A 240,252-nucleotide genomic window follows, 5' to 3' on the forward strand; every position below is an offset into this window, starting at 1 on the left:
CAGAAAGAGGAATCTTATTTTCAAATAGAGGCACACTGCTGATTTCACACTTTTCATTGCTCAATTAATTGATATTTAAAGAAAAAGTAGTTAAGGGATATAGAAAGCATTGACTGTGAAGCTACGAAGGGATACATGTATCATTTCCAACACTTCACAGAAGGACAATTCAGGGAAACCAAGTTTCTTGATTTCACAATTCCAATTATAAATACAACACTTAGGCTTATCCCTCCTCATATGCATTACACTTCAGTTACAAGCATGTTCCACCATGCATGTTGATGAGTGCTTGTCTGGGAGATACCTGCTTTAGCCGACCACTTCTCTTTCAGAACCAAAAACCATGTAATTTTAATTCCTGAAAGGATTTGGCTATGTTCTTATAATAAACACATTGTAAACTGTTGGGGCCTGGGATAGGGAGAATTGAAAACTCTACTGATGGAGGAGATTAAAACTCCTCCAAATCTGCCTGATTGAGGTACCCTGTCTGGATATCTTCTGCTTTCTGTAGGAAGGATCAGCAAGTTTTGTCTTAATGATAGTAATATTTTAGGATTTATGGATCATACAATCATGAGGGCATATAAATGAATGGGTGTGGCTGTGTTTCAATAACATTTTATTTACAAAAACAGGAGGCCCAGACTTAGTTTGCCAAACCTGCCCTAGAGGGAAGGCTATGAGCTCCAGTTCTCTCCAGAATATCTGGATATTCTGAATGGATGTTCATCATCCAATATTTGCTTTCTGTGTCAGAGTGTGTGTGTGCTCCAACTGGAATAATTTGGTATGAATTTTTAAAATGCAGAGCATCAGTGCTGTTGGTGTAGTCCATTTTATGTGAAGAATCCAAGTGGAATATACATTGGGAGGGTATGATGTTGTATTTCTTAGCATTACACAGAGCTAGAATGACATTCACTTAAATGCACTTATCTAGAATAAAGTGAAGAATGACAGTTGCTTGGAAATAGGGAAGACTGATTGAGCCCATGTTTTGGTTGGACTACCATTGAACCTAATTTTAAAACGTAAAGGTTTAAAATGATTAGTGTGGCCAGGCACAGTGGCTCATGCCTGTAATCTCAGCACTTTGGGAGGCCAAGGCGGGTGGATCACCTGAGGTAAGGAGTTCGAGACCAGCCTGGCCAATATTATGAAACCCCGTCTCTACTAAAAATACAAACAAACAACAACAAAAAAAAAATTAGCCAGGTGTGGTGGCAGGCACCTGTAATCCCAGCTACTCGGGAGGCTGAGGCAGGAGAATGGCTTGAACCCAGGAAGCAGAGGTTGCAGTGAGCCAAGATTGTACCACTGTACTCCAGCCTAGGTGACAAGAGTGAAACTTTATCTCAAAATAAAATAAAATAAAATAAAAAATAAAATAAAATAAAATAAAATGATTAGTGATAGATTTTCATTTATCCAGGGTTTGATTACTTTTAAATTAAAAATTATGAATGGTATAAAGGAAAAATAAAATAACCTATAAAATTAAGCTGGGAATTTTTGACTCCTTTAATGAATCCTTCCAATCTCAAGTGAAAACCAGGAACATCTTATATATGAATTAAATTGACAGTAAGAATCATATTATGATACTTGCCCCTTTTTAAAAAAATGCATATCTATTGATTCTTCTACTTGCATCTTATTCATAGAGGCGGATGAATTCCTTTTCCAGTGGACTTCTAGATTCAAGAATCTCTCAAGGCCTAGGCCTGGGTAAACTCATTTTAGATCACCAAACTTGCAGTAGTAGTTGACCTCAATGAATAGTCCAAGGAAATACACATATATACTAAGCACACTTAAAATCCTTTAGCATTTGCTCCTTTTGTATAAGAAATAGCAGAGGACTAAGGAGACATGACAGGTCCTTGTCACCCCTGCTACGGAGGGTGACAGGTACCAGAAAATGCTCAGGTGCCACATCAGATCAGGCAAGTTAAAAAGAACAATGACCTATGTGAAAAAATTCTATTTTGTCAGTCACTTTAAAGTATGAGTTAAGTGAATATTTATTATAGACTGAATGATGTTTGTGTCTTCCCTCCCAGCTCATATGAAGCCCATATCTCTGATGTGATGGTATTTGGAAATGGGGCCTTTGGAAAGTAATTTCAGGTTAGATGACGTCATGAGAGTAGGGTGCTCATTATAGGATTAGTGGCCTTGGAAGAAGAGACACCAGAGAGCTTGCCCTCTGCCTCCTGTGCTCACACAAACAGGCCATGTGAGCACACGGTAAGAAGGTGGCCGACAAGCCAGGAAGAGTCCTCACCAGAAACCTACCATACAGGCACCTTGATTTCCAACTTCCTGTCTCTGGAATTGTCAGAAAATAAATTTCTGTTGTTTAAGTCACCCAGTCTAGAGCATCTTGTTTTGGCAGCCTGAGCAGACTAATATAAGGCCTGATTTTTTTTCCAGAATACTTTTTCTTGTCTTTTGAAATAATTTTTACATAACAAGAAGGTGCTGTGGTAGGGGATAGAGACTGAAGGAATAAGGAATGAGGAGGCCAGTGCGGTGGCTCACGCCTGCAATCCCAGCACAGGGGAGGGAGCTCAAGCAATCCGCCTGCTTGGCATTGGGATGGAAAAATGCTATCTGTACAAACAATACGAAAATTAGCTGGGTGTAGTGGCATGCACTTGTAGTCCCATCTACTCAGGAGGCTAAGGTGGGAGGATTGCTTGAGCCCAGGAGGCAGAGGCTGCAGTGAGCTGAGATCACACCACTGCCAGCCTGGGCCACAGAGCAAGACCCAGTCTCAAAAAAAAAAAAAAAAAAAAAAAAAAAAAAGAGAAAAGAAAACAAAGAAAAAGAAAAAAAAAGAAATGAGGAGATGCAGAAAAAGTTCAGGCTCTATATACATAAATCTATTTTTCCTAGTCTTATATCCGCAAAATGACTTCTCAGCTTGTTGTTTTTGTCTGGAAAAGTATTAATTCATGATATTATAATTTCCCAAGTTCTTACATAAGAAATTAACTGTCCATATTTTGAGTACTTACAGACAAAATTTCCTTTCAAAAGTGCTTTGAAAATAAACATTTTGTTTTACAGTATGCCACACAATTATCTAATGACCAGCTCTCTATGCCTCCCTGTGATGCATTCCAGGTAAGAATTAAAAACATCCCACCGAAGGGTGAGTCATGGGCTGGACACTAGATTCAGAACAAACGCCCGCACCAGACTTGCTATGCTAAGGCTATCCTCCGACGACTGAACGTGGCCAATCTGAATAGCTTTAATACACCATGGCCACTTTCCATCATTCATTTTTTGTAATACTAGAATTTTTCCCTCTTGAAAACAAAAATTATTACAGAAATTAGCAGGATGTCAGGTATATAGCATTTATAGGCATTTCAAAATAGTCACTTTGAAATGTTGAGCAGATTCATGATAGATTTTCAAGGCTTTGAATTATTTACATTTTAAAAAGTTTATCAGATATTGCAATGTTAAAGATAAATTATTTGAACTTCTAGTAGGTAGTAATGGTGTCAGAGAATGACAGGTAATTAAGTCATACAGTACATCTTGTGTCCACATTTCATGCAATTTTTGCAGAATGCTGTACTATGTAAACTGCTACTGCAAAAAAAAAAAAAAAAGCAATTATTGCACTGAATTTTCCATAAAATCCCTCCAAGTAAATCTTATCACCCCTTTGCAGATGAGCATCTTGTCTTTGGGAAGATGCAATAGAAAAGGAACTTGCCATAGAAAGCAGTAGTAAGACTTCTTATATGAGACTAAGATTTTCATTTCATTAGCTCTCTCCTTCACCTTGTTTATTAATTCTACAAGCATTTATTGCCATCTCCTATGTGCCAAGCACTGGTCCAGGCTCTGGGGATACACTATGAACAAAATACAGTGAAGTCCCTGCCCCATGGAGCTTACATTCTAGTAGGGGGAGACAGACAAACACATAAATACAAAATATCAGAGGGTTCAAAACAGCTTAGAGGTATCTTGCCTGAATTCTGTTTACTGCATATCCTCATTCTTGGGCAATGATAAAGTGAAGAGAGAGGCCAACAATGGGCTGCAGCAATGTTGCTAGTCCCAGCTCTACCATCTACACATTGAGTGGATTTAAGTGAGTTCTCATCTGATCTGAGCCTCAGTTTCCTCATCTATAAAATGGGGAGAAATTGGATTAAATTACTTATAAGGGAAAGGGTCCTTTCAGGCTTTTTTCATGAGAGTAGGGTGCTGAAAATCAAGAGCCAGTTTGTTGACTCCTCTAAGGTTTAAAAAATATTTAAATATAAAATCTAAGAAATCCTTAGAGATCCCATACACTCAATACTTCAAATGCCAATCTGAACTTCTTTCATCAATAGCAAATTCTTATTTACAATGGCTATAGAATGAAGTCATTTTACCATCTTTAGCCATATGAAAAATAAGTTATTTACTTATAAAAACATTCATTTTTATTATTGGTTACAAAATCTCACCTTATTTGTGAAATGTTCCCTAGCTATGAGATCCTGCCCTTGATGTGACACTATTTCTCTCTTCTGCTAACCCCTATCCCTGACTTTGTGCTCCTGTTTAATTTTTCCAACTGAAGTATTAGCTTTATGAAAACAGGGATCGGCTGCTTGCTTCTTTGAAGAACAACCCAAATGAGAGTATGTCCAGGTAATCCATAGACATGTATAATCATTACACCTGCATTTTGTTTTACAGGTACAGGCCTTTTGGTAACCCACATTAGCTCTTTAGACTGTCAGAGTTGTTCAGCTTAGTAAAATTTAGTTTATCAAAGGGTACTCTAACATCCGAAAAGGAAAAACACGTTTCCAGACTAATTCACAGACTAGGGCATTGTAACTTCACTGGAAGCCCTGGTGAGAGGCGTTAATACATATTTAATAATGTAAGTGAAGTAGCACATATTTTATAATCAATTAATTTTTCTCAAAGAAGATAATGTAGCAGAAGACCTGAATGTCAAACAAGGTTAGACTCATACTTACTAACTTGGTAGGAGTTACGATGCCTCTGATTCTCTTGAAAGACAAACTGTATTCACTAGTTTGATTTTGAAATGTAGAGATCAAATTTCAATCAACCCAGCAGCTAAGGATGACAGGAAATTTTACAGGACTAGAAGGAATCATCTTCTCTTATCTGGATCTGATCCTCCTCGACACCTTGGGGGTTTCCGAAGGCTGTGTGCTCTCAGTTTTAGCTGGTTGTTACGTAATCAAATATCCCATGCATGTTTTTACATTTGATCAGGTGGGCCTAATCACAAGGACTCATGTTGTCAGTGCCTTTGGGAGCAAAATGAAATAAATCTCTGTCTCAATATTGGAATTTATTCCTTCCTGTTGCTTAGTGGTGTCAAGATACAGTGTCAATGTTACCAGAAGTGCCTAACACAGTCTACTGTGTAGGCTAAAGTCTGCCGTGTTCGTACAGTGACTGAAAAGGAATAATGACTATATCCTCATTTGGGTGAATGTTACTACTTCAGGACCAGATGAGCAGGGGCATCCCATGTAACCATGAAGAATCTTGAAGCAGCATTACAACATCTAATAATAAACAATCTCTCAAACAGTGCCTGTATGAACTGCAAGATGAGGGCAGGTCCAGCTAGACATTGGCTGCATAAATGAAGATCAGAGAAGAATAAGGAGATTCAGACAACTTTTGGCAACCTAGATCACAGTTACTGGTAAATTCTTGTTACAAAGGAAATGGATTTTGGTATACGGAATTTGAATATGTGTTTTACTCAACAGAGTACATGCTACCAACAAGAATGCAGCCCCCTTTTTACAAGTTAGGCAGAAGGAATTATAAAGTCTTGCTGATGTTTACAGTCCTTACATCAATGTGACTGCAGCCCTCCCCAGTCATTCCAAAAGGTCCTTGGGTTGGATACGAGAATGCGTCAGGCCTGGCTTTGGCTATGACATCCCCAGGAAGTCACTGTGTGCAGTGTGGTCTCCAGGGTGGAAGTCTTTGAGCTGCCAATGAATATCTCTTAAGTCCAAACCTCCATGGGCACTATGGCCTCTTTGGTCCCAACAGAAGGCAGTAGGCTTTCTTCAGACAAGAAATAAAAGGGGAATTGCACCAAAAATCCACGGATCTTCTTCAGTTCCTCCTCAGCTCGAATGGGATCTTCCTTAGCTAATACGGGCTTGTTTATAAAGTCTCTCAGCTGAATTAAATTGTGTACTTCATCATTGGGAAGGCACCGGAAAACCTGATTAGAGCATAAATAGAAAAATGAGTGAAAAGTTTAAAAGCGAGCACATGGCCTTTATGGAAAATAATTATTCCAACAGACAAGACCTCTGTTGTATGAAACATATTATTAGTCTTATGTTACAGCACAGACCTGATTTAAGAGTTGGTTATCTTATAACCAACAATAGATAGATCTGCTACAAACAGATAGATCTGCTTCCATTTAAAAAATCATGGTTAGTGGCAAGAAATTACACTAATGTTACCCCACATTAAGGTTAATTTTTTTTGGATAATAATCATCCCTGAATTTCACTGGAGCTTCTGGTCTAAGAGGAATATTGCATATTATATTTTCCCTAACTTTTCTTGAAAGAGGCTCATATCTGTACCTTTACATAGCATTATCAATTGTTAATATGTAACACTTACTTTGCTGGTTGAAAATGAGTTTTGGATATCATAACACTTCACCCCTGAATACTTCTCTGCAGGTATGTCTTAAGAATAAGGACATGTGCCTATATAATCACAGCACTATTCTCACACCTAAGAAAATTAATTATATAATGTCATTTAAGTTATGCTTCATATTCAGATTTATCCTGTTATCCCCAAAATGTCTTTTATAGATGTTTTCCCCCAAATCCAGGACCCAAATAAGGCTGTGCACTGCATTTGTAAAATTACATTTTAATGACTCTATGCACATGACCTATTTGATCATGGCCTTCGGTCCATGAAATAAGGATGAAATAAGGTTATACAGGGGTCAGGCGCATTGGGTCATGCCTGTAATCCTAGCACTTTGAGAGGCCAAGGCAGGCGGATCACTTGAGGTCAGGAGTTCAAGACCAGCCTGTATCATAATACAAAAATTAGCTGGGTGTGCTGGTGGGCACCTGTAGGCCCAGCTACTCGGGAGGCTGAGGCAGGGGAATCACTTGAACCCAGGAGGTAGAAATTGCAGTGAGCCGAGATCATGCCACTGCACTCCAGCCTGGGCAACAGGGTGAGACTCCATGTCAATTAAAAAAAAAAAAAAAAGGAAAGAAAGAAAAGAAACAAGGTTATACAGACAGTAGACATGTTTCATTAAGAATAATAAGTTTCTCTGCTGGAAGGGGCTCTAAGAGAAAAATTGCGTATTTTCCCTAATTTTTTTTTTTAAAGAGGTTCACGTCTGTCCCTGGAAGTCATGAAGAAGAACACAGACTTATCCAACTTCTCACAGATGGTCAATTAGTCTGGGCTAGAACACAGCTTGAATAGTTTTCCCTGATGGGCAACTAGCTACTTTTCGAAGTAAGCTGTTCTACTGTTACGCAACTCTTAACTCTTTTACATTCTTTATTATAACCAAAGGATAGACTTCACAGGCAATGCATTTGGTATGCATCAAATGGAGCCGGTTTTAAAACACCTTTCTAAAACTAGAGCTGTCCAACAAATGACATGTCTTGTTATTAATATTAACAAGATTCATCATAAGGATGAATACTGTTTACTATACACTATGTGCTAAAACCATTCACTAGACTATTCTTTGTCCTCATAACTACCCTTGTGAATATTCCTCCCAATTTATAGGAGAGGAAAAAGAAACTCAGAAAGTTAAGTCACTATACACAAGGTTATAACACCAGCAACGGGGTGAGCTAGGCTGGACTCAGCTGTGGCTTGTTTTTTTATGCCATCTGCCCCTCTTCTCTTTGTCACTAGACATGTACAAAGGCTGGGTAACCAGGTGCTAAGGATGCTGCTGATGGGATTCCTGCATCACAGGAGAGACTGGAATGCTGCTAAAGCCTCTTCTAAACCAAAATCCACAATGCTTTTTGCCTTTGTTTTTCAGGGTCCACAAAGAGGTATTTTATTACAACCTGGACATGTATTAGCTTTTTTACGTTTATTAAGAATACCCTGTACCAATAATATGCAGAAATAACAATATGCTTTTTGTGATGAGATTCAGTGAAAAGAAACGGAGGAGGGGAATACGTGAACTTCACCTTGTCATAAATTGTAGCATTTCGAGCTGCTGTTGAAACCCACACCTCCTTGAAGAATTTGTCACTCACTGGATCCTGAATGTCCTCACTTGGGTCATCAAGATAGCCAAGGACAACCCTGAAATACAAGTGACCTCCACATTGAGTAACTGAGATAAAGCAGTTTGTTGCAGGATATATGTCTATTATATCTATCTCTATATATGCAAATATATATATGCAAATTATTTGAGAGACCATGACCTAGCTACTCTCATATCCTCAGAGTGCCTGACATAAAAGAAACTATTGTCTGAATTGACCACACATAAACAGCGGACTAGACATAACAAAAAATTCTCAAGCAAACAAGACAAGTTTTAGAAGTGATATTTGAAAATTATAATAACCCTTGTACTTAGAGAAGGCTTTAGGATTAAAAAGCACTTCCACCTTAATCCTGTGTGGTAGGCGGGACAGATGATTCTCATTCTGTAGATAGGAAACTAAAGTCTCGAGGCACACTAGTAATGGAGTTAGAACTCAAACTGAGGGCAAAGCCCTTTTCCCACATACTTGATAGGCTGAAATAATACCAAGAAGACCTGTGCTATTTGGAAAGAGCAATAGGAAAATTGGCCTTGTAAGGCTTTGGTTTTTATATTAAGTGAAATGGAGAGTGTAGACATCAGTGCAGAGGAGTGACAGAATCTGACTTACATATTAAAATACGGCTGCTGTATTGAGAACACACTCTGGGGGGCAAGGGTTGAAACAGGGAGCCCATTTAGGAGCTACTCCCATAATCCAGGTGAGGTATGATGGTGGCTTGGGCCTGGGTGGCAGTGGAGATGAAGATAGAGCCAACAGGTTTTACTGATAGAGTGAATGTAGGGTGTGTCAAAAAGTGAGGCATCAAAGATGACTACAAGGTTTTTGTCTTGAGCAACTATAATAATGTACAGCTGTAGTCGCCTTTAGCTGAGATAGGGAATTCTGTGGGTAGAGCTGGTTTGTGGGAGATCAGGAATTCGATTTTGAGCCTGTTGAGACATCTATTAAAGATGCAAGTGGCAGTGCTGAGTAGGCAGTAGATAAATGGAACTGGGGTTTGGGAGAGAAGGCTTGTTTAGAGATATAAATCTGAGAATTGTCCTCATGCACATGCTCATAGGCTGAATGTTTTTTTCTGAGTTCACCAAATAAGTGAGTATAGACAGAGAAGAGGACCGGGTGTATATCAACAGTAAGGGAGAGGAGGAGGAACCAGCGAGGCTGGAGAAAAGCCAGAGGATGTGGAATCCTGAAACCACACAAAGAAGTATGTCAAGGAGAACTGTCCAATTCAGATAAGAATTGACCACCGGCTTTAACAACTGGACATCATTATATTGTTACCCTCCTTGTATTTAAATAAATGTAGATTTGCATCATCATTTTAATGGCTGCAGAGTTTCCTATCACGTGAAATTTATTGAACCAATTATTTCATTATGGACTTTTGGGTAATTTCCAATTTTTCATTATTATAAACAGTGTTACAATGAACACAGTTTATTCATCATATGTGATTTTGTACATTTCTGTGATTATTTCATAAGAAGAAATTTTAGAATTAGAATTCCTGGGTCAGAGAATATTCAAATTACTGCAAGAAAGGCTGTACCAAAACATACACTATTAAGCATGAATATTTTCCCAGTTTTCTCCAACATTATCAACTCACGAAAAAGTTCAAGTCTGTAGATATTAAAGGACACTCATTTTAGTTTTAGTCTGCACTTTTTCCACTGTATAAAAATTTTTTTAAAATGGATCTGGCACCATAGGCTTTCTAGGATTCTTGACTTTTATAACCTCAAAGTTCTGTTTCCACTTCAAATAATGTGCCTCCTTCAGACTACACGAGAATAACTTTTTTTAAAAAAAGATTTAAGAGATGTTTGCACATAGACATTGGCTGCTAATTGAGACCCAAAGCACAATTTTACTGCATCAAATGTGAATGACAGTACAAATGATGACAGTAAGTCAATTATTATAATACCTTTGATTTGGGCCAGATTTAAGAAGCTGAAAATTGAGCAGAAAGAGTTTTTCTGTAACTTTGCTTTTAAATTAGAGCAAGAGATAAGCCAATGTGTCCACCAAACTATCAGGTAAGGGCTTGTTTGTAGAAAAAGTATTTAAATAAGTCTAAAATAGGCAATATATTATTTTCCCTGGCAGTATTTTAATTATAAGAAATTTATATTAAATGCAGAGTAAAAATAATATGAAGTACTCTGGATGTTCTTTTGAGGACTAAAGTTTGAGAGAAAACTAGTTTAATTTTATGTTGATGTATTTAATGAAAATTATTTAATATTTGCTTATTCATCAAAAAAAGTGGGACAGTAGGAAAACCACAAAAAATTATTTCTGTTCTTTCCGTTCCTCATATCTATCACTTTAAATGATTCTGAGTCCTAATTGTGTGGACAATGGTTTCTCTTGAGTGATGGTTATATCTGCAAAGTTTGGATAATTTTCTAGGACTTGAACTGTTCAGCTTATAGCTGTGAAATTTAGTGCATGTTTGATTCTGTCTCTATTTAGAATTGATTTCACATTGAAATAAGTCTCTCTATTTCTATTTTAAAATAGGCCAGATGGAAAATGGAGTGAAACTGCATTTTTTAAGTGAAAAAAATGGTTGTAGTCTAGGCCACAATATTTATCTTTGGGAATGTTTCCTAATAAAAAGAGGCTAAAATTGACGCAATGTTTTTGTGGTGCTTTTAAATATATTATCTGTGTTTGCCATTGGGGCAAAGTGAAAATAATTATTGAAGAACAACTGCCTCTTTAACACAATTTGAAAAATGCGAAGTAAAAGAAAGCACCTAGAAACAAAGTTAGCATAAGATCAGCATTAAAAAAATGAATTATTTACTGTAGAATAATCTTCCTCCCCACCAATAATAAAAACCCAAAGCTTTATTGAAGAACAATAAAATATTCATATAAATTGAAGTCCATACCTTGTTCTTCAACAAGATGACTCAATATTATAAAGGTGTCAGTTCTTTTCTTCATCTATAAATCCGCTATAATTCCAATTTTATAAAACTAGTAAGAACTTGAGAGAACGTGAGTAAACAATTCTAAAGTCCATGTGGAAGAATTAATGTTTATGAATAACCAAGATTATTTTGAAAAAGAATACTAATTTGAAGAAGTGGTATGGCAAAAAGTAGTCTTAAAATGCACAGCCACAATAATTACATGGTATCACACTGGCATGCAAGTAAACAGACTTTCAATATGGCATAACAGAGAGACTAGCGAGAAGCCAGAACAGATAGTGATTCAGTGTATCTTAAAGGTGGACTGCAGATAAGAGAGGCGAAGAGTCCTACTACGTATCGTAAGGTTCCAGATCATCTGGTTAGTTGAGAAAAAGAGTCAGGACCCCGACCTCACTTCTTACACTAAAATACACTGCAGATGTTAATTGTAAAAAGTAAAACCAAACAAGCACCAGGAGAAGACACAAGTAAATGTTTAATCTTAGGCTGAGGAAGCTATTCTAAGCATACAGAAAAAGGCAGGTGGGGAAAAAAAAGAAAAAAACAGATTGATTTGATTAATAAGAATTGAAAAATTTCCCCCAAATTCTCCAAAGATGACTAAAAGCCAACAGGCAAACAAAATTTGCAACACATATGACAAAGGAATAAGCATCCTACACATATTTAAAATACTTATAAATCATTAAAAGAAAGTTAAACAACAACCCCATTAAAAAGTGGGCAAAAGACAATGGAAAAGACATTTTTGAAAAGAAGACACACAAGCAGCCAACAAACATAAAAAAATGCTGAACATCATTAATTATCAGATAAATGCAAATTAAAACCACACAAGATACCATTTCACACCAATCAGAATGACTATTATTAAAAAGTCAAAAAACAACAGCTGTTGGTGAGGATGTGGAGAAAAGGGAATGCATATACACTGTTGGTGATAACAGAAATTAGTATAACCTCTATAGGAGACAGTATGGACACTTCTCAAAGAGCTAAATATAGAACTATCATTCAATACAACAATCCCACAACTGGGTATCTACCTAAGTTGTCCTAAAAATGACACCTGCACTTGTATGTTTATCACAGCACTATTCACAATAGCACAGTGTTGGAATCAACCTAAATGTCCTGAGCAGACAATTACATAAAGAAAACACACACACACACACACACACACACACACACACACACACACACACACCAGAGAAAACTACTCAGCCATAAATAAGAATGAAATCATGTATTTTGTAGCAACATGCATGGAGTTGGAAGCCATTATCCTAAATGAAATAACAGAAAGTTAAATACTGCGTGTTCTCACTTATAAGTGGGAGCAAAACAGTACATACACATGGATGTACAGAGTGGAATAACTGACGTTGGAGACTCCAAAAGGTGGGTGGGTAGAGGTGGAGTGAAGGATGAGAAATCACCTAATGGGTACAATGTACACTATTTGGGTGACAGTTACACTAAAAGCCCAGACTTCACCCCTACACAATGTATCCAGGTAACAAAACTGTACCTGTACTCCTTAATTGTATAAAAATAATAAAAAAAGAAAGTTAAACCTTCCATCGTAATGGGCAAAGGATACAAATAAACTAGGCAATTTATGAAAAAAATTATACATGGCTAATAAACATATTTTTAATTCTAAAAAATGTGAATTAAAATGGTGAAATTCCATGTGAAATCTAACAAATTGGTGAAGATTAAATAAACTCAGTCAAGATAGAAGGAATAAGCCCTCTAAAATATTGCCAGTGATATAATAAGAGATCAAAGGAGACAATAAAGAAGGTGAACAAGAAGGTATCTACAAACATACCCATTTTTTTATATCAGCAAAAATATCTGCCAAACAATGAGGGATTAAAGGAATTATGGCATACACATACAATAAAATATAATGTAGCCATTAACATATTGTAGAAGAATACTCGATGACATGGAAAATGTGTGTAACATTGTTTAAATAATAAAAAACATGTAGGCCTGCAAAATTCTAATTTTGTTTTAAAAAGGGAATACAATATATTAATATCTATGTATAGAAAAAAGTGGAATGACATATACCAAATGTTAAAACTGTTATCACAAGGTGATGGTATTACAGATGAATTTAATTTTCTTACTGGTTTTCTGTATTTGCCAAATTTGTACATAAAAATGTGCTGTAATCAAAAACCTCTACCTTCTATAATTATTACACATTTAAAAAGTTATAAAGAAACTCATGACTTTAAAGAGAATTCTTAAGTTCTTACGGAACTGAAAAGATATAACATACATTCCAGCTTACAAAAGGAAGTATTTGTCTTTTATGTATGCCGCAGTAGGCAATCAATGGGTTAATTAGCAGGGTACCAATTTTTAAATTCTCCTCTGCTAAACAAAACAAATTACCATTAGAAGCTAATTGAATTATCAATGGTTTGAAAATCTTCTTACTGGCAAATCAAGTAGTAACAAAGGCAATAAATACAGCAATAAAAGTTGTTAGAAGGTATTGATAGATTTTGAGGGATGGATTTTTTGAGCTACTTAGACAGAGACAGCAGAATGTCTCTACAACTGAGGCTTATGTTGGTCTTGGAAGCCGAAGTCTGGATTGGTAGGAATGAGCGAAGTGGCCTCTGCCTTTGCCGGGAGTTAAGTGCTCACTAAGCGCCCATCTGCAAGTGAGCCAGTTTCCAAAAGGGACCATTTAACACAAAGAAAACAACAGGCTGCAGCGCAGTGCCCTTCCCGAAAGGGCATAACGCACTGATCTTAACTATATCGGGGCCACCTGCTGCATCCCACTATACAGTCCTCACCAAAATTGCATTATGGCAAATATAGTTCTAGAATCATAAAACTGTGGACTTCCTACAAAGGCCTAGAGTTGGGAGAGTAGTCAGGGTGTTCCACAGCCGGTGGGGAAATGAGTGTCTGCAGGGAGCAAGGGAAACAGTGAAAGGAGACGAGATTATATTACTTGTTCCTTGTGAGATAAGAAGCCATTGGACAGTAGTGAGCAGAGAAGCAACATGATCTAGAAGGTTCTAGAGGGACCACTGTGTTGAGAAAACACAACAGGGGACGTGGACAGTTACAGCGCAGCCCTTGAAAGTTCTAAATAACACTTTATTGAATGGACTTATTTAGGATCGCACAGCTGAAACGAGCCCAGCTTCCTAGCCCAGTATTCTCTCTGCTTCACCACAGATTAGTTTAAAATTTGCATCTTCTTGCCAAAGATCAGGGATCTTCGACACCTGGAGTCATTTTAGACCTGAAAACAGAAGTTTCCACATTTAAATTTTACACCAGCAGTCACTGGCATACCCCTTCAATAATTTTTATTATATCCTTGTATTACTGGAATTAATTTGATTTTAAAAACTTAAATGGAAGCTGGAGGGTTTGACCTGGTCTAGTCCTAATTCAGTTAAGGACTAGTATTTAATTGGCTCACGTCTGTAATCCCAGTGCTTTGAGAGGCCAAGGCAGGAGGATCACTTAAAGCCAGGAGTTTGAGACCAGCCTGGGCAGCACAGCGAGACACGGTATCTACAAAAAATTTTTAAAAATTAGCTGGGTGTGGTGACACGGGCCTGTAGTCCCAGCTACTCGGAATGCTGAGCCAGGAGGATTGCTTGAGCCTAGGAATTCAAGGATGCAATGAGCTGTAACTGCACCACTGCAGTTTTTTCTACTGCACGTGACAGTAATAAAAAGCTATTAAAATAAAAAATATTCATGTACCACCTAAAGTCATTTCGCATACTACTGGTGGTACATATCCTATATTCTGGGACACACTGTTTTAGATGAAGAAGAACCTAGGATGACCCATGTGCTCAGGGCTAGCGGGGCTGGGTCCCAGCGACTGCTGCAGTGGAAATGCATCAGAGAGACACACTTTGGCGGACTGACCTAAAGCACTGTAGCCGAAGTCCTCGGGCAAACCGGCCAGCTTGGTACTCTTTTCCATCCATTACTGAAGGAACAGTCTCTGTATCTTGCACAATGACAGCCATTTCACTGTCACGCTTTCCCAGCATGCTGCGGTCATTTATGTTGGCAGAGCCTGTAAGGAGAAACAGTGAGGCTGAACAACCTTCCTGTTGTGGCAGACACTGTTGGTTGCCCTCCCAACTCAATTCATCCTTGCAAACAAAACCGTAATTTTGTCCAGGTTTTCAAGGGAAGATGTGTTTTTAGGGAGGTGGGGCCCTCCCTAACCCAGGGGTGAATCTTAATCAGTCTAAGCCAGCCATGGTAATTTCATTATTTTTATTAGTGACTGGCTTAGAAATGGGCTCTTGACATGGTGCTAGCCAATGTGACATGAAGGAAAGCTTCTGAGAAAGAGTTTCCCCTTTGTATAAACACACAAAAAATGGATTCTGTCTCTTCCATCCTTTGGATATCTTGGCTTGAAGGGTTGGAAGAAGACATGATTCCAGGAGCTGCTGCAGCCATTTCACAACCACTAGAGAACAAACAAAAAAGCTTAAAGAAAATGCTAAGTAGAAAAAAGAGCCAGGCATGGTGGCTCATGTCTGTAATCCCAGTGCTTTGAGAGGCCAAGGCAGGAGGATCGCTTAAAGCCAGGAGTTTGAGACCAGCCTGGACAACATAGCGAGACCTGGTCTCTACAAAAAGTTTTTAAAAATTAGCTGAGTGTGGTGACGCATGCCTGTAGTCCCAGCTGCTCGGAATGCTGAGGCAGGAGGATCGCCTGAGCCTAGGATTTCAAATTTGCAGTGGGCTGTAACTGCACCACTGCACTTCAGCCTGGGCCAAAGAGCAAGACTTCATCTCTAAACAAAACATAAAAATAACAATTAAAAAAGAAGAAAGATTCTGGGTCTTTAAGTCATTGAATTAGCCAACCTTTGAATATTCTTACCTTCTGTCATGTGAAATAATATATTTTCCTTATTTTCTACATTGTTCCTTATTGTTTCACACACACTTCTAGTTGAGTTTTCTACCTTGTGGCACAAAAGATTCTAACTGTTACAATCATCAAGCACTTGAAAAAAGGCATGCCTACCAGTTCAGTAGGAAAGATGGCTTTGCTTTTGGAGTTAAGAATCAGGCTCTCTGTAGGCTTTAACTCAAAGTCACATAACTGTGAATGTCAAAACTCAAGAGTACCTTCATAATTAATAGAGTATAATCTCAAATACAGATTGTCATTTGTGGCTTTGGGCTTTCTGCTTTCTTGCCTCCCTCACTTGTGTAGCATGCCAATAGCTTCTGTAGCAACTTTCCTCCATTCTATTTTTTAAAATTATTAATTCTCTTTATTAGCTCAATACCTGGTTCATTCAAGGAGTCCATTTTTTTTTTTAAATCCAAGTGAGCTGAGAATGTTGACTTTTACATGTGAAGGGCAAATATTTTGCTATTAGTTCAACCTGTGCTTTCTGCAGTCCTCTGCTGTGTATTCAGGAACCTCATCACGTTTTTTTGCATTAATCTCTGCAGATTCATGCATTTGAATCCTTGAGGTGTCCTGCAAACTACAGAAAGGGCCTGACTGACTCTTCTTGTTCCTCTTGCTCTAGCTGCAACAACTCCACTGCTTCTTCAGACGTGGAGCAGAAGGGTCAGGTTGAACAGGCACCCTGGCGGCCCTCTGACTGGAGCAGCCAGAGCTATAAGGTGACAGCAGCCCTACCAGAGCTCAAATGGTGAGATGAATGAGAAAAGCTGCCCTTTCCTGAAGAGACTTTACTGCCTGTTGCCAGAATATTGTCATGTGGTTAATATATAAATCTATGATGACTATGGATGTGAGTGTTTCCCCATGGTGGCCCTGGGTAACAGAGAAAGGATCGAGCACCCTACAGAAATGTGAGAATGCTACTGGAGTGCTGCTGAAAAGTGGGAACCTTTGAAACACTTTGTTTTGTTAGCACCAAATCATCCTTTATACATAGACTTACATCGTGGTTATGCTATAAAATTTGCAGCTATATCTTTGAGCTTGACAGTTGCCCCAACATTAATTTGGGCAATTCACTTAATCTTTCTCAGCTTTAATATAATCTTTCATAAATTGAGATAATAATATAGACCTTGTAGGGATATTGTGGGAATTAAGTAAGACCATGTGAAAGCACTTAATGATTTACAAGCTGCTCTACAAATGTTAATTATTACTGGCATTATTATCAGATCCTTGTTAACTCTACAATAACTGCACCGGAGAATGCTGCCATAGGAACCGACCATTTGATGGAATGTAGCATTTGTTTAAAGAAGCCTCCTCTCTGGCTTAATCGCCCCATGTGTGAACTGTAGGAGCTCAAAGATTGAAGATCCCATATTGCTACTTTAGGACTTTTACTGTGCCCCTGGAGCCAGCAGAGGCCGCTGTCAGGCGGGGGCTGCTGGATTGAACTGACATCACTGCTTTGTTTCGGGTCAGGAGAACCTGGGATGTGAGCCAGCCTGGAAAGCCCCCTCCGCACACACATTCTCCCACGCGCCCCCATTCCTCTCCCACCACAGTGGGCCCCGACACTCCCGAGGTGAGGAATACATTTCCAGCATTCTGAGCTGGAATTATTAGACAGAGGGTGTCGTTCTTGTATTTTAAGGGCCAACATGGAATTACCCAGATAACTGACTCTCCACCACATTAAATAAGTGTGTTGGCTGCTATTTAATAGGCATGTGAGGAAAGAAATGAGAAAATTTTAGATGAATGAATAAATTAGATATAATAAGATATGATGGATGTAAATGCTCCCTCCATTTGTTCCTGTATTCTGAAAATCAAATTCAGAAGAACAGTTGTAGTATTACCCTATTTTTATACAACATATGAGGAAGAAGACAGAACAAGAGATCTAGAAAGATACACACTGAACTGTTAACAATAGTAGGTGCTTTTCAGTGAAGAGAGAGAAGAAAATAAGGGGAATTTTGGTCTTTTACTCTATAAGCATCCTTCTTGTTTATATGACCTGTTCTGAGTGCTATTAGAAAACATTCTAAAAATTGTGAATATGGCAAAATACAAAAGGCTATATGAAAATATGTGTGTAAAACTTAAGCAATAATAAAATAGTCATCACTGAATTTATTACCCTGGCCAAAAACAATATTACCACATCCCAGAAGGCTTTGTGCACCTTCCCATGCATACCCTTCCCTCCCCAAGAGGAAGACTTGATGTTTAACTTTGTGTTCATCATGCTCTGAATGTTTTCCTAAACAACAAAAAAAGAGTTTACTTCTGACTTGTTTTTAATTTATATAAGTGGAATCATATATCAGATAGTCCTTTGAGATTTGCTTCTTTCATTCAGTCTTATGTCTTTGAGATTTTTCTGTACATAATTGTAATGCATTTCTTTTCCTTGAATGAACACACTAGGGATTTCTTTATTTATTCTGCTATTGATGGATGTTTGGGTTGCTTCCAGAGTTTTGCTGTGATGCACAATTCTGCTCTACATAGCTGAGTATTTGTTTCTTGGTATAGACATGTGTGAGTTTCTTAGGCTCTGTATGTAGGCGTGGGTTGCTAAGCTGCAGGGTGTATGACTTTACTAGGTAACACCAGAATGTTTTCCAACTTACACTCCCAACAGCAGTGGAGGGGAGTCTGTATTGCTCCACAGCCATGCCAATACTTAGATTGCCCAACTTTTAACTGTTTGCCAGTCTGGTATTTTTAAAAACTCTTATTTGTCTCATGTTAATGAGAAGCAACATTTTTTCACATGCTTATGAGGCTTGGGTATGTTCTTTTTGATGAAGTTCCTATACAATTTCTTTGCCCATTTTTCTTTGGACATTTGTTTTTTCTTATTGATTTATAGGAGTTCTTTATGTGTTCTGTGTATTAAATGGGTTGCAAATATTTCAGTTTGTGGTTTATCTTTTTATTCTCTTTACAGTACCTTTTAATGAAGAAATTTCTGAATTTTAATGCAGTTGGATTTATCTTTCCTTTGTGGTTTGTGCTTATTTTGTGTGTCTCACTTAGAAATTGTGAATCCTTGTGTGGTATGCAGAATAGCAGCTCTCCAAAATGTCCGTGTTCAAATCTCCGAAAACTGTGAATATATGTTCAATGGCAAAGGCGAACTAAGGCTGTATATGGAATTAAGGTTGCTAATCAGCTAACTTTAAAAATAGAGTGAGTAGCCTGGATTATACAGGTGGACCCAATACAATCATAAGATCTGTAAAAGTGAAAGGGAGTCAGACTGAGTTATGATTACAGAAGAATGGGTTGAGACTTTTGGGGATTTTCAGAGATAGAATGTTGCTGACTTTAAAGGTGGAAGAAGGGGCTGTGAGCCAAGGAATGCAGGCAGCCTCTAGAAACAAGGAAATGGACTCTCCCTAACGGCCTCTAAAAGAATGCAACAGCCCTGCTCACACTCTGATTTTAGTCCTGTGGGACTCACGCTGAATTTCTAACCTACTGAAGTGTCAGATAATAAATTTGTGTTGTTTTAAGCTACTAAGTTTGTGGTCATTTGTTACAGCAGTAATGGGAAACGAACGCACGAACTCTACCCCGTTTTAGTTTGTTTTGAAGGAAAACTGGTTCTTCTATTGAGCACACTGGGCTACTCTGTCTTTTCTGCCTACTTGTATTTCCTTTGCCTCCAGGTCAGAAGTTCTCAGCTCTGACCACATATGAGCATTACCTAGGAAAGCTAACAAGGAAGCTTTTTAAAAAATACTGATGCCAAAAACAAAACCAAAAAAACCCAAATGCCTGGCCCCAAACCAGACCAACTAGATCATAATTTCTAGAAATAAGAACCAGGCATTGGTATACCACTCCATCCCTGTATCCATTGTTAATTTATATTTTTGTTTTGATCCATTTAAAAGCAAATTGCAGACATGAGGAAATATCCCCCTCTTTACTGGGGCAGCCCTTCAACTCCAGCCTCTCATCTGCCACAGTGAAGCCTGCTCTTTAAATCCTGAGACTCATGAGCTCGACTTAGTTTCTCCTCCTACCCACACTTGTTGATTGCCCCTGAACCTTCTTGTTCTGGTTTGGCAACATCCATCCTAGTGTTTCTGCTCTCATATGGAAGGAGTAGCTGCCTCTCCTCCAGCCAGTGATCTCTGGGAGGGCAGTGGCGCTGTTTTACTCACGTTTCGCATCTCTCTATTGTGCTTTGCAGTGGGTTAGTGAACATTAAAAACAACCGTTTCACTTAGTCATCAGGATAGGCTTAAAATCTACTTGAAGGGGAGCTTGGCTTTGTTTTGGAAACCAAATATATGTGTGTCTGGTTAAAGGCTAAAATTAAGATAGGTAAGAAAACTGGATTTGGTCACAGATTTCATGACCAGCAGGGTTACCCAGGGCCACAGGCAATTAAAGCTATGCACAAAAGAGATCTTCAGTGTGAGAAAACAAATATTTCCTCATGAGGAGTAAAATGAAGATAAATGGTCATTTTTCTTATGTCAGCTATTCAATCATTCTGGCATAAGTTTGCCATGGAAGAAAAATTAATCATACATTACTTAAACCTCCTTTAAATGTTTAAATACTTCCTTAACACCTATAAAATATTCTCAACCTAACTTCTCAAACTCGTCTCTGAGAATTTTAAACACTGTTTTCTGTGTTAGGAACTTAAATAGGGTGAATGTGTTAGAACAGTAACAATAAACCTGCTTATTCTTGAGTTTCCACCGAGATAAAAAGAACAAAAGAAACTCTGGATTTTTTCCTTGGGAGAAATCGATTCTCTAAGGCACTTGGGGAAGGAAAAAAGGAATCCAGCCTCCAAGGACTAGCAAGTAAGACCTCTTTAGACTCCCAGGGCCATATCCTCAGTTTCAAGAGAATGTGTAAGAATTGTGTGCAAAATTGATCAAGTATTGCTAAACAAAATAAATTGGAGTCTTTGAGTGTTTAGAGACTTTTCCAGAAAATAAGTCAATTAAAAACCTCAACAAATTTATTTAACTGTTAGCTCTGTTACCAAAAACTAATTTGTATTTATACTTCATGTAAAGTAAACGAGGCTGAAAGTCAAAATGACCTTTCAAAAAAATATTTACATCTGTCAGTTTTTACTTCAAGGCTTCTGAAATCTTGGTGAAGAAATATGTGGCTTTGTTTATTTTTCCATTTCAGCAAACATCAATAGTTTTTATTTCTTACTGTCATTGTCAAATTTAATTCCAAAGTATTCTGAGATTTGCTTTTGAAGAGCAAGTCAGAGTAGCTCAGGAGAAATAAATGAAATCTTGAGTATTAGGGCAAATGGGGGAATAAATAAACTCCTAAAGAGCTTTTATCCCTATAGGCCAGGAGATAAAAGAACAGTATTTTTTAAATGTGCTATACAAATATTAAAAGTGTGTATGTGTGTGTGTGTGTGTGTGTGTGTGTGTGTGTGTGTATCTCACCATACTGTGGTTTACACAGTTTCTGGCTATAGACGAGGAGATAAAGGAACAATATTATTTTAATGTGCTATACAAATATTAAAAGTGTGTGTGCGTGTGTGTGTGTGTGTGTGTATGTATCTCACCACACTGTGGTTTACACAGTTTCTGGCTTCAGAACTATGTTTCTTTTCTATTCAAATCATGTTCCAGATAAGACAGTTTTATTCTTCTCAGATATGAGATATGTTTTCTTTTCTCAGTGGAGAATAGAAAGCATATTTATTGTCCAAAATTTTCAAAACACTCCATGACATTTAGTTTCTTGAATAATAGGAAAGTATCTTATTATAGCTGATAAACTACATTTCATTTGAAACAGATGAGCAGAATTCCCATTAGTAGGACACATCATCTCTCTAAATAACATGACCCACACTGGTTACCTCATTTACCTGGTTGATTATTTATACTCTATCATCCTGGACTTCCAATACTCATTTTATATAATATTAATATTAGAAGTCAAAATAATTCAATGATGGAAGAATGAAGCTTTCTATGTATATAAAAGAATGAAGCTGAACATCTACCTCTCTTGTCAAGCTAATCTAATTTGGGTAGAATGTACAAGTTATTTAGGAGAGTAACTCTCCTGAATTTGTCAGTGGGAAGAGGCCTTTGGAAAAGTCTCCTGTGTATCCTTGACAAGAAATGACTGCAGACCTTAGTGCAGGGCTACATCCTATCATTAGTACACAATTCCCACTTCATCCATACACATCAACAAAGTTGGACTGCTCTACATCCTAATTAATGACATGGAAAACATGCATGTTAGGAAAAATAGTGGTAATGCATAGAGGCAGCAATATTTTACCATCCTTCTGATTTCGACTTTTGTACAACTTCAGATCTGTGGTAATGGTTAGGTGGATGTGGTATAAACACATACGAATTACCACAAGGTACTCACTTATGACACACTTTCCCTCCCCATTTATCCCCCACCAATCCCTGAAATCTGGGCACTTGGATTGTAAATAAAAATAAGGGGATAGCTGGGTGTGGTGGCTCGGGCCTGTAATCCCAGCACACGGGAGACTGAGGTAGAAGAATCATTTGAGACCAGCCTGGGAAACACAGCGAGACCCCCATCTCAAAAATAGTTTTAAAAATTAAAAAAAAAAGGGAGTAATAAAGAATTAGTGAAATCTGGCACATTATTGGACTGCTGGGTTAAACAGCTGCCTCTGGATTCTGCAATTTTCACGAAGTCCATTTAATTGCTCTGTACCTCTGATTCTTCACAGATAAAAATAGTTTAGTTCACAAAGAGATGATAAATGCTTGAAGTGATAGGTACTGCAATTGCCCTGATGTGATTGTTATACATTGTATGACTGTATCAAAACATCGTATGTACCCCATGAATATATACACCTATTCTGTACCTATAACAATTTCAACAACTGGGTTAGAAAGGATGTAAGAGAAGAGGATGGCTTCAGAAATGTTTTAGTTATGGTGTTACTGTCTGTTTCAAATGCAAAGGATGCTTAGGAGGAATAGCAGCAAACATTTTTGCATGGGGTAAGTCAACTGGCAAGGAATACAATTATAGACCATATACTGTACTTACCAATAATAACAGTGTTATCATCAGCAATTAACAACTTGCTGTGGACATAGATAAGCTCAGTTACTAGGTTTCCTTCGAGCTCTGCATGTGTTCTAAGACCACAGAATGATATGTAATTTATCCACTGATTACCAACTGCAAATTTAAAAAGAAATTATTAAAATTAATATGACCAAGCTCAATAAACGTACATTAAATCTTATTGTTTCTCAAAACATACTACTTAGACTGTTCAGAATAGATTGTATATTATATGTATATGTTTTCTATTTCAGAATTCATCCAGGATTTATTTTTGATATCTGAATTTCATATTGTCAGTCTGAATGGCTTTCTCTCTCTCTCTCTCTCTCTCTCTATATATATATATATATATATATATATTATATATATTTTTTTTTTAATTGAAGTGTTTTCTGTCTTCCCTTTGCTAAGGCAATCCAAAAAGCTATTCATATATGAACATTTTATTTTAATGATTTGATGAGTTAACTACTGAAGAGTGATGGTTAAAACTGAGCTGGAATAGATTAACCAAGACTTCAGTGTGACATTTGCTTCTATCCTGCTTGACACTTGCTGCAGTTTGAATCAGATGCAAGGTGTGTGCCAAACCACCTGATGCTACATCATTTGTAGCATATTCAGCGTGAAGCATCAGTTAAATTCTGCAGACTTTGGGTAAATAAAAATGTTGGCAATGAAAAACCACTCCTCCCTTTAGATCATTAAAATTAGGAAACAGAAGAATCCTTACTACATTAGACTTAGAATTTTCTTCAGAGCAAGCAGCACCAGGTTTGTACTTCAAAATATTGCCATCCCTCTAATCACATGGGGGCCATTCACATGATAAGAAGAAATACATTCCATACTAAGCCAAGTCATAATCATGACCCCTGTTGTGAGTGTTAGTCACAGGATTTTTATGGTCTTTCTCCCACACAGCAGTTGTCTTGGATAAGCAAGTCTGATACCAAGAATAAATGGAGTGGAACCAAACTATCACAAATTCTCATAGAAAGAGAGCATACATTTTTTTTTGTCTTTAAGAGAATTTGAAGCATACTAATAGAAGGGTGGCAGTTCATCTCCCATTTACTGAAGTTTCCATTTATTACTGATGGTTTCTATTTTGCTACTGATGTTATTCAGTGTTTCTATTAAGTTTGGGTATCTTGGAAAGAAATTCATTCATAGGTTATGTATAGAGATGCCTCCATTTAGAGATAGCTCTCCCCTCATATATATATGAGTGATGTTGTATAGCTGTGTTTGATGAGAGTTGAAATGTTGGTATACTAGTACACCATGTGTAAGAGATGCATTTCTAAAACGTTTCATGTAAATGAGGTTTTTGCAATTTATTCCCCCATTTGTTAATGTTATATTGGAAAGACACTTCATCTGAAGAATCACCTCCTTTTTTAAGTCTTTTCTGATCCATTTCCTTTTTTAAGCCCCTCAGACCTATAAAATTCCTGGAAAACATTTCTAAATAATGCCTAGTATCTTACAAACATTTATATAATCTTCAAGTTATTCTACTGTTGTACAGGAACTGGGTCTTACACATTTTTGTTTCTCATCCTTTCACAGTGCTAAAAAAAGCTAAATAAATGTATGAGTGGATAAATGAATATTCAGGTATCAGCTGAAACTAAAAAATATTTTACCTTTTAATTTCTCTGTATCATCTACTCTCCTACAGCTGGATCATGATCTAGAATTTATAAGTTTAAGATACAAAGCAGCTTTTCAAAGGAATCATGGAGCAGGACCTTTGCTAAAGTAAATATTTTTTTACAGTAATTTCCATTAAAATTCACATTGAACAATATAGTAGACCAGTGGTTCTCAGCATGCACAAAGACCACCTCTATGGAATTTGTTAAAAGCAGATTCCTGTGACTCTTCACAGAATTCTGATTCAGCGGAAATCAATTCAGTAAGTCCCCGAGGGGATATTGTTTCTGAATGACACTGCCATAGAGCTTTGATAATTATTTAAGATTAGTATACACTAAGAAAATAATACACCATGACCAAGTGAGATGCATTCCAGGATGCAAGTCTGCTCATATGAGGAAATCCATTATTAGACATTATATTGATCAATCTAGGGAGAAAAATAATATAATTATTTTAACAGATGCTGGAAAGCTTTTGACACAATTCAGTATCCACTCCTGATAAAAGCAATGAAGAAAGTAGGAAATGATGAATACTTTCTTAACATGCTGAAAATATATATAATATATGTATTATATATTTATATGCATATGTGGGTATAATATTTTCAATACTATTTAATATTGCCTTGGAAGTATCAGCCAATATAGTTGTATAAGAGAAATCATATAAAAAGTAAAGTCATCTTCACTTGCAGATACTGTGAAAACATACCTGAAGAATCAGTAATAAAATTATATCAAATAATAAAAATATTAAATATAATAACAGGATATAAATTAACATATAGAAATCAATAGCCTTTATATACACAAAACAATAACCACTTAGAGAATATAATCACAGACAAAGCCTCATTTAGAATGACAACAAAGAAAATAAAAGAGATAAACTTAATGGTTCACGTGCAAAACTTTTATAAAGAAAAAGTTAAAAAACTATCAAGACACAAGAGTAGACTTGAACAAATGGAAAGATTGCTCTTGTTCTGGGATAGAACAATTCACCATTAGAAATATGTCAACTCTTCCCAGGTTAATTTATAAATTTAATGTGATCTCATTACATTACATGAGATCGCATTAATGTAATGTAATATAAGGTAATGTAATGGTAAAAATGCCAACAAGTTCTCATGGAGTTAGATAACCTGTAGTTTGTATGGAAAAATAAACATGCAAGAATAAATTGAGAAAAATGGAAGAGAAAAGCTATGAGTCATTAGCCCTATCAGACTTTTTTTTTTTTTTTTTTTGAGATGGAGTCTCGCTCTGTCACCCAGGCTGGAGTGCAGTGGCGTGATCTCGACTCACTGCAAGCTCCGCCTCCCGGGTTCACGCCATTCTCCTGCTTCAGCCTCCCAAGTAGCTGGGACTACAGGCGCCCACCACCACGCCTTGCTAATTTTTTTTTTTTTTGCATTTTTAATAGAGACAGGGTTTCACCATGTTAGCCAGGATGGTCTCGACCTCCTGACCTCGTGATCCGCCCACCTCGGCCTCCCAAAGTGCTGGGATTACAGGCATGAGCCACCGTGCCAGGCCAGCCCTATCAGATATTAACACATACTATAAAGTCTGTATAATTAAAACAGTGCAGATCTAGCAGATAAATAGACAGATACACCAGTGAATGGGATAGAAAGTCCAAAAAGAGATGCAAATACATAAGGAAAATTTGTATATGATAAAGGAAACAGCTCAAATGATAAGGACAAGGCCTTTTCAATAAAAAGGTGCTAGTACAGTTCCATAGCCACCTGAAAAAGATAAAACTCCAAATTTTTTTTAACAAGAATAAACTCCAAATGGATCAGAGATAAAAATGTAAGCAAATGAAACCAGACAAGTGTTAGAAGAAAGCAAGGGTGAATTCCTCTATACTTCAAATGTAAGAAAGATTTTGTAAGTATCCAGAGGCAAAAAAAAAAAAAAAAAGATTTGTAAATTGGTTAGATTAAAAAAATAACAACACGTTTGCATGACACAAAACACGACAAGCAAAAAACAAAAGGCAGAAGACAAACTGGGAGAAAGTATTTTCAGTACATGTCACAGATAAAGAGGTGATAATCCTAACATATAAAGAACTCTAAATAATTGAAGGGAAAAGAAAATCAAAATCTTAATAGAAAAATGGGCAAAACACATGAATAGACAATTCACACACACAAAAGATACATTTGAAAAGATATCCATCTTGACTCATAATTATAGGAATGCAAATAAAAATGACGTTGAGAAACCATTTGTTATCTATAAGATTGGCAAAAAATAAAAAGTACGACAACATATTCTGTTAGTGAGAATGGGTTGAAGACAGACTCTCTCATATATTGGTGATGAAAATGCAAATTCATACAAATTTTTTGAAGGGTCATTTAGCAATATCTAACAAAGCTACCTATGTGTTTACCTCCTGACTCAGCAATCCCACTCTAGAAATTTATGCTAAATATATACCTTCAACAAATAAGAATATATGTATATATATTAATATATACACAGTTACCCATTGTATGTAGTTCCGTTAGAAGCATATAATGGTTGTTGAAGACAATCTAATTGCCCATTCATAACACAGTGATTGAATAAACGCAAATCCACATATGGAAGACTATGCAGTGTTACGAGAAATGAAGATCTCTGTGAATTAATAGGGAGTGATTTCCAGGATATTCTGTTAAATGGAAAAGGCAAGGTGAACAAGAGAATATGCAGTATATTTTTTTGTGAAAGAGATCAGGAGAAATAAGAAAATATACAACTATCTGAGCATTTTTCCAAGAAGAAACACAACAAGATTAACCTAGAAACTGATGAAATTGGTTACCAATAGGGGATGGATAAGTACAGGGTGAAAAAGATGGTTGGGGTAGAAACTGAAAGTATAGAGGAATGGCATTTATTTAAATATGTTTTTTGTATAGTTCTGGCTATTGGAAGCATAGTTCATGCATTCAAAAAAATAATCAAGAGAGATTTAAAAAAAAAACAAAACCCTGAGAGTTCCCCTTCCTAGTCAAAGAAAGGGGTGACAGATGGCACCTGGAAAATCGGGTCACTCCCACCCTAATACTGCGCTTTTCCAACAGGCTTAAAAAATGGCGCACCAGGAGATTATATCCCGCACATGGCTTGGAGGCTCCCACGCCCACGGAGTCTCGCTGATTGCTAGCACAGCAGTCTGAGATCAAACTGCAAGGTGGCAGCGAGGCTGGGGGAGGGGCGCCTGCCATTGCCCAGGCTTGCTTAGGTAAACAAAGCAGCCAGGAAGCTTGAACTGGGTGGAGCCCACCACAGCTCAAGGAGGCCTGCCTGCCTCTGTAGGCCCCACCTCTGGGGGCAGGGCACAGACAAACAAAAAGACAGCAGTAACCTCTGCAGACTTAAATGTCCCTGTCTGATAGCTTTGAAGAGAGCAGTGGTTCTCCCAGCACGCAGCTGGAGATCTGAGAACGGGCAGACTGCCTCAAGTGGGTCCCTGACCCCTGATCCCTGAGAAGCTAACTGGGAGGCACCCCCCCGTAGGTGCAGACTGACACCTCACACGGCCGGGTACTCCTCTGAGACAAAACTTCCAGAGAAATGTTCAGACAGCAGTATTCGCGGTTCACAAAAATCCACTGTTCTGCAGCCACCGCTGCTGGTACCCAGGCAAACAGGGTCTGGAGTGGACCTCTAGCAAACTCCAACAGAACTGCAGCTGAGAGTCCTGTCTGTTAGAAGGAAAACTAACAAACAGAAAGGACATCCACACCAAAAACCCATCTGTACATCACCATCATCAAAGACCAAAAGTACATAAAACCACAAAGATGGGGAAAAAACAGAGCAGAAAAACCGGAAACTCTAAAAAGCAGAGCGCCTCTCCTCCTCCAAAGGAATGCAGCTCCTCACCAGCAACGGAACAAAGCTGGACGGAGAATGACTTTGACGAGTTGAGAGAAGAAGACTTCAGACGATCAAACTACTCCGAGCTACAGGAGGAAATTCAAACCAAAGGCAAAGAAGTTGAAAACTTTGAAAAAAATTCAGACGAATGTATAACTGGAATAACCAATACAGAGAAGTGCTTAAAGGAGCTGACGGAGCTGAAAGCCAAGGCTCGAGAACTACATGAAGAACGCAGAAGCCTCAAGAGCCGATGCGATCAACTGGAAGAAAGGGTATCAGTGATGGAAGACAAAATGAATGAAATGAAGCGAGAAGGGAAGTTTAGAGAAAAAAGAATAAAAAGAAACAAACAAAGCCTCCAAGAAATATGGGACTATGTGAAAAGACCAAATCTACGTCTGATTAGTGTACCTGAAAGTGACAGGGAGAATGGAACCAAGTTGGAAAACACTCTGCAGGATATTATCCAGGAGAACTTCCCCAATCTAGCAAGGCAGGCCAACATTCAGATTCAGGAAATACAGAGAACGCCACAAAGATACTCCTCGAGAAGAGCAACTCCAAGGCACATAATTGTCAGATTCAGCAAAGTTGAAATGAAGGAAAAAATGTTAAGGGCAGCCAGAGAGAAAGGTCGGGTTACCCACAAAGGGAAGCCCATCAGACTAACAGCGGATCTCTCAGCAGAAACTCTACAAGCCAGAAGAGAGTGGGGGCCAATATTCAACATTCTTAAAGAAAAGAATTTTCAACCCAGAATTTCATATCCAGCCAAACTAAGCTTCATAAGTGAAGGAAAAATAAAATACTTTACAGACAAGCAAATGCTGAGACATTTTGTCACCTCCAGGCCTGCCCTAAAAGAGCTCCTGAAGGAAGCACTAAACATGGATAGGAACAGCTGGTACCAGCCACTGCAAAATCATGCCAATGCCAAATTATAAAGACCACTGAGGCTAGGAAGTAACTACATCAACTAACGAGCAAAATAACCAGCTAACATCATAATGACAGGATCAAATTCACACATAACAATATTAACTTTAAATGTAAATGGACTAAATGCTCCAATTAAAAGACACAGACTGGCAAATTGGATAAAGAGTCAAGACCCATCAGTGTGCTGTATTCAGGAAACCCATCTCACGTGCAGAGACACACATAGGCTCAAAATAAAAGGAGGCAGGAAGATCTACCAAGCAAATGGAAAACAAAAAAAAGGCAGGGGTTGCAATCCTAGTCTCTGATAAAACAGACTGTAAACTAACAAAGATCAAAAGAGACAAAGAAGGCCATTACATAATGGTAAAGGGATCAATTCAACAAGAAGAGCTAACTATCCTAAATATATATGCACCCAATACAGGAGCACCCAGATTCATAAAGCAAGTCCTGAGTGACCTGCAAAGAGACTTAGACTCCCACACAATAATAATGGGAGACTTTAACACCCCCTGTCAACATTAGACAGATCAACGAGATAGAAAGTTAACAAGGATACCCAGGAATTGAACTCAGCTCTGCACCAAGCGGACCTAATAGACATCTACAGAACTCTCCACCCCAAATCAACAGAATATACATTTTTTTTCAGCATCACACCACACCTATTCCAAAATTGACCACATAGTTGGAAGTAAAGCTCTCCTCAGCAAATGTAAAAGATAAGAAATTATAACAAACTATCTCTCAGACCATAGTGCAATCAAAGTAGAACTCAGGATTAAGAAACTCACTCAAAACTGCTCAACTACATGGAAACTGAACAACCTGCTCCTGAATGACTACTGGGTACATAACGAAATGAAGGCAGAAATAAAAATGTTCTTTGAAACCAATGAGAACAAAGACACAACATACCAGAATCTCTGGGACACATTCAAAGCAGTGTGTAGAGGGAAATTTATAGCACTAAATGCCCACAAGAGAAAGCAGGAAAGATCCAAAATTGATACCCTAACATCACAATTAAAAGAACTAGAAAAGCAAGAGCAAACACATTCAAAAGCTAGCAGAAGGCAAGAAATAACTAAAATCAGAGCAGAACTGAAGGAAATAGAGACACAAAAAACCCTTCAAAAAATTAATGAATCCAGGAGCTGGTTTTTTGAAAGGATCAACAAAATTGATAGACCGCTAGCAAGACTAATAAAGAAGAAAAGAGAGAAGAATTAAATAGACGCAATAAAAAATGATAAAGGGGATATCACCATCGATCCCACAGAAATACAAACTAACATCAGAGAATACTACAAACACCGCTACGCAAATAAACTAGAAAATCTAGAAGAAATGGATAAATTCCTCAACATATACACCCTTCGAAGACTAAACCAGGAAGAAGTTGAATCTCTGAACAGACCAATAAGAGGCTCTGAAATTGTGGCAATAATCAATAGTTTACCAACCAAAAAGAGTCCAGGACCAGATGGATTCACAGCCGAATACTACCAGAGGTATAAGGAGGAACTGGTACCATTCCTTCTGAAACTATTCCAATCAATAGAAAAAGAGGGAATCCTCCCTAACTCATTTTATGAGGCCAGCATCATCCTGATACCAAAGCCGGGCAGAGACACAACCAAAAAAGAGAATTTTAGAACAATATCCTTGATGAACATTGATGCAAAAATCCTCAATAAAATACTGGCAAACCGAATCCAGCAGCACATCAAAAAGCTTATCCACCATGATCAAGTGGGCTTCATCCCTGGGATGCAAGGCTGGTTCAATATACGCAAATCAATAAATGTAATCCAGCATATAAACAGAACCAAAGACAAAAACCACGTGATTATCTCAATAGATGCAGAAAAGGCCTTTGACAAAATTCAACAACTCTTCTTGCTAAAAACTCTCAATAAATTAGGTATTGATGGGACATATCTCAAAATAAAAAGAGCTATCTATGACAAACCCACAGCCAATATCATACTGAATGGGCAAAAACTGGAAGCATTCCCTTTGAAAACTGGCACAAGACAGGGATGCCCTCTCTCACCACTCCTATTCAACATAGTGTTGGAAGTTCTGGCCAGGGCAATTAGGCAGGAGAAGGAAATAAAGGGTATTCAATTAGGAAAAGAGGAAGTCAAATTGTCCCTGTTTGCAGATGACATGATTGTATATCTAGAAAACCCCATTGTCTCAGCCCAAAATCTCCTTAAGCTGATAAGCAACTTCAGCAAAGTCTCAGGATACAAAATCAATGTACAAAAATCACAAGCATTCTTATACACCAATAACAGACAAACAGAAACCCAAATCATGAGTGAACTCCCATTCACAATTGCTTCAAAGAGAATAAAATACCTAGGAATCCAACTTACAAGGGACGTGAAGGACCTCTTCAAGGAGAACTACAAACCACTGCTCAATGAAATAAAAGAGGATACAAAGAAATGGAAGAATATTCCATGCTCATGGGTAGGAAGAATCAATATCATGAAAATGGCCATACTGCACAAGGTAATTTATAGATTCAATGCCATCCCCATCAAGCTACCAATGACTTTCTTCACAGAATTGGAAAAAACTACTTTAAAGTTCACATGGAACCAAAAAAGAGCCCGCATTGCCAAGTCAATCCTAAGCCAAAAGAACAAAGCTGGAGGCATCATGCTACCTGACTTCAAACTATACTACAAGGCTACAGTAACCAAAACAGCATGGTACTGGTACCAAAACAGAGATATAGATCAATGGAACAGAACAGAGCCCTCAGAAATAACGCCGCATATCTACAACTATCTGATCTTTGACAAACCTGAGAAAAACAAGCAATGGGGAAAGGATTCCCTATTCAATAAATGGTGCTGGGAAAACTGGCTAGCCATATGGAGAAAGCTGAAACTGGATCCCTTCTTTACACCTTATACAAAAATTAATTCAAGATGGATTAAAGACTTAAACGTTAGACCTAAAACCATAAAAACCCTAGAAGAAAACCTAGGCATTACCATTCAGGACATAGGTATGGGCAAGGACTTCATGTCTAAAACACCAAAAGCAATAGCAACAAAAGCCAAAATTGACAAATTGGATCTAATTAAACTAAAGAGCTTCTGCACAGCAAAAGAAACTACCATCAGAGTGAACAGGCAACCTACAGAATGGGAGAAAATTTTCGCAACCTACTCATCTGACAAAGGGCTAATATCCAGAATCTACAATGAACTCAAACAAATTTACAAGAAAAAAACAAACAACCCCATCAAAAAGTGGGCAAAGGACATGAACAGACACTTCTCAAAAGAAGACATTTATGCAGCCAAAAAACACATGAAAAAATGCTCACCATCACTGGCTATCAGAGAAATGCAAATCAAAAACACAATGAGATACCATCTCACACCACTTAGAATGGCAATCATTAAAAAGTCAGGAAACAACAGGTGCTGGAGAGGATGTGGAGAAATAGGAACACTTTTACACTGTTGGTGGGACTGTAAACTAGTTCAACCATTGTGGAAGTCAGTGTGGCGATTCCTCAGGGATCTAGAACTAGAAATACCATTTGACCCAGCCATCCCATTACTGGGTATATACCCAAAGGACTATAAATCATGCTGCTATAAAGACACATGCACACGTATGTTTATTGTGGCACTATTCACAATAGCAAAGACTTGGAACCAACCCAAATGTCCAACAATGATAGACTGGATTAAGAAAATGTGGCACATATACACCATGGAATACTATGCAGCCATAAAAAATGATGAGTTCATGTCCTTTGTAGGGACATGGATGAAATTGGAAATCACCATTCTCAGTAAACTATCGCAAGAACAAAAAACCAAACACCACATATTCTCACTCATAGGTGGGAACTGAACAATGAGAACACACGGACACAGGAAGGGGAACATCACACTCTGGGGACTGTTGTGGGGTGGGGGGAGGGGGGAGGGATAGCCGTGGGAGATATACCTAATGCTAAATGACGAGTTAATGGGTGCAGCACACCAGCATGGCACATGTATACATATGTAACTAACCTGCACATTGTGCACATGTACCCTAAAACTTAAAGTATAATAATAATGAAATAAAATAAAATAAAGGCTGAATAATTAAAAAAAACTCTGAAATGTAATATAAACCAAAGTAAATGAACCAAACCTAATGAAGTTAATAACATAATCCAAGCAAATCAAGTTAACAATGTAATCAAACTACTTTTGATTACAGACATTTGAGTGTATACCCTTAGGCTAAAGGCAAAACACTATAAGCAAGTGTTAAACTCTAGTAAGTAGATTCATTTTTCATGGTGGTATGGGCCAGCAATCCCAAACCTATTTTCTGTGTATTAAAAGGTTGAGGATATACATAAATATGCTGCGGATAATGGGAGCCGTGTTTCTCACTGTGAAAGAAAGGAGCTATAAACATAAAAAGAGGGATAGCTAGAAGGAATCCTATGCTGTGGGATTGGAATTGGAGATATCCACATGACAAGAAAGAGAGAGAATAGGTTTGTGTGTGTGTACAAAGGCCCAAAGTAGTGATATTCTAGTAGCAATGATCACATCTAGCACCCAGATTTTGCTTTATAAATACCATTTTTCGCTAAAATAACCTAGGTTCCTTGAAGAAATGGCTGATTGCAGGGCTAGTGTTGGGAATATATGAGTCTGGGACACCTTGTTGTGCCAGTAAAAGAAGATGATTAGCGGGGACATGTCCAAAAATCATCAAGCCACCTTTAAAAGGCCCTCATTGGCCAAATCTGGGCAAGCTGAACTCCAAGATCTTAACTCACTAAATAAGAGAAGCAGCTGTAAGTCCATACTAATATAAATACATAAATGGGGAAAAAGGGAAAACTTTCCTTACAGTAGAATTCCAACTAATTAATTTAAAAGAAACTAATAAATATAGAAAAAAATGATGGAATCACAAAGTCAGCATTTGGTAACTATCATGATAATTGATTCACAGAATAATTAACGCATGCTAAAACCAGGAGGTCAATGGTTGATAAGAAGCAGGATACTTATATACACCTAAAGTGTTTTCCTACAAAATACTATTAATTATGAAGGGAAAAATAGTGGAGAATTCTGGCAGACACCACCTTCACTAAGTGATCAAAGTTAATATAACCAGTAAGGTTGTTCCTGCTATGTTACCGTAAGAACACAACCTCACTTCTGTGATACTGCTCCAAAAAAGCATAAGCTAAATCTAATCATGAGAAAATAATGGACATACCCAAATTGAGGGACAGTCTATAGAGCAACTGGCCTGTACTATTCAAAAACATCAAGATCATGAAAGCTCTGCCACCCCCCAAAATCAAAATGATTGAAAGATAATTTCAGATTAAAGGAAAATAAAGACATGTGACAATGTCACAAATTATTGTGAGCTGAATTCTAGCCTAGGAAAAAGCCTTTTTTCCTCTTTTGCTATGAAGTACATTCCTAAGACAACTGGCAATATTTCAATAAGGTCTATAAACTGGATAATAGTATTATATCAATGTTCATTTATTTTGATATTTGAACTATACTTGATTAAGAGAATGTCCTTGTTTTCTCAGAAACCACATACATATTTAGGGGGAAATTGGTATCATGGCTGCAACTTATTCCAAAATGACTCAGGGTAAAAAAAAAAATCCCTACATCTATATATGAATGTATCTTTCTATTGAGAGAGAATGATAAAGCAAAGAAAGTAAAATTATTATAACATCTGTGAAATTAGGATGAAGGATATATGGCAGTCCTGGAAGCTGTTCTATAAATTTGAGATTATTTCAAAATTAATTTTTTTAAGATTAATGATACTGACTAGCTTTTAGCAGCTTGAAGGTTTAGGACATGTCATATTCGTAATTTTCTAAAGCACATCTATGTGCCATGCCAAAGCAGGCCTACAGAGTATCAGCAAAACATCAATTAGTAAGACATCCTGTCAGCCCACAGTCCATACCTACTTCCCACTCATCCTTGACTATGCAATAACTCTTACGAAGTAATTAAATCTTTATTTCTTTGTGAAAAATGGCCTTGGGAAGAGACCTAACAGTTGGTTCCAGTAACATGATCTAAAAGAAAGATAATGGTTCCTAGCCAGAAAGTAGACATTTTGGACAAATGCGAGTGTGGCCTGTCAAATGCTATGGGGACACCCATTTATGATGTGAATAAATTCACCATGAACTCTATACGGAAAGAAGAAAAAACAAATAGAGAAAATATTTCAGCCAGTACTTTATTCTGTGAAAAAAACTGCCTTGACATGTAATAGGTACAAAGGTTGGTGATGTTAATTTATGTTATGAGGATATACTAGAGAAACATATGCTTTTTGAAGAAAATATGAGCAAGCCAGGAGCATACATAAGCATTAATGTGAAGAAATAGATGAACAAGTATAAGAAAGAGTCCCAAATTACATAATGCCATGGAGGTATCTGAGAACCTGGAGATTTATTCAGATCCCAGGACATACCTGTTGTGAACATTGGTGTGTGCATCACACACCGGGGCCTGTTGCGGGGATGGGAGGCTAGGGGAGGGATAGCATTAGGAAAAATCTCTAATGTAAGTGATGGGTTGATGGGTGCAGCAAACCACCATGGCATGTGTATACCTATGTAACAAAACTGCACGTTCTGCACATGTACCCCAGAACTTAAAGTATAATTAAAAAAAGAAGAGAAATTCAATACAATAGACTCAATATTTATAAGGAAATTTCGTGAAAGGACATCAAGAATTGTTACAGGCTTTCGTTCCTTGTAGCACTTAGTATATGTACGTATCTAATCCTGATTGAAAACTTCTGGCCCTTATCTTAAATTATACTAAATTGGCTGCTAAAATACCAAAATTAACAAAAATTATAAAAACAACAAAGAAATGCTTTAAATTAAACATTAAATCTCTGAAGACTGGTATATCAGATAATTATATACTAATAGCTGCTGGTTTTCTTTTCAGGAATTTTAACATATTCATAGCAGCAGTTTTGTTATTCTAAATAATTAAAACAGTAGAGAACTATATTTCTCTATCCAATTAGAGATTAGCTAGTTCATGTATTTAAAACCACTACATATACAAAAACAAAGCCAACAATACAACCTTGTACTTTAGAAACAGGCATTATGTAATTAATCTTTGCTCTCTGTCTAGCATATGAACATTTTCCCCACTGAGATGCCTTATTTTGACTGTTCCCAAGGTACTTGGAAATCTTTTCATAAACAGGCTTAGCATTGAAATTAATTCTTGTGTTAAAAACCAATTTGCACCCTTGAATAGGCAAAGGCAAGAAAAGGGTCCAGAGCCAAAGGAAATACTTTATAATAAGCTCAGGACATTTTTACTGTTGAGAAACTCAATAATAAGCTGTTTTGCCCTATATCCTCACCTGCGCATTTTTACAAGCCACTGCCAGCGCTGAATGATTTTCCCGATTTTATTTTATCGATATATCTTTTATAAATTTACTAATTCACTATCATCTTCATTTTAGGCCATTAGAAAATAGAGACAGAGATAATACTCTGGCAAATCTCTGTCCTAGATACAATGAGATGCAACTTTTGGAAGTATTCATTATTGGTGATGTACATATCTTTTGTCTAAAGTTGCTTACAAAAGTTTTGTAGGTTGAGCAGACCATCAGTGAAAAATTACTGAACACACAACACCAATATATGTACATATGCCTATTTTGAAATTATATACATGTACTAAAAACTTGTCACTATTTTAACTTGTCAATATTTTAAATTTGTATTTAAAGTTTCCAAATCATTTAAAAATTCTTACAATTTATAAATTTTATACTACAAAATTCTCGTCTTTAAAGTGTACAAATCAGTATGTTTTATAAGTAGTACATTCACAAGGCCGTACAACCATCACCACCACCTAATTTTAAGACATTTTTATCACTCCCCCAAAAAAACCCCACACTCATTAACAGTTACACCCCATTCCACTCTCCTCTACACCCTATTATTCTACCAACTGGCTCTATGGATTTGCCTATTGAAGACATTTTATAAAAATGAAACCAGACAATATGTGGCCTTTTGTGCCTGGCTTCTTTCACTTAGTGTAAGGTCTTCGAGGTTCATCTGTGATGTAGTATATGTCAGTTCATGCCTTTTTACATCTAAATAATACTCCACTGTATGGATACACCCCATTTTGTTTATACATTCATCAGTTAATGGACATTGGGTTGTTTCCACTTTTTGGCTATTCTGAATAATGCTGCTATAAACATTCATGTACAGATTTTTGTGTGGACATTTGTTTTTAATATTTGGGTAAATGTTAAGGAGTAGAACTGCTGGGTTATAGGCTAACTATATTTAACTTTTGCAGAAATGCCAAACTGGCTTTCCAAAGAAGCAGTACCATTTTTCATTCCCAACAGTAATGTGTTAGGGTTCCACTATTTACACATCCTTGCCAATACTTTATTATTATTATTATTATTATGGCCATCCTAGTGAATGTGAAGCTGTGAGGTTGTATTGTGGGTTTGAGTTGAATTTCTAGTGACTAGTGATATTGAGTTTTCTTTTATGTACTTATCATCCAGTTGAATATCTTCTTTAGAAAAATACCTGTTTAGCTGCTTTGCCCATTTTTTATTTTTTGAGTTATTTTTATTTTTATTACTGAATTGTAGGAATTCTTTACATATTCTGTACACTAGTACCTTATACATATGATTTGCAAATGGTTTTCTCTCATTCTGTGGGGTGTTTTCACTTCCTTGATAATGTTCATTGGAGCACAAAGGCTTTCAAGCTTTCATGTTTGATGAAATCTAAATTATCTATTTTTATATGTTTGCTTGTGCTTTTGGTGTAAAATCCAAGAAGCCATTGTCACAATGATTTATGCCTATTATTTTCTTCCGGGAAATGTATAGTTTTAGTTTTTACATTTAGGCCTTTGATCCATATTGAGTGAATTTTTGTATATGGTATGAGGTAGGGGTTCAACTTCTTTTTTTTTTTTTTTTTTTTTTTTTTTTTTTTGCAAGTGGATATCTAGTTTTTCTAGCACCATTTGCTGAAAAGACTATTCTTTCTCCATTGAATTGTTTTGGCACCACCTTGCTGAAATTTAATTGACCATAATCATAAGAATTATTTTTAGATTCTCGACTCTATTCAGTTGACCTGTAAGTCTAACTTTATGTCAGTAGCACACTATTATTGTGGGTTTACTGCAAGTTTTGAAATCACGTATGTGACACCTCCAATTTGTTCTTATTCAAGATTGTTTTGGCAATGCTAAATGCCTTGAAATTTCACATGAACTTTCAGATTAGCTTGTCAATTTTTTCAAAAAGGTAGTTGGGGTTTTGGTAGGGATTGTGTTGAATGTATAGGTAAATTTGGAGAGTACTGCCATCTTAACAATGCTAAGTCTTTCAATCCATTAACACAGAGTATTTATTTATTTATATCTTCCTTAATCTCTTTCAAGGTTTTATTATTTTCAGCGTAGGTATCTTCCACTACCTTTATTAAATTTATTCCTAAATATTTAATTCTTTTGATGCTATTTTAAATCGAATTGTTTTCTTAATTTCATTTTCAGTTTACTCATTGCTAGAGTATAAAAGTGAATTGATTTTTGTATACTCATCTTGTATCTTGAAACACTGCTAGACTAATTTATTATCTGTAATAGTATGTGTGAATTTCTTAGAATTTCCTGCATACAAGATCATGTCATCTATAAAAAGAGGTAGTTTTACTCTTCCTGTTCCTTTCCCTTTAAAAAATGTATATTTTTCTTGCTCAACTGTTGTGGCTAAAACCTCCAGTACGATGTTGACAAAAGTGAACTTTCTCATCTCATCACTGATCATAGAGGGGAAAGCTTTCAGTCTTTCACCATTAAGTATGATGTCAGCTTATATGTGACATCTACACATACCATTTACATGGCTGAGGAAGTTCCTGTGTATTCCAAGTTTGTTGAGGTTTTTTTGTTTTGTTTTAATTATGAAAGTGTTTGGGATTTTGCCAAATAATTTTTCTGTGTCAATGAGATGATTATGTGTGGTTTTTGTCCTTTGTTCTATTAACATGATGCATTACACTGACTGATTTTCAGATGTTAAAACCAACCATGCATTCCTGGGAAAAATCCCATTTGGTCATGATGTATAATCCTTTTTATATTGTTGGATTCAGTTTAGTAGTATTTCACTGAGGAATTCTGTGGTACATTCACAAGGAATATTGATCTGATTGATCTGTGGCTTTCTTTTCTTTTCTTTTGAGACGGAGTCTCACTCTGTCACCAGGCTGGAGTGCAGTGGTGCAATCTTGGCTCACTGCAACCTCAGCCTCCCGGGTTCAAGCGATTCTCGTGCCTCAGCCTCCCGAGTAGCTGGGACTACAGGTGCATGCCACCACGCCCAGCTAATTTTTGCATTTTTAGTAGAGATGGGTTTCACCATGTTGGCCAGGATGGTCTCGATCTCTTGACCTCGTGATCCACCTGCCTCAGCCTCCCAAAGTGCTGGAATTACAGGTGTGAGCCACCATGCCTGGTCCTTTTCTTTTCTTATAATGACCTTGGTATTGGTATCAGGATAATACTGGACTCTTAGAATGTGTTGGGAAGTATAGTAATACATTGCTTAATGAGAATGTGAGAGAAATGTGTCATTGGGTGATTTTGTCATTGTTTGAACATCATAAAGTGTAATTACACAAACCTACTACACAAATCATATAGTCTACTACATACCCAGGCTATATGGTATAGATTATTGCTCCTAGGCTACAAACCTGTACAGCATGATACTATACTGAATACTGTAGGCAAGTGTAACTTAATGGCAAGTATTTGTGAATCTAAGCATAGAAAAAGCATGGTAAAAACATGGTATAAGAGATCAAAAATGATACACTTAACCAGCTGGGCACGGTGGCTCACGCCTGTAATCCCAGCACTTTGGGAGGCCGAGGTGGGTGGATCACGAGGTCAGGAGATAGAGACCATCCTGACTAACACAGTGAAACCCCATCTCCACTAAAAAAATACAAAAAAAAATTAGCCAGGTGCGGCGATGGGCGCCTGCAGTCCCAGCTACTCGGGAGGCTGAGGCAGGAGAATGGCATGAACCTGGGAGGCGGAGCTTGCAGTGAGCCAAGATTGCGCCACTGCACTCCAGCCTGGGCGACAGAGCGAGACTCCGTCTCAAAAAAAAAAAAAAAAAAAAAAAGATACACTTACATAGAGCACTTACCATGAATGAAGTTGCTCTGGGTGTGAGTGGTGAATAAATGTGAAGGTCTAAACTATTACTGTACACTACTGTGGACTTTATAAACACTGCGCACTTAGGCTACATTAAATTTTTAAATTTATTTAAAAATAAAATAATTGTACCATGCCATGGGTATGACTGTGACATCATTTGGTGATAGGAATTTTTCAGCTCCATTATAATCTTACGGGACCACCATCATGCTGCAATCTGTTGTTGACTGAAATGTCATTATGCAACACATAACTGTATTCCTTTCTCCTATCTATTTTTGGGGAAAAGTATGTGAAGAATTGGTGTTAATTCTATTGCGGATGGTAGAACTAATTAGCAAAGCCACTGGGCCAGGGCTTTTCTTTGTGGGAAGATTATTGATTGCTAAATTAATCTCTTTACTTGTTATTGCTCTATTTAGAATTTCAGCTCTTTCTAGAAGCAGTTTTGGGAGTTTGTGTCTTTAATACAATACCATTAATCGTATGTATCAATCTGACTGGGCCAAGAGGTGCCCAGTTTAATATTGTTTCTGAGTGTGTCTGTGAGGGGTTTTCTGGATGAGATTAGCATTTGAATTCGTGGATTCACTAAAGTAGATTGCCCTCCCCAATGTTGCTGGGCATCATCTAATCCATTGAGGGCCAGAGGAGATCAAGAGACAGATGGAAAAAGAATTCATGCCTTTTGATTCTTGCTTTTCTGCTTCTGTTGGAATCTCGGTCTGCTCTTACCCTTTTACTACCATTAACACCATTGGCTCCTCTGATTCTGAGGCCTTCAGACTTGGATGGGAATTACATAGCCAGCTTTCCTGGGTATCCAGCTTGCAGATTGTGGAAATTCTCAGCCTCCGTAATTACTTGAGTCAATTCCTCATAATAAATCTTTTCATATATATATATGAAAGATAGATATATAAATATATAATATATAATATACAATTTTATATATTATTTATATATAGCACATAAAATATATATCTATACATATATTTATAATATATAACATATAAGTAATATATAAATATATCATATATTATCTATATATAAATATATCATATATTATCTATATATAAATATTTTCATATAAATAAAAGATATATATGAATATATATTATATAGATGGATATATAAATATACATGTAAATTATATATTTATATATAATTTTTAATTTATATTTTATATATTATATAAAATTATATAAATTAGATATAATATATTCATTTTTAATAGATAAATATTTTATTTAATACATAATAAATAATATATATTCATATAATATATATTATATAAATATATATTCATATAATATATATTATATATAATATATATTCATATAATATATATTCATATAATATATATTATATATAATATATATTCTATATAATATATATTATATATAATATATATTCATATAATATATATTATATATAATACCTATTCATATAATATATATTATATAAATATATAAACATATATTCATACATATATCTTTCATATATATGAAAAGATTTATTATGAGGAATTGGCTCAGGTAATTATGGAGGCTGAGAAGTTATATTTACATAATTTCTCTCTCTCTCTCTCTCTCTCTCTCTCTATATATATATATATATCTCCTATTGGTTCTGTTTCTTGAGGGAACCCTGACTAATACAATGTCTTTAAAGGAATTTGTCCATCTATCTGGGCTAATTTGTTGGCATACAACTGTTCATAGTATTCTACACTCCATTTTATTTCCGTAAAGTCAGTAGTAATGTCCCCTCTTAGTTTCTGATTTTGGTACTTTGAATCTTCTCTATTTGTTACTTAGTCAGTCCACCTAAAGTTTGTCAACTTTGTTGATCTTTTCAAAAAGCTAACTTTTGGTTTCACTAATTTTCTCTATTTTTTTCTATTATCTCATTTATTTCCCCTCCAATCTCTGTTATTTATTTTATTCTGCTTGCTTTAGGTTTAGTTTTCTCTTCTTTTTCTACTTTCCTAAAATGTAAGGTTAGGTTATTGATTTGAGATTTCTTATTTTCTATTAAATAATATAAATGTTTATAGTTATAAATTTCCCTGTAAGCATTGCTATAGCTGCCTCTCATAAGTTTGGATATGCTGTTTTCATTTTCATTCATCTCAAAATATTTTCTACTCTCCTTTGAAGTATCTTCTTTGATTCTTTGGTTATTTAGAAGTATATTGTATAATTTCCACCTATCTGTGAATTCCCAACATTTCCTTTTGTTATTTATAATTTCATTCCATTGTGGTCAGAGAACATACTTTATACAATTCCTTAAATGCCTGTACCAAATGAGTTTCTTATACTTTACTGAGGGGCTCTGTGTATGTGTGTGAGGGCCACAGGCCTTACATGCTCAGGCATGCAGTTTATAACTCTGCCTTAGGCTTCACTTTCTGCTTCCACAGAGCCTCAAGGTCAGCCAGAGGTGAGAGCTTAGGGCCTTCTCAATCCTTTCCTGAGCACGTGCATTGCCCTGGGCCGTTGCACACAGCCCTACACAGACCCATGACCTTTCAGATTCCCAGGGATATGTTGGAAGTTTCTAGTGCCCACTAGGGGATCTCCTTCCTCAGCTTATCCTCTTAAGATTTTTAGTCAGCTTCTTGCTCACTCAACTGTTACTGCCTCTTCAGTCAGCTGTGATGCTAAATAAATGTTGCTGATTGTTTTTGATAAATACCAGGTTTTTTAAAAAGTCTACTTGCACTGAGCAAGGTCTGAGTCAGGTGAAATAAATATAAGTACTTAGAATGGGAGTTTAAAGGGAAGTGCCAGACAGGTCAAATAATGACAATGTGAGAACTGTGGGACATGGGAGCCTTAACCCTGATCTGCTCCCTCCAATGGCTGCTAGGCTGCTGGTTTTCACCCTGATTTGAGCAGCTGTTGGCTTTTAAGATTATCATGGAGCTGAGAAGAGGGAGATGGGTATATGGCAAGTTAAAATGCCACAAAGCTTGCTATTCTTACCAAGATTCAGCTGTTTTTCTTGATTAAACACTCCTTGGATTGTTACAAGCCTTTAGTTAATTTCCCCATCCAAAGAAGTTGATTGTGACAACTTTTGTCAGTATTTTTGTTGCTTTTATGTAGGACTATATTTTTGGAGATCCTTCCTCTGCCATTCCTGCTGATGTCCTAATTTCTTACTTTTAAGCTAAAAATATACAGACTTGGAAAGTCTATTATTTTCTACCCACATTCCAGTACATCATCCAGTGCACCCCATTTGGGAGGCTACCAGTATAAAATAAAAACTTCCTTCAAAATACTCAATTCAGGTTTATATTCTATCTGAAGGTCATATCATGACCTTCACATGATTAGGATGAGTCCTTCTGCCTTTTCCAGACCTCCTGCAGCAGCTCCATTCTCTTGGTCCATTGGATTGAAACTCAGAATTAGCTGACACTTCCCTTCCTCTCCTGCTTCCACATCCCCTCAAGTCATCCCTCATAATCTTACCCACACATGATCCTCCTTTTCCATTACCAGTGCACCTTTGTCTCTTGCTTGCCACCATCTCTACCCTGTTTACCAACAGTAAATGAATCTTCATATAAACGTCAGTTTGATGAATTTGCTCCAGGGGCTCAGAGGGTTTCCACCAACCTCTTCTTGCCTTCTGGATAAAACCTAGCCTTCTTAGTGTGGCTGTCCACGTTTTCACAATCTGGACCCAACTTGAACTAGAAGTCATACAACTTGGGTTCTGATTCCAGCTTAGTTTGTAATGATACACAAAGATATAGAGCAAAGATATAGAGCACAGAGATATAGAGCAATATTGAGTGCCCACTATATGCTGAACCCATAGTTCAGGGAGCTATAGATAGGTAAACCCCTAGTTACAATATATTGTAGCCAAGAACTAGGTAGAAGAATCAATTAAGAACACATCTGAGGCTGCACATGGTGGCTCACACTTGTAATCCCAGCACTTTGGGAGGCTGTGGCGGGTGGATCACCTGAGGTCAGGAGTTCTAGACAGGCCTGGCCAACACGGTGAAACCTCGTCTCTACTAAAAATACAAAAAAATTAGTTGGGCATGGTGGCGCACACCTGTAATCCCAGCTACTCGGGAGGCTGAGGCAAAAGAACTGCTTGAACCCAGGAGGCGGAGGTTGCAGTGAGCTGGGACCACACCATTGCACTCCAGCCTGGGCAACAAGAATGAAACCCAGTCTCAAAAAAAAAAAAAAAAAAAAAAAAGACGTCTGCGAAAGTGTCTTTGAAAAGTATAAAAAATTGTATCCAGTAGATAAAGAAGAACAAACAACTATAATACCTCATAAAGATGATTGTTATTATTAAAACAACTATATATAAATAAAAATAAATAGAAATTACAAAGATGCTCGGTTTTTATTACCTATTTAGTCTTGGTGTCTTCATTTGAATAATGGTTTGGGCAACTTAATGAGAATAAATACTTTATTACAGGTGAACATTTTGTGGGGTACCTTTTATAAACAGAGTTCTATAATCACACTGTGAAAACATTAATGATTACTGATACCTCACCTTCATAATAAAAAACAATGATATGAGAAAAAAAGCAGTTACTTACGCTCTGCTTTTAACTGTCCAAGGATGGAATTTTCTCCTCTGCACATGGTTCTGAAAATATGTAAAGGAGAAAATAATTACAGAGGTTTCAAAACAACCAATCCCATGCAGTATCTGTAGGTTTAATCCTAACACAAGTAAAAACAGAACAAGTGCTTCTATGAGAAGATGCTACATATATATCTAAATGCTAAAAACAGTTACATGAATATCACTTTTGTAATGCTACTAATAGGGACATGATAGTTGTTTTGAGGTAGGTAAATGGAAAAGTTATAAAATTCGTGTTAGATTTCAGAAAGAGAGGCTATTAAAAAAAGAAGGGTCATGAATGAACTTTCCCTCTTACAAAACTGGGTAACAGCAAAGATAAATTTAGAATGCATCAGTAGATAAGAATACTTAGAGAATCACATTGCTCTCAGAGGTGAAAAGGGCAAGCACTTAGCAGAATAATTTACAAATTAAACTATTAGAATGGACTGTCTTTAAATTCAGCAAAACCACTAAAAACGAAAAATATAGTCTCAAATAAAGGACTCTGCTAATGATTTTGTTTCTTAAGACTCTGATAATCACTGATGAATTATAAAATCTGACAAAACCAAAAATTCTATGCTTCATCTGCTTGCTCTATGAGAGTAATAAAGAGTATACTTATGCCTGAGAAATGCTATTATTAAAGATGATGCCAGCAAATAGAGATGTTTTTGCATAATAAAAGGTTATAGTTTTTGTTTCTGAACAAAAGCCAAATGTGTTATTTCATTCAGCTGGTTCGAAGGCAAGAAAATAGTCATAGAAAACAATTACAATTAACAATATTACAAAAATAATATTAGAATGGCGAATGAAATTGATAAAATTCAATTAAACATTATGTCAGAGCCTTAAATACTTGAAAAGCTTTATCATTTTATAAATCAGATAATATTAGAAATGTGCAAATCTTCAGTCCAAGTATATAGGCCAAAGCACAGTTAAAGCTCTCTTGTACTGTAACTAGGCAGAAGCACCCTGGAGGAAACAAACAAACAAAAATCTTTCCTTGAAATCCTGGCAGATAAACAGATACAAGCTTGAAACATCAGTAAGAAAAAAGAGGATTAAAAAAAAATTTCCACTACAATGGTGCACTCGAACTGTGCACAGATCCTCCAGCAGGAGCATCTGGCGAGGGGGCCCAAGCAGGAGGGCATCTAAGTCTCCACCCCCGATTTGACCAAGGCCCTGACCCCTAATCTGCTTTACTTACCAAAGGTTCTATGTAAAGTATCATTCGTCCTCTCCCACCTTTCAGAAGGGTTTGATTAGAAAGGTGAGAAACTACAGGTGGTTCAGAAAAATAAGAGATTTTGGTTAAGTGACCCTGAGAGAAGGTCAGAGGTGCATTTCCATCCCCATCTATGCAGGCTTTCTAGCCTGTGCTCCCCCAACCCACCAGCTAGCACTTTCCAGCCCTTTTCACAATGCTCCACTGGCCAAATCTGAAGCCTCAAGAGGAACCCAAGTGTGCCCTTTTAAATAAATATAAAAACTCAGCTTTTAAAAATATCAAGCACAAAACTTTCCCTAAAATTTTAACAAAGATGTGGTAGAGAAAACAAAATTCCGGGAATTTATTTACTAACAGAGGCTATCATTATCAACCTTGTTGAAGGACTTGCTACCTAAAGAATCATAACCAAACACAAGCAAATCTTACCATTTCAGGCATTTAATTTTTTCTCTATTTACTGCAAAGTACATGTAAAGCTCAATAGCTATTTACCCACTTAAAGATAAGTTTTAATCAACATTATACATATATAGAAATAGACAGTAACTATACAAGAAGGACTAATATTTTAGTTCTTTTATGTTTGCCATGTGTCTTAGGCCAATCATTTATCATTGTAGGCTCCATTTGAATTTTATCAACTAGCAAACGGGCCAAGATTTGAAAGTAAAATAAAGTGTTCATTTGTTCCCCACTCCACCGAATGGATGTGGAGAAACACTGCCATTCCCTTCATCAGCTTACATGATGCATGACCGAAAGCTCAAAATAGACCATTTAGAGTTTTGGCACCTGTAGTTGAAGTGCATGATTGCCTGTAGAGCATTTCCTCCGCCGGTTGAAATGTCTCCTTCGAACCCTGGCAGAAGTGGTATCACGACATATACCCGGTATTTCTGGTTTTCCCTGCAAAGGTCAGATGCAGAGAAATTCACCCAAAAAATAAAAGGTAGTATCAATTTTAGATGACAGCCAAGCAGTTCACATGGTTTTTGAGATTGAGTGAATGGCTTCCTACAACACGTTCTGTCACATTTCAGGACTTGGGAGGGTGTGCTGTTGGACTGGAAGACAGAAGCTGTCATCCAGGCTATCGCTTCATAGCCTGAATAACAAGCTAAACTTGGCAGTAAAGTAGAAATTGTACCCATTGTCTCTCTACAGCATAATCGCTTGTAGGACAAAATGCAGTGTAAGAAATCCTTGCTTGGATCCCATGGAAAGAGGCGGGTAGGGGAGGCTATAACAAAGTTTTGGAAAAAGAACTTAATAGTTAACACAGTACCTAGCTAGAGCCGTGGAAATAGTAGACATTCAGTTAATAATTGTTGAGTAAATCAGTTCTCATAGCCTAGATCGCAGGGGCAAAAAGACACACTGGACCCATTACATTTTCCAAAACAGAAGTCATCATTATCTACTTAGAAACTCTGAGTTTTCAGCTGTAAAATGTTACCCTAGGCCCTTTAAGAATTCTGAGTGGCCGGCCGGGCGTGGTGGCTCATGTCTGTAATCCCAGCACTTTGGGAGTCCGTGGCAGGTGGACCACGAGGTCAAGAAATTGAGACCATCCTGGCTAACACGGTGAAACCCCGTCTCTACTAAATATACAAAAAATTAGCCGGGCGTGGTGGCGGGCGCCTGTAGTCCCAGCTACTCGGGAGGCTGAGGCAGGAGAATGGCGTGAACCCGGGTGGCGGAGCTTGCAGTCAGCAGAGATCGCGCTACTGCACTCCAGCCTGGGTGACAGAGCGAGACTCCATCTCAAAAAAAAAAAAAAAAAAAAAAAGAATTCTGAGTGGCCAGTATGTATATTTAAGTCCCCTGCACATACAACACAATATTTCATGTCCCATTCTCTCAAGTGATTAATGACAACCTTTGAAAGAAAATGAATTCTACTCAATGATATAACAATAGAAGAAGAAAGTGTAGCTTTCTCTCTTTGACGGGCATTCAGAAAATCAGAAATTTGAAGTATGCTCCAAATAGGTACCATTTATTCAGAATCAAAAGCTATTAACGTTCTTGTCTCTATTTATAGGATATACAGGGAGAAGAAAAAGCCTCGAAAGGAATGTGACATACACTGTGATCAATGAATCTCGCTGGGATATCCGGGAGGACTATATTCACACAAAGGTGTTGTCATTGGTTAATTTTCAAGTCCGATCCTACTTAAACTTCTCATTTCTAAAGTGCATTTTCTTCTAAACAACTAAATTTTTCTTTCATGTGAATATTATCAGTACTCTTTGGGGGATCAGATTTTATTACTGATGTCTCTAAAGTCGATGTCAGGGCAAGTGGAAAGAGAAGTTCAGGGCAGAAATGACTACCAACAATGAAATTTGGAGGCCTGTGAGTTTGGCTGCCATGCTAAGAAACAAGGATCTTGAGTAGGTTGTTGTAATGGCATGGATTATTCACTAGATGGCAAACATAGTTTGAGTTGGAAAGAAGACATTAAAAAATGTAAACTGTTCAAGTTTGCTGCTTGGTAAGAATAAAAGGCTCACATCCCTAAATGGTGAGCAGGATAGCGAAAAAGAACAGACAAAAAAAAAAAAAAAGAAAAGAAAACCTAAGCTATTAAGCTATTTCCCCACAGCCAACATTTAAAAGTCAAAAAATTAAACTGGACAGTTAAAAATGGATGTCATTTGGCCTCAACTGCCTTTTCAGAATTCAGGATTATACTGCCTTACAGTATAATCCTCCCATCACCACAGCCCAGTGACAGGAGACTACCACCCTTTGTTCAGAGGTACACCTTCCTACTAATAAAGCTTGGCTCATCAGCCTTCTGGGCCTCCAGTGAATCCCACTTCTTCTAGGTCACCTTATTGGCTATTTCCTCTGCCAAGCCACTTGGCTCTTCCAGTCAGAGTTGTTTTATTCTTGCCTCGGCACTCATAGCACATGGCCAGGATGTCTGTTCTGCACTCTTTCTGCTTTACACGATAGTGATACACACATCTGCTCTCTAGGCTATGTGATAAGCTCCTTTGAAACACAGGATGCCTGCCCACATATCTTTCTGGTTTTGGTAGTACCCAATCAAAGACCCTTGCACATGCTATGCACTCGGTATTATTTGCTTTAGGAGGATGGGATCAGGTTGGAAAAATGTTTCTGGGGAAGTTTCTGGTAGAGAAGAGGTTAAGCTGAACAGGAATTTTTTCCTTTAAATTAAATTACATTTTGTTTGTAAAGTGTATATAATATATTACATACATTTTTTTCTTTAAATAAAATTATATTTTATGTCTTTAAATTAAATTACATTTTATTGTGGTAAAATACATGTAATATAAAATTTGCCATTTTACCCTTTTTTTTTTATTTTGAGATAGAGTTTCGCTCTTGTTGCCCAGGCTGGAGTGCAATGGTGCGATCTCGGCTCACTGCAACCTCCGCCTCCCAGGTTCAAGCAATTCTCCTGCCTCAGCCTCTTGAGTAGCTGGGATTACAGGTGTGCACCACCACGCCCAGGTAATTTTGTACTTTTAGTAGAGACGGGGTTTCTCCATGTTGGTCAGGCTGGTCTCGAACTCCTGACCTCAGGTGATCCGCCTCGGCCTCCCAAAGTGCTGGGCTTACAGGAGTGAGCCACCGCGCCCAGCCCCCATTTTTAAGTGTACAGTTCAGTGGCATCAATTACATATACAATGTTGTACAACTATCATAATGATCTATTCCCAAACCTTTTCAACATCCCAGACAGAAACTCGGTGACTATCCAGTCATAACTACCCTGTTTTTCCCTGCCTGCACCCCTTGGAAACCTCTAATCTGCTTGTCTCTATGAATCTGCTGGTTCTGGATTTTGCATATAATTAGAATCATACAATACTTGTCCTTTATGTCTGACTTGTTTCGCTTAGCATAACATCTTCAAGGTTCACCCATGTTGTAGCATGCGTCAGAATTCCCTCCTTTTTAAGACTGAATAATATTCCATGGTATGTACATATCACATTCATCTGTTAATGGACACTTATGTTGTTTCCACCTTTTGGCTATTGTGAATAATACTGCTATAATACTAGCATACAGTATCTGTGAGTCCCTGTTTTCAGTTCTTTGGGGTTTATATTCAGGAATGGAACTGCTGGGTCATGTGGTCATTCTATGTTTAGCATTTTGAGGAACTACCAAACAGGTTACTTTCAAATGAGTAACATATGCTCATAGTACAAAATGTAAGAGGTAGATGATTATACAGTGAAAAAAAATCTCTCTCACTCCTTCATCCTGAGGGCAACTCCTGTTAACAGTTTCCTCCATGTTCTTTTAGAAATAGTGTAAGAATTTATAAGAATATATGTATTTTTTCCTTCTACACAAATATTAGAATACTATAAACACTTTTCTGAACATGATTTTTATCATTTAACAGGGTATCTTGGAAATCCTTCCACATAAGAACATAGTTACTTTTTTTTTTTTTTTGAGACCCAGTCTCGCTCTGTCGCCTAGGCTGGAGTGCCGTGGTGCGATCTCGGCTCACTGCAAGCTCCACCTCCCAGGTTCATGCCATTCTCCTGCCTCAGCTTCCCGAGTAGCTGGCGCTACAATCGTCTGCCACCACGCCCGGCTAATTTTTTGTATTTTTAGCAGAGACGGGGTTTCACCGTGTTAGCCAGGATGGTCTCGATATCCTGACCTCGTGATCCACCCGCCTCGGCCTCCCAAAGTGCTGGTATTACAGGCGTGAGCCACCGCACCTGGCCAGAACATAGTTACTTTTTAAGAACAGGGAGGTAATATTCTACCATGCATCTATACTTTAATATTTAAACCAGTTCTTTACTGATAGGCATTTAAATTGCTTCTAATTTTTTTTCTATTTCAAAGTAACTATTTTGATATTTACGCTGACTAACAAAAGTAATTTTTCACATTTGTTGGAAAAATCTTACAAGTGGTATTGCTGGTCTTTGACACAAATGTTTGTGATGATGTTTGTAAGAGACAGTTCTATTTTATCTTTTTTTTTAAGCAAAAATGATTTTACAAGGGAGATCTCATATGTATGATATTGAGAAATGTCCTATAAAAATATTATAAAACATTCTTGCAAATTTTAGTTTGTAGGAATCAGAATATTCACATTTTCTTGTTTTTAGGACTCTCTTAGCTCCATAACAAGCCCTTTGCTATTTTACAATATGGTAGCTCATAAATTTCCTGAATGATGAAAATTTTAAACTGCGTTCAGCAAACTAGTGGAAACTATTTAGATTTTCACTGCTGTAGAAAAAAGGGCTCTGGAATTTCAAACGCAAAATTGTGGTTGAATGTAAGCCAAAGCACAGAAGATTCCATGGGACACTGTGTCCAATCTGCCTCCTTGATCCAATCCACAGAGGACAAGAGTTCCAGCTGCTGAGGAATCCAACGTCCTTCGGAAATACTGAATCCTCACAACATGGGGGTTGTGGAAATGATAGCATTCAGCTTAGGGTAAGAATCTGAGCCCCTAGTGTATAAAATATTTATGATCTTAAAAGCAATCTTGCTTTTGGGGCTAGTGGGCACTAAGCCCCGGATAACTACCCATCATGCCAGCAATCACTTCATCCACATTAGTTCAAAGCAATTTCTACCAAACAGCATTCTCAGGCTTCTTGTTAAAAGTTTTTCTTCAAAATTCACTAACTCTTATGGCAGTGCTACGTATAATAGCTAAAAATTGGAAATAAATGTCCAATAATAAAGGAATGGTTAAATTATGTTGAGCCAGTCAATGGAATGATCACCTTGTAGCCACTAAAAATGACCGCTATGAAGGCTCAGTAGCACAATACTTCTGGTACTGTGTTAAAATGGCCCCAATGCAATGTTATAAGAGAATAAAAATGTGGCAGGCCAATGCTATAAAACATTAAATCATTTTTCCCTTTAAATGTGTTAACTTCCCCCACTCTGTGACCGGAGAAACGAAGCAGGCATTGCTCCCGGGGTGGCACTCTCACAAGGGAAGCAGGACACAAAAACATCAACTTCTTTTAGATTTGGGGAACTGGAGAGATTCTCTAAGCTGAGGCAGGAGTGTAGAGAAATAAGAGCAAGACTCAGGGCAAGGAATCAGTCCTTTGGCCTCAAGCTGAGTTCGGGGAAAAACAGGATAGACCCCACTCTCTTTTCAATGTGAGGATATGAGAGCCAGGAGGATCTGTGCCTTGCTTTCAGGTGAACTCCAGAGAAATGTGGAGCATGTCGTTCAGCAGCTATGCGATGTGGCAGGAGCAGAGGAGAAGTGGTAGAGAGGCAGGCCTGAAAGGTGAAGGCTGACGTCCCCAAGCTACGTTAAGCAGATGCCAGAACAGGCCGGAGGGAGATCAACATCAGTGTCTGGAAGCCCCTTTCCAAAGATCCAGGGCCCCATAGCATTAAGATCAAGGACGGGATGTGGAGGGAGAGGAGGCAGGAGTAGAACCCTGATGCTGAATATAGAAGGGAAATAATGAGAAATCACTGAATTTGGCCACATTTATCAGGAAGTGCCAAAACTAAAACTAAAACCCCTCCTATTGTGTGGAAATGCGCTTGAGCTAGAAATTCAGATGAACTCTAGGAAAAGAAAATAAATTACAATTCAACAGAAAATAGTAGTGTGTGTGTATTAGCCAGGCGTGGTGGCGGGCGCCTGTAGTCCCAGCTACTCGGGAGGCTGAGGCAGGAGAATGGCGTGAACCCGGGAGGCGGAGCTTGGCAGTGAGCCAAAATCGCGGCACTGCACTCCAGCAGCCCGGGCGACAGAGCGAGAATCCGTCTCAAAAAAAAAAAAATTAATTTTAAAATTTTTGTGATTGCTATAAAGCTGTTTGTACCTTTAAAAGCAGAGTACGAATGTACCATGTAGATGGGTCACAGCAGTGATGTACCTCTACTTTCCTTTTCTTGTTTTTCTCTGCTGCATAAGCCCCTCCTCCTTCACCCACAGTCCCTCCTCAGCATGAAGGACAGTTAGGAGAAGCTTGATCTGCTCACAACTGGGTCTCAGGGTCTGGCAAGAAGGCCCCGAGGAAGCTTGATATGCTTCGCTAGTGACAAGACACTTTATTTTTTTGAGAATTTGAGATTTATAGTTTGTATTTCATTACTGTAAACTTCAAGAGCTGCTATAAATCGTCTCGTTGTAGATTTTGCAGCAGTGAATACTGTCAGAAATAGGAAGAATTGTGGTTAGGGCTTAGGGTGTGTGTGTGTGTGTGTGTGTGTGTAAAGAGAATTTTATACTATGGTGGTATCAATTATGTTGGAATTGGATCTGTAGCTTCTTGGTCGTTTGGGACATAACCCCTTTTATTTTGTGCTTGGCAAATCCTTTAAAAGGAGAAGATCCTTCTGGGCTTCAGTTTCCTCATCTGCACATGAAAGAACTGGCTAAAATCATGACTAGTCCACTAGAAATGCTGGCCCTATTTAGCACTGACTTTACCTATCCTCTATGTGACTTCATAGATTATGAACTATTATATATTGTGCACAAACACACATCAGTTTTCTCATTGGTTATCTTTTGAAAATGGCAAGCTTTCAAACATAAGAATGCTGAGGGATTCCCCAGCATGTTTGACTTAGACTTCACCCTGGGCTTGATAGTCTTTGGCAAGCCTAGCCCTGAGTGGCCCCCAAATGAGGTTATATAGAACCTTATACTAAACTGTTCCCACTATGGCCCAGACGGTTTTCATTGTCATTTTTAAGTCTCCTTCTTCCTTCCTCTCTTTTCCAGGGCACATGCTCAGGCTCAAAATGAGTGCTGGCCCCTGCCCTGTGCTAATCTTTACATTTCTCTATCTGCTGAGGTTACCATTTTATACAATTTTTAGAATAGAATAAAAGCATTTACATGACCTAAATCAAAAGGTCTCCTGCCACGATCTGTTGTCATCTGTGTCCCAAGGTAACCTCTTCTCCAGAAATCGTACAGAGCTTGGGAGTTATCCCACAAGAAAAAATGTGAAACCAATGATTGGCATACTTAGATAAAATGTGTTTTGGCCAGGCGCGGTGGCTCATGCCTGTAATCCCAGCACTTTGGCAGGCCAAGGCGGGCGGACCACGAGGTCAGCAGATCGAGACCATCCTGGATAACACAGTGAAACCCCGTCTCTACTAAAAATACAAAAAAATAGCCAGGCGTGGTGGCAGGCACCTGTAGTCCCAGCTACTCGGGAGGCTGAGGCAGGAGAATGGCGTGAACCCAGGAGGTGGAGTTTGCAGTGAGCCAAGATCGCGCCACTGCACTCCAGCCTCGGCGACAGAGTGAGACTCCTTCTCAAAAAAAAAAAAAAAAAAAGGTACTGCAGTTGAATTTTCTTTAAGACAAGGCTTCTGAAACAAGCCCAACATGTCTTTTCAGTTTGGTACAAAATTATAGGATATGGTAATTATGGACATAGATTTTTCTTTAAACCCAAGAACTTTTAATCTATCAAACATTGCTTTTAAAAAATAAAACATTCATCTGATTTTTTTTTTCTTTTTGTGACAGGGTCTTGCTCTGTTACCCAGGCTGGAGTGCAGTGGTGCAATCATGGCGCACTGCAGCCTTCACCTCCCAGGCTAAGAGATCCTCCCACCTCAGCTTCCCGGATGGCTGGGACCACAGGCATGTACCAGCACACTCAGCTATTTTTTTTTTTTTTTTTTTTTTTTTTTTTGTAGAGACTAGGTCTCACTATGTTGCACAGACTGGTCTTGAACTCCTGAACTCAAGTGATCTTCCTGCCTCGGCCTCCCAAAGTGCTAGAATCAAAGGCATAAGCCACAGTGCCCAGCTCATTCAATTTTTTATATTTCAAAATAAAGTATTTTTCATAGATTTCTGGGAGGCTTACCATTCGAAAATTTCTACATCCCTTGAAATGGGGGAAGCTTTGTAGCTTACTGGTAAAAAGCACAAGTTGAGGTCCTACAGACATGGTTTGAGTCCTACTCCTATCCAACCATAGCTGTATGACTTGGCTAAGTTATCTAATTTCACTAGGCCTCAGCTGCCTCATCTGTAGAATGGGAGTAATTACACAACCAATCCCATAAAGTTGATACAAAGACTGAATGAGGTAACACAGGTATAGCACTGATTATGTGGAAAGACTCAGAAACTATTTGGTAACATTTTTATTCAATTATATCAATTGCTGATTTCAATTAGAAGGCTTGCATATCTTCAAATAACAACAAAGTAAATAGCATCTAAAATTAAAACAATACTAAACTAAACACATATTATGCTTCAGAATACATTTTGTTTTACTTTATATTTTGGGGAGAGTGTTATCAGATCAATAACAGGGAAATCAAAAATTGATTCCCAGGAAGAGTCAGCTATAGGTTTCTGGCAGCAAACCTCTAGACAGAGTGTTGTAATCGTGTGCCTAAACAAGTCACATGATGAACAACAGCCAGTCGTGAGAAACCAAAACAAATTTTTCTTATCCAGAAGTAGCCGTCCAATAATTTAAAATACGGAACATTTAAGCATCTTTTAAATTAAAACATTTCTTTTTCTAGCATAAATACTAATTTTGAAACAGCTGATTTGAATATGATGCCTCTTTATCCTTGCTTCAATTTACAGTGAACAACATATTTCCAGATGATGAATATCATGGAAATGCTATAATAAGTTCTTACATGAACTGGTGCTTTACAGCTTACAAACTACTTTCACATATATTCATATAAGCTACGTAGAACAGATAATATTATTCGTGGTTGGTGAAGAAACAGCGTGTCAGAAGGACAAACTGACGTACTCAGAAGGTCACATACCTGTGGATAACAGAGCTGGAGAGAATCCAGGTCTCCAGACATCTGGTCCCCCAATAATTTCAGATTTCCCAGTGTGGTATTTCCCATACCACCCACTTACAGGCAAGCAGTAGCTCTTCTACAGTTATAAGAAGCATGAGGGGCACTTTGGGAGGCCGAGGTGGGCGGATCACTTGAGGTTAGGAGTTCAAAGCTAGCCTGGCCGACATGGTGAAACCCCGTCTCCACCAAAAATACAAAAAAATTAGCTGAGTGTGGTGGCGGGTGCCTGTAATCCCAGATACTCGGGAGGCTGAGGCAGGAGAATTGCTTGAACCCGGGAGATGGAGGTTGCAGTAAGCCAAGATCACACCACTGCACTTCAGCTTGGGTGACAGAGCAAGACTGTCTCAAAAAAAAAAAAAAAAAAAAGAACATGGTAAGTTTGAACAATGTTCAAAATTGTTGTTTTAATGTAGTTTAATAGCATATTTTTAATGCAGTTTAATATTAAAACATAGAAGCATTAAGTCAACTGACTATTTTCATTGTGTGTGTCAACTGTTTGTTGCTAACACTATAAAATGCACTTTCTCACTTCCTGACTTTCTACCAAAGCAGAAAAATTATGCATGTCAAGTTTCCATGTGCAAAGATCTGAGAATCTCCTCAGAAACCATTCATTCATGGCACACAGTGTTTAAAAATGTGTCTACCTGGATCAGTTGGTCCTATCTTTTGGCTTAGTCAAACATGGCATAAAACAGTAAATTTTAGACTGTGGATTATGATTTTTTTTCTCTCTGATCGCCAATCACATTTGAGCTGTCAAAGAAAGGTTTCAAGTGGGTTGGGCAGCTGGCTTCAACTCTGAGACAGTTTTACTTATTAGAGTGAAGATTTGTTTTTTGTTTTTTTTTTATTCTGATTCCCCCGGCTGTTCTGAGGTCAGCATGGGGTAAACATGAGTCTGAGGCTCTAGGTCATGTCAGAACATGAAGGCTTTGCAAAACTTATTTCTATAAAGAATTATGGCTGTTGAGAAGGAACCAGAGGAAGTGAGAGGAACTGAGAAATTGCTTAGGGGAATTGTTGTGAGGCTGGATTCCAACGCTGGCAGAAAAATACTTAGACCAGTCCAGGGAGTTGGCAATTTGAAGACTCAGATTTCTCCAGGGTAGGAGGGACCTGGCAGAGGGCCTGTATTCTTTGGTGAGGCCTGGCTGACTGCGGACTGTCATTTCCCTCCATCTGCTTTGGGCTGCATTCTATTCTTTTTCAAATAGCCAAAATTATACTTGTTGCTAAGAATGTGACTTTGGCAGGGAAGTTCTGAGTCTCAGAAAAGTAGAGACCAGAGAAGTCTATGGAGAGAGAGGGGTAAGTTTGGGATGGCACATCATGGCACCTAATTAGTGAAAAGGGGTCACCCCAGGGTGGCAACCTGCAAAATATGTTGTTTCTTTCATTTTTTATTTATTTATTTTTTTAGAGATGAGGCCTCATTCTATCTCCTAAGCTGGAGTGTAGTGGTGAGATTATAGTTCACTGCAGCCTCATACTCTCAGGCTTAAGGAATCCTCTTGCCTCAGCCTCCAAGTAGCTAGAACTACAGGCACACCAAAACATCTGGATAATTTTTTATTTTTTTGTAAAGACAGGTGGTCTCAAATTTCTAGCCTTTAGAAATCCTCCCGCCTCCGCCTCCCAAAGTGCTGGGATTACAGGTGTGAGCCACCACACCTGCCCAAGATAAGCTTTTTAATTCTGCCTTTACCTTGCCTAACACAAGCTCACAGAACACAAGCTCACAGATTTGAAATTAAGTGAAAATATATTTTACAGTTGCAATTAACATAGGGAGATTAACAAGAATGCAGAGACGCCAGGGGTGAGGGGAACATAAAATATGTTTTGAGAATGTGTGTGTGTATCCACTGAAAGTCTAAATGTGTGACATATGTACCATTTTGAAAATGTGTCTGTCAAAAAAATGAGACTATTGAGAGATCAGAGCTAAATGACACAGGTTTATTTGAAATTTGATGAACTAATTTCCCATTTTTCACAAAGCAAACTTGAAATTGCCAGTCTTTAATGTGCTCTGTCAAACTCCAAGTGTAAGATACAATCTGCAACAGGTGCTACTTTACCATAATTTTTAAAGTCACAGATCCCTTTTCCTTTCAGGAGCAGCTCATAAGATCACTAGGAAATGTTCTATCAGAAAATATCTTGAAGTTTCTTGTAGCCCTAAAATACTATAATTTTATTTATTTATTTATTTATTTATTTATTTTGAGACAGAGTCTTGGTCTGTCACCCAGGCTGGAGTGCAATGGCATGATCTCAGCTCACTGCAATCTCCACCTCCTGGGTTCAAGCAGTTCTCCTACCGCAGCCACCTGAACAGCTGGGACTACAGTCATGCACCACCAAGCCCAGCTAATTTTTGTACTATTAGTAGAGACAGAGTTTCACCACACTGGTCAGACTGGTCTCAAACTCCTGACCTCAGGTGATCCACCCGCCTCAGCCTCCCAAAGTGCTGGGATTACAGGCGTGAGCCACCATGCCCAGCCTAATTTTATTATTTTAGAAGTCCAGATTTTTAAAGACAAATTACTACAGTAAAGAAAAATATTCTTTCAGGCTTCCAAACACTTAAAAACACATCTTTGGAACAGTATAAAATACCGGGGCCAGGCCCCGATCCAGGAAATTATGATCCAGTAAGCCTGGAGGTGAGTCAAGCTCTCTGTAATCTTGCAAAAGTCAGTGGTGATTTTGATGTGTAGTCACAGGTGAGATCCACTGTACACACTGCAGGATATGATGGATGCTGTAGTGTGCTGCCTAGATCCCCTCACCATGGGATCAAGACATCCATCCCATCAGCTACTGAGCATGTAGGCCACGGAATACTCACAGTGAAGTCCTCCAGGTATGAAAAGTATGGAGTCCTCCATAGGTGAAAGGGACTTGCCTCACTCAAGGTCATCCCCACTCCCTAGGGTCAGCCTGCATCCAATGGCTGGTCAATAGGGGAAGGGAACTACAGGCCCAACACATTTGCCTCAGCTTGGGGAAGCCCTGAATGGGTTTTTAATCCTAACCATCAATGCACTAGAGTCATGTGGTGTGAGGGGAAGCATTGGGTTGAAAGTCCAAAGATTTAGGCTCAAAGCTGTTTTTTGCCTATTGTGGTTAGTGGCCTAGACAAGTCACATAACCTCTTGAATCTCAGTTTTTAATCCTAAAAATGGGAACAGCAACAACAGCAATAATAACAACAATAACAACAACAAATACATGACCTACTCTCAAGTGTAGTTGTGAAGATTCAGTGAGATAATGTAGTTATAAACTGTGAATCACATAAAATGCTGATAGTTACTGTTATAATATGTCCTTAAGTATAAAAGTCCCCAAATATTATGTGAAAAAAGATATCAAAGTACCACATGACACTGGAAGTAAAAAGTGTTTTAATTCCCAAATGCATATGCACTTATTCTTCACTGCGTGCATTCAATGACTTAAAGTAATGAAATATAATGGTTTTGCTTATGTGTTTGTTCTGCTACTTTTAAATGGAGCTGAAATCAGCCATAAGAAGAAATTGTCCCTGGTGCCAAGACAATTCAATGTGGAAAGAATAGTCTTTTTAACAAATGGTGCTAGGGCAACTCTATATCCATCAACAAAAGAATAAAAAGTTGGGCCCCTAACTCACCCCATATATAAAAAGTAACAAAATGAGTCAAATATCTAAATGTAGGAGCTAACACTATAAAATTCCCAGGAGAAAACAGGCATAAATCTTCATGATCCTAGATCAGGCAGTGATTTCTTAGATATCACTATCTATATTCCTTAGATACCAAAAGGACAAGCGATACAAGGAAAAAAATAGATAAGTTAGCTTTTATCAAAATAAAAAAAATTTCTGTTTCAAATGACACCAGCAAGAAAGTAAAAAGACAAGCCATCGAATGGGAGAAACTAGGAATCATATATCTGATATGAGACTTGTATCTAGAATGTATAAAGAATTCTTACAACTCAAAAATAAAAAGTCAAATACCCCAGTGAACAAATGGGCAAGGGATTTCAGTAGACATTTCTCCATAGATAATACACAAATGGCCAATAAGCACACACAAAGATGCTCAGTATCATTAGTCATTAGAGAAATTCAAATGAAAATCACAATGAAATACCATTTCTTAAATGGTATTTCACACCTACTAGAATGACTATAATCAAAGAGAGAGATAATAATAAGTATTGGCAAATACAGAGAAACTGGACCTCTCATATACTATGGGAATATAAAATGGCAGAGCCGCTTTGGAAGACAGTCTGGCAGTTCCTCAAAATGTTAAACATAGAGTTAGCTATAACCTGACAATTCTACCCCTAGAGAAATGAAAATATATATCTGCACAAAAACTAGTAAAGGATGTTTATAGCAGCATTATTTATAATAGGCAAAAAGTAGAAACAACCCAAATGTCCATCAACTAATGAATGGATAAATACAATGTGGTATATCCACATCATGGAATATTATCTGGCAATAAAAAGAAATGAAATACTGATACATGCTATAATAATAGATAAGCTTCAAGAACATTATGCTAAGACAAATCAGTCATAAAAGACCCCATATTGTGTGACTCCATTTATACAAAATGCCCAGATTAGGCAAATCTATAGAAAAAGAAAAATCAGTGGTAGCCAGAGGCTAAAAATAGAAGGAATGGGTAATGACTGCTAATGGGGTTTCTTTCTGAGTGGATGAAAATGTTCTAAAATTGATTAGGTGGTGGTTGTGCAACTCTGTGAATACACTAAAAATCACTGAATTGTATAGTTTAAGTGGCTGGATTATACAGTATGTAAATTCTATCTCAGCAAACCAATTATTAAAAAAAAAATCCCATGAGCTGAATAAATATGACATACGGTAACAAGAATTTAAATATAACCCATAGCAAAATATTATGTCTGTTTTGCTTTTTTAAGCGAACACAGCTCATAGTCTGCTATTAAATAAAACAAATCACAAACCTCATGTGTGGGAAACAGACTGGCCAGGAAGAAATTTTTGTGCCTTGGAAGAATTCAAATTCCCTAGAAAGGGCAGTCAAAAATCTTTAGCAACTGACTCAGACTAAAGGCATCAATAACCTATTGCTGGCTGAACCAAATTTAAGCTGCTAGGAAATGACAGTACTTTAAAAATGGGCTTTGCAAAGTCATTTTAGTAATAAATACAAGAACATCTGCAGCGAGAACTCTCAGCCAAAGGCTGTTACCTGTGAGCTTTCAGGATCCTCTGGGCAATGGCATCGCCTATCTTGTTGAACACAACTTTGTCATCAGCACAGCTTATGAAAAACTGGTTCTATGAGAAATAAACAAGACAATCATGTTAGTCTTTATTTTCTTAGCAATATACGTAAGAACAATACTGTAATATATTTTTTAAAATGTTTCACACAGCAGATGTGTTCTGATCACTGAAATCACATCAAGAAAGTCAACGACACAGAAAAAAAGCCGCCTCATCTCACTCAGGGTCTCATCTGATTCCAGGTCATATCACCTGTAACACTTAATCAAGTGGAAAGTTACACTATATTATTTCACCATGAGAATTCCTTATAGGTGATTTTCTAAATTACATTCTCAGAATACTTAGGAACACTGCAAATTTAATCAATGGGGAAACTAGTTTTTTTCAGATTCACATGTTGTATAAATGCTTATGATTAAAAATTCTATATTGGCAAACATTCTATCTCATGCTAAGCTTGCTTTTTTAACAGAGTAGATGGTAAAGCCTGGTCTAGTTTTCTCCACCCTTTCTCCATTATTTCCTGGTATCTGCTTTCACCTTGTCTTGTTTGTCTGGGTCTCTTATTATCTCTGAACTTCTATTTTAAGTAGCCTCAACTCTCTTTTGTATGTTGCATATATATAAGCCAGTTAATAAAATAAAAAATGTTTTTTTCCTCTAAGTACTTCTGCTATTTATATATCTACAAAATAGTCTTTAAAACTGTTACTAGAAAACAAGTTACAACATTATCATAACAATGCAAAATATTTTGTTGCTGCATAAAGGAATGTGAAAAATTTGGTGCAAATATTACTAATGTTATGTGTTCAAATAGAATAGATTGTTATAACACATCTGTAATTTATAAGGACAATTATCACAAAGTAATATTTGCTAATCATCTCAAGGTAAAGAGATATATATGTAACAACTCGTAATTATCATCCCTTTGTGGCATTATCATTTTTATGACTATATAAGCTTTTATACTTAAGTGCATAAATCTGTAAAATGCCTCCAGAAGACAAACTTACAGGAAGACACGGTGCAGAAAGTCTTTTGAGAATGTGATTCCCCTTAGGGCATCAGACAATCAAAATCTCATTGGCAACCAAACCATGTTTCTTTTTCTGAATTCATATTATAAAGAAGCTTAGCATGCCTCAGCAGCTGTAAACACAGACTGGCTACATGTCATGTCCTTTACTTCTCCTTTTTTGGAAGAGTCGGATGAATGCTGACTGCTTATCTTGACTAGAGGAGTGTCAACCAGGTCTATGTCCCAACTATGTATACCTACATGGCGTTACTGACATCATTTAATACTACTGTCACATTAAAAAGAAAAGCTGATTATTTTATTTTTTATTTTTTTTATTTTTTTGAGATGGAGTCTCACTTTTGTCACCAAGGCTTGAGTGCAATGGCATGATCTCGGCTCACTGCAACCTTCGCCTCCCAGGTTCAAGTGATTCTCCTGCCTCAGCCTCCCAAGTAGTTGGGATTACAGGTGCCCGCCACCATGCCCGGCTAATTTTTTTGTATTTTTAGTAGAGACGGGGTTTCACCATGTTGGCCAGGCTGGTCTCGAGCTGCTGACCTCAGGTGATCCACCCGCCTTGGCCCCCTCAAAGTGCTGGGATTACAGGCATGAGCCACCGTGCCCGGCCAGAAAAGCTGATGTTAATGCTACTAAAAAGAGATGAAGCAAAATGATTCTGGGCAATAGATGAGCCAGCCTTCACATCTTTCCATCTCTATGGTATAATTGTTTAAATTAATAATACTAATAGCATTACTAAGCTCCAGACTTTATGCAGAGTTCGCTCATTTTCCACTAATGTCCTATATCTATTCCATGATGCCATTCAGGATACCACACTGCATTTAGCCAGCTAATATATTATATTTAACTTAGGTTTCTCTAGCCAGGCTCATGAAACAAATAAAGCTCCAATTCTTCCCTGCTTGTCTCTAATGAATTGTTGCTGTGCAGAGCGGGAGAGGGCCAGGACCCAAGGGGAAGAAAAACAGGGCTAGAATGGTTTTCCTCAGTTAACCCATTCCCCTATCTACCTTTAAAAAATTCAATGGGAAAGAAAAGACTCAAATAAGGAAGGAAATTATGCTATGATTTATTTTTTCCATTATTGTGACTTTTTATTTTCTCAGGGTTTTTCAAGTTCTCTGAACTATTTTTATATTCACTTTGAAGAGTAATTTAAGTTCCCAAACTAAACTCAGTGTCCCCAGATTTTCTCATATGCTCTAAAAATTCTGGGATGAAAAAAAGCTTCCTAATCAATAGTAGTTCACACAGGATTGAAGAAGGTGGTACCTGCTCTTAATGTTCTCACATCTTCCTTTTCCACGTTCTTTTCCCTGCACTCTCCCTACTCCGCCATGCCCAAACCAGTGGCATCCAGTGGTCTCTATTTTAGCAACTCACCCCTGTGTGTGCTCTCCTGAAATAGAACTTGCTTCACACTTAAACCCTCCAACCCAAGCGAAAACAAAACTTACCTATCCATGTTGGGGTATTTCTGTCTAATACTATTACAATGAGTTGATGATGCATTTTAACAGCAAAGATTTGTGAGACTCCCAATAGAATCTTGAGTTAATGACAATGCAGAGCCAGTTCCAGGTATGCTTGGGAGGTCAAAATTCAGGTGATATGAACCAGAGCTTCTCCAGCACTTTTCACGCCTCAAAATATACTTATTAATATGAGGGGTCCTAAGTTTGGGGACCCTGAAATCTCTGCATGATATTTAAGGGAAGGCAGTTTCTCACACGAATTTACATGAGCAAGACTTACTTCGATATAGATATAGTGCCTGCTGTTCTCTATCACATGGACGTAAGCGGCGTGGATGGACTCTTCATGGTACTTTATACCAGCAGACCAATCAGCAGCAGAGCGGAGCAACTACAAGGCAGCAATCAGAAATGAACAAGTATTAGCAATGGAGAGGACATCAGATATATTAATACAATGAAGTCACTCCTTTTTCTTCCAGACGACTGAATGATTACAGTGGCTTGAGTGTCATGTGTGAACCAAAGGAGAGTAGTGGGGTGGGGAATGCTGCTAAGGAAGAGGGGAGAAAGGGGGCAACTGGTCCTTGGATGTAGTCCATAAGGAAGGTCCTCAGCTGGAAATCACATCCTGAATATACCCTCTTTCATCCAGGATTATTTTCATTCAAAACTGGAAACCACAAATTGTGGTTTCTACAAAGACTATTTCAGAAGTACCTCTTCTGATGGCTGTGAGTATGGTAACCATTTGTATTCCTTTCCTATGACAGTCCCTCAATTATACCAGAATCCCTGTTGTTCTGGTGCATTTATTCAGAGCACCCATCTTTACTCTTAAAAGGGTACTGGTTTGGACCATATGGTATGGCCATCCTAGCTCTGACTTAACAATGTGATTATTCCTTTTCCCCTAAATAGATATTGTTCAGATTAATACATTCTAAAAGGTAGGTCATTTGGCATGTGATCTTCATTCTACCTTTAATAGCTGTCTGTTCCATGGCACGCCACTTTAGTCTAAACTTTCTAATGGCATAATAAAGGAAATTAATCACAGGAAAGAGAACTGGGGCTCAGAGAAGCAAAGAAACTTGCATGGTGTCACAGAGGTACTAGCATCAGCATCACAGCTTGAACTTGCTTTTTGTCATTCCATATCCGAAGTTTTTCTACTATGCCACACTGTTTTGCCACTTCATCACATGTGTGTGGCATGCCAGTCAATTTGGGATTGATCCCATCACCTCAGATTAAACCCATCGAAGTGGAGCTCCTGACTTTTTTCTCTAAACCATTTCCCATTTCAAATACCCCACTGGCCAGGGGCATACCATCATTCTATTAGTCTTTGGCATGCCTCTTCTCCTTAGCGTCTATATTCAATCTCACATCTACTTCAGTTTATTCTTTGGAGGATTTCTCAGATTTGCCTCTTTCTCATCGCTCACATTGCCTCGCTCTACGCAGACACTCACCTGTCCAGGCTGTATTACTCGAGCTTCTTCTCGCTCAGACACCTGAATATAGGTTATATACACTGATGCAGAGCAGGACTGTCTAGGTTCAAAGTCTGGCTCAACTATTTACTGGCTGTTGATCGTGTTTCTTAACCTCTTTGTGCCTCAGATTTTTGTTCTATAAAATGGAGTTCTACTTTATAGGGTCATAGAGAGGATTAAGTGAATTACCGTGAAATGTGTAGCAGGAGGCCTGGTATCTATTAAGTGGTTATAAGTGTTATATTAATGAGCATTAGAAGATGTGTTTGAGCTGTGGCAGGTCATGTCAGGGATGCTGCAGAGCAGACTGTGGCTGTGCACAGAAGAAAGGATGAGAGAACATGGAAAGAAGGTGTTCTCAACACTCAGCAACCATTGGTCATCACTTTTTTCCAACATTCTAACTAGCATTGCAGTATGATGTTGGCATATAGTAGGTGCTTAAACAATAGCATGACACACAGAAGAATTAGTATAAAAATAATACTTGCTATTTCTGGTTTGAAATGAATATTAAAACTGTCCCTTATAAGGTCAACTGATATTGAAAATAAAAAGAATGCTCCCATACTCATTAGGAATATACAAAGCGATCCAATACATAATCAGTTCTATGTCTGCTGTATATAAAAGGCCTGGAAAAATTCTTGTTCAAATCAATAACTTTAAAATTGCAACTATACGGCCATTAAATCCAAAACTCACACTTACTAAAAATCGCTGACTGTGCCATCCTCAGTAGTGTTATTTCTTTATCCAATATGAGGTATTTATTACAAAATATCGCCAATCAAAGCATTAAAAAAATTATCAGATGAATATGTGCAACAAAATTTCAAAATTTAATTGTCAACATGAATATATTAAATATCATAGAAGAGAACTCATAAGGAAAATTTAGATAAATATTATCCACACTGGAAAAATATCATGATTTTACATCATCTCCAAGGAGCTGCATTATTATTCATCAGGTAGAAAAAACAAAGGTTGAAGAAATAGAAGTTTTAATTCTTAGTCCACTCAAATTAATGTTTAATTTTGTTACTAAGGAACATAGCACTGAAAATGCAGGCTACTTTGAGAAGATTCTCATGCTATCCTGATGTAATTCTATACAACTCTGGAGGCAACGTATACAATTGCAGATTACACTGGAAAGAAGGGAACCTCCAGGATTTTTTTTTTTTTTTTGAGACGGAGTCTTGTTCTGTTGCCCAGGCTGGAGTGCAGTGGCATGATCTCAGCTCACTGAAACCTCTGTCTCCTGGGATCAAGTGATTCTCCTGCCTCAGCGTCCCAAGTAGCTGGGATTACAGGTGTGTGCCACCATGCCCAGCTATTTTTTTTTATTTTTAGTAGAGACGGGGTTTTGCCATGTTGGCCAGGCTGGTCTTGAACTCCTGACCTCAAGTGATCCACCTGTCTCAGCCTCCCAAAGTGCTGGGATTACAGGCGTGAGCCACCACGCCCGGCCGGAATCTCCATGATGTTTAAATGACTTGTCCAAGGTGTAAGAGAATTTACATATAATTTAAATATCATGGAGGTTCAGTTTCCTCCACTGTACAACTGAGACCTCTCCCCATCCCCTAAAGCTGCTGTGAAGAAAAAAATGGCATAACAAACACAAAGTGATAATAATGGTATGTGGCACTTAGTACTAGATATTCTATATACAGTATGTCCACCTCTGTAAAAAGTTATAGGCAAAGTTTATAACCCACCCTTGCTGGTAACATCTGAGTTTTTCCCTCGAATCCAAAAACCTTATACTTTCTTTCCTTTCTCACTCTCAAAATTTGCTCTGACTCAATGAACTCATTCACATAAGATTCAATAAATTCATTCACATAAGATACACATGAGGAGAATTACATCAATGTCAGCTTGCATATGAAGTCTAATAGATTCAGAGTGGCTTCCTGGACAGCTGGGTTAAGAGGCGATTCTTGAAAGCAGGTGCACTGGGGAAGAATTCTGAGATTGATCCTCAATGGCTTTCATGGAAGGGGACGCCTGAAGGTCACATATTTGCCATTTTTTCTGTGAAGGATAATGGTAAATGTTTCTCTATCTGTAGGCATTTAAGTATTTAAAATATTAAAGCTTCAAGCCAAAAGAAGACCATTTTATGGCCAGGGGCGGTGGCTCACACCTGTAATCCCAGCACTTTCGGAGGCCGAGGTGGGCAGATCAACTGAGGTCAGCAGTTCAAGACCAGCCTGGCCAACATGGCGAAACCCCGTCTCTATTAAAAATACAAAAATTAGCCGGGCTTGGTGGTGCATGCCTGTAATCCCAGCTACTCGGGAGGCTGAGGATGGCGAATCGCTTGAACCCAGGAGGCGGAGGTTGCAGTGAGCCGAAATCATAGCATTGCACTCCAGCCTGGGCACCAATAGTGAAACTGCGTCTCAAAAGAAAAAAAAAAAAGACCATTTTATATATCAGCCTGTGGGAGAGCATAATAAGAAAAAGCGGAGGGGGCTCCCTGATACCTGCAAAACCATCAAGTATGAGGGGTTTCCTACCTCCTGAGGGGCTTCAGCATCATCTATCCCATTGCCTGAGTCCAAGCCCCGTATCCTTTACTTACAATAAAAACTCATTAATTAAAAAATGTCATCATTTGTGGCTAAACTTGAAACATATCTTTCAAGCAACACATGAAGAAAATCACTTGGGATTGTTATTCATTTACTACTATTCTAATTAGTTAAAATCTCCCTATCACCACAAGAAAAATGGAAAATACGAATTTCCTTCTTGCTCTGCCTAGACCATTGAACTACAGGCAGGGAACCCTGAGGTTATATAAAAATCAACTTAACTGCTTTAAATGCTTGATGGCCTAGGAAGTTTTATCAACAGTCAAATAAGTCAAACCCATTGTATTCGTCTGTTCTCATGCTGCTAATAAAGACCTACCAGAGACTGGATAATTTATAAAGGAAAGAGTTTTAATGGACTCACAGTTCCACATGGCTGGGGAGGCCTCACAATCATGGCAGAACACAAAGGAAGAGAAAAGGGACATCTTACATGGCAGCAGGGAAGAGGGCATGTGCGGGGGAACTGCCCTTTATAAAACCATCAGATCTCATGAGACTTATTCACTATCACAAGAACAGCACGGGAAAGACCTACTCTCATGATTCAGTTACCTCCCACTGGGTCCCTCCCATGACATGTGGGGGATTATTACAACTCAAGGTGAGATTTGTGTGGAAACACAGAGCCAAACCATTATCACCCATTTTGATTGATTTCCTTTTGTTTTATTTTTTCACCTTTTTCCATTGCCACTGAGATTTCCTTTTGTTTTAATATTTACTCTCTTCATTTTCTTCACTGACTTCACCAACTTGTCTTGCATTTCTGTTTTAAACCAATGTAACTGAGATAACCCTCAAACTGTTCCCTCACATGCAAAAATATAGCTTATCTTACCGTCCCAAATGTGCTGGGAATCAAATCTAATCTATACTTTTCAAACCACGAGTTTGAATACATAATTTTAAAATATATAAAAAATGGCATATTTCTGATTTTATGGTTTAACCTCAAAGCTGTAACTTGGACTAGTCATTTTCTTCGTGCTACGTCTTATTTTTTAACCTAAAATATAGCCTTCTCTTTAACCACAATCCCTAATCACCTTCCATCCTATGGGCCCAAGTCAAATGTATGGATTAAATAACAGAAATTTCTTTCTGAAGGAAAACCTTTGGATCTTTCTTAGTATTTGTCCCAAATTCCCTTCCTTTCTCTCATCATAATGCTTTTATTCCCTATAAATTCAGCACATATATGAATTCCTTTTTATTTCCCTGAGATTCCAAGTCAATCATGGAACAAAGACTATTTAGGACAAAAGCACTTTTTATATGTTTCACAAGCAGAGGCCAACTGTGTAGAAGCTCACAAGTGGTATGCATTGGGGAGAGAAGGGAAGCCTCTGATTGTCGGGCCTTTTTCTTCCAGACTGTACTGAGAACAGCAGGCAAGGAGCATCAAGAAATTGACCTAGTTCAAGAACCTGTCTCATCTTATCAAGCTCTTTCTTTTCATAGCCACTTTTCTAGTTGAGTGTCAGCCATTCATATCACAGTGTGCAGTTATTCACATAGGATGATTCCTTTCCTGAACAAAAGAGAAAAGTTAATTTTGAGGCTGAAGGACAGAAAGAAAAGATAATTATTGAAGAATAGGACTTAAGGTGAAAGAAGTCCTAGGAAACACAGTATTAGTTGGGTGTTCTTGGGAGCCAGAAAGAAGCAAAAGGAGAGTTAGGGATGGATTTGGGGCTGTGGCAACAGAAGGTGATACCCAAAGGCAAACAGGACATGAAACTTTGCTCTGCTAGAGCCCCAGCAGTTACAACCATCCTGGTCTTACTGGAAACAGTATCCATAGCTAATTAACCTCAGGCACTGAAGCCAAACTGCTTAGAAGCAAGTCATCCCCACCACTTACTGTTTGTGGTTTTGAGATGGAGTCTCTGATGCCCAGGATGGAGTACAATGGCGTGATCTCTGCTCACTGTAACTTCTGCCTCCCGGGTTCAAGCAATTCTCCTGCCTCAGCCTCCTGAGTAGCTGGGACTACAGGCCCATGCCACCATGCTGAACTAATTTTTATATTTTTAGTGGAGACAGGGTTTCAATACATTGGCCACGCTGGTTTCGAACTCCTGACGTCAGGTGATCTGCCCACCTTGGCCTCCCAAAGTGCTAGGATTACAGGCATGAGCCACCGCACTAGACCCCCACTAGTTACCGTTATTTTAACCTCTCAAAGTCTCAGTTTCCTCATCTGTAGAAACAGGCTGCACAGGAGTTTAGCTTACAGACTGCTGAATGTATATGAGATAATGCACAAAGGGTTAGCACAGTGCCAAGCACACAGCAAATGCCCTGTTCATATCAGCTCTTCTAGCCAAGACCCACAGTAACACTCACAAACGTGTTAGTCCATGAAGGCCTGGCCCATACATGGAAAACAACTCCCATGGTAAATAACTTCCATGGAAATGGACAAGGTGGATTCCTTTTACCCCCACCTGCTCACTTTATTTTTCACCTATCTACTTTATTCTCTCACACCATTCTGGGATACAAAACATTTTGCTGTCCTTTCAGATCTAACAGATCCTTGGGAATATCCTTTGGACATTTATTCCAAGCGTGAAAACAATTTTTTTTCAGTGGTATAATTTGGATGTTATTTATACTTTCTTGAAAATTTTCTTTTTTTTTCCTTCCTCTCTCCCTCTCTCCTTTTTCCCTTTCCTCCTTTCTCATTCTTTCTTCCTTCCTTTCTTTGTTCCTCCCTCCCTTCCTTCTTTCCTTCTTTTCCCATAAGTAGGACTGAAGACATTATTCCAGTAGAGTTATTTCCATATAGGCAGGAATTCTCAGCATGACTGTCCAAGGAATGGTTTCTACTATGAGCTTTAAAAAGGATTGTTCCCATGTGTTGACCCCATGTTGATGCTGACACGGCATTCAGCATTTTCTTTCAGCTTAATAGACATGTCAAATATCCTCTGTCTTTATAATATATCTTAAATGCCATTAAGACCATTCTGGAACTGAGTTTATTCTAGTTCCTTCACCTTCTCTGTGTAGAAGCAGTTTCAGGACCATCTCTCCCACTTCCTCCTGCTACCCATGCCTTTTCCTGCCATGTCTTCTCTGAGTGCTCTTGGCAGGCTTCTGAGAAGGCCCAGCACTGAGGGGAAACATCCAAGATTCTTTTAAAAGTACAGTGGAAGCTGCTGAAGTCAGCTGTCAGGTCTAGATAACTTTTTCAGGAGCAGCAATTCGTGCTGGTGGGCAGGCATCCATACTGCCTGCCGTAGCTCCCCTCTCCCTGGCTGGCTGTGTCTCCCCCTCTGGAATTGCCAGTGGCGTGTGACCAATGTTTCTGTATTAAAAAAATTAATAACTAGGTGCCCTTCTCCAGAAGAAAGAATAACTTGAATTTTATCTATTATTTACTTTATTATGTCAAATACTCTTTCTCCCCATTCCAATAGATTTATGGCATAAAAATTTCTATCTAGAACAAGCTTGGTGACCTACCCAGAGAAATGTTAACTTCTTTGTTGCAAACTTTTTTTGTTTTTGTTTTTTAGACGAGTTTTGCTCTGTTGCCTAGGCTGGAGTGCAGTGGTGTAATCTCGGCTCACTGCAACCTCTGCCTCCTGGGTTCAAGCGATTCTCCTGCCTCAGCCTCTCAAGTAGCTGTGATTACAGGCATGCGCCATAACGCCCAGCTAATTTTTGTATTTTTAGTAGGACGGGGTTTTGCCATATTGGCCAGGCTGGTCTCGAACTCCTGACCTCAAGTAATCCACCTGCCTTGGCCTCCGTAAGTGCTGGGATTACAGGCCTGAGCCACTGCGCCCAGCCTGTTGCAAACTTTTGAAACACTAGCGAAAGCTTGAAGGCTGTTTTTGATGGAACTCAAACTGGTATACTCTTCTAAATGCTTTGCATGGATTAATTTAACCATCACCACAATCCTGTGAGACAGATACTGTCATTTATGTTTTTTAAATGAATGAAACATACTGCAGAGTGAAGTAATTTTCCCGAGGTTACACAGCTCATATGTCACAGAGCTGAGATGTTAACACAGTCTGGCTCTAGAATCTATCCCTTAATTGCTACCTTATATTTTTCTTCACAATTAAATAAGCTTGTGGCTTCTAAGTTACATTATGAACAGTCAACTATGTTAAAATCTTGTTCTCACTCATATGTGGAAGCTTAAAAAGTCAATCTCATGCAAGTAGATAGTAGAATGATAGAAACTAGAAGCTGGGAAGGGTTTGTGTAGGCGGGTACAGGGAATAGGGTGGAGATAAAGAGAGGATGGTTAATGGGTACAAACATAGAAGGAATAAGTTCTAGTATTCAATAGCAGAGCAGGTTGACTATAGTTAACAACAGTGTATTGGTATTTCAAAAGAGCTGGACGAGAGGACATGAAATGTTCCAAACACATAGAAATAACAGAAGACTTGAGATCATGACACTCCAAATACCCTGAGGCCTCTTTAATAAAATCAATGCAAATTTACAAATATAAAGCTGAGAACAGGTCTAGAAAAGGCCTGGGTGGCTGAGGGTCCTAAAGCTAAGCAAGGGCCTGAAGCTGCAAGGAACATGAGTTCCTGAAGGGAGCAATTCATTCCCTACTTACAGCCTTAACTCCAGCCAGTCTGTAGGAGATTTTACTTTAGGCACTGAGATGGCAAAAAGCTAATTATAGAAATAGCAGGTTTTCAGGACCAGAGGAATAAAATAAATTATAATCTTATAATCTTGGAATTTAAGAGTTCATCAGTGATGTCCTAGTTTCTTAACTCTTATCCTTCCTTTTAATTTTTGTCCTATTTATCACTGCCATGTGGCTAAATGTACCTATGATGTTTTAATTTACTTAGATATTTTCCTTTTCTCTCAAAGATCCATAGAAACAAGTTTAATGATCAAGGTAAAAATTCTGAGCAATGGCTTCTATTTCTATTTAGTGATAAGTGTCATTCTAACTACTTTAAAAATTAAGAAGTGTATCTGTGGTGGCCATTTGAGTTTTATTTTGTGAGGGATCATAACTATAGCAGGAGGATTAAATAGAAAGTCATTAACACCTGTACTTTGAATGATACCTCTTGTATGAAAGACAATGAATGAAAATTTTCCCTTTAAATGTCTGAAGGGACTCAGATCAGATTCATACCAAACATAAGTCTTTCAGATGACAAAACTGGGCTCAGGGAGGGGTAATGGCATGCTGAGGCCACATGCTGCTATACAATCTTCATACCACACCACCTTGTGTGCTTTTATGATTTGTTAGCGTGAAAATGCATGTTATTATATTTAGCTGGATATTTCCAGCAGCACTGCCTAGCGACACTTTTATATACCCATTTTATATATCCATTATCATGCTGCAAAATTTATATTACCAAGAACTAGATGTACTACAGGAGCTACCTGAGTCCTTTGGTGATCTCAATTAGTGCCCTGGCCCATCAGTCATGACACAGTTCCTATGGTTCTTTGGAGACTTTGTGACACTAAACTATCTTTAACTTTTTCCTCTGTCCCAAATTTTCAGTTAGTTCCTAGTCGTGATGTCCCTTTGTCTCTTTCCTCAAAAATACCTCCTATTTGTTCCTTCTCTTCATTTCTAGTTTAGGACTTAATTATATGTCAGAATTACTGTAATAGCCTCTTCACTTGTCCCCTTGCTCTCATTATCTCTCTAGTCTAATAAGTTCTTCATGTGTATAAACATTTGGTCTCAAGGTATTTGTTTGGAAAGATGGAAACAGATAAGAATGCATAAAACAAGAGATTCTCTGTCAAATAAGCTTGGGAAATGCGCACATCATATTCCTTCTTGGTGGTTTTATAATACACTGTAGCATAAAAAAGGTGCTAAGGAGTCCTGTATTAAAGAATTCTGCAAAACCTTATCTGTCCATGGAAATCTTTGTGGAATAGTTATCAGCATCTCACAGGTAAATTCAGTTTGGAAAACTCTCTCCTCCATTAATCTTCATTGAACATTCCTGCATCATGCTTCTTGCCCAATCGAAAAAAAAAAACATCCAAAGTTCACTAGCACTTCTAGGACCAGGTCCAAATTCACTAGGACAGCACTCCAGGTGTAGCCCCCACCCCGCCCCCGCCCTGGCCTTATGCTGTCTAACTTCATCAGTGCCTCTCTAAGAGCGAATGGGTTACTGCAGTCAGTCCTTTTGTCTTCTGAGCAAGCAGGACTATTCCTTAGAGTGGACACCCAGTTCTGTCCCTCTGGATTTCCAAACTCTTACAGCATGCTGGTCCTTACTGTCACACCAGCATTTACTCAGAGACCATACCTTGCACTGTAACTGAATTATTCATCTCAGCTATCTCTCCCCAGCTAACTAAGTTTCCAGAGGCAAAGAACTCCTTTGCTGTCTGCCCTCTCGACACCCAAGTGTGCTTTGATGACTTCACCATGCAAACGGACAACACTTAGTAAACATATGTTGGCTGAATAAATGAATGAATGAGTGAGTAAGTCTTGTTAAATATCCTTGGCTTTGTAGATTCTTGAGTCCAGGCCACCTGAACATGTGAGGGATTAACATATGAGCTTATCAGATCTAGTCTCATTTCTTTTCTTTTAGTTTTTATTTTTATTTTTTTTTTTTGAGTCAGTCTCGCTCTGTTGCCCAGGCTGGAATGCAGGGGTGCAATTATGGCTCACTGCAGTCTCCACCTCCTGGGCTCAAGCAATCCTCCTGCTTCAGCCTCCTAAGTGGCTGGGACCGCAAGCATGTGCCACCATGCCTGGCTAATTTTTTAAGAACTTTTTGTAGAGATGGGGTCTCACTATGTTGCCCAGGCTGGTCTTGGACTCCTAGGCTCTCCTCCTGCCTTGGCCTCCCAAAGTGCTGGGATTCCAAGCGTGAGCCACCACACCCACTCTAGTGTCATTTCTCACACAACATCAGTGATGCGGAAAAAGCGAACGAAGAGAAGCATTTTATAGAGTCTCTATTGACCTCACCAGGCAGCAGGATGAGACTATGTGAGTCAGGGCTTTACCAACAGTGAAGTGGAAAATATATGCATATGCAACGCTATGCTAAAACTTCCTTCATTGATTACAAAAATACTTAATTCCCAGCAATCCATTTTCAACAGATACTTATTAACATCAGCTAACTTTGAAAAATTGACCACCACGTCAATAATAATGCAAGTTCAAATCTTAAATTCTTATTTTCCTAATAACAAGTTTCTTATTTTATATTCTAGCATTGGTAATTTTTTCTCCTCTACGTAGAATAAAATTAAACAGGTTCATAAAATATTCATCAACTTACATATAAATCATAGCTATCTCTATGCCTCTGAGTTTAAATTAGTTTTCTTTTTAGCCTGGGATGACTAATATTTGCTGCCGATATTTCTCTCAAGCAGCTTATCTTTTTTTTTTTGAGATGGACTCTTACTCTGTCACCCAGGCTGGACTGCAGTGGTGTAGTCTCGGCTCACTGCAAACTCTGCCTCCTGGGTTTAAGCGATTCTCCTGCCTCAGCCTCCCGAGTAGCTAGGATTACAGGCGCACGCTACCACGCCCAGCTAATTTCTTATTTTTAGTAGAGACAGGGTTGGCCAGGCTGGTCTCGAACTCCTGACCTCAGGTGATCCACCCGCCTCGGCCTCCCAAAGTGCTAGGACTACAGGTGGGAGCCACCACACCTGGCCTTTTTTAAAAAAAGTTCTATTATTTGATCTACAGTCTGAAATGTCTTATTTCTTATATACACATACCTCCAATTGCACACGATGCAAAATAACTGATTTAGGCACTTCATTTATATAATCACATTCCCTAGGATCCATGTCTGCATTATATAAGTCCCTACTGATGGTCCCTACTGATGATATGTAGCAGTAGCAGACTGCTGGACTTTACTTAAACAATTCTTCTGATGCCCATATTGATGACTTCAAACAAAAGGCAATGCCAAAGGTGGCCCATCCTACTTCTGTCCCCACATGATCTCAAGATATTTGAGCTGTAGTTGGTAAAGGAAGCAGATTGGGTAACACTGGACCAGACTAGGATTTCAAGCTCCACCTCTGTTGATAACTAGCTGGCCGGCCCTAGATAGGCCTCAGAGCCCCACTAGGTCTGAATTTTCTTATTTGTAGTTTGAGATGGTTAAACTGGATGTGGTAAACTGTTGTGACTCTATTAAGCAAATTCCTTATTCCATTAAAAGGGCCTCTAGAAGACATTTGGTTAATCAGGAACTAAAATTAGACTGAACTACAACTAGCTTCCTAGCTGCTAAGTTTCAGCCACATTCCTGGTGCTTAGGCAGTATCAGGTCCAGGTTTACTGGGTATCATGTTGCTAGGGTCACTTCAGAAGGAATTACAGGAATAGCCTTGGCTGTGGCCTTTTCTAAGGACATGCATTTATTATATTTATAAGAGTTTTAAAAAGAGACTGAATTGAATCCATTTAACATAGGAAATATAATAACAAGTATTAAAAGATCCATTTAGTTTTGCTTTAGAAAAGCAGTCATTGAAAAATCTGAAGCCAATGTAATAGGCCCTTGGTCCAATAACAGTAATTTTACTCAGTAGCATTTTGTCAAAAAGAAAAGCCAGAACTTACTTACCTGTACGTTAGCATGGACAGACCCAGGCACTTGATATCTCAACTCATGGGCTGTTGTTTGAGACTTTGGAAGCAGAAAAGGATAAGAAAGGGACCGATATTTTGATTTCATAATCTAAAATAAAGAAAAAGGATAAAATATTCAAATGAGAAAAAAGATTCATTCTCCCTACTTTGTGATTATAAAAGAAATTCATGCCCAGGTGCAGTGGCTCACGCCTGTAATCCCAGCACTTTGGGAGGCCAAGAAGCGGGGATCACTTGAGGTCAGGAGTTCGAGATCAGCCTGGCCAACACGGTGAAACCCCCATCTCTACTAAAAATACAAAAATTAGCCAAGCATGGTGGCGGGCGCCTGTAATCCCAGCTACTCGGGAGGCTGAGGCAGGAGAATCACTTGAACCTCGGAGGCAGAGGTTGCAGTGAGTCGAGATTTCATCATTGCACTACAGCCTGGGTGACAAGAGTGAATCTCCATCTCAAAAAAAAAAAAAAAAAAAAGAAAAAGAAAAGAAAAGAAATTCAGGTTAATTTGAAAAAGAAAAAGAAAAATGTTAATGGTGGACATTTCTAAGTGAAGGGCTACAGATTATTTGTGTTTGTTTTCTACTTCTCACAGTCCTGTTTTTACCTTTTGTAGGGGAAATATTGTTTTATATTTGTAAAGACAGGTTAAATATAATCTGTAGTTACAGAACTTTATAATTGCAAAAATGAGACTATTGTTTTATAAACTAATTTTTTACTGATTATGTTCTAGATATCTTGTCACAGCAATATAGTGGGATATCATTATTTTTAATAACTTCATAGTAAAATGGTATAAAAGAATCATTTGTTTAATAAATTCCTATTAGTAAGGATTTCTGTTATTTCTAATTTTATTTGAATTATTAGAAGCCATATCAAAATAAATTACCTTATTGGATTATGGCTTTAGTTTGAATACCCGGAAATAGTTTTTCTGGATCAAAGATTGCATACTTTAAAAAAGACTTATTGGTGTTGTACAAATTTATCCTCCCTGGGGTAGCATGTATGAGCACACCACAAAAACCACCCCAAACCTAACTACAGGTATCAGCAGAGACTTTTATCTTTGCCAGTATAGCAGGTTAAAAGTAACACCCCATTTGTTTATTCATCCATCTCCCCTAAATTTTTGTTAAAAAATTTCAATTAGAATGTCCACTAAATTTTTATAATCATTATGTGAATGAAAAACAAAGTTAGACTCTAAGTGGTTGATAAAACTAAATTCTTTTTCCAAACGACCAAGGGGAATCATGACTCATTATCCCTTCAAGTAAATAAAGTGAAACTTTAATAACACCTGAATATGTACTTTTTTTTTTTTTTTTTGAGACAGAGTCTCGCTCTGTTGCCTAGGCTGGAGTACAATGGAGTCCTCTCAGCTCACTGCAAACTCCGCCTCCTGGATTCAAGTGATTTTCCTGCCTCAGCCTCCAGAGCAGTTGAGATTACAGGCACCCACCACCATGCCCAGCTAATTTTTGTATTTTAGTAGAGACAGGTTTTCACCATGTTGGTCAGGCTGGTCTCGAACTCCTGACCTCAGGTGATCCACCAGCCTAGGCCTCCCAAAGTGCCAGGATTACAGTCGTGGGCCACCGTGCCTGGCCTGAATGATACGTACTTAACTTATGAATGTTAGGTTTGAATGTTATGTCAAGTTCTTACAAGTAATGAGGACACAATCTGGATAAAAGGAAAATGGCCCCACCTTCTTAATACTTCTTGGTTTGCTCAGAACCAGCTCTCAGAATCCTGTACCAATATAAACCCAGTGCAATTCCAGTCCCATCCAACTGGATGGGACTTTAAAGCTCAAGCCCTCTCATCTAAACCAGGCTCCTATCCCCCTATAACAGCCCTGCAAATGACTACCGAGCCCAGGCTACTAAATGCTTAGTCAACACTGTGTCCAAGATGTTAACAAGGTTAAAATCAGGACCCACACAGCAGCACCTGTCCCTAGGCACTCTGAATTGTCTATGGTGTGGACATTCGGGAATGTTTCCCTTTTTTTTTGCCCAGATGCCCAGGCACCCGGACATCAATGCAGCCAACAGCAGAGCAGTGACACAGTTGTGGCCACAACAGTCTCTTCTTGCTACCAGCCTCCTCTAAACCTCTTCTCTAGTTAGGCCTGCCTCTCTTCATGTGGATAAATCATGATAGCAACATCCAAGTACTTTTGTGAAGTTCCAGCGCTGGATGAAGTGACGTGCCACATCACGAGCCGCCTTCCCGTGGACTGCAGAGGCAATGTCATGCCAGGGCATCCGGGGCGTGGAGTACCTGTCAATGAAATCTGCCCGGGTGCACCAGGCAAGGATCAGTCATTAACTTCAGTGTTGGGGCAAAGTCTCTCTGACTCCAACTATGAAACTAAAAGGAAACGTGGGTTAGTGCCCACTAGGTATATATTTCTTGGCTTGCATAGAACAACATTTTTATAATCAAGGGAAACAGATTTCACATTCAGGGACATAGTCTCCCAGGCACTTCCCCACATATGTTTCCGTTTCACTTAGGATTAGATAATCACTAGACATGGCAAGATGTGAGTTGGTACAAATTATCTAAGGCTGTGTATTTGATATTATATTTTTTATTTTTTATCCTGTTGAAACAATGGCAGGCAATGCCATCTCTATCTCCTCTTAAACATATAAACCCAGTGATAACCTGAAAATATGCCATTCTAACGCTGGAAATGCAGGAAATAAGCAGAATAGAAGATGATCAAAGGGAGCCTACCATTTCCTGAAAAATTACTGATTATTGCCCCCAAAATATGCCTATAAAAATCTGGATTTTTCAGACAGTTCAGCTCTATTTCATGTTCTTTTCTTATTATAACTGAAAAAAAAGTCCTTAAGCACATGCTAATGACTAAATCTAGTCTCCAAAGTTTTAAAAAATTTTCAAAAATCAACGGAAGCAAAACAAAAGGCATTTAGATCATGCACATGTATACTTGCTGAGATGTTCAAAGGTAAAAGACAAAATATAACCAGCACCCCACCATTATGATACTCACCAGCAAAAGGTTTATCAAGTTGAACCCAGTCTTTGAAGACGAAATTGCAGTAGTCCTTTCCATGCCAGAATCTGGTTTCCCCATGCAGCTCTCCCACACCTGTCTGTAAACTACGGATGGACCCGGTATCTGTGAATGCAGCAAGACCCCCTCAGAGACTGTGGTTCAGGTGAGTCCCAGAAAGGGAGGCTCAACTCTCATTTATTAAACACCTAAAAGCTTCTTAATTTCTTAAGACACAACTAGGGTGGCATCTGTCCATTCTATTACAGGCTGTGGGCTAACAAGGTTTTACAGTCCTTACAAGTTTACTTTTAGTGGGCAGTTAGGGCTACAACAAGATTCATCATTAAACAATGAAATTTGACCTTCTCAGGCAGTTGAGTAACTTATTTCCACCACCTACCAGATCACTGGAAGAACTATCACAGAATTAACTGTGAATAAAGAACTCACAAGGTGGCACTATGAGAGCAGTAAAGCTGGTGGGGGGCTTTCAGGGGCAGAGTGGGAAGGGCGGGGAGGGGAGAGGTGGAGAAACCTGAGACGCAGGGGCAATAAAGACACCATGCCACTTCTTTTTCCTCAACCAACATGGTGCACACCTGATGCATAATTCTTTTGCATTAAAGCAAGAACCTCAAATTTACAGATAGCCCATGTTCCAGCCCTGGAATTAATTAGCTAAGTGACACTGAGCTTCAGTTTTTTAGATCATAAATCCATTATGCGTAAAATGAAGAATTTGGCCTAGATAACAGCTAAAATCTGTTGCGCTTTAACATTTATATACTTCAAATCATAGATGGCATTTATAAAAAATATGGTAACAACAGATGAAAGCTTATGATATAGGTGCAAAAGCAGCAATCTACTATAGCATTTCACAAATAACTGTGCCGAGACCATTGACTTACGGCTAAATACAAAGACAATGAAGTAAAAAGATGCAGAATTACAAATCACAAACGCAGCACTTGGCACAAAAGAGGCATTTAACAAATAGACACTGAATGCAAAAATATGTGTTGAATGAATAAATGGTACTGCTTGCAGTAGCCAGTGAGAGGACTACACTGGTCCTGCCACCAACACACTGTCCCAGAACTGTCTTTGTAAAATGCACTCTTTGCTTAAAACCCTGGAAGGTTCACATACTGCCTATAGGAAGCTCAAGTCCTAAGGGCTTAGTGTGCATAGAAGACTCTTCCCAAACTGGTGCCAATCTATCTTTCTAGTCCTTGTTTTTCCCCACCCAACCCCAGGCCCCATGCAAATCACGTGTTTCACTGTATTATAACAGGTGTGGACTGCCATGTCTCCATGCAGTTGGCACATTATTACTTCTACCTGAAATGCTCCTTTCTCCCTCTTGGCCTGATATCCTAATCATCCTTCAAGAGCCACATTAGCTATCACCTGCCATCTCCCCATAAGGAAGAGGCAGTCACTAGCACTGCTGTCATCCCACTAACAACTGCCCCAACACCTCTGACTCTGTGACGCAATTGTATCAGGATGCTCCCCTGCCCGCATCAATGCCTCACCAGTCTATAAACTCTTTGGGAGTGGGAACCAAATCTTCTCACTGCCAGTAGCTCCAAGCACCCAGGCAATCAATAAATATTTGCAGAACAAATGTTTTTATGTAATCACCACACACAATGCTAATATTCTATCTCAAACTGAATCATTAACCTTTCAAAGGCTATTAAAGTTTTCTACAGAAGAAAAATGATTTAAAATGCCATAGATTAGCAAAATGAAATCATGTTAAAAATAGACTTCTATTGACTTCTCCCAGTGATTTATTTTCCTGCTTTATGAGACTGAAAGGCCAAAGTACGGGTAGGTCTGTTTGCTCATCTATAGGCTCTTTATTGTTTACATAGCACTTTGTTAAAAGAAGAAAAGAGGGTGAGAAAAGAAACAAAAGGGATGAAAAATGAGATAAACAATATTTCAAATTTCAAATATAAAATACACATATACAATTTGCTTTCATCAACTGCAAAACTCTAAGCTAAGGCTTTACATAAACACATATACACTCATTTAAAAATTATCTTTCACCTAACAACCAGTTATGATAAGGAAAATAAAGGAAATTCTTAGTCTCAGGAAATTATCTTGGTACTAATTGAATTCAACCTGCTCATAATTCAAATTTGTTTTTGTTTTTAGCCATGGCCTAAAAACTATTCCACATAAATTAGGGTTCCTCCTCAGTACAAATGAACTATTAAGGCAATAGAGCCAAATACTAGTTCCTGTGAAAACAGTAGCTCAGAATTACATGAGTGTGGTCGAGAGGACTTATGGCATCAACAATGCTGATCCAAGGGGGTCTCGTTAGGCTGCTATCTGGCTCCCAAATGATTTCATAATTGCACCTGCCTTGTCTTTTGGCACAGATTTGTCAGGCCAATTTTCTGCATCCTCCTCTGTCAGTGGCTCAGATTCTGGCTACTAAAGTTTATGAGAAGGGGGACTTCTTGTTCCTTGCCTGGTGTCCTCTGGTCGTGCCACATCCTCCTCCTTCTATTCTCATCTCTCGGCTTCCAGGTCTCCATTTTTCTACCATTTCTCCAGCCTATCCTTGTTCTTCTTTCCTAGCTCCTCCTCACTAACAAGGTTTCCCCCTTTCTCCTGTCTTTTTGTTTTCTTTTTCTTCCTCTTTTTTTTTTTTTTTTTTTTTTTTTTGAGACTGGAGTGCAGTGGCACGATCTCGGCTCACTGCAACCTCTGCCTCCCAGGGCCAAGTGTTCAAGCAATTCTCCTGCCTCAGCCTCCCGAGTAGCTGGGATTACAGGCGCACACCACCATGCCCTGCTAATTTTTGTATTTGATAGTAGAGACAGGGTTTCACCATGTTGGCCAGGCTCATCTCGAACTCCTGACCTCGTGATCTGCCTGCCTCGGCCTCCCAAAGTGCTGGGATTACAGGCGTGAGCCACCACACCCGGCCTCTCCTGTCTTTTTCTATACAATTTCTAAAATGTGCACCTGCAAGGATGGCTTCTGTTTTGGACTCCAAATCTAAGGTCACTTCCAGTGCCTCACTTGACATTGTTTACCTAGTTCCCTCCAGAACTTTAAAATTATGTCTAACACTAAAATCATCATCATTCCATAAAATCAAGTCTTTCCTTGAGATTTCTGCTGTCTGTGTGTAGTAACTCAAGCTCAAACCTCGGAATCACCTTTGGCTCCTTTATTCTTCGCTGACTTCTCCACCCACCTCCCCACGGCTTCCCAGATCATGATGAAAATCTGCTGATTCTGCTTTTGGAAAAAGTTTCTCCCATTTACTTCGTTCTTGAACTCACTGACACAACCTTGTCAGACTCCCTGTGTCTCTACTATAAACGCTATAAAGCCTCACCCTTAATTGCTCCCTGCCCCTAGGGATTTTCCAACATTTAATGGAAGAGGTGCAATGTCTCAGTCTGATTTTCAAAGTCCTCCGTAAACTGCTACAGATATATCCCACCAGCTCAATCTGCACAAATCAGCCCTTAACCACAATTCCAAAACTCCAAAAGTTCTAACAATTCAAATGTTTTTTCATAGCTGATTTTCACAGCTCATTTCATAACTCACAGGTCAGCAAAATCTGACCTGAACTGACAAGAGGTTATTTATTATCTTTATTGATCCCACTTGGTGTTGCACAAACATAAATGGTTTGCCTACATTCCAGGTATTTCCTGGATCCTGCTGGGAGTGTAATATAGTAGAGGGTATAGGTATTGTATTACCTTTCTAAAATCCAGAACTTTCTGATTTCTGAAATCTGATTCCAAGGATTTTGTATGAGAGATTATAGACCTATATGTATTTACCACATTCTACACTCAGTCTGAGATGCCGAAATAAATACTTTTGCATTTCCTATATCTGGGTCTTAAGATGTAGTATCTACCTAAAATGCCTGTTTTTCTACCTTTTTAGTCTCTACCTACCGAATTTCTACATATGTTCAAGGCCAGTTCCAATACAGGCACTGAACAAGTTATATTTTAAAAAATATTTTGGTTTTCAAAATTTTTTGGAATTTAGAATCGTGGTTAAGGGTTTGTAGACCTGTATTTCGTCTGTGGATCAATGATGACTCTTGCAGTAGGAGTATCTTCCCTCAATGAATTACTAAAATATTAGGTTTGTAAAATATTTAAAACTCATGCTCACCTATTAGATAACAAGCTATTTAACAGCACTAGATGAATCTTACACATCCTATCCATTGCATTCCTAAGAACAGTTTAGAAACAGCTTAATATTATCCCTTGTGACGAGACATTCAAATTTGAAAAGCCTGTCTCAACTAAATTGCAAAAATAATTTTTCCCTCACTTACCTATTTAATATTGCTTAAAAGGAAAAGATCAGCACATAGTTGCTGAATAGCATTAGGAGAAACACTTAATGTAGATGACAGGTTGATGGGTGCAGCAAACCACTGTGGCACTTGTATACCTATGTAACAAACCTGCATGTTCTGCACGTGTATCCCAGAACTTAAAGTATAATACAGAAAGAAAAAGAAAGAAAGAAAGAAAGAAAGAAAGAAAGAAAGAAAGAAAGAAAGAAAGAAAGAAAAAGAAAGAAAGAAAGAAAGAAAGGGAATAAAATTCAACACTTTAAAAATAGTATCAAGCAAAATTCTCCCTCTTAGAACATAATTCTGAATGAAAAAAAATCTTGAAAATGACTGAGTGATTTTGAAAAACATATATTTCAGATATGATTCCTAACCACGTTTTTAGTGCAGTTTTTCTATATAAAAACCCATAGTGATGTTCACTCCACACTGATTTCTGTATGACACCAGGAGGTTTAATTCAACAAGGAGCCCAATTCAACATGGTCATATGCGGTCAAGTGAAATTGATATTGCAGAGAGGCTAACTCTCTTTGCATTCTCAGGAAAAGGAAGTCATTAACTCAAGTTCATATTCAGTTTTAAATTTCTAACGAAGAGTCACTCCATGCTTAATTTGGGTTTCAAGTTTTATAAGGCAACCTGAGTTTTTAAGGTATTACATGATTTAAATCTAGAGCCTTGCTCTTTAAACTTCCTTCATTTTTTTAGTAGAACTTTTCTTTTTTGAAAACAAGTTCAGAAGGAACTCCAATAATTAAAACAGATACAAGTGGGATTGTTCTGGTTGAAGAGGTACCAATAGCTGTGGGAGGGTCCTGGGGTTCACCTACTTCAATGTTCTCCTCAAAGCCTTTTAAAAACTCCAGGATCCAAGGAATCGACTTTGGAAAGCACTGCTCTAGAAGGACCCCATGATCCTTTGGCTTTTCTTTTTAGGTAAACTGTTTTCATTTTAAAAAATTAAATTTGTATTTATATTTGACTATAAAAGTAAAATGAAAACAGTACCAACAATGTGGGAAAAAAATAAATCACCTCACGCTCCATCTTCCTAACAAAGATAGCATCATTGAATGTCCTTTGTCAGCTGCCTTCACGAACATATTTTGATACAGTGGCAATTGTCCTCAAATTTTCCTTGCTCTTCCCATAGCCACCTCATTTCAGTTCATGGAAATTCCATCTTTCCAGTGGGGCCAAAGATTTGGAGTCCTCTCCATCTCTCACATCTTGTATCTAGTTCATCGGCAAATGCTGTCAGCTCGACCCTCAAAATATATTCACAACCTGCAGAGTCACCATTTGCCACCCTGGTCTGCTCTGAAGAATGATCCTTGGAAAATGTAAGTCAGCCCTCGCCTACCCTTCGCTCAAGACCATCCGATGACTTCCTATCTCACTCAGGGTCAAAATCTTACAGTGGTCTGCAAGACCTCACATAACCCACCCCAGCCCACCTCTCTGATTTTGTTCTTATCATCCTCTCCTAGCCCACTTCACTACAGCCGTATTCCTGGAACACACCCAACCCCTCTACCTCATGGCCTTTCATACTTGCTATTCCTTCTGTCGGAAACACCCTCTCTCAGTTTCTTATCCTCATTCTTCTCTTTCTTTCGATGTCAGCTGAAAACTAACCTCATGAGAGATGTATTCTCCGATGAGCCTTTACAAAATAGTAACTCTTCTCCTATGCTCTTCCTCCCGGATCATGCTCAACTATTCTCCGTGATAATTATCACCACCTGAAATGTGTTTGACTCTCTATTTGTATACACAGTTCCCATCCTTACCCTCCAACTAGTTAATTGCACTTCATCTGTTTTATTCACCACATCTCTAGCACCCAGAATAGTGATTGGCATATAACAGAAACTCAATAAACACTTATTTAATTAAATAAATAAATCTTCTATGTTTATTTTTGTATCCCCAACTACAGTTGTAATCATTGCCCAATTCCATAAAAGAGATGAACCATTTGTTACCATTCATTATGTTCTTCACCATTTCCCTACTCTTTGACGTTTAGGTTGTTCTCTCTCTCTATCTCTCTCTCTGTCTCTCAACAATGCTACACTAGACATATATTCAGTTTATCAGTGAGGGGTTGTAAACAGATGTCAAGGGTACTTTTCATCAGCAACACCATACACATGTATGATCAGTGTCTCAGATCACCACTGTGGATATCACCTCTGTCAACCTGGGGTAGGCGTGAGTTACTTACTGGACTCAGCACCTCACTCACATCTTTTCCACTTGCTGTCAATCCTATTGCCAGCAACACTATCAGTCATAATTCAGATCCATAATCTTCATGGGTTGGCAACCTCCTTTCCTCCACTTCATTTTTAACTTCAGTAATAAAGCAGCAAAGTTACACATTGAAACGATAAGGCACTACCTGGAGCTGTTTCCAACCCTTTACCTCTAATATCGGCCACTGCATGCACTCTTGACCTGGCTTCCTAGATTTCCCAGAGGCCTCCTACTTCCCAGGACTTTGAAGCTTTGTCATGCACAGGAATTACTGGGAGTTGTCCCTGAATCCACACATACACCCAGTACTAGGTGTATGCTAAATAAATATATGTCTCCCCATATTTGTTCTTCTCCATTTTTATTTTTCAAAAATTTAAAAATTGTTTTTGTGTGTGTGAGAGAGGGTCTCCCTCTGTCACCCAGGCTGGACTGCAGTGGCATGATCTCAGCTCACTGCAACCTCTGCCTTCCAGGCTCCAGCAATTCTCCCACCTCAGCTGCCAGAAAAGCTGGGACAACAGATGCATGCCACCACACTCAGCTAATTTTTGTAGAGAGGGGGTTTCACTGCGTTGCCGAAGATGGTCTTGAATTCCTGGGCTCAAGCAATCCTCCTGCTTCAGCCTCCCAAATTGCTGGGATTACAGGTGTGAGTCACTGCACCTGGCCTCTTCTCCATTCTTAAATATATATCGATGCTGTTATGATTTATAGACACAAATTTATTTAACAGTTACACTGAAGTTTTAGTTCATTGTGTGTAGTTGATTATTGCATTTTTTAAAATGCAGCGTAGCTGGACCAAGCTTGTCCAACCCACAGCCTGTGGGCCACATGCGGCCCGGGATGGCTTTGAATGTGGCCCAACACGAATTCACAAACTTTCTTAAACATTGTAATTTTTTTTTGCAACTTTTTTTAGCTCATCAGCTATCATTAGTGTTAGTATATTTTATGTGTGGCCCAAGACAATTCTTCTTCCAATGTGGTCCACGGAAGCCAAAAGATTGGACACCCCTGCCCTAGATGAAAGAATGCTGGGAATCATTACTCAAAGTCTAGCATAATTTTTCAGGTTCATTAGCACCTGCAAGCCACAGGTGACTCACATTCAGGCATGTGAGCTAGACTGTAACTCTCATCTGCTAAACAGGACATGAGAGCCCTGGCCTTAGGTTCTAGCCAAAAAAGCATAACATAGTAATCTTTATTTCTGCTAAATCACAGGTCTTAATTATGGGCACTGGGAGGATGATAAATTGGAACTCCATTGGGCAGGTCATGTATCATCTCTAACCCTGAGTTTCTTCATCTGTAAAAAGGAGATGACAATATCACTACCAAGCACTGCAACTACTCAGGGCAGTGATGGATAGAGTCTGTGCAAAATAAATGTTAGCTTATGATCTTACTAGTGTCATTTATTATGATGATTACTTATCCCCATATCTGACCAGCGGCCAAATCCTTCTTTATTCCCACCACAAGTTAAACTTATTAGTCATTCATTAATTCCTCGAGTATCTGGAGTATCTTCTTACCAAAGGCTATCAGATTGTAATTTCTGAAAATTCACACAGCATGACACATCCACCCAAAGGCCTTCAAGATTTTTAACTGGCCAGGAGCGGTGGCTCACACCTGTAATCCCAGCACTTTCGGAGGCCAAGGCAGACGGATCACTTGAGGTCAGGGGTTCAACACAAGCCTGGCCAACATGGCAAAACCCCATTTCTACTAAAAGTACAAAAATTAGCCAGGCACGGTCATGCACGCCTATAATCCCAGCTACTCAGGAGGCTGAGCTGAGGCAGGAGAATCGCTAAAACCTGGGAGGCGGAGGGTGCAGTGAGCCAAGACGGCCCTACTGCACTGCAGCCTGGGTGACAGAGCAAGACTCTATCTCAAAAAAAAAAAAAAAAAAAGATTTTTAACCAAATAAAATTCCAGCTCCCAAATGTGAATGTCATATATCTTCTTAGTCTTATATCAAAAACTGCATTTTAGCTAAATAATGCATTTTACACAATTTGAAAGCAGTTGGTGCTTTCCCATTCCAGCACCTTTGCTCAACTCACCTCCCTCACTTGCAATGACTTCCTATCACCTACCCCAATTAAATTACTTCCAGGCCTAACCCAAATGTCCCCTCCTCAAAAAGTCTTTCTGCATCATCAGAGAGGAATTCCTCCCTCCTTCCATAGAACTTCCATGACACTATTGAATTGCATGTGCCATGCATTTTCTCTTATTAGGTCTGTTTTGTCTTTGCTGCTATAAGTTCTTAGGGAGTAGGGATCTTGGATACTACAGAATGCTTTGCACAGAGCAGGCTCTCAATAATATACGTAGCATAAAAATTGCAAACAGAAAGCCAATCTGGAAACACATTCACTATGCCCATGCAGCAGACAACACAACCAAAGCTCAAGCCTAAGGGAGTTCTGCCACTTCACAAATTACTTACCAGCATGAGGTCTAGTGAGTCCTTGCTCAGACTCACTGGACGGGTGAAAGAGTTTGAAGTGGGGTTTTAAACCATGGATTAAATTGTGATGACTTCTATAGTGATTAAAATAACCTAGAGAAATTAAGAATTTTTTTACAAAAAAATACAAATATCAAATTTTCTAAACTGGAAAGCAAAGCTGATCATTTTTAAAACCAGGCAGGGCTATAACATCAGTCTTAAGATTCTGTGCAACAGAAAATTGTAGGGCTTTAAGATGGATTTCAAAGGAATAGTAAATTTACAAGATGTAGAAAGTCTGATGTTTGACGAAATAAGCTTGATATATTTCTGGATAGGAAGATAAATGTAATTTCTTCTAAGAAAAGTTTATAAAGTACATCTAATACCTTTTTCTTTTATGGCTTGGCATATTTTAGAAACCCTTTGTCATTCTGCTACCATTAGAAGTGGTAATCGTGGTCGTTATGACTTTTGTGTGGATAAAACAATAAATCTGTTCTAAAATGAGGCAAACAAAGCCACCAAATGGCATGAGGTTGAATAGAATGATATAGCGACCTCTCAACATTGCTCATTCTACTCCATTACAGAAAGACAGATTTTAAAAACAGGTATGTAGTGTCTGGCTATGGAAGAACAGTGGGTAGTTAAGATAAATTCTAGTCAAGGCCATGACTTACTGGAGGTGCTGTCAATGCTGCTGATGCTATCTGCGTCGTGCAGGTGGTGCCTGTGGAGCTGCTTGTAGAGACTAAATTTGGAGAACTTTCTTGGCTTTCCTATTCCTTTCAGTTTTGAATCCACATCATCAATACTCTTCTGGATGGGTAGGTTTTGAACAGGCTCATTTTTATCTTTGAGTCTTAAGGATTCCATAGACTCCATTGCGGCAGGCTGAGAAAAATTTTTTTTTAAAAAAAGACACTGCATAAGACATGCTGCAGTGTGGTTCTTTAATTCAAGTAGAGCTGAAGTATAAAGTTTACAAATGATGGAGGTTCTATAACAGACATGCAATAATGTCTGAGGTCAGCCACAGGGTAGTGGTGGATTCTTGTGAACTGTTTAAAAACTACCAAAGGAATATGAGGAGTTCTGCTATGGTCTTTTTTCAGTAGGCCAAATTCTTGAAATTTCACTCCAATTAAACTTTTAATCTCAAATACAATTACATGGGTTACATTCAGTGTTGAGCTCCTGAACTTGTTCCTCTAATAAACATTAAGTAAGCAAGGCTTCCTCTGTCAATCATTTTCCCTGTTCCTTATGCACTAAATTGCTATTTTTGCATAAGTTTTGCACTATTTTCCAGCAGTAAATAAGATGAAGCCCATCAAATTTTTTAATAAGTGTATTCATATTCTGGCAGCCATTTAGTTGAAATAGCAAGCAGATTGATATACACTTTTTTTAATAAGTGTATTCATATTCTGGCAGCCATTTAGTTGAAATAGCAAGCAGATTGATATACACATACAGATATTTTGGCAGCTCTATTTAAAAGGCACTTTGGGAAGTTATTCACTTCTGGCTCAAATTCCCTCTAAATGACCCCAGACTGACCTATCCTGTTTTTGTATATCTTTAAGTAGGAACTTTCCAAAAACTGTGGCAGATACTTAAGGCTTTTTACTACCTAAATCTCAATTGCCACATATTTTTGTTTATGAATCTTATTTCTGAATAAAAAATAAATCTTAATTAAAATGGAAAACAAAGCTGAATATGGGACAGCCAAAATTCCACTGAATCTGTTTTCTTTTCTTACAAGAGAAGAACAGACTCAGCAATGCTAAGTTACAGCTAGCTAGGTGGGGAAGCTGGTGTTTGAAACCAGGTCTGTCTCATGATTGACTTAAAATGTTCTTTTCCCCTCCAAGGAGACACCATCTCTTATTCAATGAATCAATCAGTCATGCTACTAATACAAACTTATACAAATTATGTTCGTGTTATACATTTCCATAAAGGTTAAATATACTTACTGGGAGGGAACCCAGAGACGGTCCTGAAGTGACCCGCTTCACACTGCCCACGTCTGTGAGTCTGTGCTCATTGTCGTCCCACCTTCCATAGGCCAGGTCAATCCCTCCCACAAAGGCCACCGATTGGTCAATGATGACAAGCTTCTCATGGTGAGCCCACAAATAGACGGTGGATGACACATGATCCGGGTGTCTCATCACCTTGAGAGGGAATAATCCCCACTGATAATATGCTTTTGAAATGTCCTTCCTGTCATAATGAAATAGGTCTGTGTTCTCCCTGAAAAGCATTTTCTATAATTCAAATACCAAACTGTACAACGTATACACCAAAGAAAATAATTTTATTCTCAGCATTTAGCAAAAAGAAAAAGAAAAAAAAAAGACTCCTATTTACTCTTCAAGCTCCCACGCCCATATACTATATTTTGGGGCAGCCGCCATTTAGCTTGAGGTCTGGCAATACATTAGAAAACAGTCAGCTCAATTTGAAAGCTGGTTCCCTTCCCCCTGTAAGGATTATGTTAAATCTGGTACTAAAAAAAAAGCTAAAAATATTTAACTACTATTTATCTCTGGAAAAATGTGTAATGAATTATATTGATATTTTATCAGTCATTGAATTGAAATATTAAGCATATGAATATAGGCATATAGATATTTTGGCAGCTCTTTATTTAAAAGGTACCTTGAGAAGTTAGTAACCTCTTGCTTTCAAAATTATCCCAGTCTGACCTATCTTATTTTCATTTACCTTTAGGTAAAAAGATTACAAAAGCTTTGGCAACTACTTTCCTCTTTTCCTTCCTTCCCTCCTTCCTTCCTTCCTTCCTTCCTTTCTTTCTTTCTCAGAGACTCACTCTCACTGAGGCTGGAGTGTAGACACGTGATCATAGCTCACTGCAGCCTTGAATTCCTGAGCTCAAACGATCCTTCTGCCTCAGCCTCCTGAGTAGCTGGGACTATAGGCGTGTACCACCATGCCTGGCTAATCTTTTTGTTTTTTGTAGATATGGGTGTCTTGCTATGTTGCTAATGCTGGTTTTGAACTCCTGGCTTCCAGCCACCCTCCCACTTCAGCTTCCCAAAGCGCTGGGACTACATGCATGAGCCACCATACCTGGCCTTACTGTTTTCTTAATAACACATTTTTTAAAAATTGTAGTAAAGTAAGCATAACATAAAATTTACCATCTTAACCATTTTTAAGTGTACAATTCAGTGGTATCAGGGTAATGAGTTAGAGAGTCTTCTCTTCTCCTCAATTTTTGAAAAAGATTGAGAAAGATTGGTGGTAATTCCTCATTAAATGTTTGGTAGAATTCACCAGGTCCCTGGCTTTTCATCTGGGGGAGATTTTTAATTACTGATCAATCTCCTTACCAGTTAAAGGTCTATTTAGGTTTTCTATTTCTTCATGATTTAGTCTTGGTAGTTTTCTTATTTCTAGGAACTTGTACATTTCCTCTAGGTTATCGAATTGCTTACAGTAATATCTTAGAATCATTTTTATTTCTGTAGAATTGGTAGTAATGTCTCTACTTTCATTTCTGATTTTAGTAACTTGAGTCTTTTTTTTTCTTAGCCCACCAAGCTAAAGGTTTGTTGATTTTATCTTTTCAAAAAACCAACTTGGTTTCATTGATTTTCTGTATTATTTTTCTATCCTCTGGTTTTATTTCCCACTGCTCCAATCTTTATTTCCTTCCTTCTGGTAGTTTTAGGTTGAGTTTGTTCTTCTTTTTCTAGTTCCTCAAACTGTAAAGTTAGGTTGTTATTTTGAGATCTTTCTTCTTCTTGCAAGTATAGCTGTAAATTTCCCCCTTTGCACTGCTTTCTCTGTGTCCCATAATTTTGGTATGTTGTTTCATTTTCATTTGTCTCTAAGTATTTTCTCTTTCCCTTGTGAATTTTTGTTTTATCATTGCTTGTTTAACAGTGTGTTATTTAATTTCCACAAATTTGTGAACTTTCTAGTTGTCCTTCTGTTATTAATTTCTAACATTATCTTGTGGTCAGACAGATGTTTGTATATCTACCTTTTAAAATCTATTAGGACTTACTTAGCAGCCTAACAGATGGTCCTGGAAAATGCCCCAAGTGCACTTGAGAAGAATGTGTATCCTGCTGTTGTTGGGTAGAATGTTCTGTATGCCCATTGGATCCAGTTGGTTTACTGTACGTTCAAGTCCTCTGTTTTCTTACTTATCTTCTGTCTGGTTGCTCTAACCATTACTGAGAGTGAGATGTTGAAGTCTCCAACTATTATCATAGACTGTCTTTTTCTCCTTTCAATCATATATTTCGATTATCTGTTATTAGGTACATAAATATGTATAATTTTTATATCTTGCTGTATTGAACCTTTTATTAATATATAATGTCCTTCTTTGTCTCTTGTAAGCATGTTTTGATTTAAAGTCTATTTTGTCTGATACTAGTTTAGCCACTCTTGCTCTTTTTTGGTTACTATTTGTGTGAAATACCCTTTCCATCCTTTCATTTTCAACCTATTTGTGTCTTTGCAGCTAGAGTGAGTCTCTTGTAGATACCATATAGTTGGATCATGGTTTCTTAAAATCCAGTCTACCAATCTCTGTTTTTTGATTAGAGGGGTCAATACATTTACATTTAAAGTAATTATTTGTAAGATACTTCTGTAATTTTGCTACTATTTTCTACTACATGTCTTATAGCTTTTTTGTCTCTCATTTCCTGCATTACTGTCTTGTTTTGTTTGGTTGATTTTTTGTAGTGACATGTTTAAATTCCTTTCTCATTTCTTTTTGTTAAATAGCTATATATTTGATTGCTATTTTCTTTGCAGTTAAATGTAACATCTTAAAGTTGTAACATTCTAATTTGTATTTATACCAGTTTAACTTCAGTAACATACAAATCTCTGCTCCTTTAACAGCTCTTCCCTCACAGTTGTTGGTGTTGCAAAATTACATCTTTAGTGGGTACTTGATAGAAATTTGGTGAATGAATAAATAATATATATAAATTACGCAACCTAATAAATCATTCTTTGGGAGAAAACACTTTCATTTTTTCTAACCAAGTGAAACATACAATTGTTACATATTTTAAGCCTGCTGGAGGTTTGTTAATTCATTATGTCTTGATGTACCTCAATGACTGGGTTATATTTATTGATAGGTTTTAGATATTGGCAAAATATCAAAGAACTTTTTCAAATTGCTTTTCATGTTTATTTACTTTATTAGTATTTTATACTAGGTGCCATTGATTTTTTAAGGCATTTTAAATCCTAGAGGAGATCTCTTTGCTGCTATCAGTGATCAGGGGATGTCACAGGGAGATCACATCTAAGAGGTTCCAGGATAATGAGAAGTGTGAGAACTTGATAGAGCTCGTGAATATCAAAACAACTGCAGGAAACATGTTCTTGTCTAAACTCTCACTTTCAATTATCAGAGTCAGAGAAGCAGAAATGTGAGATCTGCTTACCCCCATCAATGTAGGGAAGATAAGAAAGTACAGTATTTTGCTTTATTTCTGAGGACACAATGCTATTTGATCAAATATACATTTGGGCATTCTATAGATTATTACTGCCCAGAACAAAACATACCTGAAAAAATCCTATAGAATAATAAAGAAACATTGGTTATCAAGATGAACCTGAATACCTTTATGTTGGGATGTAGACGCATCAAAGTCCTCTTGGTGTATTCACTATTGATGCCAAGAGCGAGTTCCACCTCTTTGTAGAGCATTATGAAGATCCTCACTCCTTGTTGCTGTCACAGGAGAAAACCGATGGAGGAATGAGTATCTCTGGAGGGAAGTTACAATTCATTTTCTTTTTCCTTTGCACTGTACTTTCTTTCTTTTTTTTTTCAGAGTCTCACTCTGTCACCCAGCCTGGAGTGCAGTGGCGCAATCTCGGCTCACTGCAACCTCCACCTCTCGGGTTCAAGCAATTCTCATGCCTCAGCCTCCTGAGTAGCTGGGATTACAGTCGCATGCCACCACGCCCAGTTAATTTTTGTATTTCTAGTAGAGACAGGATTTCGCCATGTTGGCCAGGCTGGTCTCAAATTCCTGACCTCAAGTGATCCACCCGCCTCAGCCGCTCAAAGTGCTGGGATTACAGGCATGAGCCACTGCACCTGGCCTGCACTGTACTTTCTAACTTCTTTTATAAACAAGTAAGATAAAATTTTAATGAAAAAGGCAATACAAGGAAGTGACACATAAGTGCGTATATTGAGACACAAATATTAAAAATAAAAATCTATCTCCCTTCCATTCTTACAACTGGTCATATCAAGAAAGAATCAATAACTGATTAAAGATCCAAAACATTGAAAACTTTAGTATAAAATGGACACCCAAATTCAATTGATTCATCCTTCCTTAGACCTTGGATCTAAAAGAAAATAGACAAGGTCACCGTGGCCTATTTAATCGAGTCAAATTAAATCAAAAGTGCCTTGTAGATGCTAACATGCTATACAAATAATACAATTATTTAACAATATTAATAATCAAAAAGACAATGTCCAATCCTTTTGTAGTTCATGAGCATGATGATTGTGTGTTCACACACAAGCGTGAGATGTGCCACACTCGAACCTTCTTACGACGTCTGCACATTACCCATCTCATCTGAAAAAAAGATTTAAACAAAAACCAAAAGACCAGGTCCAATAGCTAATAGTATAGAAAAACACTGGTATTTTCCATTCTAGTTCTGGTTGGTGACAGGCTTTCAGGCTAGGCTAAACTGCCCCTTACTGGAATGCTCCTCTCCTTCTGCTTGCCCACTCATGGATCCCCCTCCAATGTATAGTTCAGAATGTATTACCTCCAGGAAACTGTGGCTTATTCACCCCCACCTTGTGGATTGCTTTTTTTACTTTTTAGGCTTGAATCCTCCTTATTTTTGTATAGTTTGCACCATTTTAATTTGCATTGTTTGCACCCAGCAGCTCTGAAAGCATTCTGAAACATTTTGCATATATACTGGATTATGTATCTAAATGACACCTGGCATTTAATATCGTAGAGATTAAAGGTAAAAATTTTCCATAATACTTTCTAGAATATTACAGATGCAGGTGTATTTAATAAACCATAATAAAAAATAATTTTGTTACAGTTTATATTAAGATTCCATGGTGATTAGTCATTGTTTATAAGGGAAATTTGAATAAAAATCTTTAAGATATCTTACTGGGTTGAACACACCTACTTTACAAGAACTAAAACTTTTTGTAATGCTATACGATCTAACATAACATAGGAGTTAATGTTTTTAGATTCTAGATCACATCACAAGATACAAAATCTTAGAGCAAACCAAACACATAAACATTTCTGTAATATTGTTCTGCCAATACTAAAAAGCACGTTTTGGACCCTAAATTCCTTATAATAACACAACACTTCAAAATACTAACACTCTATTTTTCATGGTGTTAGTAATATCTTAAAGGTGTATGTATTTCTGGAGGTGCACACTAGATTTACATTCTGGTGTGCATTAACAAGATTTGAGTACTAGGAGAAGACTCATTCTTGCTCTAAAAAAAGCAGGATCAAGAAGAATATATATGTCATACTATTTCTCTGGTTAACAGCTGGCTTTTAGTACTTGCTAATTATTTATTATAATTATGCAAGTACTATTACAATCAAGAATATAAATACATATTTCAGTAAAGAAGTAAAAGCATAGGCAGAAAGTGAACAGATTAATTTTAATGGTCTGGCCAGAGAGTGCTCTGTAATTAACCACTGATGAAGGGCTCTAAAGGAAAATTACAATATTATTTTATTTTTCTCCTCTACTGTTCAGTTCTATTTTTGGTATTTGAATATTTTAGAATTCAGCACTGAATAATGGTTACAAAAAAAAAAAAGCCTTTCACTAAAAGATATAATACAAAGGGTAAAACCCAAAATTTCAACCTAAATAGTAGAACATTACACCTGACATTCTTCATCATGACCCATTTATTTTAAGCAGATGAAATTCTGCTTCTTAGGCTTAAGACATTATTACTCATGAAGAGTAGTAGTTGCAAATTAGGAACTTGGCCTGAATCCTACAGTTTTCTACTCACCTGCATAACTAATGGATTTTTGAAATAATAGAGATATTAACACTAATGGAATACATTACTACTCTCCATTTATTAATACCTGACATTTCTTCTATACTGTCTTTTCTCATTGAAATAATTCTAAAGGAAATAGGGTAGAGACTTTGTCTTTTTAGCTTAAAGACAAATGACCAATGAGGAAGCAATTAAAGATAGAAAGTTCATTTGTATGTGGTTTATAATTATTTACCTACACCTATAGCCACAATAAACAGTTAATTAGTGACAAGATTCCTGTGATAATAAAGCAATGCATTCTTCTTCTTTTGGTCAAGGTATTGACTATTATAAACTCTAGCCATAAAGGGCAAAGGCGAATGAATCATTCCTTGGGGATGAAGGCATTTTCCAGGTTGTTATAGTGTAGGCTTATACAAAATGTGGGAAATATTTCTGCAAAATGAAAGCCAAAGGAAAAAAAAACCTGATGATGTTAATTCTGCAATTTAAAAAATACACTTTCAAAACATCCCATGCTTTAGTGCCTAGTGCCTTTAAATACCCTTGGGGAAATTACTTTTTGCTTAAAGAAAGGGACGGAAATTATTAATAGGAGAAGTAGAAAAACAGATGGCCTGGAGTTGCCTATGCAATGCAGTGTTTCTTATCTCTGGTGAACTCAGCTGACCCAAAGTTTCCATAGAATAAATTTCATAAAACATGACTTTTAAAAGATGAAAGTTCTGTCCTCTTTTCTAATTAGTTTTTTGTCAAGTAGAGCAGACATAACACTATAAACAGTAGAAATCTTTAGGAGCTTTAGATATTCAAACTACATGGGAAGACAATGAAAAGAAAATTTTTATAGTGGAAATCAGTGACTTTGTTTCTTAGCCAACTTTTCCTCCGATTGCTCAAGGGAGCATAGTGAAAATATTTTCTAAATGCAGCCAAGTTTGTCCACTGCCTGAAGACAGTTTAGCCCACCCCACCCCCCCAACCCAGGATGCTCACTAATGTTTTTGTCACTTGCCAAGGACTTCCCCAATACAATATATTAAGAAAATGTAAAGATGTAAAGTAAAGGATATAAAGAAATCACTTCCTCACCGTTTAAAAGCAGGCAGCATTGGGATATAAGAGCACAAAAGCTCATGTGCCTTTTTTTAAAATCCAATTTTGTTTGAAGCACATTTTTGAAGCTGAAGATACCTTCCCTGCAAGCCACTGTTGCCCACCACTTTGATAAGACTCATTTGATTTTCTGTGTAGAGATGTGATTATTCCTGTCATTTCTCAGTTCTGGACAACTTTCCCTTTTATTGGTCACTGACTGCAACTCTACATTGTGCCTTGTGATCCAGGACAGAAAATCAACCTGAAGACAAATTCTCCCATTAGTCTAAGTTTCATAGGAAATATCACAAGCTTCTAAGGTTGAGATACACAAAATTGCGTGTGGGGATTTGGCTGCCATAAGTATGATGCAGCTTATCTCACCTCTTAGCATAGCAAGTGCAGAACTGTGGAAAGCCCTGAGATGCTGATTTCTTTGAGTTGTGAACAGTCTGCCTCTGAAGATTGGCTTTTATTATTTTAAATGATGGCATTGCAGATCAGAAGGCCAAAGAAATAGGAGAAGTTCAACTTGGTTATTAATCAGATACATAAAATATTCTATTTTTTCTTAAGAAACAGCCATCATAAGAGATGTTTGCCATACGTTGGCTATAAGGCAGAGACAGTTCCTAAATTCCTCTCAGAATATCTGCACAATCAGATAGAAGAAAATAAAACATTCATTTTAATAAACCTTGTGGACCTCTGGGACCTGTTAATGCAAAAAACAAATATTATGTTTCAACCTCATACTTTGCAAAGCTAGTGTGTGGCTTTCAGAAACTAAATTATTTATGTGAAGCCATATTTATGTGCATATAAAATGTCAATTTGGAGTGATCCGAGTGTTAAAAAATTTATGAACAAAGTAATAATATGGTGGAATGAGATTAAGGAAGAGCAACTCCGCTAAATGTACCACCAAGAAATCAATCTTTAATTGTATTACTATTTCTTTAGGAAATTTTAAATATCGCTACCCACAGTTTAAAAATTACCAGCTCCAAGAAGTGGATGAAATGGAAATGAAGCACTGTTATCAGGCAATAACGTTTATTTGGCCATGGTGTTCACGAGGGACCTCGCCAGGGTTCAAGGGCCAAAAAAGTAAAGAGAAGTCACACTAGACACAGAAAAGGTAACCAGACAGGTATGCCAAGGGCAGTAAACAAGCGCATGCCAGCAAACAAGAGGTGGAAGCCAGGCCTGCAGGATCTTCCTCCTGAGCCCTACCGAGGCATTTACTAGCTTTCTCAAGTTAACTTAGATGTCTTGTAGACACTGTATCTTCAAGTGATCTAAACTTTAGCTTTCTGAATCAGCTCTTCCCAGTTTCTTCCACTATCAGAGTCACCTTCCGGACACCTTTTTTTTTTTTTTTTTTTTTTTTTGAAACAGAGTCTTGCTCTGTTGCCCAGGCTGGAGTGCAGTGGCACAATCTCGACTCACTGCAAGCTCCGCCTCCCGGGTTCACGCCATTCTCCTGCCTCAGCCTCCCGGGTAGCTGGGACTATAGGCGCCCGCCACCATGCCCGGCTAATTGTTTTGTATTTTTAGTAGAGACGGGGTCCGACACATTATTTTGATCAGACCACCCCTGCTTCCCCACACCGCCCTGCCCCGCACAGTACTGCCCCACTGTCTCCCATAAAGTCAAACCACTAGCTTGGCTCACAAAGCCTCTGCATCCCAGCTGCAACTAGCAGTTCCAGCTTAATCCCCCATCCGGCTATGCTAACACTCAGATGTGATGAACCACCCTACCGTGCCTGACAAAGTCTTTGGCACTGCTGTTTACATCTACTACACCTAGAAAGTTCTTCTTTCCCTTTTAAAAATGTTTGTCCATCCTAAATGCCCCACATCCTTCATGTTGTGTGGAGCTCCCCAACTGGACCTTTTCCATTGGGAAAGCCCAATGCTTTCCCTCTTGCCATTAAATCGGGGCATTGTTTCTGCATGCAACTGACACTTCTGCAGATTTTATAAGCTCCTTCAACTTAAGAATCATGGCTTTTATTTATGTACATCCTCATATGATTAGCCAAATGCCCTGCACATAGAAAACATTCAATAAATACATATTGATTGAAACCTAAAACAGTGAGGTGCTGATTAAATATTATAAGCAAAAATTTACTAGTATTAGTACAGATTGCTACGCAAGGCTGGAAAAATGTACTAAAATAGAATCTTGAGGGAAAATGGAAAAGATGCCATTTCATTGAGAGAAACATAGAGAAAGTTACTGCCCATTCAATAGGTAGAAAGTAGTCTGGTAAGGCTAGGACTGAGCCCAAGACATGAGTCCCTCAGCAAGTTCGCCACTGGCAAGGTTCAAATCTGATTCATGGTGGCATTCTTAGTGATTACCGTAGAAGCTGGCTCATAGGAGACAGTAACCGTATGATGAATTATTTAATAAATATGTGAATAATGTTTTCAGAATCAAAATGTCCAATTCTGTAACTGGAATTCTATTGATGAAACAAACTAGACTATCCATCAAAATGATGTTGTTTGGCAGAATGTGTTTCAAATAAATATTATCAATTTCTTTTGCTTTCAATATTAGCAGTGAGGTCTGACTATATTTGTGGATATCCCCAGAAATACTCAAGTAAATGCATGGGGAAAAGATACAGAAAGAAAAGGGGAAAGTGAATGGGGAAATAAAAAGTGGAATGCAGAGGATAGGAAAGAAGAAATGAGTGAAAGCTATGAGAAACAGAAAAATGCTAACCCCAATTATTTAGGCTCCACACGTTCTGCTAGCATGTTTAATGACAGAATAAAAAAAGGTTGGCCGGGAGCGGTGGCTCAAGCCTGTAATCCCAGCACTTTGGGAAGCCGAGGTGGGCAGATCACCTGAGGTCAGGAGTTCAAGACCAGCCTGGCCAATGTGGTGAAACCCCGTCTCTACTAAAAATACAAAAATACAAAAAAAAAAAAAAAAAAGCCAGGCATGGTGGTGGGCACTTGTAATCCCAGCTATTTGGGAGGCTGAGGCAGGAGAATTGCTTAAAGCTGGGAGGCAGAGGTTGCAGTGAGCCGAGACTGCACCATTGCACTCCAGCCTGGGCAACAAGAACAAAACCCCATCTCAAAAAAAAAAAAAAAAAAGGTTAAGACAGTTTCTGATAATAGCAAAAAGTTAGCACTTCCTAATTTGGACATGCTAAATAATAAATCCCAGATCTATTTTTAATTTAAACTGATTTAATTTTAAGGGCCTATTACATTAAAAAAATCACTAGAAATATGAATGCAGTCATTAGTGAGCCTAGGCTGCTTCAGTTATTTACTTTTTATACCTAAAAAGCACACATTCAATGTTCACCCAGAATGTACAGGGTCAACTCCACAGGAAACAGTTTCACATTTTTACCAGGAACTTTACCAAAACCAGAGAAAAAACACCACCAACTGTGACTATTCCTCCCCCTTTAATATTATTCTACACCACATTAGCCCCATCTAGCTGAAACCATTCTCCAGATGAGTTTTCCTTTTGCTTAAATGACAAAATAATGAATACAATTAAATGCTATGCTCCATTTCATCATTTATTATTCAATGATGAAATTTTATTATAATTTTTTTGCCTATAAAATTAGCTGCCCATAACTGATTCAAAAATAAGAATTAGAGATGCTAACATAATCCATGCTGTGAATTAGTCTAAAATATTTATGCACTCAAAAGCAATAGGAATAAAATAGAACCAAATGAACTGGAAAACATTAGTTATCCTACTTTTTGTCAAACTCTAAAGTGAAAAGTTATACGTGTGAAAGGCTTTGAAAAGAAAAGCATTTCAGAGACAACAGACAGTTAAAAAATTATATCAGCATTTTCTGGGAAAGTACATACTGCTTTTCGTTTAAGAATGCAGTCCAACCTCCAACGATTTCCCTCAACCACTGGGCGTTTCAGGAAGATTTCTGGACTCAGCCTGAAACAATGAAACCAAGATTTTAAGTAACTAAAACAAAATATAAAGTTCTGATTGTGTCATAGGAAGCAAAGGCAATTTCAGCCCAATTCAACCCCATTATCATCCTCCATTGTGATGGGTAATCCAAAGCTTTACTATGAGTCTAGGAACAACTTCGTATGGGAAAAATAGCCTTTAGCTATACAAAACATCAATCTTAGTTCTTTCTCTCTCTCTCTCTCTCTCCCCCCTCTTTAACTGTCTCTCATACCCACATGCTCACATATGCACACAGGTACTGTTGGTTGCCCACCCACAGCCAATCTCCAACTTCTTCCCTGCTCTCAGAGCCTCTCTCCCACCACAGACTGAATATTCTAGATACTTGCTTTCCCAGACTCCTGTGCAGCTAGAGCACAACGTGACACAATCCTGAACAATGAGATATATGAGGAGGTACACAGGGGCTTAATGGGAAAGTTTTTCCTCCCTGAAACACACACACAAACACACACACACACACACACTCTCTCTCTCTCTCTCCCTCTCCCTCTCTTTCGCTCTCTCTCCCTCCCTCTCTTTTGCTCTCTCTCCCTCTCTCTCAGAGAAAGCCCTGCCCACACTTCCAGCTTTGGGATGGATGTTGTATGGGAGTATGATGCTTACAGGGGTGCAGCAATATTGAAATTCTAAGGGGAAGACCATAACCCCAGAATCACTAAATCACTCTGCCAACCTCAGGATTGCCCAACTTTAGACTTAACATTAAATGTGAAAAATACATCCTCAGTGTTTAAGCCCTCTTTAGTTGAACATTCTGTTACCCCAAACTAAAAGCATTCTAATAGATACACAGACACATGACTTCCTATACAAAGAAGCAGCATCTGAGGGAACCTGGGGCTTTCTGGACAGGGGAGAAGGAAGGTCGGCTGATATATGAAATTTTTCCTAGGCTCTTCTCCTTCAGTAAGGCATAAGGCAGCTAAGGTAAGCTAAGCTTCACAAGGCAGCTAAGAGTACAATAGAGTCATTTTTCCCCTGGGGCTGGGTTCTAAAGTTAGTTTCTGAGTTAAACATGTACATGATGTAACTTCCCTGTAGTTAGAAAAAAGAAGCAGTAGAAAATACTCCTTTCTCCACTGAACTGCTAGACCTGAGGCAGCAGAGGTAGACTATGTCAGGATGAAAGCCTTATGGAATTCTGCACTGGAGTATTGCCCTCCCAGGCAGCCCTCTAAGCATGTGAAATCAACAGTGCTTTAAGGAGCTAAAGAGATTAAAAGAAATCAATTTTATGCTCTATTTCATTCAGTTAAAGAAAATAAAAACCCAGAGATAAAGTTTCTAAAGGAAACGTTATTGGGTAAAATAAATAAGGAAACAGACAAATGGAAGAGTTTGGACAGTGTAAGTCTTGCATATTTAATTGAGAGTAGGAAACAAACTCAAAGGTAATCTATGTCCAAACAAGCAAACAAACAAATAAAGCACAGCAATTGATCAGAAAAGATCAAAGAAGCATTAAAAGGAAATCTGTTTTAAAATAGTAAAATGCATTGCTGTGCACTGCTAGTTCACCAAAAGTGAGAGATAGCCAACAACATATATACAATTGCAATTTTTTGATGTGTACATTAAATATGGGCTCAAAGAGCTTCGGTATGGGGGAGACTTTTAATGTCATACTCTGCAATTAAGTATTTATCATCATTTATTTCATTTAATCCACAAACATGTGTACCCTTGTATGCTAAGCATTCTACAAGATACTTTGAAGAATCTTAAGATAGCTCTTGAGGAGCCCTCAATTTTGAGGATAATGCATAAAAAGAAAAAAAGATTTTGTTATATCATGCTATAAAAGTATAAACCATGGCTGCATGGCAAGAAGAAAGCAGCTATAACTTACCAAGCATTATTATGTAAGAATCTTTACTTACTTGTAAACAAAGTTATTGTTTAATATTACATTTCATTGGATCTAGGACACCAGTGACTGTAGGATGCATCGTTACTGCATGTACCACTAAGAAAGAAAACATCATGACAACTATAACTGTAAGAGCATAAGATGCATCCTGATTGCGGAGATATTAAGACGTACCTCTAAGTAAGTGTACCACTTAGAAGATTTAATGACTTTAAATGCTTACATGAGAAAGACAAAAAATTAAAAATTAATGATCAGACTTTCCTTTCTTAAAAGATAGAAAAAGAAGACATTAAACCCAAAGTAAGAAGATGGGGGAATAATAAATATAAGAGTAGAACTTGATGAAATACAAACCTGAAAAAATACAGAGAAAATTCAATGAAACTAGATGTTGACTCTTTGAAATATCAATAAAATTTGTGAACTTCTAGCAAGGCTAAAAATAAATGACAAAAAAATGATTGAAAGGATGGGCTCACATGTATAAACCCAGCACTTTGGGAGGCTAAAATGGGAGGATTGCATAAGCCCAGGAGTTTGAGACCAGCTTGGGCAACATAGCAAGACCCTGTCTCTACGAAAAAATTTAAAAAATTAGCCAGACATGGTGGCTCATGTCTGTAGTTCCAGCTACTCGGGGGGCTGAGGTAGGAGGATTGCTTGAACCTAGAAGGTTGAAGCTGCAGTGAGCCACGATCATGTCAGTGCACTTCAGCCTGGGCAACAAAGGAAGACCCTGTCTCAAAAAAAAAAAAGGAGTGAAAGACAGGTAATCACTATAGGGCCTAGAGGCATTATAATTATATTAAATGAATAATAACTATTAAAAATAACTGTATGCCAATATTTGTGGTAATTTAAATAAAATAAACATATTCCTTGAATAAAATATTTTCATAATGAAAATAAAAAGAAATTGAAACTGACTTCATAGCTATTGAAAAACTGAATTTGTAATTAAAACTTTCCTACAGGGAAAACTACAGACTTTGCCAACTTTACAGAATTTATTAAACATTTACAGAATTTATTAAATATTTGAATTTTATCAAATATTTAAGAAAGAAATGATGCTAGTACTACCTAAATTCTTTCAGTAAACAAAGGAGGAACACTTACTATCTTATTTAATGAGGTCAGCATTATCCTGATACTAAAACCAAATAAAGACAATGCAAGAAAACTAAAGAACATCCCTTATGATCACAGAAGTAAAAATATTTACCAAAAACACAGCAACTTAGAAAAATAATACTACATCATGATCAAGTGGGATTATCCTAAGATATAAGGTTGGTTTAAAAGTTGGAAATCAATCAGTGCAATTCACCACAGTAACAACAAAAAGGAGAAAAACGTTATTATTCAACAAATGCAGAAGAAATGATGAAATTCAATATCCATTAACAATAAATACTCCCAACAAATTAGAAATAGAAAAAAACTTCCGTAGTGTAATAAAGGGTACCTATAAAAAAATCTATCTCTAACATCACACATAACATAACAAAACTGCATGCTTTCCTCTTAAGATTAGAAACAAGGCATTCTCACCACTTTCATTCAACATTTTACTGGTGATACTAGCCAATGCAACAAGGCAAGAAAATAAAATATAAAGCATACAGATTAGAACAGAAGAAGTAAAACTGTCTTTATTCGTAGATCACATAATCATCTATAGGACAACCCTAAGCAATCTACAAAAAAGCTACCAGCACTAATAAATTAATTTAGCAAGGTCACAAGCTATAAGGTAAATACACAAAAATCAATTGCATTTCTAGTTCTGTATGGAAAATGAATTTTAAAATATAATTTACAATAATATCAAAAAACATAAAGTACTCAGTAAAAAATTTAACAAAATATGTAAAGACCTATACATAGAAAAATACAAAATATTGCTGAGAAAAATTACATAAGAGCTAAATAAGTGGAAGCCTCAATATAGAAAAAGAAGTACCACCTAACCAGTGGTAAGTTTAACATTTTTCTCCCTTTGATTCCTTGACTTGGAGGGAAAACTTGGAAACAGGCATTGGCACAGAGAGAACTTCAAAAATCCTCTAGTTCAGGCTTGGGGAGAAAGCAAAGGATCTCTGGTAGTGACAGGGTTGCAGTGGAAAGCCCAAAGTTACTAAAACCTCTGAGGCAGGGGAAATCTCCTCTCCAATGGAGATGTAAATACACCTGGCTTGGCTCTGGACATGGGTGCCATCAGAGAAAGCACATTGCAGAGCACAGTAAATAAAAACCCATCTTTCTGGCTAGAAGACTAAAAAGGGAAGCCATGGGAAACTAAAAATTGGGGAGAGGAGCTCAGAAAAGCAGCTCCATAAAGTTGTTTCTGATTTCCTGGCTCATTCCCAAGCTGCCTATGCATGGATTTCATCCTAAACATCACTCCAAAGAGGCTGAGAACTGAACTGAGGAATAGACCACCACCGAAGTCCCAGAAGGGCCACTAGGTGGCACACATATGGGGCAGATCTGAATAGCACCACAAAGGCATTAACAACAAAACCGGCATTAAAACAACACTCATAAAAGGCTGGTTGGAACTTTAAGCCTGAACTGAAATTGGTAAATTGCCTGCTAAAACAAAAATACTAACATTCTCCACAGGATTCAAACAAGACTCAAGAGTCTTATAACATAATAATAAAATGTTCTAGAATACATTAAAAGTACCTGGCACACAAAGAACCAGGAAAAAAAAAAAAAAAAAAACCTTATCTTGTACAGAAAAGGGAATCAGCAGATGTCAATACCAAGACGACATGGATATTGAAATTATCTACTTAAGGCTATGTCAGATATTATAAAAATGCTCTAATAAGGGTGAACACTCTTAAAATGAATGAAAAGACAAAAAAGTCTTATAGAAAAAGATATAAAGAAGAACCAAATAAAAATTTTCAAAGTGAAAAACACTATTACCAAAAACACTAGAAAAACAAAAGCAAACAATAAATTCCCCAAACCTCACAGGATAGGCTCAATACCAGAATGGAGATCATAGAGCAGCAGTCCCCAACCTTTTTGGCACCAGAAACCGGATTCATGGAAGACAATTTTTTCCATGGGTGGGAGCTGGGGGTAAGGATAATTTCTGGATGAAACTGTTGCACCTCAGATAGGCCAGCAGGCACCAGTTAGACTCTCATAAGGAGCGGGCAGCCTAGATTCCTCACATGCGTAGTTCACAATAGGGTTCATGTTCCCACGAGAATCTAATGCCACGGCTGATCTGACAGGAGGCGGAGCTCAGGCAGTAATGCTCATGCTCGCTACCTCCCCCGACAAGCTCTGGCTCACCTCCTGTTGCATGGCCTGGTTCCTAACAGGCTGGGGACCAGTTTGGCTTGGAGGTTGGGGACCCTGTCATAGCGGAAAGAGTCAATGAATTTGAAGGCAAATAAATAAGATACTATTTGTGTCACTGAAGACTCAGAAGGAGGAGAGAAAGAGGAAAGTTCAGAAAAAATGTGTAAAGAAATAATGGCTAACAATTTCTTAAATTTAGCAAAAGATATAAAACTACAGATTCAGGAAGCTCAGAGAACCCCAAACAGGATAAACCCAAACATCATAACCAAACTGCTGAAAACTAAAGACAGAAGGAAAATATTGAAACCACTCAGAGGAAAAATAACACATTACTTAGAGGGGAACAATGTCTTCAAGAGATGGAAAATTTCTCAACAGAAATCATGGAGGCCAGAATGAAATGGAACAATCACTTTAACTAGAATGTACAAATACCTCCTACAACTAAATAAGAAGACTAACACAATCTCCCTCTCAAAAAAAAGGGAAAAGATTTGAACAGTTAAACCAATGTCCAAATAGCACATGAAAATTTGCTCAACATGAAACGATGTTGCTGATACAAGCTAAAATCATAATAAAACACTACTGTATACCCTTTGAAATAAAGACTGACAACATCAAGTGCTAGCAATTATGTGGAAGAATTGAAACTCTCATACATTGCTGGTGAAAATGTAAAATGGTACAACTTTGGAAAACACTACATTTAGCTCTTAGTATTGATAAAATGTGGTAAATTAAATCTATCTTCTAAGATAGGTGTCAACAAACTATAGCTCACAAGCCAAATGTTGCCCATAGACTGTTTTAGTATGGCCTGTGAGCTAAGAATGGTTTTTATATTTTTAAAGAGTTGTAAAAAAAATATGCTTCAGAGACCATACATGATTTGAAAAGCCTAAAACAAATTTACTCTCTTGCTCTTTAAAGAAAAAGGTTACTAACCATTTTTGAAAGTCAGTGGCTTTAAAACTTTTAAACTTTTGGACCATAAGCTGCAGAAAGAAATACATTATACACCCAAACCAACACCGGGTCAGTCAGTCTATCTATCTATCTATCTATCTATCTATCTATCTATCTATCTACAACTGATATAAAAGTTTCCAAAATTAGTAGCCCTTATTACCACTTACATTGTACCCTTTCTTTCTTTTCCCTTCCCTTTCCTATCCTATGCCATTCTTTTTTTTTTTAAATGCTGGTCACAACTTACCAAATTATTTTAATACACAATTACTAAAGAGGCTCAACCCATCATTTGAAAAACACTAACAATATTAAAACCAACTTAAAGAATGTTGCATTTAAAACCAACTTAAATACTTTTAAAACATGTATTCTTTTACCTGGAATAGTCTTTGTTTGTGAGTCAGTTAGTAATGCAATGCTGATTTATTTTCTTTATAACCTTTGTCTCCGGCCCAACCTTTGTCTCTTCTGTTTCTCTACCCTTTACAAACACCCTCTTTTAAAAATCTCTGTTCATTGTTTTTCTTTTGTATTCTCCTGTTTTATTAATTCTATTTCTGACACATTTAACATACTGACTCCATACAGAGACTGGTAGATAACCCCACTCTCTCAGATCTACGCATACTAGTGTTTGGTTAAGTTTCTGAATGCTCCTTTTTGCAATATGCTTGTACAACAAGAATTTTCTTTACTTGTTTGAGGGAAGTTACTGTGAAGGTTTTATTTCTAATGATGTGTTGTAATAAAATGGTATCCTAGTGCAGTCGTGAAAAATAAGTAACCCCGATTCATTCTCTTGCTGAAAGTAGAGAGGAAAACATTCAGAGTTCCATCTCTTTATATGTTTAATTGAATCAACCTAAATGACCATCAATGGTAGACTGGATGAAGAAAATGTGGTACATATACACCACAGAATACTATGCAGCCATAAAAAAGAATGAGATCATGTCCTTTGCAGCAACATGGATGGAGCTGGAGGCCATTATCCTTAGAAAACTAACACAGGAACAAAAAACCGAATACTACATGTTCTCACTTATAAGTGGGAGCTAAATGATGAGAACACATGGACACATACAAGGGAACAACACACACTAGGGCCTTTCAGAAGGTAGAGGGAGAGGATCAGGAAAAATAACTAGTGGGTACAAGACTTAATACCTGGGTGATAAAATAATCCATACAACAAATTCCCATGCTACAAGTTTACCTATTTAACAAACCTGCAGTTGTACCCCTGAATTTAAAAGTTAAAAAAATTTTGGTGTTCAGACATAAAGCATGAAAATCTAGGCTCAATAGAAAAATTATTTTTAGTCTCTCTCACATCTTCACCAAACTTTCAGAAATATTTTTTAAAGAATATAGTACTCACTGGCACAAATTTATTATCACAAGTGTTCATAAAATATTCAACCAAAGAAATAGCTCCTAAGCATGAAACATTTTTTCCTCCTAGTAACTGACTGAAAAGACAAAATTTGGTAACAATAGAAAGACCAGAATTAAGCTCCTCCACAAGCATGAGCATGCTGGCCACCACATACCCTGTCTATCCCCTCTAGATCAGTGATTCCCAGCCGACAAGGATCTTGCATCCTCTCCCAACCCCAACCAGGGAACATCTAGCAATGTATGAAGATATTATGGTGGTCACAACTGGGAACTTACTACTGGTACCTAGTGGATGCCGCTAAACACCCTACAATGCATAGGACAGCCCCCTACAACAAAGAATTATCTAGCCCCAAATGTCAACAGGGCAAAGGTTAAGAAAGCATGCCTTATAATTATAGATTCCAGACAACCGAAGCAAAAGATGTGTTTGCATTCTTGAATTAGATATTGATATTGCCCACAAAACCTAGAATTAGAAGGGAATAAATTATGATGATATATTAACAGTTCCTATAAGGTACCTTTTGGAAGAAAACCGGATAGAGTAAAATAAGGGGTAATTCAGGCAACTACTACTAAGTTCCTAGAAGGAAAACACATTTTAGACATTTCCATATCCATCGTAGCCAGTGTTGGCATGTGTAATGGGTTTTAACTTTCCAGGCAGATGAATGATTGGAACTGAAGTCAGACTAGAATGCCTACACCAACTACAGGAGTAAATTTCCCAAGAGTTAAATGAGTTTCCGATATGAGGCTTCTGGTGACTTTAATAAGCATAGCAACTCTTATGGATATTTTTTTAAGGTGGTCACAAAGTTGAAACCGGATGTATCTCTAGAACAGCTGACCAGGCCTAGTCATTACAGAGGATATTTTTACGGTAACAGGCAAGTGGAACTATTTCAACATCAAAAGGACAATTTAGAAGAAGTATATTCACTGGCCCTCATGACAGACATACCAAAATTAGAAAAAGACATCCAAAGACACCATTACCTCTATAACTGTACTTGCATTACAGTATAATCTTTACTGACATGAAAACTTGGAAGTCTGCTTCCAAATGCAAATATAAAACCTAATTGTTCAAACTAAGTATTTTATGAATATTGTTGAGGCCAAGGTTTTTGAAAAGGCCTTTCACTGAAGGCTTAGTCAACTGGTTGAGACCCTGGCCAAACCATCCACAGATACAGCTGATTTTCATAATGTGTAATTCTTGAACAGCACTATACCACTGTACATTTCTAAACATAGAGACTTCCAGAAAAAAATTCCCAGGGACAAATACTAACCACCAGTCTGTGATAAAAATCTCTTCATTTGCCTCTTCCATTGCATTTGCCACATCTTCAAAATATCCTTTGGCATTAACATACCTGAAAGACAAGTTTATTGTTCCTTTTTGTTATTAAAAAAGAAAAGAAAAGAAACTTATCTTATGGTAAAGCAAAACATGGAAGCCACTGCCTAGAGTCTCCACATAACACATAACCACCATTGACTTTGTGGACCTGGAAAACAAGGATTGAAAATACCAAGTTTCCTCTGCTGCCTAGGAAGGGCAGTAAGTGTAAGCAGCCTGATTTTTCTCTGCTTAGAGAACAACAAATTTATTGAGCCTCATCATCATAAGGAGCCAGATTAATTTTCCTATCCTGTTGAACTTACATACAGTTTTTCTTACATACAGTTCTGAGACTGAAAACAAACTAGCTTCCAATCCACGGGTAGAAAAACATGCTAAGCATGACTTTATTTAAAAGAAATATCTAGCAAGTAAATGCTTTTTCCTAAATTAGGGGTAATGACTTAAATAAACCTTCCATTTGCATCATTAAAGAAATGTATGAAGTTAGCTTTAAAATTCAAACTTCAAAATCTAAAGCTAGCTAAGCTCACTGTGAAAAATCTTAAAAGCAACAATTGAAAAACTAATCTATAATCAGGTAGTCCCATAATTATCACAAAAAGAGAAGCCCTTGTTAAGTATAATGCATAATCTTTCACAGTTTTGAAAACTGATTCCAGGTGAATTTAGGCCAGTGTAATATTAGATGCTATGACTGCCTTGACAGGCTTAGAGAAATAATAACTTACCATTTAGCTAAAGCATTCTCTTGGATAGCAGCATATGACCCAAATCGATGATCTTTGAGAAAGTTGGTGCCATGTTTCTGGATGAATTCTTCTATAGCCCCTCCCCACCACCGAGCATGTCTATAGCTGTTGCATTTTAAAATAAGTGTCCTTTAAAGAAAAAGCCAAATATTGAAAAGACTGGTCACTCTGTTCTATCTCATGCTCTTTTTTATTTGGTAATATACCAAACACAAACTGAAAATTTGAGGCAAAGAACATCAAGAAAGCAGGCATTTAACATTTTTTGGTAGTATTTCTAAAAATATATTCAATATAACAAAAATAAATGTTCAGGTTACTTATTCATTCACTCATGCAAACATGCATAAAGGTACTTACCATAGACCTAGAGCTGTGTGCTAGGCCATGAGGAGGATAAAGAAAGAGGGGTAAGGTGAGGTTCTATTTTTAAGTATTAGTTAGAGAGCTGTTGGCTCCCGTACAGCAGCGGTCCCCAACTTTTCTTTTTTCTTTTTTTTGAGATGGAGTCTCGCTCTGTCGCCCAGGCTGGAGTGCAGTGGCGCGATCTAGGCTCACTGCAAGCTCCACCTCCCGGGTTCACGCCATTCTCCTGCCTCAGCCTCGAGTAGCTGGGACTACAGGCACCCGCCACCACGCCCGGCTAATTTTTTTGTATTTTTAGTAGAGACGGGGTTTCACCGTGTTAGCCAGGATGGTCTCGATCTCCTGACCTCGTGATCCGCCCGCCTCGGCCTCCCAAAGTTCTGGGATTACAGGCGTGGTCCCCAACTTTTTTGGTACCAGGGACAGGCTTGTGGAAGGCAATTTTTCCACGGATGATGGGGAGTAGTTTCGAGATGAAACCGTTCCACCTCAGGCCATCAGGAAGTGATATGATTCTCGTGAGGAGCGCGCAGCCGAGATCCCGCGCATGTGCAATCCACAATAGGGTTCGAGCTTCTGTGAGAATCTGATGCTGTGGCTGATCTGACAGAAGGCGGAACTCAGGTGGTAATGCTCCCTCGCCCACTGCTCACCTCCTGCTGTGCGGCCCAGTTCCGAACAGGACACGGACTGGTACCCCGAGGGGGTTGGCGACCCCTGCTCTAGAGGGCACTTCCCCTTGTGCTCCCTAGTATCCATTCCCTCAGCTTCTGGAAATATCATCCCAATTGTGCTTCATGACAGCCATCCCTTCTCTTCAACAAAGCTAAGCAAAATGGCATATTCCATCTTTCTGGTTCCAGAAGGTGGTTCTGGCATGACTATATTGTGAGTTTTCTATTTCACTAATCATAGGAAAACTGTTCTTTTTTTTTTTTTTTTTTTGAGACGGAGTTTCGCTCTGTCGCCCAGGCTGGAGTGCAATGGCGCTATCTTGGCTCACTGCAACCTCCGCCTCCCGGGTTCAAGTGATTCTCCTGCCTCAGCCTCCCAAGTAGCTGGGATTACAGGCCTGCACCTCCACGCCCGGCTAATTTTGTATTTTTAGTAGAGACGGGGTTTCTCCATGTTAGGCTGGTCTCGAACTCTCAACCTCAGGGGATCGGCCTGCCTCGGCCTCCCAAAGTGCTGGGATTACAGGCATGAGCCACTGTGCCAGCCTTTTTTTTTTTTTTTTTTTTTTGAAATGGAGTCTTGCTTTGTCACCAGGCTGGAGTGCAGTGGCTCAATCTCGGCTCACTCCAACTTCCGCCTCCTGGGTTCAAGCGATTCTCCTGCCTCAGCCTCCTAAGTAGCTGGGACTACAGGCGCGCACCATCATGCCTGGCTAATTTTTGTATTTTTAGTAGCGACAGGGTTTCACAATATTGGCCAGGCTGGTCTCAAACTCCTGACCTTGTGATCCGCCCACCTCGGCCTCCCAAAGTGCTGGGATTATAGGCGTGAGCCACCGCACCTGGCCAGGAAAACTGTTCTTTTGCAATAATAATCAATTAAACATATTGATACCAGAAAAAAAAGGATACTCATGTACATTTGTTCATCGATTCCTATTAACAAATGGACATGAGTATCCTTTCAGGCATTCCTAAGCAAATGTGAGGACTTACTTGCTCAGGAATGCCAGGAAGGGACTCTCTTGCTTCCACAGAATTTGGTGTGAGTGTGGGAGGTGGCCATCTTGCTACCACAAGGGAATCAGTCATGCTCAACATGGCTGATTAGTTCTCTTTGGTATAAGCCAGTTTGCTTTAGATTTTTCTGTCACTCATAACTAAACTATCCTAAACTCTTACAGAGTTATAAATGCTAAAAAAAAAAAAAAAAAAAAAAAAATTCAGAGTGGATTACAGAAAGTTTTTTCTTAATGCCAAGTGTCAGAATTCTGCCTACTACTAAGAGGGAAAAATAAGTTATCCAAATTTGAAGTTTGAAGGAAAACAGAGTGTTGGAGCCAGCTGTATCCCTGCCATGTAGGCAGAAATCTACCATCATACCAATGTAAGAAGACTATGCGTGAGGAGGGAGGTTGCTTTTTTGAGGAAATGCAATGATCCTGATGAGACGCAGGGAAGGGGGCTGTGTTCACAGATTCTAAAAGAATTATTTATAAAGATTAGCCATGTCCAACCTGCTTTCCTCAATATGTCAGAGGTAGATGCTGGCTTTTGTCTGAAAGTCATGAAGACAGGGAGAGGCTGCTGCTGCTGGGCTGTGGAGACAGGGGAGGAGAGACGTGGTGGAGCTGAGAGGAGTGAAGCATCCCCATCGCGTGTGGTGGAGACACGGGTTTCTAGGGATGGAGACGAGAGGGCACAGGAGGTGCCTGGGCTTGACCTATCCTGCAAGCACTACTCCAATTGAGCTAAAAAGCCTCGGAAAAACAGTTATGAGAAGACTTTACAGAAGAGATGAGTAACAAGATAAGACATTATCACAGGATGTGAGTCAGTATCAAGGGGGAAAACAAGAACTATTCCAAACATGGACATAAGAAAAGCAAAGGGAAAGAGGCAAGAAAAAAATGCTGCCTTCATAGAACCTGCAAGGCGTATTAGGGAGGAATTTCAAATAAAGGCAGGAAAATAAATGCCCTTCAAAAATAAGTGGGGGAATTTGGCCTTATTTGATAAAATCATGGGGGGGATCTTACACCAGGAAGGAAGGTAATGAAACCTGGATGTGAATGGCCTCATTTGGCAATGACATACGGGTAAGTGAGGGTGGGAAATGCAGATGAAGTGGCCAATAAAGTAAGGGACCAGTGAGAACTGTGGCCAGACTTCTGTGGCTCACTGTAAAACAGGAATGCAGGAGGAAGGTGTAATGGCAGCACCATTATATTTCCAGTCACAATCTTAAATGTTCCATTCTCATAGAATATCATCAGGAAGGTCAGCATCTTTTTATACACACACACACATACACACACAAACATGTAAATCAGTAAGGGAATATGAAGCTATGTTGGTAACTATGTGCACAGGGAGAAATGCATATATATTCATATACATGATGGTGAATGAACTATACAGAGACAAATGGATATATATGTATAAAGACACACATACATGGTATAACTACAATCTTCCAGAAAGATCACATACACATGTACTCACTAATAAAATCTATAATAAATGTACATGAGTGTCCTTTCAAGATATCTTTCTTGGCCAGGCGGAGTGGCTCAGGCCTGTTATCCCAGCACTGTGGAAGGCCGAGGCAGACAGATCACTTGAGGTCAGGAGTTCGAGACCAGCCTGGCAAACATGGTGAAACCCCGTCTCTATCAAAAAATACAAACTTTAGTCGGGGGTGGTGGCAGGCGCCTGTAGTCCCAGCTACTCAGGAGGCTGAAGTGGGAGAATCGCTTGAACCTGAAAGATAGAGTTTCAGTGAGTGAAGGTTGCAGTGAGCAGAGATTGCACCACTGCACTCCAGTCTGGGTGACAGAGTGAGAGCCTGTCTCAGAGAAAAAGAAGATATCTTTCTTAAAATATGTGTGTAACAATTTTTATAAAACAAATCACTCTTTTGGTGTTTTGTTAATTAAAGAATATTGATTTATAAAGTAAAAGTTTCATTTATTTTAAAAATGTGAACTATTGCTCTAATCTATCTGTTTAGTAAACTGGCAAATTGAGTAGTAATTTCTGTTAACATAGGCAAACATCTACATATGGGATTGTTTATTCAGACTGTTGCACACAGGATACTCTTTAAAATATATACAAGGAAAAAAGTGGTTTCATTACTATTGATTGAGGATGAGCTCTAAATTACAATTTTCTAACACTTTTTAAACTCCTTTTTTACTTAAGGTTGAGAAAAAAATGTTTTTAAGGCATTTTTGTAGAAATCTTTTTTAAATATTTGAAATGTGTACCTTGAAAGATTATCAATTCGGATTCCATATTTCGTTTCTGTCTCCTTCTTCCCCACCTTAATTTTGAATTCTTTGTCTACCAGCAGGACGAAGGCAATGGCACCGCTGTCTGGTTTCATATACAATAAAAAGGAATCTTTCACTATTAACCATCTGTAAGAAGGTAGTAAGTATTTTTAAAAGTTGCATTGAGTAAATAAAACGAGAAGAACTAATCATTATGACAAGTCTTAAGTAATCACTCTGGCAGACTGTAGACATAATTACATTTTCTACACAGGAGATTTATTTTTTTTAATCGCTATGAAACAAACAAAAAAAACCCAACAAAACCTTTCTATTACGTTTTTCTAAGAAACAGTGTACCAAGTAATTCACAGTAATTCATTAGCTCTTTAAACACTAATGGCAAAACTGGAGGAATGTCCCTAATATTGGCAGGTAGCACTCACAGGATGTACGACAGGAAGGGCAAGACTGAGGAGATGGGATCCATTTACAGTGAATGCAAATGGTAACTTCATCAGGCTGCATATAACAACATGTATTCCTATTTGCCTGCAATTGTAGAGTGATAGACTGAATCATTTGAAAACTGAGAAGTAACAAAGTGGGCATAATAGTGCATACCAGACAAAGTAAAGCACTCTAGGCACTTCCACATTATGGAATAGTAAGGTTGGAACATCTGAATATAAACTAAGTAATACTGTAAATATAGCATGGGAACTCAGTATTTAAAATATATCTATAATAAATCTTTACTGAAATTGGGAATTGCATTATGTTTTAATGGCTTTATAACTTGGAATTTAATGTAGACAGACCTACATTGATTTCCACATAGTTTCATTTCATTAATTTTTTTTTAATACATAAGTTATCTCCTTCCTAATAAAAGGGCATAGAGTGGATTTAGGATAACTTATAGCAAAGAACATATGTGGTATGGTTCAGAAAAGGAAAAACGTCAAGGTCACAGAAAGTAAATACCTAAAATACCTAACCACAAAGGTAAATATAATTACAGAGATGACACACTCATGTGGGTGTAAGCTTCCTAGTTTTTCTTGTCAAATGAATAAATTAAAGAAATAAGTGGATTTCCTCCAAAACTAAATTCCAAACAAAGTTTCTCATTTGGGACCTAACATGATACAACTGAACAACATAATGAATAATATTCCCAATAACAATTTTCAAAGCAAACACAGAAATTATACATTTTATAAGAGTTCTTATAACACTCCTCAATACGAATACCAAGGCTATGATATCAAAGGGTAACCCCGTTTTCCCAGCACTGTTTACTGAAGAGTGTGCACTTTCCCCAAAGAATGTTCTTGATGCCCTCGGAAAAATCAGTAGGCTGTAGATACATGGATTAATATCTGAGTTCTCTATTCTGTTCTACTGGTCATGTGTCTGTTTTTATACCAATACCATACTGTTTTGGTTACTATAGCTTTGTAATATATTTTGAAGTCAGGTAGTGTAATGCCTCTAGCTTTGGTTTGTTTTTTGTTTTTGTTTTTTGCTCAGGATTGCTTTGGCTGTTCAGGGTCTTTTGTTGTTTTATGTGAATTTTAGGATTGTTTTTTCTATTTCTGTGAAAATGTCATTAGTATTTTGATAGGGTTGCACTGAATCTGTAGATTGCTTTGGATAGTATGGTCATTTTAACAGTATTAATTCTTCTGATCCTCTTCAGTTTTTTTTTCATCTGTGTCTTGTAGTTGTTCTTTTTACTAGTCATTAGATATCAAGGTAATTTGATGCTGGGCTTTTATTGAAAGCTCTTCTTTATTATGCCATTCATAAAAACTCCTCTGATTTCTTCCCTTTTTCTTTTTTGTCAATAGATATATTTTTTTCTTTTAACTTTTACTTTGGGTTCAGAGGTACACATACAGGTTTGTTACATAGGGAAACTTGTGTCACAGGGGTTTGGTGTACAGATTGCTTTGTCACCCAGGTACTAAGCATAGTACCTGACAGGCATTTTTTTCTGATCCTTTCCCTCCTCCCACCCCCCACCCTCAAGTAGGCCCTAGTATCTGTTGTTGCCGTCTTTGTGTCCATGAGTTCTCGTTATTTAGCTCCCAGTTATAAGTGAGAACAGGTGGTATTGGGTTTCCTGTTCCTGTGTTAGTTTGCTAAGGACAATGGCCTCCAGCTCCATCCATGTTGCTGCAAAGTACATGATTTCATATGCTGTGGTGTACATGTACTATCCAGTCTACTACAGATGGGTATTTAGGTTGATTCCATGTCTTTGCTATTGTAAATTGTGCTGCAGTGAAAATACACATGCACTGAGTCTTTACAGTAGAATGGTTATAGTCCTCTGGGTATATATCCAATAATGGAATTGCTGGGTTAAATGGTAATACTGTTCTTAGTTCTTTGGGGAATCATCACACTGCTTTCCACAATGGCTGAACTAATTTACGCTCCAACCAGCAGCATATAAGCATTTCCTTTTCTCTGAAACCTCGTCAGCATCTGTTTATTTGTTTGTTTGTTTTTTAATAGCCATTCTGGCTGGTGTGAGATGATATCTCATTGTGGTTTTGATTTGCATTTCTCTAATGATCAGTGATGTTAAGCATTTTTTCAAATGTTTCTTGGCCATATGTATGTCTTCTTTTGAAAAGTGTCTGTTCATGTCCTTTGCCCACTTTTTAATGGAATTTTTTGTTTTTTTGCTTGTAAATTTGTTTAAATTCCTTATAGATACTGGCTATTAGGTCTTTGTCAGAAGCACAGCTTGCAAATATTTTCTCCCATTCTGTAGGTTGTCTGTCTACTCTGTTGATAGTTTCTTTTGCTGTGCAGAAGCTCTTTAGTTTAATTAGATTCCATTCGCCAATTTTTGATTTTGTTGCAATTACTTTTGGTGTCTTCATCATTAAATATTTGCCCGTTCCAATGTCCAGAATGGTATTTCCTAGGTTGTCTTCCAGGGTTTTTATAGTTTTAGGTTTTACATTTAAGTTTCTAAGGGGTCCAGTTTCAATCTTCTGCACATGGCTAGCCAGTTATCCCAGCATCATTTATTAAGGAGGAAGTCCTTTTCCCATTGCTTGTTTTTGTCAGCTTTGTTGAAGATCAGATGGTTGTAGGTGTGCAGTATTATTTCTGGGCTCTATAATTCTGTTCCATTGGTCTATGTGTCTGTTTTCGTACCAGTACTGTACTGTATTGGTTACTGTTGCCCTGTAGTGTAGTTTGGAGTCACGTAACATGATGTCTCCAGCTTTGTTCTTTTTGCTTGGCATTGCCTTGGCTATTCAGGCTCTTTGTTGGTTCCATTTGAATTTTAAAATAGTTTTTTCTAGTTTTGTGAAGAATGTTATTGGTAGTTTGGTGGGAATAGCATTGAATCTGTAGATTGCTTTAGGCAGTATGGCCATTTTAATGATATTGTTTCTTCCTATCCATGAACATGGAATATTTTCCATTTGTTTGTGTCACCTCTCATTTCTTTGAGCAGTATTTTGTAATTCTCATTGTAGAGATCTTTCACCTCCCTAGTCAGCTGAATTCCTAGGTATTTTATTCTTTTTGTGGAAATTGTGAATGGGGTTGCCTCCCTGATTTGACTGGAAAGCAATTCCATTCACAATTGGCTTGATTGTTGTTGGTGTATAGAAATGCTAGTGATTTTTCTACATTGATTTTGTATCCTGAAACATTGCTGAAGATGTATATCAGCTCAAGGAGTTTTTGGGCAAAGACTGTGGAGTTTTCTAGATATAGAATCATGTCATCTGCAAATAGGAATAGTTTGACTTCCTCTTTTGCTATTTGGATGCCTTTTATTTCTTTCTCTTGCCTCATTGCTCTGGCCAGGACTTCCAATACTATGTTGAATAGGAGTGGTGAGAGAGGGCATCCTTGTCTTGGGCCAGTTTTCAAGGGGAATACTTCCAGCTCTTGTCCAGTCAGTATGATGTTGGCTGTGGGTTTGTCATAGATGGCTCTTATTATTTTGGAGTATGTTCCTTCAATGTGTAGTTTATTGAGGGTTGTTAAAATGAAGGATGTTGAATTCTATCAAAAGTCTTTCCTGCATCTATTGAGATAATCAGGTAGTTTTTATCTTTAGTTCTGTTTATGTGATGAATCACATTTATCAATTTGCATATGTTGAACCATATAGAGAAGATTCAAAACCAAACAGAGAAGATTCAAATAAACACAATTAGAAATGACAAAGAGGACATTACCATTGATCCCACAGAAATACAAGTAACTGTCAGAGACTACTATGAACAACTCTATGCACATAAACTAGAAAATCTACAAGAAACAGATAAATTCCCAGACACATACATCCCCCTCAAGACTGAACCAGGAAGAGACTGAATCCTTAAGTGGACCAATAATCAGCTCTGAATTAGAATCAGTAATAAATAGCCTACCAACCAAAATACAAAAACAAAGACAAAAAGCCCAGGACCAGGCGGATTCACACTCAAATTCTATAAGACGTACAAAGAAGAGCTAGTACCGTTCCTACTGAAACTACTCTAAACAATTGAGGAGGAAGAACTACTACCCGACTCATTCTATGAGGCCAGCATCATCCTAACACCAAAACCTGGCAGAGACACAACAAAAAGAGGAGACTTCAGGCCAATATCCTTTATGAACATAGATGCAGAGCATCTCAACAAGATTTTGCTTTCTTTCTCAGGAATATATAAATCAAGTAAGGCATCTATCAACCAGCCTTCTAGGAGTCAGCACCATCTGCACAGGGATCAAGTGCCTGCCCTGAAGTCAGCCTCCCTGGGCTCCAATTCCACCTGCCACTCACTGCTTGTAAGAACTTCAGTAATTGAGCATGATGTCAAAATCTATAACATGAGGATAACATAAGACATATAACATGAGGACCTAACAGCAACATCTAGTTCATAAGTATTCATAAAGAATTAACTGAGATAACTCATGCACATGCTTAGCACAGTGCCTGGCCCCAATACATGCGAACTATTATAACTAATCTTGTTCTAAACCATGTGAGATTACCGTCTGTTTTAAAAAGATACCTCCTGCCTGTGTTACTACTTGCCATGGCATTCAAATGCAGATAAGCCCACTTGAGCCAGCCCTCCCCTTCTCAGCCTCATCTACTATTGTCTCTCACAATGTTAGTCAATGTTGGTTCTTCTTTAGACTTGCCAGTCTTCTTCTTTGGGCTCTATCGTTGCTGTTCCTCTGCGTAAAAACTGTTTCTTCTAGGCAATTCCATGGATGGTCTCTTCTTGTCAATCAAACCTCTCCTTAAAAATCCCTCTACAAGCAGGCTACTGGATTCAAAAAAAAGCTGTTCTCCACCATCCCTGCCTCATCACCCCCAACTCTCCTCCATCATGTTGTCTTGATTTAGCTTCTTTGTAGCACATCTGGAAGTATTTGTCTTCTTGTTTATTGTCTGTCTCCTACAGTACAGCGTAAGGTCCCTGGGAACAGGAAATGTGGCTGTCATGTCTACTACTATCTGTTCAATGCCTAGAACTATCTTCTAGCAGCCCAGAGCAAGCTTTCAGGCAAGGCCACCATCTCGCCTAAATAATGGCTGCATGAATGGATTCCAGAGAGTAAATAAAACCATTTAGACACTATCACTGTCTAAAAATTTTAATTATTGGCACAGCTCATAGTTCACTAAAGTAAACACTAAGTAAGAAAGTGCTAAGGAATTAAAAGTAATGGCAAAAACCACAATTACTTTTGTACCACCCTAATAAATGCTAAATTTATTTGTTAACGTCTATACATCTCTTTTTCTTAAGACATTATTTGACATAAGAAACTTAACTTACGACCAGGTGCAGAGAAGTTTCTCAATAAATGTGCTGTTTAAGCAGATGTTTTAGATTGTAGGATCTCTGTTTGTCTTTTTTTAAAACTCATCTCTCAGATAAGGTCATTATGAGACCTAACTGAAAATTCAATTTCCTTGTTTGCCTTACTACAATTTGTCAACGTAGAATAAATTAACAAGTGATCAGAATGTATTTTTATGGGTACAAATGAAAAAAAGTTATGAAGGAGTGTCATCTTTAAAAGTAAGTCTCATTTAGACATTAATAAAATAGTCGTCTTGGCCAGGTGCTGTGCCTCCCGCCTGTAATCCCAGCACTTTGGAAGGCCAAGGTGGGCAGATCACTTGAGCTCAGGAGTTCAAGACCAGCCTGGGCAATATGGTAAAACCCCATCTTTACAAAAAATACAAAATTTATCCAGGTGCGGTGGTATGCACCTGTATCCCTGCTATCTAGGGGGCTGAGGTGGGAGGATCGCTTGAGCTCAGGAGGTCGAGGCTGCAGTGAGCCGAGATCATACCACTGCACTCCAGCCTTGGTGACAAGGTGAGACCCTGTCTCAAAAAAAAAAAAAAAAAAAAGGCCGGGCGCGGTGGCTCACGCTTGTAATCCCAACACTTTGGGAGCCGAGGCGGGCGGATCACGAGGTTAGGAGATTGAGACCACAGTGAAACCCCGTCTCTACTAAAAATACAAAAAATTAGCCGGGCGTCATGCCGGGCGCCTGTAGTCCCAGCTACTCGGAGAGCCTGAGGCAGGAGAACGGCATGAATCTGGGAGGCGGAGCTTGCAGTGAGCGGAGATCAGGCCGCTGCACTCCAGCCTAGGCGACAGAGCAAGACTCCGTCTCAAAAAAAAAAAAAAGTCTTCCACTGTGAGAAACTTTCTAAATTATATGTTATCATCTATATATGCTTTCTGGTATTTTAAATCCCAAAAATGTGACTCAGGAAATATTTATTAATATGGAACCAGGGCTTTAATCTTCACAGAATGATTTACACAATTTACAGTGATGACACATTTCATTCCAGGGAGGATCGTATCTTTTTAGATTGTCCCAGTTGACTTATGATTTAATCCAAAGTTTAAAAAGAGGGGGCATATTTATTTTGTGTAACAAAGCCTTTCCCTCACCTTTCCTAGCTGTTGCTTCTCATAAGGGTTAAATCCAAACGTCAGTTTTTCAGGGAGCCTTTCCTTGACTCCCAGAGCTAAAGTCACCCTCTGCAATCCCCAGATCCCTCACAAACCATTTTTCCCCTTTAAAGCTCTCATCGCTACCTGAATTTATACAATTTACATTAATTGTCGGCTTAGTGCCTGCATTTCCCCTCTAACAGAACTCCATGAGGGCAGAGACTTCATCTTGTTCACTACTGTTTTCACAGGAGTATGCCACCATCTGGCATACATTAGGCACTCGAAAAATGACTGAATAAACCAGACCATGGCTTCCATTCCTTGAGTAGACGCCTTAGGTTGGGTTGTCCCAGAAGTAAACTCTGAGATACGGATATACGTGTATAAAAGAGTTTAAGACAGTGGCACCAGGAAGCACCAATTAGGGAAGGATAGAAAGAAAGAGCAAGGAAGGAAGCCACAGAGAGTGTATTTTCATGCTTTTTATTGTGGGCAGCTGTGCTGTAAGCCAGCTAAGGAGTTCTGGGAGACAGTGTAGAGACTGCTGCAGAGTCACCCCAACTGAGGAGGATGGGGCTGGACTCCGATCAGTTCTTGGCTGATGGCTGCTCCTGGGAGCTGTTGACACTTCCCAGACTGCTGTGCACACAGACAGGTGGGTTCTGACAGCCTACAGAATTTTTGGTCAAAGAATCACAAATGCTTAAGGTTACAGTCTGAAAACTGTGGTTGGCATGTAGCAGCTGATTTGGGCAAAGTTAACGACTAGGGAGGAGTGGTCAGAAGGAATCCCCAAGTTTCTAAAAGTTAGAGAAGTGTATTTGAAGGCAAATACTTTTTTTAGTATATTATTTCCCTTCTTATTTTAGTAAAACTTCTCTCCCAGCGACAGATCAAGACTCCATCTCAGAAAAAAAAAAAGAAAAAAAACTTTTTTCCCTTACAAAAATTTTCAGTTTTCTTTAGTTTAATCTTCTGATCTTTTCCTTGTAATTTCTTCTGTCCCTTCAAATCCCAGAAAGTAAAGGCCCAGCTTAATGGTATTTTTTTGTTGGTAGTATATCTTAAATCGGTGTGTGTAAAGGTGGATGCCAGTATTAATTTTATATATTTTGAATATACACATAGCTCAATTCCACATTTAAACATAAACACATTTATCATTTTCAATTTGGGGGAAATATTATATACAGATATAAAATATTTATAATTGATTTCTTCAGTGTTTTAATAGTTTTTCAAAATCCCAGTACATTGTTATTGCAACAGTTACTGTCTATTATGTGCCAAACTTGGGGGATACAGATAAGAATCAGATGAGAATATTGTTCCTCAAGGAGTTTTTAGTTGGTAAGACGTAAGATATAAAATAATGTTTTCTGTCTATATTACGCTTACCATGATAAACATTTTTCAGAAATATAAGTGTAAAATTATCATCCCTGAAGTCTGCACAATTTTACTTAAGTTTTTGTTAAAGTGTACAGTTCAGTTTGATTTTTGGTATATTCACAAAGTTGTATAACCATCACCACTATCTAGTTCCAAAATATCTTCATTGGCCCAAAAATAAACCCCATACCAGTATCAAATTAGTAGAAAGCAACCTCCTTCCCATTCCCTGGAAACCCTTTATCTACTTCCGTCTCTACAGATTTGTCTATTCTGAAAATTTCTTATAAATAAGAATGATAAAACATGTGCCTTTTTGTATCTGGATGTTTTCATTTATCCTGTTTTCAAGGTTCATCCACATTGTAGCATGTATCAGAACTTCATATCCTTTTCCATTTAATTTTTAGATTTTTATTCAGATGTAATTCACATATCATAAAACGTACCTTTTAAAAGTTCACAATGCGATGGTTTTTAGCATATTGACAGAGTTGTGCAACCGGCACTACCGTCTTATTTCAGAATATTTTCATCACCCCATAAAGAAACTCCATGACCATGAATGGTCTTCATTTCTCTTTTTTTAATGTATTTTTAATTTCTGTGGGTACATAGTAGGTTTATATATTTATGGGGTATATGAGATACTTTGATACAAGCATATAATGTGTAATAATAACATCAGGATAAATGGGGTATCCATCACCTCAAGCATTATCCTTTATGTTACAAACAACTCATACTCTTTTATAGTTATTGTAAAACATACAATTAAATTAGTATTGACTATAGTCACCTGTTGTGCTATCAAATACTAGATCTTAATTATCCTATTTGTTTGTATCCATTAACCATCCCCACTATCCCCCTCCACACTGCCTTTCCCAGCCTCTGATAAAATCTCCATGAGTTCAGTTGTTTTAATTTTTAGCTCCTACTAGTAACTGAGAACATGTGAAGATTGTCTTTCTGTGCCTGGCTTATTTAACTAAACATAATGACCTCTAGATCCATCCATGTTGCAATGACGGGATCTCATTCTTTTCTATGGCTGGATAGTACCCCATCATGTGTATGTACATTTTCTTTATCCATTCATCTGTTGATGAACACCTGGGTTGCTTCCAAATCTTGGCTATTGTGAATAGTGCTTCAACACAGATGGAAGTGCAGATATATCTTTGATATACTGATTTCCTTCTTTTGGGTATATACCTAGACGTGGAACTGCTAGATCATATGGTAGCTCTATTTTGAGTTTTTTGAGGAACCTCCAAACTGTTCTCCGTAGTCGTCGTACTAATTTACATTCCCATCAACAGTGTATGAGGGTTCCCTTTTCTCCACATCCTCACCAGTATGTTATTGCCTGTCTTTTTGATAAAAGCCATTTTAACTGGGGTGAGATGATATCTCATTGTAGTTTTCATTTGCATTTCTCTGATGATCAATGATATTGAGCACCTTTTCATACACCTGTTTGCCATTGGTATGTTTTCTTTCAAGAAACGTATATTCAGATCTTTTGTCCATTTTTAAATCAGATTATTAGATTTTTTTCCTATAGAGTTCTTTCTGGTTGTTAATCCCTTATCAGATAGGTAGTTTGTAGGTATTTTCTCCCATTCTGTGGTTTATCTCTTCACTTTGTTGACTGTTTCCTTTGCTGTGCAGAAGCTTTTTAACTTGATGTGATTTATTCCTTTTATGGCTGGATAATATTCCACTCTATAGGAATACCACATTTTGTTTATCCATTCATCAATTGATGAACATTAGAATTGTTTCCACTTGTAAGGCTATTATCCATAATACTGCTATTATAATACTGCTATAGAAAAGTTCTATTGTAGACATATTTTTTCAGTTCTCCTAGGTGAATCCCTGGAATTGCTGGGACATGTGGTAACTATGTTTAACAGTTTAAAGAACTGCCAGACTGTTTTCCAAAGTGGCTGCACCATTTTACATTTCCATTAACAATATCTGCGGTTTCTCTACAGAAAATATTCTAGTTTCTCTACACCCTCACCACCATTTGTTATTGTCCATCTCTTTGATTATAGCCATCCTTATGGGTGTGAAATTGTATCTCATTGTGGATTTGACTTACATTTCCATAATGACTAATAACGTTGAGCATCTTTTCGTATACTTATTGGCCATTTGTACGTCTTCTTTGGCTGGCCAATTTGTGCGTTCTTTGTCCTTGGGTTTTCATGAATATAATCTGTACACTTTGCCTACAAGTTCAGCTTTGGGTAGAATATTTAAATGGATGCTGGAATTTGGATTTTAAAATATAATTAAAAATTTGTTCTGCCATTGCTTTTAAAGGATTTATAATTTAAAACTGGTATGTAAAACTAGCCCAAATACCCAGTGTATTAAAACAAACAAATACACAAAACTCACTAATTCCTACCTTTTTGACCATCTGTAGCAGGCTCTTCCCTGACCACAGCAATTCAAGCCTGGTATTCTGTGTCCTCCAGATCTTTTCATTATCATACCTTCTCTGAAAGAGACAGAAAATTAACCCATCACCTTCAAATTTCCCACTCCCACTTAGCTCGTACAGCCTCCCAACATGGGACTAAATAAACCATCTCATTCTCACATGACTTTCCTCCCTACTCTCTCCTCCTCGCTCTCAACTAGCTCAGTGCCCTGTTAGGCCGGGTACCCTAGAGGCGAACCCTAAAATACACTGGTGAGATATAGCCCCTTCAGCATTCGGGGCAGTGTGATTCTGTTGTGCACTACACAGGACCTTAAGCATCCTGTCTCCTGGCTCTAAATGTTGAGTGTTCCCGTTAACTCGTCATTAATGGGTGCAGCACACCAACATGGCACATGTATACATATGTAACAAACCCGCACGTTGTGCACATGTACCCTAGAACTTAAAGTATAATAAATATATATAAATATAAAAAAATGTTGAGTGTTCCCTCCTCAACATTGTGACACTGTGACAAACTAAAAAAGACTCCATGCATTTCCACATGCCTGCACAGGGATGGTCCACCTGCTGTTGAGACCATGGTGCATCTCACCCACAGATTCCAGGACATCTCTGTGTCTCTTCACACCCAGTTCTAGCAAACTAGTTGAGCTAGTTGAGCCATGCCAAAGGAAGCAGAGCACAGCTACTAGTTTTGAAAACAGTATATCTTAATTCTGAAAAATTTGACAAGAAAAAGCAATAACAAAGGCTAAACTTTAAAAAAAACTTTTTTTGAAACAACTACTAACAATGCTCTTAACTAGAACTTGAAAGTTAAGCTCTTTATGTTTTCAAGCTCTAATATTGTGAAGGAAAATTATAAACTTTCATCTGGCTATAAAACATATTTTACATAGTATTATTTTAAAATAATCATCAAAATGAGTAGTAAACATTTAACTTTATAAGGGATTGTAAAAGGAGATCTTATATATTTGATTTTTAATGTATTCTCCTACACATCAGACTTGCTATAGGTATTGAACACTTCCACTGTTGGGTTAGAAAGAATCTGTGCTGTAAGCACGTGACAAAGACAGTGGAGCAGTTGCTACCGTTGTTTATCACAGGAGATGCTCTGATTTGTATGAATAATTCCATCAGTTGCTCTAACTACTGGGGAGAAGAGAAGCTAGCAGTAAAGCCAGGAGGACTCCATCACCATGGCATGCTGCTACGTTAAGTGTGAATGCAAATCAATTTTTCATACTTCTCTTTTAAGGTTTATTGCAACTTACATGCCCTTTGGTCCCAAATCATGGATGAAAGACAGCTGGCTTATATCAAGAAACTCTGTCTGAAAAGAAGCAAAAAATCCATCTTTAGCAAGCAAAACAATTCAAATTTATGCATTAAAAAACATGTATTAGGTATAGCTGTGTGTATATACTGTTTGGTGTGCTCCACAGACTACACAGATCAATAATAATGGCATTGCACTAAAAGAGTGCAGATTAGGAGTATATAAACAATGAAGACACATCCTACTAGATCTTCTAAATCTGAAGAGAGAGATGTGTGCCTTAATACATAGAGATAAAATGCTCAAGAAGCTTGGAGAGAGAGAGAGAGAGAGTTTATTCTCAATATTCTTTCATGTTTGTTTTTGTTGCACGGGATGGATATTGTGTGGCACAGTGTACACTCAAACAATAAAAGAATGTGAGAAGCAAGTGATATTGGTGCAGGATCTGGAAGATGGACTGGATTTGGGCCCACAGTGTGAAATGGGAGATGAATGGGGGGCTAGAACAGAAGGTCAAAAAGGTTATAGGATGTACAGTTGGGTTACAGTGAATAAGATGAAGGAAAAGAATAAAAAATTAAACAGGCTGAAAAGAGAATGGGGAGGGCTTTGAACATCAGGCATAATGAAAAGAATTATTTTTAATGAGTTGAAGAGGAAGAGAATTTTAGGCCCACCTTCACTGTATTAGAAGGTTAAAAACTGTAAATATTATAACAACAACTGTGGCTGTGTTTACTGAGTGCTAACTATGAGTTGGTGTTATGCTAACCATTTTTCATGCATTATCTCAAACCCCTTTGAAGCAGGTGCTACTTTTCCCATTGTACAGAAGACGAAACTGAGGTTTAGTGTAAGGGTAAGCAAATATTTTCTGCAAAGAGCCAGACAGTAAATATTTTGGGCTTTGTGGGCATACATTCCATTTTGCATCTACTTCGCTCTGCTGTTGTAGCACGGAAATAGCCATAGACGCATACATAAACGAATAACTGTGGCTGTGTTCCAATAAAACCTTATTTATGGATATAAAATATGAAGATAATCTAATTTTATGTGTCACAAAATATTATTCTTTTGATTTTTTTTCAACCACTTAAAAATATAAAAACTATTCTTAGTTCACAGAACATACAAAAACAGGCAATGGGCAATGGGCAGGATTTGGTCCACGGGCCCTAGTTTGCAGGCCTCTGTTTTAGAGAAGTCAAGTAAGTTGTCCAAGATCACATAGTTAAGAAGGGATTAACTCAGTATGGTTAACTCATTATGAAGTCAGACCAAAGTCAGCGCCCTCAAAACCAAGCTGGAAGAGCAAAATGTCATTCAACATTTATCTAATTCAAATTGAGTTCCTTGCATATTCTAGGTAGGTGAAAGCTAGATGTAAATGTGGAGGCATAGAAGGGAAAAACAAATCAACATTACATAATGTTTAGCATATGCAGATTTGCAGATCGTTTTGAAAAGTGACCAACAATAAGATCAGTTCCTTAGGCCATGTCAATAGCAGCCTTGATAGACCAACAAAGACTAAAAAGATACTCTCCCAGCATTAGGAAGCAGACGGGAGACCAGATATGGAAAACACTACCCTCAATGAAGTTCTGTGGGATGAACCACACTAGATACATGTGAAAGTAGTTACAGAGTTATAGAATAGTGGAGGGCAACCACTTCCCAGCTGACATGACATCACAGAGGCAGGGGCATTTGATCTAGGTTTGTAAATGGGATTAGTAAAACAAAAGTTTTCCATGTAAGTTTTATATGTGATTGGACATATCTAACACTACTCTTGTAAAAAAAAATTACAAATATCTCAAGGCGTCCATCCTTGTAAGGTTCATTTAAATGCTTGCATTTTTCTCTTTTCTTGGGGTTATTTGCAGAAAATAGGTCTTTAAAATTCAAAAGGACTTAAATATCTTTTTAAAATCCTAAGTCAAAGGTATCTTCATACAGCATTTTTTAAATTGAGAATTTAAAAAGTCAAGGTCTCAGTCAGGCATAGTGGCTCACGCCTGTAATCCCAGCATTTTGGAAGGCTGAGGTGGGTGGATCACTTGAGGTCAAGAGTTCAAGACCAGCCTGGCCAACATGGCAAAACCCCATCTCTACTAAAAATACAAAAATTAGCCAGGTGTGGTGGTGCATGCCCGTAATCCCAGCTACTCAGGAGGCAGAGGCTGAGGCAGGAGAATCACTTGAACCCGGGAGGCAGAGGTTGCAGTGAGCGGAGATCGTGCCCCTGCACTCCAGCCTGGGCAACACAGCAGGACTGTCTCAAAAACAAACAAACAAACAAAAAACACCTCAAGGTCTTTACATTTCATTTCTTATATAAAACAGTGATTCAGTATCATGCATTTTTATCTGGTTTGTGAAAATGCTTCTTAATTGGAAAAGGTAATCCTATGGGTTATTGGAAATGATTCACAGATTGCCAGCCATAAAATCCAAAATATTTTAAAATCCTGAGTCATAACTTTTATCTCTGGAGAGCAGACAAATAATGTCAGTCCTAGTTTACATTTGAAGACTATAGTCTACTACAGAGGCATAACTAACTTATGCAAAGTCCCAGAACAACCGAAGGGAAGAATAGGAAATGAAAACAAAAATCAAGGAAGCCACTAATCTAATGCCTGGATATTTTCTTATTTACATAGCTGTTATCATCAAATAGTTGACAACAGAAATATTCTCTGAAATCATTCAGAAATCATAACTTTTGGAGTATATCATAACAAAATTGCTAAGCGTAAAGAATCTCAGCTAAGTAGACACATTAATAATGTAGAAAATTGAAAGTTACACATTAATATGAAATTTAATTTATCCTAATGGCTTAGTAAAGTTTGACTGGAGAGAGATTTCCAGAAGGAACCAGGCCTATTATACAGAAAAAAAAATCTGGCAATAAACGTTTTTCTAATACAGAGTTATCAAATTGAAAGTAAATGTGTCAGGGTCAACTGAGAGGCAAACCTAACTAATAAAAATTGAAATTTAACAAAGATGATGTTGTCCAAACTTCTTAGTACATCTTCAGTGATAAGAATTCCATTATCCATTTGGGCAAGTGATTCTCAGGAATAAGAATTTAAAGATCAATTTAGCCTAACGGCATTTCGCAGGGCTTATTCCATTGATCTTTTGAGTAATGTATAATCAATACCTTTTTGTCTTTGTTTTTTTGGCAAAGGAATTTGTAAAATATGAATACAATTGAAATAATGTTGCAATGCAATAATGTTCTTGGCACTAGGTGGAAAGTGGTCTCAAGTAAAAAATTCCAACATGATCTACCAATTGGATACTAAAAACGTTAGAGAAACAGAGAAGCAAAAATATTTCCATGCCAAGAGACAAGCAACAAGCCCTAGGGGTAACAAAAAATCCTGAAAATTACTTGGCAATCACGTACACACTGCCCCTTCCACCCATCCTTGTATTGTAAGAGAAGGGTGACTTTCAGAGGCTCCTTTTATTTACCAGGTAGCAAAAACTCAAGTAAATGGCCAGGTGGGAAATTATCAGATACAAGGAAGGTAAGAGCATTGAGTTGGGCAATGTCCTTGTAGACTCAGGTACTCCAGGAAAGGCAGGGAACAAAGAGGACATCTAATCTATGAAGGAAACTGGGAGGCTGGGCAAAGGCCTAAAGTCCTTCTCAACGCTAAGACTCAATCATAAGAAAGAAAATATTTCCCTTAATTTGAAGATGCAGCTGTTCAAATTAGTATAGCTTTTCCCTGTTGGAATGAAAACACTGTGTGCACGTTTATTCTTTACCTACTCTTCCCCTCAAGTTAAAGTTCATTCTACAAAACAAGGGAGAGGTGAACTCAGTATTATTGATCTGTGGGATGTTTTACCCAAGGATTTCAAGCTAATCACCTTCTTGGGGATAAGAAATCTGAGTCACATAAGTTAAATGATTTACTTCAAGGTAGAGATACGATCCTATCACCTTAGGGCCCTTCTCTTGGAAATTGTACAATTTGTTCCATTTCTAGATTTTAATCTCAGGTATGAAAAAGGTACATTTATTGCTCCTTATTCCTCTGATTTTAATTCCCTGGAAGATAAGCATTTTCCAGTTACTAATTAAAATGCCTAGCTAGTGAGTTCTCTACTACAGCCAGCACTAATACAATTTCAGAATACAAAAGGAATTCTTGTTTGAGATTTTTTTGTATGTTATTACACAACTCAGATATTGCTATTTTTTTACATATTTATGCTTAGGGTAAAGAGGAAATACATTTGTCCCCATTTTACAAATGAGCAAAGAAAACTGAACAAATCACCAATGGTCTCTGAGGCAACTGTCTGATCATGACTACACTAAAACACTAGGATGCTCTCCTTTGCAGAACCACAAGAAGGAAAAAAAAAAAAAGAATTAAAAGCAGAGGAAGTCTTCATAATCATGGGAGAGAAGGTCTGAGCACAAACCCAACCAATGGCTGTATAAAAGTGAGAGGAAAGAACTGTCCATGTCTAATTTCAGAGGCTACTTAAGAAAAATAATGTCAGTGCTTAGAACCCTAAACCAAATTCCTTTGGGGAAAATCCTATTATACAAACACCTTTATAATAAATCTATCTCCACTTTTTTTTTTTTGGCAGAGTCTTCCTCTATAACCCAGGCTGGAGTGCAGTGGCGCAACTGTGGCTCGCTGCAACCTCCGCCTCCCGGGTTCAAGCGATTCTTCTGTCTCAGCCTCCCAAGTAGCTGGGATTAAAGGCGCCCACCACCACGCCTAGCTAATGTTTGTATTTTTAGTAGAGATGAGGTTTCACCATGTTGTCCAGGCTGGTCTCGAACTCCTGACCTCAGGTTATCCACCTGCCTTGGCCTCCCAAAATGCTGGGATTGCAGGCATGAGCCACTGCGCCCAGCCCTGTCTCCACTTTTTAAAGTGGTCTAACTTTACCAAGACATTTCTAAGCTGATCATAGCATTTTAGTTTAGTTCTCAAACTCCTGATGATAAGAATCACTTGAGCTATTTGTTAAACACACTTATTCCAAATACAGATCTGGATGGCCCTATAGAGATTAAGAACATATCCTATTCAGTCCCTTGACCTATGATCCATGATTCTATCTGCTTATGGACCTGAATTAACTTAAAATAGGTTTGTTTTATACTTATAAAAGTATAAATTTATTATATACATGTTAAAATAACTTTTAATATGCTTTTTACAGACAGTAAAGCATTTTTTAACAGATACTTTTTTAGTATTTCTCACAATTATTGAAGAAAACATGTAAATTCCAATCTCATTTCACAAATATGAGGCAGAGGTCTACAGATCTAGTCTTTAGGCCAGACTACATTTAAAGAAAAAGAATGTTAGAGAATTAATGTATATCAAATTGTATCCTATGCTTGAATCATATTGAACAATTCAGCTGTTGGAGAGAATAATCTCAGTAACCATCGAAAATGAGAGGGAGGCTGGGCACGGTGGCTCACGCCTGTAATCTCAGCACTTTGGGAGGCAGAGGCGGGCGGATCACAAGGTCAAGGGATCGAAATCATCCTGGCCAACATGGTGAAACCTCGTCTCTACTAAAAATACAAAAATTTGCTGTAATCCCACCTGTAGTCCCAGCTACTTGGGAGGCTGAGGCAGGGGAATCACTTGAACCCGGGAGGCGGCGGTTGCAGTGAGCCGAGATCATGCCACTGCACTCCAGCCTGGGAAACAGAGCAAGACTCCATCCCAAAAAAGAAAAAAAAAAGAAAATGAGAGGAGAATCTATTCACAGTCAGTTGCTAATGAGGCTTTCCCTTCCAAAGGAAATGTTTACAGGTCACTCTGGGATTTCTAAATACAACATGGCCTAACTTTGAAAATATTTTTATGACTGGAAAAGTCATTAAAAAGAACACTTTTTAAATCTAAACATTCTTTAGTCAACAGTAGAATCCCAAATGTAGAAAAGTACATGAAAAGAGAAGAATGAACTCACCAAGAATGGTTACAGCCAAAAGAAATAGTAAAAGTAAAGTCACAGGCAGGCAGAAAAGTAAAAGAAATGGAAAATTATTGCATATGGATACTAATACACATTTAAATAGTTGTCTGTTAAAGAAAATAGCATGTCGGATTTCAGACAACACAACAGGAGGTATCATTTTTATTAACAATAGTAGTAGTATCCTTATTCATTGTTATTTCAACAATACAAGTTCCTGAGTCCTAGAAGAAAAGAAACCCCTGCCTCCCATCATCCTTCTCTTGAGATCCTCTGGTGCAACCCAAATTCCTGTTTTCCTGAGAAAACCCTTCTCCAGGTTTATGAAGACATAGAAGCTCCCTCAAGTCCATTGAATGCCCCAGTGCAAGCTGCTGCTGGAGGCAGGTAGTGACCTGGATCCAGGTCACCTGTGTGTAATGGGACAGCTGGATGTATATTTGGACCAGACTCCAAACCATGTGCTGCAAGGCAGCAGGAAGGCAGCTCCTGTCATGAGAAACTCGCAGAGCCAAATGCTCTTGCATCCTCTCCAAAATACACTAAAGTCTTTACTGTTTCAGTTTATGTGTTTATGTGATGCCATTCTCTAAACTAGCGGACAAATCACAATTGCACCAACTCTAGAGTTCTGCACATATATAATATAGATGCATACAGCCCCCATAACCATACAATTCATACAAATGCATACATACATACGATAAACCATGCATTCTCAGTTATCCAGGCCTCTGAATAATTGAAGGCTAAACCTTTAAAAACACCCCACCTTTAATAGTGCAGAGCTACTTGTTTGCTGACACTAGAAAACCCACTCCCTCCCTGCTTGCCAGCTGCATACCCCAAGCTTAATCTCTGTGGCTGCATCTAAGCCCCATCGCCTCTTCTTTCTTTACTTGGATTCCTCAAGGGTTTTTTCTTTCCTAGCTTTTCTCATGCTTCTCACTTTCACATGAAAAGACATGCCTTTAACAGGCATGACAAACCAATCAGATGGCAATCGCCCTACGCACCACAAAATCTTCAGGCATTCAACTCCACTCAACTGTTTTCATCACTTACTACTCAACAGTTACTCTTTGTAGCTAAAAAATGCTTTTTGGCATTATCCTGGAAACCTGAGAAGAGAAGAAGGTTGATTTCTAGATAATCTAGCCTATAGCAGGATTTCAAGTTCATTTAAATCTATTGTTATAGACATATTAAGTTCTACTCAACTTTTTAAAACAGCGTCACACCACTGTAAACTGGATCCTTGCTGTAAAATCAACTTTGTATTCACTTAATTTATTTTAATGCAAGGACGAATGTAGGTGTGGATACAATCACTTGTGTTATTAAAATGATCCAAAATTTAGCTGACAATTTACTATAGTGAAAATTACTCCAAACTTAAATCACTGACTAGTACTTACTGTGGCATGATAGTTTCTATACATGGGCATTTTTAGTATCTTTGTCAAGTAATCTTCCAGTTGTTTCTGTAATGCAAATATTTTAGATAAGTGTTAACATGGTCATATTTATTTTTAAAAATTAAACAGTAGTGACAATGATGAGATCATCATTTTCATCTTAACTTCTACAAGTTATTCAATTATTTATTAATATAATCATGGAGCAAGGAATCCTGAATAGCATTAAGGTGTTATTTCCATATTTCTCTTGAACTATTATTTAAATATCTTCTTACTGTTTAACTTTCCATATGCTTAGGTCTTCTATAAACTGCTGACAAGCCCTATTATATGTATATAGCTATTATAGCAGGACTTGCTATAAGTTGTTTTAAAGCATTTGTTGATATTACCAAAAACTTTCATTTTTTTTTCAATTCTAACACTGAACTTACTGAAAGATACACTACAAATTTTAAACAGCTTTTCAGGAAACAAAGGTGGAGAAAGGTTAAAAGACTTTCTAGTAGAATGTACTGATTTTAAATATGCTAAACTGTGTGTGGAGGCAGCAGGGGAGTAGAGGGATATAGGCTTGGGGCACTGGAGCAACATATGTCAATCATATTGACCATGATGTAAAATCCAGCATGCTTTTGCTGAATCACTAAGTGTCATTTTCAGTTGAATTCATACATGTGCACACAGTAAACCAAAACTATATAATTTTATATGTCTAGGTATCTTGGAAAATATTTGGTCCAGATGCCTACAAAGATTTTAAACAAGATGACAACTACAAAGGAGAAATCAAACATTCCCTCTGGAACATAAACATTTCAGATTACAAAACAGAACTGACAGAAATTAACAAACACTTGTTCATTTTCTAGTAAAAAAAATTAATTGTCCACACTCTGCAGCACCCATCTTGGAAGCAGAGCAGGCAGAAGTGCCCCTCCTCTGGAGTTTTCTGTCCCAGTGCTGTGCCTGTCTGTACTCCGTCAGACTCTTCTCAGGCCCTAACTGCTCCATCTATAGTTTAGGAATGAGATTTTACATATATTTAAGATGGGCTATTACAAACACGGAAACTTATGTATGGAAAATATTATTTTAAAAGAGTAGATCTCAAAACCCACAACAATGAGTTCAATCTTTGACTCACAATAAGCCCAAGGAGATTCTAGCAGGGAGAACAGCTTCTTCATAATGTCAAGGCCTAACCAAGAACGCTCTTCCTCTTCTGAGAAAATGCACTGTATGGCTTGGGGAAAGAAGGGACTGCCTAACTAGTTCCAGAAAAGCTAAACCAGCCTGGGGATCAATGAGTGGATGAGAGGAGTTGTAGCCAGGCCTACTTCACCCCTCAGTAGATGCTGTGTTTCTACAGCACTGCAAAATTAGGTTTAAAACCACAGAATAGTGAAGAAACTTACTCTTCTACCAAGGAATTGTTCTTCTCTTATCATGTTTTCAGATGAACGGGGCAAACTGGGCATCTCTCGAGGCTCCTCTCTGACGTTTTGCCTCCTAAACGTGTGTCTAAAACACAAACACACAGAATGCAAACACCTACTAGATTATTCTGTGACTATGACTTTAGTATGTCTTTCATGAGACGGCATATTTTTAAGAGACTATTTAATTGAAAATATCTACCAACAATAGACTAGTTAGCCGATATTGTGAATTAAATACACTTTTTATTTATTTATTTTAAAGATTGGATGTACTCTGTCACCCAGGATGGAGTGCAGTGGTACAATCATGCTCACTGCAGTTTTAAACTCTTGGGCTCAAGCAATCCTCCTGTTGTAGCCTCCTGAGTAGGTAGAACTACTAACTATCACCACGTGCCACCACGTCCAGCTAAATTTTTAATTTTTTTATAGGGAGGAGGTCTTGCTACGTTACACAGGCTAGTCTCAAACTCATGACCTCAACTGATCCTCCTGCCTCAGCCTCCCAAAGTGGTGAGATTACAGGTGTGAGCTACCACACCCAGACAAAATACACTTTCCATTCAACTTGTATACTGGCATAATTAATTCCAAAATGGTTACCTTCTAGTGGGAATGGGGATGCGGATAAAGGCTTTGTACTTGAGCAGCTCTCTGTGAAATTCTTGAAAATGCTTGAATTTCCTCTTAACTTGCCATTTAAATTCCCCATGTGTTAATTCAATAGTGTAAAGATTAATACTTGGTACCTACAGTGATACATAAAAATGTTTGATATTTTAGATAACAACAAAAATTCCAAAAGCTTTCAGTGAACAATATTTAACTAGTAACAGAGAAGTATACTTAAGTCCAGCCTACTTATTTTGTGTAAGTACTTAAGTAAATTTGTTTCAAAAGCAGCCAATTGCAGAAATAATATTCTCTAAATGTTCACTTGATGAATTACATAAGACAAACTTTCAATCACACGAGACGATTCCTACAAACGCTGTTCCTCCAACATATGTGCGTGTATGCATCCACGCACACACACACCTGAAATGAAGAACTAGGTGGAGGAGACAATGAGAAAGGCCCTAATTAGCCTTCAGGGGTCCAGTCCACAAATATAAGCCGTGCACCAGGCAATTGGCAGGGGTGAGACGTATTGTATACTAACAGCACCATCTTGGCTGTTTTTGTTCTTCAGAAATGGCACGACATGCCTTCTCTCCTTCTCTTGTGAAACACATTCCAAGGTCCAGCCTTGTCTATACCACCCACCCACCCTAAGGAACCACCAGTGTTAAGGAGGGGTGGGTGGAAAAAGTGACTGCAGTAATGAGTATACAGTGTATACTTGTATAATATAATACATATGTATTATTATTACTAAATCTTTGTAATAAACCTATAATGTAAGCACTGTTATACCCTTTATTCAGAAGAGGAAACAGGAACAGAGAGGTTAAGTCACTCATTCAAGATCACAAGGCAAAGATGAATTAAACCATGCAGTCTGCCTCTAGAGTCTGTCATTTACCCCCACATGTTATTATCTTTCAATCTAAATGCTGGCAGGTGAAATAAGAAAACAAAGCTCATCTTAGAGACATTTCTGAGGGAGTTGTGCTCAGTGGTGTATCAGGGAGACATGGACCCGAGTCACAGGGAAAGCCTAAACCAGAGGCTGACACCAAAATGAGTGTAAGCTGGGAGTCAGTACATGTGCAGGTAGGCTGGGACACAGCACCAGGCAAAACCACCCAGAAAGCAATGCAGCGCATGCCACCTCCAAAAGACAAGGAGGAAGGGAAGGCAAAGCATGCCCTGACAGCTGGTTATTAATCTGTGCTTCCCCTGAGGCAGGAGGCAGTGGTGGCCTTACTCTGCCATGGCTAGATCTTAGCCTGAAGGGACAAAGGTCACCACCCTGCAGCAATTGTCCTCCCCCGGAGACTTAACAACTGCAAAATCCAGCCAGGAACAGAGAAAAGTAGCTACCCTAACAGCTTCTTCTAGTCCAATCCATTTCAAAGGGCATAACTTTGATTGTTGAAGACATTTTACTCCAAAGCCTTTTCAGCGTTCAGTGAAATATCACGTGAATGAGGACTAAAGGATGGTTTTCTAGGAACCAATCAGAGAGGCAGAGTATGGCTGCAGAATTCTCTCAACAGTATTTTGAGGTAATGGCACTGGCCGATCCAGTATCCCGGCTTTTTTTCTTAAGAGCCAGGTAGCACCAACATTTTCATGCTAAATAAACATTAGGAAAGCTAAAATTCTTGTTGACTTATACCTGCCATGCAAGGTGGAATAAATATGCATCAAGAGTCCAAATGAAACAGAAAACTGGGGAGAGAAGAAGATTAAGAGAGGCACTTTGCAATTTATTAAACTGTTAATTTGCCTTACATGCCTTTTTAAAAGAAAGAGCTTTGGCTCAAATGAAGAAAGAGGAATATAAGAATGAAGATTAAATGGGAAGGAGGCAAAAACTTGACAGGTGAAAATGACTTGGAAATGATAGATACATAAAAACAAACAAACAAAAACCTACAAACATGATCATAGCTAAGAGGGAGGAAAATGAAAGGCTATGTACTAATTCACATATATTGACAAAAGAAAAAAGGGTGAGTCCATAAACGCTCTGACCCTTGTTGTAGATGTGAAGCGTTCCACTTCCAGAACTTGTGCTTTTATTGGACAGCCGGAGAGATACGTCTGTATATTAGGCTCCTTAAATCCTTGAGTGTTATAAATAGCAGAGAAAGGGATATACACTAAAAAAAAAAGTAAATAAAGTTAATGCAATATATGATTAGCATAACTTGTCTTTTACAGGCATTCTTTTAAGAATCACGTGTTAAAACAAGTAAGCCTCTTATAAAATGATCTGAGCCCGGTGTTACATCTGCAAGGAAAATCAATCATTTGCTGGTTACTTCAAATTTGTGGTCTTCCGACCAACCGAGATAAACTCTTTTCTTCCCCGCTCAGATCATCCGTCTTTACCTTCTTGTATCTTGGGATCGCTGGGAGACACGTCGTAGTCTACCTCCTCTCCCTCAAAGTGGAGTTCCCGCGTGTCCAGATTTTCTATGATATTACTCATGTCAGCAGCAATTTTCTGCAGTGCAGAGGTATTTACCCGTGGCTCGTTTTTCAGTGACATGTTAACTTTGGACAGAGTAAAAGCAAAGGGGCTAGGAAAGAAGAAAACGGTTACAAAGACTTAGCATTTTGATAACATAAAATGCTATTCCACAATTTGAATCCAGACTTAGATACAGCATATGGAAACAATTCAGCCTGCTCTGTGTGAGCCTCAGTTATCCAAAACAACCTTTTAGTTTACGTTCCTGTTTAACATTTAAAGGATTCCTAACTTGTAAATTAAAACAGAGTGCTTAATTGAAAACAAGAGAAAAAAAAAAGAAAAAAAAAAGCAACACCACATTGAATGCCAACATTTCTCTCATCCAACTTTATTAACTTGGATAAGTAATTCAAGGGAGATTGGTTTGGGAAAGCTTATTCAGAGAAAGAAATAGATTATTTGCTGTAATAAATACAGCTGAAGAAAGAATATCATGAAAAATAAGCAACTCTAAATATTTCCTAAAGAAAATTTAGAGTATTTCACATATTGAAATATATAGATTTAGAAATATTTTTATGATAGCATAATATTTCTACATTTTCTCTGTAGGTGATATCCCAAGCAAAGTGTATATTACCTCTTCAAGAAAGGAGATTTTGGCCATGACTTTACGTGAGGTATAATGACGTATGTGTCTTGAAAGGAAATTGATTAATATACCTATTCCGAAAGACATCTGAGGTGCTAGAATTATACTTCCCTCCTTTCTTTTTCTTTAAAGAAAACCAGTTCTATTTCATTCTGACATTTAATAACACAAGTCGTTGCACATCAGTACCCAGGGCAGAAGAGTTCACATGGATATTATTTTTCATGTAAAATATTGAGATTCAAGCTTTGCACACTGTCATCAGAGTTGGATGAAACATCTGTTTTGCCTGATGTAGAAATAATCTGTTAAAACCAGGCCCTAGAATGGAAGGACGCTCATACCAGTAACTCTTTGGCACATGTTCCTTTCTTACTGCAAATCACAAACACTGAGCATCCACCACATGTGAGATGAGATGAATGAAAACGTGAAGGTGAATAAGGCAGGCCCCTGTGATTAAGGAGCACCTGATATGGGTGAGGAAAATGAGGCATCTAACCCAAAGTTCACCCCTGGCCTCCTCCAAGGTCTTAGGCTTCTTGAGAATGAAATTTGCCCAGGGGAAGACACTTAGCTGGGTCTCTCCTGCAGGTGCTATCAAAAAGCTAAGTGGCTATATGGGAAATGCTAAGAAAGTCTCAGGCAAACTTACACAGCCCTTATTATAACTCAATGAGTCTCGAAAACCTATACTTTTATGTCTGGGAGAAAGAGACTGTGTTTGGAAATTCAAAAATGGGAGCGAAGGAGGGAGGTTCTGGTTTGGCCAGACATATAAAATTCATATATCTAAGTTCCCTGGAACTATGTAATCAATCATGTTTCTTTCTCTATGTTGCCTGTAAGAAAGCTTGGAGCCAAATTTGTGGCCTACTATATAGCCAAGTATAGGACTATCTCTTCCCTTCAACTTTCCCTCCCACTTCTAATTTATATCATAATAGTTAATAGTTACTAATGTTTAGAATGCACCTCGCTGGTGATAATTGTTTACATACATTGTCTCATTTGTCATTAATAATAAATCTGTGAGGGCTTGTTTTTTCTATTTTGAGCATGACAGGAGTTTGCCATCCCCTCTTTATAGATAAGGAAACTGAGGCAAAGAAAGACTAAGTAACTTGACCAATATTTTAAACAATCTGTCAAGGTCACACAGCTGGTAAGTGGTGAAGAAGGGACTGGAATTCAGGTTTCTCTAACCCAAAAGTTGATATTCTCAACCACGACCTTTATCTTGCTCTCTATTCTTTGTAGATATGTAAGTGCTTTGGAATAGATGGAACAGTTAATATAAATAAGTACCCTGGGGCAAGTCCATGTAAGAGCAAACCCTAACAGGAAGAATTGGAAATAATCTCCTGCAACTCGGTTACCACAGGATGAAGCCATTTAAATTCCCAGGGTCTTTGTTTCCTCTCTATAAATTGAGGAGGTTGAGCCATTTCATCTCTAGAGTTCTTTTAACACGAAAACCCTAACTGTAGATAAGAGATGCCATAAAAGTATTCAGCCTCCCTTATAATTTAATTACTTTAACCCTTTTCCTATCCCAAGAGATTAATCAGAGTAGTTTTGCATTTGGGTAAGAGAAGCAGGTAGCAGAATGTTTTCTAACCTGGATAACTTAATTAAGATCTATTCAGCCTCCATTGAGGAGCCATTGCCCTTGGTCAAAATCAAAATATGTATGTCCTTTCCTCTTCATTCAACAAACACTTAACAATGTGTCAGATTTTACTTTATTTAAAATACAAGGTAATGAAAAATTTAGAGGAAAAGAGACAAGGAAAAACAGATAAGAAATTACATCATATCATTGCAGCTTGTTAATTTTTAAAGACTTCAGATATTTTTTATTGATTAAACAGACTTATTAACTTTGCCAACTTTCTTAACATAGTGAAGAAAAACAAAGGTTACTCCAAATAACCTTCCTTTTGAACTATGTGCTGATCTTAAAAATGCCTGTTAATTTTAAGAAATACAAAGACTACAGTAATCTACACAGTGTTACAGAGCCAATGCACCAAGCTGAAATAAATATCTGACTTCAGATAGAGAAAAAAGAAGCATATTCACTTATGAAAAACTTGAAGAGTGAGACATGAAACAAAGAAAACATCTTATCATTTATCAAGTGTTTATTACATGCTAAACACAATTTTAGCACAGTTATGTTATTTAATACTCACAATGACCCTACCTGGTAGGTATGATTATTCTGAGAGATTGAGTTAAACAATCGTCCAAGGTCACTCAACTTGTGTCAGTGTTGAGTTTATAAAGCAGATTTTGTCTGGCTCTAAAATCTTATGGAGTTGGTTACAGAGGCCCATAATTACTTTTATTTTATGGGCTTGAATGTCTATAAATCTAAATTCATCTTTTATATGAAGTTTAAGTCCTGTGACAAGACATGTCCTCTACTTTAGTCACCATACCTTGGAAGGGATCATACTAATCCCACAGTCACCTCAATTATGAAAACAACATATCTCAACAGCTTCCTGAGTTTCTTCTTAGCCTTTTACTTTTATGGTTTATAATATTTTATAAGATCATGTGGAACTTCAATGGACCCAATGCATTTGCAGACTTGTTCATGCTTTTGTAAAGACTTTACTATTTAATAATAGACAATGAAAGAAGTGATTTGTCTATCTCTACCTTTACTTATGTCCATGGGCATTGTGTGCTGACTTTTCATCCAACCATTGTATTGTTGGTTTCATTCTTGAATATCAAGCTGCAAAACTATCTACGCTCCTATGTTGTCAAATCTTCATTTATCAGTCAATGTTTTCTTTCATCTAAAATAATCTATAATAGGGGGTGAGCAGCTGCCACAGGCACAGCCTATATTAGCCAGCAATGGGATAAGGGCTTCAGTGTTTACACTTGAGATAATGCAATTGATTTTGTTACCTCCTTATAAAATTATACTGCAAGATCATTATCTCTTTCAGTACCAAGAAGAGATGGTGCCCATGGAGAGATAAGAGCAGCTGTGTTTTATTTCTGTTTGCATTTGTATCTGGAAAGCAAATAAGGGTTTTTTTATTCTCGTTTTGAATTATAGAACTGAAAATCTTTGCAGGGAAGATTTAATGACCTCCAGTTATTCAGTGATGAAATCAGATAATTTTCTATTCTTGATTTTCAACAAGATTGGGAAGTAGAACATCAAAGAGAAGCAGATACTTTCCTTTTCAGATAACAAATAGATAAACATTGCCTTAGCCAAAATACAATAATAATATCAACTATAATTATTGATATTAACATAAATATGAACATTAGCCAGTATTTGCTAAATATGTACTACATGCCAGGTTTTGTACAAAGTGATTAATATCATGATCTCATTTAATCTTCACAATAACTTTAGGAGCTGGGTCCCATTGTTACTAGCATTTTTAATGAGTAGCTTAGAGAAGGTAGAAACTTGGCAGGGCCACACAGCTGGGAAGTGATGAAGCTGGTGATCAATTTGATCTGACCTCAAAGCCCAGCTACTTGCCAATCCAGAGGTGGGACTGGGGTGGGAGGAAAGATGGGCACTGGGAGACTTTTACAATTTTCTTCATATACTCTTAAAACTTTTTTTTAAAGTCAGGGTCTTGCTCTCTTGCCCAGGCTGCAGTACAGTGGTATGATCATAGCTCAATGCCGCCTTGAACTCCTGAGCTCAAGTGACCTGCCTGCCTCAGCCTCCAGAGTAACTAAGACTGTAGGCATGTGCCACTACGCATGGCTAAAAAGTAAAACAATTTTTAAAATAAAAACAACCCACATTCACTCTATGAACATAGTTACGATTTACTTATTGCTCCCTTTCTAACATAATATGCAAAAATTCATTTTTTTCTAGCTGCTATTGTACTTAACTGAGATAAATAAATGCAATGGATTCCTAAGCCAAAAATTATATCATAATGTATGAACGTAAAAAAAAATTATGATTAGATAGTTTAAACCCAAACTGAGTTATGGGGATATCTTGTTTTCCCATTTTTTCATGATGATGAAATAAATTAAAGGATCCATAATATATAACCTATGAAAACACATCATACAGCAACTCTATATCTGGAACTGACTTGATGCTCTCTGAGATATAAAAATTATAAATGTGGATTCAAGTACTAAACTCAATCTTTAGTAATATAATACGACTTGGATAAATATTTTTTGAGTTTAGCTGACTTTGAATAAAGTAAATGATATTAACATATTTTACATTCCAGACTATATATTTTGAGAAAATACATTTTAAATATCCTCTGATGTTTACTTGGATCTTTGACTTTTTTTTTAAAAGGAACATTGCTTCTGCAAATATTAATGGAAGGTGATTATGTACCTTGGACAGAAAATGAGATGTCAATGGTATAAGGGAAAGATCAAATGACCTAGAATTGTTCTATCCTTACTATGAGTGTAACCTGGGCAACTACCAGCCCCAGGGTTGCAGTGTCCCTCTGTGAAATGTTCCACTCATGCTTCCTCCCTTGGGAAGCTGTGAGGAGCAAATGTGATCATGGATACTCATCTACAGGCAAAAATCATCTTGGTTGCTAGTGTCATCTTTAATTCTATTAAAAGCTGACCCCTGAAAAAATAATCTTAGGAGAGTTTATCCTGCTTTTCATCTCTTATTTAGCTCCCAAAACTAACATACCATCTTGCAACTGTCTTTCTGGCTGGGCTACTCTAAGAATGGGTCTCTGTCATTCAACCAGTCCTGAAATTTCTGGACTGTACTACACTAAGTATAAGAGAAACCAGTAAGCCTTCCTCTGCAAAAACAATCATGGAAGGCATTAGCCAGTCAGACCCAGCTAATGCTTCCTTTTCCCTGCATGTCTTCCTGGCCTCATCCAACCTGCTCTCCCTGGCTGGTTATGCAATCCTTCCTTGGCATCCCCATAGCGCTCTCCACTTTTCTCACAACAGTGGCTCCTGCTCCCTTTGAGGTCCGGCATCCTTTGCAACTTTGATGAAATCTATGAACCCACAACCCCAGAAAAAAATGAGCACGGGCTCACACACAGCATTTTGCATATATTTTCATAGGTTCATGGTTGCACTCTCAAGACCTTTAAGTGAAGAAGCACGTCCACTGAGCCGCAATCATGTGCTGATGCACTGACACATCTGTCTTCCCACTAGACAGGGACACTCTTTGGGGAGGAGGGTTAGAGTCATGGGCATTCACCACAGACACCCAGCCGAGCACCCACTCAATACGTTTGTTGATTAAGTGACATAATCAATGAGCTGTCCATAGAGAAAGCTGTCAGCTCCAGGTTATTCAGTAAATGACACAAAGAGATATTATTTTCCCTCGCATACCACAGACACACTCAGATGTAGAAGCCTTCTGGTTGAAAAGCCCCTGAGAGGCGTGTAACATGTTAGAAACAGATTGGCTGCCAACGCAATCACAGCTAACACAGCAAACTGCTAGTGAAGCTTCCTGTGTGCCAGGCTTTTGCTGAGGGCTTTTCATGCATCATGTCAAATGATCCTCACAGCAACTTCATGAGGAGTACTGTCATCATTCCCACTTTGCAGACAGTCTGACAGAGGTGAAGAGTCAGAAAGTCAGTAAGTCAGCTCTCAGCCTGGCTCTGGCTGACCCAAAAGCCATGCACCTGCTCCTCTTCTGCCTTCCACCTGTGCCCGTGCCAAGAAAAGGAGATTCCAAGACATGGAATCACCCAGCCGCCTTTCCTGCCCATAACCTGTGAGTCCAGCTTGCTATTATGTCTATGGTTCTAAGAGTCAGAAGTCTGACTCCCAAACACAGCCCTTCCACTGAGCTCCACATCTAGTCTGATCTCAGGGAGCCCAGAGCCCAGCAATCTTCCACTTACTTATCCTTCTCTCCTGGTTTTATATCACACCCTCCACGTGGCCTAATGCTGACGCTGCTTTTATCCCTGAGATATACAGACTGGTGCTAAATACTTTGGACTCACTGTGCCCACAGAATAGAAGTTGAACTCACGTTCTCTTTTTTTCCCCTAGCTAAAAACAAAGAAACAAACAAAAACACATCTATAATGACATAAAGCAAAATGGTTACATAGCTCTTAAAATTTCCACAATTTCTGCCATTAGCTAATCTCAACTAGTAAGTATGTCATTAGGATACTTCTGATAATGATCTATCCCAGCCATTTTTAATAATAACCCAAGAAAACCAAGGCAGCTTTATGCCATGGAGGCAATAAGAAATCCCATAAGACATCATGGTTTCCAGAAAGGACAACCTTGTAGACAGCTGTTTCACTATCCAATACTGAATTAGGATATAACTCACACGTTTTGGGGCATTAAAAGCATTTCTTGATTCTCATGACTTTTCCTAAATTCTTTGACCTCTTTGGACGACCTTTTAAAAACATCCTCGGCATTTGTTCTCTGGCATGAGCTTTCTAATTTCCTTTAATATATCCTAGAGTTAAATATTTCCCTCTTTGCAGTGGTGTCAGCTTCTAGCTCATCTCAGTCATATCTTTGAATTCAAACTTTGCTTCCAGAGTCAAATACAAATGTTAAAGGAAATTGACATCTATTTCAAATGTTGATGGTTAAGAAAATATGATCTGTCATTTCCTGAGTGCCTGTACTGAAAGGCACGTTACAGGTATTACTTCCAATCCTCACAACAATCTCACTGGGGCCATGGGAGCTTACTGAGGCTGCACAGTTGTGAGTGGTGGGACTGGTCCCTGTATGCAGGCCTCCAGATGGGCTGGGTCCATCTGCATCCCTGGCCTCTGCTCAGTAAAGATCCCCAGTCACAACTGCTCTCACTTCTTCTCCTAATGCCACCAACAATCTCAGCCTCCTTCTGGGCAAGAGCAGGGCTTTGGCACAGCCTCCATGGCATGCAGCACAGCACGTGGGCTCCACTGACCTCCAACCAGACCCTCAGAGGCACTGGCACATCCAGATGTTTTTGGATTCAGTTGAAGTGCTGCACCAGGGACGTGTTCTCTTGCTTCCTCAGGAGTTGTACATCAGGGGGGTAAGAGGAGTACAGGGAAGCAAGTCACACAGCGTGTGATACTGAGAGGTGACAACGTGCTAGCAGTCCTCACTCGCTCTTGGCACCTCCTCAGGCCATGGCGTCCACGCTGGCTGCGCTTGAGGAGCCCTTCAGCCCACCGCTGCACTGTGGGAGCCCCTCTCTGGGCTGGCGGAGGCCAGAGCCAACTCCTTCTGCTTGCAGGGAGGTGTGGAGGGAGAGACGCCAGTGGGAACCAGGCTGCCTGCTGCACTCACAGGCCAGCGCGAGTTCTGGGTGGGCGTGGGCTCGGCAAGTCCCGCACTCAGAGCGGCTGGCGCCACCGGCCCCGGGCAGTGAGGGGCTTAGCACCGGGCAAGCAGTTGCGGAGGGTACGCCGGGTCCCCCAGCACTGCCGGCCCGCCCCACTGCGCTTGAATTCTCACTGGGCCTCAGCCGCCTCCCCGCGGGGCAGAGCTTGGGACCTGCAGCCTGCCATGCCCGAGCCCCTCCCCTCCGCGGGCTCCCGCACAGCCGGAGCCTCCACGGGCACCACCCCCTGCTCCACAGCACCTGGTACCATTGACTGCCCAAGAGCTGAGGAGTGCAGGCTCGCAGCGCGGGACTGGCGGGCAGCTCAGCCTGCAGCCTGGGCACGGGATCCACTAGGCAAAGCCAGCTGGGCTCCTAAGTTGGGTGGTGACTTGGAGAACATTTATGTCTAGCTGGAGGATCCTATATGCACCAATCAGCACTCTGTGTCTAGCTAAAGGTTTGTAAACGCACCAATCAGTGCTCTGTGTCCAGCTAATCTGGTGGGGACTTGGAGAACTTTTATGTCCAGCTGGAGGATTGTAAATACAACAATCAGCACTCTGTGTCTAGCTCAAGGTCTGTAAACACACCAATCAGCACCCTGTGTCTAGCTCAAGGTTTGTAAATACACCAGTCAGTGCTCTGTGTCTAGCTAATCTAGTGGGGACTTGGAGAACCTTTATGTCTAGCTAAAGGATTGAAAATACACCAATCAGCACTCTGTGTCTAGCTCAAGGTTTGTAAATGCACCAATCAGCACCCTGTCAAAATGGACCAATCAGTTCTCTGTAAAATGGACCAATCAGCTCTCTGTAAAATGGACGAATCAGCAGAATGTGGGTGGGCCCAGATAAGGCAATAAAAGCAGGCTGCCCAAGACAGCACTGGCAACCAGCTGGGGCCCCCTTCAATACGGTGGAAGGTTTGTTCTTTTGCTCTTTGCAATAAATCTTGCTGCTGCTGTTTAGGCTTTGGGTCTGCACTGCTTTTATTAGCTGTAACACTCATGGCAAAGGTCTGCAGTTTTACTTCTCAGGCCAGCAAGACCACGAACCCACCCGGAGAAATGAACAACTCCAGACGCGCCACTTTAAGAGCTGTGGCACTCAAGGAGCAGGTCTGCAGCTTCACTCCTGAGGCCAGCGAGACCACGAACCCACCAGAAGGAAGAAACTCCAAGCACATCAGAAGGAACAAACTCCGGACACACCATCTTTAAGAACTGTAACACTTACCACAAGGGTCTGCGGCTTCATTCGTGAAGTCAGTGCAGACCAAGAACCCACCAATTTCAGACACAATACTAGGGCAGGTTAAGTTGCTGGCAGATGCATGCCTCTCCCCTCTCCTTTTGGCCTTGGCTGTGCTGAGCACACTGATACAAAACAGTCGATCTGGATGATGTTCTATGTGATGGAGCAACTGGCTGCTTTTTGTGGGAAGCTATGGCCAGCCAGGAAATGACTGCTTTGCCTTCTTCCCTGCCTCTCTTCTCTTCCTCTCTTTTTTTTTTTTTTCTCCTCTAGAATTATAACTACTCCCATTCAACCCTACTATGCAACCTTAGAGGCTCTATACAGGAAACTTGAGCTAGGATAGTGTTAGAACCAGGATTCCAAAGCCCATGTTTTGTTCATTGTTTTTTTCTGAACCATCCTGGCTCCTGCAGAAATTCATTTATGCTGAATTTAACAGTAATTTTTAAAAAGCAGACTTGCATCATGTTTACTATGTACCAGGCAGTGATCCAGGTGGTTTGCATGCATTAACTCAATCTGTCCTTACAACAGACCTATGAAGTAACTGCTGTTCTTAGCCCCTTTTAAGCAAGGAAACTGAAGGCACAGACAGGTAAGTGACTGTAAGGGTCACCCAACAATCTGATCTAATTTGCTATTATTTCTGCCTTGATTAACTTGGGCAAAGTAACTTTAGGTGGTGCTCAACTTCCTCACCTAAAAACTGAAAATTAAAATATCTGTTTTACATGAATATGAAGTTGTCTGTGTTTAGGACTTTACAATAGATAGATTAAAATTTTAAAAACTCCTCTCTCAACATTACTAAATGTTAGAAAAACAACATATTCTAAGTGACATCACCCAGAAGACAAAAACTAGCCCAAATGCCAAGGGCATTTAGATGAGGATTCCGAGTCAACGTCTAAGAAGATTTATTCCTGCCCCTGTAAATGACAAGGCACATTATAAAGATTTGTATTTGAAGAGAAAATATGGGAGGATTACTCCTGACTTCAAAGCCTGTTAATAAGTTTATTACGTGTAAGTCAGACTTTGTACAACCGCTGGATTGACTTAAGTCAAAGGGAAAATTCTTCTTTATAAAAGAAAGGTAGTTAATATTGCTAAAAACTGTGGTCAGACTTCTAAAATTAACATCCTTGGATGTTAAATGAATACTCAGTTTCTTCATGGCCAAGAACGGAATATTCATGCATTCCTTTCTTTCACTTCCCTTCAAAGCAACAGGGAAGCAACCTCTGTTGGTGTGAGTTTTGGCAGTACAGAGAGTGTTTTCAATGATAACCCATGAATTTCACGTATGAGAAGAATGGATCTGGCAAACTCACATTGTAATCTCCTCCAAACACTCTCCAGTGCTGATTAGCTTTTGAATTCTGTCACAACTGCTAGTAGACATAGCACAATTTCAATTTTTTGGCCATCTATGTAATTACTAAAAATGTTTGTTGAGGCAGTACAGTACCATGGTAGATATGTGATTTTGAGTGAAGTAACTTGAAATATGACTCTCCTTATGGTGAAACAAGTTATTTCTGTCTTTCTGTGTCTCAGATTCCTAATGTGTAAAATGGAAGTAATATTGCGTGGCTTAGAGCTTGGGCTATACTAGATGCTAAAATAATGTTAGTTGTTCCTATGCCCCTAGTTATTCTAAGAGCTATCAGTAAGACCCCTGCCCAAAGTCCATATATTCCTACCTGAATCATGTCCCCCCTAAGCACAGGAACTAGCAGCAACAGTTGGATTTGGGAATGGTCTGATGTTGTCCACTATAGAAAACACTGCTACAAACTTCTGGAAACAAAATGAATCAAGCTAATACATATGCTCCATTTCTACTGAAAACACAGAATTGTTAGGTAAATTGTAATTGTTTTAAGAAAAGATTTATTCAAGGTTAACAGCAGTGGCAGCAGCAACAAAAACAATAATGAAGAAAAAACCTACAGTGTCTAAGAATGAAGAAACTAAAGTCTGATGGGCACACTGGAACTGAAGCTGTAGGGCCCAAAGGGTTCTGGATCTCAGATAAGCATCTGAGATTACAGTTCTGTTGCCTCACATAAATTTTAGGAGATAAGATCTCAGAATCATGGGAGGCAGCAGCCTGGAAGTGACACTCTTACAAAAAAACCCAGAGCTTCAGCGAGCTACACTGCCTATTTAAAAGGGACTAAATAACCACACCCAGCATCCCTGGGAAGAAACTACATGGAACTGTGGTTAACTACAAAATGAAAAACTGTACATAAAAATTATCCAAGATCACAATGTCTAGCTTTCAGTAATTGAGGTAGTGCTTTTATTAGATTTACCATCCCACAGATAATTACATATTCTGGAATATATATATGAAACTGCAAGGAAACCTACATTTGGAAGAAAGAAACAGCATTGTTTTTGTATAAGGGCTGGTCCCAGACCATGTCAACTTGAGTGACTAAAACTCGGATAGAAAGTCCATAGATTTCCAGCTTGAAGAAACAAAGAACAAACTTCACAGCAATCACAGCAGCTGAAAAGTGAGGCCAGAAATCCTAGAAAGGAGAGAGCCACAGAGAGGGAGACAGCCCCAAATTTTGCATAGGCTGACGCTTGAACTACATAGGCATGGGATACATTCCAATGCAACTCAGCTAGTACTAAAATGACTTTAACAGATATTTCTGCTACTGCCCACCACAGGACAGATGGGGTTTGGTGTTTGAGTCCAAGCAAGTTAAATGACTGGAAAACAAAACTAAACTCAACAAAAAATCCCAACTCTGGAAAGAAGTATAAAGGAATTCAGAGTCTCTACAACATGTCAGTCACAATGTCACCTAAAACTACTACACATAGAAGAAACGGAAAGATGTGCTCCATTGTGAAGAGTAGAGACCAATCCTGACATGTTGAAATTAGCTGAGAAGGATTATTTAAAGTGACTATTATAATAATGCTCAAGGATGTAAAGGAAAATATGGTTTTAGTGAACGAATAAGTAGAAAATCTCACCAGAGAAAAGAAAAAATTTGCAGGATGGGCTTAACAGCAGAATAGCAATGACAGAAGAAAGGGTCAATAAACCTGAAGACAACAATAGAAATTATCCAATCTGAAGGACAGACAGAGGGGAAAAAAGATTTTTAAAGAAATGAACAGAGCCTTAGTATTGTATGTGATAATACTTTAAAAATCTAACAAGCATATAATTTGAATCCCAGAAAGATAGGGTAAAGAGAAAATGGGGCAGAAAAAAAAATGTGTAAAGAAATAATGATAAAAAATTCATTAAATTTGGTGAAAGAAATAAATTTACAGGTTGAAGAAGTTCAGCGGATCCCAAACAGGAATAAATGCAAAGAAAATTACACCGAGGTACATTAAAGTCAAGCTGCTGTCATGTAAAGAAAAAAGACAATTTTGAAAGCAGCCAGAGAAAAATAGCTTGTGTTCAGGAGAACCACACTAATGACGATAAACTTCTCATTAGAAATAAATGGAGGCTATAAGATTGAAACAACATCCTAAAGCTTAATTAATGTGGTTGAATTAGTAAACAAAGGTTGCTTTTCCTCAAAGGAAATCTACTGATTCAAATTCCTAAGAATTTCTTACAGAACCTGACAATATGATCCTGGAATCTGTAACAGAGAAATTATAATAGGTAGATAAGACTTGCCCTATCAGGTAGATCAATAATTATTACGAACCTGAAAGAAATAAAATTTTACATTATTGGCACAGAAATAGATGAACTGAACCAAGTAGGGACCCCCCCCAAAACAAACCTATTCAAATATGAGTTCTTGGCATATGACAAAAGTGAAATGAAAAAAATAATGGAGAAAAATAAACTGTTTAATAAACAATGCTGAGACTATTGGCAATTCAGAGAAATATAAAATAAAATTAGTTCTCTACCTCAAAGCTCCAATAAGAATAGTTTCCATATTATAGTCCCAAATATGAACAACAAATATTTTTAGGATTAAAGAGCTAAACATGAACTACAAACATGTAAACATTTGAAATATAGAAGAATGTTCTTAAGACCTTAGAGTCAGAAAGGAATAAAAAGCACAAACCATAAAGGAAAAGCTATAAATTCAACTACTCTAAAGTTTAAAACGTTCATTGAACAAATGGGAAAATTACACACACACACACAAAATTTGTAAGAACACCAGATTGGGAGAAGACATAAGTAGAATGTATAAAGAACTCCTATAAAAACATAAGAAAAATGTAAAAAATACAAAGAACAAGGGCCAGGGGCATATACAGGTAACCCATAGGAGATCAATTCTAAATTGTCAATAAAACTTTAAACATGCTCAACCTTTCCAGTAATCAGGGAAGTCGTATTGAAACAATGAGATACTATTTTACATTCATTGGATCGGAAAATTTTTCCAAGTATAAAATTACAATGTATTGGTGAGGAAATGGAACTCTCATGCACTGCTGTGAATTAAAATAACCTTTTAGAAAGTAATTTCATGGCCAAGCGCGGTGGCTCACGCCTGTAATCCCAGCACTTTGGAAAGCCAAGACAGGCGGATCACGAGGTCAGGAGATCGAGACCATCCTGGCTAACACGGTGAAACCCCATCTCTACTAAAACTACAAAAAATTAGCCGGGCATGGTGATGGGCGCCTGTAGTGCTAGCTACTCTTTGGGAAGCTGGGGCAGGAGAATGGTATGAACCTGGGAGGTGGAGCTTGCAGTGAGCCGAGATCGCGCCACTGTACTCCAGCCTGGGCGACAGAGCGAGACTCCGTCTCAAAAAAAAAAAAAAAGAAAGAAAGAAAATTAGACAACTGAAAATATCCATCTATCAGAGAATAGGTAAATGAATGTTTTAAATGGAATGCTATACAGCAGAGAAAATAAGTGCATTAGAACTACATGTATCAACATGAATAAATGTCAATACAAAGTTTGGTGGGAAAAATCCAGCTTACAGTTTTTGTTTAGGATTTAAAAACATAGAACAATCCTGTTAGGTTGTCTATGGATAAATATATATGGAAGTATGACATAAAAACTAATTGAGGAAATGATACACAATAACTTTAGAAGAGTGGTAACCTTTAGCAAGAGAGGTGGGAGGAGAACGCAGTTAGCAAGGAGTCCAAAAGGGACTCAGTGAATTTTTATTTCTGTGGTCTCTATCATACAAATCTGACATTTTTTCTGGCTAAACCGAAGTTATCTATTTGCAGCTCTTTCCCTCTTGCTGAGCTGTAAGCTCTTTGAGAACTCAGAATGACAATAAATGAAACTTGTGGCCAGACTTCCCAGTTACATCTCCATGGCAAACATTAATCTGTGATCACAGCCTACTTTCTCTGAGCCTGCACAGACCTCCTAGTTCTTCTTACCCCACACTTCAGAGGCTTTAATATCTTGCCATCTCTGAAAGAAATCAAATCTGATCTCTCTCATATCTTTAGTATTTGTTGAGAAGAAATGAATTAAATGAGGGAAATGAATTACATAACCAGTGGGCAGTATTTTACTATATGTGTGTATGTGTCTTAGAAAGAATAGAAATTAATGCAACTCAATTCAATTCAAAACCTGTATGGTGCACATATTTGGTGGCAGACACTGAGTAAGAACTGAGCATACAACTTTTAGACTGAAGAAACCAATGAATACAAAACCTGGTCTGTAATGCCTGGCACACATGATGATCTAGGCATTCATTTGGTCCAACCTCTTCAATGCACTGAGAAGACAGAGGCTCAGAAGCATACAGACAAAGGATTGATGAGACTAGAACTCACACCTCTGTTGCACTCTGCTTGCCCATACAAGCCTGTTTCAGGGGTGGATTATTTCTTTATAATGCAGCTTTGAACCATGTCTGAAATGTGTAAGAAAGACAACCAGATGGGCTGGATAAACTGCTTTTGTCTGAGCTGCAGCCAGACTCTGCTCAGTGGGTGTGGACAGGCTGCCAGCCTCACTGAGAAAGAACTAGTTTGGTCTTTGTTCAACCGCTGCTCCTATGCATAGTACTAAGGAACAGAGATATTCTCAGGACACCTGAATCCTGTGACGACATTCCCAAGGGTCAGAAGCACATGGGTTGCATCAATACTAACAAGAAATGGCAAGTTAAAAGGCAGGCTGCCAAACTTTGACGAACTGGAAAGAGAGTCGGTGTGCACCAGCCAGACTGATAAGCCACCTTGCTTTCCAGTGCAGCCGCTTTGCAGGGCTTCTTAAGCAGCTTCTCAGGATGACAGTAGTTCACTCAATGGATATTTATTGAACACCTTCTATGTGCTGAGCACCATGCTAGGCACTGAGAATATAAAATAACCTCATGCATTTCACTTTACCATGACAAGGGAGGCTTTAAGGGCAGAATCTCTCAATGTCCCTCACCTTATTTGTGATTTTGACTCCTTTCCCACCAAAACATTGGAAGAAGACCCCTCCTCTGCCTCTCCTGTCTCCCACCTTTGCTTGTTTCCAACCGTCCTCTCATTATTTCATCAGTCAACTCCCTCATCAACTTCTCCTGATCCTGTGACTTTCCCCTATTACCACTTAAAACATTCTCAAGTATCTCAATTACACATATGTTCCCTTCTACCGCTTCTCTCTCCCTGTGATTCATAGTTGAGGTTTTTGTATTACGTTTCCCTGCTCAGCTGGACTGAACCAAACATGCTCCATGCTCTCCAAACTCAGCCTTTCAATAGGCTGCTCCGTCTGCAGCTTTGCGTTCCTCCAACCCCATCTTTGCCTGATTGATTCCTATCATCCATTGGGACTCATATCAGGTGTCACCTCTTCCAGAAAGCCTCCCCTGACAGCCCAGGCTGGTTTAGGTGCCTTTTCTCTCAGTGTTTCTATGGCATCCAAGTGAGTTCATTGAGTACACTCCTTTCCACTTGGTCTCTGACTCCTCTGGAAGACTGAGTTTTCTGAAGGGAGAGGCTGTCTCTAAATCCTGAGTCACTGGTGTCTATTGGGTTCTCAGTCACTGTTTCTGAATGAATCAAATGGGAATGAATGAATATGAATAAGACTTAGAACTGCTCACAGTTTGGGCAGCACAAGGAACATGTGTGTAATGCTTTCTGGGTTACAAAGCATTCTGTACACATATCTCTTAATTTTCCTAATAATCCTACAGGGGAAACTATTATTTTTAACCTTCTTTTCATTGAAGAAGTAATAACTCAAAGTGATTAAGGTCATACTGTGAAACTGTTGGTCTGAGACTCAGTCCTGACCCCTCAACTTCATGTTCCCTGCTTTTTCCATCTCCTGTAAGTTACTGCCTTCATATTCAGATGTATACAATTCTCCATAAACTATCCTCATCAAAATCTCATATCTGGAAACCAGTCTTCTCACCTTGTGTCTAACCAAACTACTTATTAGAATTGAAGATAAGTCAATTCTGGCTAATTTTAACAAAAGAAGTAAAGCTAGAAAAGGAAATAATACAACCAGAACAATAGAGATAACACTTCCATTTTTCTCCAGTGTGATGGATGAACATAAATATTAGTGATATTACATCCTTCTTCCAAGTGGCAAAACATCTCAAATGTAGGGCTTATGACAAAATGACCAGAGATTTGCCCTGTGACTCGCTCCTTATTAAAACCAGGAAATCTCCATCCTATCTGGTGAGACAGCTGTGCAGGCAACTTTTATCCAAGGTCACCCTTGAGACTCAGCTACTACTATATCTCCAACAAGGTGTTAACTCGCCACCAGCTCCTTCTAGACCTCACACCCTGTTCATCCAACTGAGAGCATGCAGTCCATCTCTGACTCTTCATTTGCCCAAAAATCTCTGCTTGTATGTCCTTCTTTTGCAGTCATCTGGAGAAATTCAATCCTGGGCCACACGAACTATCTGCCTTCTTGGCACTTACCCCAAGGCTTCTAAACAGGGGCTGCAGAAACAGCACTCAACTACATAGACTGGTATTTATGGGGCTTTCCAGCTATGTCTCTCACCCCCTTTTCAAAGTCAACTTCCTAAGAAAGTTGTCTACTTCCTCCTTCTAGTTCATCCCTCCTCCTTCTTTAACTTGCTGCCACTGGCCTCCATTTGTACACTCCACCAAACAGCTCTCTCCAAAGTTCATAACCACCTGCATATTCCAGAATACGAAGGACACTTCCCCATTCTTATCTCACTTAATCTTTCTGTTGCACAACCCTTGACTGCATCCTTCTTGAGGGTCTCTTTCCTCAGCTTACATGTTCTCACACTCCTCTAGTTTTCCTCCTCCCTCTCTGCCAACTGAGATGAAGTCTTCTTTGATGCTGTTCTTCTTGTGCTCAAAATTTACATGCTAATATTATTCAGGGTCCCAGGATTATTCTTTCTCACTCTTCTCAGGGTGATCTCATCCACTCTAATGGTTAAAATACATGCTGATGTTTCCTTTACTCAGGGATACCACTAGTGAATACATTCCTTTCCTCTTGGCTTCTGTCTCCCCTAAAAGACTGGGAGCTCCCTGAAGAGAGAGGCCATCTCTGTATTGCCCATCACTAGCATCTACTGGGCTCTCAGTAACTGTTTCCAACTGCGATCCTTGTCCTGATCTTCAGACCTATCTATCCAGCTGCCTAGGAACTTCCCCACTGGGTGATCCCATAGAGCATCTCAATATGCTCAAAACAGAATTCATCATCTTCTAACCACAAAACACTCCCTCTTCCTATGTTTTCTTCTTGAAGAAAATTGGAAACATCATCTACCCAGCTGCATAAACCAGAATCCTGGAACTCATCCTTAGCAATTCTCTTTCCTAACTCTCTATATCCAATCAATTAATAAATCCAGCCAAATTCTAAATATCTCTCCCATCTGACCACTGTATTTTAACTCCATAACCATGATATGTTTGAAGAAATGAAAAAGGTGCAGTGTACCTGGACATAGAGTACAAGGCAGGTGATGTTAAGGCATTTAGACTTTACCTTTCCACCCCCTTCTGCCAGAGTGGTCTTGATGCTGTGGTCCTAGAGCTAAAAAGTCTTCAGTAAAAATAAGTTTGGGCTGCCCCAAATATGATTTTGTAGGATAAGTAACATCACTTTTACTTGGTTATTTTTAATTACCCAGCTAAACTATGGTATTCTATCACAAATTTATATTCTGCTAAACAGAAAACCAGCTCTCTATAAAGTTGCTACAGGGAACAATGATTTCCAGATGAGTTTCAGCTGTGTAAAGTAATGCCTTAATGGGACCACCAGAATTCTGTCTGTCACATTTAAGAAGCAATGCAATATTTAAGGTAAACAAGCTAAACTGGATGTGTGTCGACGGTGAGGTTCGGGGGGAAGAAAGGATGGAAGGGGTAATGAAGAACATGCCAGGCTTAAGAATGCATAGGCATAGTTGACAGATTATTGATTCACCATTAAAATGGCATTAATATAAAGTGAATAAAAACATACGATGTAATCAGGATGTGCCTTAAGTTAGTAGCTGTTAAAAAGTCATTGTTATGGTACTTACATCTGCCCAAAACTATAAATAGTGGCAAAATTCATTAAAGAAATGTTAATACAGAGGAACTAAAGCATACACAGTAGAAAGAGAAGGGAACAACGTGCTAGCAAAAATCTGCAAAGACAACTCCGTCAATACACTAAAAATCTTGAATTGTTCACTTTCAGTGGGTGAATTTCATGGTTTATAAATTATATCCCAATAAAGATTTTTTTAAAATCAGCAATGGCATAGGAATAATGACCTGAGTTGTAAAAATCAATCAATATTCAAAGAAAGGGCAGGTAATTTTCCTTGATCCCATGGCAGAAAAACCAGAGGCAAAAACCATTTTTACATTTCTTATAACAAAAATAGACAAATTGCCTATACTAAAAAGAAAAGGGGAAAAGACATTGTCAAAACACTTAAAGAAAGCAATCTACCGACGTCTACATTGAATATTACTTTAATTCCACTGTTTTCTTCTGAAGACTCTGCTCAGTGAGATAATTATGTTTTCACAAACACAGAAATCATACTGGGAACTATTATCGTCTTTAAAAAACTACAAAAGTATGTGTCACAAAGAAAACTATTGTAAGTTCAGAGAAAGTATGGAAGGCTCAATAACTAGAAAAAACAATCAGATAAAGAAAAGAGAAATTCTGGGTCAGTGATCATTTCCTTTTTAAGACAGGGTTCCAAAAAAATGTAGAAAAGATGGACACAAAGCAGGAATACCCAGCTCCTCAAAGGCACACACACACTCATGCTGGGCAATTGTTGGAAAAGACACGGGATGCAAAATTTTTAGTCTCTATTAGAGAAACAAGTTAGCTCATGTGAAAACAGAGTCCTTTTGAAATCACTTTCCGGATTTCACTTTCAGAAAGATAGATGCCAAAAGTGGAAGGCATGTATATGCTCAGAATTTGATCTGCCAGAATAAAAATTGATTATACCTGCCTTTGATATCATTCAGTTCTAGTTACCCAAGAAAAAGTTTCAGCTGATAAAGAAACGAAACAAAACAAAATGAAAACCTGCCCTTTGATTTCCATCTTCAGAGATACCTCGCTCAAACACAGGAACTAAATGTAAATCACTTGGTCTTAAAAGTCAGAACATGTTCAATTCACTGATTCAGCACATGGCTTTTACTTAATTAAAGCTGGTCTGAAACCAGCTTTGTTTCCTTATAGCTACCCAATATAAGAAATAGCCAATGAGCATGTGGACAGAAAGGGCACTGGCCCTGGAGTCAAAAGTTTTAGATCTTAGCTCAACTCTGGGGACTCTCAAATAAACCAATTAAATCTCCTCTGAAATTAAAGAGCTGGCTTTTAATCTTTCCATCTCTACCTTAACATGCCAGGCATGTGGTAGATGTTCAATAAATGCTTCCTGGATTATTACTACTAATAGCTAATAGTTAGCAAACCCTTATTAAGTATGTACATTATATTAATCATCACAATAACCCTATAGTGTAAATTTTCATATTATTTGCATGTCATAACTTCAGAAACTGAGGTTTAGAGGGATTGGTCATGTGCTCACGTGACTCAGCTGGTGGGTGGCAGAAAGATGACCGCAGGGCCCAATTTCTTAATCAATGTGCACTGCCCCCTATCTGAACTTAACTGGACACTGGCCAAAGTAATCATAGTGATCAATGAACAAATGTTGCTCCTCCATTTAATCTCTGTTTTATTGCTCACCTTTCCCCACCATCTGTCTCTCTGGGACTGTCGACAATTAAAACCTAGAGATCCTTGCTACTGAGAGTGTGGTCCATGGACTAGCCTCGTAGGCATCATCCAGGAGCTTGTTGGAAATGCAAAACCTTGGCCACACTCTGGAAACAGAATCTGCATTTTAACAAAACATCCAAGTGAGCCATATGCATATCAGCTTCCGAGACACTGGTTTAGACTAGATCCAAAGTAAAACACTTCCTTCATGATAGGAGGAAAGAATGTCCAAGAAGGAAAATATGACAGAAGCGTTGTGCCCAGAGAGAACAAAACCAGCTGGCTTTGGCTGTATCAGGACCTTCCTTCTCCTGGATAGTGACATATGGATATTTGTAAGTCAGGACCTATGAAGATCCCCAGAGAACTGGTGACAGAAGCAATAACTGAATCTATAGGGAGTGTATCTATCATTCTACTTCTCTCTGAAATTTCCAAACCTGTCTTTAGAAGCATGTATCATGTAGCAAATAAAAATACATTAAGTCTTTGGCAAATACAGAATCACTCATCAGGCAAAGTAGAGCTGCCCTGTGGATTGATAAAACTCAACATGTGTATGATATTACCACCTTCCTTCACAATCCAGCAGTTGCTTCTTGTCAAGGCCACTTTTTCCTTTTAAATATTAACACAATTTTTTTTTTAGCACATATACAACACTAAGGCTAACAAACGAGCTTAAACTGGATTTAAATGAGTTTTTTTCAGTAAGGTTTATGGTTTTCTTTTTAAGCGGTATGCCTTATTCAGGCAGAAGGTCCTGCATTTTTGGCTGAGAGGTGCAGGACAGTAGCTGTCCTCTCACAAGAGAGTTCATTTTGCTCAATAACTCCACCTATAAAAGTCATGCAAATAATGGAATGAAGTTATATTTTGATGATATCCAGATACTGAAGATACTAATTACTGAAGATACTAATTTTTTTCCTTTTCATTCAAGAAAGATAATTTTACACTTATTCTTTGAAAGAGAAATTCTATGGAATTTTCTTCTTCTAATTTAATTCCAGAATACATTCTCTCAACCCTATGCCCTCATACTAGTAACTTGATGGTTAGCGGGTAAGTAGGTAGTAGTAGAAGAACAGAAAGGGAAATTTGGGGAGCAGAAAAGGGAGAAAAAGAAGAAAAGGGAACCTTCTAGTTTCCTAATAGAAAAGCTAGAGAATTCCATTCCTGAAAATTAAAGATATTTTACACGTTTGTGTATGTACGTGGCTTTGTGTTTATACACATACCGTTTTGTTTCATGTAGCATAATCAAATCTATTGCTAATTGTTTAGTTAATATTTACTTATTCAAACATCTTTTTAACATCTTGCCCAATATTCAATTTACATTTTACTTAGCAATTAGCTTGTCTGGCCACTTGCTGTTTTACTTCTTTTCTTAACAAAAACCCAACACTGATGTTCTAACAGAACAGTCTTACTGTCCTTTCGGTTATTGTCATTTCTCTTGCTTCCCCAAGGGCAGAAGCTCTGCTATTTTGCTTGCAAAAGCAAGACTGATATTTCATTGTTGCTACAAAAGGGTCAAGATAGAGTTATCGAACCCTAATAACTCCACCTATAATAGTCATGCAAATAATGAAAGGAGGTTTTAGTAGAAGCCAAGAAGTATATTTGACTTTTTTATTTATTCCCGTTTTAAAAATAAATTACATTTATTTTTTAAAATTACATTTTTACAGATCTACACTTCCTAGAACTAAGAGAATGACACAGTATACAGGTAGAAATTCTTTCTTTTATTGAGTTTTATCCTTTTTGTGATTTAAAATCTAGCAGGTGGTTTCTTTTCCTTAATGCCTTCAATTACACATTCTTCACACTTTCTGCTATCACTTTCCCTGCCTTCATCTAGTGATAACTAGAATAATTAGAATGGATTTCTTGCTAATCAATCATCTAGGTATTATCTTCTAGAAAGTTTGCAAGACATCCCTCCTTCAACCACCGTGGTTCTATAAAAAGAATTGCTTTTAATTCTCAACACTCTTATTCTGTTACTGTCATGAGACATCCTCTAGTTTCAGAGAATTTCTATAAACTGCCTAAAATAACCTAGGATTTTACAATGATGGAAAAGGAAGAAAGTGAGCATGCTCAAAGTCAGAGGATGAGAGGGAAGCACAGCAAAGTCTGGGGCAGTGCAATCCAAGGTGTCTGGCTCAAGGCGGAGTCCAGAGGCCACTGCAACCTGGAGACACATGTTAATTACCAAGGGAGCACCTGGCAGGGTAACTCACCAGCCTGAGTCAGCCTAGGATGGGAGCTTAAGGGGGACCTGAGGAACTCCAAGAGAGAATCACATGCATGAGTTTTCCACAAGGGACCCAAGTTCCCAGCCCAAATGAGACAAGCAATGGATCGTATTAAAAGCTAGTAACAATTGTGCTGAAGCAACCTCTTGCTGGTGGCATTGTTAATGGAGACACCATTCTCAGGCAAACTTTAGTAGGATATTTGAAGAGCAACAAAAGCATTTATACTTTTTGATCGGGTAATCACACTGTAAAAATATGGGGAAAGGGACATACACAGAGTTGTTCCTTGCTAAATAAAAGAGACAAAATTTAATAAGATAAATGTATACATCTTCATTTAAGTTTAAACACACGTATACATGTATAGGCTGGCAGTTGCCTGGACTAGCAGCTATTCTTGTGAGAAAGCCCTGGGAATTTTGGATCAGCCAACATCACAGCAGGGCTACTTGGGAGGGAGCAGAGCAAGTGGTAGGAACACACTTTATAGTCAGGCAAAGAAGGGTCTGGATATCCCCTTCTACAGACCATGGCAAGTCACTCACTTTCTAATACATCCAGCCATCCAACAGTTAAAAGGCCTTTGAAAATGCAGAGCTTCCTAAAAAAGGAGATGCTTCATCAGCCCCTGAGTTTCCTAGAGCCAGCACTCTCCAGGAGAGCCTCCTTGGTCTCAGAAAACACACGCTGGCATCTACCTCAACTTCAGAATTGCACACCTGACTCTTCCTCCTCCAGACCTAGGCAAGACCTCCACCAGAGCAAAACCAGCAAAAAGCAAGGAGAAGAAGGTGGTTTTACCGGGGTGTCTGGTGCTGTAACTATGCACAAGGGAGGCAGACTCAACTTGGATGGAGAAGCCTGGAAAATTCAAACTCAGGTGTCAAGAAGCAGTGTTTCCTAGGATTTACAGAGTGGGAAAGTATTAAGTCTAGTGCTCAGAGTAGGCACGTGGTAAGTCCTGAGACTCCCAGATAAAATGACCAGCACCTGGGCTCATTCTGTGAAGAATGTTCCAGTTGGGCCTATAATTAATCCATTTAAGATGTGGACCAGTTTTTATGAATCACAACAAACCCTTGGTAAGATCCACTTTCTTTCCTTTAGATGCAGGCCAGCCTCTTTGTTTCCCCCGTTAACACACATTTTCTTAAATTAACCCTCTATCCACACATTAAGAAAAAATATCTATACATACTCCATGAAAACTGCAAAGGTCTCAGATTAATACAGAAACGTAACTTTGGACTCTATCTTCTTATCAGCATTCATTTGAACACTGGTATTAAGTTTACTGTGAACTTTATCATTCAACCATATGTAAAATGTTACAATCATTTTATTTACATTTCTCTGAGCAAAGGTGGTGGGTATCAACCTTGTCCAACAGACGAGCACCTTACTTACATCAGGATATTAGCAGACACCAAGTGAAAATGAATGATGCAGTAACCAAGTGCAAGGGCTTCACAGTCTTATTCCCCAGATGATGCTACTTTTGGTCTAGGAGAAGCCATAGGCTTTTTGGTCATCTTCTTCAGCCCTCAGTTAATCAAGGTTTGTCTACACATTTTATATCCAAAAACATCTCTTATAGTTGCAAACTCTCTAAAATCAGATATAGTTAAATATCCACATGAAGTAAGATCAAGTTCCCTCTTCCACTGTATTGAGAAGCTACTAAGTGTCAGGGGCTGGGATGGGGTTTAGGAACACAAGCTAAACAGAGCTCTCTCTCAGGGGCTCACAAGCCAGGGGAGGACACAGTGAATTCTCAAGAGTGTGAACAGAAGTGTAGCGGGGACCCAGAGGAGGAGCTGCTCAACATCTGGGCATTGGGGAAGGTTGCCGCTGATAAAGCACCTTGGACAGGAATCTTGAAGACCAATTAGGAGCTCACGTGAGTGGAAAGCCCGTTCCAGGAGAGAGGAAGGGGTATGGTGGGTCGGACTGTGCAATCTAAGGAACAATATATGCATCTCTGGATGTCTGAGCAAGAAAGTGAGTTAGGTGAGGATAATGATAATTGTTTTCAGATATCTGAAGGACTAGCAGATTAGGCATTTGGTTCTCCATGTAGAAGATATTACTAGACTTGGGAGGGTAAGGGGGCAGCTATAAGAGTGTAAATTTCAGTTTAACATGTGTGAGAACATTCTATAAAACAGAACTATTAACAAGAAAACTAGTTGCCTTAAGTAAGCAATTTTACTTCCTGATTACATAGTTTTGGAGTCATTTTGGATTCTAATTCTAACTTAGCTCATAGTAAGTGCTTATGATACATATAAATAGTAGCTATTCATATTGTGAGATGGTGAACTCACTCTCACACTCTGAGTTCCAGCACCATACCACAGCAAATTGTCTTCTATGGCAAAGTCTCATGCCCCAGTGTGAGTGTGGACCAGAAACCATCGAAGGTCCTTCCCAGCCTGGGACTCTCATTTGGTTGTCTCTGCTCATTTATGATTTGGCATTATTCCCTCAACTCACATGGAAAGACACTGAAAGAAAGGTTTATTAAAAACATGCTATAGACCAGGCATGGTGGCTCACACTTGTAGTCCTAGCTACTCGAGAGGCTGAGGTAGGAGGATTAGCTTGAGCCCAGGAGGTCAAGGCTGCGGTGAAGTTTGATGACACCACTGCACTCCAGCCTGGGCAAAAGAGCAAGACTCTGGCTCTAAAACAGAGAAGAAAAGAAGAGAAAGAGGAGGGGAGGGGAGGGGAGGGGAGGGGAGGGGAGGAGGGGAGGGGAGGGGGGAGGGGAGGAGGGGAAGGGAGCGGAGGGGAGGAGAGGGGAGGGGAGGGGAGGGGAGAGACAAGACGAGGAGAAAAAAGGAGAAAAGAAAAGAGAACCTGCTGTATACATGTTGGCTATCATTACTACTGTTATTATTTCCTCTGATATTATCTTTCTATTAACACAATTATTCCTGATCCCTGATTTTAATGTTTTATTCTTGGGTGTATGTATGTGTATATGTTTAATGTTATGCAAATATTCTTGTAAGCCAATTCAAATCCTTGGTATAGCATAAAGTCATAAAAATAGAATAAAATAACATTATACAGCTTATTTTCTTTCTTTCTTTTTTTTTTTTTTTTTTTTTTGAGATAGAGTCTTGCTCTGTCTCCATGCCGATGAAGTTGATAGGTCTTCCTAGGAAGCAGTAATCAGCCTACCACCTCTTTCTCAGACATCATTAGGTAAATGCTGAATGGCATTAGCGTTTAGTTTTTACCAACCTAGGAGAAATGGAAATATAATTTCATACATCATTACTAAAATGGGTGATCAAAGCTCACTGTAGCGTTGAACTCCTGGCCTCAAGCAATCCTCCCACCTCAGCCTCCCAAATACCTGGGACCATAGTCACATGCCACCACGTCCAGCTAATTTTATTTATGTTTTTAGTAGAGATGGAGTTTCTCTATGTTGCCCAGAGTGATCTGAAACTCCTGGGCTCAAGTGATCCTCTTGCCTAGACTCCCAAAGGGCTGAGGTTACAGGCATGAGCCACTGCGCCTGGTCTACAGTTTATTTTTGATGACACATAAGAATCACTAATATTCATTTAACACTTATAATGTATGGGGCATTATGATAAGCTTTTTATATACATTATTTCATTTAATTCTTACAAGAACCCTCTAAGGTAAGTACAATTATTATCCCCATTTTATAAGGCAACGAAGTTGAGTCTTAGAGAAGTCATGTAATTTGCTCAAGGTCACAACTAATAAGCAATGATCTAACCCAGTAATTTTGCAACATGGCCTACAACACACTCACATTAATGAGTATGTACTTTTCTTTAACTTTGAAAAGTTAAAGAGTTAGACACTCCAGAGGCCAAAAACAAGTCATTTAATCCAATAAAACAGTTGGCAGCACTGACAGAGTTCATTTGGTCTTAATCTCACACTCAGGACACTGTTGGGAAGATGGGGCCTGCAGAGTAACCAGGTCATGTTTGTCTACACGGTCTTTGAAAATCAAATCAAAATTTTCAGGATTCTCACATATTGCATGATTCCATTCATATGAGATGTTCAAAATGGGCAAATCAAGAAAGAAAGAAAGAGAAAGAAAGAAAGAAAGAAAGAAAGAAAGAAAGAAAGAAAGAAAGAAAGAAAGAAAGAAAGAAAGAAAGGAAGGAAGGAAGGAAGGAAAGAAAGAAAGGAAAGAAAGGAAAGAAAGAAAGAAAGAAAGAAAGAAAGAAAGAAAGAAAGAAAGAAAGAAAGAAAGAAAGAAAGAAAGAAAGAGAAAAAGAAAAAGAAAAAGAAAGAAAGCTGCCTAGAGCTAGGGGAGGAAAAGAGAGAGGTAGGGAGGATGGGTACAAAGTCTCCTTTTGGAGTGATGAAAATGTTTAAAAAATGGACTATAGTTATGGTCACACAACTCTGTAGATATTCAAAAAACCAATGAATTGTATACTTTAAAGGGCTTAACTTGATGATCTGTAAATTATACAATATCAATAAAGCTGTTAAAAAACGATTTCCAGAGCTCAGTATCAAGTGTTCTCTAGTCACTCCATGAGGCTGCCGTCTTCCAGAACAAACATAGTAACCAGATGTGTGTAAAGTAAGCTTGTACCCAAGAACAAAATGTTCCAACAACAATGATGAGAGTAATGAGCATGCTGGTGAAGTTGGTAGGTCTTCCTAGGAAGCAGTTATCAGCCTACCGCCTCTTTTTCAAACATCATTAGGTAAGTTCTGAATGGTGTTAGCTTTGAGTTTTTACCAACCTAGGAGAAATGGAAATAAAATTTCATTCATCATTACTAAAGTGTGTGAAAACGAGCAGAATATTATAAAGAGCAGCAGAGGGGGAATCAAAGGACCCCAAAAGCTTCCATTCGAATCTACTACGACCTTGTAGACTTGAGGACTCAATCATTTTGGGCTTCAGTGACTTGATCTGTAAAATGAGGAAGGGGAAGTATGAAGTCAGCTACTCTAAGGTTTTCTTCTGTCTTCAGCATTCCAGTCAAATCGTCCCTTCTAAGGATTGTCTTGGTATGCTGACTTGTCCCTTTCATCACATCATCAACTGCGTTTAGACCAAAGAATTGTTATCCAGACATCTGGACATATTGAAAATCTCTCAAAGAATCTTTCCTGGACTGATGTTTCAGGTATTTACATGAACTTCCTCCGTATCCTTTATTAAATACACTATCTACCTTATAGTTTAATTAGCTATAAAAACCTAACTGAAATTTTAAGCTTGACACAGAAAAGTCAAAAAGGTGTTTCCTAACATGATGTATAAGGGCAGCAATATAATTGTTCTCCAAAGTAAAATGATTCTGTCCTTTATAAAAATTCATTTTACCTCAACTCTAACCTGTCACTTCTAATCAATTTTAATTTTTATTATAAAAATGATAAATTCTCATCTAAGAAAACCTTAAATATATACAAATTTGAGGAAATTAAAATCAGTTTTAGAGCCAATACCTTAAATAGATTAAGAGTAATGTTAGTCTACTATTTCTACTATTATATGTTGGTATAGTCTCACTTTTTTCTCCATGAATAGTTTTTCCCTTTTTTAAAATGAATATAAAGTAATCATGTTTAAAATACCAATATGTAGAAAAGTATAAGAAGAAAATATAAATCATCAGAAATCCCACCTTCAAAATAACCCCTAAATCCCTATTAACTTAAGGTGATCATCCGTTCTATTGTCTCTGTAAGCATAACACACACATAGAGAGGTATATTTTAAACACATTCAGATGTGTGATGGAGAGATAGTTTAATATCCATTATTTTTACTTAAATATCTATCATCACCATTTCCTCCTATTACAATTTTCCATAAATAAAATTGTGATGGTCCGTCATGCAATTTTCTTCTGCTACTTTATGTTTTTATTATTTGCAACTTTTCATGGTAATAAATAATGCTTCAATTAACATTTTTATACTTAAAGCGTCTACACTCCTACCTAGAAAATTTAAATCTATTGACTTTTTCCTTTTGTGATTTCCTCTATTGATTTTGGGAAGAGAAAGTGCTTACCCATTCAAAGATCAGAATTTTTATTTTTTCGTTTCTTTTCTTTCTTTTAAGTTAGCTCCTTAATCTGTCTGGGTTATCTTGTTCTATATTGTTAAAGGTTCTAAACTTATTTGTAACACGTTTAAATTTTAGCCAAATTGGGTAGAAGTTATTTGCCCAATATTTTTCAAATGCACATTTATGTCTTTTAAAAAAATATATGTCTCATAATCTTGGTTATCCACTAAACTTAAGGAAACCTTCAAGACTGCCAAATAACCAGAGCTTTGATTACTAGCAGGAAGTCATACTGGGCAGAAATAAAGAGGACACTCCTACTGGCCAAATTAAAACTAAACAATCAGAAAAGTCCAAGTTCCTAGCTTTAGTGGCTTTATTATTTTAGCCTTAAAAAGTCTCTAAAATCCCAAAAGTAGCTTAAGTGTTTAAAAGACAGTATTCAATGCAGTGGGCTATTCTCCATACGGCCTGGCCACTACTGGTCTCATTTACGGGCCATGGGCAACCTCTATATCCTGCCATTGGTCACCAGGTTCTTGCCACTGGTCACGAGCAGAGTAGGTGAGAAAGTGGAGCACAAGCTTACCAACCCAAGTAGAGAAAGGACACCAATGGCTTGCCTTGCTGGTTGACAGTAAGTCAACAGAGCATCTTCTAAATGAAGAGCAGCACAGATGTCAGTATCTACATGGTTGTTTCTCAATAATAAGTACTGGGTTATATTGGACATAATACAATCCAAAATGTATTAGGTTGTATTTTTTTCTTATATTTTTCTAATATTGGATTCTATTTTCAGTTCTTCCCCCTCCACAGCACCTTCTGATGCACAACACTGTCATAGCTGCCTACTAGTTGCTCTGACTTAGGTCAATCTAACTTTCTTGAATAGTTTCCTCAACTGTAAAATGGAGATAATAAAGAAAATCAACAACTTAAGGTTGTTGTGAGGATTAAGGAAAAGGCTTAGAACAGGCCGGGCATGTTTACAAGGCTCATGCCTATAATCCCAGCATTTTGTTTACATGGCTCATGCCTGTAATCCCAGCATTTTGGGAAGCCAAGGTGGGAGGCTGACTTAAGACCAAGAGTTTGAGGTTGCAGTGAGCAGTGATCGTGCCACTGCACTCCAGCCTGGGCAACAGAGTGAGACTCTGCCTCAAAAAAAAAGAGAGGGGGGCTGGGGCTTAGAACAGTGACTGCACTTAGGAAATGACTTTTATGTGTTCATTATTATTATTATTATTATTATTATTACCACTATTCTACCACTTCTGCTATGACTATTACTACTAACTGGGGTAGTACTACTACCCCAGAAATGCTGGGTCAAACTTAAATTGGGTTCTTCAGAATGAAACAGGCAACTGGGGAGCTCTGTGGTCAGATCAGCTCCAGGAGTATACTCTATCCTCAACTTTTGCAATCCCTCTGGGAAGTTAAGTATTTACTGACATTACTAAAATAGTGAATTTCCAGGGTGGATGGCATCACAATCTCCCACATTTTCTGGTACGTAACCATAAGACCTATGTGCACACAAGCACCTGGTTCTTGAGGGGGGCAAGAACCAGGAGGTTAGGCATGGAAAAGGCAGATGTGGCACAGTTCATTTTAGTCAATACATGAAGCTGACAAGGCTATAAACTGCAGATGAAAAGCCTGCACCTCCCAAACCGTACGCTGCAAAGATCAAGACTATGTGTGATCACACAGGAACAAGGAGTGATCTGGGCTGTGAAGAACGGAACTGGTCCATCAGGTGAAAATCTACCAAGGTTCGACGGTCAGAAAATTCATCTCTAATACCACTACTACTCCTAGTTCTTCAATTCTTTCCTCAGAGTCCTGATCTTCTACTGCCATGCAACTTCCTCAACGTTTGGGGCGTAGCCAATTCAAGTTAAAAAAGTTTGCCTAAGAATTTCTCTCCAGCTTTGAAACTCAGATTCATTTTATAAGAAAATTGGCATCACGCCCTTCTGGGTCACAGCGAGGTCCATAAACCATCTGAGATGTGTGAGACATCTAAGTCACTTTGACTATCAACAAGAAAGCATGTTGGATAAAAATTAATTAGCACAAAACTCAACTTAAAATTAGATGGTATGTTATGAGACAAATGCTCATCTCTTATTAGCCAAAAGACCCAGATATAACAAAATTAAGCCAGTCCAGCAGAATGAGAGCAAGAATGCAATGTGTGTTCCAAACCTAGAATCAGGAATAATCTAAGGTTTGCTTAGACACTTTACCCCAAATTTACAGATTTTGAACTCTCTACTGTACAGTCCTTTTTTTTCTCCCACGTTTGGAGGAAACATTTTAACGTGTATATTCTCTGGGAAAACCCTAAAATCTGGTTTTTAGGGAGTTTCCCTCTTATCTAATCCTTTGCCACATTATTTTTGTTTCGAATCTGTGGTCTTTGCTTTGTTACCATCTCTAGATGAAAAGCTATGAAGCACTTGGGAACACAGAAACTGAGATCCACAAGATACAAATGAGTTTCATGTAAGCTTTTAAAGACCTTTATCTGTACCCATCAAGCACAAACAAGTAATCAACGACTAAAATGTCTTAATATTTCTCTCTAAAATCATCAGGCAGCTACAATCAGGTGGACAAGTCGTTCCTTAAAATTTAATATCATTTAATAATTAATAATTGCACAATAGCATATATGCGTAGTAATAGCATATATATGGCATGTATATAAAACATAGCAAAGTCATAGCAATCTTTGCACTTTTGGGAAAGCTAAAATGATGTAATAAACTTACTGTTAAAGAAAATATCTACAGAGGCAGGGGCAATAACACAGCTGTACAATTGTGCCTTAGGGGGTATAAAATACAGTCCACTTTGTAATCCCGAAATGGCATGCAGCCATAACATTGTAACTTCAACTTAGCACTGATGGGGAAAGGGATCCTTAAAGTTTAGCATATCACCTCAGAGATCTTTTTTAAGTACCTATTTCTGTCTCCCTTCCCCCTCAATTTTTTTTAAGCAGAGAAGAACATGAAAGAACAGACCCTTTCTAATACACTGTATTTCGCAGTGGGGAAAAAAGGAGAATAAAATGGCAATAACAGAAGCATATTAGCATATTTAAAACACTAGTACATTACCCTGAACTAAAGCATCCTTAAAGTAACATGAAAGCAAGAGAAACTATATTTCATAAAGTGTTGCAAACTTTAAAACACCAAATTGAACTACTCCTATAGAACAATTTCATGCCAGATTGCTTTGGTGGCAAATTAATAAAGGCAGAATTGCTCTTTAGATCTTTAAATTAACGAGATTAAGGAAGACAATGTCTTTCTCTGTGCTTAATTATATTGACTTAATTTCTTAATTACTATTAACTATACTTTTATGTTTTACAAGTCACACTCCATTTTTACAGCTGTTCTTTAATCCTCGGGTAATCTCGTATTCTGAAGAATCACTTGAGAATAAAAACAGCAAAACTGAAGACAAAATTCAATTGGGCTTAATCCACCTGTACATTCTGCCTGAATCAATTCTTATGCCAGTATTTTGAGGCATTCCAGAAAAGTGCCAGACTTTTCAAAGAGAAAAATTAAAATGATATTCTGGTTCACTGAAACTCCAAGGAGTAGGCCTGAAGAAAAACCGTGCATCAGACAAGCACGCACCAGTGGGGTGAGGGAGGACAACCCCAACTGGGGCCCAACACTCCACTACTTAACGTTTCAAAAAATAAAATCAACTGTGTATAAAATCATATTTATACCTAGAAGGTCTAGTGCGACGACACAAAGAAAGCAATTATAAGAAAGGAACTAGGCTAGGCAAGGTGGCTCACGCCTGTAATCCCAGCACTTTGGGAGGACAAGGCAGGCAAATCGCTTGAGCCCTGGGGTTGGAGACCAGCCTGGGCAACATGGCAAAACCTGGTCTCTATAAAAAAGTATAAAAAAAAAAATTAGCTGGGTGCGGTGGCATGCACCTGTAATCCCAGCTATTCAGGAGGTTGAGGTGGGAGGATCGCTTGAGCCCAAGAGGTTGAGACTACAGTGAGCCATGATCATTCAACTGCACTCCAGCCTTGGTGACAGAGCAAAACCCTATCTCAAAAAAAAAAAAAAAAAAAAAAAGGGGGCGGGGGCAGGGCTGATATTTACTAACAAGACCTCTGGACTGCAAATCCAACACAGATACTAATATGTCATTTCCACTTGGCTTCCAGTTGTATTTAATATGGTCAAAAAATGCATATATTATAAGGAGAAACATAACCCCCTAAACCTCTGCAGGATAAACGAACTCACATTATTTTCTAAAAGAACGCAGCAACCCAGTCTGTCCTATCATCACACCGTGAGCTCAGAAAGAAAATCTGACACACGCAGCAGAAAGTGCAAAATGTTATTTACTAACCTGGTGCCCCTGTGAAAGCAGTTGCTCCATATCACCTTAAAGAAAGAATCCTTACTATGAAACCAATCTCCAAGGCAGCTGATAGCCAAGAGGTGGCAAAATCGACTACCCTGAGAATCCAAATAAACGGGCAAAGCCTTCCTGTTCCCAAGCCCAGTTTTGGCTGACTCCCTCAAGGCAACTTAAGTCATAGCCAAGCCCACAAAGCACTTTAGCCTATAAGCTTTAGTAATGAACTTGAAACCACTCCCCATATGTTAAAGAGACACCGGACTGCTGTGAGAAATAAAACCCACATACAGAATGAGCTACAGCTTCAGGCTGCACTTTTGTACTTGCTGCCCAAGAAAACCATAACACAAACTTAAACAAAGAGAACTCTCACTCCCTTCTCTCCCCTCAGACACTGCAATAAAGTGAATGATTAATTTTAAGCAAGGGGATACAGTCTGCCCTCCATTAGGGCCATGAAATGACTTTTATATTGTTCAAGTTGTGTGGCAGTTATGGAACAGATAGCACTGTAATTTCACATTGCATAAGAGGGACATATGAAGTTATCATTTCTGAGAATCAAATGTAGATAGTATTACTATTTTCAGATAACATTGAATAAGCTTAAAAACCTCATCAAATCCAACGATTAACATAAGTTCAATAGGAAATTTTGTCAAAGAACCTTCTAACTTCTGATTCTGACTTAGTGTCTATAAATCTTAAAAACATTCTTATAATTCAGTTTCACCACCTACATTTAGAATGGATGTATAAGCTAAGACACGTCTTTTAACATGGATCTTTAAGCTGCCTTTTAAAATGGAACTTAATACCACTCACTAAGATTTCAAAATAAGAAATTTATGTTTCATTCTAGAAAAATGTAGTCAATCAATTCCTTAAAGCAGTTAGATCTTAAAACAGAGTCAGTAATGTTCTAGCATATTGTTAGAACATCAGCTTTTTAACACAATGTGTTCACAGTATACTTATTTTCCCCTAGTTTTCAACTCCAAGAACAGTTTTAATTCTAATGGCTTGTTGCCATGATTTGTATTTTGTTTAAATGAGACTTATTTCAACACAATAACCAAGGTTTTTGAACTTTAATTATTGTTTCTCCTAAACCATAAGATTGGACCAAATATGCAGGCAAAGCTTGATTCACCTGTTGCCAAACTGATTTACATGAATTACTGGTAAAATTCAAGTTACTCAAAACCTGTGAAATATAAGCCATTAGCTCAACAAATTCACCCATGAAAATCCTGGAGACTATTTTAGATCTAATACACACCTTGCCCACCCCTCTACCCACTCCCAGGTCAGGGCTCAAGAGGATCTCATGGGGTCACCATAGAATGAGGGGGCAAGATAATTTCTTTTCTCAGGGAAAAAAGAAAACGAGCCTCAAGACCTGTGGCTGATGACTTTAAAAGGAGCTAGTACCCCACCTGCTGGCAAAACCAAGCGAAAGCTGGATGAGCTGAACAAACCTCAGGGGAAATGTTATTACTTTGATGTTGGAAGAAAAACAGAGAAGGAGCAGCTATGCGAGCACATTAATGTCACATTCAGTATGTCGTTAAATATTATTAAATTTTTCCCCACAATAGTGATATATTTCTAGAGGATATAAAAATGCTCATGCAAAAAAAGTAGATTCAAAACCATCTATTTTACATGGATCTGGTTTGCAAACATATATGATGATTTGCATGCCCAAGGAAATCCTCTGATAAATAATATTGATCTCTCCTCTGCAGAAAGAGCTTCAAAAAATACTCCTGGGAGACCAACACAATCTTTGAAATGGAAGAAATATGAATAAATCCCCAACTCAGCTAGATAAACTACTGGTGGGGCTGTGTCTCCATCAGTCTGTATGTCTGTATTCCCAGAATTTCTCTTATCTTTCAGCAAAAATTTATTTCCTTTTGCCACATATAAATTAATTCTTCTAAAATGAATATCTGATATTAACCTTAATGAAGATGAAGAAAAGTTAAGTGGTGGGCACCAAATTACACTACATTCTTTAATAAAACCCCGCAATAATAAGAGTATAGCAGGATATGACTTTTAAATGAGCCCAAGCTGTACTACTAAAACTAAAATGAGGCCAGGTGCAGTGGCTCATGCCTGTAAGCCCAGCACGTTGGGAGGCCGAGGCGGGTGGATCACGAGTCAGGAGCTCCAGATCAGCCTGACCAACATGGTGAAACCCCATCTAAACCCCGTCTCTACTAAAAATACAAAAATTAGCCGGGCGTGGAGTAGTGCACCTATAATCCCAGCTACTCAGGAGGCTGAGGCAGGAGAATCGCTTGAACCCGGGAGGCGGAGGTTGCAGTGAGCCGACTTCGTGCCATTGCACTCCAGCCTGGGCAACAGAGCGAGACTCCGTCTCAAAAAACAAAACAAAACAAACAAACTAACTAAAATGAATAAGGATAGCTATTATATAAGCTCTTCCGATGAGCCAAGCTTGGTTCTAAAGTGCTTTATAAGTACCAACTCATTTAAACATTACCACTCTATTATTATACCAGTTTGTTTGTTTGTTTGTTTGTTTGAGACGGAGTCTCGCTCTGTCACCCAGGCGGGACTGCAGTGGCGCTGTCTCGGCTCACTGCAACCTCCGCCTCCTGGGTTCACGCCATTCTTCTGCCTCAGCCTCCCGAGTAGCTGGGACTACAGGCGCCCGCCACCGCACCCAGCTAATTTTTTGTACTTTTAGTAGAGACGGGGTTTCACCGTGTTAGCCAGGATGGTCTCGATCTCCTGACCTCATGATCCGCCCGCCTCGGCCTCCCAAAGTGCTGGGATTACAGGCGTGAGCCACCGCGCCCGGCTATTATACCAGTTTTACAGATGATAAAACTGAGGCGTCCAAAGGCTAGTAAGTACACTGCCAAGATCACACAGTTAGAGACAGAGCTGGGATTAGAACCCAGGTCGGTGCTCCTAGCCATGTACTTTAAAAACTCTTTCTTCCTGAGTGCGTACCACTTAAACCCTGCCAGGCCCTGGTCAAATGCAAGGGCGGGGGAGACAGTGGATAAGGCCTGCACTGTGAACAGTCCTCATAAAGGCTTTCCAGAGAAGTGGCCACAGAACTGAGACCTGGAGGTGACATGGAAGGGAAAGGGTCCCCAGGGAGAGGGCACTCACTCAGTCTGCCAAGGCAAAGGGTAAACGGGGTGGGGGACATTGGAGGGACTGCCTGCAGGGACCTTAGTAAGGCTGAGGGACCAGCAGAAGAAAATGCTGTGAGGAAGGCAGAGTCCTCTTATGTCACATCATGGAGCAAAGAGGCATCACCAACGGATGCTAAACCGGAAAGTGTCCAGATATGCATGTTGAAAAGGTAAGTAGGAGGAATGAGGCCTTTTTGGGTGAGTAGGAATTTAGACATTCCAGGTAAAGGCAAGCACAGGCCAGTGCTGTAAGACATACAAGTTTATACTTTCATAAACTGTATCAAGGAGGCTTGTGCCGTAAACCCCGCAGCAGCATGCGCACTGGCTCCCTTGTCAAGCCAGCTCGGGGCTGGAGCCACGTGGTGGTTACTAATGCCATTCACAGAGTTAGGGACAAGGAGGAAGGGCAGGGTGGTGGGAGGAGGGTGGGGAGATGCTCAAGCCAAGGAGTTCACTGAGGGAGGCTGGGTTTGAGGTCCTCTGAGCTGTTCAGGGAGGATATCCAGCAGGCCCCAGGAGATGCAGGCCAGGTGCTACAGTCCTTTGCCTAGACAGCAGAGGTGCACATTTAGGAGTCACTGACACTGAAGGAGCAGCTGCAGCTGGGGGACAGTGGGACACAGAGTTTGTCCCTGGAAAATGTACAGCATGAGAAGAAAGAGTGAAATTTAAGGCAAGGCTAAGGGTGTCAGACAGAATTCAGGCTGTTGATAAAAAATTTTATTTTTATTTTTACTAACTTCTAACTAAAATTATCATTTCCTTCTGTAACTTGTCATCAAAGATATTTTCTTTGACGTCAAAGATATTTTCTTAGACATCAAGGATTTTTCATATCACATTAGTTATTGCAATATCTCAAAGTATCATTTCCACTCATCACTATTTCAAAATTACAGTAGTTATTAGACCTGCCACTAGATACTGGTAAGTAATGCATTTTAATAAAGGACATGTATTACAATATGACATATTTACTTCTTTGCATATTGATAACTTTATGTCAGTATAATTGGTTTCCTTTGTAATCCTATGCATTTTAATTTTATGTGTTTAATTTTACAGAATAAATATTCTGTAGAGTGGTTCATTAGCTTAATTAGAATGTCAAAGAGGTCCCCATGGCACAAGTAAAAGTAAAGAACATCTGATTTAAAGAGGGAAAGAGCCCAGCGCAGTGGCTCACGTCTGTGATCCCAGCACTTTGGGAGGCTGAGAGGGGCGGATCACCTGAGGTCAGGGGTTCAAGACCAGCCTGGCCGACATGGTGAAACCCCGTCTCTACTAAAAATACAAAAATTAGCCGGGCGTGGTGGCACACATCTGTAATCCCAGCTATTCAGGAGGCTGAGGCAGGACAATTGCTTGAACCCAGGAGGCAGAGGTTGCAGTGAGCAGAGACTATGCCACTGCACTCCAGCCTGGATGACAGAGGGACACTCTGTCTCAAAATAAGTAAACAAAAAAAATTAATTAATTAATTAAAATAAAAGGGGAAAGAAAAAGCCACAGGAAAACACTTAAAAATAGCTCTGCGAAAAGGGGGACCCTAGTATGAGATGGAGACAGCTTTCAAAGCTAGGATGCAAACGCAGGACTTCTGACTTTGTGTTCTTTCTACCACGTGACTCCACACCCTAAAATAATAAAAACAGTAACCCCTTCATTTGCGTAAACAAAGGGCTTTCACATGTATTAGCCTGTTAGTTCATCACATCTATTCAGAGTAGGAAAAGGCAGGAACCCAAACGTGCCTTGAAGCTGCCATCTAAGAAGACACTCCTTCCTGGGCCTCAGCACTGCGCCAGTGCTGCAGCGGACGGTGGTACCTGTCACCCCACTCTATGGAGCTGTAGTCATGGGCACAGAAGAGTAAGATGAAGAGCCCCTCCCTCATACCACACTAGCTAGAACCTGATCGCAAGAGGTGGGCACAGTGGGTGCCCACCCAAATGATGAGTTGCACTTCTCTCCAGGCTTCTATTTACAGGTAAGGCTAAGAATTTGTTTCCTTGCTCAAAGCTCTTTTATTTAGTTCTGATTGGTGATCCAGAGTGAATTACAAGATTTGCAATATTTCAGCTCTTTAATTTGCCATTGGCTCTAACCAAGACAGAAGACTTTACTTAAGCAATTGGTTTGAAATTAGATGGACAAGCTGAAACAATGGGCTCTCTGTTCTTTCCTCTCTGTGCCCACCAACTGGCATTCATTATTTAATCTGTGACGTGTGTTGCCAGGGCTGCGGTAATGACAACGGCACCTATTGTCTTCACATCCCTTCCCTATTCTGTAACATCTGTCATGGCTCCTGTCTATATTTCATTTTATTTTGTTTTATTTTGCTTCTTTTACTTTTACAAGGTTATTCTTAATTACTACAAATTGCTCTGAAATCTATTCTAACCCTGCAAAGTGTAGCATCATTTTGTAACTTGGCAATAACAATAAACTGAAGGCGCGTGTGATAGCACCCTTTTAAATTACTGTAATTTTACATAAAACTGTATAATTTCAAACAAATTTTATCTCAAGGTTAACTAGATAACCTCTCTTTTTAAATACCTGATCAGTTCACAGACGACTTTGGCCCCTTCTCATATAATACATGACTTCCTTTTACACAATAATGAGAATGTGGGTTTATATGACTAATCTGACACAATACAGTAACTTCTGCTTAAAAAAAAAAGCTGAACATTTCTTAATATGCAGTTACAATGTAAATTACTATGTTCATGGATGGATCTTTAATTTCCAAGTTTCTCTATTATTTTCTTTCTTTTTTAAATAAGGAGCCAGAGTGAAAATTGTCACTTGCCTTGTAATCAGTCACCTAAAAACTAGAGTGAAAATTGTTGTGTGTGAAAAGAGTTCAAAATTGGTTTCTATGTCCCAGGAACCGGAGAGCTGGTCTTCCTACTGCTGTCTGTCTCAGGACACAGCACACCCATCCGCTGTAGGAAAGGCAGAGGTTTCGCTTAGAGCTGCTTGCGTGTAAGGGAAGAGGGAACTCAACCTGGCAGGAACAAGCCCTTGATGATTTACCTTCTTTCCTAATTGCCCAGAGGCATTTCCTTCCTTGCTTACCCAATCTAAGGAAGGGTTTCCTACTGCCCTAGCAGTTCCTTTAACCTGAAGCCATTTTCTCTAGTTCCTACCCTGTTTTTTGTGTTGCTCTCAATCTGCTTTCTCACAAGACCTCACTTTCCAGCCAAATTGGTTTATTCTGTTTTTCAAATTACCTAGTTCTTCCTTCCTTTTGAGTTTGTGCCACTGTCCCAACTGTGGCAATGCCCTTCCCCCTCCTCGACAGTAAAGGAGTCAAATCCTCCCCAGCATTTCAAGGGGCGGCCCAAACCCATGTCCTCTACAAAGCATTTTCAGGTCACCCTGCTTTAAAAAAAAACAAAATTGCTCAACAACTACAGCAATCATCATCAGCAGCCGCAAATCCATTAGGCAACAAATTATGCCTTGCGACTTTCTATTTTATCTGGATGGGTTATTTAAATAGTGATGGCATTTAACTTTTCATGCATTTATAACTACTTCCTCCAACTTAGTAATCAGTAACTACATATTACAAGTTATACCTCTGAAATCAACCATTGTAAAAAGCATATAGCAAAAATTCTACCTTACATTGCATTCATATATGTATTTGTTGCTTACAAGATATTTAAATTATTTATGTTACTTAATGATAATTACAAAATAATAGCCAACACTATTGCCATAATATCTTACTAGACTCAATATCTTATTTGACATTCACATCTGCCATATGAATTAGATACAATTATTTTCCTCATTTTTCAGGTGATGAAAATGGGGCCAGAAAGCTTAAATTTCCCAAGGTCAGGCATTCAACACGTACTTAGTGAGCACCTACTATGCGACAGGCATTGTTTTCAGCATTAGTGATGAAAGCAGAAAACTTCTATCTTCAGGGAGTTTATATTCTATTAGGGAAGACAGACTATCAAAAATTAAAACAAATATATATAAAGCCAGATAATACTAAGTGTTGTTAAGAAAACTAAAGCAGAGTAAGGGACTGGAGAGAGATGGCATCTGGAGAGAGATGGCATAAGTGGCGAGGTAGCACACTCCTTAGATAAGATGGTCAGAAGAGGCCTCTCTGGGGAGATGACACTTGAGCAGAGACCTGAACGAAGTGAGGTGACAGGCTCTGTAATCATCTGGGAAAAGGGCCCAGGCAGAAGAAACGGAAACTGCAAAGGCCCAGAGGCCAATACAAACTTGGCGTGTTCAAGAACAACAAAAAGGCCAGTGTAGTCAGTGCTGTGAAAGAAAGGGCAACAGTAGAGGGTGTAGTGAGAGAAGAAACTAGGGAGTCCAGTTATGTATGGCTTTGTAAACCATTGCATAGTTTCATTTACGTTTTTCCTTAAATATAATGAAAAGGCCCTGAAAGGTTTTAATCAAGAAAGTGAAACACTGTGCCATTTGAAAAGATTACACAAGTTGGGTAGGTAAAGAAAAGACTAAAAGGGGCTGGGCATGGTGCTGTAATCCCAGCACTTTGGGAGGCCGAGGTGGGTGGATCACTTGAGGTCAGGAGTTCAAGACCAGCCTGGCCAACATGGTGAAACCCCCTTCTCTACTTAAAATACAAAACTTAGCTGGGTATGGTGGCGGGCGCCTGTAATCCCAGCTACTCAGGAGGCTGAGGCAGGAGAATCGCTTGAACCCAGGAGGCAGAAGTTGCAGTGAGCCGAGATCGTGCTGAGATCGTGCCACTGCACTCCAGCCTGGGGGACAGGGCAAGACTCTGTCTCAATGAAAAATAAAAATAAAAAAAGAATAGACTGAGAGAAGGCAGACTACTTAGGAGAATATTGCAGTAGTCCAGGTGGGAGATGAAGAGAAGTAGTCAGATCTAGGATCTACTGTGAAGATAGGGCCAAGAAGATTATCTGATGTGGGTCGTGATGCAGAGTGTAAAAAAAAGAGAGGTGTCAAGGAAGACTCTAAGACTCATATGAGTAACAGGGAGAAAAGTCTAATTATTCAGCTGAGGAACATTGTAGGTGATGGGGTCTGGGGAGAAGCAGTAAGTTTTTGGGGCAAATCAGCAGTGCCATTTTGGGTAGGTTAAGTTTGAGAGACCTTTTAGATATCCAAACGAAGAGAAGTAGGACGTTGGATACCTAAGTTTGAGGCTTGGATACATAAGTCCAAGATTCAGTCCTGGGGTTTGGATATGTAAGTCTGAGATTCAGGCCTGGGGTTTGGATATGTAAGTCTGAGATTCAGGCCTGGGGTTTGGATACATAAGTCTGAGATTAGGACTGGAGTTTGGATACATAAGTCTAACATTCAGGACTGGGGTTTGGATATGTAAGTCTGGAGATTCAGGACTGGAATTTGTATACATAAGTCTGAGATTCAGGACTGAGATTTGGATACATAAGTCTGAGATTAGGACTGGAGTTTGGATACATAAGTCTAACATTCAGGACTGGGGTTTGTATACGTAAGTCTGAGATTCAGGACTGGGGTTTGGAGACGTAAGTCTGAGATTCAGGACTGGGGTTAGGATATGTAAGTCTGAGATTCAGGCCTGGGGTTAGGATATGTAAGTCTGAGATTCAGGACGGGGGTTTATATACATAAGTCTGAGATTCAGGACTGGGGTTTATATACATAAGTCTGAGATTCAGGACTGGGGTTTATATACATAAGTCTGAGATTCAGGAATGGGGTTTGGATATGTAAGTCTGAGATTCAGGACTGGGGTTTAGATATTAATCTGAGGACTGGGGCTTGCATACATAAGTCTGAGATTCAGAACTGGGGTTTGGATATATAAGTCTGAGATTCAGGAATGGGGTTTGGATATGTAAGTCTGAGGACTGGGATTTGGATCCATAAGTCTAACATTCAGGACTGGGATTTGGATACTTAAGTCTGAGATTCAGGACTGGGGTTTGGATACATAAGTCTGAGATTCAGGACTTGGAATTCAGGTGGCTTTAAACGTGGTAGTTAGCTTTAAGCAACATATTTTCACCACAGACTGACTGAGGGTGAATAAAGGAGGGATGTCTGAGGACTGACACTCAGGACTCTCCAACATTTAAATACCAGGAAGAAGAGATGGGTCCAGTAAAGGGGGCCAAAAAAAAAAATGCCAGTGGGGTAGTAGGAAACCCAGGAGAGTGTGGTGAGAAAGACAGAAGCCAGGTGAAAAGAGTGCGTCAATGATAGAGAGATCAATTATGTCAAAGGAGCTGAGAGATGAAGAAAGAGGAAGATTGAGAACTGACCACTGGATACAGAAACATGGAGGTCACTGATGTCCTAAAGAGTGGGCTCAAGAGAAATTTATGCAAAAGCCTAAAAAGTGGGCTCAAATGAGAATGTGACTACAGGGCATTGCTGAGAGAAATTAAAGACCTAAATAAGTGGATATACCGTGTTCACGGATTAAAAGACCAAATATTGTTAAATTTTCTGTTCTCCACAAACTGATCTATAGATCCAACACAATACCAATTATAAACTCATCAAGCTTTTTTGTACAAATTAATAATCTCATTCTTAAATGTGTATAGAAATTCAAAGGATTTAGAATATCCAGAGCAACCATAAAAAAAATAAAACTAAAGTTGGAGGACTTAACACTACCTGACTTCAAGACATCGTAGTAAGTCTATAGTAACCAGGACAGTGTGGTACTAGTACAGGATCAACAAATAGATCAATACAACAGGATAGAGAGCTCAGAAATAGATGCACACTTACATGGTCACTCGATTTTCATGAAGGTAAGAGAAAAATCCAATAGAGAAAAAAAATGACTTATTAACAAATGATGGTAAAAAAAAAAAACTAAATATCTATATAGCAAAAATAAATAAATCTCAACCATGACCTCACACCACACTCAAAAATTGAGATGGATCATAGACATAAATGTAAAAACTAAAATTATAAAGCTTTTAGATATGGCTTAGAAAGCAATCAACATAAAAAGAAAAAAAAACAGACTTAGCCAAAGTTCAAAATTTCTGTTCATCTAAAGTCATCATTGAAAAAATAAATAAGAAAGCCACAGCCTGGGATAAAATATGTGCAAATCATATATCTGACAAAGAACTAATATTTTATAATACATAATGAATGCCTACAATTCGATAAAAGTGAGCAAAAGATTTGACTGGACATCCACAAAGGAAGACAGACTCGTGATCACTAAGCATATGAAAAAGTGCTCCATGTTAATATTCACCAGGGAAATTTAAGAAAAACGCAATGAGGTACTGCTACATCCCCACCAGAACGAGTAAACATTAAAAAGACCGTCAAACCCAAATGCTGGCAAGGATACAGAGACAGCACAACTCTCATTCACCATGGGTCACAGTGTAAAACTACAACCAGCTTAGAAAAAAGTCTAGCCGTTGTTTATAAAACTAAATATGCACCTATCCTATGACCCAGTTATTTCATTCCAAAGTATTTATCCAAGAGAAAAGAAAACACAGCCACAAAAAAAGACTCCATTCACCATAGTCAAAATCTGGAAGCAACTCAGGCATCCACCCGTAGAAAAATGAATAAACAACCTGTTGTATCATCAAACAATGGAATGATACTCAGCAGCTCAGAAAGGAATGGATTCACTCAGAAAGGAATGAATGACTGATACACATGATATGAATACATCTCAGAAACATTACGCTGAGTGAAAGAAGCCTTACATAAAAGAGTACATACATTGTATGATTCAATTTTGTTAATCTTCTAGAAAGGCAAAAATAACATATTGTGGGAAAAAAATCAAAACAGTGGTTGCCTCTGGCAGAGCATAAGAGGGTGGTCTGGGGACTAACTGGGAAGCAACATGAGGGAACTTTCTGTGGCGATGGTCATGTTCTGTACCTTGAAAAGGGTTTGGATTGCAGAGGTGGTACATGCATTTTTCAGAACTCTGAATGGTACACTAAAGATTTGAGCATTTCAGTGTATATAAATTTTACTTCAAAAGAGAACTATAAACAAATAGGGAAGGAAATTAATCATATGTACCCTGAAATGTTTAGGAGTGAGTGTACTGATGCCTGCAACTTACTTTAAAATGTATCCAAAACATAAATTGAATTGATGAAAGGATAAAGGGATAGATGGGTGACAAGACGTATGTTCAAGCAATAAAGCAAACTATTGATTGTAGAATCTAGGTGGTGGCTTATGGGTGTTCACCTTAACATTCTTTCAACTTTCCTGCATGTTTGAAATGTTTACAAGATGTTGTTAGAAGAGAATGTGGGGTAAGGAATTGGAGACAGTGAGAACTGACAACTTATCAGAGTTTTGCTTTAAAGAGGAACAAAGATATGAGGCAAATCTGGAGGGAGATGAAGAATTAAGAGGAGGTATTTGTAAAGAAGGAAGACATTATGGAATGTTTGAATAAGAATGATCCTGTAAAAAGAGGAACTTTAATGAAGCTAGTGGGCAGAAACTATGGAAGCAGAGTTCTGAACAGGCAAGAGCAACAGATGGGGTCCACTGGGGTGCAATGGATGTCAACCAGGAGGATGCACGTTTGTCCATGGTAAAGAGCAGGGGATGGGGGACAGATGATGGATGGATGCAAGAGAATATGGGAGCTGGGAAACTGCTTCTAGTTTCCCAGTGATATAAGCAGTAAGATCCATGGCTGAAAGAGAGAGTCTGGGAAGGGATGTTAGGGGTTTGAGGAAAGAAACAAAGGTGTGAAATAGTCACCTGGGAGAGTGAGTTTACTAGGGAAGTAGGGTTGCCAGAGAGGGCTGAGTATCAGTGGAGGCAGGGGTGGAGGGTGGCGTGATTAATTTAATGTCATCAGAGTGTTGTGTGTGTGTTTTCCAGGAATGCTCCGTGGTTTGGAAGAAAGTGTAGAGTTATGCCTGAGTAACTGTGATTTTAACCAGGGTTGTGTTTTGCAGGAGACTAGGATAGAAAGAGGAGAGAGGCAAGTAGAGTAACCACAACAGTGGACCAAGCAGATAAGGTGAGTAAAGTGGAAAGTTAGACTACACAGGGCATTAATGGAAAGTAAAAAGGTGGCAGAGTCAAAGGAGTGGACGTAAAAGTGTTGATCTGAGGATATTACAAGACAGAGCATAAAAGTTGGCAGATGGTAGAGCTGGGATTTAAATCTAAATGTTTGACTCCTGTTTTTTTTATTTTATTTTATTGATTGAGATAGGGTTTGTTTGTTTGTTTGCCTGTTTATTTGTTTGTTTATTGAGACAGGGTCTTGCTCTGTCACCAAGGCTGGAGTACAGTAGTACAATCACGGTTCACTACAACCTCTGCCTCTCAGGCTCTAGTGATTTTCCCACCTCATCCTCCCGAGTAGCTGGGACTACAGGCACGCACCATCACACTCGACTAATTTTTGTAGTGATGTTTTTGTAGAGATGCAGTCTCCCTATGTTGCCCAGGCTGGTTTCAAATTCCTGGCTCAAGTGATCTGCCTGCCTTAGGCTACCAAAGTGCTGGGATTACAGGTGTGAGCCACTGCGCCCAGCCCACCCTCTTAACTGTAACACTCTCCAGCATTTTCAGGACTCTTGTCTTATACTCTCTGTGTCTGGATAGTATGTGTACCCATTTGGTCTTTTCAAGACCCAGGGGTATTATTTGACTTCATATTCTTAAAAATAACTTCTACGGAAGTGATTTTCTTTCATAGAATGGGAAATATAAGACACATAAAGAGCTGGTGTAATTTTTGAACCCTTCAACAAATTGGCTATCAGAGAAAAATGTATCCTCCTGTCTCAGCTCAACTCTTTGTGTCTTATAGTTCTCACTCCTAAAAAGCACATGTTGCTGCTTGGAACAAAACAAATACCACATTTGGAGGATTTGAAGAAACTAGTCTCAAAGTAATTATTTCAAGAGAATTTATTTTAAAAACATGTAAGCACTAAGTCACCTCATTCTCAGAAGGAAAAAAAAAAAAAAGACAGTAGCACGTGTTCAGGCATTCAGAATTTTAGAGGGACCGCTAATTGTGTATTTAAGAAACCATTTGAATAACATTTAAGTACCCAGGAAAAAAAGTCCAGATTCCCTAGCCTGACCTTCCACTATTAAAGTCCAGTCTCTTATCATTCCCCTGCACACATGCCATGTCCCAGGCAAATGAATTAGCCCCATTCTTCCCAAAGAATGTCTCATCTCTGAGCTTTTCCTCTTGCTGTTCCCTCCCCTGGATCACCACCACTGCAACCTGCCCAATCTTTCCATAGACATCCTATTTTTCTTCAAGCTCCAGCTCAAACACAGGCTCCAAGCCAGACAGTGACCACACTCCTCTAGAACCACCAAAGCTTTTTACCTGCCACACATAAGGCATCTATCACTTTGTATCTGGTATCATAGCTACCTATAGATAGCAAATATCTATAGAAACTCCCCCCTTAGAGAGAATCATCTAATATTTGAATCTGGATCTCCATATTTACCATTGTAGTGGACACCTCACACAGTGCCTGGCATATTATAGTCAATTAACAGCTAATAACATACAAATACATATTTTAGACGGAATCATAAGGAAAAGTTAAATACAGTGTTAGGTGCACCTATTTTAAGCTCGGCATTCTGTCTCTGAAGTACAGACAGAGTACTACAGGAATACTACAGTAAGTCCTGTACAGATCCAGATTTTATTGTTGTGGGATACTGCCAAAGTATCCTTTGAAATGTTTACTCCAATTTAAATGCTTGTCATAAGGTTGGAAGAGAGCCTAGATCTCAACAATTTATGTTTATGTCTTACCTCTATTCTGTTCTCTATTCCGACCGAATACGGTATGAGTTACAAAAGTGAGCCACATATATAATTTTAAATTTTCTAGTAGCCACATCAAAAGTACAATGAAATAGGTGAAAATAATTTAATGAGTTTATTTAACCTAATTTACCAAAATACTGTGTCATGTCAAAATGTGATCCACACAAAAATTATTAATGAGATATTTTACATTTCTTGTGTACTAGGAAATCCAGTGTCTATTTTTTTTTTTTTTTTTAGATGGAGTCTTGCTCCGATGCCCAGGCTGGAGTGCACTGGCATGATCTCAGCTCATGGCAATCTCCGACTCCCTGGTTCAAGCGATTCTCCTCCCTCAGCCTCCCGAGTAGCTCGCATTACAGGCACGTGCCACCACGGCAAGCTAATTTTTGTATTTTTAGTAGAGACGGGGTTTCACCATGTTGTTCAAGCTGGTCTTGAACTCCTGACCTCATGATCTGCCCGCCTTGGCCTCCCAAAGTGCTGGGATTATAGGCGTGAGCCACCACGCCCAGCCTCCAGTGTCTATTTTACACTTAGAGCACATTTCAACTTGGACTGGCCACATTTCAATTCTCAAATAACCACGTGTGGCTAGGGGACAATATACTGGACAGTACAGGTCTAGAACATCCCTGTGGGCAGAGGCTGCTTCTTTCAGCCCTGTACTCTCTACAGTGATTTACCCATTCAATGGGATTAAATGCAACAAGCATGTAAAAACCAAAGTGTTAAAGCACTAAACAGTGCTTACCACACAGGAGGGGTTCAATAACTGCCAGCTTCCTTTCCTTCACATGCAGTAGGCCCTCAATAAATGTTTCTTGGGTTGACTTTCCAAACTGGAAACAGTATTATAGGATTAAGGCCATCAGGCTCCCTTTATTCTGCTCAGCAGAATAAAGCAATCTTGTCACCTTAATGTAGGTTCGTGGCACATTTTCCTGGCAGAAGAATAATTACCCACCAATAAACTTTTCCAACTATTTGGAAATAGCAATTTCTCAGAATAAATAAACTATTATCCTGCTCTTCATCAATCCCAGTGAATCTGATTTTAAGCAAACCTGTAGGATTCATTTATCCCTGGCTGAACTAATAAAAGTGAATTTCTGAGTCCAGGAAGATAAAGAAAAGATCCAGTAAGATTGTCTTTCTAAACCAAGGAGCAGCCACCCTCAAGTCCATCTGGAAATGGCTGGTAAGACTGATTCTGCATTATAGAATCCTGTCTGCCCAGAGTCAGAGAGAAATGCAGCAATCGAGCTGTCTAAGCAGATACTTGGATATCCAAAGTATTAGAATTATTCTAATCTCAAAGAATTAGACAGAATAAAGAATTAGGAGCACTAGAATATTTTTATCATAATTGAATACTGTTTGAGGACTCAAACAGCATTTCAGAATTTCTTTTGCTCAAAGCAACATTACTGTTCGGGATGGCACCATAAAATTTGTAATTTAAACTTCCATGTCAGTTGAGCTTCTGTGTCGTTTAATTACTTACTCAAAATACAAATCAACATTTAAAGAAATATATTTTATATATAATAAATATCACAAAATATCTCATCTGACAAAACTGCAACTAGAATAGGTAACATGGGAATTTCCTTATGAATTCTTATCTCTTATGCAAACATTCTAGCCAATCAAATAGATCTTTCAATACGTGCAGTGCCTCCGTAGTGATGCCTCATGCTAACTAACTCCCTTCATCGGTAAGTTATCACTGCTTTAAACCTTCAGTCTCTGTCCATCCATTTCCTGTTAAATTCCTCCTAGATTCACTCAATTCATCCAGCCAGCCATTCATTAAACAAATATTACTGAGTTCATATCTACAGTAGAGTGCTAGGCACCCAGCACACAACAGAGAGTCAACCAAACATGGTCCCTGCCCTGGAAAGCTTACAGTTGAATTCTCTTCCCAATCAATGCCCATTCTGCTTGTCCACCTCTGGGCCCCTCTGTCTCTCAGGCTACATGCCTGTGCTGAAGTACCAACTAACAGGTAGCTGACCAGGGTTTTACCGAGTCTGTATGGTACATTAGGTGTCTGTAGGGCATGGTCATCTCTGTACAACACAGGCCTACTTTCTGGATTTGTTATGTTGGAATAGATTATCTACCCTGAGTATTTTCCCTTATTTTTGTGATCAAATTACTTTCTCTTGGCAATGCCTTCTTTTTTTTTCATTAAGTACCTGGGTGCCCCCAAGTGGATGATGGTTCTCTCACATTGCAAGAGCTGGTTGTACAAAATGCAGCACCCAAGAACTTCATGACCATATTATCAACCTAGGAGAAAAATGTTATGGATTTGTGCACCAAGAAAGGAATCTAAAATACATTTGCATATTTTATAACTCATTTGAATGTCATCATACCCAGAAAATAAAATTCAGGCCATTTTTCCCTTGTTAATATTCATGGTATGGTGTGGTATGTGTATGTGTGTTGGGGGCATGGTACAAACAAGGAAGGTTGATACAAGTTAAAGAACAGCCACCTTCTATGGAGCAGCAAGCATATTATCACTGAATTCTCATTTAGGAAAAGAAAATATTTTTTCCCTGGTAATTTAATGAAATTTAGATATTATTAGAACCAACTTGGTTTTTTTTAAGAAAAAAAAAACTAGAAAAATATTTTGTAAGAAAAAAAAAATTGTATGATTGTCAGCCTCAAGAAAAAAATTCAGCCGGGTGCAGCAGTGGCTCATGCCTATACTCCCAGCACTTTGGGAGGCTGAGGCTGGTGGATCACCTGGGATCAGGAGTTTGAGACCAGCCTGGCCAACATGGTGAAACCCCATTTCTACTAAAAATACAAAAATTAGCTGGGCATGGTGGTACACGCCTGTAATCCCAGCTGCTCCAGAGAATCACTTGAGCCCGGGAGGTTGAGGTTGCTGTGAGCTGAGATCGCGTCATTGCACTCCAGCCTTGTGACAAGAGCAAAAATCCATCTCAAAAAAAAAAAAATAATAATAAATTAACTTTTGTGTTTGTGAGTGCATCTGCACTTCTTTTTTTTTTTTTTTTTTTTTGTAAAGACTGAAAGGAGTATTTCTGGGCTGGTAAACTGATGAGATGAATGACAGAGTGAGAAACAGGCTTATCAGTTTACCAACTGCTGAAAAAACCAAGCCAGGTTCACAAGGTAACAACAATACAGAGGTGATAGAAATAAATTTTTCCTTAATGCATGGGATTCCTGGATTACTCGTATACCTGCATTCATTCAGTTAGTGCTTCAATAAACCAAGCAGTTTGCCTCTGGTTTTCTAATATCCCGTCTCTCTATTAGCTTCCCAAATAAAAACTCAAGCCAAGAGACAATATAACAACAAATAAAACAAGGTAACAAACTTTTATTACACATTTGTTGAATTGTTTAAAAACTTTTCATGTTTCCTGAACACTCATCCAGGAAAGTACTGTCAAGATGATGACGAAACTCAGTTTATTCCTGGACAAAAGAGCTTTGACACATCTGCTTGTGGTTATCTACGTTCATAAAAACACATCACTGTCATCAAAGGCTTAAGACAAAGAAAAGCATTTATTAAGTTCTGTCTATATATAGTACTTCAACTGCCAACTCTGGTAATTTGTTTGAGCTTAGATTCTCTGCGTCATGAGAGGAGTTGGTTTGCATCTGTTAATGAGACTGTTTTTTTGAACTGTATTCCTTTACTCCAATATGTATTGCATAACTACCCTGTGCTATGCACTCTGCTAGGCACTGAGAATTCGAGGATGAATAAAACAGACATTGTCCTCAAAAAGCTGGCAAACTCATGGAGGAGGCAGTCTACATGGCCCAGCCAAAAGTCTACTGTGCACAAACAAAGCTGTGCAAACACAGAGGGGAACAGAAGTAATTCAGCATGCTAAGAAAATGGTGGTCAGGGCCAACTCACCAATGCACAGGATTTTTCTATCTACAGGCAGACAAGGGAGGAAGGGCATCCTATTCAAAGAGCTCCAAAGGAGAAAAGCACATGGCACGTTCTGGAACCAAAAAGCCCTGCAGAGGGCGTGGGACAGAGATGGATGTATGTACATTGCAAGGCTGGAAATAAAGTTGAAAAAAATGCATGGCAGCCACATACAGAAGGGTCTTGAATGACACTCTAAGGCGTTTCAGATCCACTCTTGGGTGATGGGAAGTTCATGGAGGGATTTAAGCTGTAGAATAATGTAATCTAATTTATGCTTCAGAAAGATGGCTCTGTAAAACTAGGTACACGAAGTCAGCAGTATTCCTCAGATAAGAGCCCCTTTGGGCAGTGGCCAGAGTGGGAATATCTGTATACAAAAGACAAAAAAAAGGTACAAATGAGAAAAAAATATTTGTGCTATTGAAAACTTGGACATCTTTCCATTCATTTTAAAAGCAAATTTTAAGTGCTACTAACTTTGATGAGTTCACAATGGCTGATGACCCTCAAATTCTTCACTTACTCTTCACTGTCTATGACAGAGGAGAATAAAGCAGAAAACAAAACAAAACAAAATGCATTAATACCAGTTCCTGATTTTAGCCGATAATGGTAGCATCACTCACTTGCTGCCAGATATCAGAATGAAGAAATACTAACTGCTGTTTTTACCTATGTCTCTCTCTTCATGACTACTAAATAATAGTATGTGATGTGGCTGGGCTGAACCACATTGCCCAGAATTCCCCTTCTTGTAGGCTTCCACGTAGGGTCAAAGGATATTCTCTCCTAAGAGGTGGGGAAAAGAAAGGAGACAGCAACATTTTGCAGCATGCATGTACACACATGCCTTTACCTAGTTATTCAATCAAGTACTAATCTACTGCTGCTGTGAAGGGATTTTGCAGATGTAAGGTATGTAATCAGTTGATTTTAGTTAGTCAAAAGGGAGATTATCCTGAGTAGAACTGAGGTAATCAGCTGAAAGTCCTTTAAAAGAGGGCTTAGGCCCTCCCTGGATTCAGAGACTCCAAGCTTCAGCTCCACTCACAGGGATCCAGCCTGCTCATGGTCTACCTGCCTGACTGGTTGCCCTGTGGATTTCAAGCTTGTTTAGCCAGTCCCACAATTGAGGAAGCCAATTCCTTGTAATAAATCCCTTAATGCATGTAACCTACTAAGTCTGCATCTCTGGTAAACCCTGACTGATTCATGATGTTACGGTTATTACTGTTGTGAGGACACAGAGGAAGACCTCTTGGCGTGGAATCACCCAGAAAGACACTAAAGAATCTCACTCTTGTACTAGCTCTCTCCCAATCTCTTGCAATAATGGCCAGGAGAAGAGAAGATTGTGAGTTAATTTTTCAAAAAATGAGATTTATGATAATTTAGAGATGCACAGTGAGGTGTGGCTATGTTACTAAGCTCTGGCCAATGAGATGTAATTGGGAGTACTGGAATTATGAGACAGGGCCTGCAAAGGAAGCTGGCATGCTCCTCTTCCTCTATTCTCTGTCTGTAATGTAAATATGATGTTGAGAGCCCCAGCAGCCATCTCAGACAAGGGCCACATCCTGGAGGTGGCAGATTGGAGAGCTCTAGAGACTGATGACTTCTAGAGCCGTCATGCCAGCTCCCAACGGACTACTTCTGGACTGTTTATACATGAGAAATAAAGCCACTACCTGGGGGCTCTGATACTTGTAGTGAAACACAATTCCTAACTGATATAAGAATTGTTTTCTTTAGTCTTCCTATTCCCTTAGCAGTAGACTTTTACATCTAAGTTGCTACGTTATCAGGAATAGCTGTATTTAATTTCACTGCTATGTACATAGGACACATTAAGTGTTTAAGAGGATTAGAGGAGACAGCCACAGTAAAAGCTTTTTCGTATTTCTCCATGTTTCTGTGTTTTGGCAAAAGAATATGAGAACTTTTCATAGTCTGCAACAAATGCCTTCACAAAGCCACAAACTTTAATTCCCATGGAATAGAATTTCATATGGCAAGCCTGTGGTTACATCCAAATCCACTTATTCAACAGATTTGTGCTGTAAAAAAACCTCACACTAGCCTATCTCTTTAGATAGGCTCTGTCTTTTCATGTTGGAGTCATCTAATTTTCCCCAAACCAACAACCCTTGCACATGTCTGGGGTATATTTTTTTGCCGAATGCAAACCACATGGTCATTTCAAAGCCTATAATTCAGTTCAGGAGCACTGGGCTTTCTGGATGCTCGTGAACATAACCATCAAGAGTGACACACATTTCTGGCAGTCACCTTGCCAGCTCCAGCTCTATTGTGTCTCTATATCACGGTGAAAAACTGCCTGACACACTAGGCAGCTGACATGTGTAGGGAAAAAAATATCAGGCCTGTGACCAAGGGGAAAATGAAGTGATTAATATGGAAAACACAACAAGAAACATCAAACAGGAAAAAGCTGACACTTCCTATTCCTTTAGCTTCAAGTAAATGTGTTTTCTCCTCACACTGACTGTAAAAGGCTGGATCGAAGTATTGACATGATATAAACGTGTCAGATGTCTTCCTCACCTGGGGCCATTCATAATACTGAAGAGTCTTTCACTCCTTTTTTTTTGTTTTGTTTTAGAGGGAGGGAGGGAGGTGAGGTTAACGTAATCATAACCCTGAAAAGATAAACTTGGGAAACTATAAGCATAAACACAATGGGCCGAAGTGTTCCCAGTGTGAGTCACCACTGTTGTGCCCCAGCTCCTTTGTTCCTGCCATTTCCTTCCTTTCAGAGTTCCGGAACATTCCTCTCTGGCTGGCCTGGCTCCCTTTCCCAACACCATCCCTTAAACACTGGTGTTCTTCAGGCTTCTGAACTCGACCTAGTCTACCTGTAGACTGTGTCTCCTCATTCTATGTCCTCACAGGGAGGTGAGTCTCATAGATACTCATTCATACCCACAGCTTTACTACTCCCAATGCCACCATTCCTTTCTTCTCTTTCTCCTGAAGGCCCAGTGCCTAGTGAACTGTCCTACCAGTATCTATTTCATCAAGTCCCAAACTGAACATAGTCATGCTTTTCTACCTTGCATCTCAATTCCATCCTCTTTCCCTGTCTCACAGCCCAGCCACATATGCACCCTGTACCTCCGTTATTGGCCCCATCATGCACCCAGGGGCCAGTTCCATCCTCTTATCTATTCCACCTTATTTCATATACTAAGAGTAGTGGGGGCTGGGTGGCCCCAAATGAGATTCTTATATTCTGGGAATGCAGATGGATCAGGGGCCCCTGGCCATCCATCAGGCATTCAGTACCACACCAGCTGATCTGCAAGGTGAGAAGGGGGCCCTCAGACACGAAGGTCTCGCTGAGCAAACCAGGGGACAAACCAGGAGAAGGAAGAGGGCCTGTTTCCCTGCCCAGCCCCAGACTGGCTGAGGCTGATGGAGCAAGTAGCTGCAGGAAGAAGTGGAGAGGATTGTCTTTCCCCCTGCCTCTGTGAGTCACAGAGAAACACAGTAAATTTAGGCTCCTGGTGACAAAAGGAGTCAAGGACATTTCTGCAGGGCACATACCAGGTTCCAGCATCTTTCTAGAGCCCCACCCTCCCCCCAGATTTGCAAACTTGAAAAAAACAAGTCCTGGCATGTGACTCCTTTTGGCATAAATCCTCTTCAGGAGGACACCAGCTATGGCTGAGGTGGAGCCTCACACACAAAGCCCTTTGGCCCACGGTCATCAACAAGGAAGCCAAAGCGGAAGACTCCCCAAGGAAGTGGGGCTCTCAAAACACATGTGAGACAATGCCAAGATACCACCAGGAATACCTGAAGGAGACTTGCATTGAAGGTCCTACGGATCCACGTGGGAACACAAACCAGTGAAATTTGCGTGATCTCCACTGACTAGACATCATTTGAACCCTCATGCTGGCAGGGTCTGAAGACATTTCGTAATCTGTCTCCACTTTTGATCCCTACTGTAGCTCCCCTACAAAACATTTCTACAGATTGCTACCAAGGTAATCTTCTAAAATTATAACTCCAGTGGTATTCTGGGCTGGCTCATATAGGCTCCTGAGAGCAGACTGGGAAATTTTCATCAAGATTGGGAAATTTTCAGCAATTTTGTGAGTCAGTTGTTAAACACATAAATCATTAAAAATTAAAATATTAAAAATTGAAGTTACTAAAAATTAAATTATATAAACTTACAATAAATTATATTAAAGCAAAAGTTCTCCATTTATCACTTCTTTATTACTTTTCTATATTTTAATAATGTCTATTGTCTTGAGGTTACTTATGCCTATTTTATGTGTAGTGCAGTCCCCCCTTATCTGTGGTTTCATGTAACTAAAATTTCAGTTACCTGCAGTCAACCATGGTCCAAAAATATTATATCGCTACTTTTGCACTTTGTAGCCATTATTAAGTAAAATACAGTTACTTGAACATAAGCCCTATGATACTGATAAAACCACTGTTAATCTGATCACAGAGATGGCCACCGAGTGACTGGCAATGCTGGCAGGATGGAATGGAGGAGTGCAAGATTTCATCACACTACTCAGAATGGTGCACAATTTATAACATGAATTGTTTATTTCTGGCGTTTTCCACTTATGTCACACTGCCTAGGTTATTCGCCTCACTTCATCTTCACACAGGCATTTTATCATCTCACATCATCACAAGAAGGGGCTGGGAGTGGTGGCTCACGCCTATAATCGCAGCATTTTCGGAGGCCGAGGCGCATGGATAACCTGAGATCATGAGTTTGAGACCAGCCTGGCCAACATGGCAAAACCCCGTCTCTACTAAAAATATAAAAATTAGCCGGGCGTGGTGGCACACGCCTATAATCCCAGCTACTCGGGAGGCTGAGGAAGGAGAATCGCTTGAACCTGGGAGGTGGAGGTTGCGGTGAGCCGAGATCGTGCCACTGCACTCCAGCCTACACGAGGGGAGCAAGAATCCATCTCAAAAAAAAAAAAAGAAAAGTACTGTACAATAAGATATTTTGAGAGAGAGAGAAAAAGAGAGATCACATTCACATAATTTTTATTATAGTATACCATTATAACTCTTCTATTTTGTTATTAGTTATTGTTAATCTCTTACTGTACCTAATTTATATATTACATTTTATCATAGGTATGTATGTATAGGGAAAAAAATCATAGCGTGTATAGGGTTCAGTACTGTTTGAGATGTCAGGCATCCATTGGGGGTCTTGGGGCATATCCCCCTTGGATGAGGGGAGACTACTGGATGTGAAAAGACTACATAATGTTGTGTTGTGCTTCTACCGTGCATCTTTTCCCAATTCACCATAACTTGATACTGGCCATGATGAGGGTAGTTTCATACTGAAATTGACAAACACTATAATCACATCGTTTCTGTTTTGCTAATTGTCTAGGCCTTAGGAGGTGATAGAGAAAATGTTAATAAAATGCCTGGTGCTTGTAGTAGTTACATCGTGAATAAAACAAAAAACTGAGGAAATATTCCTCTAGTATTAAAAAAAAAAAGTACTGGACAATTCATAAAGAAGATGTTCCCTGAACAAGTAAAGTTTTGGGATACACCTTTGCTGCTTCACTTTCAAATTATACAATAATATAAAAAGAAAATATCAATATGTTCTTTCATCAATTGTAACCATGACTAGGCTATGGATACAAGAGTTCAAAAAAAACCAACAGAAATCTGTCTAAATCAATTAGCTATATAGATTTAATGATAAAGAGTATTTTATTACTACTTGTAATTGTGTGCAACACATCTTTTGTATCAGTACAATTTATAATAGACATATGCGCATGCACATTTTCTGGAGAGCTGGTTGTTAAACACTTACAAGCACACCATTATATCATTCTGATTAGGTGTTCCTTTGTTTAAAATCTCTCAATAGCTCCCTTCATTGGCCTCCTTTTACGGACTACTTCAAATCCTCTCAAACTTGCTTCTTATTCCTGCATTGCCATCGCAACCAGTTCCATGAAGAATTTAACCAGCTTCACACAAGTGCAAACTGACAGGCCCACTCACCCCTAGACTCCTCTGTTGCTGTTTCATGTGTCGCCCATGGGAACCTGGCAGTCATACATGTGCAATCCAGAAGTGGGGCCGCCTTTATTCAATGGGAGACAAGAAACATGGATAAAAGCTTCTCCCTTTTTTTCTCTACATAAACTGTGCTGAGTGCATTTCATAAAACTTCTCAGATAATCTCTTGGAATAAAGCAACCAGCTGCCTATAGCAATGATGCTCCAATATTGGTTCCTTGTATTACCATTGCCTCCTTCCCTAGATGACTGTCTCTGGTCTTTCACCCCTGCTCCCTGGATGCCATTCCCAATTAAACCACCTGGCACAAATCTCTGCACAAGACACCACCTATCATCATAGGGTGGGTCCAGGCTCCTTATCTTAGGAGAAATGGCCCTCTGAAACAAGGCCTCCACCTGCCATTCCTGCTTAATTTCCTAGCACATCACACCCAGTCACAAAGAACACACATACTCTTACCCATTTCTTGTGTTTTACTCATGCTATTCCCTCTGCTTAGAATTCTTCCCAAAAGGGTGTTCAGAGAGTTCTAAAACTTTGTAATTTAGTACAACCTCAATATTACAAAGGAGAAAATTGAGGCCCAGAATGGAAAGGTCTGGCCCAAGGTTTTCAATAGTTAATTTAGATAGAGCTAAACACTGTGCTACTTTTTATGGGCTTCTGCTTCTAGTCCCTAAAGTGTCCATGAATATCTCTATTCTAGTTTTGAGAGTCTACTGAATTAAATGTGTTTCCTCTTTCTACTTCCTAGGATATATGGACTTCCATTTCCCTTTAAACTATTGCTCTTTATTGTCTGAGACATTGGTCTCTCCCAAAAGAACAGATAGTAATTTACTCTTACCCAATGATTCAATCCAGTTCCCCAAACATTTGCTGTCCACTTTTTGTAAGTATTTACGATGAGTGCAGTGAAGAAGACGAAAATGAGTAAGATATGTCCCTTACCCAAAAGGAGTTTATGATCCAGTGGGAAAGACAGAGTTGTGTATAAATATCTCCATATATGGTGTGATTATTATGATGTAAGAAATAGCCAAAGAGATGTTTAAATTACCTGCTGTACTTGTTTAAAATATATACATAGAGCACATATCAAAAAAAGGTTGATATTCATAGTTTATAAAATGGGAGGAAGAGTAAGTCAACATACTAAGAAAACCATAGCAAAATGAAGAGCTGAGAAAGAAGACTATTTGCAGATGTAACTATTTCAGAGCTAATGATTGTCATGGATCAACTAATCAACAAATATACGAATGCCTGTTATACATAAGCCATTAACTTTTTGTACTACTGTGTTCTATCATATTTCAGACAACCAAAAACCCTCAAACCCTTAATTACAATTACAAAGAAACCTTTAAGAGTATCTAGTCCACTCCTCTCCTGAAGAAACCAAGGCCCAGGAGGTTCTTTTTCTTATCCATTATTTCTTCTGAGAGATCCAGCCATTACCAACACTCTTCACCAACAATTCAGACTTTGAATCCTCACTCTCCCTTGACTCTTCCCTCTCTCTCATTTTCAGGAACCAATCAACTACCAAATCTGTGGCTTCTGCTACAGATGCATCACATGACTGTATCCCTCCCATCTTCATGCTCTTCTTCAGCCTATCCTTGCTTCTGGATGGGGCTGCCTCAATAATTCCTGATTCTCCCAAAATCACTCTTTCTCTTCCTGCACCATCCGTCGCAATGCCAGAGCTGCCCTTCTTAAGCATAGCTCTGATCATGCTTTTCCTTTGCTGCCAAACTCCAAAAACCAAGAACATGTTAGTTTAACTTTCCAGCTCTCTCATTCTTAATTCCACCTGTTCATGGTTGTTCCTCCCCTCACATCACCCTTACTCTCCACCTGTGCTAGGCTATACTCCCACTCCCATATACATTCTGCACTCTCCCTCCCAACAGTAGAGTGTCATCTCCAAAATGCCCTACCTGCCAAGGCTTCGAAATCCTGCTTAACCTTTCTGCTTCCATATGGCTTCTCCGATCTGTAGTTGTTCACTCATCTATTGCCCCACCTCTCCACACCCTGTTTCCCATTGCATGTTACTTGTACTTATTTCACAGCATTTAATCTTTGAATTGTGTTTACTGATGTGTCAGCTAAACCATTAGATCAGTGACTCTCAAATTGTAGTCCCCAAACCAGCAGCATCAGCATTATCTCGGAGCTTGTTAGAATTGCAAATTCTCTGCCCAGCCCAGACCTACTGAATCAGAAACTCTAGGGTGAGGCCCAGCCCTCTGTGTTCTCCTGAGCCCTCCAGGGATTCTGGTGCACAGTAGAGTGTGAGAACCACTGCACTAGACCATGAATCCCCAGAGGGCAGTTGCTCCCAGGATAATTTCAGAGGCAAACTTAGAAGGTTGTCTTTAAAAAAAAAATACTATAGCATATTATGGACATTTTTCTTCTGAATACATATTTTTAAGTAAGCAGCTTTTGACCAAAATATATGCAAATATCCTAATAATATGAAAAAAGCTGGCATGTATTAATGTGAATGAAGTTTTCAAATTTCTCACTTGTTTATTTTGGGCCTCTTATTTAAAACTGACTGAAGTTGGCTAAATTCTTTGAGGGTTAATTTTTTTTTCCCTCAATCTTTAGAATTTTTTAGAGACTTATTACTCCCTAAGTGCCATTTTTCCTTGTAAGTTTCACGATGGCTGTCCTGTGAGGATAATTTTCAAACTCATTTTCCATTTTTCTATGACTCATCTGTGAAACAATAGATAACAGTTAAGTGTCACTGACCCTTAAAATGTGAAACCTAAAGAAACATTAAAGGGAAGGAAAAAATTCTCAGGCCACTGAATCCAGGTAACACCGCTACTTAAGTAAGATTGTCCTATTATATAACCAGCAATGGCAGGAAAGTGAGTCGGACAGGATCAAAGTAGACTGATTAAAATGCTGTGGGATACAGAACTAAATGATAAGGGAGTGCTCAGTGAATTACAATCACTTACACATTCTCTACTAAAGGAATTCTAAACCATTTTTGCATCACAGAGCAAAGGGTCTAGAGACCTTTCTAGGCTGGGGCTATGATACCTCCCTTGCTTCACATCAACTCTCCTACTCATCGAACATATGACCAATTTTAAATTATGGTCAAATTTTACAGACTCCTTGAGTCCTTGGCCCTAGGAAATCAGGCGTAAGGAAACTGTTGCTGTACAGAAGTCATCATATTAAGTGCTATGACTTAGAGAATATCAAGTAAATTGAGAAATAAATTCTAGGTGAAATCAGGTGACAGTGTCAATAATGGTCACTAGCATGAGAAAGAGAGAAAGACTGAGAATTGAATTTTTGTTTTGAATTTTTGGATCTTGCTTTGGTTGTGTTAAAATAATTCTAATCAATTATGTGAAGTGCTTATTATGTATGCTTAACTTGTGCTTAATTACAACAATGTCTTCTCAACATGTTCCAAATTAATATTGTTATCCTTTATTTGATTGCAACAGAAAACTCTTCAGGTCTGTCTAGCCAGGTCCCAAGGCCCAGCTCTGGACATATTACCTGACCGTCCTGAGAGCTAAGCCACACACAGGCCCAAAAGAACTTGGCCATTAGAGAGTCAGCCATGCTGGGATGGGCCTCACACTCTTTTTTAGGAGGACTGTGTCCTCAGTCAGGCATCGGAGCACAAAGGTTTCATGGGTAGCCTACCGCACACTAAGCCACTAACCAACACCTGATTTGGGGGCATCATTCTGGTCCCTTCGACCAGATTATCTGGTCTCTGAGCATAATTGTCTGCCCACAACTTTCATTTAAAAAGAGGGACTCAGGCCAGGCGCGGTGGCTCATGCCTGTAATCCCAGCACTTCGGGAGGCCGAGGCAGGTGGATCACAAGGTCAGGAGTTCAAGACCAGCCTGACCAACACGGTGAAACCCTGTCTCTACTAAAAATACAAAAATTAGCCGGGGGTGGTGGTGCGAGCCTGTAATCGCAGCTACTCAGGAGGCTAAGGCAGGAGAATTGCTTGAACCCAGGCGGTGGAGGTTGCAGTGAGCCAAGATCACACCACTGCACTCCAGCCTGGGCAACAGAACGAGACTCCGTCTAAAAAAAAAAAAAAAAAAAAAAAAAGAGGAAAAAAAAAAAAGAAGGACTTGCCTGCAACTAAAACTACTTTCTAAAGTGTTTCTGTGTTTGTGAACTAGCACAGAAGTGAAACAAGGCCACCTAAGTGTACTACTTTTCTATTTTAGACCAAAATTAATGACATACAAAAGAAAATCTATAACATTAAAGGAAGTAAAGGGAATGAAATCCTTTTAGGACATTTCCCCCTCTCTAGGAGGTACAGCATAACTCCCAAAAGTATGGGTTGTGCACAGTGACTTCTTTCCAAAGAGTACAGTGTGGAGAGGGAGGAAAAAAGTAACTTTACAATGGAAAACATTACACACACAACTTCAGTGAGGTGATCAAAGTGGACATCACCAGTGATAAGTCATGCTGATAGTATGTACCCTTGATACGATGTAATAAATATGGTATTTTACCTCTGTCCTCTCCCTCCCCAAACCCATCATCCCAATCTAATCCTGAGAAAAACATCATAAAAATCCCAACTGAGGGACATTCTACAGAATACCTAACCAGTACCCCTCAAAACTATCAAGGTCATCAAAAACAAGGAAAGTCTGAGCAACCATGATAACCAAGGGAGCCCAAGGAGACACAACTATGAAATGCAGCATGGTATCCTGGGCAAGATACTGGAATAGAAAAAGGACATGGGAGAACATCTAAATAAATACAGGTTTTACTTAATAATGCATCTATATTTGTTCATTAATTATAACAAATGTATCATATACCTATGTGAGATGTTAATAATAGAGGAAACTGTGTACTCCTTTGAAACTCGCTATAATAGCATCACAACTTTTCTGCAAATCTAAAACAAACATAATTTTTACTTCTTTATTTTTTATTTTTATTTTTTAGATGGAGTCTCGCTTTGTTGCCCAGGCTGGAGTGAAGTGGCGTGATCTCGGCTCACTGCAACCTCCGTCTCCCTGGTTCAAGCAATTGTCCTGCCTCAGCCTCCCAAGTAGCTGTGATTACAGGTGTGCACCACCACACCTGGCTAATTGTTGTATTTTTAGTAGAGATGCGGTTTCACCATGTTGGCCAGGCTGGTCTCAAACTCCTAATCTCAAGTGATCCACCCACCTTGGCCTCCCAAAGTGCTGAGATTACAGTCATGAACCACCGTGCCTGGCCCAAACATAATTTTTAAAAGGCAAATATACAATAGTATGTTTTCTAAATGAGATGCTCTGATTAAATGTGGTATTTAGAGATGCTCCAGAAGTCTGCTGTCTACATCCCTGGACCCAATCTCTACTCCAATGCCAGCCACCTGTCTTAGTCCACTCAGGCTACTGTAACAAAATACCATAGACTAGGTGGCTTATAAACAACAGAAACTTACTTCTCACAGTTCTGGGGGCTAGGAAGTCCAAGATCAAGGTGCTTGCAGATTTGGTGTCTGGTGAAGGCCTGCTTCCCCAGAGGCTGCCTTTTCACTAACCCGTCACTTAGTGAAGAGAGTCAGAGGTCCCTCTCTGGCCTCTTTTATAAAGGCACTAATCTCATTGATAAGGGCAGAGCCACCATGGCCTAATCATCTCCTAAAGGCCTCACCTCCTAATACCATCACCCCTTGGGGTGAGGATTTCAACATATGAATTTGAGGAAGACAAATATTCATACCACTGTACTGCCCTGAAACAAAGCAGTTTGAAAATCACTATCAAGGAAAATTGGAACATACAATCATTATAAAAGCCAGCCCATTTCAGGAGGCCTGGCAGGATTCTGCTGCACAATTCAGTCCTGCCTTTGGATGACTGCATTAGACTATAAGCTGTGGGGCTGGAACCACATTTTAGACTCACTAGCCTAGGCCTAGTACTGTGTTAGCACCAAAAAGACTCTGTGCTTGATAAATTCTTCAACACCATCCTGAAGAGGGGCTATTGCAAATACAGGATGAAAGCTTTCACTGCCAACTTTATTGGCCTTCCAGGCAATGGATCTGCAAAAATTACTTCACTGTCAGTCAAACCTACCCCGTGTATCTGGTGAGATCAGACAGGACGAACATATCCAACATGCGTTTCTGGCATGCCTTTCTTTTTGTTTCTTGTTTTTGTTTTGAGACGGAGTCTCGCTCTGTCACCCAGGCTGGAGTGCTATGGCACGATCTCAGCTCACTGTAACCTCCACCTCCTAGGTTCAAGCAATTCTCCTGCCTCAGCCTCCCAAGTAGCTAGGATTACAGGCACTCACCACCACACGCAGCTAATTTTTGTATTTTTAGTAGAGATGAGGTTTCACCGTGTTGGTCAGGCTGGTCTTGAACTCCTGTCCTCAAGTGATCTACCTGCCTCAGCCTTCCAAAGTGCCGGGATAACAGGCATGAGCCACTGTGCCCAGCCTATGGCCTGCCTTTCTTACAAAGTGATACACATTTCCCTAGTCCCCATGACACTACCAAAAACCACCCCGGTAGAACTCAAAAAAGGTAGGAAACAGGAGTTTCCCCAAATCAGTCTCATTTATGTTACGATACTTTCATGTTTAATCGATCCATTCTATCACAGATTATACACCCACATGACAGATGCAACTGAAACAAGTTTTTGCAAGCTCTCTGAAAACGACAGGAGGCATTCACATAGAAAGCTACAGATTTTATTTCTCATCAGTTGAGAGCAGCACTTTGTTCCAAATTGCAGTAATATCTCAGCAATGAATCATTGTCATAAAAACAGCAACATCTGTGAGGTCAGAAAAGAACAATTAGGAAAACAAATGAATCCCTTGGGAACCAGGGTTCACACTAACATCATATATTTATATAACAACTTGGAAAGGTAGTCATTCAACAAGTAGTTAGTGAGCACCTACTACATGTCAGGAAAGTCCCTACTCTCATAAAGCTTAAGTTCTTGTGTAGAAAACCCAGTAAGCAAGAAAAAGAGAAAAGAAAAAGAATTTCAGATAGTGGTGAATCCTAGCATGAAAATAACCCTAGGTGAAAGGCTGGAACAGGATCAGGTAGCAAGCAATGCAATGTGGACTGTGAAGTGAGGCAGCTTTCAATGGTCAGGGAAAAAACCTTTCCAAGGAGATAACATTTGACCATTTTGTCATTGATCCAAATGACAAAAAAGAAGGAAGCCATGCAAAGACTTAGGAGAAGTGTGCTCCAGGCAGAGGGAATAGCATGATTAAAAGGCCCTAAGATGGAACAAAGCTTGATGTGTTCTAAAAACAACCTTCCTAACAAACTCTGGAGATAGGCAACTGTAGTTCAGAAAGGTGAGAAACAAGTTGATCAAGGTTACACAGACGCTAAAGTAGAAATGAAACTTAGCACACCTGACTCCTCTGATAGTCTCCCTGCAACACGCTAGCTGCCTTCCTAGTTAGAAACCCAGGCTCCAATGAATGAGCATGAGAAATCAGGCCAATGGGGCAAAGAGTGGCCCCTGATTACCAAGTTTCACAGGATCAGAATTTGAGTTCAAACATAAAAATCGAGGCTACCATACAATGTGGCCAGGGTCCAGCAGCCCAGATGACCTGATTCTAAGCAAGGTACACAGGTGCCAGGGCTGGAGAGCAAGAGCCCACAAGAGGGGCCCAGAAGGCACATGGGGTGATCATCAAACTCCCAAGGGAACTTACAAAATACTATTTTGAGTCCCATTCCTCAAGAATCTAAATTTATTACATATGTGATAGAACCTGGAAATTTGTATTTTAAGAAGTTCCCAGGTGATTTTGTTTAGCCAGACTTTGGAACTACTGTGATGGAGAAGGAGGGAAGGCCAGCTCTTCAGGAGGTTGCAGGGAGAATTCTATCTCTACAAAAGGAAGAATCAAGGGTTAAATTGAATGCAGTTGAGACTTGTACCAGACCAGATCATAGGCACAGAGAGATAAGAACATTGCATAACTAAGCGTATTCCTTTCTCCCCAACCACATCCCCAAATTCAGAATCACTGTGACGGTTGACAGAAAAGTGCAGGAGAAATCTCTTTGGTCATAATGAGAAAGAAAGATGGGGTGGAGAAGCTCGGATATACCCCCTGGGCAAAGCCAGTGGTGTGCTGAGAAATGCTTAGCAACCAGGTCCGGGTGGAGGAGAAACCCTAACTGTAGTGTTTGCCAATTTCGATGGTGTAAATATTCCTGGAAGGCCAAGGCAGGAGGATCACTAGGTCAGGAGTTCAAGACCAGCCTGACCAACATGGTGAAAGCCTGTATCTACTAAAAATACAAAATAAGCCTGGCATGGTGGTATGCACCTGTAATCCCAGCTACTTGGGAGGCTGAGGCAGGAGAATCGCTTGGACCTGGGAGGCGGAAGTTGCAGTTAGCTGAGATAGCACCATTGCACTCCTGCCTGGACAACAAGAGTGAAATTCTGTCTCAAAAAAAGAAATTCCTATCATGGCCGCTTCCAAGTTACCAACATGATATCACTAGAACATACAGTTTGGGGAAGACGTGCAATAGTTACAGTATTTTCACCATATAGAAATAATAAACATAAATAGCATAGAGAGCAATAAATTTAGTAAAATAATTAGTAAGTCAGAGGTGTGGGTATTTATTATCTTTTAAAAATAGTTTTAACATCACAGTGATGTTAGTGCCAAAAATATACTTCATCCCCAAATTCTGTACTCCTACCTTACCTCTTACCTCTTTTTATTCCAAAGCAGGAATAATGGTGACATTTAAAAAACAATATCTAAAACATCATCTTCATTTTTTTTTCCTATTCTTAGCCCCTTTGGTTAAATTTCTCACTTTTGGGTCTGTATCTTCAGAGGACCACTGCCCTACACATCTGGAAATGTTTTTCTGCTCCAAGTCATAAATCTCCAATCCCAACCCATGGCTACCTACTCAAACTCTTTATTTCAAAGGACTCCTTCATCAGAAATTGGGCAGAAAAAGATCAATGAAGTGAGTACAGCTGTTTACCCAAAATGCCACAGACTGTCCATTCTACATCTACACATTTTATTTTTAAGAATAGTTAAATGGCACCATAGAGCAAATAAATAAGTAAAACGTTAATTATAAAGACTTATTTTCTGGAAATACCTATGTATTTTGAATAAAATGGATTACACCTTCTCCCTTCATCCATGTACCCTTTCATTCAGTTCACATCTATTGTACACTACAATGGACACTGGAGACACAAAAATGACAAAAACACAGTCTGTGACCTCAAGGACCTTGCCCTCTCACACGGAAGACAGACAATAGAAAAAATAATGGCAAATCCAGTGATTCTAATATCACACTACATATAAAATCCACCCATGGAAAGTGGCATAAACCAAACTAGACTAGACTGTTATGAAGATCCCAATCAGGGGCTAAGAGTTCCCTTGTATCTTATTGTCCACATGCTTTGTTGATTAGCAACAGTTTAAACATTAAGATCCCATCAAGATAAACCAAAGGAAAGATCATCTCCAACTGCTTATGAGATTTTGAAGGCATCATCCAGTGGTAACACACTGAGATGCAAGGCTTTTTGTAAAGAATTGACAAAGGTATTAGCTCCCTGCTTCCTATCTGTGGCCCTCTGCCAATGCCTCGTCTCTGCATTTGTTTCTCCCCTCCCTTTCTACGGCTTTCCTTTTCCCCATGTTTATTCCTATTCTCCTTCATCTAAATGTGCCATCTGTAAAAGCCTACTTTGAAAAAGATCACTGTTAAATTCTGAACCCTTATTTTCCTGTTCTTAATATAAAGTTCATAAGTTTATGGCCTCAGAAGTCTCTCTCTCTCTTTCTTAACAAAAGAACTGACTAAACTAAGTTATTTTTATTTCCATGTTGCTTTTGGCTGGTTTTCTTTTGTGCGTCAGAGGCTTCCAAAAGGTTCCCAACTCTAGATCCAAAAAGTTCAAAAAATGATTGAGTACAGAATAAAATATTGCCCTCATCCAGAGGGGAGCTGAGGGTCACGGGCATTAGGAGCAACGGGGGAAGCAATCCAGGATTCTGGAGCCCTAGGAAGCAAGACCTGCCATGACCCAGTCGGCCATAATGTGGGCCCTTATTTAGCAGATTAGCTCTAGTATGGTCATAACAATTATTAAAATATTGAAATGCTTCCCTCTGGAAATATTGCACATAACACCCAACCCCTTCCAAATACACCTGGCCTCCCAGACTCTCCCAGGATCCCTGGCCCAATCTCCTCACAATCAGGAGTTAAGGCCTGGCCCAGCAGAGGATCTCCAGGACCCTGCCCCAGTGCTTCTACCCTTTGACATACCCATGCTCCACCTTAATTTCGTTTTCCGAAAAATAAAGGACTTGAACAGATTGTCTGAGTTGCACTATAATTGCAATTATGTCAAAGAACAAGGACGAAATGGAAATAAAAAAACCTAAAAAAAAGTTTGTTAAGAGGATGGAATCACAGGTTATGTTTTTTTCTAGACAGACAGCAGTGTCAAAACTCTGGGTGCAAGCTGCCTGGGATGGATCCCCAGCTCTACCATGTGCTAGTTGTGGGATCTCACTATGCCTCAAACTGCCTCATCTATAAAATGGGCATAGGCCAGGCTCAGTGGCTCATGCCTGTGAATCCCAGCACGTTTGGAAGCCAAGGTAGGAGGACCACTTGAACCCAGAAGTCTGAAACTAGCCTGGGTGACATAGCAAGACCTCATCTCTACAAAATAAAATACAGTAAAACAAACATAAATAAATAAATTAAACGGCCATAATAAGATTACCTACTTTACAGGGTTGTTCTGAGGGTTAAATGTATTCATGTTTGTAAAATGCTTAGATGAGTGCAAGGCACAAAGTAAACACCACGTAAGTGTTTATTAAATAAATAATTCATTTTATTCTGTCGTTGTAATGTTTGCTCAATAAATTTAAAAATTAAGAAAGTTTCACAACAGAAAAAAAACACTGTGACACTATGAAACACTTACGTAACATACACTTTTGCTTAATAACCCAGCACTAAAACAGCTGGGGTCCAGATTTTACACTGCACTGTGAATTTAGGGAAACTAACACACTGGAATGTGTTCCCACTGAAGCATAAGATGCGATTTGTATGATTCTCTTTGTAATCAGAAATGTCACAGGCTTATGGGAAAGTTAGGTTTACATGTTTCTCATTTTAACCCTGCAACAACTTTTAGCCACACCCTAGCAAATACATTTTATTTTGTGGTGCTAAGACTTAAAGGATTGTAAACACAAAACCAGACCTTGCAGAGCTACAGCTTTTCTTGTGAACACAATGACTCAGCCTAACTACAAGTTTAAAGAGACATATCTTATGTGTTGGGTCCCCTAGTATCAATCTTTAGTAAACATCTGGGATGGACAGGAAATTGCTACACACTGCTTTTAGTTACTAAAAAGGCAACACTACCTGAGCTCAAGCATAGTTTAGATAGGTACTATTTGCACTGCTATAGAGGACAACACTGACAATTGTTATTTTTCTGATAGATACTCAGGAGAGGAAATGATCAATAACAATAATTCCCTTACGTGTTCCTTCCTCTTGACAGCTAAACCCCACAATACCCTTAGACACAAGTTTAAATACATCACAAGCTTATCCTCAAACAGTAATGTATTAGGTCTTTCCTGCTGTAGATAAGATTTGTTAAACAGTCTGGCTATGGCTTTTTACCTTTTCTCTTTTAAAAGTGCATTTCTCAGCTGGGTATGGTAGCTCATGCCTGTAATCCAGCACTTTGGGAAGCCGAAGTAGGAGGATTGCGGGAGCCCAGCTGTTCAAGACCAGCCCTAGCAACACAGTGAGACGCCATCTTTATAAAAATACAAACAAAACTGGCCAAGGATGGTGATGCGCACCTCTAGTTCCAGCTACTCAGAAACTGAGATGGGAGTATCACTTGAGCCTAGGAGGTCAAGGCTGTTGTGCCACTACACTCCAACCTGGGCAACAGAGTGAGACCCTGTCTCAAAAAAAAAAGTTTAAAAGGTGCATTTCTCTAAAGCTACGAGAAGGAACTCAAACCTTGCTTAGTGATAAAACTAAAGCCTGCAACACAACCATTATCATTAAAATGTTATTAAAACCCTGTAAGAAAGATGAAGAGTCTTGTGGATGGATGGTGGTGACGGTAGCACAACGATGTGAATGTATTTAATGCCACTACATGTACACTTAAAAATGGCTACAATGGTAAATTTTATGTTGTACATATTTTACCACAACAAAAGTGAAATTATAAGAGAAAAAAAATTTTTTAAAAAAACATCCTGTAAGAGAACATTTATACACTGTCGGTTGGAACGTAAATTAGTTCAGTCACTGTGGAAAGCAGTTGCAGATTTCTCAAAGAACTCAAAACGGAACTACCATTCAACCCAGCAGCCCCATTACTGGGTATATATCCAAAAGAAAATAAGTTGTTCTACCAAAAACACACACAAATTCATATGTTCACCACAGCACTAGTCACAATAGCAAAGACATGGAGTCAGCCTAGATGCCCATCAACTATGGACCGGATAAGAGAAAATGTGGTCCATATGCATCATAGAATACCATGCAGCCATAAAAAGTAACACAATCGTGTCCTTTGTAGAAACATGGATGCGGATGGAGGTCATTATCCTAAGCAAATTAATGCAGGAACAGAAAATCAAACATTGCATGTTTTCACTAATAAGTGGAAGGTAAACATTGGGTACTTATGGATATAGAGACGGCAACAATAGACACTGGGAACTACTAGACGTGGGAGGGAGGAAGGAGAGCAAAAGTTAAAAAATTATCAGGTACTATGCTCACCACCTGGGTGACGGGACCAGTTGTACCCCCAACCTCAGCTGCATGCTGTATGTCCATGTAACAAACCTGCACATGTACCCCCTGTATCTAAAATAAAATTTCAAATTATTAAAAAAAAAAAATAGGGTCGGGTGCAGTGGCTCACGCCTGTAATCCCAGCACTTTGGGAGGCCGAGGCGGGCGGATCACGAGGTCAGGAAATCGAGACCATCCTGGCTAACACGGTGAAACCCCGTCTCTACTAAAAATACAAAAAATCAACCGGGCGTGGCAGCAGGCGCCTGTTTTCCCAGCTACTCAGGAGGCTGAGGCAGGAGAATGGCGTGAACCCGGGAGGTGGAGCTTGCAGTGAGCCGAGATCGCGCCACTGCACTCCAGCCTGGGCGACAGAGCGAGACTCCGTCTCAAAAAATAATAATAATAATAATAATGACAGTCCTACTTTTCCTTTGTAACAAAAATAAAAGTTACCTATAAGAGTTAAAGGTAAATAAAATTTGTAATTTTAATTAAGAAACACTAAGTAAACATACAACTTCCAAGAAGCCGGGTTCCCCACTACCTGGTTATAAGTAAGTCTACAAACCTAAATGAGCATTGTACAGCGCTTACTATAGTTCATAATTATTCTGTCATCAGGGACAAACATTGTAAAGACACTTTTTCCTCAAAGCCTTAGCATTCAATTTTTTTTTTTTTTTTTTTTTTTTTTTGAGACAGATTCTTGCCCTGTCGCCCAGGCTGGCGTGCAATGGCTCCATCTCGGCTCACTGCAACCTCCGCCTCCCGGGTTCAAGCGATTCTCCTGCCTCAGCCTCCCGAGTGGCTGGGATTACAGGCGTGTGCCACCACGCCTGGCTAATTTTTGTATTTTTAGTAGAGGCGGGGTTTCACCATGTTGGCCAGGCTGGTCTCAAACTCCTGACCTCAGGTGATCTGCCCGCCTCAGCCTCCCAAAGTGCTGGGATTACAGGCGTGAGTCACCGCGCCCAGGCAGCACTCCAACTTTTTATATGGATTGTTAACTGTACTGGTTCTTGAGAAGCCAGACTGAGCGCTTATACAATTAGTCCAAAGATCCCCAAACAACATTTAAAGGCTGTCTACAAATTCAAGCTAAAAGACTGTGTACAAATTCATTTGTGTGTCACAAAACATTTAATACTGAAAGAGATTCTTATTCAAATAGGCAGTGTGTAAATGTGGGGTCTGTTAACAGTTCAAATTGCAGATTCCTTTCCTTCTTTAAGTTTTCATTGCACCACCACGAACTAAACCATTTAACATACCTCAGAGGTCTCTGGGTACCTAGTCTCTCAGAGGCCTTTGGAGGCCCACGAAGGCTTATCTTAACTAAAATTGGCAGGGCTGGCTGATAAAGTTAACGGAACTCCCCATTTTGGAGGCAGACTTAGTAATGGTCAAACGAAGAAACTGTTGTGGTCTGTTCTTAAAAAGCTACTAGTATTTAGTGCTTCACAGAGGAAGTAAAGAAAGCAATAATCCGAGATGAGGAGGAGCAAATACAGGCGTGGCGGTAGTTCAGGACTGAGTCTACAAGGGCGGTTCTCAAGGGCGTCACAAAATCCTATGGAAGGCTTGGAGGACGGCACTCCTGGATCTGAGCCCTACGTCCCAAACACCTTCAATCGTATTGTGAGGAAGAAGACCTTTTACACACTCCCTGCTGCTGGCCCCCGGCCCCCTCGCCCCACCTCCGAGTGGTCACATCACACGGCGGGAGCCGCGGTCAGCAGCTGTGATCACACCCCCAGGACCGTGCTCTGCGGGCTGGGCTCGAAGCCTTGGGACGCGGCACTTCCTGGTTGGTACGGGATGCCGGTCCCATCGCCCCCACCAGCCCAGTCATGCCACCGCGCACCCGAACCAAGGGCGCCCGGATGACCTGGGGACACCACACACACTGCACCCGAAGCCCTGTGGCGGCGAGGCGGTGCATCCTGCAGAGGACGCCTGGGCTTCAGCCTGAGCCTGCGCGGCTCTGCGCTCCAGGCAGCCGCCCGCGCGGCAAAAGTGCGTGCCAGAGTTGTCAGCTTTCACCCTGCAGGAATTCCACCCGAAGGCGTGCGAGGGAGGCCCTTGGGGATCGCTAGGGAGTCCGCCGCCGACTCACTCGCTGAAATCCCGTCCAAGTTGGGCGGGGAGCGGCCAGCTGCCCAGGTTGGGCGGAGGAGGGACGGAGGGCGAGGGCAGTGGAAACCCGGCTCCCACGGGCGCCCGGTGATCCGGGTCTCGGCGCGGCTCCTACCTGCAGGGCGAAGGGGCCGCTAGCACCTGCGCGTTGGCGGCGGACTCTCAGGGCTCGGGTGCCTCTGGCACAGCTGGAGCTCAGCGGGAGGGAGGGAGAGAGGGCGGGCCGGAGGGGGCTCTGCGCTGCGCGGCCGGCAGGAACTCTCCGCCCGGATTCGCCCCGGATTCGCAGGGGTGGAGCGAGGCGGTGCCAGGTCCCGGGGCGTCGCGGTGCCGGCTGGAGGCCCCAGCGGGGCAGGTCTCGCGACTGGGCCTCTGATCGCCCGCGTTCCTTGTTCTCTTTTCCCAAAGTTTCATAACTCGACCGCATCACCCTAGGGAATGCTCGCTATTAGGACCATTATCAGGTCCTCTCGAGCCGCCAAGGACCAGCCACCTTTCCCGGAGCTTTGCCTATGATATCTATTCTTCGACTACTGCGGATAGTAGCCACAACTGGTCCAACTTATAAGTAAGGAATCAGCAAATCAAACGGCTAAATAACTTGCCTGAGGTGACATAATTAAGAGACTGGAGCTTTGCTGGAGTCTTTATAAGCCTTCTTGCACCTCCTTAGGGAAGTGTTATCGCCAATTTACAGGTAAGGAAATGAAGGCTCAGAACCAGCCCGAGGTCACACAGCTTAGATGGAGGGGGACGGGAATTTGTGTCCCGATGTCTCTAAAACTGGTTATAATTCAGAAATCTTAGCATAAAATAATAAATTGGGAGCAAAACAGGGAAAAGACCCATTCCACCTATGGAACCGTTCAAACACGGCAATTTTGCTGTTTTCAGTCCACTTAGAATAAAGTCTTAAGAAAAAGAGAACCAGTTGTCATGTGGCTTGAATAGCAGCCCTTTGGGAATGTAATTTTGAATATAGGCCAGTTCCAACCTCATTACACGATATTGCATCCCGCCAAAGCCAGGGGAAGCAATGGCCTCCCCATGCACCAAACTGCTAATAACGTCAGCCACTTTAAAGCATTTAGTGGATATTACACAACTGCGACTGACCAAGTTACATAATGTCTTACTGCACACATGGCATTGCATGAAATGAAAAATATAATATACCAGTCCAAATTAGGGGAGGGGGGCCAAATTATAGTCTGGAACTCAGTTTTCCTGTAACCTACAGTTGCTCAGCCCTCCTTAGACCACATTTTTGTCTCTTGAGCACATCTTTTCCTAATGATAGAAGAGTCACACAGCCCTCACTCTTTCCTTGTTGACATAAATGATTGATGTCTTTTGAATCCTATGATACTGACAGATTTTTACAATTAAACACATGACTCTCTGAGCAGAGTATTGCCTAAGAGGAGTTTAGTAAGTTTCAGACAAGCATGTTACTGGAAGGCAGAATACCCTCTCTCCTCCCCTCTTTCTCAAGCTTTATTAGTCACAGATGGTCTGATAAGTCTTGTGCACACACGTAACTGCATTCTTACAAGCTTGTCTTTAGAAATTATAATGCTTTTGGTTGAGAAGCAGCAGTCTATAAAATTGCATCCCAAATTCTTAAGTGTCACTATGAAAACATTTGGCACTTGCCTCCAACAATAGGTCTTTCTACTAAATCTAATTAGAAATAAAATTATCAAGGCCAAGCGCAGTGGCTCACACCTGTAATCCCAACACTTTGGGAGGCCGAAGCGCGTTGATTACCTGAGGTCAGGAGCTCAAGACCAGTCTGGGCCACATGGCGAAACCCCGGCTCTACTAAAAATACAAAAATTAGCCGGAGGTGGAGGCAGGTTCCTGTAATCGAAGCTATTCGGGAGGCTGAGGCAGGAGGATTATTTGAACCTGGGAGGAGGAGGTTGCTGTGAGTTGAGATTGCACCACTGCATTCCAGCCTGGTGACACAGCAAGACTCTGTCTCAAAAAAAAAAAAGAAAGAAAGAAAGAAAGAAAATTATCTAAGTGCCCTTACAATAACTGAATTTCTGCCTCCCTGGGATAGAGGAATAAAATAGGAAATGCCATATGTTGTTTAGAGATGAACTGAAGCTTATGGACTCCCAAACATGAATTTTAGAAGTAGTATGATTTTGTATGTAATTATTTTATTTTCCTGAGAGATTTTGTGATTTTTCTTTCCAACTCTTTCATATCTTCAAAGATGTCAAGAAACAGTGACTAAGTAATCATGCTATACATTCATCTCAATATGCACTTGACATTTTTGTCAAAGTGGTATTTGAAATCCTTTTAATTGTTCTATTTTCTTCTGAGAATAAAAACATATATGTTCATTTTTATAATTTTAACATCTATATTTTAGAAAAAAAATTTTACATCTATGTTTTAGAGACCACAGAAAAACATTTTTAATTAAAATCACCTATAACTCCCACACACACACTCTCTATTAGCATTTAGTATATTTCCTTATTTTTTCTATGCCCAGAGGTTTGTTATAAAATTAACACCATGCTTTACAGAGTTTAGAATCTTCCTTATCTCACTAAGTATTTATAAATTGACTATTTTTTACTGTTATTAAACTTTCTTTAAGATATCATTTCTGTGGTTGAAGAATATTACAATCATTTATCAAATGTTTTAGGATATTTTCAGACTTTATTGCAGTTTACAAATCATGCTAGAATGAACACTACGTTGCATCATCTTTGTCAAGATCTCTACATCCTTAGGATAGATTCCTAAAAGTAGAAATACTGGATCAGCATTTAGAAACATTTTTAAGGTGCTGTGTGATGCTGCAAAAATACCCTCCAGTATTAAATATTGCCTTGCTTATAACCTGAAAATGTCACGAATCAAAATCATATCTTGTTTTAATCAACTTTTTTATAATCAGTAATGCTGAACACGATTTTTTCATGTTATTATTTGTACCATTTACTGAAAATGATCTATTCATGTCCATTACCTGTTCTTTTTCTATGGTAAATTAGTTTCTTGTTAATTTGCAATAATGCTTTCAACAGAAACAGAACTATTTTATCAAAGTGACATACAAATGGTGCTCCCCCAGATTTTCCCTTGTGGTACATTTGATACAAGCACTGCCATCCAGATCATCTAGTCATTTTGGGATACCAACATCTATCATCTTTTCTGACAGTTCCATTTTCTTATAGAAAATTACCTCTCCCCAAATAGGCATAGGCCTGGCAAGACAGCAATTTCAAGCAGTAACCTCAAAAGTGAAGGTCAGATCCTTCTTCCATATTCCCACCACCATTCCATTTACCCTATAGGCCAGGTGGACTGAATCTCAGGGGATGAGGGAGCCGGTGATCTTTGAGGTTGAGCTTATTGAACAGAGACAGAAGCGGCCCATCAGCAGCTTTACCCTGACCAGTAAAACCTAGGAAACTTTTACTTCCTAGGTTTTGTGGGTCTTTTTTTTAAATCTTTTTGTTGCTTCCTTAGTTCCTGCTGTTCTTCCACTTTGTCTTGATTCTGTGAGGCCCCGGTGCCCTTTTCCTTCAGAGAGCAAGTCTGCATTCATTATTTGTCCCCAATAATCCTCACTGACATAATCTGTATGACTTCTGTGCCCTTCAGTCCACCTGACAGTCTGTGGATTAGCAACTACTCATTTCATTCATTCATTCGCAAACATCTAATTGCTAATGTTAATTAACCAATGCACATGTTTCTCTAGAGACATGGAGTATAGAGCAAGATGTTGTATCCCCAGTTACCTGATGACATAAATCACTTCAACCACCATAACAGTGACTCACTGAAAGATCAGAACAGTGTCATTAGTGAGGCTCAAATTTTTTGTAAAAAAATGACAGTGGTTAACACCAAAAATCTCAAGAGAGAATGAGGAACACAGCAACACAGCAGATATTGCCAAGATGTGCAGAGCATTGTGTTTCTGTATCCTCATTTCAGCTTCCTGTGGCCCATTTGTATGTTTCATCATTTTTTCCAGCAACGGTCGACTTGTGAGCTGCCTAGCATGTGACTATAAAGGTCCCACACTGACGCCTACAGCTCCCCCTGCAATACCAAAGATAAGTCTTCTCAGTCACCCATAGCCAGTCCCTGTGAAGCTTTTTCATGTCCAACAAGCCCAAATGGATCCCACTCCCCCTATCTAATGACTTTTTTGAAATATTTCTGTATTTTCAATGTTTACATAACCTTTTTTTTTATACTTTAAGTTCTAGGGTACATGTGCACAACATGCAGTTTTGTTACATATGCATACATGTGCCGTGTTGGTGTGCTGCACCCATTAACTCATCATTTACATAAGGTATTTCTCCTAATGCTATCCCTCCCCCAGCCCCCCACCCCACGACAAGCTTCGGTGTGTGATATTCCCTGCCCTGGGTCCAAGTGTTCTCATTGTTCAGTTCCCACCTATGAGTGAGAACATGCGGTGTTTGGTTTTCTATCCTTGCGATAGTTTGCTCAGAATGATGGTTTCCAGCTTCATCCATGTCACTACAAAGGACATGAACTCATCCTTTTTTATGGCTGCATAGTATTCCATGATGTATATGTGCCACATTTTCTTAATCCAGTTTACCATTGATGGACATTTGGGTTGGTTCCAAGTCTTTGCTATTGTGAATAGTGCCGCAATAAACATACGTGTGCTTGTGTCTTTATAGTAGCATGATTTATAATCCTTTGGGTATATATCCAGTAATGGGATAATGTTTACATAACTTTTATAATTTTATTTGTTTTCATGGATTTGCACATTTATGCAAACTAGCATGATTAGTAAATAAGCAAACATGCAAAAAGCCATTTAAAAATGAATATTTGTTTGGAATAACACAATTACATGCCAATTGGTTGCTGCAATTATATTAAAGAACTATAAGCGCAATTGAATTCAGTTTCCAAAAAAAAAAAAAAAAATCCATAAACTCCACAAGAAATCTTTGCTCACTCCAATGTCCTGGAGAGTTTCCTCAGTGTTTTCTTTTAGTGGTTTTATAATTTGAAATCTTAGATTTCAGTCTTTAATCCATTTTGTAAATAAAATAAAATAAAATAAAATAAAGGATAATAGTAACTTACAGGTTAAGTCCATAGGGCTACTATGTTTAAAAGGATTACGAAGGGAGCCACATATATGAATAGCTTTTAATGGAAAACCAACTGTAAATGGTATGTGAGAAAAACTATCATTGGATCAAAAAAAAAGTCTTTAACCTATTTTGAGTTGATTTTTGTGTATGATGAGAAATAGGGGTTTAGTTCCATTCTTGCGCGTATGGATATCCAGTTTTTCCAGCACCACTTATTAAAGAGACTGTCTTTTCTCCAGTGGATATTCTTGGCACCTTTGTAAAAAATGAATTCACTGTAGATGTGTGGATTTGTTTCTGGGTTCTCTATTCAGTTCCATTAGTCTGTGTGTCTGTTTTTATGCCAGTACCATGCTGTTTTGGTTACTATGGCTCCATAGTATGATTTGAAGTAAGGTAATGTAATTCCTCCAGTTTCATTCTTTGTGCTTAGGATATCTTTAGCTATTCTGGGTCTTTTGTAGTTCCATATAAATTTTAGTATTGTTTTTTCTAAGCAAATGTTTTCTGTAAAATAAAAGAATAGAAATAGAAAGACTCGTTATAAATGTTGTTTAATGATTGTAAGAATGGTAAAACCTCCCAGGGTGAGAGTCAGTTGGATCCCTGCCTGTGTGCTTTCTAATCACTTAGAACCTCTGGAGAATTATAGAAGTGTTTTCTTGGCAAACATTTGCTGATAGCCAAGGGGTTTGGAAAACATTTTCATCTTCCTGCATCATTCTTCATTTTCCAGTAGAAAGGTCATCCTGTGGACACTCACACTAAACTGTTGCTGGTATCGTTTTTCACACTTGTACAATCTGTTGCCTTAAAGGTGCACTTTTAAACTCATGCCTTAGGCTAGTTTGTAAGGCCAGTCAAGACACCCTTACCCCACACCCCACATAAAGCAAAAGAATTTCTCAGAAACGTCTCAGCTTCAGTGGCCCTCAGGGTGTTCCTGGGAATCAGAACTCCCCTGTAGGAAAAAATATGTGTATGTGGAACAATCTGTTAGTTGACATGCTGACCCTGAATTACAGAACCTCTGCCCAAAAATGGGATTCTTCTATCCTTATAACAACAAAAAATCAGGCAAGAAATTTCAGAATTATAGACCCTTAACATTAAAATACATTGGAAAAGACCCTTGCCAGTCAAGAATACTGCAATTCTTTATTCATCTCCTATTCAGTGCTGGTACTTGCATAACTCCACAAGCTCCAAAACTCCTAGGATCAGATGAATTTATCATATTCAGAATTCTATGGATTTCAGAAACTATATACAATTCATATAGCATATATTATGTAATACCCCTGACGAGGTCTAGGGCTGCACCCCACAGTTAAACACCCTCATATTTCTGCAGCAAAAGATGTGAATAGGCATATCGCATGGAAAAATAGACTGTAAACAGCTTCAGATCAATTCAGATCAGGTTTTGCTGCCAAGTGAGTCACAAATAAAACTTTTGGTTTTCAGAAATTTTGGATTTTAGAATTATGAATAGGTGATCATGGACCTGAATTAAAACAGAATTGAGTAAACTCTGCAGATAAGCAAGAACTCTTTAAGAAGACTTTTCTACCACAACCAATTCATCCAGTGTCTTAGAGATCAATATTTTTTGTCAACTAATCAGAAGCATTGCATTTTTCTATTTTTAACAATTATATGTAACAAATAGATTCAAAACCCACTTGAGAGTCATTGTTGGGAAGACTTTTTAACTGAATTAGAAATGTCTATTTCCAAGCTTTTTAAAGTGAGCAGATATGAGAAGTTTTATAGATGATACGTACTTTCAGAAGTCAATCAGTTAAGAAGGAAGCACTGCAAAAGGCCTGCTTTCAGAATGCCGTCACCATAGCCTCAGTTGCCTTCAAAAGTGGAAACTCTCTAATTTGTTATTAAAGTGACACTTTTATTTTGAAGAGACAAGGCTAATTTCTTTTTAAAATTCTGCTTTACTACCATAGAATTGGCAGATACTTGTTATCATAGAAAAGACAGAATGTAAAGCACTAGTGTTTTTAGAAAATAAGAATAAGAAAATAAATTTGACAACTATGAAACATACTCTGGCATGATATAACCAGTGTTCTCATCCGTGATACAGCATGTTTTCATAATCACTCATCATCTCTGCAGAGAACAGTGAACAGTTTACTACAAATGCCTGTCTTTGATAATATTATCTATATGTGTTAGTCAGGGTTCTCCAGATAAACAGAACCAATAGGATATACAGAGAGATATATAAAATAGGAATTTACATTAGGAATTCGCTTGCACAATTGTGGAGACTGAGAAGTCCCACAGTCCCCACTCTGTAAGCTAGAGGCCCAAGAAAGCTGGTGATACCATTCCAGTCCAAGCTTGAAGGCTGAAGAACCAGGGGGAGCTAATGGGGTATGTCACAGTCCAAGTTCCAAGGCCTGAGAACAAAGAGTGCAGATGTCCTAAGGCAGGAGAAGATGAATGTCCCAGCTCAAAGAGAGTAAATTCATGTTTCCTCAGCCTTTTTGTTCTTTTGGGGAGCTCAATTGATTGTACGATGCTCAACCAAGTTGGCAAGGGTGATCTTCTTTACTCAATCTATGGATTCATATGCTAATCTCTCCCAGAAACACCCTCACTAACATATCCAAAAATAATGTTTTATCAGCTATCTGGGCATCCCCTAGTCCAATCAAGTTGACACATAAAATTAACCATCAACTACATCAACAAAATCTTACAGCAAATTTGTGCACTTCTAGCTTCAACTTCTTTGCTACAAGAACATTTTGGTTTTTTATTAAAAGCAGTGAATAAATTTATTTTTGGAGCTATCTCTGTACCCTTATCCTAGAATTCAAGTTTTATTCCAGTCAAAGCAGCTGTTCCATCAGTGCACTGAGACAGTTTTTTTTCCATAAAACATTGTTTTTATAGTGGAAATCATGTGCACTGGAAATATATTTTTCTTCTTCAATACATCGCTCTTTTTTGCTCAGTTGCTCTCAGCCCTATCAGAACAACACACCTTTTTATTTTTGCATTGTCTTCTTTGTCATCTGGAAATGAAATTAATTCCTAATTTCAAAAATACATAAAATACACTGACAATAAATAAAAGAGAAATAAGAGAAAATAAATTATAACAAAATAGAATGTCTCTTAATATGTAAAATTCTTGAAGAAACCACACTAAAGACATAATAAAGGGGTTAGATGTTTGTACTATCTATGATGAATATACTTAAGAGTATAACAGGGTCCAGGCATGGTGGCTCATGCCTGTAATCCCAGCACTTTGGGAGGCCGAGGAGGGTGGATCACTTGAGGCTAAGAGTTCAAGACCAGCCTGGCCAACATGGTGAAACCCCATCTCTACTAAAAATATAGAAGTTAGCCAGGCATGGTGACGTGCACCTGTAATCCCAGATACTTGGGAGGCTGAGGTGGCAGAATCACTTGAACCCAGGAGGCGGAGGCTGCAGTGAGCCTAGATCACACCACTGCACTCCAGCCTGGGTGACAGATCGAGACCATCTCAAAAAAAAGGAAGTATAAGAATTTTCATCTAATTATTGTCTACATTATTGCTTCTCAAATTTTTATATACATACAAGTCACCTCTGGATCTTGTGAAAATATGGATTCTGATTTCACAGGTCTAGAGTGGGACATTTCTAGCAAGTTCAGAGTGATTCCAATTCTCTGGTCCAAGGACGACATTTTGAATAGAGAGAGTCAACATCATTTCCTTATATGGACATTTGAATGTGACAGTTATAACTGTGGCCTGATAAAATTATTGCTGTCAGTGATATAACTTTCCAAATAGCCTCAAATCAATTCAGGTCTAGTTTTGCTGCCAAGCGACTTACGAACAATCAGTTCATGATTATTAAATAAGCAAGACTTGGTGGTGAGCAACTATCAGCGAAGTTCCAAACAAAGTACATTTTCTCCTCCATTTTACACTAGTTACATTCTCCCAAAATGTTGTGTATATGAGAAGAGTGCGAACAATATATTTAAGGTTTATGTATAAAACAGAGTGAGATGTGGGCTCAGAGAATTAGCAGGTTTTTCAGTTACTTGAATGTCCAGTAAGACCATTGGAAGTTTTGCAGGACAAGAGACAGTTCTTCAATGTATAAGACCATCCCATGCCTACAAGGACTTCTAGCATCCTTGGCCTCTACCCACTAAAATGCCAGTAAGTGCCTCCCAGTCACTGTATTGATCAAAGATGCCTCCCTATTTCCAGAATGTCCCAAGGATGCAGTATGCCTTCTGCTGATTGCCACTACTTGAATAAAACATAGAAATTACTTCTAATATATAATTAAAGCAAAATTTAGCACAAACCAAGACATTATAGAAACATCCATTTTTTCCTCCAGTGCTGTAGCAAGCATCCCACACTGTGTAGTTTGTCCTAACACTTGTTCCTTAAATTCTCTTTTTTTTTTTTTTTTTTTTTTTGAGACGGAGTCTCACTCTGTCACCCAGGCTGGAGTGCAGTGGCTTGATCTCGGCTCACTGCAAGCTCCACCTCCCGGGTTCACGCCATTCTCCTGCCTCAGCCTCCCGAGTAGCTGGGACTACAGGCGCCCGCCACTACGCCCGGCTAATTTTTTGTATTTTTAGTAGAGACGGGGTTTCACCAGGTTAGCCAGGATGGTCTCGATCTCCTGACCTTGTGATCCGCCCGCCTCGGCCTCCCAAAGTGCTGGGATTACAGGCGTGAGCCACCGTGCCCGGCCTCCTTAAATTCTTTTACAACATTTTTTTTATGCATCTTCCAAAGTTTTTTCCTGATGTTTGGTTACCATATTGTTTTTCTTACATTATTTTAATTATCTTTACTTCAGCAAGAAAAACTTAAGGGAGAGTGCCTGTATTCATCCAAATGTTTTATTAACTTAATTTCTTATTTTTTAAAACAAAAGTAAATTAAAATTTAATGCTTTCTACTCTGCAGAGAATTGTGAGACTAGGTTATTTTTGTTTAGTTGTACAGTTTAATATTTGCTCCTAGAAATTCTAATTTTACACATAACATACAGAAATAAATTCTAATTAGAAAGTATCTTCCATAAATTCTATTCACTTGTCTATAATGGAATAATTCCTATAGACTTGCACCTTATGAAAATAGATTGATTTGATATTAATATATAATATATACAGATGAAGAATTTTTTCTTGTAAATTTGTTAACAAATCTAGAACTTAAAAAATAGGCTAATATTTAAGTGAGATGGACTGTCATAATGAATGTTGAAATGCAATTAGGTTCAATAGATGTAAATGAGGAATATACTCATTCATTTTCTTTCATTTTTGTCCTCGGAGTTTTTTTCTCCATGTGATTCAACTGTACACCAATTAGAGCAGATGGATAATAAGCAATGACGATTTGTAGCCTTACACAAATTACATATGTATCACTAAAGTTTTGTATATAAATATTGAAAGCAACAGTGAATGAGTTAAATCTGTTGAAAGAAAGAGAACAGAAAGGCTAAATCTTCAACTCTCTAATTAAGAAACATGAACCAAAGGGAGTGGAGGAGGGTAAAAGGAGAGAAAGATAAAGAAGAAATAACTGTGTTAGGAGTAAGTTATAAATTACCTGGCTCGCTGAAGACTCTGGATAATGTCTGAACTGTGGCCCACAGGGAAGACAGAGTGACAACATTCTCCGCAAAGTCTCACTCTGGTAAAAGGGATGTGTCTAACAAATTCTTGATTTGCCTTGTTCATAACTTCCTTGCAATGAAGAAATCTGCTATTCAGGATTTAATTCTGACGCATAAGGAAGAACTGGTTGGTAAGACAGGAATAAGGAGAATCTTGGCAGAAAGTGTGTATTTTTATCTTAACATTTACAACAGCCTCAAATGGGAACCCTGAGGCTACTTACATGCAAACTCTAAACATTAGAAAAGTAGATTTCACAAAAACATTGAAAGAAATTTTGACATGATTGTGTAGTGAGAGACTCTTCAAAGGAGGTTCTTAGAGTTTCCTGTCCCTCTGAATCACATACAGACGAGGTGGAAAGAGGGACCCAAAAGCAAGGACATATTCAAAGAGTAAGAATTGTTTTAGGAAGATGGAAGCCTGGAATAATGAAAGACTCATGATAAATACTAAGTTCACATTTTAAAACTATTTGATGAAGCTATAGTTGGAGCAAGAAAAAGGAGGAAGAAGAGATGGAACCATTGCTGGGTCAGACCAGGAAAAGAGAACGCAGAATTACTTAATTGTTATGTTAGCATTGTCCCTATCAAAGGGAATAATTTTCATGCTAAACAATAGAGAATAGCCACAAGGGTTAAGTCTAAGATAAGTGAAGAATCAGATAGGAAGAGAACTCTTGGCTTCTTTAAATTCCCTTCTTTAAACACAGATGCTTGATATTCCAGGACACTAAAAACATTGTAGATGCATTTGAAGAACCCATGCTTGGTAATATCTGAGGAGCCATAGAGAATATGAGTCACCAGAAGACTGGAAATCACAATCTGTTGTTCAGGGTTTCAGAAAGAAAGCTTTAGATGTGGCTCTAGATAATACGTACTAATGAACTTTATTCAACCACAATTTATTGAACACCTAACATATGCCAAATGCTGAGCATGATTTTGGTAATACAATGATAAGAAAATTTGGTCCCTAACCCACAAGTAGTTTGCATTCTAGTGGGGGACCAAGATTAAAACATGAAAAGTTACCTTGCTGCATTAGGGGTTAATGCTGCAATGGAAACAGGAAATAGGTGTTGTAGAAGGCAGAAAGGGATGGCTTTTCTGTACTTGGGGAGGTAGGCGGGGCTTAGGTGCAGATAAAAAGACCTTTACTAGCTGATGGAAATGCTAGGAATGAGGATGGGGAGAAGGCAGAAAGAACAAGCTTTAGAAGTAGCATGGCATATCAGTGAACTTCAATTGAATCAAAGCAACATTTGTAAAGGACATGGAGCTTGCGGGTCCAGATTGAGGAAAGCCGTAACCAAGCGGCCTTGTATACATGCTACAGAATATGAGCTTGATCCTTCAAGAGAGCCGTCTTTAATCTGGGTCTATAAAGTCCCTGAAGTTGCATGTATGTATGTGAATACATCTATCCTAATGTCCTGGAGCTCACTACCCTAGATTTACAAAACAGGATCATACCTCATTCCCTAGTTTAAGCTGTCCGTCTCTTGCCTTTACCCTTAATCCCCTAGACTTGAGGCTCTGCTGCTTTTCAGACTACAGCCTCTGGCTTCTTTCACCAACAGTGATTGTCACTCCTTTCTTTACACCCTTTTGCATTGCATCAAATTGCAATTGAACCAGTCCAGCTGGCCACAGAAAAACTTGAGTTATGAGAATGAATGTCTAGAATCAAGTGGGGCTTTAAGCTGGTTGGAGCTGAAGAGATCAAAGAACTATGAGGCTGGGGCATTTAATGGATCATCCACAAGGCCACTGAAGGTACTAAAGATATAGCGAGAGTAGGCATTGTGAGTCAGACTGTAAGCCATGCTCTAAAGCCCATTCTCAAAGTGGAATATTAACCTGGACGTCAATAATTGAAAATGAGAATGGGCAAGATTGTGGTGCAGTCAGGTGGCAAAAACCTCAAAGAAGCAGGGTTTTTTACATAGGGATAGAAGGGTAGTCACTGAGAAACAAGAGTGTGAATTTAGGATTATTCCCACACTGCCTCCAGACCACATGGTATTGTTCCAGTATCCTCATGATGAAGCAGGAGCTCTCAGAGGGGTCCAGGGAACTCACCCATCCAAGGACTAGAGTAGCACTGCTCCAAGTATTGCAGAGCTGGAAGCCCAGTTTGATTTTTGAGATAGCATCAAAGGCAGAACCAAAAGCAAAAGACAGGCAAACAATCAGAACAGCTGATTTAAAGGGGCTAGAGGGAGAGGCAGGATTAAAATATTGGGTCACAGTTTGAAATAACGAATAATGGGCCAGAACAGGCATATAGTGGTGAATAGAAGAATGAGTGGTTGTATTGGGTCTGAAATTTAACATTCCATGAAATGTATTTATTGGTTCCTCTTTCACAGCCGGATTCCCCCTCAAAGCGTCTTAAGAACTACAAGCAGAGACACAAGGCCCCACCACTATTTACGACAAAAACAGAAAAAAGGAGATGAGGGGGGACAAGTAGTTCATTTTGTGTAGTGGCGTTGAGGAACCCTCAAAAAACAAAAAAACAACTTGCACAACTTTCCTAGGTTTACCAACAGATGAGCAGACAGCGGGAAATCTCATGGAGCTTCAAGGTGGAAGCTTGGAAGGCTTAAGGTTTTTAATTCTTTTATTGGACATAGTCTGACATAAAAAGCCCAGGCGAAAGTGCCTGCTGTCAGAGCCTTACTCATCCTGGAGGTGAAAGGTCTTTGTTCTTCATCCATCAGAGGAACCTCCCATCCCACCTTCTTCACACTCTGGGTCCTGCCTTGGCACATAAATTACACTTGGTATCGTACATCTGGGTCCCATTCCAGCCAACTTATTCTTAACATTTTTAGAGAATGCCCTTCGCTGTCCTCATGGGCACTTTACCAAGGTGACTTTCTTTTATATATTGTGCGAATATCTGTAACTTACCCATAAAATAATGTTTCCATAAATTTAACAAATACGTATTGTGCTGCTTTTTTTTCCTTTATAACTTTTGCATGTAAGCAAGCCAAACTCATAAACAGAAAGGTCGCAACATTTTTAAACTGAAGATGAAATCATCTTAAAGTGTTGTTGGCAAAAAGAGGGGTAAGCTTTGATGCGCTGAAGATTGAGGAACTGTGCTATCTCACGATGGCATGCTTCCAGCAGACTGCAGTGAATGGCACAGCATTGCAGGAGCACAAGCCACATGGTATTGTTCTGCAACAGGTTCAGGATGAGAAGCTTGTTTAGAGGACAAAGGAACACAGGCTCCAGAGGCGTATTGGTCGGGGTTCTCCAGGGGGACAGAACTAATACGATATATGTATGTATGACAGGGTATTTATTAGGGAGAATTGGCTCACATGATAACAAGGCAAAGTCACACAACTGGCTGTCTGCAAGCTAGGGAAGAAAGAAGCCAGTAGTAACTCAGTCCAAGTTCGAAAGCCTCAAACCAGGGAAGCCAACAGTGCAGCCTTCAGTCTGTGGCTGAAGGCCCGAGAGCCCCCAGCAAGTCACCGGTGCAAGTCCCCAGAGTCCAAAGGCTGAAGAACCTGGAGTTTGATATCCAAGGGCAGGAGGAGCAGAAGGAAGCATCCAGCATGGGAAAAAGAAGGAAGCCAGAAGACCCAGCAAGCAAGGTCATCCCACCTTTTTCCACCTGCTCTGTTCTAGCCTCTCTGGCAGCCGATTGGATGGTGCCCACCCACATTGAGGGTGGATCTTCCTCTCCTAGTCCACCGGCTGAAATGACAATCTCCTCTGGCAACACCCTCACAGACACACCCAGAAACAATACTTCACCAGCAACCTAGGCATCTTTCAATTCACTCAAGTTGACACCTAATATTAACTACCGCGAGAGGTAAAGCTCCCGCCTAAGTTAGCAAGGGGAGCTGATGAGTAAGAGGGGACAAAATACACAGCACATGCGAGGATGAGTAATTGGTGCATCCGCACTGGGGAGTAGGCTGAGAATAACTGGGAAGTTGGGCACGGTGGGAGTTAATTGGCAGGAATTGTTAATAGCTCTGAGGTGCTGTGCAGAGTTATTTCCATGCAGGGGCAAACTGTGGCTTCTGGTGGTATCAAAGGCCTGTGGGTGCTAGCAGGTTGTAGTGCTCTTTGCCGAGAGTGTTCCTCAACTTCCTTGCTTTTGTTTGCTCATTGTTTGTTTTTAATCCAAGTTCAGGAGAAAGGGGAGGAAGGAACTGGGCAGGAAAGGCAAATATGAAGGTGGAAAGGATTTAGGCAGAGATGCTGAGCTCATTTACATGATAAAGATCTAGGAGAGTGAGGAAAGGAGAGGAAGAAAAATGTACATAGGAATAGGATAGAGGGAAAGTGTTAAAGTGTGGGGCCAAGAGGATCCAGAGTGGTGTCAGGAGAGGGCTTGAGCCCCTTGTTGCTTGGAGTATGAATTGGATCCCACTTTACGGTCATCATGTTATGTAAATTTCAAAACTTATCTTTTCAAATGACGCTTGTGGTCAGTGCACTGTGACTGACTATGATTGTGTAAACTGAGCCGCATAGAGCCCCAGGATTTCTTGGATTTCACAATGTTGTTGGAAAAGTTACTACAGTGGGAATTCCAGATGAAGTCCGGGGAAGGCATGTGTTGTGTGTTGTTGTTTCTTTCAGTGTCATATGGGAATTAGTAAGGCTCTTCAGTGACTTCAGGAAATCTGACCTCTAAAGAGATTATTTTTCAACTTGTTGAAGAAAAGGCTTGCTTGTAATTTGTAGACACATAAAAGAAAACAAACAGAAAAATGAGATGCACAAGCAGCCAGTTTGCAAAAGAAAAAATAAAATGACAAATTAATAAATAAATAAGTAAGTGCCCCACAGGGAGTTTAGAAACATAACAATAAAGCACAATAAAATAACATTTTTTAATGTATTAAATCTAAACACTTTTTTTTCTCTTAATGATAAGACCTTTGTTAGTGAGCACAGAGTGAGGGAAAGCAGGCAGGTGTGTTCGTTGTTGGGAAGAGTTAAACATTTTTCAGGATAATTTGGCAAATACATATCAATACATTCAAACTTTTTTTCTTATCCTTTAGCCTAGAAATTCCAATTGTAGGATTTTTATCCTAAGGTAAAAATTATGGATTTATTTTAAAAATTAAGAATATTAATTCTAATGTGATCTGTAATCACAAAAAATAGAAATGACATAAAAATCTTATAATCATGTTTACCTAAATTATTGTACAACTAAATAGTAAAATACTATAAAGTTATTAAAATAATGTTTTTGAATGATAGTTACTAATGTGAAAAAAGTAACCAAAATTTAAACTTAGATTCTAAAATCAAGATGCAAAACCTGATTGGCCTGGGCCTGAGAATTGCTGTGTAAGACTAAGCAAAGTCTTCCCTTTCAATCATCTTTATGGCCACGGAGTTAGATTGACATAAAAAGCCTTCCGAGGAAAAACATTTCCGCCACATCCACATCTGGGTTCAGGTACGACAGATATGTCCAGCAGACTCATAGGGGACAAGATATATAGGACAGGAGTGGGCTTGCAGAGAAGGACTCTGGGGCCCTTGGGTGATTATATGTCACAGAGTAAATAGGAGACTGGTGAGTTGAGCTGAACTTAGCAACAGTTTCAGGCACAGCAGGGAAAGGATTTCAAATGTTTCATTCCAAGTACTTCAGAGGATTGAGGACAGTAAACACATACCCCGAAGTGGTATTAGAGGTAGACATGTGTTATTTAAGAATGCGGGGCAGGCCGGTAGCAGTGGCTCACGCCTGTAATCCCAGCACTTTGGGAGGCCGAGGCGGGCAGATCACGAGGTCAGGAGATTGAGACCATCCTGGCTAATGTGGTGAAACCTCACCTCTATTAAAAGTACAAAAAATTAGCCGGGCGTGGTGGCAGGTGCCTGTGGTCCCAGCTACTCGGGAGGCTGAGGCAAGAGAATGGTGTGAACCAGGGAGGGAGCTTGCAGTGAGCCGAGGTCGCATCACTGCACTCCAGCCTGGGGCCACAGAGCGAGACTCCATCTCAAAAAAAAAAAAAAAAAAAAAAAAAAGAGAATGCAGGGCAATCAAATTGCTTTCAAGTGGGTATTTCATCTCCATTTTAAATTCACATTTTGCATTTTAATCCGCAGTACTTCCTTAATTATTTTAATATAAAGCTAAAGTTCCTTCTCTTATCCTTACATTAAATGGATGCTCAAAAGATGCTCTGTGGGTGTCCTGGGGCATTGAGTCCCTCTGGCACATCACTGAGCACTGCCAGGATCACAGGCATCTGATTTAAGAAACACATTCTGGTGGATCTGGAAAAGTGTGTGTGTCTGAGGAGTTGTGCGTGCCTGAGGAGTTAAAGCTGTATGGGTATCAAAAGAGCAATCTAACTAGATGCTGGCTGAGCAGGCATTGAGCTGCCAGGCACCAAGTGGGCTGGAGGCATCAAGACAAAGCATTGAGAGAGGTTGATCTTTGTGGGTGCAGCCTTGGCTGGGTGGGTAAGAAGGCATTCAGTAGGTCTCTAGCTTCTGCGGGTGGTGGCAGCACCTCCCTTTGGCAGAGATAAGGCAGCTACTTTGGTAGACCCTCAGATTGACAGAAACTTAGAGACTCCCCAAAATACATACGTTGGAGGGGAGATGGCAGTGATTTTACTTGGGTCTTAAATTCATTTAATGCAGGTAAGGCTTTGTACTAAAGTTGAGTTATCTCTTCCATGATATTATTTGGGGCTATTGAAGAAAGGGCTGTATAAAGTAGGGCAAAGCCTTGGCCACAGAAGGTTATAACGCAAGACAATTTACTGGCCAGTATTGGCTGGTGGCTTCCACTGGACATCAGCAAGACTACCTGGGCAACCGCGTGGCTCCCTGGTGCAGATGACAGGTGGTAGTTGCACTGGCTGAGGCTGTGTTCTCTTTATCTTGATCTGCTCCTGGCCGTGATAACTCTAAGTCTATACCTCAGACTTCCTTGACTTCCTCTGACCTGGTTTCAAGAATAGTCACTCTTACAAATATGTATGCAAACATTTCTGTTTTAGACTTACAGTTTTTGACCTTAAAGTTCCGAGTCTTCTCACCATTTTTTCTGGTTTTGTTGTATTCATATTTTCTCAATGTTTAAGCTGGGGGAAGGGCAGGCGCGGAGTGAACAGCGGAGGGGATTTCATAAGATGTGTGTAAGGCACGACGGTAGGGATGGAGTAGGGAGGAGTGAACATAAAAAACAAGCTGAAAAGAAATGAACCAAAATGCCTACAGTCATAGGAGGTGAGATTCTGTGTGGCTTTTCTTCTTTATGCATTTGTTTTCAAAACATTTCTACAAATAGACACTTATTACTTTTATAAACAGAAAACTATTCATGAATGTTATTATTTTTCTAAGATGAGGAAGAATCACAATGAGCCAGCGAGAATTCTCTAGGAATGAGTTATCATAAACAAACCTAATATGATATTTGGATAGACCTACTGAGCTGGTAAATCAGAATAGTTACACATGGGATTTCTTATTATTTTATTATGTGAAAGCTAAATTGGTTGAATAAGCATATCCAAAAAGTGCTTATTATAATGTGCGAATATTAACGTGGAGCTATGTCTCCAGTAAATTGCCACAGGACTCTGTGCACCTTCATATAATAACGTAGATGGAAATTTTAAAGTTGTGCTTATTAAATTTGCAGATGAAAACTAAGGGAAAATATCAAAATCAAGATTCACAATGATTTAACATGAATTGGAGAGTGGGTTAAAATTACCAAGAATTTAAGCAATAATAGTGTAAAGTTTGACAAATCAACTTCACATAGATGGGATTGGGGAGATGGCTGGTTTAACGAGACTTCATGCAATAAAAGACCTGAGAGCTTCAGCTCACTGCAAGCTCAGTGGTATCTAAGAGCATGACAGCAACGCTGCTGTGATGATAGGCAGTATTAATAAGACTGTCATACCCGGAACAGAGAAGTGATATCTCCCCATTCTCTGACTAGATGACAAGCTTTATCGCTTGTGTGTATGTGCCCTTATTGGCCCAACCACATTGGGTTTGTAGGATGGGGAGGCAGGAGGAGGGTGCTGCCTCATCCCAGAGAATTTTGGACACATTCCCCAGTGCCACAGGGGCAATGCTACGGCTGATGGTGATTTTGGAGTTCATACATAACTCTGGACCCAGTACTTAGATCTGCTAATGAGTAGATAGCTTATGCAATTTCCCTACCTTGTAATTTCCTCCTCTGTGAGAGTATTTGTGAAAAAATATTGCATAAGGACTTTAAAAAAATGGTTAGAGCTAAGTTTTGTTCTGAAGTCTAGGCCAAAATTGGATTTGAGATTGATGGATAGAAGAGGTTTTCTACTTTCATTTGCTAAAACCATGAACTTGGATTTGATCCTGGAAGGAGAAAATGTTTTTTGCAATGATATCTATCAGGAGCTTGCTGGTTGGACTGATTGCTATTGATTGACTGCTTACCAAATGTTTTTAAGATGACCTCTAGATATGCTCTCTGGTTTAGTCATCTCATTATAAAATTTGCAGAGTATTAGCTATGAGTGATTATAATCAAATAGACAATAAATTTCTTACAGTCAGGAAACATATGCCTTTTAGGATTTTCATTTCTAGTCCCTCCCTTCCTCCCTCCCTCCCTTCCTCCCTTCCTTCCTTCCTTCCTTTCTTCCTTTCTTCTTTCTTTCTGCAGTGTCAAATAGTGCTAAGCACAATGTAGTAGATGACTGATTGATAGTGATAGTCCCAATCTTTACATAACTGAGGGCCCCCAGGTCAGGCTAAACTATTGCAAATTCAGACAAGACTAAGGAGGTTCTACAGTCAGCTGTATTTGCATGAAGCTGAGAGTCCACTGGGGAAGAAAAATCCTCCCACAGAAGGAAAGTCAAGGCCAGTAGCTGGGTCCAAAGATAATGGGATAGACCATACTGTGACCATCTGCCAAGGACAAGCAACAGCAGGAATCACTGCAGCAGCTGCAGAAGGCATGGGGCCCAGGGCCACCTGGAGGCAGCTGGAGGAAATGAGTGTGGGAGCCTGTGCTGCCCGAAGAGCAGGCTCCTGAGGGAGACATCTCCTGGAACATTCGAGCTGGGACAGAGTCCCGCGGTCCTGCAGCCAGGGTGAAGTAAAGGAAAATAGTGTGGCCTAGAGCACCAGGGTTCTCGTGTGTTTTAAACTATTTTGAAAAACAGTTAGAAGAGAAAACTGGTGTACATCCTTCAAAGGGCACACTCCCGTATCTTTCCTCATGAGGAAAAGCTGGTAAAAGTAATACCTCCTCTGTGCTTTCAGAGTGTCTACTGTTGACAAACACCATGTTTAGGTTAGAAAGAGTCTACTGATTTTTCATTCCAGAGTTACACTCATATGTTAAAAATAAAGGCTTTTATTCACTAAATTTGCACCAAAAATTATACAAATCTTTCTTCTAAGAAAACAGAGCATAAGGTTTTCCTAACTGAAATAATTATGTTTTTCAAAAACCAACTATAGAAATTATTCCTCACCACATGTTCTCACTCATATGTGGAAGCTAAAAAAAGTTGATCTCATAGAAGTAGAAAGTAGAACAGAGGATACTAGAGGCTGGGAAGGATGGGGGATGGGGGAGGGAATAGGGAGAGGCTTATTAAAGGATGCAGTATTATAGCTAGAGAGGAGGAATAAGTTCCAGTGTTCTATACCACTACAGAATAACTCTGGTTAACAATAATAGATTATATATTTTTAAATAGTTAGAAAGAAGATATTGAATGTTCCCAATATAAAGAAATGATGTTTGAGATGATGATTACGCAAATTAACCTGATATGATCACAATAGATTTTACATTTTGAAACACCACTATGTTTCCCATAAAAATGTACAATAATTATATGTCGATTTTTCAAAATGGCATTAAATCTATGTTGTAAATGCTTCTCAGATTTGATCAATGTGTATGTGCTCTTTGAAATGTCTTTAATTAAAAAAAAAAAAAAAGGGCCGGGCGCAGTGGCTCACACCTGTAATCCCAGCACTTTGGGAGGCCGAGGTGGGCAGATCACGAGGTCAGGAGATCAAGACCATCCTGGCCAACATGGTGAAAACCCCCTCTCTACTAAAAATACAAAAAAAAAAAAAATTTAGCCAGGCGTGTTGGCATATGCCTGTAGTCCCAGCTACTCAGGAGGCTGAGACAGGAGAATTACTCGAACCTGGGAGGCAGAGGTTGCAGTGAGCCAAGATCGCGCCACGGCACTCCAGGGCAACAGCGCGAGACTCTGTCTCAAAAAAAAAAAAAAAGAAAGAAAAAGAAAAAGAAAAGATTGTCTTCTCTAGCCCAGAATTAACAAGAAAAACTTAAAAAGTTTTTCTGAGAATTTTTATTATTATTAATACATAAAATGAACTCTTCACAGTGTTTGTGGCTTCATTGGTCATAAGCAAGCATTTATAGTACTTTAATAATGCTAGATTTTAATATGCTTTTTAGAAGCACCTTGTAATCATATGGTCTGCCCTCATTACTATATTTCTTGATTGGTGAATATTGCGTCTGTACGTCAGTGAGCAATCCTCAGTTTTCAGCTCAGGCGAGCTCCGACCCTGTTGTAGGTATTAAAAGCCTTTGAGTTATCATTGGCCTTAAAGTGCATATAGTTGAGTTTTATAATTTTTTTCTAGTTGTTGTTTTTTTCCTATATGGAGGAAAGAGGAACAAAGGTAAATTGTAGGTGGCCTGAAGTGGATGTCTTCTGAGGATCACAACTTGTATTAAACGGGCATAGCCTGACCTTTGTTACACACAACATGGTCCATTTCCATATTTACAAAATGTGTTTTTAGGAAACATAGTATAATAAAATATGAAATGAGGCAAAAGGGTAGGAATTTGGCTTTCATTTTGCTTTTGGTAGGGAGCTTTTGTCTCAATCTTGGAACAAACTGAAAAACAGGAGTAGTACTTTAACTACATATTTAACTACATATTTAAAAGCATATTTTAATGCTGGAAGTAATGATTAAGCAAGAGCAGGACCCAGATTGATTCGCCTCTTTGGAATTACGTGAATGAAATTTGCTTGGAGGATAAAAGGGGATGGAAAAGATTAGTGGATGACACTAGAAAGGTTTTTTTTTTTAATATAACTTCGGTTAATTGAGTATTAGGAAAAACAAAGGGCAAACATTTGATAATTTATGTATGCATGTCTGTGTGTGTGTGTAAATGGTAAGTCTATTTTCACAGCTCTTACTATTTCTTACCCCCTATACACGTGCCCATAGACTTGCCTGTAAATGATCTGTGTAGGTTTCACCAAAGATGGCAGAAATGTCTTCTTCAGTGTGCTTTCTACACTGTTTCTTACCTTCCTGCCTTTCTGTCATTTACTAAACATTTATTTCCAAACTGGGTTCTTTAAAAAATTACTTCCCTCCTCTACTTTATAGGAAACAGACAATTCACTTGTCATATAAGCACCTCTTACACCAAGTTTACAAGAACATGGATTAGAGTTTTGAGCACTTTTGAAAAGTTTACCATTTTTGATACAGAGCATAACAAAAGAAGGGCAAAAGCTGGGCATGGTGGCTCACGCCTGTAATCCCAGCACTTTGGGAGGCCAAGGTGGCCAGATCATCTGAGGCCAGGAGTTCAAGACCAGCCTGGCCAACATGGTGAAACCCCGTCTCTACTAAAAACACAAACATTAGTTGGGTGTGGTGGCACATGCCTGTAATCCCAGCTACTTGGGAGGCTGAGGCAGGAGAATCGGTTGAACCTAAGAGGTGGAAGGTTGCAGTGAGCCGAGATCACGTCACTGCACTCCAGCCTGGGAGATAGAGTGAGACTCTGTCTCAAAAAAAAAGAAGAGCAAAAATAATGGTGGATACTACTTTACATTATCATCGAGGCTCTGAGTGATGGGGAAAGGAGGACCTATATGGCGAAAGAATATACAGTTCACTCTGTTTTCAAATATCTTAAATATCTTAAGTGAATATGGTATAAAAACCACAAAGCATAGTTTTATCCTCAAAGGACATAAAGGAAATAAAATCTTCAGAAAAGAAGGGCTGTGTTTGTGCTGGGGAGAGAGTTGGGAAGAACACGTTGTGAAAAAAAAAAAAAAAAGGAATACTTCAGCCAAGTACTTCGTTCTTTTAGCCTGAGGCCAAAACTATAAAAATTAGAAGAAACCCTCGCTTTAGGACTAGAATGAAGTGTTTATATTATAGATCCTGGTAGCTAATTCTGCAGGAACATTACTCTAAGCTCCATAAGGTGATGAAGATGCTGCCACTCTGGTCTTCAGTCTTCCACTTTTCTTTCCAGTAAAAACTTAGGACTGTTATTAGCATCATTACTTGATCATTATTGTTACAAATAGTTACTAATAAATAACCAAAACTAAAAAACATATTTAGAAGCAATACACTAGACATTGTTTTGTTACATATATTCAGAAGATTTTAAACTCAGCACTAGATGATGCTAACAAAAGTGACTTGTAGAATTTGAACAATTGTGCTGAGCTTATGCCAAATTTATCCAAATTTAATGAACCAAGTAATGATATTGAGGACTCACATGTAATAGGGGAATTTTTTATCCTTTAAAACCTAAAGGTGAAATGAAAATTTGCCCTCTTCCTAAACTATGAGTTTCTTGGGGCATCACTTATTTATCCCAAAAATTTGGTATTACCACTCAAATTTTGAACAACTGAACTAATCTAAATCATGACTCATCTGTCACTAGATGGGGTTAAAGCATTTTCATCCTCTGTTACCATGGGGAGAGAAAGGTTCTGGATGACTATCCTTTCTCCCACTCAGCATGTGTGGGATTATTAAACCCCAAATAGAACACTGCTAAATGTTTTTTCATATTTTGTTTTTCTATAAACAAACTTTATCTGTGGCCTTGTAGCAGTTAGTCAGTTCCAGGAAACGCACAGCTAACAATGTCATTCCCCCTGTATTGCGCATAATATAAAAAGAGTTTAAGTAAATATTTGAATTAGGACAATTTGAAAAATTTAACTTTGGAGTTCCCTAGCATTTATTGACCACTTCTTTTCAGGATAGCTATTTCAGCTGATTAAACATGTCATACCTGTGCCATTTAAATGAAGCTAGTTCAATGTAACATACTATATAGTAGCAGAGTACGATTTTAGAAACTCAGCATTTGCAAAAGGGAACTCAAATTAGAAGGTTAAGCTCCTGTTGGGTATCAAAGAGAAGCTGGTCTATAAATAGCAGTATAGCAACACCTAGTGCTAAACACAGATATAGCAGAAAGATAATCAGTCACAACAGCCTTATTCAATATTAGGTTAATATTGCAATTGGATGACTTTTTTCTTGGTATTTTAACTGGAATTCTTTTGTGAAATGGCAGACTTGGACTGGCTGGTCTCAAAGGTCCTTGCTGGCTCTGCCTGTGATACTCCAGTTGGGTTATTACTCTGTGCCTTTCATTGTCATTGCCCTACATTCTTTTTAGTCTGTAAGATAAAGGGGTCTTGCAGAGGCCTAGCTTTTATCTTTTATGTCAATCTGCGCTGTGTGGATTGTGTGGAAGAAATGGAAGGGCTTACGTACTAGGAAAATGTGATGTGGAAGTCCCACAAACATCCGTTTCTCGTATCGTGCCACTTTAAGAAAAATAAAAACAAAAACAAAGGCAGGATATCTGGGTTGTTGAAAAGAGAAAATAAATTGTGAGCCTTTCGATACAAAACTGATACCCTCAATCTGCCTTCAGTAGGTGATGTTTAGAGTGTGTGACCTGGCTCCTTATGTCATACGGATGCACTTAGTCGTTCAATTTTCCTGTTTTAGAAAAGACCACATTATCGTCATATGAAACTACAATAGAAACATGAGTTTGCATAGCCAAATTTTTCCAAGTTAAAATGTTAATATCAGTATCTTACTTTTCTACACAATTAGGGGAAAGTATTACCTATGCAAAGAGGTCTGCTGAAAGAGAGAAAAGATTTTAATATGTAGAGATATTAATACATAAAACCACAGGCCAAGCAAAAGATCTATTAAATTAGATAGGTCATCATGAACAGCAACTACTTTAAAAGTCAGCAGTGGATTTAAAAGGTGTTTGTCAGAGCTTTTTCCCAGAGGCAGAAGTTCTTGCCGGACTTCAGGCAGTTAGTCTGCGATGTTGCATCTTCCTCTATTTAACGCAGAGTCATGTGTCAATGTGTCGTGTGCTGACATAGCAAGCCCAAAATAATCTCAGCCATGGGTCACTTCAGTGCAGCTCTCCCATGTATCTACATACAACGCATGTAAATTCACAATGCAGTTTCCAGGTGAGCTAACCTGGAAGATCTTCTTTGTATTTCAGTGTGGATTTTCATAAAGAAGAGGGCTGGAGCAGTTTAAGACCAAAATATTAAATATCGCTTGTTTCTGAGGGAAGGCCTGAGAAGCTAGCTTTCACAGCAAACTGGTCTGTATAAACTAGCAATTGTAGCCTTCGTGCAGTGGCTCATGCCTGTAGCCCCAGCACTTTAGGATGCTGACATAGTAGGATCACTGGAAGCCAGGAGTTCAAGACCAGCCTGGGCACATAGCAAGATCCCATCTATACAAAAAATAAAACTCAAAAAAATTAAAACTAAGTAAACTAACAACTGTGATGATAAGCAGTGGTTTCATTCATTCACTCTCATCCATTCATTCATTCATTAGTTCATTGACTCAACAATACTTTCTGTGCATCTACTATAGACCACAGGCATTGTTTTTGGCTCTGGGATACAGTGGTGAATAAAACAAAGTCCTTGCCTTCATGAAGCTGTTATTCTAATTGGGAAGACACACAGTAAAGACATAAGCCAAGAGCTATGAAGAATAAAGTCAGGTGGTAACGAGGCCATGAAGATCCATAAAGCCAGATAAAGGGATGGAGAGGGGGAGATTGGTAAGGGAAAATCTTTGAGCAGAGATGTGGATGAAGTTGAGACAGTGAACCAAATTGTTTGTACCAACCTTAGCTCACTTTGCTTTTCTACATGTGTTGAAATATACAGAAAATTGAGGCTCATGATATTTTTAACATTGCTTAGAAAACACAGAGCCAGGCACAGTGGCTCACGCCTGTAATCTCAGCACTTTGGGAGGCTGAGGCAGGCGGATCATGAGGTCAGGAGTTTGAGACCAGCCTGACCAACATGGTGAAACCCCATCTCTACTAAAAATACAAAAATTAGTCAGGTGTGGTGTTGCGCACCTGTAATCCCAACTACTCGGGAGGATGAGGCGGCAGGATCACCTGAACCTGGGAGGTGGAGGTTGCAGTGAGCCGAGATCACGCCACTGCACTCCAGCCTGGGTGACAAAGCAAGACTCCATCTCAAAAAAAAAAAAAAAAAAAGAAAAAGGAAAAGAAAGAAAAGAAAAGACAGAGAAAGAACTTTGTTTCATGATCAATCAGAAACTGGTTTACAGAGATATCCTCTGTCTAGTGTTGGCCAGTAGATGGGGATTTGCCTTTTAGGTCTCTGCTACACCAGATCCTTGTTGAATTCTCATTTCTCCATTCCATGTGTACCATAAACTCCATACCTACAAGTGTTACCAGTTTTTCCCCCAGTTTTTCATCCCTTTCCAAGAAGATGGGAAACAAGAGTGATACGACTTTATGTTCCATTGTCCCTTGGCCATCTTGGCATCTGCTGTGTTTGTTGGCCAGTTTTAATTATTTTATGACACAGACAACAGGAGCTGGGCTATGGTCACCAATTTGTTACTCACAGCCTGCTAATTACTTAGCTGGTAGATGCTGGCTCCCAGTTATTGCCTTTTTGTGTTCTGCTGGGGCCAAAGTGAGGCCTCCTTAGAGGAATACTGTCTGAAATCTCTTGAGCAAGAATTCAGCTGGCCAAATCACAGTGTGTGCAGTGCTTATTATGTGCCCACAGCTTGTACCAGATAGAGGGGAACACAAGTTGGCATGTCGACTCTAACAGATAAAGTCTCTTTGGGACAGGCAATCTGGTCACATAGGTATTTTTGCTCCTTTGGGATTTATTTTAAGTCACGGAATGGTAGAGACAGAAGGAGTCTTGGAAATTATCCAGTCCAACCTCCACATTTTGCTGAGAAGGACCGAGATTACGGGAGGCTTAAATTTACTCCAGGTCATACAGCCCTAG

At 38.9% G+C, this 240,252-nt stretch overlaps 1 protein-coding gene and 1 non-coding gene across 13 annotated transcripts, besides 1 other annotated feature; one reads left to right on the top strand and one right to left on the bottom strand.

Annotated features, from left to right (window-relative positions):
- PLD1 (phospholipase D1) lies at nucleotides 3,364-213,443 on the bottom strand. 12 transcript variants are annotated; one of them, NM_002662.5, is made up of 27 exons: nucleotides 213,359-213,443; nucleotides 140,852-141,042; nucleotides 140,492-140,619; nucleotides 138,452-138,597; nucleotides 137,825-137,930; nucleotides 136,404-136,469; nucleotides 128,978-129,036; nucleotides 127,656-127,748; nucleotides 116,853-117,005; nucleotides 112,520-112,669; nucleotides 111,715-111,798; nucleotides 102,705-102,786; nucleotides 95,292-95,402; nucleotides 91,636-91,836; nucleotides 90,331-90,544; nucleotides 89,645-89,758; nucleotides 80,526-80,654; nucleotides 79,675-79,793; nucleotides 77,460-77,573; nucleotides 65,020-65,130; nucleotides 62,173-62,261; nucleotides 47,870-47,983; nucleotides 45,800-45,849; nucleotides 23,346-23,480; nucleotides 15,239-15,392; nucleotides 8,259-8,376; nucleotides 3,364-6,262 (listed from the first exon to the last, which is right to left on the bottom strand). In NM_002662.5, the coding sequence occupies exons 2-27, from the start codon at nucleotides 141,009-141,011 to the stop codon at nucleotides 6,038-6,040; spliced, it is 3,225 nt and encodes a 1,074-aa protein (NP_002653.1). In that variant the 5' UTR covers nucleotides 141,012-141,042; nucleotides 213,359-213,443; the 3' UTR covers nucleotides 3,364-6,037. The 12 variants fall into 12 exon arrangements, 11 of the variants coding, with proteins under 11 accessions (NP_002653.1, XP_047304272.1, XP_005247590.1 ...); XM_047448316.1 differs by lacking the exon at nucleotides 213,359-213,443 and adding an exon at nucleotides 200,148-200,350; XM_005247533.3 differs by lacking the exon at nucleotides 213,359-213,443 and adding an exon at nucleotides 174,155-174,286.
- On the top strand, nucleotides 96,171-96,274 carry LOC124906352 (small nucleolar RNA U13). The gene has a single exon (XR_007096319.1). It is a non-coding gene; the product is annotated as a small nucleolar RNA U13 (small nucleolar RNA).
- Nucleotides 121,619-122,204: an enhancer, noted in NCBI's record as "OCT4-NANOG hESC enhancer chr3:171436449-171437034 (GRCh37/hg19 assembly coordinates)". NCBI's record gives its function as "activates a minimal SCP1, AML or CMV promoter by ChIP-STARR-seq in naive H9 embryonic stem cells {active_cell/tissue: H9 hESC(naive)}" and the evidence as "EXISTENCE:reporter gene assay evidence [ECO:0000049][PMID:30033119]".

This window comes from Homo sapiens, chromosome 3, assembly GCF_000001405.40.
Source record: "Homo sapiens chromosome 3, GRCh38.p14 Primary Assembly".
In the NCBI taxonomy this organism is placed as follows: domain Eukaryota; kingdom Metazoa; phylum Chordata; class Mammalia; order Primates; family Hominidae; genus Homo; species Homo sapiens.

What these genes read in the sequence shown, in the direction of transcription:
- PLD1 (NM_002662.5), bottom strand. Translation starts at nt 141,011, where the DNA reads ATGTCACTGAAAAACGAGCCACGGGTAAATACCTCTGCACTGCAGAAA. An exon ending in GCATTCTTAAACGAAAAGCA is followed by an intron (nt 95,403 to 102,704) that starts GTATGTACTTTC and finishes CTCCTGTGACAG; the next exon opens with CAACAAGGAGTGAGGATCTT. An exon ending in TGATAACACTGTTATTATTG is followed by an intron (nt 15,393 to 23,345) that starts GTAAGTACAGTA and finishes TTCTCCTTACAG; the next exon opens with GCTCTGCCAACATAAATGAC.